Source organism: Manacus vitellinus, unplaced genomic scaffold, assembly GCF_001715985.3.
Source record: "Manacus vitellinus isolate BGI_N305 unplaced genomic scaffold, ASM171598v3 scaffold_16_pilon, whole genome shotgun sequence".
NCBI classification, from domain to species: Eukaryota; Metazoa; Chordata; class Aves; order Passeriformes; family Pipridae; genus Manacus; species Manacus vitellinus.
Window position 1 is genome coordinate 7,681,805 of NW_021939189.1, and position 287,084 is coordinate 7,968,888.

The 287,084-nt window shown below is 49.0% G+C and overlaps 5 protein-coding genes across 7 annotated transcripts; 2 read left to right on the forward strand and 3 right to left on the reverse strand.

Moving 5' to 3' along the window:
* Positions 1-3,410: 3,410 nt before the first annotated feature.
* LOC103767335 (NT-3 growth factor receptor) lies at positions 3,411-146,860 on the reverse strand. Its single transcript, XM_018069699.3, has 13 exons — positions 146,529-146,860; positions 113,435-113,509; positions 112,081-112,152; positions 93,656-93,724; positions 87,023-87,180; positions 84,595-84,737; positions 83,854-83,995; positions 81,417-81,713; positions 77,930-77,953; positions 77,049-77,119; positions 75,247-75,349; positions 31,590-31,778; positions 3,411-6,096 (listed from the first exon to the last, which is right to left on the reverse strand). The coding sequence occupies exons 1-13, from the start codon at positions 146,774-146,776 to the stop codon at positions 5,978-5,980; spliced, it is 1,710 nt and encodes a 569-aa protein (XP_017925188.1). The 5' UTR covers positions 146,777-146,860; the 3' UTR covers positions 3,411-5,977.
* Positions 146,861-214,552: 67,692 nt separating this feature from the next.
* MRPL46 (mitochondrial ribosomal protein L46) lies at positions 214,553-216,941 on the reverse strand. 2 transcript variants are annotated; one of them, XM_008934464.3, is made up of 4 exons: positions 216,789-216,941; positions 216,293-216,491; positions 215,669-215,842; positions 214,553-214,997 (listed from the first exon to the last, which is right to left on the reverse strand). In XM_008934464.3, the coding sequence occupies exons 1-4, from the start codon at positions 216,864-216,866 to the stop codon at positions 214,747-214,749; spliced, it is 702 nt and encodes a 233-aa protein (XP_008932712.2). In that variant the 5' UTR covers positions 216,867-216,941; the 3' UTR covers positions 214,553-214,746. The 2 variants fall into 2 exon arrangements, with proteins under 2 accessions (XP_008932712.2, XP_017925022.1); XM_018069533.2 differs by lacking the exon at positions 214,553-214,997 and adding an exon at positions 215,367-215,573 and having other exon boundaries at positions 216,789-216,928.
* A 46-nt stretch (positions 216,942-216,987) lies between these two features.
* MRPS11 (mitochondrial ribosomal protein S11) lies at positions 216,988-220,740 on the forward strand. Its single transcript, XM_025894855.2, has 5 exons — positions 216,988-217,361; positions 217,598-217,687; positions 218,448-218,577; positions 219,878-219,943; positions 220,370-220,740. The coding sequence occupies exons 1-5, from the start codon at positions 216,988-216,990 to the stop codon at positions 220,475-220,477; spliced, it is 768 nt and encodes a 255-aa protein (XP_025750640.2). The 3' UTR covers positions 220,478-220,740.
* Positions 220,741-229,854: 9,114 nt separating this feature from the next.
* DET1 (DET1 partner of COP1 E3 ubiquitin ligase) lies at positions 229,855-243,288 on the reverse strand. Of its 2 annotated transcripts, none has more exons than XM_008934466.4 (4): positions 241,516-243,288; positions 238,276-238,466; positions 236,454-236,645; positions 229,855-232,733 (listed from the first exon to the last, which is right to left on the reverse strand). In XM_008934466.4, the coding sequence occupies exons 1-4, from the start codon at positions 242,596-242,598 to the stop codon at positions 232,544-232,546; spliced, it is 1,656 nt and encodes a 551-aa protein (XP_008932714.2). In that variant the 5' UTR covers positions 242,599-243,288; the 3' UTR covers positions 229,855-232,543. The 2 variants fall into 2 exon arrangements, with proteins under 2 accessions (XP_008932714.2, XP_025750613.1); XM_025894828.2 differs by lacking the exon at positions 229,855-232,733 and adding an exon at positions 235,897-236,150.
* Positions 243,289-263,859: 20,571 nt separating this feature from the next.
* On the forward strand, positions 263,860-266,142 carry LOC103767355 (apoptosis-enhancing nuclease). Its single transcript, XM_008934483.2, has 3 exons — positions 263,860-264,561; positions 264,851-265,051; positions 265,429-266,142. The coding sequence occupies exons 1-3, from the start codon at positions 263,887-263,889 to the stop codon at positions 265,630-265,632; spliced, it is 1,080 nt and encodes a 359-aa protein (XP_008932731.2). The 5' UTR covers positions 263,860-263,886; the 3' UTR covers positions 265,633-266,142.
* The last annotated feature ends 20,942 nt before the right edge of the window (positions 266,143-287,084 follow it).

The window sequence follows — 287,084 nt, forward strand, 5'->3', positions numbered from 1 at the left end:
ATGGAGATCCACACACAGGTCAGACGCTGCCTGCTCCCAGAATTCAGGCTGGAGCCATGAAAGCTACTTGCTCTGAAAACAAGCTCTTAACTACTCCAAAGGCCCAGGCAAAGACAGTTTTTCTTGCCTGCAGACTGATCTCTTGGGATGGTACCGGTCCCAAGATACAAAAGAGAAACATGGGGTTAAGGACAACCCCAAATACCACATGACTGAATGAAGAGCATCTCTGCATATTACATTTCTGGCTGCCTGTCTGAAACATTCACTCATCCAACCTGAGAGCAAAACCAGCATCCATCACACAACATGAATATTTGAAGCAAAACCTTTGAGAAAAAAAGGCCAAATATTATGAAATCATAAGAAAATCCTTACAAAAAGCCAACTTCTCTGCAGGAATCAAACATGGGTCACAAATGACTCACTAACAGCAGAGCAAGTCATTTAACCAGCGCTTGGAACAAATCCCTCCACTTTGTATAGAACAACCAAAATTTATTCCTGCTGATTAGTCAGCAGTTACACTCACGAGTTCAAAATTAATATAAAAATTCAAATGTAGTTGTCTTGTACTTGCACTCTGCTTTACTGCTGGAGAGACCATCATCTTTATGAAGGAATCCTCCTGCAATTATTAACCAGTGTGGGAGTGTGGGTTGGGATTTATTCTAGCTCTGTGGCATCAGACTACATGCTGGCACCACCAAGGAGCCTGTCTGTCACAAGGAATGTAGGGGGGATGACATTGGAAAAACCACAAAAGAGACAGGCAAAGCAAAATTCACCACAAGAGCAGAAGATACATCATCTCTTCACCAGGTAAAGCACATTTTCCAGCTGTGTGCGTGCTGGTCTCCTGTCATACTCTCTTCCCTTCAAAGCAGCTGTATGCACTTCCCCACAGCTTGTAAAACTTTTCTTCCAATTGCTCAGGCTCTGCAGGCACTGGTAAGTACATGGTTAATAAGGACTCCTTGGCTCATTGCACAAACTGCACCAAAAGTGCTTCCAAATGTTAAGAAAAATGAAGTCACTCAGCATTGATTTCTTTTATGGTCTCTTGCTGCTGCTCCTCCAAACCCATGGTTTTTAGCTTTACTCCTGTGTCTAGGCCTCTTTATCCTCTGCTAATGCCAGAGCTTAACCCTGAGGATCTGCAGCTTGTTCTGGGTACAAGTCAGAGCACAGCAGTGATGCAGTGCTGCAGTTTGCTGAATCAGCAGAAGCAGCTCCCTCTGACTGCCCACAGCTCCCAGGAATTCTGCCTCCCTCGACAGCAGGACACAGATACAGGGAAACAGCAAAGACCTCCTAGTCAACAAAACCACCACCTTCAAAAGAAGCTTCAGCCTCTTTGGAAAGAAGGGGTGACTCCTTAAAAGCACATCTAAATAAAGAAAAGAGCAGCAAAGAGCATCAGGACTCGTTTGGTGCAATGTGGATAAGCAGCTGTGGAGACTCAATATACCCTGATCATGACCTGCAGCATCACGCACATCAGACACTGCCCTGCAGCAAGTCTGAGCCCAAGGTCCCACCAGGCCATGCACTGATTCCATCCTGCAGAAAGCTACAGTGCCAGAAACATACAGTGCCCATCATGCTGACTCCAAGTGTGAACTAAAAGAAACATGATTCCATCTTTTTAGAGTCAAAATGCAGAGAAATTTTTTTTTTCTTTGCTTACTCACGCATAGGCTCTACACTCTACAAGAACTAAGAAGGCAGGGTTGTGGTGTTCAGGAGGAGCTGATATGGACCACTGCCTGCACCCTACCAAACCAGTACCCTGAGCTTCCTCAGTAGCAAGCTCTGAAATCAGCTCAAGAGTCATTTGAAGCCAGCCTTGGGAGGGAGAGCAGGACAGCAGCATCAACTGATGGTCCACTGTCACAAAGAAGATGGAGCCTTCACATGGGTAATTCAGGCAATAAGGGATGACCAAGAAACAAGAACAAGGAGAAACAAGTGCCAAATCCCTCTGCAATGCACATCAGAGCCTGTGGGCATAGTTAAACCAGCTCCTTTGGAACTGGCAGAGTTAAAAACATTTTAGGAATACTTATGTAAGGAGTCAGTTGCCCTGAAACACAAAGCCAAGTGAAACAAAGCTGACCACCATACCAGTAGCCTAGGTAATTAGCTAATCAACCATTGTTTGAAATGTTTCTGGTCTGTGAAATCTGATAACAGATCCTGGAGTAGTGGGGAGGAAGAGGCAGAGCTTCCAACACTCATGTTTGTTTCCCACACCTCAGAAAGGAGAAGGAAACAGGGATGAAATCCATTGCAGCTCAGCTACTCATCCTTTGTGTAAGGTTATGTCAGGGGACAACCATTTGCCTCAGGCATTAAAGACATTCCTGGAAAGGTTAAGGTCTCAGTCATCACCTAATCCTGAAAACCACAGCATCCAATCACTTCTAGAGACATAGTCATTAGAAGGGAATGGCATGCAGAAATTCACTCATAGCATCATTTTGAGACATTCGCTTGAAAGTCATGCCAGAAAGTTATAGGAACAGAAGAATGCTGGAAAACATGTTTTTGATTTACTCATCAAAACTCTTACCAGGTTTTCTAAGAGGATTCCAGCACCATCCACCAATATCTGCTCAAACACACCCCCAGCCTCATGGCCACAGTCACCTGCAGGTTGGCACAGAGGCTTTTAGTTACATAAATGACATCTCCCGTTAACAATTCCGAGACACAACCACTAAGACACATCCTCAAGCCAAGCCCTGCATGCTGCAGAGTGGTTTCTTTCTCCTCCTGGAGCATCCAACAATCTGGAGATGAACTCCTGATGAGGAACCTGAGTGTAGCACTCACCTGTACCCCACTGACTCTACATCAAACACATCCCTGCTAGTTAACAGGAGGCTAATTGTTCCTGAGGATGGGAAAACAACACCCAACAGGTGATCAATTTGCACAGGCAAGCAAGGAGACCTGAAGCAACAACATGTCCTGAAACAAAAGCACTGCAGCCAGAACAATCTTTTAATGTCAAGCTCCCTGAGAGATAAGGCTTCTAATAAAACTTTTTCCACTAACTATAGAAACTCTTGGCAAACTCTGACACAAACTCCCTGCAGTAGCAGCTCGTCCCTGAGAATATGACCATTTTGAGCTACAAAACCCAGCAGGTTGTCAACTGAGATCATCAGCAGCTAAGCTCTCAGGCAAGAAAACATCTTTGTGCCCGATGAGAGTGACAGAAACAAGAGCTACACCTGAGCAATGTTCCCATCACAAAAGTAAATCCCACCCTCCACACCCACCAAAAAAGAAAACAAACCAAAATCCCACACATGGACCATTGTCACGAAGAAGTAGACTATAGGACATGTCATTCTGAATGTTTATTTATTTTGTCTTCAAAGAAGAGCCTGGTGCAGCTGTTTCGTTAGAAAATAAAGTGTTTATTAAGAAACTAGACATTGAACACCCCTATAGTCTCTGTGAAAAGGGACCGTCCCATTTCCCATTAGCACAGGATGATAGTTATGGCAAGATAAGAATGCTCAAAGATGGAGGAATCTCATTGACAGAAAATGAGGTAATGATTTACAATAATTAAAAATAAAATAAAATTTAAAAAAACCCCATCCTTAGACTTGCTACTTAAAGCCACCAATCGCAAACAGCCACGACTGGCTTTCATTTTCAGCAGTGAGGAACCAGAGACTTTAATTGGTGTTAAACAAATTGAGACATCTATCACAGTGGGGAGAACTGCTTTTAATTATGCTGTACGGTCCGGAGGATTTCTTCTAAGCAGAGATGGACCTGAGCTGCAAAATTCAACCCTTCCTCTGCTAAGGTGTTTGGGTATAGGCTTCTGGTCCAGGCCCACAGATGTATCTCTACAACTGATACACACGGTTGAAAGCAGAGTCCCCTGAACAGTGCTAGGGAGAGGAGACAGTTCAGACGGACAAGACATCCCCGGGTCAGGTGGGCGACTTCCAGGAGATGGGGAAATTCAGTTCAGACAAGCACCCAGTGATTCACACTCTTGGTGAAGCTCCTCCTCACTCTGTGAATCTGCAGAATTGAGGTGTCAACAACACACGGCTGTAGGTCCTCTCTGGCAGTGCACCTCTTGCATTTCCAGCTCCGATGCGGGCAGGAAACGTCGTTGGGAGATTTGGTCATGGTTTCTGAAGCCATCCAACCTGAGCCAGGTCTCCTTGTACTAACGCAGATGCCCCCCTAAGGCATGTCCGTTAACTTAAAGCAATCTGCCACCATCTCTCCAGTACTCTTCTATTGCACTTTACCTTTTTATGCAAATAAACCAGGAGAAGAAGCGAGAGAATGGAATATTCCCAGGGACATCCCTATGGAACAGCTGATACTAAAACCTCCTGGCAATCTCCAGGTTAGTTCATGAAGGTCACCTGTAAAGGCAAGATGAAGCAGAACATACCATTCTGAGGCTTCTGCCCAGTTCTAGTGGAGAGGGACCATGACTTTTTCCAGTGGCAGTGACCCTTGAGGGCTGGTGATTTAGAGACACCCCTGATGTGATAAGGTCATCTCAGGCCACCAAGAAGGCAAGCAAAGCTGAGTGGCTGGTGAGCAAGCTCCTGGTCCAATATTCCTCTCAAAAGGATCTGGCCACACCTGAAGCTTTTGGAAGGTTTTTTGTCCTCTAGAAAAAAATCTGCTTTGCTTATAGGTTATGACTGATATGTGTGAGAAAATCTGTGTTTCCTGTACATGTGACATCCAGAGAGTCCAAGGAAAGCCCTGCAAGTTGCCACAAGGGCAGCTGGCTTCTCTTGAGGACAGGATAAAAGGGTTTACTTTTCCATCTGAGAGGTTTTGGATGAAGTAAGACAAAAGTGGGATGGGAGAAGGGGAGAGAATACGAATATTGGCCAGAACCAGATTGATACCCCTGTTTTTGCCAGAGAAGAAGCAGCAGAATACTTTTTTTTCCTCTCCTTCAGTCAGCCAGCCTTGAGCTGATGGTTCTGTGTATGTGACTGGGTTGCAATCAATCTCTAGTGGGGTAGGAATACAGGGGAGAGCTAAAGGGGGCTGGAAAAGGCCCAGCAACTGGGACCTGCGTGCGTCTGATATGCTTTTCCACTTTCTTTACTGCTCTAGTCCTGGCAAGGACACAGACCCTCCTGCGCTATGGATTCTCCATCCATGCGGGAAGTCCAAGCAACTCCTCAGATAAAGCTCATCATTTAAGCAGCAGGGAGAGACCAGAGTACGACAACGATATAGTCAGATCCAACGAGCCGCTCTAACACAGACAGACAGACAGACAGACAAAAAAAGCCTCCTAGAATATGTGCACTCCAAAGATAACCACACTCTCTTCCTGTCAGAGAAGTAAGATTATTTTTTTTTCTTTCCATCCTCATTCCTTCCAACATTATTTTCTGTGCAAGAACTGGGAGCGGGGCTGCCTTTGTTCTTACCAAAAGTCTTCATTCTGCTTTAGTTTCTTCCAGGCCTCGGCTCACTCTGGGAGACCTCCCATGGCGGTGCCACGTAAGAGGTGATGGCAGCATTCACTGGGTGTTGCGAAGACACAAGCTTACAAGGAAAACTCCAAGCAGGGAGGACATGACTAAAGGTGTCAGTTTGGTTGGCTTGGTTGGTTTTTGTTTTGTGTTTTATTTTAAAGCAAAAGTACAATTATTTACTGTGTTATTAGGATGACTCCTTTCAATTGGGTTTTAATTCTCTTTATTTGCTCTCATTGCTGCTGTTGTGCCTTGCAGGAATATTTAACGAACACAGCGACCATTGGAGGAAAAGAACAACCCTGTTATCTGGTGACAGAAAACCACAGTTTCAGTTGGCTTTAACGTGTGTACAGGCAGGGCTGTAGAGTCCTATTAGGAGGAGACCTCAATCCATACAGACCACGCTTACTGCTTCCCACCATTTTGAGGGCACAGCCTATAAACTTGACATCAGAACAGGGACTTTTAAGGAGTTTTTAAAAGCCATGACGTCCTTTGCTGAAATAAACACTGACATCCTCAACATAAATGCCTTGGTTAAGAGGTTTGGAATGTCCAGGGAGGCTTATTGGATTCAACATAATTTCTCTGAAACCTAAAGGGGGAAAAAAAACAGAAAAAAGAAAAAAGCAAAATAAAGTAAACGAAAAAACAAAAAAGAGCAAAACTAGAAAAAAAGAGAGAGATATCGACACACATGTAATTATATAAAAAAGAACCAAATGAATAACTAGCAAACAGCTGCTGTTAAATTAAAGCCAAAATGTCTTCTCCAGGCAGGGCTACCTTGCTCTATCTCTCCATAAAGAACAGGCAATCATTTCATGTGGAGCGTGCAGGCACAAGTGCTCTGAGGACAAGGGCATGCAAGAGGTCTGGACTGAGAACTGGGAACAGCTCTTTTCTAGGTGTTCCTTCTAAGATCAAATTCCTATCTAGTCCATCTTTCCCCTAGGCAGACACTGAGGAAAATGGATATTCCTTCCTATGTCTACTTTTGTCTCATGATTTATCTAATCTGGCTTAACATGCCTGAAGCCAAAGAGTACCATTGCAAGGTTGGGGAGTCCTGACTCTCCTAACCCCTTGGACCTCTCTTAATCCCAGCTGTCCCATCTACACTGAATCCTGCATGCTGGAGGCATCTTCTCCTTACACAACCCCCCCTCTCTAAAAGTTATTTGAAGGTTTAGAATTTGCCAGAAATACTGGCCAGATGAGAAAGAAAAATAACAGGAGCAGAGAACTTAGGCAAGCTCCTTCCTTCAGTCCATCAAATTTACTGGGCAAATACAATACTTTCAAGAATTGTATGAAATACCTCTTCAGAGTGTTCCTGCCTTGGGATGCCCCAGCCAGGGAAACTCACTGCTACTATATGATCCTTATACAGATATGACTGGATATTAACTACTGATCCTCCCACGCTATGGATTCTTCATCCATGTGGGAAGTCCAGACATGACAAAATGAATATTATTGTCTGAAGCCAAATAAATGCAAATATTCAAGGATTTGTCAGAGAATTCTCTGAATTGCAGGAAGCAAACCTGTTATGGAGCACTGGGTGTGAGCTCCAGGAGGGAATCCTGCTAAGACACCCAGTCCCTCAGCTCTCTCCTCAAGGTCTGACTGAAGGAGGGCACATTCTGGTTCACTGTTCCTGCTATTTACCTTACATTTCCCTTCTTCCTGACTCAACCTCCCTGTTTTCTATCATCTTTGTGCTAAGTCCATCAAGTTCTTGCAGAAGAGACTCATGAGTTTGACTTCAGGTGTCACCATTTCTTACATTACTTTCTCAGACACCCATTTGTAGTAGTATTTCTAGAACTGAGGCCATCCCAAGGGACTGGAAAGAGACATGGCAGGAATAGGTATAGGGCACTGAAGGTAGCTGCTAAGATTGCAATGAAATGGCTCTTTGCTCAGATCAAGTATTTGGACATAAGAGGCTTCTATGCCACGTTTCCAAAACCCCCAATACAGATGCACAGAGTTGCCACGACCAAGAAATGCATGGCAGGATCCTGGGGATTGCTCTAATCTATTCCAAATTCTCATGGGTCCAACGGATTTTTCCAAGAAAATTCCTGTGATTTTTTGGCTACATAATTGCTCTAAGGTTTGGAAAATGCTCACGCTCCTCATATGGTCACAGGATCCTCAAAAAATCTGCTAAGTTTGCCCAAGTCTGCCATCACTAGAATAGCATGGAGCAGCTTGGATGCCATTAAGAACTGATTTCAGTAGGAAAGATGCTTTCCAATAGGCTAAGAAATTTTCCCACACCAAATCTACACCAGCCAGAGGATTTTGTTTTCCTATTTCTTCTTTCTATTCTTTCTTTTATATGTATTTATATTTCTTCCCTGCACTATCTTACTCCATCTGCTCATCAAACACATGCCTCCTTTGATGGACTTGAGGATGTAGACAAAAGCTGTTTGTTTGCTTTGGAACTGTTTAAAATTGTTTGGGGGGAAGCTATCTGTTATTCTCAGTGGCCCTTAAGGATTGATCCATGTGGGAGAATAAGCCAGGCTCGGCTTCGGTTCGTGTGTCATAAATAATATTCATAGGCAAATTCCAAGCATTGAAATATCATTAGTAGTGAGAAAGAGCCTAGCTCAACTCTCACGGTTTAAAGTGCTGAAGCTTGGAAATGTGTATGTAAACTAAGTCCATTTCTTATCAGATGCACTGGGACACAAATAAATACAGCATCCCTGAACATCACTAGTTATCGTGTTTTGTTTTTCGTAATATAAATATATTTTACAGCCACCAAAGGATAGCTGGGAAAGTCTATCCTCAACAATACCAAGTATCTCCAAGGAGAACTCCAGTCTGCTTTATTTTCTTTTCATTTCTTAGCTCTGCTAAATTAAGGCAATTTAACTTCTGCCGGACCACATCCAACAGACCTAAAAACCCACTGGGGACACACAGCCCCAGCAAAGGGACATGTGAAAGATCAGCAAGACTTAAGGCTGGGGACACCAAGGGCTCTGCTCTTTGCCATCAGCTCTATGCTGTGAACTGCACCTGCAGGGACCTCCAGTGACAGCAGGGTCTTTGCAGAACAGGGCTGCAGGAGGGGTTATCCCACAACAGACATGCAGCCACTGCTGAGGGACGACTGGGAGTGTGGCAGGAGGACAGCCTGTGTTTCTGAAGTTTAGGGGCTGAACACACATACCACTGACTTGGAAATGTAATGCAGCATCGGTCGTTTTGGCATCCTCTCCTTCTGATTTATTTAAGTCCCCAAAGAATCTGAAAAAAAGCATGCTTCTCTCTTGACTGATTTTCTCTGTCTTTCTCACTGCTGTCTCCCATATTGTAATGCTACCTTCAACCCCATTCTCTTGTATGGAGCAGAAACCAACAAGGCTCTTGCTACACTTATGTCTTCACTGTCAGATGTGAGATGGATGATGCTCACTGAGATGTCAAGGGTTAAAATGGGTGAATCTCAACAGGTTCAGAGTTTGGATGCTGCTATGACAAATGTCATCCACCATCCAAGCTATTAGCTTCTGAAGAACTAGCTTGGAAATGTCTTTAAAAATGTGGGGGTTTGGTTCTACTTTTTTCCTTTTATTCCAAAGGAAAAAAAAAAAAAAGATAACTAGAAATGTTCAACTTCCTAGAAAGAGTTGGGGAAATAAACAGTCCCTTTTGTGGAGTTTCACATTTGTCAGTGCCAGCTGGAAAATGGGAGGAAAAATACTATTTTTGACATTGGTTGTAGATTTGGAGGGAAACTCCATTATGCAAGCCTGAAAATAGTAAGGAGGTAAAAAAATCCCCACCCTGTAGATTCAAATCAAAAGCATCTCCAAAGACCTACAAAATTGGGAAGGGTCTGACAGATTAAACTGTTTGCTTCTCCCTGTTCTACTGAGATCACTTTTTAAACTAAAACATAATATTGTCTCTACTAATAGCCATGGTATGGTAGTGGAATAAATGTATGGAGAGTGTTGGAGAATAGGGAAGGAGGAATGAGCTCAGACTTGCTGTGCAGCTCTAACAGCTTGAGATGGAGGGGGCAGATGGGGTATTTCTCTAAGCAGGCTGGATGGATGCAGCAATGAAAGGACAAGAAAACTGAAGGCAACCAAACCATGCATTCAGTTTTTGTCCTCAACCCTGGCCATCCACTTAGTCCTCCAGAGCTGTCTTGTGTTTCCCAACACCCTGGTTACTGAGTCTTGGCCATTCTGCCCCACGTCCATACCAATCCAGCCTACAGACAGTACCCTGCCAGGAGCACACACTTCCTCCTCTGACAGAGAGCAAGACTAATGAGACAAACCAGATAATTTCGCTGTGCCTTCACTGTTTGCCTTCTGGTAAAATTGCTACCATTCAATACAGTATGATTCTAGGACTTTGGAGACTCGAGGCTGCTCCACATCACCTGAGAAGAGCAGCAGAGAATGTGACACAGGGAGGCGAGGGAATGACGCAGAAAATGATGCACAGCCCCTCACTCCATCCCTATCTGCCACAGCAGGAGTCGTGCAGATCAGTTCTGAAACCCAGGCATAGAACCTGCTTCTGAAACAGCAATATAAATTGCTGTGGGAATGGATGAGAAAAGCAACAGGATGCTATGTAACGCCTGGCAAAAATGGGTTAAACAAAAATAGCAAATTAAAGGCAACAAGCTGGCCAAACATAACACGGCTATCCACACAGCTCGCGTTAGGCAACAGAGCTTTGAGCTCTCTTCCGTGTCACAACAGAATTTATGATATAAAGGAAAAGCAATAGGAGACTCCAACAACAGTGTACATTTTATCTTTCTCTATGCACAGATATGAAGTATGAATAGCATCAAAGAAGGCATGAAAACCACCAAGCCTGGCCTGCATCCAGAGCGAAGGAAACAGCCATCCGTCTAGTCAAAGTCAGCACTGATACATCTATATCTGAGGGGGGAGCAACACAATGATCCAGGTTTCCTGTCATGGATGAGTTCATCTGCAGGGCTAGGAAACAAAACCATCTTCTTTTTTTTTCTTCTCCTCCCACCACATAGCAGGGCAAGATGCAGCTCAGCCTGAGGCCTCACTTGCCACAACAAAGCAGGTCACAGAAGCTCAGCAGCAGCACACTGGGAGGTTCTCCCTGATGCTCTCAGCTGCGGAGAAGCACAGCATCTCTTCTCCTGTGCAAGGTAAAGTCAAAGAGCCTAGATCTCCTCTCGCTTACACCAGCCCAACACTGTTGACCGCAATGGAGAACAGCAAGTAAATTCAGTCCACAGATGAATTTCACACCAATACACAGAGCTCAAGCAGATCAAGTAGATAACACCTCTTTTTAGATTCACAGAAAGGCTTCAAGAGCTACAGAAATGCTTATAATCATTCATTTTCAGGGAGACAGAGTCCTTATTCCCCTCCACGGCAGCTCATCTTGTTTCATTTTTCATTTACCATGGTTTAACCTCAGGCATAAGAGTCTCCACTTTAATCAATAAGACTTGATGTCACTGGAAACCTCTTGGGAATGTGCTAGATGGAGCTCTAGCTACGGTCTGAGGCATCTTCATCTTCTCCACAACCGAAAATCACGAGCAGGGGATCGCAGCACCACATGTGTTTTGGAGGGCAGGAAAGGGAAGAGATGGACTGAAAGCAAGAGAAAGAGAGGAAGAAAATGGATCCAGAAGATCTCATTTCCACATAAATTTCTCTAGTGCTTAACCAGAGCAGAGGAAGGAGTAGGAGAATTCTGCAGGCACTCAACAGCCGAGCAATGTTCCTTCAGAAAAGGCAGCATTCACAGCTTTCCATGCAGTGAACTCTTGAAGACTCTGTAAGATTCATTAAACCTTTGGTCGGAGGAATTCCAGTATCCGTTGCGTTTCTACTGTTGCCGCCACTAATGTAGGCCATGTCCATATTAACCGGGATCACAAGTTTGTTTTCTCTGGAACTCTTTCATGGATGGAGTAGTTCCAAGATACTAAATGATGTAGCCTGATAGCCCAGGAGGCAGAGCTCCAAGATTCCCCACCGATCCCCCTTAGGAAAAGCCCCAAAGTAGGAAAGCACTTAACAGGGTAAAAAAATGAAAAATAAGAAGGAAAAAAAAATCTATTTAAGACCAAGGGAAAAAAAAGTACTATTTTCAGGTCTGAGATGGCCTGTCATTTGAGCCAAAGCTTGTCCAGAGGCACAGCCAGTGCTTTCTCTGGGCTGCACGGAGGTGCAGCTATTTAAAGCCACTCGGAGGCCCACTTCATGATGGAAAGCAGCCAGATCAGTTGGGCCTCATCGGTTTTGTTTTTGTTAGATTGAAGCCAGAGTATGTGAAATGACTTGTAAGAGGACCAGGGAAGGGGAAGAACCGGGCACCCAGCAGTTTCGCCCACGACACTCAGAGCTTAGTCTCTGTCTCATTTAAGTAGTACTGGGTCAGAGAGAAGGTCCCCGAGCAAAGAGAATGGCTCTTTTGTCCCTCACAACAGCAAAGACACGTGGCAAAACTCTTGGGGTTTGCAGTTCAGCCATGAGAACAAGCTGCAGGAAAGTGTTTGCAAAGTTTGGTTGTAGCTGACATCCTGGGCATTATCCAGCTGCTACCCTGCCTCTGTCCCTCTGTGTTCTTGCACTGACACATCCAGGAGCCTTCTCCTCTACCATTCTCACCACCCAGAGGGAAAAAAACATGTGTCCCTGTCTTCACGAATCCCCAGTTCTCACCACTCCGCACTCTTGCTGCCTCTGCACTACACAAAGCCCAAGGGAGCCGGCATGAAAGATCCCATCCAAACAAGTAATACATCATTTTCATCACTTTGGTTTTCAAATATATTCTTTTGTCAATTTTTAATTTATTTTTTTTTCAAGTCAGCCCTCGGAGTGCTGCCGATTTAAGCACTGTGCAGAGTGCTACAAGAGCTTCTCATTTCCACTTTGCCTGACAGGTATTCATGTCTCTCTGACACTGCCTCTGTTCCCCAGCTGCTTCAAATAGCAATAGTTACCCTAAGCATTTTACGGAGTTATTGAAACCACTGACTAATGTGCCCAGAAATGAATATCCACTGGGAAAGAATCTGGTTGGGCCCATGTTCCTTAATTGCTGATTAATTCCAATTATGGTACAGCTGATCCACCAGCACCACAGATCGCCACATCAAAGGGCCAACCAGCAAAGGAAGCCCCTGAGTTAGAACAGCAACAGCCCTGTTGCAAACTCCTTTTGAGCTGGAAAGTGCTTCATAAACATTAATTTGTTATGCCTTGCTCATTCCCTGGGGAGGAAGGAGCTGTTATATTCTTTATGCAGACGGCAAAACGGTGGCATAAAGCAGGACCGTGTTTTCTCCAAGGTCTCCAAAGGAACCAATGATAATTGTGAACACTGAACAGTGAACAGCCCCATATTCCAGATTCCCATCCTCTCCAGGAGCTCTGGGGTCCAGAAGGGACAGAAGTGATGATTGGTAAAGCCAGTGGGCTGGGATATGAGAGCAGACACCAAGAAGAAACACAGATGGCGGAAAGGAGTGCACACAACTGCTGCAGTTTGCAGCTGGGACCTTCCCAGCCCAGGCAGTGTCAGTGATGTTCTCCTGCTCTTCAAAGGATGGGAGGAGGCTGGTGAGGAGCTGATCAAGTCCCAGAATAAATCCTTGCTTGCTCAAGTTTCTTTACTCTGCCATCTGCTCCAGCAACACCTTATGTCATCTAGAAAGGCCAGAGCTGCCCTCCAGGAAGCCCAGGAGCAGTACAAGCCCGAGAGTCTGAAGTGTCAGGAAGAACATCCTGTGGGAAAACATGGTTTCATGGAGTTTACAAGCCGAGGATGGAAACTGAGGAGTGCAGGAGATCTCGGCAGGCAAGGAGGCACCGAGTACTACAGAGGAGCTTTAAATGGGAACAGGATGAGCTGAGGGCTAAAACACAGCGAGATCAGCAGGGAGCCTTGAGGAACAAGGTTTTGTTGATTTTTTAGGCTGTTTGGATGCTGCGTTGTCTGGAACTATTGTTCTTTGTCTGTGTCTCTCCAGTGCAGACTGTTTTGGAAATGGAAGCTGCCTCCACAGCTCTTTGGCTCTTGACAATTGCCCCACTAGATGGTTCTCAAAATAAGTTGCCTTCCAACAATTCACAAACTCTAAAACACACACCCCAGGGTACAGGGAAGGCTCTGCTCTCCCAGCTGAAGACAGAGAAACATGGGTTTATGCCGACATCATGAAGTTCCTATGGGACCATTTGGATAGTGCCAACCAAATGAGTGACAGGTATTTGTGGCGGCCTTCATTCTGCAGGAGAAGGGGCTTTGCTCTCACAAAACACACATGAAAACTGGTATGTTTCTTCACGAGAATGCACAAAATGCCTGGAAAGCTCCTTTCAGCTAGAAAAGCACAGATAAGGTGAGTGGGGAGCCCTCCAAGCTGCTGGAGGGGGGCTGCTGCTGTGCAAGGAGACCCTCACTCCACCCCACAGCAGAGGGTGAGCTTTGCAGAGCAGGGAAGGTCTGGAACAGCACAGCAGGGCAGCAGCTTAAGACCTAAGCCCAAAATGTGTGGCTGCTGTCAATTAGGGGTCTTCATTCAAATGAGGGAGGAAGGACCAGGGTTTTTTCCAGCAAGTGGTCTGGCTGTGAATTTTTGCTCTGGCAATTAGCTCTGAGCTTAACAAACTGCGTGTCTGCCAGACCCTTCTCTGACCCAGTTTCATTCTGGGTCTGAAAATAAGTCTCCCTCTCTCCCTTCTCCCTCTCACATCAAGTCACCTAAGTGCACAAGGCATTTAAAGCACTTCAGCCCAATCTTATTTCACACCACATCATTCTGTGCAAGCTTTTGTGTGTCTGCCCCAGTCGAGCCATTGGCCTGTGCTGATCAAATATCAGCAGAGATGAGGGACAGTGAAGGGGCTGAGCTCACAGGCCTCCGGGTGGGGAGGCACTGCAACATGGAAACTCCTGGGAACACGGCTATGCTATCCAAAACCCATTTTCCCTCTGCCGGAGGCTTTTATGCTTGAGAAAGAGGAAAACAGATTTACTTTAAAAATAAGGCAAATAAGTCCTTCTTCTTCTCCATCATCTATCATTGGAAGTCCTGTCTTCTGCCCCAGCTGTGACATTTTTCCCTCTATGTAAGCTGCTCCTCAAAGCAAGAACTACCTACACTAGGGCAAAATCATGCAAAAACATACACCTCTAATGGCCCTTTCATATTTGCAACATGCAACTGAATGTGGAAGATCACAGTCCACAGCCCTTAATTCACCCTCACTGCCAAAACCAGCCTGTGCACAGAGGAAACCCAGCTGGGTGATGCCAAAAGTGCCAGCAGGAAGCAGGGAGAATGTGCACACAACCTGCTGCCAGTGGGACACGTGGGATGGCCGGTGGGGAAGCGTGCGAGAGGAAAGCAGGGAGCGATGCTGCGGCAGGGAGCACGTGGCAGGGAGCAGAGGAGTGCGGGAGAGGGGCCAGGGAGTGCCAGCACACACGTGTGGGGCCGAGAGCAGAACGCTGCTGAACATTTACTCTCGCATTACGGATTTAATGGCTTTTAACGGGAGACTTTGTAAGCGATCAGGAATTGGAACAAAAGGAGCTGGGGGAATAATTATTCTAACCAGGGGAGCTAAAGAACATGGCAAAATCCGTGCTGAGCAATCATGCTAATTAAAGGCACCCAGAAGAATCAGGATAGAAACGCCAAATGGTTTTCACTCTGCTGCCCTAATCCACTAACTGCCTCGGCACTTTGACTCCCACCAGCTGTGGGAAGGACAGCTCTGGGTGAGTTGGTTTGTAGCAATAAATGACAGAAATAAACAAGTGACATGGGGAGGGTTAGTCCCCTCTGCAGTGGGCTGAAGCGATGCTTGGCCTGCCAAACTGAACACTGGCTGCTTTGCACCAGCAGCCTGGGAGAGGACCAAATGCTCCCACAGCCTCCAGCTGAGTGGTAAGGATCCCAACATGCTTCCCAGAAAGCAGAACAGCTGCTGGCAACTACCAGCATGAGGCTGAACACAACCCACAGCCACAAGCCTGGTCCTTTTGGACCAGTCAACCCTGCTGCGTGACTGCTTCTGCAGTGAGCTGTGTTACACAGCTCAGCACAGTGGTCTGTTCTGGGAGATGTTTCCAGGGCCACACCAGAGCTCTGGCAGCACTGAATATGCTGCTTCCTTGTTTTCACAGCTTCAGTCATCACTGGGTTGGGTCCACTCAGGCTGGTGAAGGGGCTTTCAAAAGTAAGGACATCTTCTGTGCAGTGGGCATCATCCTGATCTTCTAATGCTTAAAATGCCAGCTGGGGCTCTTGCCATGCTAGCATCAGAAAAGCAAGAACAAACATCGCAGCATGGGCAAATTTTCACCCAGAAATATGGACACTTGGCCTATGTTCATATTGTAAGGAAAGGAAACGAACACTGTTGCTCCAACAGACTAGAGGCTTTACAGACCCAAATAAAAACTCTATGCACTCAGCTAGTGTAAAACCCAATCAGACTCCTCAAGGACCTACTAAGCCTTGGCCTCTTGGGGATTTCAGGGGAAGCTCTCCCTCGGACATAGCTGGAGTCCAACAGGACATCACATGACAAGGCAGATGGGTGCAGAAACCCAATTAACAGAACAAGGCAGAAAGCGGTGAAATCACATGCTGAGTACGGAAAAGTCTCTCTGCCCTTCCCAACACCTCCAGGTGAAGGTTCTCCTCGGATAAGTGCTTGGGCGAGATACAAGTGCTCTTCTCCCTGGGTTTTGTGGCAGTCGCATGCATTGGCACAGAGTGAGAGCTGTACTGGAGAGGGGGGGCAGCAGAAAAGCCAATGCAAACAATTACCATCAGGTAACAGCTTTCTATTTAAAAAGCAATGGTTTTTTTGTTAATCAACAGGTCCATTAACATGAAGCAAATGCCTCTCTAATGGACACCCACAGGATCACAGGCCGAGCTATTTGTGTACGGCATCTTTTGATTGATTCACCATAAAGATCATCAAGTAAATGAGAGAGGATGTAATATTTCTGCAGGAAACATTTCACAGCGGATACACTGATTGCAACACTCAGCCAGCTGCCATGTGCCAGTCTCTTCTTAAAAGAGACTTCATATTTGATTCTCTGATTAAATATTTTGAAACTGAGAACAAATCAGGGCTCGATCTGCTCTCGTTTCATGAAGACCTGGTATTCTGCCAAGGAGGATCACATGAGTAACCCATGTCCAGTCTCCTGCCGCTTCTCCTGTCCTCATCCTATTCCATTGGTCCTTGCCTAGCCACACAGACCACTGCCACTCCACTGCCTGGCCTCTTCCCACTAAATCCTTGACCCAAGACAAGGGAGTCTGCTTGGTGGGATACCAGGTGACCCGTTGACTCATTCATTCAACTCCTACATGCAGCTAAAGCTGCAAAATCATGATCCATTTTGCCTGCCAGTGCCTCTCTGTCTCCTGCTCTGTCACCACAACAGACCTGCTGTAATCGAAAGCCCACTGAACATTCAATAGGACTGGAAAAGGCAGGACTGAAAATGAGGAATACCCTGAGAAAAAAGTCAGGACCTATGAGGAAAATTGCAATGAAACCATCAGGTGAATAATTTGCCCCAGCAGCAATCCCAGCCAGCAGATATAGCCTATGAGCCAGAGCTGAGAGCTCGTGAGCTCTGCAGTTTGAAAAAGTAGGTTCTTTTTTCACAGACCAAACCCTGGGCTGACACCTCCTTTATGAGCTGCTGAAAACCATCATTTTCTGAATGAGCTCTGCAAAAACACAGTGACACTTCCAGTTTATGAGCAAGCCCTGCCACCACTCACTGAACCACAGCCTTGGAGATGTCAAAGCCACCCTGAACGAGGCCAGCCGGGCCAGGAGACTGCTGGCACTGCTGCTGAAGCCACATGCTTATTTCATATGCAAATGAGCCACACAAATTGAGACCAAACCCGCCTTTTCCCCTCTAAGCTACTCATAAATTACAGAGGCGGAAGGCAGGTGAAGGGTCTTTGAGGCAGGTGAAACACGGTGGTAAAAAAGACTGTCTAATTGGAGGCAAGAGGAGAAAGCTGAACACTCACCCAGGTCCCACAGGGAGACACAGCTAACCCTCCCCTCCTGAGATAAGCTCCATCAAGAGAGCATCCAGCCTGTTGGATTAATGCCTCCTTGAGGCAAATTAGAGGTGCCAGCAGCTACAAATGAGGGCCTTTGCTGTAGCTTCCATCCTTTTTCCCCTGCAGTACTATCAGGAAAATAAATAAATAAAACAAGTCTGCAGGTCCCACTGAAGCTGAACTACATGTGCCATTACAGCCTCACAGCCAGGCAACAAGGTAAGAGTGCAGGTATAATCTTGGCTGTGGATGCTGGGCTCCTGCCTCCCCTTCTTTTCAAAGAAAATAAAATTGAGTTTGTATCGACTACTGAGAAAACAAAGCAACATTATACGGGACACGACCCTCTGCAATCAAATTAGGTCATTGCAACACCATAACCAGCATGGAATATGTAGCCCAATAGGTTATAGGATGAAGGAGAATGATTTCATGCAGCAAACATTAAAAGACAAAAGTAAAATTAATCATATGAGGACTTTCAGCATAGCCAGACTGAGAAACATGTTTGGAGTCGAAGGACAAGCAGCAGTCCTGTCTTAGGGCTTCCCTCCCAAACCCTTCTTGTGCCCCCAGTCAAACTGGCCTGACACTCCTCAGAACTGGTAACTAAAGACGTGGCAGAAGTTAGGAAATATCTTTGCCACTTACTGCACAGCTTCATCGCTTCCCCTCTCTGGAGCTCTGACAGTTTCCAGTAGAGTAAAGTCACTATTCACAGAGTTTGCAGCCTTGGCCCTCACTGTATCAGCAAAATGCCCAAGAGCAACATATCCAAGGTGCTGATTTCAGGAGTGCTCAGATCTGTTCAGATAGGGGACTTAATGTCCTACTTTTCTGTAAGTCACCACTTCTGAGTCTATATATACATTGAACACAGATCATCAGAAAATAAAAAATAAACGCGTGGTCCAGCTGCACAGACTTTTGCCATTATGGTTTGGCACTCAGTTGTCCTCCCATCTCCCTTCCTCAGCTCACACCTCTCAAACACCCTGTCCTCTTCCTCAGCATACCCCTACACAGATAACCCCCCACCCAGCTCTCTTATACTCCGAGCACTTGGTCACCCACAGGACCTCACTTCATCACCCAACTGCTGAGCGTTTCAACCCAAACATCCCTCTACGAGAAGGGAGGGAGGTCTCCAGCTGTCTAGATGCCCATGTTGGTAGGTATTTATGGTGATGTGGAGGCCGCCATACCCCTGGAAAGACACGGGTGGGTTAGCACAGGGTGTAGCATCAGTGCTGTTCATCACTGTACCGGGACTGTGAGGATGTAGATGTAGATGTGGAGCCTGGGCTCTGCATAACCTGGGAGGTGAGTACTACCATCCCAGGCAAGTCAAAACCCAGCTCAGCACAACTTCCCCAGTGCCTGTTTTACCCCATCAAGCAGGGGAATATGCACTCAATAAATTCATCCTGCTACATGTGGAAGGAGGACACAAACCTTCCTGAAACCTTGATTTACATAGCAGTCTGTGGCAGTGGTTTCCCAACTGCATAATGAGTACATTAACTTTGGCTAAGCTGATTCTCTAGAGATGAAGAGATGGAAAAAATAATCAAAACAAACTGTGATAAAGTTTTTGATTAAGCAGCTGATGATCAATAAAAGTTATCTGCAGGGCACAGAGTGTTAATGAGCTACCATTCCTGTAGCAAAGGAACACCTGAGCCCACGGTCCCTGCTCCACATAGCCCACAGAGGTCAGCAAGACCTGCTCCTCCTGGACTGACAAGGTGAGAGCATGGGCTACAGAGTCCACAGGTCTCACCTACCCTCATTCCAGTTAAAAGGGTGATAGTGGAAGAAGGAAAAGAAACAACCTTAAAGAGGAACGTGGCTAGAAAGAGAGAAATGAAAAAGTTTAACAGCCTGATTCAGGCTTGAGGTGTTATGTTTGAGGGAGAAAAAAGAAACTGAGAAGGCATTCATAACCTTCTCAGACAGCTCCATTAATTTAAAAAGGCATTAGAGCTCTGCAGCTGTAGCAGCAGCACTCAGCACCTCTATGGCAGGGAGTAAGACAGACCAGCCAGTTGGGCTGCCAGCTCTGCCACCAGTGATGCAAGGCACAAAGTGGCCCACACCGAATCCTGCCATTACTATCCCCTAACCCTTCCCCCACTATGAAGTCACTGCAAAGAAGGTGTTAAATCTCAATACTTCTTAATATCTTAAATTCATCCCCAAAGATTCTAAGGCATTAAAGAGTGGACTTTATAGAGAATTTCTCATAATAACGTAACCACCTGTTCAACAGCACACAGCAGCAAGGCTGCACAAGGGTTTCAGAGAGCAAGTGGAAAGGAGAGCTTCATATTAAAGCTACAGAGAAGAGACAAGGCAGAGACATAAAGTATCACTACCTCTGCCTGAATTTAGCAATTTCACTGTAACTAATCATTTTACTCTCCCAGAAATGTCTGGAGAACTGTTAGTGACCACAGGGAGCTGCTAGGATCTTTGTATTACATTTCCTCCCAAAGTTGCCTCCTCTGACAGCCCAGCCCAGCCTGCCTACAAAAGGGATTTGTTTTCCCAAAACTCACTTAGCCTTCCTGTCCTCAGAGGGTCTAGGGAAAGCTGAGAAAAATCAGCAGACAGGATACTCTTTCTGAAGTGTCCCACAGGGAACAGAAGGGATGAACAGCACATTAGGATTTCTCCCCCAATTTCTCAAATTCTCACGGAACTGGGGTTTGCAATCACCCTCTGCAGAGCCCATGTCAAGACAGATCATTAATACTACTTGATGCTGAAGATCTCTTGTATTAAAAAAGCACAGCAATTACTTAGCTCAAATCCCTATATTATTCATAAGATCCATATCTATCATGGATATAGTATTTACACTGCTATGGGGACATGTAATAAATAAGGCAATAAGCGTTTCCTTCCTCCAGGTCAAGATGAAAGTCTGCATCTTAGAGAGTGGGGCTTTCCTTGGGCAGCCAGGCTCATGTCCCAGCCTCCCTGCTTAATTCCTTCAGCCAGCAACTAAAGCCAAGGTAAAAAATAAATGCTCTTCCTCTGAGCCCAGCACTCAGGTTCTGACCAACTCTGGTGAGAGAGGCAATGCCTAGGTGAGATGAGATGAGCAAGGAGAGGCCTCAGCAGCAGCAGTCAAGAGAACAAAGCAGAAACATATTAGACTGCAGCTTGACCTCCATGTAGGTGGAAAGGGAGAGTTTGATCTAAACCTATCTGGAAAGAGCAGGAAAAGCTCAGAATGGCCATTTTCTGGGATCATAATATACAACTGACAGCTCCAAGGACCCTTTGTCCATCCAAACTCCCGACTCCAAAAGACTGGCTGTGAAAGAACTTCAGGTGGGGACTCATAAACACACAACATGGTCCAGTGGGCTGAACATGGACCAGGCTGCTAGCTGTCAGCAACCTGGTGTGACCTTGAGCAAACTGATGTCTTTCCAGCTGCCTCTCCTCATCCATAAAATGGAGATGAAGATGCTTGACAGCACCTTGATGGGTTTGAAGGAAAAATGCCTCTTTCCAGGAAACAGTGGAAATACAAGATGCTGAGTTACTTCTCCTCATTAAGAAGATGATAAAATATACCACATCCCTCAAATACTCAGCTGCCTGCTGTGCTCTCAGTAAGGTTCCCCTGACATTTGGGCTCTGCTGGGATCTGGCACAAGAGCAGAACAGTCCCACCCCACCCCATCTCTGGAATTTGCCCAGAATTTATTTTTAACACAGACTCAGTGTGAACATTTGTGGTGGGATTTGTATGAATTCGGGCTGATCTCTGACTCTGAGCTCGTCTCACCCTGACTGTGCCAAGAGAACAGACGGCACAATCTCCCCCACCCTTCCCAAGGAGTCTAACACGATACAGACCCAAAGTGTCCTGTCTCATTCCACATGCAGGAAGGAATCTTTGGGCAGCCATCTCAGATGGAGATACTGCTGCTCTCCAGGGGTAACTAACCTTGTCCTAGAGCATAACACATATTAAACAGGGCCCTAAGCTGAGCTTAAAATGACCTTTCAAAATCATGTAGCCCTTTGCCAAGCTCTTTATTTCTTTATGGTTCTGGACTGTGGGCAATGGGATAGAGCAGAACCTGTGGCCCATCTGAGAGAAGCCTTGAAGATTGGGCTGCAGCTTTCTGGTAAGTCAAGACCTCAGATACGGCTTGAAGCACAAGGTCCTTTGCTTTGGTATACACCTGATGGCCACCATCTCCCTTGCTCAATGCTCCTCATCAATTACAGTGCAGAGATGTAAAATGACTGATACTTTTAATACAAAGGGCCTGTCATTTATTTATTAGCTGGCGACAGGCCCTGCAGTCTAGGATGGATGCATTATAAATCAACTGCATTTCTAACCATTAAAAATTCATCCAATTCATAATGTAGGACGCCCATAATTTCGTTATTAGTGTTGAGTGTGAAGGATTTTTCTTTCTCTTCCCTTGGTTTTACTTTGCCTCTTTGCTTTCCCAAAGATCTTGCTCATCTGAGGATTAGCTAGGCTTAATCCTGCAAGAGCGAGGTGGAGGGGTGAGAAGGGCTGGGGGAAGGATGACAAGGACTAAAGTAATTTTGTTCCAGTGTTTTCTTCTAATTGCAATTTGCCATATATACTTAGGAGACTTAGCTGCCTTGTCTCCTGTCACACTTATGGGAGCCAGAGAAACTGCTTGTCCTGAATTTAAAAGATGCTTTTAGGGGAAAAAAAAAAAAAAGATCCCTTTTACCTCTGAAAGGGGAAAAAAAGGCGGTATGGTGGTGAGATAGGGAAGGATGATTAAAATCTATTAAAATGTATTAGTAAAAACAGGCGTCCATAAACTATAAACCAGTACATTTAAAACAGATCAAACATATATATATATATATATATATGAGATTTTTATATAAAAATAGATAGGTTTAGTAACCTTCAGACTTGGTGCTCCAATTCTTACAGGAAAAATAGGTTAGTAGGGCTGAAATAAAGGTGTGACATTTTTACAGACTCAGAGCTGTGACAGAAAACTTCAGGAACTGCTGCAACATCAGCACATGAACTTGGAACTACCATCAGGAAAAGCTGAGTCTATGTAAAGCTGTAAATCATCACTTAATTTGAGTACTGCATCCCGTATTGACCACGCTTGTCTGCAGATGGCAGGACAGCCTGATCCTTGATGTGGTACACACAGAAATGTTCATGCTTTCACTGAGCCTCGGTTTGTTCCCATCTCTTAAACAGATCTATTCAGGAAGGGACAGGGAGAGAGGATTTGAACAAATTCAAGCAAGGTTCAGCATTAGGTAACTTGCAGCATGTTTGGGAATGAGTGTGCAGGATTCTAAAAATGGATTATGCAATAAACCCTGTCTTAATGGGAGACAAGCCCAGGCATTGAGAGCAATCCTCACATGCTGTGAATTCAATGTACTTTTCACCTCAAGACACTTGCATACAAATCTTGCATCAGCTACACATGGAAATGGGATTGTTGAGTTCTCAAACGGGTATGTTCACTTCAGTAAATCACATCTTGTTCAACAAGGCCAGTCCTTTACACTTAACCACAGTGTAAGACAGCTACTTCAGGAGCACACTAGCAGAAGTGGTGCTTCCATTAGCAGCAGCATCTTCCTTCATCCCGCTGACCCCACTCCCTGTCTGCACCCACCAAGAGCAAGGTGACCAGAAGGATGCTGAGGCAGACTGGAAATATTCAGCAGCCAAGAATGACAACTTCTGCATTTTTGTTATATGAAGCAATCGTGCTCTGTTCCACCTGCCCCGTGCTGCTGGGAAGCACAAGCCATCCCTGCCTGCCCACCCCTGTCTCCCCAGAGCCAGCCACCACAGGAGGCTGGGAAACAAAACCCTCCTTTTACACAAGAAACTCTTCAGGCAGAATAATTTTTCACATGGGTCTTTCCCCAGATTTCAGGACTGAACAGGCTGTTTTGGGCTGTCTAGCCCAAAAGCAGCACTAAGGGCAGGGGTTTAATTATTTTTTTTTTTTTATCCTCTACTGACATACATCTGTAGCTTCTCTGCTACATTTTGGGCTGTACTCCTTGTCCCACAAGGCAGCGCTACTAATAATGTTCCTGCTGTGTGTGCAGTCGTGCAAAACTGCTCCAACTCCTAAACAATAGCAGTTATTTTTAATTAGGAATCACAATTTAACCAGACAGTGAACAAACAATGAGAGCCTGCAATCTTCGAACCAGAAAAACATCTCCTGTCTGATCACGACGTGGCCCCTTGCACTTCTGAGAGAGATTAAATCCAAAAAACAGCCTGGTTGGACTGAAAAAGTCACAGCACAATGCTCTTGCAAACTCTGGGAGCTCCTGGTGCCTTCAGGGGTACCACAGGCACATCCTCCTTGTCCCAGGAATGCAGAGGTACTCCCACCTCCAGACACTTTCCCAACAGCCAAGGATTATAAGCCACAATAAACTCATTCAAAAGCAAGACAAATGTTTAAATGAGGGCCAAAAGAAATCAATACCACAACTCTGCCCACACACACATACACACACCAGCTATTTTTACAGTGACCCACAGCAAAATTCAAACAATCAATGAGCCATAAGGAGAACACTCTTGAATCCCCTTCATTACCCTTGACACCAGGGCCACCTGAGTCTGCAATAGCCTCAGGTCATGCACTGTGTTGCTACCTCTTGTCTTGCAGGGATGAAACCACAGGCATGAGGAGCATTGGCTGGTGAACAGAGCCCTGCTCTCTCTGGCATGGACAACTCCTTCAGATTTAAGCACAATACAAGTGCATATGGATAGGGAAAGGAGCCAACACCTAGGCATACAGCTAGTAACACTGGAATGTAAATCTATTTTAGCCCTGTTTTGTCCCACTCCTCTCACCCTGCTACACTGAGACTGGACTCATGCCAGACCATGAAAAGCACACCTGTCCTTCCAAGCTCTGAATGCCCACTAGAAACTGAAGACACAACCATCTTTGCTGGCTTAGGGCAATCCCTGGTGGGGGAACTGCCTGGTCAGGAGCATCATGGCATCCCTGGCTTTGCTGAGGAAAGGCAGAGCTTGAGGGAGCTCAGCAGAAATCCACGTGTGCTTCGGCAGCAGCAGCACTTGTGAGGCAGAGGGGGTCGGTGTGTGGGTGTCACTGTGCAGGAAGCTGAGCCACGGGGAGAGAAGAGTTACTGACTCAGCAAGTGTTTTATACCATGCCCATCCCACGGTGTGTGGGTGAGTGGAAGAGGAACACTCGCCCATGAACACAGGGACAATGGTGAGGGTGTGGAGGTCAGGGAATGCTGCAAGAGGAGTGGGAGAGTGTGTGAGCCCCTATATGAGATTAGCAGGGCACTGGATGCAAGGCAGAATATCAGGGTGTACATACACATCTTCCATGAGATACTTCATGTCTTGGGCACTTCAGTCCAACCCAATTGCTGCAGGGACAAGGCTGCCAGGCAGCAAGAGAAGCCTGCTGTGCTAGAGCCACTCCAAATCCAGGAGGAAACCAGGTCAGGACCTCCTCTCATCTGGCTTGTTAAGTGCTTGACAGTTCACACATCAAGGGCTTCCTTTCTGAAATCACCCCAGGCGAGCCAACACTGCTTGCTGGCCCCACAGATATCAAGATTAAACAGTTCAGTGGAAATGCTTTTAGGCAGAGGAGCAGGCAGAGCTTTGTATGAGGAAATACTTCCCTGTCAACTCCTTGATGTCTGTATCCTGCAGTACTTCCATCACTAAGGCAGTCTCTCTACAGGCAGGTCACAACTAGCAGCCCAAAACCAAGTTCTGCTTGATTTAAGGGTTTCTCTTCCTTGTGGCTCCCCATCACCAGGAACATCTCTGCCCAGTGTATTGTCATCCAGCTCTGCTGCCAGCGTCACTTCCCTGTGCTGGGGCTGGAGCCTGCTCAGCCCCCTTTGATCCTGGGTGTTGTTACAAATATCTCCAGTAAACACACAATAAAGCAACAGAGTTTGGATATAAAATCCAAACAGCAGCAGAAGGTGCTCAGGTTGTGTTCAAACCGAGTTGGGTGACCGTCACATCTGGAGCAAGCAAGGCTGCACTGCTGGCCACAGCAACTCCTCCCAAAGCAGGCGGGGGTCAGGCAGAGCCATGCTGCTTTTCTGTCTCATGGTTAATCCAACAGACAGCATCTGCAGAGCTGGCTGAGAGGCACAGTATATGCAATGGATTTTGCCAGCCTTTCCAAGACATCCCAAAAAAGTCTCATTTCTGCAGCACCATCATGGCAGGAAGGTCTGAAGTGTAACTCAGTGAGCGTGAGGCTGCAACTCAAAGTGCAGGGGTAATAGGTAGGATGGGCACTCCACATCTGCAAATGAAGGTTAGACTTCTGGAAAACGTGGATATTTCTTCCACTTGCTGTTTCAGAACTGGATAAAATGACGCAGAGCAGAAAATAACCACAGGTAAGAAAAATCACCTGAGACGTGAGCAGGTTGGATCAAGTTCCAGTGTCCATGGTATGTCTCCTGTTAGTCACATGTTGCAGTCTGGGCAAGGGACAAGAAGGTGATGCTGGGCACAAGGGAAGTTCTGTTATGCTCCAGTGAGGGACAGAAGCAGTAATTTTGGTTGCTCACATGTTTCTTCAGATACCCACAACATCTGCTCTGTAAACAGCCAGCCAGAGCCTGCGGGGTTTCTTCGATGTACAAATCTTTTGCAGGAATTTCACATCAACACTTGGAGCTCAGAGCACTTTCTATGAGAATCAATAGCAAACCAGAAAGAAGGGAAATTTGGAGCAGAATGTCATTGCAGAAACCTCCAATGCCATCACCTGTTAGAAGCTGAGTAATGAGGTCAGTCAGGGCTCTTCCACAGAACCAAGACACAAACCCAGGCTTTGTTAGGACCAATATGGAGAAACAGAACAGAGTAGCAAAACACACATAAATGAGTATATAGCTACTCACAGGTCTTTGTCAAAACCCTTAAAAGTATCTCATGTGGGTTGAGTGAGAAGGACAAGACTGTAAGACAGTGGGAACTCCAGTGCAGAAGAGACTTGACCCAGAAGTGCCTACTTCAGAAGAGCAATGGGAGCTAGGTTCTGCTGGAGAAGAAGCTGGAGCTTTCATCTTAGAGGAGAGAAGAAGAAAAGAAAAGTTTGGAGAAACAGCAGAGCACTGTGGGAGAGGCTGAGACCTGCACAGCCCAGCCCCAGGCTGGCCATGGGGCAGCAGAGTGCTGTTGTCACTTCACACTGGGCTCCACATTTATATTGCATGAAAAGAATATTTGACAAATCCTCTTATCCCTGACAGAAAAAAAAATAAGTAAAGGGAGAAAAGGAAAATTTTCTCCTTTTCACTACCAACTGTTTCAGTTTTCTTTTTTAGGCAAATAAAACTAAAAGCACTTATGACTTTAGTTTCATGTTGTTGTTTTTGGCAAAAATTGGAACATGAACTGACCAAAAATAGAAATGCTGCATACTTTTTATCTTCCCATGCCCAGGGTGAACAGAACATACTAGGCAAACAAAAAAAATTAACAGTGGTAAGGGTAAATATCTTTTTCATTTCTGTTTTCAAGACCTATTAGAACCAGAGATAAAGAAATCTATTTGTTTAAGAAATATGATTTCTGAAATGACCACAATGTTCCTTTTAAGCTGCACTGAAATACAAGATAAAGGCAGGGTACTGAATGAAAGAGTGCTGATGGCGCCTTTATTGTGTGATTTGCCTTGTTTTTTTCTGAAGTACTTCTTTTTAGCCGATTACCATGTATTTACAGTTGGTGTAATTATATCTAATTACTTAATTAGCATGAATACGTGTAATTACTAACTTCGAATATGTAATTATGTCAGGGCAGCCTGTAATAAACGAGGTTGAAAAAAACCCTCATTAGGACTGTACGAAAGGACGGCTGCTCCACCCGTGTGGAGAATGCATCCCAGTCCCCAGACTGCGCCAGTCCTGGAAAACACAGCCAGCTCCGATCATGTCTGGCAAAATCCTCCCCCAAAATCAAATCTTTTGCCCCTAAAGTCTAGCTTCACAGTGCTTGTGGGAAATGAACATCCACTGCTGGGAAGCAAATGGGGACCTGTCCCCCCGGATTACTTTTTTCCATTGAGGTTTGGATTTCTTTTCTCTGATTTGTCTCATTCTCCAGAAGACCTGTTTTGTCAGATGAGAAATACAAGGGAACTGAACAACTCCAAAACTGTGCTGTGGCATTTGAGTAAAGCTCGAGAGATCAGATCCAAGAACTAATCTGCATCTGATGCATATTGCTTAGAATTAATGACTACTTAATTGCTATTATTAAAGTAAAACAATCTTCCAAAATGATTCTTCTGAAACATTACTAATATTTCACCACAGAAATCTCCAGCTATTCATAATTACAAAACTTGTGTTTTGGAAATTAAAACCCTGAAATTCAAGTGATGGAGAAAAGGTAAGAAACTGCTGTTACTGCCAATCCTGCCCAGAAGGACTAATAGCCACCTTCTGGATACCATTGAGGGCATGTTTTGCACTACCAAAACCTCTGACTGTAGGCTGATGTCATGTCCTACGCCCTCATCCTCATCATTTACTCTGACCACAGTGCTTGCCACAAGTCCCATTTTTCTGCTCTCATCTGTTTATTTCCAAATACAGAGAGGTGCAAACTCCTGTCAACCTGTCGCTCCTCCTGCTGATGTCTGCCAAAAAGAAATACACTTGGTTTCTCTTAAGTGTGCAAAAGAGCAGGAGAAAGAGGCAGTTTTAGCTTATTCTTCTGAATTTGACTTGTGGCTGGACTGTCCACATTGCCAAACTCTTTGCTTAACCCCCCCCAGGCAGGGTTGAGACAAGGACTGGATACAAACCCCAGTGCTGCCCAGCATGTCATGGAGTTACAGCATAAAGCTGGGGAAGCATCTTCTCAAAGACTCAATGCTTCATCATGAGAAAACAGGGTGGTGCTGGTTTCTTCCATGGCTCTTTGAGAATCTCTCATCCAGAAAGGGAAAGAGAATTTTAAGCCACTTTTCTCCCACCTGCTCCTCTAAAACAGGCAGTAGCAGAAAGGGGGTAAGACACAATTGCAAAAATCCCAGGAAGCCATAAATGAGAGCTGGCTCCTGTGTCCTTCATCTCATCGTCACGAGGACAGCACATTCCCAGTGAAGAACACATTTCTGTCTCCTTGAGGACACGTTAACAAGAAGATCCCATGGGACAGCAATGCACAGTGGGAGCAAGAGGGACTGCAGCTCCACAGGCAGGGAGCTGGTCTCCATATTTCAGCTGCAATTCCATTATGCAGAGCTAAGTGGCTGGGAATAAACATCCGTCATCCCTGTGTGATAAGTGATGCTTGCTAGTATAGAGGGTGACAGAAATCTATATCACATCAATGTACTATTAATACTGCATTAAGCATACAGAGTTTGCTCTCCTCATTGCAGCCTGGCAATGGGTATCAGCATGTCCTCCACCCAGACAACATCCAAGAGCACAGAGATATTCACGTGAGGAAGGAAGGAGAAAAGCTTCATGACGGAGAGGGAAAATGCTTGCTGAAGATCCAACTCAGTGCAAAGGAAAGATGCTGGGTGTCATGGAACATCTTTGCTCACAGCTGGCCAGCAGCTCTGTGGGGGGTGGGTGGCAGGAGCTCAGCTGGGCATTAAGGCACTCCCCAGCCCAGAGGAGTTCTCTCTACAACTGACAGCAAATGAAGAACTGTTTGTGTCCAAGCTCTGCACAGGAAGAGAGAAAAACCCTCCAGCATGAGAACCATGGGGAGAACAGGAGCAACAAATATTCTCCAGCTCAGGCTTAAGTTGAGTAGAGCACATCAGATCAAACAAACCCCTTACAGCAAAAGCTCCCCAAAGCATGGTTAATTTAAAAGGTGAATTATGAAACTTTCCAGCCTCAAGCAAAGCCACCAGTGAAGTCAGAAATTTTGTCCAAGACAAGTCTTGGGGACTAAAACACAAAGCACACACCAAATTCAACTCTACCTGAGGGCTGAAGGCCTGGATTTTGCCCCATGAATGACAAAGAAATCTAAAAAAATTAGGGTATTCAGCCTGCCAACATCCAGCTGTGGTTTGCCTCTTGTTATTACCCAAAGGGAGTGCCACTGTTGTGGGGTCTGGTTTCAGCCACACTGCCCTGTAGCCCTGGAAAACCTGAAGCATTCCCTCCTGTGGCACCTTCCACAGGAGAAGCACCTCCAGATGCCATGCCAAGCATCTTTGTGAACCAAATCCCACCGTGAGCAACTTCCTCTGCAACCTACACAGCTCTGACAAACCCCACGGGGCAAACACTCAGAGCAAAACTTAATCCTTTGAGGTTTAAGCTCTGCCACTGCACAGCCTCAACAGCACCCACGTCTTGAAATGGTCGGCACATAGATTAAAGAGATTTGAGACAGCACAGGAGGGAAAGGAAAAAAAAGTAAAGCGGGGGAGCCCCCCCTCCCAAGCCATCAGAGTTTGTAAATCATTTTGAGATGAGGTGCTATAAGAAATGTAAAATATATAATTAACAGCACAGAAAAAACACGCTACATTCAGCTTCTCTGCTCCTGTCTAATCACCGCCCTCATCCTCCCCTCCCTACAAACAGACCAAATTTAGCACATTAAAATGAAAATCAAGGGGAAAACCAGGCACATTCACTAAGTACATCCCATCACTCTGGCAAGCAAAGGGTGGTGATATGGGCTTGGGCACAAGCCGGCAGGACCCAGGAGGGTACAGGTACACAGCACAGACACCTCCCAGGGAACAGCAGCTGCAGCTCCCCTTCCCCTGAGAGAGGAGTGGAGAACAGGAGCAGTGTGCTCCTACTGAGCACTTAATGCCAAATGGGTTCCCACAGGTTGGGAAATCAGCCTTCTCCCTGTTTCCAAGAGCTGAGTTATGTCTCCTACACCCATGAGTCAGCAGAAGCCATGGGATGAACAGGGGTGGCCAGCGCAGCACTCCCTGATTCTGGTTAAGCCACAGTTAGCCCAAGTTGAGGCTTATTCACCATTTTTTTTTCCCAAGCCTTTTATTTTTCCAGTTCTACCCGGAACCAAGACACACTAAGAGGATGAGCAATAATAAGAGAAGAATGTTACCCAAACCCCTGCACTGCTTGGCTTGCATCTCAGAGCTGGCAAGAGGCCTGGGAGAGCTCAACTACCACCTGTGAGCCGCATGCTGGGGAGGGCTGCATCCCACCACTCACGTGGGAAGTGGTGCAGGACTCCCAGAAAAGCATCCTTTTACACAGCACTTTTCTTTTATACTCAGAATTTAGAAAGACAAACTGGAGAGGACCATTTGATCACCACCTGCTAGTCTAATGAGCTCAGTTCATGACCCAGACTTATACAGGAAAGCTTTACAGAAGCCCATGAAAACAAGACATCCAGCATCTAAAACCCCTGGAGATAAAGATATCTCCACACATCTGCCCCACCTATGTACACGAGTCCTGAGCTTCTCCCTGGCCCACTGGGGAGCCAAAGAGTCAGCCCTATGACTGGGAAACTGCTGGAGGAGGAAGGGGAGGCAGGTCCTTTCCCCAGCCAAGCACGAGTCATGTCCATCCCCATGCTCTCAGGTGGCTCTTGCTCACACCTGGGACCTCATGCTTGGAGCTGATGAGGAAGAGCCTGGCTTGGAATGGCACTTTCAGGCAAGGGGGGAAGGTGACGGGTGGGTGGCGGAGGGAGGGTGAAGGGAGGTGAAGGTGAGAGTGGAAAGTCTTCTCTGGAAGCATCTACATGTATGTTGTGATTTCTGAGACCTGAGATTCACTTTGGTTTCTGGACCATACCAAGACCCACTCTCCTCAAAAACCTCCTTCTCTTCTTCCTCATCCTCTTAACCTCTTCCTCCTCGTCCTCCTCCCCCCCATCCCCCCCAGCCCATCCCTTGATCCTCACGGGGGGCTCCGGATCGGGCACTCACACGTGTCTGGCTTGTGGCAGTTGTGACCTTGTCGGAAGTACTGGGGGTTCTCGATGACGGGAATGCGGGTCATGCCGATCACCACCGTGTCCGGGCCAGCATCCAGGGATGAGGGTGTCGTGATGCCATGGTTGATGTGGTGGAGAGGACTGGCTGAATCCTCCTCTCCGCTGATCACTGCCACGGGACCTGCAAACAGCACACACACCTGTCAGGTACAACAGGGGGAAAGGGCTGACGAGACCTGCTGACCGCGCGGGTAGGGATTGCTGCAGGTTGGCACCTGCTCCTGGACAGGATGCCTGTCTTAGCAGTCCTGGCAGTTGTCCCATCCCCAGGGCTAATTTCTCCAGGCAGCTCACAGGGCAGGGAAGATGCTACAAGTTTTCTTTCCTGGCTTTGGGATACCAGATTAACAATCTTAAAGGGTTAAGTAGCTACAGGTGACACCACATCAAAGGTGAGTCATCTACAAAGTCCTCCCCTAGGGCTGTCACAAGAGAAATCAGTCACTGTGATGTCTGTATATCCTGTCAGAATTATGACCAAGCTTAGACTAGAGAAACATCACCCCCAAAGAGTTATTTCACCCCAAAACCATATTCATGCCATTTCTGTTGCCCAACGTGTTGCCCATATTGTTTCCCCTCTTCCAGTTTCACCTGGGCACACAGAGCCCTTCAGTCAGGCTGATACCTACAGGGACCCACAATGCACTGGAGCAGATCCTGCTCAGCTCATGCTGCCTCCCACCACCATCACCACAACTGGCAACACCTCCCTCTTACCCTCCTGACCCCCAAAAGTTGACAACACCATCAAACAGGCAAGAAAATGAGGCTCCCAAGATGGGAGCAATGGAAGACTCATTCCTCCACAGCCTCTCTGGTCTGCATTAATTGCTCTCACTGGAGCAAGGGCACAGAGGCAGTTTCCCAAAGGAGGCCACAGGCACCCAAGGATAGCAGAGAAGAGAGCCCCCAGCAAGATATGGAGAAGGCAGTGCCACAACCTTTAGGCTGAGCTGCAACAAACCCAGAAGACTCCGCGCTCCTTGTCTCGTCTAACTCATCTGCCACCATCTCAAGTATGTCTTAACTCCCAATTCCCCATCTGTTGCTTGCTCATGGGACCTGTTATCAATCCCCACCAGGCTGAGAGGGACCTGGTGGATAGCTCAAGGTGGTCCCTCTGCACTGACCCCTGTGCAATGTCTTGGAGTTGCGGCTCTGTGAACAAGGAGCCCTCAGCACGGTCCATGTGCCTTCCCCCAGTCTTCCAGCACCCACTTTTGCATCCTTGTCTACCTCCATGGAGAAGGTCCCCAAAGCACCAGTGTGCCCAAGTGCACCCACATTGATCTCTGTCCTGCAGAGGTCCAGCAACCATGTTCCAGCTCCTTCAGACTCCTGCTCCAGCCATGATTTCTTACACTAAATGTCTGTGCCCAAGAGCAACAACTCTGATCTTGCCCTAACCAACAGCAGGCTGGTTCCCTTAGGTGAAAAGAAGTGATGAAGGAAAGAGCATCCATATCTGAGAGCCAAGACCTGCTTCCTTCACAGAGATATTTCATAACATTCAGCTGTATTTCAATTTTGGGCTTATGTTTTATTTTGTTTTTAGACCCTCTAATCCATGTTGCAGCCATTCTTGCTGCATTAGTGTTGGACAAAGTAGAGACCACAGTGAAGTCCTCCATGAGACCTCCTTAATATATGCACATGGGAAGAGAAACCACACTCAACTAGTGATGCTCTTTTTCTCCTGTGTGGATGCTACCAGGAGCTGCCAGAAGCTCAAGTACAAAGGAGCAGAGATGCTGCACTGAGGTATCAAACCTATGCAGAGAAGCCAGCCTGTGTTGCATAGAAAATGCTCATCTCCCATCAGTAATCTACTTCTAATTGCACAATTACTTTATTATGTAGCACTAGCAAAGAAGAGGAGAGTCTTCAAGCCATTTTACTCTCTGGAGCTACTGGGAGGATGGGGCTCCATGCAGTCATTCTGCCTGCATTAATCTAGTCTAAAGGCTGCTCATTTTTGGAGCTTCAAGTATTGTTTGTTCTTCCAAGTGGGATATAATGAAGTTATTGTGTAATTAGCAGAGTCCTGGCAGCTGTGACAGGTGTTTTAGTCACGAGGAGAAAAAGTCTCTCCCTTTATTGTGAATTCCTTTTGGCAGGTTCTGGCTTTTTTTAATGTTACTCCTTGGGCCCGTGTGACTTCCAGCTTTCGAGATGCAAAGGCAAAATTCAGCTCTTGTCGCAAGATGCCTGTGTTGGGACTATGCACACTGCATTTCTCCACACACAAAAAGGGATCAGGCAATTTTGGTTTGAATTACTTCTGTTCTTTTGCGATGACAATTCTTTGCAGGCAAACCAGGAGGAGTGGGTTTTGTGTGGTGTGCACATCTCTTCGTCCCTACCCTGCACCACTGGCCAGCCCAGCTGTGGTGGGATGTTGAGAGCTCTGCATTTAAGGTGCAGTTCAAAAAACAAGTCATAAAAATATCAGCTGGTATAGACTGGTGTAAAAAATTTTAGAAAAGAACATAAAGATCTCCCTTGTAGTGGAGCAATGTGAGAGGCTAACTTATAGCTTTTCCTAAGCAGCCAAGGTGTTGCTTCAAAAGAAAGGTACTTCATTAGGCAATGGGATGTGAAAGGCCCCTCTAGTGAGTGATAGCCAGGCTGGATGACACTTTGAGCAGACTGGTCTCATGGAAGGTGCTTCTGCCCATGGCAGGGGGCTTGGACTAGTTGATCTTTAAGGTCCCTTCCAACCCAAATTCTATGATTTTATGGGAACGAAATATTCATTGTCCTCTGCTCTGAGAGCAGAAATCACACCTTTGTGGCAAGGGGCAAAGAGGACATCTCCTGCAGCATCAAGATTTGTAACCAACCACGGGACATACACCAGGCTGACACAGACCCTGCTGAGGACATGGTCCTCAGGGCCTCACAAAGCCCTGATATCACTTTTCCCTTGCTGTTCTTGCTTGCACAGCACCTCCTAATTTTTAAGGAACACAGATCATGGCAGTGCCCCTCTAGCACAAGCAGGTTAGCAGGACATGGTTATGTCTAAAAGAGTAGGGCATAATCGAGGTTGGTACTTGTGAAACTAAGCACAGCAAACATCTATTAGTCATTGTTCCAATGGTCATTTCTTTGCCAATAAACAGATCCAGAGTCTGACCTCCTTTATGCTCCATGTTTTTTTTTTCTGTGGCTTGCTTTTCAGGAGGACTTTCTACATGTGTTATCCTTAGTTTCATGCCCCAAATCCATCCAAGATCTGTGTGGTAACCATGTCTCAGCTGATCCACAGGTTGCACTCCCATTTCCCAATGAACATTGGGTCCCATAAATGGACTTAGCCTCTCAGTCATCCAGCTCAAGTCAATGCTGACAAGCTTATCCATGCACAAGACCTACCAACCCTCAAAAGCCTCAGAGCTGAACTCTGATGCTTCACGACTTCACTCAACCCCTTCCCACTTCTGCAAAAGTAGGAAACCTCAAGAACTTCCAGTGGCAGTCCTGACACCACAGGGATAGCACACCTCAGAAAGGATATTCTACCCCTGCAATAATACAGGGACAATTTATTGCCTCCAGATGTATTTCCAGGTCTAGGAAAAAAAAAATCCCATTCTCCAGAGTCCTAAGGAACACACACGATGGACATGCTGCACTAGGTTTCCGGCTTTCCAAAACATTTCTGATGACAGTAGGTCCTGACCTGACATGGACTAGAACATGCTATTCAGCCAATTCATCCCAATATCCTCCACAGAACATAATTTGAAAAAAGACATGATTTTCAGTTGTGGACTTCTCCAAGTTTCTCCTATTAATTTTTTTTTTTTTTTCAGTAGAGGGGTGTGGGTAAGTAGAAATCTGGACAACATTAATTCCTACAGCACAGTCATGGCTCTCTATCACTTTCCTTCTCTCATTCCCATCTCTTCTGGCTGGTCACGGCTGAGATCCAGTTCCCTCTAAGCCCACAGCCACTCTGTTGCCACTCTTAGAGTCAGGTGAGTGCTGGACTCTCTGCACAAGCCCAAGACAAACTTAGAAAACATCATGGATATCAAGCAGTCACTGATCACTTTTATAGGTGGGACTATTGCTCTGACTCAAAATATACACTGCCATTAGCAACTCCTGGGAATAAAGCAGCTACCCAGACTTTAAATCTATCTTGGCAATAGTACATATTTTTTGCTGTTAAGTAGGCGAAGAGGTTGAGTTTTCTGATATATAATGCTGATTTATGGCTTTATTTGGAAGAATTCCCACTGGTTTCACCAGTACATTTTCCAGGTAAGGTTAAAGGGAAAAAATGAAGCAAAAGAAAAGGAGAGTACAGATTTTAAGATTTAGGTTTACTTTCCATTTGACAGGGAAATGGGCAGAGAGATATAGAAAAGAAGACAGTTTGGTACAGTAAAAATGCAGAATAATAGTCAAGGGTAACTTGGGGTAATTCCTAACGTACTATCCTGTGATCTTAAAACATTATATAAAATACTTAGGAGCTTTTCTGAACAGTGATGCAGTGGCTGTTTCTGTGAATAACTCAACCTGTGCTATGGACAAACATACCATCGATATTAACTATAAAAAGAGCCTATTTGTTAATACTTTAAGAAGTCTGTGTCCATTCTGAGCACTGAGCATGTTGCATCTATACTCTGAAAGGCTCTCCCATGGCTCTCCTTCCTTCCAAGCAGGAGTCTCGTCAGCCAGCAGCATCCACACTGTCTGCAAGGACAGAGTTGAGCTGTTCTCCTCACCGGCTCCATGCAGTTTTCCTGACAAGGAAGCACTGTCAGCAACAGTGATGAAGGCACTCCATCACTCCCTTTCTCTATGGGGAAAGGCTGAGGAGATATTAGAGCTGCCCAGGGCTACCCCTGAGTGAAGAAGCAGGCAGCCCCTGGTCCAGCCCAGCACTACAGCCTTTGCCAGCCAGTGGGAGAGTCAACCACAATGACCAGAGAATCAGGATCATATTAATCTGATACTATCCAAAGAGCAGCGAGGCAGCTTGAAAATTATACTTTTGGAAATGTCACAGGCAGCAGTGCTGTTCTGCCTTCCCTCCCACATCTTCTTTACAGCCAAGTCCTCTTTCCTGAGAAAGACAGCTCACTCAAACACCACTATTCCCAGTCTCATTTCCACCCTCTTTTCTCCCTCAGTCTCCCAGTCAGGCTATAGTCCATCCATCCCAGCAATGTCCCAACTCTTCTTCCCACTTTGCATCCATCCTGATAATATAATCTCTGTATATACTCCTACAGATTACCCCCAAAGCTCTGCTTTTCAGAAAATCTGTCATTCTCTATTCAGCATTGTTCCCTATGGCTAAACTGGAGTTTGGCTCGGTGTTTACCTTCACCTCCTTGTTTATCTGGAAGCTTTGTGAATAGGATACAGCTTTCAGTCCATGTCAGTGAATCTCCTAGTTCATTCACAGTGCTACACGGACGACTTGTTACTTATGAAAAATAAAGCAAATAATAAACAGCTTAGGGACCCCTGTTTGTGAGATCATATCATAATGGTAAATTATTTATCAAGGCTAAGAGCTATACTTTATAATAAAACATAGGCTCAGGAATATAGGGTACTTTATAAATAACCACAGACTAGAGAAGATAATGGTCACTTCATACACATCCATAACATAATAAATGCCCCAAGGCAAACAGGTAAAGAAACAACAAAAACTCCAGCTTGGCATCACAGTAGCCTCTCCAAAGCAACAAAAATTATTGAAGGCGGAGAAAACATGACCTCTAAGGGAAAACTGAAAGAATTATGCTTTGTGTTGAGAGGAGAAGACTGAAGGGACACGTGATAGCAGCCTTCAAATATGTAAAAGGTTGCAGCAAAGAGAAATATAATAGCTGTTCTCCACATCCACTGGGGATAAAACAAGAAATAATAGGTTTAAATTGCACTGAGGGAGATTAGAGTTTGAATGTTCTCCCTAATGCCTGGTGGTACAGCTGGTTGGGTTTATCTGGAACAGATAACCCAGTGATATTGTGGGGGCTCAACCACTGCCAGGCTGGGAAGGGAAAGGTTAAAGAAATTTCTTTCAAGGAGAGTTTAGCTACAGAGAATGATGCTGCTCAGAGCCCTCACAGGCTGCAGCACTTTTCACCTGTGACCAAAAAGCCCTCAGCGTCCTCCCTTTCTGATGCTTCCAAAGAAACTCCAAGCAGAGACCTCTCCAGCACTGCAGACCAGGTTTGGGCAGCATCAGAGGCACTGTGGGCACAGCACTGGACCAGGATGGGGCCATGGTCTCTCCAGTGTGGTTTCAGAAAGGACAGCTTCATCCACATCCCAGGCCATGTGCTCAGGACAGAAATCAAGTTTGCTGAGGCAGAGAATAGTGAGGTGAGTGCTCAAGGCTGCAGGGCAATCCCCTCTCACCACCCACGCCTCTGGGAGCTGTCATGCAGAACATCATTTTTTGATCAAAAATGATCATTGCAAGAGCTAATTGTGCCATCCCCATTCTCCTTTGTAATATAAAGGAGCCATATAATTAACCTACTTAATTAGGAACTGTATATGACCCATAACTAGCAAAAAAAATGCTCTCCTAGTAAAGTGGGTCACCATGCATTGTATAGCAAGCACTGGAGCAGACCTCATTAAGCTCCAATATATATTGTATATAAAATCCCTTTCTCCTCCGACTCCAAACCCCTGTTGGCACTTCCACATTTCCCCAATCATAATCTCAAATGCTGTTCTTCAAAGGGTCATATCACCAACTGGCAAGTAGATAATTCCAAGGCCAGATCTCTCAGCCCAGCTTAACAACTCAGAGCTATGCACACACATACACACAAACAGAAAAATAACCTCAAACTTCAGCTTATCAGGAAAACAAACAACTTTAGAATAAACTTAAAAAAATTTCCAGCCTTTTGTTCAGCTGAAATCAAACCACCCCCCAGGGTTGATCTCTGCACCAGGAAGGAGGGGAACTGAAACTCATAAAACAATGAGTGAAAGCACAACAAATACAATTAAAAATCCAGCCATGCTCAGAGCAAGATTGCATTTACTGTCTCATAAAGAGAGCCTCGTCCTTTCAGGCAAACAAAAGGAAATCAATTTCTTAATTTTTATTGGCAGATGTGGGCACGGGGCCAAGGCAGCGCTTGGTGCCTACGCGGGCCCTGTTTGGAGCCAGTCTGCCGTGGGCTCCAGCTTGTTCCCTGCCCTCCTACAATGGGAAGCAGCCACTTCTCATCCCCAGAGTCACCAATCCCAACCACAGGATGGTCCATCATGTGGCATCTCTTCCCCTGACCCGCAGCAGACCCCTCACTCGTACAGAACACTGGGCTTTATCCGGAGATGCCCCCTAATTCCAGCTCTCAGCGCCTGCTTTGTCGCCACCATCTCAACCATGTCCAAGCAGCATTTCCCACACCCATAAAGCTTAATTTCATCTCCATGTCCCAAATTCACCCTGAGTTATCCCCACATCATGCCAAGGGATCTGGAGGGCATTGCTGCAGAGGCTGACCTGTACAGTCCAGCCCTTGCTCACACCCCACTGTGGCTGCCTGCGGAGCCTCCGAAGGTGACAATCCCTTCTCTGACACAGCCCATTGGGCACAGTCTCCTCCATCAGCTTTTTGGGGAAACAGTGCAAATAAAAAGTCAAATCCTTGAGCTTTGCAGGCAGATGAAGACATCAAGAACACAAATCTGAGCTCTCAAAGGGGTGTATTCCAAATCCTCAGCTTCCAGCCCCTCCAACAACAAAGGCAAGAGAAAACAGCGAAGCAGCAATACATTTTCCCTTCTCCTCAATGAGATGATCATTTTGAGGCCCTGATAATTTCAAGATGAAGATCCCTGTGAACTCTGAGGTAAAAGGAAGTGAGGGACAGGCCCAGGATCTCTGCACCCACCACCACTTGGGTTGGACACATGGCTCTTCCCCCACTTCCACTCTTTATACATTGCAGATCCATTATCACATAAAGAAAAAAAGCTGTCAGATCTGTTGTCAGTGGGCAATCCCTAAACAGGCAATCCTCAAAGCACTTTCTTTCCTGATGCAACATTCTGCCAAAATACTGCCATTTACAAAAGCCCCTTTCCCTCTTCATATATTGACATTTCCTTCCTTCCCTGATTTTTTTCAGGTGATTGCAGTGGGGAGTAGGCAGCTCTTGTGGAGGGCCCTGTTAATCCTCCCTTCACCCTTTTCAGCCTCCAGTCACCCTGGCATTCCCGTTTGAAGCATCACTCCAACCCCATCTGGTGTAGAGGATGTCCAAACCTCCCTCACTCCTCCCATGTCCTTTGCTTTCCCACTCTTCCCCAAGCTTATTTATTGAGCTTAGACACCAATCCTCTAAGTACTCACACTTAGGGATGGAAACATTAAGATCAAATCATATAAAATATAAAGTCAATGCTTATGACGGCACAAATGCATAAATCCAGCAGAACAAGAAACAGAAAATGCTTACAGTAAAAATGGTGATACAATCTGATAATTAAAAAGGGTAGGATCTGACAAGCCAGAGCCATGTGTGACAGCAAAGCCAGTCAGCAGCCATAGGAAGGCAAGGCAAGGCAGGAATTTTTACATCTAGGCATAAAGCTTCCAGCCCAGTGTTGCCAAATGACTTCGACTCAGAAACTGTGTCTAACCAGCAAAGGGACTGCAAACAGGCCACAGTGTAACCAGGAGAATATTTTAGATCCTGCGATGCTGGAATCCAGGAATCTGCTGACTCCTAAGGGATCGAAAAGCCAATGCCTTCCCCCACGTAATAACATGTATACTGAGAAGTCAGTTCCTTTGCCAAGAAGAAACGGTCTGATCTCACTGCTGAGATCAGGTGAAAGAACTAGCAAATAGTGCAGGCAACAGGAGAGGAAGAAAAGTCTGTTCTATTCAAGGGCCGCTGCAGGAAGGGAGATAATATTTAGTCTGTCAATGCTGGTGCTGGCATTCAGACCATCCTCAGTCACCTTCCACAATTCTTCCCACCTAGTTTACCCCATCTGCTGATAACAAGCCAATTTTTTCCACTGCTGGGTATGCATGCTCCCTGTGGGGTGTGAGGAGGAGCCAGTAGAACCAAATATCCAACCTTGCAGAGAAACCTCCAGTGATTGCATCTTGGCATGGCAGAGCCAGCAGCAGCAGAGAAACACACACCTGGATAGGGCAGGAAGAGTGAGCAGGGGCACCTGAGAATGCAGCATCTGTGCATGGCCAATCTCCCTCTATGGCTCCACTGCAGCCCTCCTGCCCCAGCCCCAATGTCAAGGTCCAGCAAAGATTGGCAGGGCAGGATGGCTGGCTGTGGGGTACTGGAAGCGCTATGATACATGAAAATGACATTTCTGTTGCCTTATCTTCAATGCACAAGGCCATCATTTCCATCCCTCCTTATGGGATCAGCTCCATTTGAAGCCAAAACATCATTTTCTTCCCCCAGGTCTCCATCATTCCGCTACACCCAGCCCCCAGCTCCAGAGCTGGGTACCATCCTGCCTGCCCCAAATGATCTGCTTATTGCCAATCACCTTGTTTCCCCATTCTTCCTCTTGACTACGTATGCCTCTTGTTTTGTTCCAAACAAAGTCACCAAGCTGTCATATCAGGGGCACCTTGAACTCTGGAGCAGCGCAGGTTTTACAAGACAAGAGCCAGGCAATGACTGGGCAACGGCCTCAGCAGCGCCTATTAATCTCTTGGCTCACTCATCCCTATCACAGACACACCGTAAAAATGATATAAGCATTTCATTCAAACGGCGTTGCAGAGAGAGTGGGGAAGAGCACGGGGCCAATTGATTTCCAGTATGTCTGCTCTTTACCTCCAGGTATAAATACAACAGCAAAATCAATCGGAATAACATCATATCAGCTTTCTAATCTCTTCTGTTCACTTTATATACTGCAGTGTTTCCTACAGCTTGTCTACAGGAGGTTCCAGCACCTCTGCACCCCCCAGCCCAGGCGTTTGTAGTCACTTCCTCACTCTCAGCCCCTCCAGTGACAAGCTTCAGGATCTGCAGATCCAAACCTCAGCTCTGCCCCTGCTCCATGCAGGAGGTGCCAAAAGGTCTCCCAAAGCAACGCGCCTCAGCCGCACAAGAGCAGCACTAACATGCGATTGCTGAGCCTTGGGCAGTGTTAGCACTTGTTAAAAGGGAGATGCTCCCCTGCTCACACCCTTTCACCATGGATGGCAGCTTGCTCAGCATTGGTAGGCACCCAGGTATGCCCAGATCTGCTGCCAAGCACACCGAGGGGGACAGCCCCACCGACACAGGGACATGGGAAAGGCAGCAGCACCGTCCGCTTTCCCCATGCCCTCAGGACCCCATAGCTGGATTTAGCACAGGTGGCCCTGATGGCATTTTACCTCCTCATGAGCACCATCCAGAGGATGAGTGACACCAGAGACCCACGCCCGGAGCAGGGCCGACAGCTCAGCACTGAGCAGACACATTTCCTTTCTGCGTTTCCAATTTATCATCAGCCCAAGGCTTTTTGTTCTCTCTCCTGGCCTCCAGCCACTGCAGAGAGAGACTGTGACAAACTGATAAACACTCTCCCTGACCCTTTCCTTGGGTGAACATGCAAATGCAGCGTGAGAATGGGGAAAGGGCTGCGTGACAAGGCAGGCAGTATCAAGGGGTCATCTTCTGCAAACTCCAGCTCAGCACCGAGGCTGTGCTCCCCCATCTCAAAACAAGGCCTTGGTTGAATAGCTGCCAGATGGAGAGGAAAGCAGAACTAGTTTAATCATAGAACCACAGAATGGTTTGGATGAGAAGGGATCTTAAAGTCTATCTAGCTCTGACCTCCCACCATGGGCAGGGACACCTTCCACTAGACCAGGTTGCTAAGGGTCTATCCAACCTGTCCTTGAACACTTCCAGGTATGGGGATAAGCTACACCTCCATCTATTCTGCAATTCAGAATGCACGTGGCCTGGATCAAGGCTGTGGCAACTACATCACTTTCAACACTGTGGCCAGCACTGGGTGAAAGCTTTAGTAAGTGTTATCTAACCAGCTCAGTGTGGAGCTCCCCTAGTGCAAGAGGGCCACCAGTGATATTTGCTGAGGGGTCTGTTGGCAGCTCCACCACCAGCATGTCCAGCCTGGTGCTGGATCACTGACCTGAGCCAAGAGCATGATGCTGCAGGAGCCTGTGACTGTGCCAGAAAACACTTAAAACAGTGAGAACTACTGAAGGTCTGAAAGTCAACAGCTGGGACCACTATTGCCCTCCTGCCTGAGGCTTTTCCTGACCTTTGCAGAGACTGGTGCCCAATGCTGCCTAATAAACACCATCTATGGAGCAAAAGCCCTGCCAGCAGCAGCAGAATACGATTCCCACCAGCCAGGACAATCACAGGCTGAGGGCAAGAATTAGGCATGTTTCTCATTAGCTCCATGTCCACCAACCACCTCGATCCCCCTCCCTCCACTTCCCTTCCCATGCCTTGGCCGCTGCAAGATCAGTCTTGGGTCATCTTGATCTACTTGGAAAGCTTAGCCGCCATGAGAGCAAAACGCTTGTCCTCTGGCTCCAATCTCTTTCTGAAATTAGTGCCAATGGAAGTGTCACTATCAATTTCATAATGTTATTGGATAGATGTAAAACTGGGCCAAGTCCCATATTCCTGACAGGCCATCAAAGAGGTGGGGATTATGGGTAAGGAGACAGACAGCCCTGGCAGGAAAGGCAAAGGCTCCAGATCAATTAGCCTGACGAGGCTATCTTCCAGCCACATCACTTCGTGCTGACACCAGCTCCTTCTCCCTGGAGCCCGGGCCGCCCCTGCACTGAGGTGGTTTATTTTCTCCAATGGTAACCAGAGTCCCTCCAAGCCCAGGGAGCTGCACATCCCCTCTCCAAATATCCAATTTATGAGACTCTCAAGACAACGAAGGATTTTTGCAGTCATTACAGGACATTAATTTTCAGGCCTCCTTATTTTGGTTTAATATTCTGTCAAGTTAAAAAAGAAAATCAGATGTTAAAAAAAAAACAAATGCCTTACTCTTCATTGCTCAGAGGTTTCAAATGGAAGGAGTGCTCAAAATGTAAAGTACCTGGCACAACACATGTTTTGTCTTTGCTCTGTGTTTTTCTTCTTGGTTTTCTTTCAAGATCCTGCTTGGACCATGAAACTAAACTGGCCAGTACCATCTGGTTCTCATGCAGTAATTAACAGCACTTGTAATTTTTCAAACAAAAATAATGTTCGGTTGTTGTTTTTTTGGTCAACTTTTGACCTTTGTGTTTTTAAATGGGATTTTTATGAAAACATTGAGCCGCCATCAGGGCTGCAGATGCCAATGAGTTCACTTCCAGAAGACGCCTCACGTGCCCAGTCCCTGCCAGCAAGCAAGCAGCTGCACTTGCTCAGGGTGCAAATTTGTAGACCCAATCTTAAAATCAGACTCGTGATGTTTGCTTCCAGGTCAAAAGATAAATCCTTACATGGTCAAAAAATAATAAAAAATCCTTGCAGTCATAGTTTGTGTCTGTTCATGCATAAGGGTAATGAAAATTTAAAACTTCTGCTTCTCAAAAAGTAAATGCCCTTTTTTTTTCACCTCCACAACCCTCCTTGAGATGATCTCCAGCAGTGATATCAGTCTTTCAGATTTATTCTATCCCAAAATAAATAGTGTGTTGCTTACAGAATCAAAACTTATTTAACTTTTATAATGGTTTAAATCCTGAATCTACTCCCGTAATATTACGAGACTCTTCTGGAGTATGAAGTCCATGTCAGAAATATCCATGAACAAATAAACAAATCTTTTCTCCTTCATGCTGAGTAACTGGGAGAGGAAGAAGGGCTGGGGTTTGGGCAGCCTTCATACACTCCAGCCCATGATGCTCACATCAATAACAGTTTGTTGGGTATGTTAAGCTTTGCTGCAAGCCCTAGAATCAACAAGAAATGAGGTTTTGCAGGTTTTTACAAAACCTCTGTAGACTTACAGAGTAAAGGGAAACCCTTAACGTTCTCCAGTCAGAACTGATTGGAAAGGAACCGATGTTTTTTGGCTCTACTAATACTTACTGTTACATTGATACACTGGTGTTTTCCAGGTTGTTACACCTTTCTCCAAAATTTATAGTCCTTGGTCATAAAAGTAATGGTTTTGTTTAAAAGTCACAGAAGTGGCCCCTAGAGAAATGCTCTGAAATTAGAGCTTTTTGGTGGCTGACAGCTCATTTGTAAAGTGTTGCAGGTTTGGGGTTTCCACTGGCCTTGCTAGGACCCTCATCAGTATTGAGAGGGATCCTGTGAACAGGGAGATAAAACAAGTGGAGAATAAAAGGCTAGGAGACGTGGAGAAGGACAGAAAACATTTTCCTGCTCAGAGACTTGCTGCATTGCCGATTCACCAGCCCAAACAACCCCTTTAATAAATTAGAGAGCTATTCATTGAAATGGCTTCCTCTGTCCCCACACTGACAGTTAATCTGTAATTCAGATGAATCTGTCAGAAGGCAAGAGTCCAGCATATAAAATAATTAATTCCTCCAAGGCCTGGGGAAATTTCCCTTTCTAAAGAGCACAGCACACTCCCCTCCTCACTGGTGAGCCACAGGCGTGGACGTGGCTCCCATCCGAGGTCAGCGAGGAACATCACTCGCATCTCAATACGGATGCTCATAAATGCATCACCTGTTACCTCGTCACTGGCTGGAAGTCCTGGGGTGAGACTTGTTCCACAGACCTTGCAAGGAGCTTGCCTCATACCTTCCAGTGCCTCCCTGCTCTACAAGTCCTCCAGTGCCCAGCTAGAAACTCTTGGCCCCCCCATCAGCCTGACACTAATGCCTTTCAAGACCGGTTTTTCTGCACCAAGAGTCTAAATCATCAATTAAAATAAGCAGAAATGCATCATCTAATGATTCTGTTTGAGAAACAAACAGCTGGTGCCCAGCGTGAGTGTGGGGGTTGGGGCAGAGCACATCTCATCTCCCAGTTCCCTCAAGAGGAATCACTCCCAGATCTGTTTTTGACAACATCAGGAGATAACCGAGACACTGGCTTCTGGCTGGAAGACACCAATGAAACAGAGTAGCCTTGGAAAAAAAACAAAGGGTGGGAGTCAACCAGATGGACACATTGCAGTGGGTGGTTGGGGAATGGGGACAAGTCATATGAAGCTCCATGTGAGACCAGCAGCACCTGAACGTGATGCCAGCCCTGGAGGCAGGGGAACCAAAACAAGCATCTTCCTCTTGCCAGGACAGAGGTATGAAGAAGGGGGAAAACACACCAAAAAGGACTTTTGATTGGATGCAACAGCTTGGGCATCACAACAGTTGTCCTGGGCATGACTGGCACAAGTTATGGCCTGGCAATATTAAGGGACATTAAGGAATGATCTTCAGAGTCTCTTTTTGATTCTGCTGATTCTTGCAACCTCAGTCACCAGTTTTTAAAGCATGAGAGTATAAGAGGCATCACCAGCCAAATCCCTGTCTCCCTACACATATTTCACATTTTCTCCCAAGCTATTTCATCAAAATCCCAAAGGCAGGTGGGAGGAAAGCTGCCTCACATTAGCCTGTGAGCCACGAGGGCAGAGAAAGATGGGGCGTTCAGCATTTACCTCCATGACTAAGTGCTGTCTCCCTGCTCCACACCTCATGCCCCCAAAACACATCCCTTGCTTGGCAGCTTTGTAGCTCACAACAAGTGACACAACAACACATCCACACTGGGAAGCCAGACCTGAAGACTTGTGGAGGTCAAGTGACTTCTCCATCTGCACCATCAAGGGAGCAGGAAAGAGTAAATGGAATAAACAGCATCCTCACCCACAGCATGTCAATGGGGGGGGGGAATAAATATCTTACACAAGGTTGTTGGCTTTCTAGTTGGGAGCAACACAAGTTTGCCGAACATAAGGCCAAGTGCACCTTGCACAAAGCCCTCTTCAGGCTGCCAGAGCATCCTGCAGCAGATCCTGCCAAACCCACTCCCAAATTCACCTGCTTGGAGGCACCCATTAGACTGGTAACCCCTGCAGACACTGGCTCAAGTGTGCAGACAGCACAAGCATGCAGCTGGAAAGCAGCACAAGAGAGGGAAAGTTGTGGTGGTGGGGGCTCCTGGACCACAACCAAGCCCCTTCCTAGAAGCAGCTATCAAGTCTCTGCAGAAGTAGTGGAATGGAGCCACTTTTCATCCTACCTCTCAAGGAAATCATTGCTGCTGTTACGCAGACACAATTATGTCTCCAGAGCCTTTTAACTACAGCTCTTTAGGGATGAGTGGGTTGATAGAAATCTATTCACAGGGCTGACATCGCTTGGCTGGGTAAGGACACTGCCACTGAGTCAGTGGCTGGGGAAGGATCACAAAATAAGACTGGCAAAGGGGGAAGTTCTAGGCAACGCCAAGGCAGCATCTCCTGAGGGACCCCAATTTCTCTTTATTCTTCTAGAACTTTCTTTCAAAAGAACCCAAAATAATAATAAGATCTAGGAGCTACCTGCTTTCCTTTAGTTCATATGCTCCCCCTCTGGAGAGGACTACCACTCGGAGATCGATGGTTGCGTATGCATGTCAGAGGCAACAGGGCAACACAGAGTAGCATAAGGCTGTCTCCTCCCCAGCACCCCTACTCTCCAGGTAGCCCTAAACAATGCCAGGATCTGAGCACCTGGCAAATGAGAGCTGAGGAGCACAGCTTGGCCATCAGTCTCTTGGTCACCTTGCCAAGTCCGTGTCCGGAGCAGAGGGATGCAGGAAGCTCTTACTGTGGGACCCTTGAACTGCATTGTAGAGCCCTCTCTGAGCTTGGCAGAGTGTCTGGGGGCTGCTTTATCATATCCACCATCTGCTTGTTTGTTTTGCCATCCTCTGCTCCTCCTGGCTATGCTCACAGACTCCTACCTGCTCTCCTAAAGCTTTGCAGGGTCTCAGTAAACAAACCACAGGCAGGGAAGAGAATAGGGAAGGGGAAGGCAGGGGAGTGGCAAAGAGGGGAGAGAATCAAAATTTAATTAAAGACACCTTTGCTTCAGGGCCTCTGAAAATTACAGATTCATAAATCTCTTAGTAAATGCCCTGAGCAGTTGCTATGCCAGGCTGCCTACCAGTCTCACCAGGAGGGTTATAAAGCACGAGCACAGAGCTCACCGGCTCCCTCTCTCCACCCTGCAACATCAGGCAATCTTGAGCAGCTTGTCAAGCCCCTGACAAGTGTTTCTACAACCAGGAGCTATCAATCTGCAGCTCCATTAGTGGCAGTGCAGGGAGCTGCTCTTTTCATCTGCAGCTGTGCCACAATGAGAGTTTGGAGAAGGGTGGGATGTTGGGGGAGGAGTCATGAAAAAATGAGACCAAAAGACCCCCAGGATATATCATTGGAAACACCGAGTTCTTCAAAAGCGTATTTTCTAATGACAATGGCCAAAGGACCCACATAAACTAAGATATGGATCCAGACAGACTCCTGCAATGCCCATCTGAGGGCACTATAGAGAAAACCCATCTTCTGGTCATTCCCAAACGAATCAGCCCAGTCTTTGCTCCCATGGCTGAGAGGAATCTTCACCAGGGCATGGATGCATGCTGTCCAGCCCCCACAAGGACTACAAAGATAGCAAGTTTCTACCAAACAGTGGAAGAGCAAGCTGCTTCACCACTTTCCTCGCTCAACACACAGCAAGGAACAGACTGAACGTCCGGCACATGAGGGTGTTGCATGGCTCTGCTATATTTAACAAAGCTCTCAGTGCAGTCTCTGGTAGTGTGATGAAATAATATATCTTTGCCAGTAGCCTGTCAGAGGAAGGCTTGGAAAGCGGGAATCAGGAGTATTTTTCACCCTTTACTCTGAACTTTGAAGGTGGGAGTAGAGTCTGTCCTCAATAGTGTGGTCAAGTCTTGACCCTCCCTGCTAATAAGCAGGTGGCTGGTAAAACAGTAACAAAATCTTGCTGGTTTTCCTTTAAAATGGGCATCAGTGGGTGAGAATGGAAAGTTTCTTGCACAAGAAGAGACTGATACACAACAAATTCATTTGCCAAACCATACCACTGCCTAAATTGCAAGCAGTCAGAATCACTCAACACACCGCAGGCTACACTTTGTATCACCCATTGACCCATCTGATAACACCTATTTTCCAAGAGACTGAGTCAAGTGGGATAGATCAGTGTTGGTTATACTGGGAATCCAGAGCAGACAAAGGGTCATTTTGCTGGAAAGAAGACAGAATTGCTCAGAAGCAGCATCACCCACACCAACTTCTGCCATTTCTAAAGACAAGCTGAACACTCAAGTCTTTCTAGGAAACCACAAGAATCTCACATCTGTCCATTTAAGCAACTACTGTACTCCTGCTTCAGGTAGTGAGTGGAAAAAAAAAGAGTCGAAAGCTGAGGCAGGAATAGCTATAACATGAAAGCATTGGGAGCCAGCCAGGTCTCCAGACCTTCCCAGCCAAATTATCCAAAGCATAGTTTGAAAAACCCAGGACAAATACAGACTATTTGAATAAAATTCTTAACGTCCTACAAAGAAAGGTTGTCAACAGTCCACTCTGAGGCTTTGTTTTGCATTTCTACATAATTTGCTCAAGGATGAAACCCCACTAGGCAGTAGAGGCAGCGAAACAGATATCACTGCATCCAGCAAGTACCCGAGCACTGGAGGGGCACGAACAGCTGCCGAAGCTGTTTCATCCATACCTGTCTTACCCACAGCTCAGCTCCCCTCATCATGCTGGATCAGAAACCCACAGGAGCAAAACTGGAGGCAGGTCCAAGTTGGGCCATTTTCATAAATGGATTTTCCTGACTTTATTAAGCTCTTTCTTCCAAACCTGTTCTCCAAATTGGAGATGCAATGTTGGAAATCTGTAGAGTACAGACTGGCAATCAAACCTTCACAAGAAAAAGCAGCAGCTCACCATGCAAATGGCTGCCTGGCAGGAGGATCAGTGAAGAGGACAAATAGTTCAGAGCAAGATCAGGGCAATATAACTACTGTGTATTTCCTGTTCTGCAAAAGCATCCTGATATCATCCATGTCTATGGACTGGTTATGCACCCATATGTCTACATAATTATTTACAGTATCAAAGTATTTATCCATTTATTTTTCTAAGCAGTCTCTCACTTATTCTATTTATCTTTCTACAAAGCTGTAATATTTGTCTCTATTTTAAGACAATAGCGCTGCTTTCTTCCACAAAATTCCCCAAGTAGGGCAGTTCCCAGGGGACATGGCTCCTTCCTCCCACGTCCTCACTGCAGTTCAGGGAGGATTGTGTGGGGTTGGTGGGGTAGGATGGAGATGGGACACGTGCCCACAGGGCAGCAGTGGCTGTGGGAAGGTGGGCAGGCAGGAGGACTCATCCCTGCATGCGTGGGGATGTGTGTGACAGCAGGCAGGGTTCAAGCTTAGAAGTGTGGAATATGCTGCCACAGGGTATTTCTTTTTCGGAGTAAGCTGGGATGGCAGCTGACCCAGCTTTCTCCTTCTACCTGCCTAGTCGAATCTCTCTCTTTCCATGGCACTCTGTAAACACAGGAATGCACAAACCTGGCAATGCTCTGCTCTCGCCCATGCTCATATAACTTTGCTGGGGATGACCATGCCTGGCACCTCTCAAGGTTGAGCCCCTGTTTTTCCCTATAGGCAAGCTCACACCTCATATCAACACTTCTTACATCATCATTCCTTCAGTGGGTAGCAAGGGCAGATCCTTAAGGAGTCAGCAGCAGAGACCAACCCCCTCACCAGCATGAGAAATCAGCACCCTCAGACCCCACAGACAAGGAAGGTGGTGCTCAGCTCTGCATCCCTCCCACTCCTTTACTTGTAGCAGTACCTTCTGCTTTATCCTTCTCTTCTTTCCCCTTGAAGAGTGAAAAATGCAAATAAGAGCTTATAAATTATCAATTCTTGATTGATTTTGCTGAGAAAAGCACATAAAACAATCGCACAAGAGAGGAGAAGAATAATTTAGCATTTCAAGTGGGGAACGGTGATGTTGCTGAGATAGCTTTATGTAGGCAGAGCACTCTTAAGCCACCCAGCAGGATCTCCCTGCTCCAGCCTCTTCCTCCAACCCTCTGAAAACACACAAACAAAACCATAACCTTGTCTAGCTGATGCCTTAAGACACAGAAATCCATATTTCCATTAGCAGGACAGTGCCCTTCCAACACAATTACAATACACACAGATGCACAGCTCTTTGCACACAGACTTCCACAGAGAAGATCCCATGGTTTGATAGCCAAGGCTAACCCACAGCCTGTGAACTTATTGCCAGCAGAGTAAGACGACTTATGCATAAGAGACTACAGTTTCCACCCCAAAAGCTGCATGTTGAGCTATGCAGGGCTGTTAAGAGCAGGTCCCTTGAATCAATCTGTATCAACAACTTGCCACTGCAGATGATCCATGCAATTGTGGTCCTAGTTGTGGTTTATGCCTAGTCACATACTAGCAGATCTTGTGGAGCTCTTTTCCACCTGTGGACTCCTAAAAAAGGGTTCTGCTAAGTTTTGGTTGCTCTAGAGTTTCTCCAGCATCACATCAAAACTTTCTTTTCTGAGTCTGTGTGGGAAATCAGAGTTTTTGCCCAAAACTAGGTTATAGTAGCACCCCACTGTCTGCTAAAAGGTTGCACGTGTCATGCTTCAAATGTTTCATCAAAATTAAAAATCACACCACACAATGTTCCTCAGCCATAAATACAGTTTTTATCTTCTATTTATGGAATTAGTACAATATTGCAGCTAAAATGTTTTCCGGGACAGCTGATGAAACCACACAGGGATTACCTGCAAATCAGAGGCACGAGAGAGCCAAACAAACCAGCCCACATCCCTCAGAGAGCTGAGGGACTCATCTGGGGACTGAGACTCTCCAGTGCCAGCATCTCTATTGGTACAGACTTAAGCAAAAGTCAACCATGGCTGGAAGCCATGATTTAACAGACATGAAGAACAGGAGGCCAACACACCTATCAAAGGCTTTACTCTTTGTCATAATTCAAGGAGCCCTACAGGTGCTCAAGGTTCCTGTTGCACCTTCTGGTCATAAACCATCGCCTTTCCTGAGTCCCTCTTAAGTATCTCACTGACATCTGGAACACTGCAGACCACTGGCCCAAACCCAGTGCTAGAGCTGATGCTGAACGTGCAATACCCAAAGCACATGTCTTAAACCGTACTGCTACAGCAGCAATGGTGTTGGGATTTGATGCATTTAGGATGTTTTTCTATAGATTCACTTCTTCCCATCCCTTCTGTTCTGTAGCTTGTGGCCACACAAGCCCTCTGTGCTAAACAGACAAGTCCAGTAGCTGGATTCTGGACACAACAGAACATTATTTGGTTGGCAGTGAAGATGTTTATGTGCGTGTCTGTCTCAGCAGTAGATTTCAAATCATCTGGGATCTTTGCATGGGTTTGGTTCTGAAGAGAAGAGCATTTTCCACGCTGTCTAAACCTGGCTTACATCTCTTCTTGCCTTTTAAACAGAGTGATTTCATTTTTGATCACATGGGGGGAAAAAAAAGAATATATATATATATATGTTATTTAGAAATAAATAAAGAAGATGCTGAAAGATGTGATGGTTTGTGGGTGGAAAATTATATTCCCTCACAGCTGCAGTAATGATCTGATTAGGATCCAATCCCTCCTCATCCTTCATGTGCTAAGTCATCTTTACAGAGGTGAAGTGGCCCGAGGGCGAGGGATGGAGGGAGGGGGGTGCGTGGCAGGAGGCTCTGATACAATGCGGTACCCAAAGGATTGTGCATCTGGTCACCTTGCAAAATGAGAAATTTCCTTCGGCACTAAAGCACCTTGTCTGTTGATTTTTGGCAGCAACGTCTTTTAAAAGTACAGTTTCATCCCTCAACAATAATTTATGTGCATAACTGGATCCTCTGCATGAGCTAGAAATCCATCCATTCTTTTTGGTCTGCTATTTCCCCTCTCTCCCAGACTTAGCACCTTCTTTGCAAATCTGCCTTTCAGCTCTCTCTTGCTCCTCTTTCCAAGCTGCGTAGGAAACCAAAAAAGTGTGCCAGCGCTGCTCCATCAAGTCCTGCTCTGGCTGCTTCTGGTTAGATTTTCAGGATATAGTAAGAATATATTTTTTCCCTTTTTCCCTTTTTCAGAAGTTAATTTCCTCTGATCCAGACAACACCTTCAGACCAGACAAACTGTTGGGGAACTTCACAACCATTAGCTGCCTTCTTGCAGGCTTCATGCTTGCCATGATTTAGGACAGGCTGAAACCCTGCTAAGCTCCTCATGCAGTAATGAGGAGTGTGCCAAGTGTGGAACGAGCCATGGGACAAGGTCCAAAGGTGACCCCAGAGCTACTCTGTCATCCTCCAGGAATGACAGATGGAGAGAGCGTTGCTTTCCTGCCAGCCTGGGGGAACTGGCCCTGTCCTGGGAAGCTCTGACCATGACAGAGATGCTCCACCTCCAAAGGGCTCAGCAACTCTGGACTCAGTTCATGACTCATCACAAACCCATCTGACGGGATGATACCAAGGTGATGCCAAGGTTTCAAATGGATTTGGAGGAGGTTCTGCCTATTTTCAACAGCAGCACGTCCACAGGTACAACCTCAATCCTGTATTGACCTGGACCTGTACAGCTGCCCCACAAATATCCTCCCTCTTTCCAAGTCTGACAAACAGCAGGCATTTCAGGTGTGAGGAGAAAACAGTCCCCCCTTCTCATGCAACCGCCAACGCTTCTGATCAGAGACACGATTTTTTGATGCCAGGTTCCTACTGTTGCTGGTATGCATGCTCCCTTCACCACAACAAAAATAATTTCTGCCTTTTTTTTTTTTCCCCTACCCTCTTACTTTCATATTGACTTTTTTGTGGTTGAGGAAATATGGCCTTAAAGATGATGCAAGGACAAAGGAAGTAGAGCAAAGGAGATCAAAGATTCCAATTTACTCTCCCCCATTCTTTGTAGGAATTGGAGATTGGCCAGCAGTAAAACTTTAATAGTAGATATTAAGAGACAAATAAAGGGAATATTTTTCACAATTAACAATGTGACAAACATATAAAATCACACATGCAGGACCTTGCCTACTGATACACAAAAAGAGGTTTCTGCAGATCTCAGACATAAGAATAATCCCTGCCCAGGCCATGGTAGCACCTCCAGTACACAGAAAACAGGGAACTTTTTAGGGACTGTAGGTGGCCTTTGCTTTCACTACACATGGGTGACAGGGAAGCTTGAAAACTTGGTCAGCTGCAAGGCTAGGGGCCCAATTCTGGTTTTCTAATCCACCTTCACCTGCATTTGCTCGGACATGGGACTTCCCAGGCCAGAAACCTCAGCCATGCACAGCTCTGGTGCTGCCAACTCCCAAGGATGCAGGCTATAGCAATGACTCCCCCCCTTCCTCACCCCATCCCAACAGAGCAGGAATATCATCACAGAAGTTTGGAAACAACCAGAATGGACCATTAACCTGTTCCTGCAATTCAGGAGCTGGGACACTGGACAAAAAGGAACTCCACATTAGGTTGCAGACTTATGCAAGCTAAGGCAGCAGAGCACAGCTGTAATTTGTCATATGCCACCTAGAACATGGTTTGCGCAGCCAAGATGAATATTTTTTAGAGGCAGTGACATAAAGAAAAACAAGCTCAGGCCCAAGTGACTTCATGGCCAAAGATTACTGGCTGCAGCCTGCCTGCTCTGTGCACTGCACCATGATAATGTTGGAGGGCTGTGCTTAAAGTTGTGTATACAAGAACAGCAGATTCTCTGTGTGCAGCTCAATCTCCTTCACCAGAGTAATTTGGTTCCAACAGATCTAAAGACAGATTCAAATATCATGACTGTGGTGTTACACCAGGGAGCACAGGGCAGCACAAACAGCAAAGGCTGCAGGCTGGGAACAGCATCAGTTCCAAAAACCTCCAAGAGCTGCTTATGTTGACTGTCAACACAAAAATAAATCATACCCTGTCCCTCTATCCACACACCATCTTTCTCATTTTCTTCCACTTGTTAGTTCAAATTCAGCCAAATTCATTAGTTTAGGTCACGTTTATGGATGACACATGCTGTACAGCATCAAAACAAAAAGAAAGCTTGGCTCTTGGGTGCAAAATATTCTTCTGTGTCCATTGCAGCTGAGGTCACAAGAACAAATTCACTAGGACTTAGCTGTTGCATACTACAGTTTTGTTTCCAACCACAAAACATTCCTCAAAAACAATGTCCAAGAAAGTGCTGTTGCTCTTGAACTGTTACGTTTCCCAGGGGTAAACATTGGGTTATTGAGTGCAGGGAAGATTGGGAAAAGCTTTTGTTCCTGTCTGGGGATTCATTTGGCTACATTTCTTTCCTTATAATAAGTTATGTTTTTACTTCTATTTTATTAAAGCATCTAGAGGCCTTTGGGAATAGATGCCCCGAAAGAGGGGGAAAAAATTATAATGAAATTAAAAATCCCCAGCATGATCAGGATTGCTGCCTTCTGCATGTGGATTCTGTTCAGACTCAAGGCAAGGCTCAGCCTGATCACCCCTCTCCCTCTGAGTCCATTGCCTTCACCTGCATTGCTGGGCATCTGCAAATTGGTGTCCTCCTCACCCAGCACACCTCTCCTCTGAGCTGGTGGCCTCAGACCTGCCCCACACCACAGGTCTGAGCAGTGAGACAGCACAAGCCCTGATGCCCAGCACAGTATTTTGTGCCCTTGCATACACCAAAAGCTGCTTCATGAGTTCAGATGCTCCCTTTAAATAAGCAATGAGAAAAAAACCCTCCTCTCCTGCTGCTGAACACAGCCGAGCACAGCTCCCTCCTCCTGCCCCCTTTGCAAATTACCGGGATATTGTCACTAATTATCAGGCTCAACAAGTGAAATTGTGCAATTTGCTACAGACACGGTGGAGAAATGATGTGAAAACTGGGGCTCAGAGGAGAGGGGAGTGGGGAGAGCCTTTGGGGTGCAGTGCCAAGGGGCAGCCCAGGGGTGCTTAGTCCTGGCACAGGAAGGGGTCCTGCTGGCAGTGGTGCTGTGTTTGCACTTCAGTTTGTTTGCTTTTTTTTTTTTATTGTTTGATGTTTACTTCAAGCATCGCACTCTGAGGGCTTATAAAGAGGATTAAGTGGTGAGGAGGTCTCACAGAGTTAGGAGGAATTAATCAAGCAGTAATCAGAAAGGAAATTAATCTGAAGAGTTAATTAATCAGTCAAGGCAGGGAGACTGCAGCCAGTCGTCCCTATCACACTTTCCAGGTTGCTATTTCGTGCACTGGCACAGCAGCAGGGAGGGAAAAAGGCAGTCCAGGGTGAGGGGGATACCCCGCCACCCCTCCACAGTAAGAAGAAAGCAGAAGCCTAACTTGGCCAGAGGTTTCCATACCCTCATCCCACCATGCAAGGACATCAGTGAAACACCTCCACCCACGTGCCATGGGGTGAGCCATGCCATCTGCCCCCCTCAGCCCAACTCAAAAGTTTCCAAAGGCCGAGGTATCCATTTCAGAGACTCTTCCATGATTCAAAGAGGGAAAAGCCTCTTTCCTTTGGAAAAGGGATCTAGATATGCAACCCACAGGTTTTTGATTGCTTAATTGATTCTATACACCCCATGTTTTCCTTCCAGCATCCTAAATAGCCTTTTTAGCTCTTCATTGTTCAAGTCTTCTAAATATGCACCGCTGGGGATCACTTCCCTTCACTCTGGTCTAGCTATATTTTATGTATTTAGCTTTTCTTTCTCTTAATCTTTTCTTACAATACATTCCCTGCAGGACCTTAATCATTTTAGTTGCTCTTCTCTGAATTCTGTCCAAAAGGCATCAGGCAGAGTGTTTTACAAATTTGCTCTCACCCCTTCCAGGCTGCATTTTGACTAATGCCTCTTTCCCTCGGGATAAGACATACCCCACCACAGGCTGCCTGATCAAGGATGCTCAACCTTCATCACAGTCTGAAGCACTTGGGGGAGAAAAACTCCCCAAACTCACAGGGGCTGCAACACGACGCATCTTTGAACTTACAAAACCTAGGTCAGTTTGCAAAGACATCTGAAATCTCATTAACTTCACAATTATTACTGTTATTAGATTATTTTTATGCACAGACTAGACATTTTAATTGCCTGGATGTGGACAGCAGCTTCTATTGTCTGTTTTATAGACTGCAAGCAAAGATTCATCTGTGTGTGCTGCCTCAGACCTGCCTCCAGGAGGTACAGCCAGTTAAAAGCTGAGCCCAGGGTTATCCAACAGCCCCAACACAACTCCTTCAAAGCCTCTTCTGCAGAGGCTTATTGGGGCTGTTACGTTCTCAAACTCCAAGCCAGTTCAGCTCAGGCAAGTCACACTGTCCCACAAAACCAGATTCTTCCCCCAGCATCAGCAGCCCAGGTACATGCCATGGTGAATAAGGGAACAGAACACAGACCAACGTTCATCTCACTGAATTAGGCCATCTTTGTGGTTAAGGGGCAGGAAGACATCTCCATCTACAATGTCAGGGCAGGGTGACCTGCCTGGTGCAGGTGGTACCATTGCCCAAGGATTCAGGATGCAACAGAAGCACACATTAGAATAGACCAGCATCAAACATACTTTTAAATACACAACCTTCTTCCACACAAACTACATCAAAATAAAAGGTAAGAAGATGCATTTAACATGAAAGGACCTGTGGGACTGAGAGCTGGTCAGGGAGTTGTGGTGTGCAGAGATGAGGAGTGACTGGAGAGAACTCAACTGCAGTGAGAATGATGGGTTGGGTTTACCTGGCCACTCTCAAAGAAAGATCTCCATCAGCAGATGGCCCCAAAAAGTGGCTAGAGCAGCCTCAGCAGAAACTACATCCACTCCACAGCTTCATTAGCAACTTAAACCATTAAAGCATTCATTCTTGTCATCCCATTTCCTTCACACCAGTTTACTTCCAAGGAAGACTGGGAAGGGCTATGTCCTCTCCTCGAGCAGTTGCCTTTATTTTTACAGAAAGCTCCCACATTACCCAAGGCTGTCTCTCCCTCTAAACCATGAACTTGTCTCTTTTTGCTTTTGATACATAAATGCTATTTGCACATATCCTCTAGAATGAAAAGTGACATCATAAAATAAAGGTGAAAAGGCAAAAAATCACTGTTCTTGTCTAAAACAAAGCTAAGCACTGCAGAGTCCGGAGGGAATGGTGAGCTCCCTCTGATACAAACATATTTCTGGTTATCCTAACCTAGAGAAGCAGCTCCCCAAAGATAAGTTTGTACAGGGAAAATCCTGCTCTTCTCCCCCCCTGCCTATGCTGCCTGCCTGCAAACAGCTGGACCCATTTCATTATAACTTGCTTCTACTGGGGTTGCTGATTATAAAAAATTGATTTTAATAATTTATAGCCTGCCCAGTGCCACAGCACTCTAACCACCAACGGGTATCCAAACTGCTGGTTTTGAGCTGGAAATCTCTCCCTTCAGAGCCAGAGCCTCAGACATCTCAACAATCAATGTGCCTTGGTGTGGTACCCCAAGAGTTGAAATAAAAAGATGCTCCTGCTCTTCTCCACACTACTTATGGCACAAAGGGGGCACATTAGCAGACAGCAGCTTCTTCCTTTGATGTCTCCCTGCCCTCCTGGCTCCAACAGAGATTAAGGAGTGAAGATCTATTCCCTGGGGGGTTGCCACTGTGTACTGACTTTTAGGGGTGCAGTGCTTTTTATTTTGGCTTTTCAGGTGGCAGTTTAGAGGAAAGGGCATTAACCCCTTACTCAGCATCTAAACCCACCACAGAAGGTCCCACAGCATCTCCTGCAACACATCCCTGGGTCCCACAGAGCTGGTGATGTATAGGTAAAACACTCCAGAATAAACTGAAAGAATAAACACCATGCACATATACACAAATATGTAAGCTTGGATATAAATATGCACAGACAAATGCACGCCCTCTCAGATGATGTTATCAAATGTATTACTCCCCCAAATCCCTGCAGAGCAGTAGACTATCTCCAAGGTCATATTAGCGTGGAAGTAATGTAATTCCATTACCCAGGCTCCTTTCCACTCTCCTAGTTTTCTATGTTGATGTTTGCTCTCTTAATTTTAAACACCAATCGTATATCTTGTGGCCCAGCCTGGGAGCGCTTTGCTCAAGTGGTAGTAAACACATGGCTTAATTCACTCATTCTCCAGAAAAAAAAAAAAAAAGAAAAAAAAAAAAAAAAAAAAAAAAGAAAAAGAAAAAAGCAAGCTTTTCCTGCATGAAATACCCGTGTCCACCAGTGCGATGATCGACACAGGGTGTGCTGGAAGCTGCCGTAACTAACTCGGGCTCAGGGAACAACCAGAGCACGCAGGGTGGTAAGCAGAAAATCCGTACATGCTGCTCTTGTCAGGAGAAAAACATCCAAGTGGCTGTGGCTCGGCTGCCAACACTGTGCTGTGCGAGCCTCCCAGTGCAGGGATGCAGCTCTGTGCTTGTGCTAAAGGGTGTTGGCTGATTCCCCAGGTGAGGGACGTGGTCAGAAACTGAAAGCTGGACTGAGTGCCTAACACCAGGGGGAAGCAGGGCAGGAGGGTGAAGCAGCCAGCAAGGCAAGCTCAGAAGAGAGAGGGGATGGAGGAGAGTGCAGGCAGGAGCAATCACGGCCACTCTGCCCCATGGCCAGCAATACAGTCCAAACAAGCCCTATGACAGCTTTTCCAGGGAGTTTGTCCTTCACAGCAGAGGAATGTTAAGAGATTTGGGCCCTTGGGGTCATAGTACACAAAACTCCTTGGAAACCTGGATCCACTTCTCCAGTCCAAGCCCTAAATCCCCCCATGCCAGACACCATCCTCCTCTATGCTCCCAAAATCTTCCTGACCCATCTACAGATCTTCCTGAAGTTCAGACCATTGCTCTTTACCTATTCATTCTTCTGAAAACATCTCTAATCTCTCATTTTCTACCTTTTGCTGCCTGCAAAAGGCTGTGATAATGTAACCTCCTTCACACCTCATCTCTTCTAGCTGACACCATAAGAAGTTTAATAATAAATCTCCCACAAAGAGCAGAGGAAGCACTTCTCATAGGCAGACGCAGATCTGCCAGGAATATGCATCTCAAAAGACACTTAGACTTTTCCCAAAACCCATGTGTGCCACTTTGTGGCAAGCCCATGCTGATCAAAGGCCATGCAGGTGGTCAACACTCACACCTGCCCTTCATAGAAGATGCTCAGGACAGCATTTTGGGATGCTTTCACCCTCGGTATGTTCCACCTTTGGGTTTCCCAGTCTTTTACCAAGTCTGATGGATGGCCCTGAGGTTCACTCTACTACCAGTGGTGAGAGAGACACAGCTCCATACGCATCTACCCAATGAGGAACCTCCCCCTCCTGGATGGCAGTGGATGGAGTCTGCAGTGATTAGTCTCATTAAGCCTCCGTGAAAGCTACTCTAGCATCAAACTGATGAACTGTCTAAGACAGACTTGTTAGCAGAGGATAAATGAAAATCCAACCGTGGTATTTTACCAGTCTATAAGGTGTCATTTCTACCTGGATGGCCCTTAACCCCTTGAATGCTCTGGATGGCTCATATGTCTGCCAGTCAGAGTAGGGAGCCTGTCTCAGTCCCCAAGCCCATCTCAGTCCCCAAGCCCATCTCAGTCCTGGTCTTCTCATCTAGACCATGCAAACTTACCCACTCTGAGCTACTGTGAGCAAAGCCCATTTCCTCCAATGAAACATTTTATTAAGTACCATCCCTTGCTCCCATCATACATATCTCAGTGCTCGTTAGACATTAAACCCAGGATTGACGAAGGATGTTAGAGGAATTTCAGTAGGATTTGTCTATTAATTCCCTTTGCTACTTTTTAAACTCTTATGCTTAGAAAAATGCTGGCACACATGTTCTTCTCAACAGGTGGCCACTAATGAAATTATCCACCAGCTGCTTTCTCAGTAAAGCTCAGCTAATCTGGTAAGAGGAGCACATATCCCCAGAAAGGTACTACTGAGATGGTGGGGCTCAGAGCTGCTGTCACAGCTGATGGAGGTTGGAAGGCTGGAACAGGGGTGCATCCCTGGGTCCTCACTCCTCCATAAGCGCACACACAGCATCTCCCATCTCCCAGCCTGCATTTCCCATGTCTGAAGCAGAAGGAAAGGCACAGACACAGCAAAAGCCTGATCTGTGCATTTATGATACATCCCAGAAATAAGAATGAACAACCTCAAACAGATGAGGACTGATAGTTTCTTTATCCTCTAGGAGCCAATATTTACTAGAAACATTTCCCTCAGTCTACAACTTCTAGGAAATTACAGCTTGATATCCTGACAGTTTTATTTGGTACCACAATGTGTTTTACCCCCTGTGCTTCAACAGCTGCAGCACAAGCACAAAGCCTGCAGTGCACCTATTTGCTCAAAACACGTGCAGGAGTGTGCACACCTATTTCCAGGCTCTCGATGTCTAAGTCGAAATTCAAATCTTCAGACCTGTAATAATTCGGGAAGGTACTGAGGTAGTTTTGTTGAGTCTGCTCTGAGTGTGATGGAGACATGAGGTTAATAACTGCAGGCTTCCACGCAGTTCCCCCAGCTCTGCACTAGCACAGGTTTGTGTATTTTGCATTGGTTTTATCCCTTCTTAATCAAGACTGCCATATGTACCTTCTCAATAATTTAAACTGACAGAACTGTGCTGGATTCTGTATCAACCAAATGTCTTTATCAAGACAACATCTTTCAGTGGAAAGTTTCAAGGACTCCAGTGTGTACAGTGGAGCCATATCCGTGGGTAACGCATGTCCCATAGTTACTGTCGTACTAGACCAATAAAAGAAATCCAAATTCAGCCACCAACCTTCCATCTCCCACACCACTAACCAAAATGGGAAATGCTTGCTGCTCCCTCCTCTCTCCAGCCTCCTCCTGCCTTCCCCATTCACACCCCAAAAAAAGCCAGAAGCACTGCCTTCCCTCCTCCTCCACTGATCAAGACATGCCAGCACGCTTGGGAAATCATTAGCGCAAATTCCAGCCAAGATTATCTATCCTTACAGAGCCTGCCCTACGGGCAAGTCTGCCTCCAGCCACTCCCAGCCTCTGCAGCTCCATGTAGATAAACAGACACCACCAGCTACCAACAGCTTCACAAAGCATCTCCCCACCTTTATCCCTGCCCTGCAATGCCTGTGCTCCGTGGTAGAAGAGAGTGGAGTTCCATCCTTCCCCACCTGTTTGGTAAGGGTGACATGAAGCATTAGGCTGTCAAATACACACCTGGACTGCTGCATCATCTCTCCCTCATCCTTCCACGTCCTCATTTCTTCTCATCTCCCAACTGCAAACTTCACAACATCCTTGTATGTCATAATGCCCTGTAGATAGTGATGGTGCGAGGGCCATAAAATTTTCAGAAGATGCGCACGCCATAGAAGAGAGCTCGTAGGTCCCAAAGTACGTGGGGCTTTGTATGCACATGCCAGCTTAGCACAGACATCTGAAAATAAAATACTTGGAAATGGCTCCTGGGAAAAGCACTCAAGAGCTGAGTTCAAGACTGAAGGTTCTCTGCTAAGAATGGAGGATGTTATAAGACCTGTAAGTTATCTTGAACTTGCACAAAAGCCTGATGGCTTTGAAAACCACAGATGAGTAAAAACAAAAATGTAAAGGTAAAGCCTGATCCAGGAATAATGCATAGATTTTTACCAATTACTGGAAACCAGGATTCATCCTCAAGGCACAGTTTCAGGCACCATCCAGTTTCCCTGCCTGCATCCAGGAAGGCTTCCAAAGGTAGGTATCAAAGCAGAGCAACACAGCAACCAGGAATTTGAACTAACATACCTTTTGCAAAAAGAGAGCTTACACAGCTTCCTGCGAACTGTCTCATAGTGAGAAAATAAATGCCAGGTTTGTCTCATTCAAATAATAAAATAAAGTATTAAATTAAAAAAAGAGAGGCATCTGGCAGACATTCAAAGGCCCAGTAGCACACGTTAGCAAAAGACTCAACCAACAGTATTTAATAACACCTCTCCTCTTTTAGCAGAAAAGCAGAACCTCGTTCCTTTTTGGTAGATTAACACAAAGCCTGCCCATATGACTGGTCTCAAAACCACCATCTGAAACTCTGGCAAAGCTCTGGCAGGAGCAAACCCAAGTGAGATACTCTTTGCTGAAGCATCCCAGAACCCAACACAGATTTCAGCTCCTCTGTTGGGATGCACTTAAGAGATAGTGAGTTTTTTTTGGTGCAACCCGATCACAGTGAGTTCAGCAGAATTTAAATCAATGCCTTTCCCTATACATATCAAAAGCTAGGAAGGTTCCTTGCTTTACCCTTACAACTTCAGTTTTAATATGCCAGGACGGAATACATGTGCTTTGCTGATGAGGGGTTTTGGCACATGCTGACATCCCATTAACTCCGATATCATGTTAACAGACAGTAGCAGCCAAGAAACATTACTTGAAATCTTTAAACAGAAAGAATAAGCCCAAATCACTTCTAAATACACCAGCAGCATAATAAATTCAGATAGAAGAGAAACATAGTGAAGACAATATGTTTTGTTATTAGGAACTAACTAACAATATAAAAAAGGGGAAAAAAATCTAAAATCCAGTTGCCCTGAAGCAGCAGAGTGGAAAGGGATTTCTGCAGACATGCAGAAGTAAAAGGCTGTATCTAATTTCAATTTCTATCACAATCCTTTAGATCAAAGGAGATTGAGAGCAAACAGGAGATAGAAGAATTAAGACTCTTTAAATATAAATAAAGCATAAAACAAAACAAAAACCAGAAAGTAATAAAATTAAAGAATGGTTAAAACAGATGAGAAAATTCTTACTGGAAAATTCAGCAATATTTCCTCTCTTGGTCCCACACAGCAAGAGACAGACCAGAGTGGGAGACTCAGCAGAAGCACTCAGCAGCCCAAAAGGCATGAAGTCTCATTACCAGATGCTGATACCAATTTAATTCCAGGCTGAAAAACTTGTCAAGAAGGCAGAAGCTCTTTAAAACTGTAAAGACTCTTCCCTTTATATACAAATATACCCACACAGCTTGTATTTGCTTTCCTGGCTGGTGTGCAGAAGAAATTAATAAACCTAACTTTAAATTTATAGTGAAAAATCAAAGGAAATATTTAGAAAAAAATTATTTAAGAGACTAAATTATAGTGAAATCAAGAGGATGAAGCAGTTGGTCTATAAAAACAAATCATGCTGAACTACCTTCAATGCCTTATTTTCCCCTGATTGAATTACAAAATTAGTCAATGAAGACTGCAATATATTTGATGATATCTCAGAAAGGAAAATTTCTTGAAAAATTAATTCAAACTGGCTTGGATATGAGCACTGTCATACTAATAACAGTAAATTTGATTTACAGGGCTCTTCTCTCCTAGTGCCAGTCTGGGTGGCATAACTATGGCAAGGCTTTAAGCCAGTCCCTGTGGTGATATGTGTCTGTTTAGGGGGCCAGGTAGGACCATGATAATTTCTGAAGCTACCACTCATATGGAGGCTCAATAACTGGACAGAGCTGGTTCCTTCTCACCAACTTGGCTGCCTTCCCCTAAGTCAAGAGACATCAAAGGCACAAAGTCACACTGGGCAGTGCATCCCTTAGGAAGAAAACACGGGCAGAAGTAGGAAAACCAAGATGTAAACTTCAAAAATATTAAATAAAAACAAGTTTTGGTGATAAATCACCAATTTACTGGGAGGTAGAAACCTGGAAAACAGTTAACTTCCAGATGGGCAGGTGGTGATCCCAGACTTCAAATGGGTTATGAGCCTCTGAGGGAGCAGGACAGCAGGACCATACTCTCCACAAGGAAGAGGTGTCCCCATCCAGCACCAGGGGCAGCAAACCTGGGGTAGTCCTCCTTCTGGGAAAAGGGCCAGGAGCCTCCTACACACCAAGGAAGTTCAGCAAAGGGCAACAGCAAAAAAACGTGATGACGATGCTGAAGGACCGAGCTAGGATGAAAGAGGATTTGCATCCATGCCCTTGCTTAGCACTGTGGGAGGAAAGCCAACTGCAGTGGTCCTGGGGAAAAACAGCCAGAGGTGTGGGGTGTAAATCATATAATGAATTAAGTTAAATAAACAGAATGGGGAATTCTCTGGCTGTAGCCTGCTCTGCCCCTGGGTCCAGGCCAGAGCACCTTTGGTGACCAGCACAGGGACCCTACACATGTCCTCCTGACAGCTCTCAGCAGCTGGTTTCCCACCTTTGCACCTCACCAGTGGAAAGGGTGTCTGCCCTTTCCTGCTGCACCAGAGTTCCTCACCGGTTGCTCAGGCCTGCTGCAGCATTCCACTGCCCTGTTCTCAGGGATGGGATGGGAATTTACCCAAAACCCAACTGAAAAAAAGTTAGAGAAATTGATTAAGAAATCAATAAGAATAAATATTGATCCTAGACCATTGTTGCCTCAAAATTATGATTTTCTTTCACATCATTCCTACAAGCACTTTGGATAAAGCCACGCTTTGCTTTTTTGTACAGACCATGCACCTGCTGATTGAGGCAAACTCAGCTCCGCTTTTCTCTTCCCAAAGAAGGAGCCCACTGGAAGCACCACAGCCCCTCAGTCAGACCTAGGAGCATGCCTGGATGCCAGAAGAAGGTGCCAAGAGACTCCCAAGCAAGGGGTGAGCAGATCTGGCCAGCAGCTCCTGCATTGTTCCACGGCCTGGGAGGAGGAGAATCTGCAGCGCCAATTCACATCTTTGCGCTGCACAGTGAGAAATGTGTCTGAGCCCAAGGGCAGCAGTGCCTTTACCTGCCTCCCTGAGTGCCGGCTCCACTTAGTGTAATGATTATTAAGCCGTGTCAGCAGATATGAAACCAATGGACGCAGCTCCACAGGCAAGTGCTTCGAGAGCCGCCGAGACGCCCCTGCTTGCAGGTTTTCATTATCCATCTGGAAAATTGTGGATGTCAGAAGAGTTTTCAGAGCATTCAGATGAAATCGTCTTGTCAGCAACAAAAAGGCCAGCTCTCCCCTGCCCCAATCCCAGCAGCTGTCTCAGCACCACAGGCTCCCACATGAGCATTTCATTAGGACACCGATGCCATCAGTGCCGGGGACCCTCACTGGCACACTTCCCACCCTGGAGCTACTGCAGCACCAGCATCTCAGCCCATGCCATGTGAACCTTACAATAAAACAAAAAGACGGTGAAGGAAAACAATGGTTTTCCCCCCTCACACTAATTCACAGCCTCTTGTCTGACTCTTGACTGCATTAGGCTGGGAAGAGCCTGCAGTTTGCTGGGGAGGATGAAGCATGCACTGGGACAGAGAGAAGGTCGAGGTGCAGGTTAAACAGCATCAGCTCCTCTTATAGCTTGTTCAGGTGGAATGAGAAGAGAGCCAAATAGTTGTTAATCCAAAATCGAAGCAGACATATATCCCTTTTCTTTGCTGTAATTGTATGGTTTTTCATTTCTGCAGTTTTTGAAGCTGTGCATTTCTTTGGTTTGAGTGGCATCAAAGGCAGATGTGGCAAAGCCACCTGGCCAGAGATCATGTTTCTCAATGGGCATCTCATGGAAAATGGCTTTTTCCCTATTTTTGGTAGGGAAAACCCCTTGCTGGTCACAAAGTGAGGTCTTTCAGCAAGTTCAGAGGGCAGCCAGCAGAGCCACAAAACCTCCTCCACACCAGGGTGCATGAGATGCAGGGCTGCAGTGTAAGGGTCCTGATGTGAAACAGTCCCTTCCAGAAAAGGCTGGTAACTCCTGCAGATGCTGGGCCAAGGCAAAAACAGCGAAGAAAAGCTTTTCTGGAGCTACCAGGTTCCAGCAGATACAGGGAGCAAAGAGGCCATAAGACACAGATGATGTCCATGAACACGAGTTCCATGTTCTTCTCACACCACAAGCCTGAGCAGGGGGAGATCCCGCAAAAGATTCAGGGCCTGAATGTGAATCAGAGCACACTGATGGCTGATGACTGGGCTGGGGTGAGTTTTTGTGGGTGCGCTGGATGTCGTTCCCAGCATGGTGCCCCTCAATGCACCCTGATGGCAGCCATGTCTCACACACAGAGCCCACAGGGAGACCTGTGGAGAAAGGCAACCAGATCTCCTAAGTCCTTTTCCTGAACCACAAGCTGAGTTCAGGGTAACGGAGTATCCCCTCTATTCTCCCCCATTATCCAAGGCCACAGCACAAACTGAAGACCACTGTCCCAAATAGAAACAGCATTATAACCCTGCTCCTCAGACAAAAAAATATAAGAACCCAAATGTGATTTATTCCTCCTGTGCACAAAATACTACCCAGCTGCTTTTGTGTACAGGCATTATCTTCTAGTCCATTGATTTTTAATAGCATGGTTGTAGATTGAAATTAGATGCCTGAGCATCCCACTTTCATCAACAGATGCTAAATACTGGTGTTGCTGATGGAGACTTTTGGAACTGTCTTGGACACAGACAGGCTCGTTACTGCACCACAAGAAATAGAAGCTGGAGGTGGAACAAGCCCATTAGATCATCAGATGCTCCAGTGCTCTCTACAATTTGCTTCTTCAGTGATTTCACCAGTCGAAACTTGAACAGCCCAGGTGACAGCTCTCATCCATTCCCTTGGGAGGTTATTCTGCTGCTTCCAAATTTCTAGGCACTCCTTCAGGCACATTCAACCCAGGTTCAAAACCAAGCAACACCATTCTCTTTCTTCTCTCCATTTGCCTTCACAGCTCCCAAATGTTTCTGTTGCCAATCCTACCATTTACATTGCAGTCACCCGTCCCTTAACAAAGCACAAAGTTCTCCTGCTCCAGCACTGAAGGACAGAGTGACAGATCTCTGCATCCCTGGCTAAACACCACGTAAATGAATGACAATGCTACAGCAAGTCACGAGGAGGAAGAGGTGATAAACTCACCAGGGACATCCTCCCAGAGGACCATTTATCAGCATTAGCAGTAGAAAAATCTTTGTCAAAAAATAATTGGATAGCTGCAGTACAGAGAAACTACAATTAAAATATTAATTAAAGCCCTTTGCTTCTTCCCACACTGCCCTGCACCTTATTAAAGCCACATCAAAGGTGACATTTAGTTGTCTTGTTATTGGTTGCCTTCAGAGAAGCCCAAGAGAGTGCACAGGACACAAGACCTGAAGAGATGGTGGGTCTTCATCAGAGTAGTCATACTTTTTAAAAATAAATAGTTTATCCTGTTGCTGTATGTGGTTCCTGCTCTGGAGACCAACAGAACTGTTCTGGCTCTGTGCTGTCATTCCAGCATTTCTCACTAAAACAAAGTCATGTGAAGACAGACAGATACCATCAGAACAAGCAGCAAACAGAGGCTGGAGCCACAGAGGCAAGGAATGGGCAGGCAGGAGCATCACTGCTGTGTAGAGGAGCCCCCTGAGGATTAGCACCTTCTGCATGGACCTGGGGAGGCTGTTGAGGTGACTGAGCCTGGGCAGTCCCACAGTTGTGGCAAAGATGGATGCAAGAAGTTGTATGAGGAATTCAGGCAATTCAGTTGCTTCTGAATGGCAAGTGGTGAAGGACATCTTCCCAACCCTGCAGTCTGAGGGAAGCAGCCATGGCTCATTCTCACCCTCTCCCTCCTCCAGGTTGTGCCCAGCATGTAAAGAAGCCACCATGGTTCTACAGGCAGCAGTGTCCCCAGCAAAGCCATTTGTTAATGCTTTGCTGGTAGAAAAGTTGATGCTCTGAGCCCAGAACAAGGACAGCTTCAAAAAAAAAAAAAAAAAAAAAAAAAAAAAAAAAAAGAAAAAAAAGACAACCCTATTAAAAAATTAAATAAATGAATGTCAACCTCTTTCCAGCACCTCAGCTGGGAGTTCACATGACGCAGAGTCACAGGTAAGACGAGGGTCACTCTCACAGCTTTTGACACCACAACGTGAGAAGCAATTGTGAAAGTCAGTGATGAGACACCTGCTAAGGCTGAACTGCCCTGGGCAAACATCAACTGTGCTGTGCAGCCCCCTCGGGGCAAGGGGTGCACCTGGGGTCGAGCACCCACCTGGGGACTGGAGCAAACATAAGCGCCTGTGAGTGAAGGAGGTCACACATAGGGAGGGAATGCCTGCAGGAACATGGCATGAAGGAGGCTTGGGACTTCTAGGGTCACCTGAAAACTACTGATCTGCCTTTTTTTTTTTTTTTTAAACTGCTTTTAGTAGTTGCCTAAAATAGACACCTGGGTTTTGCAAAAGCCACTGGAATAAATAATGGCTGGTCAGTGCACTTTATATTTCCTTTATAAGTAACCTATTAATACTTCTGGGAGTGGGAAAATGTTTTATTTCTAGATCTTAATAAATCCTGACCTTGTGCTAACCAATTCTTTTTCAGGGTCATTTGATGCATCTCTTCAGCCAAGGATGGCTCCCTGCTCCTTCAGACAGCAACAAGCAACAGCATCTCCCCATCTTTTGAAGCCTTCACCTGAGCAATACCACCTGGGACCAAAGGACAAGGGATGTGATCATTTAACTGCTGGAATGGGAGCAGATCTGCCTTTGCAGAGAGGGGAAGCAGAGGCAGAAGCCTTGTCACAGCACTTCAGGGGACAGATGGGATCTCAAAGGTTTGCCAAGGAACCCAAGGCTTCATAGCAGCTTTCCCTTGCTGCCACCATACCAGTTACAGACTGCATGGTGTAGCAGAGGGCAAGGTACTTATCATAGAATCATTAAGGTTGGAAAAAAACCCTAAAATCATGGAGTCCAACCATTAATCTAACACTGCTGGGTCTACCTAAACCATGTCCCTAAGTGCCACATCTACATGTTTTTGAATGCTTACAGGGATGGTGATTCCACCACTTCCTTGGACAGCCAGTTCTAATGCATGACCACCATGTCAGGGAAGAAATTTTTCTTAATACCCAATCTAAACCATGTCCTCTTGTCCTATTTCTTGTTACCTGAGAGAAGGGACTGAGCCTCCCCTGTCTACAACCTACTTTCAGGTAGTTGTAGAAAGCAATATTTATCAGTGCTTTATCACCTTGAAGGCCTTAAATAAATAAATATAAAAATAGCACAGCTTGCACTTCAGCAGAGTATAAACAGGTATTTATAGAAGGAAGCCCCAGTGAAACCACATGCCCTTTCAATCCACTTCCAAGGCAAATAAACCCAAGTAATATCGAGGACTAGAAGTACATCAAGGGTATTTTCAAACAAACAGAAGGATACCAGCAAGGAGAAGCCCTGAGCTCCATCAGTCCCACGCAGCCACTCTGCTCGGGCGTTTCAGGGGGCTCAGCCCCTCAGCACTGCTGAGCCCTGTGCATCACACTCCCGGGCTCAAAGAACACAACAGCAATGAGTTCCCATTTCCAGGTCATTAATATGGTGAGCCATACATCCTGGAGTCCCCGTGGTTAGCCGTGGCTGCTAATGCACGGCTGCTTCTCTCCCGTAGCCGTGCCAGATTGATAGTACTTTGCTCTTTCTTCCTGCTCCTGGTACATGGCAAGTTCCCAGGAGGAAGGAATGAAAGAGCCCTGATCACAGATTTCTTCTGAGCAAATAACCCTTACTGTGCACGTTCTCCAACTTGCAGAGGGGTTTGTTCATGGCCATAAAACTGCAAACAAATAATTGGGGGGGGAAATAAAATCAGTGTATGATTATAGCCAAGTTTAGCCAAGGCAACATAGGACAGAATTAAGCCTCATCTAAAAGCAGGTCAGGGCTCTCATATATTATTTTTTGCCCCTTAAAGCTGGAGTGATAATTGCATGATGAAGGAGAAAAAACAAAACAAAACAAAAAAAAAACAACAACAAAAAAAACAAATCACAAAAGCAAAAAGACAGGCACCCAAGATATCTTTGCATGAGCTGGTCCTCTTGAATCAGAACTCTGGAATTGTTCTGCAATCGACTCAGCGGACAGTTGCCATCTGTTTATGGAAAAAAATGTTAATAACCCCCAATCAAAATCAAATGGGCAACTGCTTTAAGTACCTTTTAACTAACACTAAATTACAATGGAACAGCTCTGCAAGTACTTCTGAAATCCACAGGCACATCAGCAGTGCCAGCACTTTGATCAGGGCTATTAGAGCAAATATCAAATGAACTGATAGTGATGTGATTTCTCAAACATTACAGAAGGCGTGGGCAGTGTTTATTTACTGTTCGTTCATTTCTCCCCCACCTCCTTGCTGTTTGTGCCTATTCAGAAACAAAACATATATATAAATGTGTACAGATGTACACAGTACCCACCACAGCAGACCCCATGAAAGCCTTATCCCCTGTGTTTTGTTTTTCTGTCCAAGGCAGAAATTCCATATGAATTCTCTGATACCCAGAAAGGCTTAAGGCACTTTTTTTGGTGCAGCATCACCTGAGTTGTCATTCTATTTAGCTCCCTTATTTCCATGATGCCTGAAAAGGCATCTCCAATTCTCTTCCCTCCCCTCTGGCTGAAACACAGATCCAAAAGCTGCAGCACAAAGAGGGAAAATCCAGGCAGGCAGAGCTGTACACACATGCCTGCATGTGCGCAAAGAGGCAGCATAATCACATGCCTTATTTCTTTAGGAAATCAGATTAAAAATCAATTGACCCTTTGCCAGCTGTAACCAAGTCTGAACCATTAGCTGGTGCTGGCTCCACCCGAGGAAGAAAACCTCTTTTGGAGAATGCAAGTAGTTTTTAATCTCAGAGCCTGGAAAGCAGTTCATCTCAACAAAACGACAAGTGCTCTTGTCTCTGGATTTTCTCTAGCACCTTTCTCTGCATATCTCAGCTAACTCAATTTGTTTTTTATTGAAGTTGTGCAGCACCAGGAATACATCACACATATATGCACGAGCACACGTTCTTTATCCCGAGGCACTTGCAAATATAACAGAAAACAAGTAAAAGGAGAATATATTGAGCCCCTCAACCTCAGCATTTACACTGTCTCCATAGCTGTGCCATCCAAATGCTTTGTATGTCACAAAATTTTTCTGTGCCATTGTTGTTCTTTTATGAAATCTAATTTTTGTTAGTCCCGGGACTTGCATGTGACTTTTTTATTATATCACAAAATTTCATTTCCTGTCATCTGCTGGGATTAAACTTTGATTGGAAGACACAGTTTACAAGACTTGTAGTGACAAGCCTGACCCCAGAAGGTGAGTTGTAAATCCCTTCACGTTGGGTGGGCAGTCAGGGAACGTGGGACACCAAGACTAGAGTTGGAGCAAGCAGCAACTGAGAGCAGGATGTCAGGCTCCTTACTCCTGCAGTATAACCCACCAGAAAAAAAAAATATTCCCCTGAGACACACAGTAAACCAAAGGATTCTGACTCCCAATTTCTTGTTTGGCAATACCCTTTTCTTTTTCCTACAATAATAAAAGGCTTTAAAAAGCATCTCATCCCCCCTTCGGAATACATCACCCTTCAGCAAGCGGCTGCAGTCCATTTCTGCAACTTCAATGTGTCTCAGTTTTAACATTCACTTTTCCCAGTGGTTTTCCCTCCACTGCCTCTATGTTGCCCATGTAACACCACTTTTCACAAAAAGGAGCTTTGTTTGCCATTTCCCTGCCGCCTCCACCAGCCCAGCTCCAGCGATCCCCCAGCTCCCCCCAGCTGCCTCAGCCCACCCCCTGTTCCCTCCCAGCTACGGGAGCCAAAGCCGACAGGCGGCCAGAGAGGGGATCTGACCTCCGCCGTTCCGTGTTAATGAATGCCCTCCCCGGGGGGAGCAGGGGAAGGCGAGGGGGATGGCACAGAGCCAGCCTCCGCAGGCTCAGCTGAGGAGCACAGCGCGTCAGAGCCCCTTTCAAAGGAGCTTTTGTTGGTGCCACCGCTCCAGCCCGTCGCTGGCACACTTGGCACCACAGGCTTTCCCACCGCTTGGCCGCTGCCGGATCAGTAACTGGGTCGTAGGCAGAGCGGTGGCTCTGACAGGTCTCTGGTGCAACATTTTGAGGGCTGCTACCAGCCAGAAGAGGACAAATATGGACACACCGTCCTCTCATAGTCCTCCCCCAGTTGTTGTGCCTCAAGACACAACAACTTTCTTTACAGCAAAGGCAACTGGGATGTTGGACACTTAGCAGCCCATTAGTCTGGTTCTAAGGCTGGTGGGCAACCCAGCAGGCTAGCCCAGGGGGCCTTCCAAACTCAACGTGACATCCAACCTTGTCAGTCCAAGTTCACTTCTCTCTAGGAAATAAACCATCTGCTTAACACTAGGAGAAACAGAAGGAAAAAGATGTTCTCAGAAAGACTCATGAGGTGCTGTGGGTAACGTGTCCAACACGAGTACACAGTGTTCTGCATCCGTGACAAAAAACAACAGGAAAAACCTGCTCCTGCAGGCCTGCCAAGCTGGGATTTCAACAAGTGGCAACATATCAACTGGCGGTGAACAGCTCCTGAATCAGGCAATGATGCACTTTCCCAAAAAGACTCAGGGTTTGGATTTTTTTTTTCTTAGTAAATGATAACATACTGGTTGCCATAAAGGACCGCTCCTGCCCAAGAACTGACTGATAATGAGGGACTCTGAGGAAAGCCTGATGCAAAAAAGGGAGACACAGGCAAAGCCTGGCAATAGAGCAGCTGACAATGATGTTAGGGCTAAAGAAAATAGTGAAAGTAGAAGAGATGCTGGGGGAAAACAGGAGGCTCAGAGTAAGTAAGATCATGTGCTAGGGAGACTGTCCATAGGGCATGAGAATTCTCAACCTCCAACAGGGAGCAGAGTTTGGGTAGTGTGAGTAGGCTGTTCATGGTGGTGCCTATGACATTTGTAACTCATTAAAGAGTTATCTCCCTCTTTTTTAAAGATGCATTTAGCTTCTGTCAACGCCATCTCTCCAAGTAACGTCAATAAAACTTGTAGAAACTTTGTAAGGTTGTGGTTTCATATCAGAATTGGAAGAAACACCAAATAATGAGGAGAAAAGCAGGCTTTTCTGGTTAAACAATTTTGCCTCCCAAAAATCATACACACAAGGGCCCATCACAGCACCCCTCTGGTTTCTAGGAATGCAAAATATCCACTGACATGCTTATCCAAACACCTCTAAACACATACACACATCTGTTCACCAAGACTCATTACTCACATCAGGCTCACTTCACTCCTCTTTGATTCTTCCATTAGGGTCAGATGTTACTTTTCCTTTTTATATTTGTATCTCTAAGCTCCATCAGTGGCCCAAGCACTTCCAAAGTGTTCTGACAAATCCCTCCAGAAGGCACGTAACATCATCCCAGTTTTACAGATGGGGAAATTAAAGCAGAGACAGAGGTTAAGAGAGCTAATTGCCTATGGACACTGAGTCAGTAGAAGAGCTGGGAATTGATCCCAGGAACCATGTCTTCCACTCCTCTACTCCACCCACTAGTCAGTACACCCCACCAGATGGTTCTTATCATTGGACATATGGACTAAATATTGCTAAGTTGGTGTAGAGGATTCACTATTTAATTAAATGTCCTGTCTTCTATCTCGATAGGATGCATAGGAGAAACTCCAGCCAGAATCCCATCTGGAGCCACTCAGGAAATGTCTACGTAAAGCAAACAAAGCCCTGGGCAAGCACAAGGAACATTCCCAAACCTACCAACCTGCCCTGCAGCACAGACCACAGCAAGGGCAGGAAACAGGCTCTGACTCGGGAGCCTTGGGAGAAGATCATGTTTGTCAAAGCCTGGCTTCAAACAGTGTATGCATGAGCCACCAATTAGGTTGGGAATTACTTTGTCATGTGAAGGCTCTTCCTCCAGCCTTCACTGGGCACCACCAACGCTGCCCAACTGGAGATATCAGCAGAGTCACAGAAAGCAGATGGCACAGAATCATCTACTTCTGGCATTAACTCTGTCACATCACAGAGCTGGTGTCAGTAGGATGGAGAGACCAGTTCTGCCTGGCAAATATCAGATGCCTTCTCACTTTCAAGTCACTATCAAGGACACTTGAATAAGTTTTTAAAGTCATTATTCACGACACAGAGAAGGAAACCTTTCATCAGAGAGGCAGCAGAAAGAGACCTTCCACACCACTGCCTTCCCAGTACGGACATTGCAAACTGACAGCAGTGTCTCTGTCCCCACTCACAGACAGTCACAGAGTGGATGCACTTGCCTTTTCAACAGAACCCAGAACAATTTCATATCCTTCTGTCCCCCCTTCACACACTGTGCTCTGGAGCCAGCGCAGGGGAAGCCCATGCACCACCATGTCCACAAAACAGGTTTCACCCAAGAGTATGCTGCCCTGAGTACAACTTTCTCAACACATGGTTGGAGTGAGCAGGCTCAAAGCTCTTCTGGGCAGCCTGTAGATGCAGTTATGTGCTGATAAGGAACACACATGCACACTTCTGCCTGCAGAAGCACATACAGGTGAGAACCGCCAGCCTGCTTATCTCTGTCACTCTCTCAACAAACTGAAGAGGGCTACATTCTGTTTAGGAGGCTCTGCACCAGCATGGGCAATGTAGGAACGAAACCACAACACCTTTCCACGTGTGCTATAAGAGCCGGGCAATCCTGGAAGGTGCCTCCTGCTAGAGGAAAGTGACTGCACCTACCTTTCATCCCAAACTTGGACCGTCGGCCATACTTGTTGATCATAATAAAGAGGACGACCAAGAGGACACAAGCAAAAGCTGCCAGCCCAACCGCTATGGAAACCTGGAAGGAAAAAGCCTTAGAGTCAAGAGAGGAATTTAGGAGTCTAAACTGGAAATACAGCACCTCCTTGCCCACTTAACCTTTCTGTAGGCTCATACCATCCGCTGCAGCTCTGTAGATATCAGCTATGGAGGAAAATACAAGCTAAACCAGAGAGCTCTGGCACAGCTTGGAAGGATCACAGGCTGTTTTCAGGACTGGGATGTCTGGGATCTTCCCATCAGTGACACTGTTCGGCAGCAGTTTTCCCCAGACCCTCCATCCATATATCTGCAGGGAAGAAGGATCTCTGCTCCAATGCCTGCCCTCATCACATCCCAAGCCTCTGTTTCTGACATCAGCACTGTCTCATGACCTTACAACACCAAAGCTATACAAACCTCAGCTGGGAACACACAGGAGCAGCAGAAAATTCTTTAGAAAGAGCAATTCTGTCTCCATCCAAACATCCTTCAGGACAAAGAGTGAGGAAAAATAACATACCACAGAAAGAAAATAGAAAAAATTAAGTAGAACTGAGTTTTTTTCCCCCTAAAACATCTGGGTTTCCAAAAGCCTCTAATGGTTCCCTATTTATTGTAATTTTTAGTAGTAAATATTGATACTACAGCATTGTCCAAGTTGTTCCCTGGAACTGTGATTCCACTGTGGCAGTGTGCAAGCAGAGGAAAGAAAACCTCCTTGCCCTAAAGGGTTTACAATCCCAGGCTTATTTTAATATTTATGAATATTTATTCCTTCAAGTCTTTGCTCGAGATACTTTTATTGCATTGATATAAACAACAATTTCTCTGGCATTTGTCCAATTGTTCTGTACTGGGTCTTGTGATGCATTTAGACTTTGCTTCCTTTTACAAAACTGCATTCTGCTATAATAGAAAATACATCATTTAACCAAGAAAAAGTAATTTCATTTTGCAACCCTTTCCCCGTTCTCGGTACATTTGTTATGATATTTTTAAATTTTTATTTTAGCACACTCTATTTTCATCCCCAGCTTGTTTTCTGTGTTTTATATTTAATAATCAGTGCACATTATTACTCCAGCCTTACTGTTCAAAGCTTTCACTTCAGTTGGATGAGAACTTAAACCACTGTGGACTGAGTTTTGTTTGTTCTGGTGGGTTTCAGTATCTTAAAACTTTCACATAATTAGAACAATTGTGTAACATGCTAATTTTTCTTTTTCTACCTGGATTCTGCAGAAGAAAGACACTGTTGAGATCTGATAAGCCCTAGGCTTTCTTTCCTTTTTCATTTTAGGCATGCCCTGCACAGCAGGAGGGAGGGCAAACAGGCATTGACAGAACTGAACCAGGCTAAATCTGAGTCCGTCACCCTGCAAAACTTAACAGATCAATAACAGTCTGAAACACATGATTGCCTGTTTGTTTGTTCTCTGGGTGCTACTTTTTTAGAGTGAGAATTTCTGACCCTGCCAGCAGCGACTTCATAGGATGCCTTGTTTTCAAAGAGCTCCCAGGTCCCACACTGCAGACCCAAGAGGATGAGATGGTTCATGTCAGTATTTTACCTGTCTGACACACAAGCCACAGAATCCTTCTGATTGCTGCCTTGAGTCATAAAGGAAGAGATTTTCCTTGCAAACACTCAAAACAGCAGAGGAGTACAAATATTGAGTCATCAATTACAAGGAATGCATGCAAAACAGTTCTGCAGAGCAGAGACCAGGACTCACCCCAAAAGTGTCCTCTTCTGGTTTGTGGGTCACAGTGATTGGTGGGGTGGGACTCACTTCATAATCCCCAACTGAAACCAAAACACCAAAGACAGAAGATTCAGTGTGGCTCCCAGCGGGCTCCCAAGGCACCCAGCACATTCCAATGGCCCAACCTAACGAGATCCAGTTCACCCCTAAAAGAGGCTGCAGCTTTCTATTTCAGAAGGCACAAATCAACCATGAGAGAGTTCCTTGTGCACATCAGCAGAGAAAACACAGACCAGCACTATGCTGATGTCACTCCAGATTTACAAATGGGAAACATGTGGGAGCCTTGTGTTTCAGAGTGGGTACCCTCCACTCTTGAGCCATCTCCTAGCTTTCAAATATCTACTGGGCTAAGTAGGATTAAAACACAAGTGCCTTCAGCAGAACTTGATCAGAAGAAACAGTAACTTGGATGCTTTTTTGGAATTTTTTTGGGGGTTGGTTTTTTTGGGGAGATGTGGGAAGGATGTCTTGTGGAAACACTACAGAATTTGATTCCTGTTTCTAGTCCCAGTCCACTCTAGAAAGATGTCACTGGGGACTGGTCAGCATGCATCTAGTTAAGACCCCCTTTGCTACACCACCACCAACCACCATTTCCTTTACAGGACCTTCTTCAGGACATTACTAGATGGAAATTAACATCTCCTGGTCTCTAGAGATGACTCAGTTCATCAAAAGCTCCCCAGACACCTTGCTCATTCATGGGGAAGGCAGGGCTTTGTGCAACCTCCACCAAACTGCTTCTGGTTTCCTGATTTTTCCTCCAGGAATATGTAAATCACAGAGGAGCAGGAGAAAACCACAGAAACAAACCAGCCACAGTATGTAAAAGGTAAGGAGACACTTACTTGAGACAAAGTTGTCTGTACTCTCTGTGAAAAGGACAAAGAGAGAAGCAACACAGTCAGCAGCACAGCAAAAGGAGAGGGGTCTCATTCCCAACCCACCTCAGACACATTGCACCACCCCAAAGAGCCCAGGAAACCAACTTTTCATATTTTTTCCTCTTGGGCAACTGTAACTTGAAACTGCAGTGTATGTGCCAGCAGGACATGCTGGAGGTCAGGATGGAAAGTCCTGGGCTGAAAGAGGAGGGGAAGGATACTACTGTGAGGCCAACAAGAACAAGTGGCAGCACACTAACCACTCTTTTGAACGATTGTTAAACAACATTGCTTTCAGCAGGTGAGCAAAGCTCAACAGACACACAGGGCTGGGCAGGATGGAGGTGGAGGGGAGAGAAGCAGATTTTGCCTTACATGGCAGTGTTCACCCAAGGACAAAGTCCTACAAGGATCAACTCCCATGGAGGAGAGCCCAGCTTGGGGCAGGGGTTTAGAGGAGACCTCCTCTGACCTCCTTTTCATGAACTGTTCATAGCAGCTAACAGCATCTGAATGGGACAAGGAGGTTGTGGCTGTCCTAGAGATGCCTCTTGCCCGAGACAACCATGCCAGTCCCTGCTGTCAGCCTCTTGACTGCTCCAGTCTATTCAGGAAAGCTCCTTCAGCTCCAAAGGTGGCCGAGGCCCCAGACAATGAGGTCTAAAGCCCTCGGTGACACTCAGTTTACACAGTGTGAGAATAACGTCAGCTTTCAATTCACTCGCCCATGTAAGAAACTGAGCCCGATATTAACTGGAGTTTACACAGCTTTGCTGGCAGAGGGCTCCTGCAAGGATGCTGAAATGTTCATGCTGAAGCATTGGGTGAGTTTTGGAAGGGAAGCATAAAACAATCCCTGGGTGACAAACACAGCTTTCCAAACCAAGGGAAAAAACCTGAAAAAATATTTTTGTTTCAAGTTGAGCAGAAGTGTAACTTTCCTTGGCTTTTTCTAGCAAGAGGGGAAAAAAAAAAAAAAGGAAGAAATATTTTATTTGGAGACCTTTTTTTCCTATTAAGGCAGACAGAGTCTAGTCATAAAATTCTTGCTGCTTCTACATTTTCTTCTTTCCATTTTTTCTCTCTTGGACTAAGCAAATTCAACAGAAATCCACAAAAAGGGTTTATTTGGTCTTTTTTCCAGTAAACACTATTTTTCAAAGTATAAAAAAATAACCAAGAAACTTCAGGAAACTTCAGCCAGCTTGAGTTCTGTGGGAAGTTCCCAAAGTACTGAACACTCATCGCAGGTACACTGACCTTTGTGGATTAAATAGGGAGATGGTAGCCTATGGCAGAGATACCAATGACAACATGCAACAAGATTTTTACAGGATATGACACAAATCTGTTCTGGGAGCCACTGCCCTTTCTCCTACATGCCCGACATCAGAGAGAAGGGGGATATGACATGTAGCATATATCTCCCAGCTTCCACCCAGCTTCTAACAGTACCTTGCTCCTCTTGGCCTGGAAAACTTCAGTGTGGCATGGTACCAGCAAGAGGTTTTCAACTAGGGGGTTCTAAAATACATGGTCACAGATCATTTTCTATGCTGATAGGAAGTCTTCCAGGCACTATGCTTTCATTAATTAATTAAGGCTAATAACCTTATCCTGGGTACTGACAGCAAAGTCCTTGCACATTTGAATTGCTGTGGGCAACGAGGGCTTCAGTGAATCACACTGGAGAACCTTCAATGTGTGGCATTTTCTGAAGGAATCTACCTTCAAATGGGAAATTATAAATGTCAACTGCATTGAGTGTATATGTCAGCTGTGGTAGTGGACAAAGCAACAAGCTTCAAGGAAAGTAAATTACATCCTGCATTGTGCTGACAGGGGCTGCCAGGGTGAGGAATGGCTTGGGACTTTGGATCAGAAGAAATAAAAGAAATGGGTCAGCTCCTGCTGAGAGATGGTTCAGGGGCAGTAAGCACTCCACACCAACAGTACACACAAGGCATGGGTGAAGATCCACTCACAAGAGCAGTATTTTACATTCATTTCACATAATCCCATTCTCCCAGAGCCCCTAGCATGAGATGGTCTCCAAACATCACCGTGCTTTCCCACATCACAGCATAGCTCAGATCCATTTCCAAAATCAGCTCTCCAGAACAGCATATCTGCCTCTCTTTTCTGGATATCCAGCATCTACTTAAGAGCTGTTCCCATTTTACAGATGGGGAAATTGAGTCACAAAGGTGGGACCTGAGAGAGCTGAGACTGCAAACCTGTCTGCTTCTCCTCACCCACCTACATTTGATAAGCTGCTCTTCTGCCCTGACAGAAGGAAACATAAATAGGTCAGATATTCAAACAGGGCAGCATCCTTGAAGTCAGAATACAAATTTTCCGCTCCCATCCATATCAGCTCATTTGTTCAATTGTCAGATCTTCAAGGCAGAGATTTGGGTTTGCATTTATGATATTTGACCTGCGGGAAAACTCTGTGTACATATATGGTGTGATATAAATAATAAATGAGAGTACCGTTGGTATTTTTCTATATTTAGCAAACGCCCTATTTTGCTGGATTTTCTTGGGCTGCAGGGGCCAATTTAGAGCTGCCACTTTCTCATGGCATCATTCCTGAAGGCAGCACAGATCTTAACTCCATGATGGCCAGTGTGGCATTGCAACGTCAGAGAGCAGACCAAGACACTCCTATAAAAAGCAGACAGGTCACCACAAAAGTCTCTGCTGCACTCCCAAGAGCTGGATCTTTATGTCCTCAAATGCTTTTTATTTTTTTTTATTTTTTTTTTGCAGCTAAGCTCTGAGTCACCAGGAAGTACAACAGGGAATTCCAAGCAATCAGTTAAGAAATGCCAGCAAACTGATGCAAAGTGACTAATTGAGCCGTTGCATCTTTTGTAGACCTGTCATCCTGGAATTGCACATACCGCATTCAGAAAGAAAACAATCCTGACACTGCTACATCCAGCTTTAATCATTTCACAAATGCAAGTTAGAAGTAAAAAAATGGAAGAGCTGCATCACTTCAAAGGGCTTTACTTTCTATACCTTATAACTATCATGTAGCAGAATACTTTCTCTCAAAAAAATTGAGCAACCTCTTTGGGACACCCAAGAGGACATCCAAAATAACTGGCCAAACTTACATCCTATTCCCACTGAAATTCCTAAGGATCTTTAAGATAAATAAATAAATAAATACACTGCAGAATATATTACAAAAACAAATTTATCTAAACCAGTCAGTATCTCTCCCAGCATTAAAGAGTTGATATGACACCAAAATATACTTGAGAAGGAAAAATCACACTAGTCAGAAGAGGCTTCCAGAGTTCACCTCTTCCAACCTGATGCTCTAACAAAGGCCAGCTTGGGTTAAGGCCTTGTTTAGATGCAAGGATTACTGTCAGGGCCACAGTAAAACCTTCGGATTGCAAGGAACCCTAATGACATAAACTGAATATCCTACCTGGAAAGGGTTTTTCAAGGAAGTGTCCTTTGATAGTTTGGTTGGCTGAGCCCAGCTGGTTGGTGGCCACAATCGTGTAGTTGCCATTGTTGTAGTGAGTGGGGTTGTCGAAGAGCAGGCAACCCTCAGACACTTCCCCTTGCTGGTATAACTCCACGCGGATGATCTCTGTCTCCCGGAGCACCTGGCCGTTGTGCAGCCAGTGAAGGGTGGGAACTGGGTTCCCTTGCACTGCAAACGCAATGCAGTGGTCCAGGTGTCGCACCGGCTCCTCCAGAGTAAGGATGCGAGGGGGATCTAGCAGAGAGAAACATGGCAGGCTCACAGCACACCTCCACCCCACGTCATGTCTCTATGCACCACGGAAACTAAGGTTATTGACAATCTCCAAAATCCCTTGTTCCTTCTACTCTTCCCAATGGGTGTCTGCAAAGAAGGAGCCCTGTCACAAGAACCACTCCACACTCCCTGAAAGGAGGATCTGAGACAGAGCCATCTCTCCTGGTCTTCTGAACAGGGGTACAAATTAATGGCAAGGATGGTCCTTTCACCAGCCCAGGAACAACTAAGCTTAGAGCTATCCAGTCCACACACTTACTGCTGCTCTCCTCCTCCCAGGGGATCACAGGGAGGCCGCCTGTTCCCATTAAGGAGGACACCACAATGTAGTACTGTTACATTACACAAGTGCAAGGTCCCCATGGGAGCTCTCCAGTCACACCAAGCAATTTTGGATTGCACTACTGTGGAAGCAAACATCCCTCAGCGACCGCCTGTCCTTGGGGGTTTTGACTGCCTGAACATCCCAAAGGAGTTCTCACTCACCGAACAGCCTCCAAGGGTGTTTAATTAAAGGGAGTAGAGTGGGAGAGGGATAAGAAAAGCAGCGACTCCACCTGCAATTTATTGCATATGCATTGTCTTCCCCCTGGGACACCCCAAGAATTCAAATGTTGCTCTGCTATCGCTTCTGAAACCCCATTTACAACGCCTACATGTAAGGTCCCAAACCTCAAGGCTGGCAAGGTCTGAACTAGAAGAACAAGTTTTGTGCAAAGATAAAGGACACAAAGATATAAGTCTTCCCTAAAACTCTCCTTTTCCTAGTACCATCCAGCTGCAAAGACAATCCATGGGGCATCCACAATGAAGAAAAACAACACACCAGCTTAGACACATTTTTTGGAAAAAACTCTGAGTTTTTCAGGCAGTGAATGTTGTAGAAGAAAAGAAGGTGCAGAGCTGGTTGGAGATGAACAAAATTCTCCCACCAGCACCCATCTACCCTGAACCACACAGTCATGTCCCAGCCACCTTCTTTCACTCGCAAGCCTAGATCTGCATGTGGCTTGTTCACATCTTCCTGGCAAAGAGGATTCAAAACAGGCAGCCACCTACACGCACAAACTCAGATCTTTTCAGTGTGAAATTACAGCCTTGAGTGATGGGTCTGGGCAACAAGAGCAGGGGTAGCAGAAACTGTCAGCAGCTTAGAGGATTTCACAGGTGAAAATAGGCATGGGCATGGTGCTGTTTAAGGCATGGAGGAAAAGATGCGGGAACACCACGCAAAAAACCTGCGTCTGCTGACCAGTCACCTCTGAGCTGAGCTTTAATCACCTCCATTATTCAATCCATCAATAGCACTTACTGGGAGGAAGATCAAAGTAGTAAAGCATCATGCAGCATGCATGGGTTCACCAAGACTACTCGAAATCCCACATGGGTCTCCACTCTACCTGGTAAAGTTGGGGGTGGGGGACAGATTTTCAAACTACAGAGTAAGGGCAAATATTACAGACACAGCAAAATATAGTAAATCTCAGCTGCTTGAGACCACAAAGCTGTGTAAACTTCCTCTTAAGGTCAGGTTTGTGTTATGTTATATTAGAAAGCACAAAGAAAGTTGAGCTACTTGCAGATAAAAGTGAACAATTGAAATTTTACATGCACACATTTACATGGCATTTGCAGGCCAATTTTGAAGGAATGGACCTGGGAGAAGCACTAATATCCCTGAAATCAGTGGCAAGATTTAAACTGTCTTTAAAAAGGGTGTCACTGAACCTCTCACATAGCATCAGGGCAATCAACTCTGTATTTGTAAATAGATTTTTAGTCCCTTTATGGTTTTTTCTTATTCTACTGGATCTTCCAAGAGATGAGTGGAGAGATGCCCACCACCAGTGGGGTACTGGTGCTCCTCCCCTGCTCTAGTGCTCATTTCTGGTTTAATGGAAGCATCAGGGAAGCAAAATTACTGACACTTGAGAGAGAGGTGTGTGAGGATCCACCTTCTCCTCACTGTTCTCAGCTCCTCCTAATCCTCACTCACAAACCCAGTATGTCACAGGTAGCAAGTGGCCACACACTCAAATAGTTCTCAAGGCAGCCCCTCCAGCCTCTGTATGGACAAAGTCTCTCCAGTGGTACTTACAGTAGACGGTGAGCAGCACACTGGCATTGCTCATCCCCACCACGTTCTCGGCAATGCAGGTGAGCAGGAACCCGTTGTCCTCACTGGTGACGTTCACCAAGGTCAAATTTATGGCATGAACATTGGTCCAGTTGAGGTTGGTCTAAAAATCATAAAGGGAAATACAGACAGAAGTTGGTGTCTGGTGGATCCTTGCTTCCCTGCTACGACCCCCAGAAGAAGAGGATCACGCTTTCCATGCAAGATGTGAGGAGGTCTCAAAAACCCAAGGACAACTAGGATCTGTGTGAAGGGAGGTGTTCTGTCACCTGATTAAACACATCACATCCTATAAGAGGAACTACAGGAAGGGGAGAGCCATGGCACTGTAGCACTGATAAATGTGTTTTGCCTCTAGAAAATCTTGCTTAGCTGCCTAATTCAGCCACAGCTATTGCAGGCACCTCTGCAAACAGTTGGCTTCATTAGAGCAGACATGAGTTAATTCAATTAGGGATCACTGAAATACAAAGCTCTCTCCTCTTCCCTTTCCAGACATGGAAGGTTTTGCTCCCTTCTGTTAGCCCCCAGGTTCTCATGGGGGAAAGTAATGGTTGATACAACCATTTCACATTTTTCACAGCAGTCTCTACCATCTACCCGAATCCTCTGCCCCGCACACACAGACCCGGGGAAACCCTGGCAGCTGCTTTGCCCCTGCCACACAGGGCACAGGCAGCACTGAGGTCCTGTGGTCCCTACCTGGTGGGTGTTGATGGAGTGGAGTTCGGCCACCGTCCAGTCGACGTCCGGCAGCGGCGATCCCGAGCCGTTACAGGTGATGACGGCGTTCTCACCTTCCCGCACCGTCAGGTTCACGTGGCTCACGCTGATCTCAGGAAGGTCTAGAGGAGCCAAATACCAAAGTGCTCAGGTGTGGTGCAGCATTTACCATAGCCAGACACAGAACACTCCTGTGGACTCAGATCCCACCAAGCTGTTTCCCAAATCAGCCTCCAGCACCCTGGGATAAGTAGCAGGAGGTAACAGCATGGCCTTGTGCTACCGAGGGAAAGAGGGATGTTGGACACAGGGGGAAATGTAGATACTGGAAACGTACCAGCTGAGCAGACCCTCTGATCATCTTTGAATCCAAAAGTTAGTGCCCAGTTCTGGCCACCCTTCCTTTCACACAGTCCCCATCCCCATCTCGCTACTCCCACAGAAGCTGCTCACAGTGGCAGTAACCTGGGATTAGAAAACTGTACTGTGAGAAGATTCAAAGCATTCCCATATCCAGGATAAGGCACAGGGCACCCAGCACTCCAGGTGAGGAAAGTGTCCCTCTAATTTATAACAATCAAGAGAAGATGACCAAGGATGTGTCCTCACATTAACTGCAGCTCTCCTAGTAAAAGGTGCCCTTGCTCTTCCTTGGTGGTAGCAGAGGGATTCACTGATTTATGGCGGTTCTGATTTACACCACTTCCTTACTGCCACAGGCACCAAATATCCTTGCAACATGAAACAAGACAGCACAGGCTGCAAGAAGGGCAAATAGCCTTCTTGCATAGGGGAGGTTTTCTGGGATGTTTTCAGAGGCAAACTGGGGAGGCAGTGCAGAAGGAACTGACCAGTGGTCCCCTCCCATCATAGGGCAGGAGTAGCCATTACAAGAATGCCAAGCCATAGATGGGGACACATATTCTTTTGTTGCCATCAGGGAGTCACAAAAGGAGGGAAGGAACATTGTACTGATTGGGGGGATGCCAGAAGAAAGGAGGCAGTGGTCAAGGCCTGGCAAAGTTGCATATGTGGTAGGAATCAGTGGAGAGGGAGATGAGAGGGTATGGTCTTCTCAAGGTTGAGTTGGTATCAAACATGGCCACATCAAGCCACACCAGCCCTCAGCACCAAAGGACAAAGACAAATATTGTTACAATATCCCCTGAGTCCTAATGCTTGAACAGAAAGACTCTCCTCTGGAGGAAAGCAGACCAGTGTAGCGCTCTGCCCTTCCAGGAGATTGCATGGTCAGAGGAGGTGCTCATACTGGACACAAGCACATTTGTGTTCCCAAATCAGCCTCCTGCTAGAATCTCCTAGAGTCTAATAACACCACTGATGGAGCCACCTCTCCTCATGTCCCTGATCCCTAAGGATTTTTTTTTTTTTTAATCTCTAATCCCTGAAGCTTATTCTTCCCATGTGGGGCAGAAATAACAGCACTCTCAAATCTTTTTAGTTCATCCACATGAAGGCACACTTTGGCCAGTTTCCAGAGTTTAACAGGCCATCATGAACTTGAAAAAAACCAAAACAACAAAAAACCCCAAGTCATGCAAATCCAAACGTGCATGCTGTTTATCTACTACTGCTACAAGTAACAAAGCCAAATTCCTAGTATAGAGGATGATCATCAAAAAAAGAAATCCTCTGGTTTTCATCCTTTTTTCAGCCTGTGAGTTTGACAGTTGCTTGCGTACAGGCAGTTTAATTGCTCTGCAGAAGGTACATCTCTTTCTCCTTACTCTGCAAGGGATGCTTTCCAGTAATGGCAATAGCAGAGCAAAAACTGACACCAAACAGGTAGCTGATGCATGAACAAGGTGAAGGAAAAAGGGATAACTACTGAACATGCTTCATTTTGCTCCTGGGGCCGCTGGACTCTTTTAAACATCAGCAAGAAACAGAAAGAGATATAAAGTCACTCCTGCCTCTTCCTTACAGATATGGGATTTCAATTGAAAAATAAAACAAAGGAAAATGAATAGAGACATGCATTTCCTAAGAGTAATTATAAAAGATACAGTGGCAGTGTCTTTTAACAATATGCTGTTTCTAGGATTTGTTAGACAGAGGAAGATCAACATGAAACAGCCCTTTTCAAGACATCACAGACTCACTACAGACACTTTGTCAAGCAGCAGCATTGCAGTGAAGAAAATGCCCCAGATCACCCAATATCTTTCATACACACACTAATAGCAGTCTCACATTTACCCAGATACTCTATTTATAACCCACAAACTACCCCAATCAGCTTCAATCTTCTTGTTCTTGACCACATGGTGGGATTCTGCTATACCAGGCTCCCCAGGCAAATAACTTAACCAGCAGTGCTGGATAGCACAGGGATCCCTCCTGGCACCCTCTTAGCCTCCCTCACGTGCAGCCCCAGGATTCTTACCACACTGGGTGATGTTCATGTCCTGCAAACGGATGATGGCTGCATCCATGGTCATGCAGTAGAGGCCCTGGTGCTGCAGGCTTGCCTCGCCCTTCTCCTGCCAGAGCTGGATCCAGCGAATGTCACAGCTGCAGTTAAAAAGGTTCCTCTCTAGTTTCCTGTGGGCAGAGAGAGGTGAGAAAGGATGGTGGGATGGGAAAGAATGAGTAGAGCCATTGCCTGGCTCCAGGCTCCCATGGGAGGACAGGCACCATGCAGGTGTAAGAGCTAAGGTAGAATCGTCTCCATGTTATTTGCCTGGGGTCTTCTGGCACTTATTATTCCTGTCTTTTCCACAGTTACACATCCACGCATTCACAGTCTCCTTCATGTGGGCACACAAGGCTTTACATCTCCCAGGGCAGCACAGGGATACACACAATGTCTTTCACTGCAAGATCTGCTCAGCTGTGGCTCAGTCCCACAGTCATCCAGACACCCAGAAGAGTCACCCCTCAGCAAAGGAGCAGGCAGCTCTCCACTGCCCTAAAATATCAATCCACACCTTCAAATCCCACTTCAGCAGCAGTCTAAGCCCCTGCTGGGCAAAGCACACCTCCAGTTCCCACAAGCACTCAGAGAAGCTGGCAGCTCTTCTCCCAAGTTCCTTGTACAGACACAGGCTCCTGGTGACCCAGAACATGAGCTAATGTGCAAGGTAACATGCATTTTAATCAAATCAATCAGCACTGCACCGAGACCCTGCTGACCTGGCCAGGAGAAATGGAGAAAAGCACTGCCTTTAATGTACTTCATTTAAACCACACTTACACACAGTTTATATACCAGGAATGTTTATTATAATTGATTTTCCAACCTATTAACCATTTCATTTACATTTTTAAAGCTCTGCAGCTCTCTGTGGACATGCAAGGAAGGCAAGTCCCAGCCAGGAGAAGAGCCCACTGTTCAGCCATGGCAGACTGAGTTACCAAAGCAGATTGCAATGATAACTTGAACAAAATAGGAGACACAGCCTGAAGAAACAAAATATCTCACCACATAACTATAAAGCAAAGAAAGTAGGGATCAGCGGAGCCAGCAGTGCCAAAGATGAGCTCAGTCACCCCAAAGAAGGGTCATCTCCAAAGGTCAAACCATTGCTTCACGTGATATCTAGATCCCCCATCAGAGAGGCAGAGAGGAAAAAGCTTTTTTTCCTGCTCTGTTCCACGTGTTACTGCAAAATTCATGCTTGCTTTTACAAAATTAATTTCATCGAGTAACAGGATTTGGAAACAACCTTCCAAACATCTGCAGCTGCTGTTTTGTCAATACTGTGCTGCAAAAGGAGGAAGAAGTGAAGGGATCTTCTGGTAGTACCCAGGGTTGTTAAAACTGAACCCTAATCTTCTCATACATCAAGATGTCATCTGACTTTTTTTTTCCCCCAGAACAAACACTGAGTTGAACTTCACTCCAGTTTTTCATCAGTTAATTTCTTTCCCACCAAAAGCACATAAACCTCTGTGACACAGGTACAAGGTTCAGACAAGCAATTCAAAGGCCAAAGCACTACATTTAACAGACCAGAACAGATTAGCACAGTGATTTGGTGGGATTTGAGTGATGAGGCATTCCCTGTGTGCTATGACAGGTACTGCCAGTGGTTTGCACATGCTTCACAACCTCTTCTACACAGCCATGAATCCACTTTCCTTTCAGGATCACTGCTACCAGCAGGACAAGCATGTGGGTAAGAGCCATGGACTTGGTTAATGGCAGATCAGGTAACCAGGGACATACCCTGGGACCTGGCAGGGAGCTGGGGGAGCTCAGATGCAATGGGGGAGAAATTCTGCTCTGCTGCAAATATCCTCATGAAATGAGGTTGCCAGGAGAGCTGCTGTCCTAGCACTTAAGGGCAGCTCTGTAAGTAATAGACAGCAGCTTTCCCAGCCCATTGCTAATTCATGAACGGCCATAAATAATACAGGAGCTACAGGCTTCAGGGCAGAACTTCCCCACAACCTGCCCCAATGTTAGTGATGTAACTTGCTCTAATCGAGACCCCCACAGGGGCTTTTGCACAAATTAACTCCCATCACGGGCTGGATGCACCAAGTGCCACTGGCAGCTGGCACAGCACCGCAGGTAGAAGGGGCACAGATGTGTGCACCCGTTTTCCCTAGCATGCATTGCAAAAGCACTCCTGACATGTGGAAGGCACCCTCCCTCCTTGCTTGATGCCTGCCCTGCCATGCCAGCCAGCTCTCCAGAGAGGCATGTAGGGATTTCCATTCTCTCGCTGTTCTGCACCTGCTCAAAAACCTGGATCTCCAATTCTCTCCTCAGACCTCGTCCCTTGCAGGGATCATTAGGAGCTGTAGCTCCTTCCAGCTCTTCCTCCCACATTTTTGTAACACATCTCCACTACCTACGACCCTCTGTTTGTGGAGATAAAATTCACCTTCTCTTCTCTGCAAAGAGGAAAATACCTTGGGAACCACAAGGCAATAAAACCCACCACTGGGGCAAAAGACATCACCATGTGCTGCAGAAACATCTCCTATCCCATGGGTGCAGTGGCACTGCAGTGAGAATTATGGTAGGCTCCTTGTCATAGAATGTATACAGCACAACTTACTCCTGGAGCAGACAAATAAATCCAAAGGGCTTTTTTTTTTTTGCATGTAGCCTGCAATTATTGCCAAAGCCTTGCTTGGTTGCAGGTGCTCAGGAGTGGTGCACACTCCCACACCCTCTTCAAGCCTCCTTAAAACTGAAAATGCCTGTAAGAAATAGCAAGTGTCACAGCCACAAGCAAGCTGGGCTCTCTCTGCACAAGCAGAGCTGCTCTGTGACTCAAGGAGTTGGCCCAAAAAGAGATGAAATCTGCACATAAGCCTGAGCCATCCACCAGCCCCAGGCAAAGCAGAGGTTTCAGTAGGGTGTGCTCTGGACACAGCCCCTTCCCAAAACAGGCACATTGTGCTTGAGAAAGAGAAAAACTGTGACAATCATGCCCTGAACTGTCATTTGATGGGGCAATGACCCATCAAAGCTGAAACCCTAGAGCCATATAGGCACCAAGTCAACTCTTCAGCAACAGTGATCCTACAGGTGCCTGGTTGAGCCCACCTTTGCTCCCTACAGAAAGCTGTACCCACTGTCTCCCAAAACTGCCTGGACAGCCTACACCAGGGTGAACCAGTGTGGGAGAGAGATGCCATCAGCATTCCAGTATGTACTGAAACAGACAGAACTTCACACACACTGAGCAGTTTTTTCCAGACTAGGCAGCTAAATGAGACACATGCCTTGTCCCATGCCTCCCCACTCATCAGCTAAAGCAAAGCTGTCTGCAGCTAAAGCCTCTCAGAGGGCAGCAGAGATCCTTGCCACACTTCTCCTGTCTGTTTCAATTCACATAGAACTGCTGCCAAGGTTTTTTGCACTTGCAATTAAAACACTCTTCCTACCTTGGGACTGAGGCCACTTGCCTAAGCTTGAGAACCAAAGAGCACTCAGTAGAGAGAGAACAAAATCTAGTTTTGTTTTTCATTTCTATTTATTTCCCAGAACCAGGGTTTCTCTTGATGTTCCAACCAGAACTGTTTCTTCCTAACCCCTGCCAGAAAGGGATAGAATAGAAAGGGAAGGACTCAGACAGGGAGTGATGGCTGGTGTTTGACATCTGGATTAGCTAATGCAGAGAGCAGGCAAGTGCCCACTGTTTAGCTACAGCTCTATTAGTGGGACTGTTGGCAGGAAGAAGTTTCTAAGCGAGAGGCAGAGACAATGCTAAATTGGACTCACAACATTAACAGAGATGCTGCTGTGCCCCATCCCCACCAAAGCCTCTTCCTGTAGCATTGCAGAAATATACTGCAGGGCAAGTTGGCAGGGACTGTTGGTATTAGAAATGCTGATGGGCCAGGCAGAGTGGCAAGATGTTCAGGACTACAAGGTTTTATACAACCAAAGGCGTAATTGGATCCAGAGTCTTAGGTCTTTCCGGGAAGGAATTTCTTGAAATGTCAGCCCTAAGCTCTCTAAGGACATGACAAAGGAAGCCAAGGACAGGACAGAGGAAACCAGCTGTGACTTCTGGATAAGAAAGGCTCTAAGTCCAATGTTTATGAGCTGTTGCATGTGTCAGATGCTTCCCTGCACACACTCAACTTCAGACTTAGGAGAGTTCTGTGCTCATTAGCCTGAGCCCTGCTGGTCAAGGTCAGCCCGTGCTGTGGGAATTAGGGTTGGAGTTACTGGAAACCATTCCAAGCCTTGTTTCTGGCCAGAAAGAGTAAGAGATAATATTCTCTGGAAGGGTGCCTCATTTTTGCCATCCTTTCTTCAATGAGTCAGCAGGGGAAAATCTCAGCTATGTTGAACAAGAAACTTTTCTTTAAAGCCTTACCACATTCATGAGCTTGTGATACCTTGGATGCAGCCAAGCAGCAGTTTCAAGCCTCAGGTTCCCATCCACCTCTCTGGTCTTCCTATTAGTCTTCTGCGCTTTCCTTCTCATTGTTCACTCTGAGTGGCTTTATCAGGTCTCATGTTCCCTGGCAATCTCCATGTCACAGTCAGTTGTAGCTCCGCTCCTCCCAACACTCTCCTGGAGACAATTCTCCCATCAGTTCCCTCACCACATGCTCCACTGCTCCAAGCTGCCTTGTTGTAAGTCACAGTTTTAGCTTTGATGACTATCCTCCCTCTGGATCCACAATTGCCTGGTAGCACAGGGGCACTGACACTCAATATAAGGTGCCTCTGGTGAGCCACTGCAGATCTGCTTGTCCCACAACCCTCCACACTGCCCTAACCCTCTGGAGAAGACTCTTGCCAGCATCTCTGTGTCCCTGGAGTCTTCTAGGCTCTCCACTGCTGTGCACAAACACTGCTGCTCAGTCTGCCTTCCTCAGGCTTACTGTCTCTGTATTGGTCTCTGCTGCTCACCACCTTCTCCCTTTCCAGAGAGTTTTGGCTCAACTTCAAGTCCTTGGCTGAGGCTCCTGCCCCACACTATGCCAAGTGTCCCTATGGGACACTATGGACAACACCACATTGGTGTTGCTTTCCCACCCCATCACAACTTCCTACCAACCAGCCCTGTGATCTCCCACAGTTCTACAGGCATTATTGTTTCGTTCGCTGGGGCTTGTTATCTCCAAGAAAACAGCTCTGAGCACAGCTCCAACACGAGCCAAGTAATTCAGCTCCTTCCCGCTTGCCTTGCTGTGGAGTGCTGGCCCCAAGTGACCCTGCTGACAGCAACCAAAGCCACTCCAAGCACGCCAGCTCCCTGCCAGGATCATCATATCAGGACAACACAGGTGTATACTTCATCAGGCAAGTACCCTTTGCTGCCCCAAAAGCAGCTTCTCAATTCCCTTTTTGCTTGGTATTGGTTTTTTGAACCTGATGGGGGCTGGTAGACCTGGGATGTGCCTGAAGAAACAAAATATGAGCAAATGGAGCAAAGGCACATAAAAATGAGCTCCACTGGAAATATTCCCATTAATCTACAGGCTCACCATTACCCCAGGCCCTGACAGTGCCACTAGCTCAGGACTGCAGCCCCATTTGCTCCTCCACTCTTGGGTCTCTCCTGGGTAACAACCATCAATCTGAGTTTTGTCAGACAGCACAATGACAATAAGTAAAGGTCTAAGAATACAAATGACTCATGCTATTAAACTTGAAACCCGAGCCAGACTTGAAAAATATTTAGAGCTGTAATCAGTGAAGAGACAAATTCCAAATTCAGCATTTTAACTCTGCAAGCCAAATTTTCCCATCAGAAGGGTGTTTCGCTATTTTCTAATATCACTATTAGTATTTTTCATTTAACAATTTGACAGAAATAAAATACACTGCAGTAACACTGGTGATAACACACTTACTCCCACTTGAAAGACTGTCTTTATTCTTTCATAAGTCACTTCTAGCTTACAGCTCTATTGATCATTGGTGAGGATGAATGGAGCTTCCCAGGATCCTCTGGGACAAATCCTACATATATATTTTTTTATACCCACCAAACAACTATTTCTAAAATTCAACAAAACAGGTCATCAGGGCAACACTCCATTGATTTCGTGTCCACTTATTCTTCAAGCACGATGTTGAATGCTCTATCAATAATTCAGCAGGCTGAAGGCCACCAGTGCCCCAGGAGAGTCACTACCTCACCATCTCCCACATCAGAGCTGGGAGGTGCCTCTGTTGTTAGAGAGCAAGAGAATCATTCGCCTAAAAATCCAGGCATCTTACAAAGCATGTCTACCAACTAAAGAAAAACAGTTATTCCTACCCTGCAACAGATGAGGAGCAAGTATTTGAAGAGATTCACTCAAAATCTGACCTAGTAAGTATTTCTAATGTGATCCCAGAGTTAGTCAACCATTTACTACCCCAAGCATGACTTGTTCATCATCTCGACGTTAATTAGCCAGCTGCTGTGAAGTTAAAAGAGAAGCAGTTCTGCTCTGGTGCTCCTGTACCCAGGAAACCCTTCCAAGGATGGTGCTACCCACTGGAGTTTTAGGTAATCATTCACAGGCTTCAAAATAGCTCTATTTGGATATCATTCCTCCTCTCAGCCTCCCCTCTTCTCCCAGGAGGTACCCCCAGGGCAGGACTTACAGTTCAAAGAGCCGCAGGGTCTGGAAGAGTTGCCATGACAGAGTGGTGAGGCGGTTCCCGGAGAGGTCTCTGAAAATTAACAAGAAAATAAAAAAAAAAAAAGAGAAGTAGTCACAGTAAATAGTTCTTTCTGCACGTGGCCATACCACCTCCACAGATCTCATCGTCCTCCTCAACAGGGATGCCATCAAGCAATTCAGCATGCAAGTTTAGATTTAATAATGAGAGATTTTAATGAGGACAAACCCAAATGAAAGTTTCTCGTTTTACTTTTTTTTTTTTTTAAGGAGGAAAATGATTTATATCCTGCTGCAGTGTTAAGAAAAAAAAAAATCCAATGTCTGATTCTTGCCCATGAATCTGGAGCTCAACCAACCATAAGCAAAAAGAACAAGTCTAATTTCAGAACCTGAACAAAAAATGAAGTAGAAACCTCATGTTAAAAATAGTAACAGCCAGGTTCAAATGACAGCATGATGATTACCCAAGGTGTTATCAAATGATCTGCAGTAGCTGTAAGCTCCAGGTGTCCCAGTATGACTGTGTGTTTCTTGCACCCAGGGGTACCACTGCTACAGCAGCCAACAGCTCCCCATCCCTCTCTCCATCTGCCCAAGCTTGCAAAAACATAAATCTCATCTACCTGGGAGAGCTTTGCAACCCAGTAGACATCTCTTCAGCTGAAAGCCAGAGAGGATGAAAGAGTGAAAAGCAACTGAATTAATTAAAAAAAAAAAAAAAAAAAAAAAGAAAGAAATGTGGGGTAGAAAAGCAGAAAGAGGAAAGCACTGGGTTTCCAACAGCATAAGAAGATGGCAATAAAGCACATTCTGTAGTGAGCAGCCTTCCCAGGGACACTCAGCCAGCCTGAGAGCCCCTGACCGACTGACCAGTCCATGGGGGAAGCAGAGAGATGGGCGGTTGCAAGCTCTGGGAGAAAACCAATGTTCCAATCTCTGCTGGCCTCCAGAACACACAGGAGGTGCTGCCTCACATCCTTCACCAAATCCATCCCCACTCTGAGCTGCAGGCAGGGCAGTTCAGCGCAAGGCTGCAGACACCCTTCTGCCTCAGCCCTGCCTGCTGGGAAGAGCGAGGAAAGGCCAGAGGCACGAAACACCTGGAGGTTCATTCAACTCTGGGCTGGCCAGGTAGGAAGTATGAGGCAAGGTGGCACAGCAGTGACAGTGGACGGCCCAGCTCTGCCCGACCCAGCCCCCAGTCCCTGTTTAATTTGCAGAAACATGCTAAAACCAAGAGAGCAAACCCTTGAATGGTTCCTGCTGGCACAGGTCTGATGTACGAGGATTTGGGATGACAGATTTATTTGCTGCCTTACACCAGGTTGCAGCAAGGGAAAAGCAATTCTGTCCTGTCCCACCTGCACAAACAATGCTGTGAAGCCCAGAAGTCTGCAATTAGGAGTGGGGAAGCTGCTCACACAGCAAAGCATCGTCCCAAAGGCTCTCCACGAGCCTGGCAGAAGAATAATCCCAAACACCACGATGGTACAGTGCTGCCTCATTAAATTCTGTCTCTGCTTCACATCAGACTACCCTGCTGCGGAAACCATGGCAAACCACAGGTACCTTATTTCACATGACTATGATCCCACCATTCCTATGGCTGTAGACAAACTGCTTCCAGCCTCTGATAAAGGTGGCAAAAATGACAGGTGAAGCTAAGCAGAGAAGAATAAAAATATTACAAGACTCCATCTCTTATCCACCCCAGAGCACTGAGCACCTGGAAACTTCGTGAGGACAGATGAAAAGTAGGAGGGGAAGGAGCAGCTCACTGTTACTGAAAAGTGAGACAGTAAACTCCCTCCCCCAGCCTAGGGAGAAGAAGGAAGCGTAAAGGGGATGCATGAGAGACAGCAAGATGTGGGAGAGAGGCAGAGATGCAGAGGAGGGAGTGAATCTCACTGGAATGTCCTTTCTCAAAGGTCATGTTTTGCTACATTAGGCAGAAATGTCAAGAGAAAATTGGATTCTGAAAGAGAAGAGAAAAAACAACAGGCTTTCCACGCAAATAAGAGAATCAAAAATAGCATGATCGTGTTATTACAATTTAGGACACAGAGAGATGGAGAAAGGATACAACCTCACTAATGCAAGGAGCTTTGCCAGGCAGATGTGCTCCACTTCTCATCTCCTGCAGTCCTTGGAAACCAACTCTTACCACCTCTTCCCTCCCCCAGACAACAACCCACAACAACATTAGGCAAAGAGGAGACGGGTCTTCCCTTGCACACATCTGGCAGGAGACTCTGCTCTCAAATGGCAAAGTTGCTGTTCAATCTGACCTGACCATCAACTTACACAGGGCTGGTCAGGGCACACACACCCACAGCTGATTTCAGATCAGTCAGGACACACGTGGGGAGAAACATGTTTATCACTGGAAACAGACACCCTGGACATTCAAAATGTCAGAAAGGTCCTTCCTCAGCCTCAGAGACAGATCCCAGCACAGAAACAGAAAGGAGTTGCACACAAACACACATTAAAAATACATCATTTCAATCACAAAAACTCCAAAGGTCAGAGATGCCAGGATTGGGATTCCACAAAGGTACAGTACTGACTTTTGTTGCAAAAGATAGAGCTCCTCCAGAGAAACCTCATAGCACAGCACTGATTTCTCCCCAGAAGAGATCAATCCCACATGCTGGATGGGGCAGGTTTCACAGGGAAGGTAGCATGTGATTCTGTAATTAGAGATGGAATCACAGTACATTCACAGGAGGAGACTAAATTACAGCTCTACAGGTGAAACTCTGAGCTCCAGCACTTTGTAAATCCTGTTTGTGCTCAAACCTCAGCTGCACCAAGTTTCCCAGTGTCCTGTACAGCATAAACAGGGAGGATTGGGGAAAATCAAGGCACTTTCGGCCAGGGCTACTTCTCTCCCAGTTCCACTTGCCCATTCTGCCTTTTGGCAGCTGTTTCCAAGACTGAAAATCTGTGGCCACCTCCAAATCTCTGTTGTTTGCAGTGACAAGAACCCCCATCCTCCTGTGCCATGGCTGGGCAGTGCCAGTTCTCTCCTTCCTGACCCGGTTGCTTCCCCCTCCCAGCAGGCTGAATCACACTACTCATTGCTCTCCAGCCACTCCCAAATACTTCTCAGCCTCAATTTCCTTACCCATGTCCAAATTTCCTGTGATCTTCCGTACTTTTACATCCTTCCAGCCCAGCCCCAGTGTCCAACAAGAACTGTTGCTCCTCTGCCCTATCTACTCCCAAACATCCTTTATTAAACTTCTTCCTCCAGCTGGATCAAAACCCATTCTGCTGACATAAGATGTCCCAGAGCAAAATCAAGTCTTCCAAGCAAAATCTGCCCTTTGACAAACTTTCTTCCCCTCCACAAAAGGAGGATGCAGCTGCTCTGCAACAGGAGCATCACCACCATTTTCTAGTTTGAGCAAAACAGCTTGTTTTCCCCCCTCCTTTCCTCCACCTCAAGCATTTGAGAAAGTTCTTATGTGATACTAGAAAGAAATAACAATAAAATGTAGAATTCAGCCAGGAGCAGACACCCAACACAGAAAACTTCAGCCTGAGCAATTAAAATTTGGTAGAGTTATAGGAAAGTGGAAGCAGTCCTGCAGCAAAGTGTGCCAGACAAGCTTTGTAACAGCCTATGCACCAGTTTCACCTGTAATAAAATATGGCATATCACACATCAAGGAAACACAGGCAGAGGGAAGTAAAATGCCTTCCCTGCGTATTTCTCAATGATGAACAAGTCTCTTTCAGGACAGACCTGCCATCAGTGCTCTTGGAACATATTCAAACTGCTTCTTTGCCATGGGACATTTTCTCCATCACTCACAAGATGCTCTTTTCCACTGAGATAGTCTTTGGAAATAGCTGCCAGGGTCTTTTTTGCCTCCAGAGCAAGTTTTAAAGGTGTTGGGGAGGGAGAAGGTGTTGGATGGCCCTCAGACCAGGTCCAGGGCAGCAACCACCTATCCCACCCATGACTCAGACCCAACACCACTCCACAATCTTCCTGCTGCAGCAACCGTGCCCCTAAGGCTCCTGCTTTGCAGGTGGCTCATCATGCCCTATCCCCACCATCCTTCTCCAACAGCAACCCTCCCACACCTCAGACACAGGCTGCTATCACTGAGTGACAGCTAAATCCTAGTTCTTGCTCTCTCCCTCCATCCTTCTCCTACATTTCAGGAAGGGACATGCCATGTCCTGTACACTCTCCCACAGCTCCTGCAGGCACTTGCTGGTGACCAGCAGGGAAGGGGAGGTGACCTTTGCCATTTTGCCCCAGCACAAGTGACAGATGGGACCATGGAGGTACATCTCCTGAACGAGCTCTTGGGTTTAAAAGGGGATGTGTGGGTGTGGGACAAAGAGGAGTCTGGATCTGTGTGGCCCAGAACAAGGGCACTTCAGTGAAGAAGGGACAGCTTGGGGTTTTTTTTTCCCCCCTCAATTAGCCAGCAGCCAAAAGTGTTTCCACTATTAAAGCAATTTTTATTCAGCTAAATTAAGCCAGTTGCCTCATTAATGACACCAACAAGCAGGAACCCCTGTAATTAAACTGTAAGTTATTTTATGCAGTTCAGCTCAACGCAATGGCAGAAACACTGCTGCTGGGGAGGGACCCTGCATGCCTGTGCCTCCTCCACATAGTTTCATCCTCCACTCGCCCTTGTTTCCAACCTGACACGTTTATTTCTGCATGGGAGAAGTTTTTCACACGTTTTAATAACATGGTGCCACTCTGAAAATCCTGACTGCGGAGGATTAACTGCACAGAGCAGCTGGGGCTGAGGGAGCACGAGTGACTGCCTGGCAGAAATGAGGAGAGATGCACATCCTCAGCTGTGGTCCCCAGCGCTGGATATGCTGATGGCACTGCATGGAACTCCCTCGATATCTGGGCACAACAGGTGCTTCCCATCATCTCACAGCTCGCTGCAGCCTTAGCTGGGTGCTGATGGCCACAGGAGAGGAGAATGTCAGCAGCCTCACATGCTGTTGTAGGGGCAGCTCCACCCAGGCTTCATATCTGCAGCAAGTAAGCTGCTAAAGCTTTGGGTTTGAACCAGAGAAATGCTGGAAAGTTACTCTGGGGCTTGCTTATCCCTGCCAGATAACTCCAGTGACCTCTAAAAGCAATGTTACACTCCCCATCACCCGCCTCCCCTTCCCCGTTCCCCCTCCCTCTGCTTCCTGTTTAGTAAGCAGCTTTGCTCATTAAGGGAAAAAATGTACTGTCCTCCCTTAATGAATGTGCTAAAATTACCCCAACAAGTCCCAGAAGCTGTGGCAGGACAGGTCTCCTCACAAATCAGGCCCTGCAAATATTAGACTCAACTGAAATCTCTGATGGCTCTGCACCAAGCCCCAGCAGGACATGCTTGACACAGCCTGAAAAAGGACCAGGCAATGCCAAGCACATGCAAACCTTGCACACTCAGGAAGCAAAGTGAGCAGAACAGAGTTGTGGAACTGGTCAGCCTCAGATTTTATAGCTGCCAAGATTTCTCCTCGATCTCCTCCCTTGTCCAGGCTCATCACCAGAATGTGTATACTGGTGCTATGGAGGAGTGAGACAGTTTACAGCGGTCCTCGGCCATGGTCTGGCATTACCTACAGCCCAGCTCTGCTACTCAAGCAACCCCTCAGCAACCCCCATGTCTTTACTGACCTCAAACATGCAGAAGCAATAAAGACTGCAAGGTTCAATCTTCCTTTGCGAGTTTGGGCAGCATAACTAACTCCTTTATCCTGTCCTCAGGTTCTGTCCTGTGCCTTGTAAGGCACTTGTCACACAGCACACGCCATCACATTATCATCTCATTCTCCACAAATTGTTTCTTGTTCTAGGGCTACAATCAGAATCTGCAATAATTTCTCAAACTCAAGAGCACCCTGCACAAGAGAGGAGCAAGAAACCATCACGGGTGACACAGAGGAAGAGACCCTACCATTCCATATGCAGAGCACAGGTCCTAGAGGTGTGTTGCTGAAGGAGGAACCACCAACCCCTCTGCATTTCTCAGTTGCAGGACCCTGATTTGTAAATTCCCAACTGCCACTGAAACAGTGCTGAGGGAAGTGAAAGGGGCTGGTCTCCTTCATTGTTCTTTAAACAACAGCTTTACAAAACAAAAGCTGCAGAGCAAGTGGGAAGGCGTAAGGCACCACGCCTCTGTCACAGGGCTCCCATGGCCAGTGCCAGCAGCACATCTGCCCCACGCCTCTCCTCCCACTACCTTTGCCAACGCAGCAAGCCATGTCCTGCTGCTGCCTTCAACCCAACCCATCCTTTACTTTAAGGGCTATTTTAAGGCCATCTCCTACGCCATCTACACTTTCATACCCTCTAAGTCATCTCTTCTGAGGCATCTCCCAGCTGCACGCAGCTTTGTTTGGAGACAAATCACCCTTCAGAATTCATTGCTGCTCACAGTTTCGGTTCAGCACGTGGTACAGATGGGAAGGCGTCACCAGATGTGGGTAATATTGTCCCCTGTGCCTTGAGGCACATCAGATGCAGGGATCTGACCCTCTGGACTACACTCTTCTTGCCCTTGTTGTGTGCACTTTCCATTGCTCTTCTCCAAAGACATCTGGGCTCTCAGAGGACTTAAGGAAAGGTTAAAAGTAGGGTCAGCCCTGCAGTTGCTTTCTCTTTGCCTGCCAGCTTCCCTGCAGGGCAGAGTCCAGCAGCATCCATGGAATAGGCCAGTCTTCTGCTCAAGGAGAAGAAAAATCAACCTGCAATAAGTAAGAGCCCTTCCCCATGGCTGCCCTCCTGCAGCCAGAGGTCCTCAGGGCTGCACTGCCCTCACCCTCTCTCTTCTGTCCCAGACTACAGTAATTCCAGGCCAAAAATATGACTATGTGTTGGGCTTTCCTCCTGCTTCTGCATGCAGAAATAATAATGGAGATGTATGCTGACTGAGGACAAGGGCTGCCAGCTGACAGCTCCAGTGAGGGGTTGGGTTTACTCTGCCTGTTTGCTTCAAATTTCATTGTTCTTTGAGCTGGGAACAGGGAACAACTGGGGAATGACTCCTGCTCACAGGTTTCCAGTGAGCCCAGCACAAACCCAATCGCTCTGTGTGAGACAACTCAGTGCTGTGGGCAAGACACAGTTCGAGGGGATGGTGTGGGAAGCAGATCCATGCCCTCAGGACATTCCCCAGCATCTCCAAGTATGCCATAATTGGACTTGATGAACTCAGAGGTCTTTTCCAACCTTAAGGAATCTATGATTCCATGAACACCAGACTTTCAGGCTTCCCATCACCTCCCCTTGGATACACTGAAAGCAGCAAGGACAGGTGCACAGGAGGTACCACTCCAGATGGGAGGTCACTCCAAATGCCCAGGCAGACTCTGGGAGAAGGTCCACACAAGAGCCTCAATGCCAGCACATCAAGAACAGATGTGCTGGGAGACAGTCTGGTTATCACTCTCCCTCCAGAACAAGCACTGTGCTCTCAGCTGTCAGAAGGCTCTTGCATCAAATTTATATATAAAAAAAAATAAAAATTAAACATCCCCACCTACTTGGATGCCCAGAAATCAATGAGCCCTGAATAATCTCAAACACTGCTCTTGCAGGGGGTTAGTAAAGACAAAACTAACAGCTGGGCCTGAGCCCCAATTTGCCTGATTCAGGGAAGGGTGCCAGAGGATGAGGTGGACTGGGATGGTACCGAGAGCTCTGCAGAGCCTCTGAAGAAAAGAAGGGGTATAAATATGAATATATATATATATATATCTCCAGCAATAGCAAAACAACAGGGCATAAGGCAGGGTAAGCTCTCGGCAGACTCTGCTAAATGGTTTCCAATTAATTAACTGATTACATGATAGAACAGAAGGGGATTCAAGTGAGTGCTGTTGACCTTTAAGAATAATTAATATCATCAGGATCGTAAAACTCTTCCAAGAAAAATAATTAGGAAGATTCTAATATTGCCTCCAAAGCCACATTGAAATGGGAGAGGAAGGTTCTGGTTAGTTCAGAGGCACAGTTCCCAAGTATTTGCTAGCAAACCCATTTCTCCCTTATCCCTGCTTCCCCCTGCAGGTCTCCCACACACACATGCTTCTTCCCTACCCCAGTTAACTCTTCCTCTCCTCTCCAGATCCATTTTCCATATCAACTCTTCTACAACCCATCCCCCTTCTGCTCCATTTCAACCTTCTTTCCAAAAGATCCCTTGCTTCAAGCCTTTGTTGCAACTCTATCTCTCCAGACTGCTCCCTATCTCTCCCACATCCTCATCCCATCCCCTGCTCAGCTTTGACCAGCCCCGAACTCCACCCTCTGCCTTCCTGGACCTCAGGAAGGAGCCCTGGTCCTTCCATATGACATCAATCCACTTTTTATCTCCAGTCACCACTGGCAGCTTCATAGACTGACAGAAGGCAAGCATTACATGTAATCCCAAAAAATTCCTTCTCTGCTTTTCCTCAGCAGTCAAGTCCATCACAGAAGCTGGTCTGGGAAGCAGATGTAAGTAATGCACAGCAACAGGAGGAAGTGAAAGACGGGAAACTCATGAATCCCTTATCTCCCATTACACCTCACCAAGCACATGAATGCTCCCACCTCGCTATATTTTCCTCGCTTCTCCTTTCCTGGTTCACTTGGCCCAAAGGTCCTGTGTGGGAGAGGGCTGGAAAGCCACTGAGCCAAGCAGGAACTGCAGTGGTGAACTTCTCAGGGAAGGTCACTTGAACACACTGGGAGGGAGGGAGGTTGCATGAGCAGCCAACATTTCTCGTGAGGGAAGTATAAAAAAGAAAAAAAAAGAAATCCACAGCCCTGGAATGAAACCCACCTATGCAGTAAATAAATAAATTTCCTCTGCTGCTTATTATCATTAAAACTTCTGTGGCTTGACACTTCACTAAATTATAGATAAAAGGAAAAATGGTCTTCCTGGGTTCAGAAAAGCAGGCTGCTGCCAGAGAGCTGTGTTTACAGCAGCTAATGAAAAGAAAGCCTGCCATTAGCCTGCAGCACTCGCCCCACCTTGGCGGGGAGCAGAGCTACCTGCACCCACAGCACCGAGGGCTCGGGAGCAGCAGCTGAGCACCATGAGGGACCAGAGCACGCAGGGGCCTTGGGGCAGCACGGGGAGGTGCACACATGAGGAACCAAAGGGACCATGCCATCAGCCAGTGGAGATGGTAGCTGCCACCTCCCATGCTGTGCAGAGGCTGCTGGCCGCAGCGGGAGGTGAGGCTGACATGCTCCAGCTCTGCCTCATCAAAAAGCAAGAAAAACCCTCAGCCTGGGAGACAGACAGCACCAAGCAGGGAACTGCCTCGCACCAGGCTGCTGCTTCCCCCCAGGGGCCTGTGGGGTGGGCATGGGGAGCAAGCAGGCAGCAGATGCCTGAAGCACACCTGAGCATGGGCATAGGAGTATTTCTTACCAAAAGCCTGTTTGCAGCAGCTGAGCACACAGGGAGGAGTAACACTGAGCAGAGGGCTGCCTGCAGCAACACCTGAGCCGTGGCATGATGTGCCTCCTCACAGCTCCGGGCACGCTTGGCTGAGGGGGACAGGGAACTGGTGGTGACTTAATACAGCCAGAACTCAGCAAAGCCTGCCTGCTACACTCCACATTTATAACCACCCCAAAAGCAGAAACACGTTTTGCCTTTGACAGTTAGCTCTGTCAAAACAAAAAAGAACGTCTGGACACAGAAGTTACATTTTTCCCCGTTCTTCTCAATACATGATGCACTTAAAAAGAAGTGTGTTTTGCTGGGCCCTGTGAGGAATATCTTCAAATGAAAAAACTAATCACCGCAAAGAACTGAGTGCTTCAGAGTGCAGCAGGCATTCTTTCATTATTCCGAGACAGCAAATTACCCACAATTACCAACACGCACAACTGGATACAACAAACATTTAGCCAGAGCCCACGGATTGCGGTTGCAGTGAGATTGGATGGCAGATGTCCTAGAGAACTACTCATGTGAGAAACCCCCAGACAGCAGCCAGGCAGTGGTGCTGCAAAAACAACTCCATTCACACTGCAGAGCAAAGTCAGTGCCAGGAAACACCGCAGTTCAGAAAGTTAGCATTCATAGAATCACAGAGTGGTTGGGGTGGAAGGGACCTTAAAGATCATCTAGTTCCAAGCCCTCTGCCATGGGCAGGGACACCTTCCACTAGACCATGTTGCTCAGAGACCCATCCAGCCTGGCCTTGAACACTTTCAGGGATATTGCAGGTATTGCAGCTGTCAAACAGGCACCTGGGCAGGCTGGTTTCACAGCAGCACAAAGGCACCGCCAGCAGTGACCCAGACTGGGCAGCCCACAGGCAGGATCACACCTTGACCCTGCTCACAGCTGCAGCCAGGAGTGCACAGGCACTAATCCCTCACTGCCCTGAAAGCGTGGTTGAGACTGGAAGGTGAAGGAGCTTGATCCAAGAGAAAGGCAAAGAAGGCAAGGGCTGCGCGCAGCGGGGCAAACTGCTGGCTGGGCTGAGCAAGAGGTGGGGAAGCCGGGAGGCTTCGGTGCAGGCAGGGAGGCTGGGTCAGAGGCCAGGCTGCAGGCAGGGAGGACGAGGGACCGCCGGCCCTGTCCGTGGTGCTGAACGTGGCCCCACCCCGCGGGACACCCGTGGGCACCGGCAGAGCTCCCTGGGCAGCAGTGCCGGGAAGGGCCACCCATGACCTCAGGCACGCTGGAGGACAGCAGGCACGGAACATGCTCATGCACAGTCACCAGCACGACTAAAGACACTCACAGCTCCCCAGGGAGACACACCCCTGGGTCTCACTGGCAGCCCTGTAAACACCCCACAGCCTCTTGAATCTGACGTAATTCACAGCTCATCCCTTCCCAAATACAAATAAGGGGAGGGGGTTGGTGGGAAACTCCACCCCTCGACCAGTATTGTAATAAAATTTTATAATTCCAATAAAAATCCATGACTGCCTAACTTATGACATTTAAATTCCTGACTTGTCACACACCATCATGAATTAATGTCCCATCTTTCATGCCCTGTCATATCTTATTGCTCAAATAACATATGATTTTAATGTTTCTATTTTTCTGCCCTGGTGCTTATTGCCAGTATATCAAAAAGGGAAAACCAGCCCTGCAATAATATTGTTGGTAAACCAGTACCATGGTAAGAAAAATCCCGGGAGAGAATTTGTGTAGTCATTTAGCTTTCAGTCATCCTGCCATGATTGTTCACTCTCTCCTCCAGAAGCTTTCTATGTCCTCAGGTACCCCCTCAGGGAGGTTCCTCTCCCCTGTGCTGTACCTCTCACACTGGCATAGGCAGGTAAGAAATGCTTTGCTCCACATCTAACCAACTGAGCCACAGGGTCTGGGAAACAAGCAAGAGGGAGAGCTGGAGGCTGTTCTAGAGTACCTCTGTGCTGCAGTGACCTCAGAGACCTAGAAACAAGACACTCTCTTTGTCGTGCCCAAATCTCCAGAAATCAGCTCATTCTGTGCTAAAAAAAAAAAAAAAAAAAAAAAAAAAAAAAAAAAAAAAAAAAAAAAAAAAAAAAAAAAAAAAAAAAAAAAAAAAAAAAAAGAAAGAAAGAAACAACACAACCCAAAAAAACACCAGTACACAAAACCACACACACTCATGTAGGAACAACCTCATTTTAAACATTCCCAGCATCATCTGCAGACTTTTTTAAAGAGGGGATGGGAAAAAACCCAGGACCTTCGCAAAAAATCACAGCTGCTCATTTCACATGTCAGTCAAAAGACAATTGATCAAACTTCAGGAAGGGAAATAAGTCTCACAATGCAGCTGGAAAGAACATCTCAACATTTCAAAGGAAGGAGGGAGAGGTAAAGCCACAGTAAAGTCCTGAGCCCAGGTACCAGAGTGGTAGGCATTATGTAAGAATTCAAGTGGGTAAAACTTATTTGTGATAGAGTTGTTACAACTCATCCTACATTAAAATAGCATTACACAACTCAAGGTCAGGTTTCATTAGAAATCATACAAGGTGTTAGGCCTCAAATAAATCCAACAAAACCAGAAGAAACAAGTATTATTCCGAAATTGAAGCAGAACAAATCTTCCCACAAGGTGTGCAGTGCTAGAGCTGGAAACTTTCTTTCTCAGGTCCCACTAGTGTACATCAGTCACAAGCTCACCCCTCCCCTTTTATTATAGTGTAACAAACCCTCTCCACAGCCAAGTGAAGCAACCTGCAGTCAAAAATTAGTTACCTAGCCCTCTGAATGCAGGTCAAATTATTTCAACCCAGCCTGAAGGAAAGCCACAGTCCTGCAGGGAACTGGTCTCTCCTTTGGCCTTGTGCACAATGACTGGTAAAACCCAGGACCTACCTCTGCCACTGCAGAAAAAGGAATAGCTGCAGTTAACTGCTTATCAGTCACCTATGGCAATAAAACGGGGAATAAACATGCCATCAAACCACTGCTGCCAACTAGCACATCAGCAAGGACCTGCTCTACACTGGTATCCAGGGGGCAAAGCAGATGGGGAGAAGAACAGGAAAGTTTATGGAAGCAGAGGAGATGCTACAGTTGTTTATTCTAGTGACTGCACCATAAGCATGCCCAGCATTTTATAGAACTAGAGACATACAGGGGAAAATGCCTCCCTGAGTAAATCACAGCACAGAGGTTTGCTCCTGGAAGGGGCTGCAGCAGGAACACCCTTGCAGCACAAATAGGAATCAAAGGGTACCCAAGCTGCCTGCCTGGTTAGGTTTACTAAAGAAACATTCACCTAATACAACTTAAAGGTTGTTTAAAACTTTCTCATACTTCTCATTTTCCATATATTCATGGAGAAATTTGGTTCCTATTTAGCAAATGCAAAATAAAACACATTAAATAATCAAGGAAGTGGGTTGGGCAAATGCATTTTACTTTACCTTCCCAGTGAGCTAAGAGCTCACATATAGTCATATACTGTGCCCCAGCTGATACACACAGACTTGTTAGGCTGCATTGACCCAAGAGTATGGATAGAAAATCAAGAGCAATTAACACATGACAGTTTGGGTTAGGAGACTGCCAGGATGTGTATGACAGCAGTGCAGTGATGAAAGGACAAAGCAGGGAGAAACCACTAGGAAGGAGGAGAAAGGGTAATAGGACATCCAGAATCAAGCAGAGAGTTGCAGGCGGGCACAGGGCCTGGAGCTGGTTACTGGAGAGAGCAAAAGACAGTTAAAGAATGGCTCATCCAGAACAAGGTGACAGATCATTAACCACCGAGCAGGGGAAAGTGACCCTCTAACCTCAACTGAGAGGCAACAGTGTTGTGCACTAATTCAGCATTCTGATACTTTGTTTATTTCTCTATTTAGTGTAAGATCTCGATCAAGTTCCCAGACACACAGAGCAAAGAAAGGGAAACTCACTAGCCTTGCAAGAAGGTTGCCTGCAGCCCTTTGAAAGTGCAGGATCCTTAGCTGCTGGAGGGCTACAAGTCCTGTCCTGAAGCAGCACTGAAGAAGGCAGAGGGCATCTCACCACCTTCGTCCTGCCTCAGCCCCCTCAGTTTTCAGGGGATGCAGCCTAGTATCTTGCCTATCAAAGCCTAAACCCATAACACAATCTCTGGGAATTCCCATGTCAAAGCAAAAAGTTACATTCCATACCAAGGCACCAGTTCATATGATCACTACACAGCTGCCATGAACCCAACCAGGACACTGAAGCTAAATCCTCATCCTCAGAAAACAACAACTGACAGATGAGGTTCTGGAAGGCTCCAGATTAATCACAGCTCAGGTTTGCCTGTGAGAACAAGCCATCTCAGTCTTTCACCAGGCAAAGCAGGTCCCTGTGGCATTCCTGCCAGCACCTTCCAGTTATTCCTCAATCCTCATTTTGGGGAGAAAGGGACCGACATGGTCACACACATAAAAAAGCCTGTGGAGTTGGTGATCTGACCACACCATACTCAAAAACCAGTTACACTCAGCACAAAGCACTCCAGGGTCTCCATGTTTAAGACTCTTGGGTGAAGACTGGAAGAGAAAGCTTGATCCTCAGTCCCATCCTTACTCTGGCAGGCGATGCTGAGAGGGCAATCTTTGACAGAAGCTGTGCCTGGGCTGGTCCACAAACTAATTTAGAGCACATATAAACCTCCAGAAGACAGTTAAGGAAGAGCCTCTGAATGCAGATAGAAATGGCAATTATTAATTTTCTAAATAGAAATCTGACTACTTAAGCCTTATTTAAAAGCATGCCTGTCTCTGTAATTACACAGCCTTAATTTGTTTTCTTTACTACACAATAAATAAGGTGTGCACAATTACCCTCTGCAAATACAAGGCAGTGCCTCCTGACTGGCTGGTTGAGTACCCAGCCGCCCAGGAAAATATTTAGAGGGAAGCAGCCTCTTAAGTACCTGCTTACCAGTAAAGGGGGACTCGGGCACTGCAAATATCAACTTGTCTCGCTCAGCCTGCTGAGAGCTCACCCTCCTTACATGCACAGCTCTACTGTCCCATGACCAGTGAGGGCTGCACACTTTGGCCAGCAGCAAACAGGTCGTGACCCCCCCTGTGTACCAGTTCCTGGTCCACTGTGAAATAGTTCTCCTGTGGACTTCCCAGTTCCTAATGAGGAATTTGTTAAGGCTAAATTCTTACCTACAAGGCACTACAAAAACTTCTCTTTACTATGCCTCTGCCTATTTTCATGATACATGTAGGAAGTTGATCTCCTCAGGACTTGTAACCCTCTATCAAGTTCAAATAAATTAGCCAAAGACTTCCACTGTCATTAGAAGAAGGGACAGAGAGTTTGAGAGCATGCAAGACTTTCCTCAATAAGCTGTGCTAAACACAGCAGCATAGTAAATATGTATTCAGATGGTTTATGTCTCAAATTTAGGAACCACACCACACTAAAGTTTTCTTGTACAGCCTCAAGCCAAAAACTGAGGTTTTCTGTCAATACCAAGCATTTTCTATGTTCAGCTGCATTGCCTGCTAACACCAACATCCAGGAATCTGGCTACAAGTCTTCCACAGCCTAGACTTGCTGGTCCTCACATCCAGTGCATACAGTTGTCCAGGACTATTCCTGCAACAGCCAAAGGACTGTCAAAGATGCACAGAAATGGGACCAGAAACCCACCAACGCAACTTCTCCCAGTGAGATGATCTGAAGAAATGGCACAAAATAACATTGGAAGATATCCAGTTTACATCAGACCCACATCCAGCCAGCACTTCTTTTGGAAAGACTCAACTCTCTTGGTCCAAGCGCCAGCAGATAACATAGATCCATGTTGCAAAATCCACTGTTAAATTTTGGATTAATTGCCTTGTAGCAGTGATAGGCTTCACATCACCAACAATCAGACAAGACCATGGAGCCCTAATTGTCCCCATTCAAGCAGAAGGAAGAGGAATCCAAAGCCATTTCTAGATCCAAACTTCTGGCTCCAGGTCACCCACTGCTACTCCAGTGATCAGGTTAACCTCCAGCCCCTTACACTAACACAGCTAATTTCAAACCTTAAAGGACAGGCATGAACCTGCCCAGCTGCACTTTGGAACACTCTGAGGTCTACCACTTGAGCACCTGAATGGTGAAAATCCCCTTCATGGGTATCTCACCTTTCCACCCTGACTCTGTGATGGGGAAGGGGGAAAAAAACCAAGCCAAACTTCATCCAAACCCTCACAAACCTGAGCTCCTGCAATTAGAGCTGGGATAAGTGATCTGCTTGTGATTGCACAGCTGGGGTCTGAAGACAAGCGCGTGCACAGAGGAAGGGCCAGAAATAGATGTTACTGGGAGAAGGCAGAGCTATCTGGCCCATTTGAGAAGAGGAAACCTTGATGAAAGGCACTGGGAAAAAACTTAGTTCAGCAGGAAGTTTGGATTTAACCCAGGATGGGAAGGGAGGGGGGAGGGAAAAAAATCAGCTTTTGAGACCTCAGAATTTGTACATGAGCTTCATGTGAAAAAATGCTCAGACCCAGACTGTAGCACCCTGCAAAGGTCTGGCCGGGGGTTCCCACCTCCCTGTGCCAACCCTCACTGGCAGTGAAACCACCTTCTCATTTATTAGACACATTTGCCATCTTATTGACTCAGCTTCACCAGCAACCATCCAAACAGTCACCAAAGGTGAAGGAAAACCAGAGTGGCAGCGATAACTTGTAGCAGTAGCTAAGCAAGCCCTAAACACCATCCCATAGTTCCCAATCCTGCAGGCAGCCCTTCCACAAGGGGATGGGGACAGTATCACTCACTCCTCTCTGCTACTGTACCTGGTTGCAGCAGCCCAAGACTTAGAGCAGAGTGACATTTCCATTAATCCTTTTATCCCTGGTTCTTACGTGCAGCGGCTGCAGAGGATGTCAGGCCTTCCAGGGAGGCAGCACCTGCAGAGCAGCCAAGGAGGCACCTTGATGCACTGCCAGAGAGCTGAGGCCATGAGGGGAGCCTGGGTGGCACCAGGCACCTGCCAGGTTGTGTAAAGCCTCAGGAGCCACCCTGGGAAAGGCAACCTGGCTTCAAAGGAGCACTGGCACCGTGGCCTGAGAGCCTCTAGGGAGCAAGAGGGAGTCACCAACCCTGTAAGCACTAAGTTTCCATCCTTGAGTGCGCAGCATCCTCTGCAGGGAACATCCACCTTGCAAACACCCATGCTGCCAAGTCCCAGCAACAGCATCAAAACCCACTGGCAAAAGCTAACCAAATAATATACTTACTCGCCTCGAGCTTCAAAAGGCAAGGAAAGAAAGATGTGAAGGACATGATCAATCTTACACAGCCCAAGCAGTAAACAAACACATATTTCATCACCACGTACCAACCCTAACTCTTGACACAAGATGGATGTGGGGTTTTTCCCACTCCCAAAAGTAATTCCAAGAGACAAAAACAAACACTTTGGGAAAAAGCAGCAACAATTGCCTGTGTACACATTAATGACATATTCAGCCTCGAAGCAAGTGTACGGGGCCTTTTAAACTCCTACGACATCCAAACTAATTTCATCAGGAATCAAATGTTATTCATTTTATCTGCGAGATACATAAACAGCAACTACACAATTAACAAACAACATTCCAAAAAAAAAAAATAAAAATTTGAGAGTGGTTCAGAGAGAACACTTCCCAGGAACAAACAACTACAGAAAACACAAAAAACCTGCTTCAAATCAAAATTACAAAGGGCAGAAATCAGGAAAATCCCAGTGGTCAGCTTTAACGAGGGTTTATTATGAAAAATATGCAATTCTCTAAACTCAAAAAAGCTCAGTCCATGTTCACAATGCCCTCAACTATTCATGCCCTTTGGTTCCGCAGATCTCCTATTTAGCAAGTACTTTACTGTCACTTAGCAACTGTAAATGGTTTTCCAAAAAGGGAGCTTTTGGGGTTTTTCAGTTCACGTCATCTCTAAGCAGACATCAAAAGACAAATCTATCCTGCTCTGCAGGTCGCATTTATCTCCTTGCCCCAGGAACAAGTCTGTATCGATGGCCCAATGCATCTGCAGACTCAAATGGATGCACTTAAAAAGGGAAGAAGCCACTAGCACTAGTTACCAAAAAGCAGGGATACACACACTCTCCATCCAGCCCACCAGCTCATGCCCAAGGACGGAGCCGCTCAACAACCCCTTTTCACCTTTTGTATCTACACTGGATAGAGAGGGCTTTGATCTTGGACACAGTTACTTGGACAAGATATTTCAAGCCCATAGAGTACCTTGCGGAGTGGCCTAAAATTCAGGCTTTGATTTTTCACCTTGGGAAAAGTAAATACACATTTAGAAAATAAACCAGTGCCCTTGGCATCAAGGATGTGGAAATTCCCCGTGACACTGTACTTGCTGGCTAATGATGCCCCAGCAGCTGGACACTTGTGCAATGTCCCATGATAACAGGACTCCAGCCTCTCTAGCACAAAACGATCCTACCCCAGGCCCGCTGCAGATGCTGGTTTAAGAAGTCAATAATTAGGAGCAGAGCTGGCAGCCCCTGCACCCCAGGATTTGTATTGGAAAAGCAGCCTTTGGTTAAAAACTAACGAGCGGGGCAGGCTCTGGCTGTGCACCGGGGCTGGTGGCCGCCCCCAAACTCTGCAGAAAGGGAAACGTGCACCAGCCCCTTCAAGGCTGATAATGATGCAAGCACTCGTTAGAGCGGCGATCAAAGCCAGGGCAGTTATCAGAAACCCAAACCCATCAGCTGCCCAGCGGGACCTCACCCCATTCCTGCATCGAAGCCCATTCCACTTCCCTGCACATTCGCTTTTCCATTTCCTGCCCTTTCCCACCTCTCCCTCTCTTTTCAGCGTTCTGCTTCCCTCTCCTTGCTGTTCCCAAGAGGCACTTTGGGGATCCACTTTGTGAGTTGCCTTTCCATAGGGAACAGAGGGGAAAGGGGACAGGAGCCACTGGCACTCACATGTAGTGCAGGTGAGGGTTCTTGGCAAAGGCGCGTGGCTGGATGTTTCGTAGTCCTGAGTTCCTGATTGTCCTGCAGAGAGATGCAGAAGGGCAGCAATGGAGTGAAGGCAGACAACTGCTCTAAACCCCTACTCAGCACCTGAGAGCCCTTGATTCCCCCTCCCACCCCTGGAGGCACATCTGTCCCCAGGCAGCCTCTGTGAGCTACAAGCGAAGAGGAAATTCAGCCTTTAAGCTTCATCTGATATGGTAACAGTACAGTGCAGATCAGCTGTTGGGCAAGGCTCTGCTCCCACATCCACCAGGGCTTGCTGGGGTGGCACAGGCCATCTCCTGCTCCTCTCCCTCCATCTTCACAAGCAACACTGCCACAAGCAAACCTAACCCTCAACAAAGTCATCTCCCCTCTTCACACCCAAGAGAAAAGAAAACTCTTCTGCTTGCAGCTCTGAAAAGGAAGGGTATTTTACACTAGGAATTTTGGACATTGAAGGGGGAATTCTCTTCACATCCTGTTTTAGGAAAGCTCTCAATATCTGCTGCCACTGCTGTTTTCTTAGGTGAGATGAAAACAGCAGCCAGCCTGCTTACAATGGATCTGTGTGTGAAAAGTACAGCTTGCTGGAGTTTGGTTACTGAATGCTCAGCCATATACACCTCCTCCAGCCCACATGGGAGCTGTACTTAATGTAAAGCTCCCAATGAAACACATTATTAGAGTCTCTGATTATCCCCAAGCAACACTCTGCATCTCACACAAGCAGCACCCAGGGCACTCCCAGATCCAGGAGTATGTAGGAGGGGGAATAAAGAGATTGGGTGGTATCCTTGCTTGGCCAGGCTTCCCAAGCATCTGGCAAGTCTCTTCAATCTCATGGACCTCAATTTCCCCTCCATGACGCACACAGTTGACCTCTCCCTGTGCTCAGAGAGCTGTGCAGGGAGATGCAATTCCCTTATTGTGCAGCACCACCGTGATGGTAACTGTTCTAAATGAGGACCAACAGCCCAGCAATGAAGGATTGGTGGAGACAGCTGGAATTTCACATTGTGGGGCTGAAATGAGTCAGAACAACACATAAGCCCAGAACCAAAACAGCAGGGGAGGGGAGAGGTCAGGGCTGATGTGTGTTGACAGAGCTGTCAGGAGCTAGCAATCTTCCTTCTCACAGACCCAGCAAAGACCAAAAAGCACTTCATCTCCATTTTGTGGAGTCTCATAGCAAAACATAGTAGATCCAGCAGCTTAAACTGGCAGCATGGAGACTGCAGATGGAGGGAAGCCACGGCTCTGCTGGAAGGAAGGGGTTGCCCAGGTCCATTCCCCTCCCCGAGGCACAGGACATACTCACAGCCTCTGGAGTCCTGTGTACAGCTCCATGTCAACGGCGTTCAGTGTCTGCAAGTTCTTCCAGTTTTCTATGAGTCTGTGGAGAAGAAGGAAAGGCTCAGTTGTGGCACAACCAGATGGTTGCTCTGTCTAGGCAGGGGATAGCACACGGAGGGAGTGCCCTGCCACCCAGCCCCATTCTGTTTTCCCAGCATCTTGGAAAAGTCAAATAATGTGGGTTTATCCACAGTTTCAAGCACAGAATGTGCAACTGAGCCATTGAACATCCTTGCCCAAGTCATTGCCACTCACTGCACACATCATTGAACAAAGACACAATTGAAACGGATTACACAAAATAGTGAAACCAAACAAAACCTCTCAACGAAAACTTAGGGCCTAAATTTAAAAAGTCATATATTTATCCAGTCTAACTGGGGTGGATAAACAGGGCCCTAGTCTTTGCCGGCTGGAAGTGCTGCTGGCAGGAGAGCACCAAGCTCAGTTTGGAAACATTGCCTTTATTACAAATTCCTCAGTCGCCTGGGGCAGTCTGTCAGGTACGTTATAGAGAACAAAAACAGAAATAGATCTGTCACCACAGGATCATTTTCAGTAAATATTAGAGTCAGGGGAAGGTGGCAGATCAGCAGTCCCAGAGAACAGGGTCCCCTGTTGTCAGCAGCACAGGAGTGATGCTGGCAGCAGTGTGGCTGCTGCCATGGGCTTCTGCTAACAGGCTGCAATGGTAGGTGGTGTAAAAGAAGTTCAGTCCTCATCCTCCAGGTAGTCCTTGGGCAGTTCTGGCTTTCTTCAGATTAAACTCAGACACCCTTCCACCAGAAAGCACAAACATTTTCAAGGAGGTTTTCACTGAAAAGCAGGTGGAGGTGGTCTTCTCTGCAAGTCAACTGAAAGGGGGAAAAATATCTGGCAGGTTCCCCTTGGACAATATGTGAAAGAAGCCCAACTTTGAAGTCTCTGAACACATACACCCAAGCTCACATCTGTCTTGATGCAATAGTTGGCTTTGGACTTGACCCTGGGGAGGGGAAACATCTCCAAGTGATGCAGGGTTGGAGTGATGAGAAAACACTGAGAACTATTCTGTGATTCTATGATTCTAGGCAAGAAGGTTGCAGGACCCCACACCGTGGTCCAGAGGGTGAATAAGCAGAAGAGGGATCTTAGACCACTTCTAGAGCAGTTGCAAGGGTGATACATTCCTCCTCCAGCACTTTCTACACCTTGTGCTTGCACAAGAGCAGATGAATTCACGTGACAGAAGTACATGGACTTCCTTGAGCCACATTCCAAATAACATCCAGTTCAAAAAAGAAGAATACAAAGCCTGGACTAAATCTCAATGTATTCCTCTGCTCTCGCGATACAGATCCAAGAAAAGCAGAGACCCACAAGAGTCACCTCTGCTTTCCACATGTTCCATAATTGCCTGCATGCCCAGAGGGGTTAGTGCAAGGACACAGCATGAGCTCCCAACCGCTGCTGCACGACAGTGTAAGTCACGGTTCATCCTCAATGACCTGCTCATCGGCTTGGATCGCCTGTGTCCCAGACAGAATGAGAAACAGGACACTATTACAGCCATTTTATATTCCCTGCCAACATCTAAGGCCCCTGTGAACATTTGCAGAACAAAACACAGACTGGGAGGAGTCAGTCAGGAGCTCCAACAGCTCAGTGAAACCTTTTTGAGTCAGGGCAGGACTGCCAGTTCAGGTCCTGGGGCACAAGATTGCAGAACTGAGCCAGGCTACAAACACAGGATGAAAATATTTCCCATCTGCAACTCCTACATAACAAAGCAAAGGTCCTCCAAGAGAAAAAAAGGACAAGGGAAAAAGGAGGAATGGGATTATGTGGGTTTACCACCAGGGCATACTGAAGCTACACAGCATCCAAGCAATGACCTTCAGGGAGGGATGGAGCAGTCCCAAGCCAGGAGCGATGGAGCAACCACAGCTGGGAAGGAGGCGGCAGCCAGATTGGCTCTTGTTTTATTGATTGTGTTTGCTATAAAAAGTCAAGGTTATTTTTGACTTGACACTCAAAGCCATGTGGGCAGCATTCTAGAAGAGACAGAAAAAGATCCAAGCTTGTTCCCAGCAACATGCTTAGGCATGAATTTCTGATGACTCAGCTCTGGGGTATGGGGGTCTTGGGGGCCTCCCCATGGCCAAGCCCCCCTAGAAGTGACATTACAATGGATTTTAAATACAACTCCACAACCTGCATTCCAGCCTCCCATACAAAGCCCATGAGCTTCCTGAGCCAGATATGCTTTGGTACATTTAACAGACATACAATGCAATACCCATAAAGCGAGAGGTGAGAAGCAGCAGTGGAAATACACACACACACTTACATATAGGATAATCCCCCAGCCCAGCAGCTGCTTTACATAGAGTGCAATGCAGGGAAATAACATCTTCAAGAAGGTGCACAGGTCAGCAAGGACTTTGAGTCCTTTAAGCTACACAAACACTTCCTTTCTCAGGGATTTCCAGAAATGGCTTTTCCCCATTTTTCTATGATTTTTTCAACTTAACAGGAGCTGCACCCTTGCTCCTAGAAGTGACAAATTGGTCTTGGTTTACAGGTACCTCAAAGACACACCAGGAAAACCATTTTCTTGGGTTCCCTATTGCTTTGGAAAGAATAGTGTAATTTTGCACTGGCTGGGTTCACCTGAACCCACTTAAAAAAACAAAACAGAAATGCATCTTATTCTGAAAGCTCAAGGAGTCAAGCTGTGATTGCAAAATTGGCAGTGGCTGCACAGGAAAGCAAACCAACCAAGTAGAGAAACTCCACCCCTGAAACTTAAGTCCCTCTCATGTCCTTCAGTATCTCAGCTAGCTCCCTCTCTTTTCCTTCCAAGGTTTTGCTTGCCCTAGAGATCTTATATCATCCCACTCGCTGCTGCTGACTGAGACCTTCCCTCCTCCTCTGCCTCAGTTCATTAACCTGGCAGGAACGTGGGTGCTGGGTTCACACCAAACAGAGCTGTGACAGCTCCCAGCCCCACCCTGGTCTCTTCAATCAAGTACTGAGGTATGAATTACAGTCAGGAGATTACAGTTTTTTCCTCCCTGCAAACATCTCTTAGTACATATTCCTGTAGCATTCCTTGGTTATTACTAAGGCAAACTGTTCTTCTGCAAGACCCAATAGCTCCAAGAGCAATACCATACTTCACAAATCCTGAAGAGCTCACCACATGCATATCCACCTAGACTCATATCCAACTTCTAATCAAGACCATATGAGACACATTGCTAACACAGATGGGGTAGCTCACTTATTTTTTGGGTGGAGGATGGAGAGTAGGTCATGTTTGTTTAAATACTCATTTCCTTCTCATAATTCTTGTGTGTTTGGAGGGTCCTGCCAGTCCAGGTCTCCTTGCTTGCGCTGCAGAGCTGAATTATACCATGCCTTGTATGGACAATCAAATTCCACCTTGGGAGTAGGTAGGGCTTTGCTCTCCCAACTCAGACTGAAACGCTCCACTTACATCTCTTACCCAAATGTACTCACTAGCATTTTACATCCATTTTCTCTTATGTCAAAACTGTCTTTGCTTAAGCAGCTCTTTTTCTCTCTCGGCACGTCTTCCTCCCTCCTTTGCAAGCAGGAATCAGTCCCACCCAACTATCATTTATAAGCTACACGATGCCAACTCTTCTAAGGCAGCGCATCTGTACCAGTGAAGTGCAAGGCAAATTGTCTCAAGTGCCCTGAAGTGATACTAACTCAAGCCCCAGAAGTGATGCAGATATATTGCTCAGGCAAAGTCCTGGCAGTGAGGTTATTTTGCTTCTGCTTTCAGACCCAGACACTTACGCTTGGTGATCTATGTAAGAAGGACTACTGTGACAGACACATAGAAAATGGCTCTCTATTTTCTTCATCAGCCTATTTAAGTCCCTTTTCTTGAGTAAGGGTGACCAAAAACACAGCAGTCTCCAGGAGGTCTCACTTGTATAACAGCATGAGCAGCTCCCCAGTTACACTGGAAACACCATGACTTGCAGCCTGAGATCACACTGGCCTTTATCACAACCCCATCAGCCTGGAGGTTTGTTTTTACTCCTTTATTAAGCACTGCATCAAGCATTTCTATCCACCAGGTCACTTCCAATGGACATGATTTCCTAGCTGGCAGCAAAACCCCATTACACCCACATTTACATTCACCCCACCTGGCATTACAGACTGTCTCTTGGTTTTGTTACTGTAGCTCTTCCCACTGGTTGTCCTCAGCCCAACTTGTGTTCCCGCAGCTCCAGCAGCAAAGCCCATGAACATGCTGCTGCCTTTTGTGCCAGTTCCTCAACAAAACCATGAGCCAGCATCACCTCCAAGGAACCTCAGTATTTACCTCATCTTTCAACACCTCCCACCACCACTGCCCCACTTCACCTGCAACACCTGGGCTATACTGTGTCTTCTCCAGAGAAACAACCCACTTCTGAGGTAATGCAGCATCAAATTAACCTCTCATCACAGAGTCCTCTCTTTGCTGAGGAAATCAGCTACCTTTCCAGAGGAAGGCGTGGGGTTAGCCTGACAAAAGTTAACCTTAGGAGGCCAACCCTGCATCACATCTCAGCCTCCATGTACCCACAGCTTTGCCTTTACAACTTGTTGAAGGCCTTGTAGACCACTACAGTCAGACCAATGGTCAAACCTGGGCTTGTGTGCTGTGTCCCAGTTAACAGCAAACCTGTGAAGTGTGAAGCCCTGTTTGCCAGCTCAGCAGCTTGCAAGCTCCATGTCTCACACAGATCTCAGAGCATCATGTGAAGCCAGAAAGGCAGCAGGTGTCTTTGCCCCTGCACCACACAGACAGAAAATCAGTATTCTTGCTGACCATAAGATCACCAGGTCACAGGGTTTAGGTTTCAACTGGTGTCCAGAAGCACCAGGACCTTGCCCCCCTTGCTGCAAGGGTAGCCACCAAACCTGTGGGAACAGTGATTCCTTTCATTCCCAGAAGGATACCATGCAAGGTGGTGTCTGACAACACAGGCTAGTGTCATCTTCTTGAGACCACACATCAAGCCTGCACAGGTCCACATACTCCCCTTCCAGCCCAGGGTCAATGCAGCAAGGGAGACTGGGATTTAAACACAGGCTCATTTCATCCCACCTGCATGAGGCAGAGGTGAACAAACAGCCTCATGACAATTTACCAAGCGATTAGCTTGAGGCTACTTAATGTGTCTGGCCTTCCTTCACCCTCCTCACACAACAAGGATAATATTTATCTAATCTCTCTCAGCTTTTTGAGCACTGTGGTCAACAGCTGAAAAAGGCACCTGATAAGCACCAAGTATTACATAGCACGTGTACACATGTGGTACCCAAATCTGTATCTATCCCAGACTGGAGGAGAAAAACTTTTCATGAGGATGCCATCAGCTCTAATCAGTGCCTGAGTAGATGACACATGCCTGCTAGAGCCATGCTTTGCAAGTGCCACTCATGTTTGGATGCTGGGCAGTAAATACATTGCATGCCAGCAAGCAGGCAGCACCCCAACACACACACAGTTATATTTTTTGTGTATATATATATATATATTTACAGGGAAGGCAAGCAAAGCATTTGCCTTTTCTCTCCTGTAGGGCAACAGGAAAATTGATTTGTTGCCCAGGCATATTAAACCTCACAATCTAGACACAAGCATTAGCTTTCAATTACCTGATATGTTTAGCATTATAAACAAACCTCTTGGCACAACAGCTCCAGACCATGCAAATGTGAATTTGATTGCACTGGGAATAGAGAGAAGACATCTCTAAACCCTTGACCAGTAAGACCTGCCTCATCCAAGTAGAGGTGCAGCAGATGTTAATGGGAAGCACTGAAGGCTGGAAAATCTATGGCACTGGTACAGGCCCCACATCCCAGGGAAAAGCACAGACATGATGCGAATTTTTAGCTCCTTTTATCCATCCCTCACACCCCAAACAGGGATGAGGAAGCCATAAAAGAATCACGCACCTTTCACAGTTTTATAAACCACTTATCACATACATTTAATAAACAGATGCGCAAAGGACTTGATTCCCTCAATGTGGAAGTTATAAAAGTGAACTGGTAACAGAACCCTAAAATCAAATGCAGCTGAAAAAAGACAAGGACAATATTTTCCTCATCTAAAGCATGCTCTTCCCCTTCCCAAAAAGCATGGAAATGTCACCCAGCAGTGGATAACTTTGCATCATTAAGGATAATTTGAGGTCAGTGGGAAAAGGAGGGGTAGAGAAAGCAAATCCAGCTTTGTAGAAACAATTATGAGCATAACCCCACAGTGTAATTGTGATTCGTCAAGGTAAAAATCATAAAACACGCAACTGCGACACAGCTCCCTCTGAGCTGGCAGATCTGCTCCTCCTGCCAAGGTCATGTAGGGGTACTCGGGTGCTGCAGAGGATGCACTCAGTCCCCATCCCATGGGCCCAGCCACATCCAACCCAGCAATGCAAACCAGACCCTTCCAGAACGGGTGAGCAAAGGAAAAAGTTCCCAATTCCCATCTGGGGAAGGTGTGGGACTGGTACAGTTATACACAAGCCACTGCACAGTGGTGTCTCGGTAGTGTTCCTGGAAAAACGCTACCGGTACACACAAGCAACTCACAGGATACAAGGCATTCAGAAGAGAGGACTCCCCCACAGAATACCTTTTGGATGAGTCCAGATGAGCTCCATGCTCACCCCAACAGCATCTGCCTGGCCCCAGGCTGGCCAGGAGCAACCACCAGGTGCAGAAGAGCTGCTACAGCTGCACTATCTAACAAGATTGTCATACAGAGACACCCAGCTGTGGAAGATGCCCTGAGAAACAGCTTTAAGTTCAGCTGAACACATTAAGGTTTTTTTCCAGGTGCTGCACTTAAGCTATCCTGCCTGGCACCCATAAGGACATACAGGAGCTGGATGAAAATACCTGCTTTTAAAAAACAGACAGCAGCACCAGTGTGACCAGGACCTCATCCTTTGCTTTTGTCCCCAGGGGCAGAAGATCCTCTCAGGCACAGGGTGTGCTGTGCCCCATATTTGTGCACTCACCAGCTTTCCTTCTACAATCTCCTCAAGCCTCTGCATCCCCCACCAGCTCTGGAAGGTGACTTATGGAACAGAGAGCATCCCTCACAGGGACAATGTGTCAGTATTACTAGAGGACAGCAGGCTGCCTGGACACAGCATGGACAGATTGCTGCAGAACACAGGAGGCAGTATGTTCTTGTTATTGCACACTACATCCAAAGTTTTTCAGTGTAGGGAGTTATGCCCAGTCACACAATTTCAGAAAGGAAGAAATAGGTGGAAGTGGGATGGCAGGGCTGAAGAAGTGCCGTAGGTGCAGCTGCCACCACAGCCAATACCTGCCTTAATATTCCATCACTATTACTCAGGTAGTGCTGGGAGGAAGCAGCCCCGGGGTCCCAATCAAGAACTGAGTTGTCCAAAATCATTCTATTGCTGAAGAAACCTCATTTATCAGAGCCAAGCAACAGTGCAAAAACTTCAGGAGGAAAATCCCAAAGGGCTGCAACATTTCAGGGAACAGGACTGGGAGGACAATGCCCCTGAATCTCTCTGCATACAGGCTGGATTCCTCGTTAGTCCCAGCTCCCTGCCCACAACCTTGGCACTTCCCAGCTACCACAGGCTCTCTCCCTAACTCCTTATTTACTGTCTGTCACTATTTGACCCCTGTACAGTCCCAAACCTCACCCAAAGTGAGAAAGCAGATGGGATGGGCAGTCAAGTCCTGCATACATGGACATAAATACAAAAATAAAACCACTTTGGGGTAAAGCATCAGTAAAAGTGAGAGTTCACTCTCCACCTGCAGCATCAGGCAAAGTTCACTCCCCTTTTCCTCTGGGTGGCAGACTCAAAAATAATGATATTTGCCTGAAGGGCATTTCTTTCATTACTCACTGAGAGGAGAGCCTACAAAGCCAGTCCTCTGTGCCCAGTCAGGTTCCTTCCACCATCAGACATGGATCTGGGCTACGTGGAGCAGACTCCTGGCTCAGGACTGCTAACATCAACCTGTGCATGTCTAATCACAAAATACCATCTCCAAACTAGCCATGCAGCCGGCTAGGATGAAAGGACAATCCAAGTGCAGGAAGAAAAAAAAAAAAAACATTCCCCTGGGAGTTTACACCACACAAACCTCAGGGTGAGGCAGCACCCTTTGGTCTCCTGCCCCCACATAAAGCAAAAGAGTTCCCATTTTTAGGCAGCTCTCCAAACACCTGCCATGCTGAAGGAAAGGGTGCTTTATCCATAGGATTTCATATGCCATGAGAGCCAGCAGTGTGCAGCATTTTGTGGTCTTTAAAGATCAAACAGCATTTTATAGAGGAAGCAGTACCCTGGTCAAAATCAGCTTCAGTAATCGTATTCTGCCTCATTAAACCCTCCCTGCAACTTCAGACTGGAAGTCAGATTCCCTCAATTCCCATCTCCAAACAGGTCTGGGGCTTTTCAGAAACTAAACTATATAAATACATATATATTAATACAGGTAGACAAAGTTGCCAAGCTCTGCTCCAAAGGCAGCTGTGTTTCTCTCCTGGAGAGCACAGTGCCTACACACATTGGCAAGGCAAGGAGATGTACTAAAGGTGTGGGATCACTAGAGTTCAGTTTGGCAGGAACAGCTCATGGTACAGAGTGGTGCCAAAGAGCACGTGGCAGAAAGGAGCCCCCACAAAAAGGCCCAGGGTCTTAGAGATGGTCAAGATGATATTCTGATAGACCATATTAGCTCAGCTAGGACCCAAAAGGGAGCCCTGCCAGCCACATGCACGCATTGCACTTCAAGCTGTGCTTGAAGACAGGAAAATGGATGGAGGAGGAAAAGGAGAAAATAAAATCTCCCACGAACTGGCTGTTACTGTGATATATGGCACTGGGAATGAGGAGGCAGGAACAGAAGTCCAGCAAGAGCAGACACAAGAGCCAGGGATGGGGCTGCACAAGTGCCATGATGGGAAGGGGCTGCAGTCCTTAATCCAAACCTGCTGCCACCCACCCACACAAACCCACAAGCAAACTTCCCAAAACCACAGCCACCATGGTAGTCTCAATTCAGGAACTTTTTTTACATCCACATCAGTTTCATCTCAAATCCTGTTTCAATGCAGCTGCACATTTTTGGGTGGATTCTTTCCACTGCTCCCATGCCTGGGTCCTGGAAGCAGCACAGAAACCAGAGCTTGGAGCTGCAAACCATGGATGCCAAAAGGTCCCTCAGCTTCTGCACAGTTCTGGCAATCAAGCAGCCAAATCCAGTGCCCTGCCACAGTCCCCCATCCTACTTTAACCTCCTCCACTCCCCCACAGCTCCACCATCACCCCCATAGTGTGGCTCATCCCATTTCCAGCTTTCCCACACACCTCGAACACAGGGAAAGCCACTGCCCAAAAAAGGGGAGGGGAGAGAACATCTTTCTTGGACTTGGATCCTGCTCCCACGAAGTTTTTTTTTTTTTCCTCCCAAATGCCTCCCAAGGAGCCTGAACTTTGATCCTTTAGCATTTTGGCTCCTCGGATGTAATGAAGCTTGAACAAGCAGGCAGCAATGCCCAGCTGGGCTGGCCACAGGCCAGGCTCCCAGCTGCTGTGCTCAGGGCAGCCACGGGCAGAGCAGCTCCAACCTGCAAGGAGACTTGCCAGGGTCCCCATTACCTCCACAGCATGGCAGATCTGCCTGATCAACTTCCAGCTGCTCCCTATAGAGCCAAAGGGCCAGGTAAGTTCTCCAGAGTTTATTTTTGAGCCAACTGCCATGACCCGCCCTTGGCTTGTATCTGCAGTTTAATTAAATCACAGCCAGCTCTGCCCACCCTCCTCAGTAGCATTGGAGGGACTCCTCCATCACCCAGCAAAAGGACTCAGACCCCCTGTTCCCCAGGAAAAGCCATGAAAACCTCCTCCCTTCCCTCTACCAAGCTTTTCCTACAAGGGGCACACACATTGATTTGGCTCTTATTGAAGAGGTTAATAAACAGAAGCATCACTCAGGAGCAGGGGGATGTACTCATTAAGACATGGTGACTCAGAGCTCCAGGCTTCCTGGGATAACAGGTATTTTGTGGGAAGTCAGCTGGCTCTGAAAAGGAAAAGCTAACCAGCACTCCTATAAACATGACACAGGCAGGAGGAGGCGGTGGGGGGAAGAAAGGAGAGCAAGGAGGCACCAGACACTTTAAAAGCTCCTCTCCCAGTGCTCTACTTTGTTCATATAAATGTGAAAAAAAGCACCTTAGAAAAATGTTTTAGAAGACACTGACAGCCAGAGACACTGCTAAACAGGTTGTTGTGTTTGAGCTGATCCAGCTACACAAACAACAAATCCTGGGGCCGTATCTAGCTCATCTCATGGCTCGATCTGCCATTCCTCTGGATAAAGGCATAACTGAATTACAGAGAAGCCTTTGCTTGCCCAGCACCTCGACGCACAGCCAGGGCTTCTCAGCACAGCAAAACCAGCCCCCTGACCAGGACCCAGCCCTTCAATCCCCACAGGTACCTCCTTTACCAGGGCCAAAGGTGGGGTAAAACCCTTGAGCTCACACTATCCAAGCATGCTGCTGGCTGTTAATCAAATAACATTCATTTTACACCAGGAGCAAGGCAGGAGGACACAATGTGAATTACTGCAGCTTGGACAACGCTTGGCAAACATTAACCCGGCACTGATAACCCCACCCTGCACTAGCAGGGTCTCCTTGCACCATTTGAAGGTTTTGTTCATCAGTGGGGCTTGGAGGTTTACACAGAGGTTTAATGCCACAGTGGTGGGATGCAGTGACATCCAGTCCCAGACAGGCTGTGGCAGCCCCATGTGCCCCTCTCCATAGCCCAAGGCCACATCCCCTCATATGAGACATGAGCATGAACACGATGAGCCTGATAGTTTGGTGCTCCTGAAAATGAGCCTCCTATTGCTGAAGGATTCCCAGGAGGTTGGCATCAAACTGACAGGTATAAAATCTCACAGGAGCACTTGAGGAATCCAAAATTCCTGCTCAGTAGTAACTGAGGAGAGGCAGGGAGCAAGGAAGTCAGGATGCACCTCCTGCCTCTCTTAAGGCGTATTTAACTGGACACATGTTTTTTTGGTGATGCTTAGGACCACAGAGAAATTTCAAAGCCAAAACGCAGATCATCGAAGAAATTATCCAGGGAGATCTTGTTGTATTTTATTTTTGTTGTTGGGTTTTTTTTTGGTGGAGGGGGAGGAAAATCACTCAAACTTTGTGTCTGCTCCAGGAGAGCAAGGAGGGTCCCAGCACCAGCCCAACCTCAGAGCAAACTACATCAACCCAGAGGGTTATCAGTGAAGGAAAGCACATTCTGCACAAAGAATACGGACATTGTCTGCCCCTGGCCACAGGCAGCCCTCCAGGGAGGGGGCTGGCTCAGTCACAGCCTGCAGCAGCTGGGGCCCAAGAACTCACACCGTGTGCCAGGCTGGGGCTTACCAGGGACAGCAGCTGGCGGGGCACAGCCCTCCCACACCAGGCTCTCCTCCTCCTGCTGTGGATATCACAACAGGATGAAGAGCTGCCTTCATGCTTTCTCCTCCTGAGCAGCAGGAGGGCTGGGACACGGTGCCACCAACCCCACCAACATGACCCGCTCTGACCTCACTCAGCCTCCCTGCACCAGCCTTGCACCAAGCCTGTGGGATGCCCACCAGTCCCTCAGACACCCTCAAGCTTGCCAGGCAGCCAAAGACCTGACCAAAGCCCCCAAACGCAAGCCACCATCAAACCACAGATATCTCCAGCAGCACTATGTCAAGACACTCTCTGATCCCTCCTACTGCAATGCCAAGGCTTGGCTTCGGCCTCTGGGACAGGACACACAGTATTACCATGCCAGGCTTGTGCCCATCACCAGACTACCAAAGTTTTCTGCCCCCAGATCATCATTTACAGCCCTTCCAGATGTTTTGCTGTCTCTTAGCAAGGGCAGAAGGCAGAGCAGAGGCAGCAAGACGAGGACAGAGGGGAGGGCAGAGTCCAGAGCCAAACTAGCACTGGAACGCTCCAAGGCCAGAAGTTGCAGCTCCCTCCCCAGGGCTCTGAACCCTGTAGGAAAGCAGGGACAGATGTAAGACATCCCTGACTCCCAACTGAGCTGACATAGGCCCCAGCACCACTGAAATCACCTCGCTGACAACAAGCACAGCCATGCCACCAGCTTGGGAAATGACTCTGTGCATCAGCAGCTGCAGTGTCCTCCATGGCTCCACCAAGAGCACATGCCATTTCCATGCAGCCAGCCCTGCATGCTCCTGCCCCTTCTCCAGCCCCAAATCCCTGGCACAGCTGTCCCACAAGGGCATCCCTGTTCCCCCAAGCAGTACAATGTACGCACCAGCTCCCATTATCAGATTTTAGATAGCAAGACTATCAGGGCTGCCTGGTCACAAGTCCTACACAAATACACCAAGCTAGGGAACTTCTGGGTGAGAGGCAATATATGATCACCCAAAGTTCCCCCACACTGACCAACTTCTGCCTGTGATGGTTTTCAGCTGGATTGTTTTCAGCTTTTCACATCTTTCCCCAATCTCCCCTTTGAAAAAATCCTGTAGTTGCTATGGAAATAGTCTCATCAGTATGGGTGGAGCGTAGCAGCACCAGCCAAAACTCCCTGTGGATCCCAGTTGACACCAGTGCCTAGAAACTGGCAGCAATGGAGATTACCCCAAGCTGCAAGGGAATACACTGAGCTTAAAGCAGCGCTTGGCACTGATGGATGAGTGAGACCCATCTGGGACTCAAGGACAGGGACCTGCAATTCACCCAGGGATAAACAGGTAAAAATAATAATTGAGACATTTTAACACTGACTAAGGGATGAGAGGGCTATAAACAACAAAAAGCTGCAATTTGCCCCAGCAACACTCTCACCTCGAGCAGGAGGTGGCCACAGACAAGGGTACAAGAAGCAGAGCTGAGTTTTGTCACTGGCCCTGCCATAGGCTTGATGTACCTCTCCAGGGAGGCTTCTGCTCCCTGCTTTGTACTCCCAGCTCTGACATGAAGCTAATAAGCAAGCAGGGTGTGAACAGCAACCATCAAGTGCTGTGAAGAGGGCTGGACAGCAGAGCAGGAATCTTTCCCATGTGGCAGAGAGAGCAGCATGTTGTGCAATTTCTATGTGCTCCAATGGACCCACTTCAGCCCCTGAGTCACCCCCTTTCATCTGAGAGCTGTGGCTGCAGAACATTCAGATTTTACACTGCAAGCCAATTGCTTGCTGAAAACACTGGCAGGGTCTTTGCAGACGATGGATTATCCTTTCCCATTAGAGCTTGGAGCAAAGTCCTCAGGCACTGGAGACCAGCTGAGTGGGAAATGCATCTTCTGTGTGGGAGTGGACAGCAGGCCAGCAGCACTCAGCACACAGGGAGGTGCTGCTGGCAGATGTGCTGCAGCTGCTATCAACCCTGGATTTAGGGTGAGTGGTAGGGACCTCCACCTCCATCACCTCACCCAGCTGGGAGACAGGGAGGATGTGATGCCCCTGCCAGCAGTGTGGACAGCTCCTGCCTCTGGCCATGCTGAGTAGCTGTATTCCACCCACTGGCATCTGTCATCTTGTCACCAGCTGCAGCTCATGACAAGTGACAACAGGAGGCTCTCCAAGATGCAGGATGCAAACACAGGTCCCTGGCACTGCCAGGGCTGTCCCCAGCCATTCCCAACTGGAGGTCACAAATGGCAGTTCAATCCTGATGCAATCTGGTGCCACAGCAATGAGTTTCCAAGCTGTGTGGTGGACAGTCACATCATGAGACCCTCATCAGCAGTCACTGTGGACCACCACAGGTGAAACTCTTTTCACAGCATCGCTACATGCTTGGCAATGAGCAGGCTACAGATATTTTCCCAAGCATTTGTTTCCTGAAGTGAGGATTTTCCTACACTCAAAGCTGGTGCCACCATGCAGATCTCTCCAAGCTTTACCATCCTCCCCCACCAACCCTACACAAAGCCCCTCGGGCTGTCGCACAGCACATCCCACCCTCTGCTCCCAGTCCTGCCTGCAATGGGAGGAGCACACAGGCAGCACCAGCACAGCACCATGAGGCACAATGGCACATCCATTGGGCTGACACATTACTGGTGCCAGAGTGAATCTGAGCACAGCACAGAGCATTGCTGGACCCTGACAGTCCTTACAAGTGCATGACCCTATTCAAAGGGCTAAATAAGAATGTGCATCGTTCAGACTGTAAGGTGCACATCCACACATCTACTTTGGGAGCATCTTGCCAAGATCCCAAACGCTTTCCCAGAAGGATGCACTCAAGAGAGAAGGATGGGCTTGAGCTGTTACTGAGCCATCCAGAGTTGCTGCAAATAATAGAAGCCTGCACTCCAACAACTGTTCTTTCTCATCCAAATTTAAAAAGTTCAAGGCATAAAGCAGCAGCCAAAATGCCTCCCACCTCCACTATTCTGTCCCATGCCCACAGAACAGTCTCTCTTGCTCCCTGCTGGCAGAAATCTCATTGCACCAGCCCAAAACATTTTGCTCCACAGTTTTGAGGAGATGTTCTTGAAAGGAGTTGCATGCAAAGCTGTCTGCAAAGCAAAGGGACTCTACAAAAGCAACAGAGAGATCTGAGTCAGCCCCACTTGGTCCAGGGATAGCAAACCCAAGCTCAAGCCAGGGGAGCAGCCAGGCATCCATGACTCTGTGGCACGGCCACCTCCATCTCAATACTAAGCCAGCACATATCACCATCCCTCATGCAACACCTCCAAAGGCCTGGGTGACAGACTGTGCAGTCCCAGTTCCCACAGTTCCTTTATTCCCTGTGACCCAGAAGCAATCTCAGCAATGGAGCAGAAACCACAAAAAACTAAAACGCAGACCAAGTAAACAACTTATCTCTCATCACACAGCAAAACTTTCAGGATGTGTTAAGATGCAATTCCTCCAACATCCAATTACCCCAACTTGGAGGTCCCCATCAAAATCTCAGCAACACAGACACCTTGGGAGGCCTGGTCAGCCCTGAGGATGCTGCTACCAAGAAGATTCTGCTACTAGGGAGTAGAGTAGCATTTTGGGGTTGGCTCCTGGGGAGGGCACCCAGGTGGCTGCCTAGGTGCACCCAGCTGCACCCCACAGCACCCTGAAATGCCCAGAGAGCCACCAGCTGTGCCCATCGCCTACATAGCAGCACAGCGCCTCAGACAAAAACTCCCCACAGCCAACACAGTGAATAAGATTACAACAAATATAAACTAATGATACAGCTGTCAAGACAGATTAGACTGCACAGTGTAAAAAATTGCAGGGCTGTTTAGTCACAACAATATAAGATTAATTTATCAATACAGCTTATGTGGCACTGGAGAGATAGCAAATTGAATAAGTGAATCTTTTCTACACCTTGCTCAAGGAGGGAGTCTCAGACCCGATGGGTGTACAGGTCTGGATATTGGTGAGGATTCGCAGACTGGGATAAACCCAGAGGGCTGGTTTGATACAGCCCAGAGGCAGCTACATGTTCATCCAGGCTTAGGGGACGGGAACATGGCTCTGCACCCACATACATGCTCCTAAAGGTGCCTCCCCTTCTGCAGTACCATACTGGAGAGGGATGTTGCTAAATCAAGACATTCCAAAGCTGCTGCTGCTGCAGGCAGGAACTTCCCAGAGCCCTTTCCACAAGCTCCTCTAGGTCCAGCGTCACAGGACTTGAGCCATTCGTGCTGCCTCACCTTTAAGCTCTGTCCCAGTTACGCGTGTACGTGTGTGGGTGCACACTCAGCAGTCAGAGCAGCATCCACCGCACTAACGCATGCAAAAATATGCACAGCCACATCCACCCTTTGGGGGTTAAGCCCTGGCAGAACCAGGCAAGCTTGCAGCACTCAGAACATTTCTCAAGAGTTCCCCCCCAAAAAAATAAAAAAAATCAAGAATCCAACACACAAGCCCTCAGAAGATGATTCCCTATCCATCCTGCAGCTTCTGCCCAAAGACTGCAGCATCCCTGGCAGGCCCACATCTTTTCAGATCTCTCATATGTTGCCATCTGTGGGTTAAAATATGTGCAAGTAAATAAATAGGTGCAGCAATAATGAGCCAAGGTTTCGATCTGTGAAGGTGAGAGCACAGCAGCATCTGCCAATACGAAGGAAGCACCCGTTTCTATAAATATTGAAATCCGGTAATTATCATCATTAGAACTAGTTGTGATTTAGCCATAGCTCAATCTCAACAAGTAAGAATGGCATTTATTTGCCACAATTAGAACAGCTAAAAATACCTCCCAAACTTTGCCTGGTTCATCCCCATCCCACCCCCCTTCAGCAGGCTCAGCCCAGGGCAGGGAGAAACGTAAAAGGAGGGAATCACTTGAAGGACCATGCAAGGGTGAAGAAACCCTGTGCTCTCCCAGGGAGATCAGGACACCAACACAAAGCCACCTCATCTCCTAGGAGTCCTTCATAGCTCTGCTCCATGGCTTTCTCCCTAACTCTGATTCAACCCAGATAATTCCTGACCCACCATGCTCGCTCACGAAGGTAGCTGCTCCCTATGCAAAGCAACTTCTCCTCTAGCAAGCTACCTTTTCCATACTGAAAGTTTCTTTGCATTTGCATCAAAAGGCACAGATTTGTTTTAAAGGGCAAATGGAAAAGCCTGGCTCAGCCAAGCCATCCCACTGGCAGTGGGGGGTAACAGCCCTGGTAGCACCCAATTGACCCAGAACAGCCATCACTGACAGACACGTTTCCTCAACTTGTGGGAACACTGCAGTTATACCAAGAGCCTCCACACATTCAGCATCACTTCCAGGCTCCAAATGAGTGCTGAAGGACTCCTGGAGATCAGCATGCTGGACAGACACCTTCATGAACGAACTTGCTGGAAAACCTCATCCTTCCCTACTTCTACAGGCAACACTTCATATAAAATCCTGTGAGTGGCACCACGCTACAGTGTCCTACCCCTGCAAAGTGACCAAGGGACCACCACCTTTCCAGAAGCTTTTAAACATGAAGGGACTTGGACACCCTCCCTTGGGGACACATCTGCACTCCAGCTGTCACCAGCAGTTTCCCAGCCTTTTCCCTGATGATAAATAAATGCCTGCGAGGTGCAGATAAATATTGCAGGAGGCAGCACCTCAAGGCAGCTACCACCACCTCTTGGCTTCCCATCCAAACCCACAACCCAGGAAAAATCCCCATCTGCTGACCGAAATCACCCAGGGCCATCTCATGCTTGCTTCAAGACTCAAGTTTTTCCCTGAGGAAACGTGCCCAGTTCCCTCAGTCAGGGATGTTCTTTCTGACAGTCACGGTGAATATTCTCCCCTGCCTATTTGATAATATCTGGAAAGGGCCGTGAAATGGGCAGCTCAGCGAGTCCCTGCTGCGCGGGGGCGAAGGCGCTGAGGTGCTCGATGCCAGGTCCCAACAACAGCCCGAATATTCATCCCAGCCCCAACAGCCACCACCTGCTCCTCCTCGAAATGCCTCCAGCCCTGGAATTTCTCAGCCCCCAGCCTCCCTCCAAGGGTAATCCGACCCCTCTGATGTTTCCCTCCCCCCCCCCCCCCCCCCCCCCCCCCCCCCCCCCCCCCCCCCCCCCCCCCGGCCCTCTGTTGTTTGCTTTCTGAACTCTCTCCAGTTTGTCAATATTCCCATAATAGGGTGCCTCAAACTGAGGCCACATTCCTGATATTTTTTTTAATTTTTATTTTGGTGGGTTTATGTTGTTTTGGTTTTTTCTTTGTTTTTTTTTTTTCCTAGTAAGAATAGCCAGGTCATAGCTCTGCTCCCACAGCTCCCCCTCTCCACAAACACAGCCCATCGCTATTAGTTTAGGGCTCTAAGCCAGTTCTCAATCCATTTGGCAGCGTTGTATCCAAGGCAAACTGAACTAATTTTGAGAGTAAGATTTGGTGAGACACTATATCAAATGCTTTGCTAAATCCAAATATATTAGGATTTCCACGTTCCGCTCAGCCACTAATTTTGCGATTCCATCAAAAAGAAAAAGCAATCAGGTTTGTCTGGCAAGATTTATTCTTTCTAAATCCCTGCTGTTATTGCTCATGCTTTCCTTATCCTCTAGTGCTTCACTTTCTTAATACTGCAGGACTGGAAGCATTTGCTGGAAATTTATTTTTGCTATTTATATGGATTTTGAAAATCTGCCTCTGCTCTCCTCCGCTGCCCCCTGCCTTCCCACTGCTGTTAGCATCCCTGTGCTCTCACCGTACACATCTTCTCCTCCATCCTCCTCCCAAAGCCAGACCACAGCAGCATCATAAGCCCAGTGCTAATGCACAACTCAGACACAAGATACAGAAGAGATACTGATAAAAAAAAAAAAAAAGGGAGGGGTGTTTGGCAGCAGGAGAAAGGTCTAAAGGAAACACTCAGCTGGGTCAAGCTCAGGTCCACAGCAGAGCATCAACAACAGTTAATAATAATGCCTGAATCAGTCATCCCAGAGCATTACTATGTTTTTCTTGCAAATCTTCTGCCACCCCCACTCTGGGTAATCGGGCAGAGTTGAGCTGCAGGTGACACAGGTCAGTGCCTTTCCAGAGGACACACATGGCCCATGCTGGGTTATGGCCAGCACTACTATAAACCAAACCCTGAACCACTCGAGCTTGAGGCTTGCAGAGAAAGGTCAGGAAAGGCTGCACTCCCCTGCCCTAGGCTGGTACCCCAGTTTTCCACTCATACATTGAGGATTAGGGCACTCAAAAAGCCACGCCAGAAGGTACTCAGATCTCCTGCAGAATCTTCCTCCCCAGGGAGCCAAGTAGAACCCTCCAAACCCTGTGTGCCCACAGCAGCTTTTCAGACAGCACCATCCCAAAACACTCCCATGGGTGACCCCACTGTGGCTCAGACTGTGCATCCCCTGCTGTGTGCTTCACTGACCTCCGTGGGGTGGGAGCAGGGCAGAGCCACTGGTGCATTTCAGGATAACGATCATTGCTGCTCATTAGGAGGAAAAAGGCAGCTGTGTTGGAGTGTCATCAGTTTCTGCCCACTGAGACTAAGAAAGGCTCAGTAACTTGTACACCAAATAACACCCTGCCTGGGTGCCAGGTGAGTGTATGCCCTTGGAACACCCCATCCAGCCACAGCAAAGCAGCAGCACTGCCAGCCTGCATCAAGAACAAGCCACAAGCTCCAACCACAGCCTTTCCCATAAAGACAGTGGCACCTCCCCTTGCACACCCTGGCACAGCCTAGCATGCCCAGGTCGTGGCACTGAACTGATGCCCCCATGCTTGGCTTCCTACACCCCCATCAGGCCAGACCCCTTGCCTCCGCTCCTGCATGCAGTCCCAGCATCATCATAAGGGGAAAAAAACCATAGCAGGGTCATCTCAGTAACTCAGGACTTTGAAACAGGACACAAGCATCCAGCAGAAGCCCAGGTGATGGTTGTCCATTACACAAGGGACCTCTGCTGCCTGCAGCTCCTTCACTGTTCACTGAAGAGAGCTTACATAGGGGCATGGTGAAGCTAAGCTATGGCATGACCCCGAGCACTCAAGGGATAAAGGGAGATTTTCCCTTTACTCTGGTTATTTTTACATCTCAGAAACATGTCCTGGGGGAGCAGCCCTCTCCAGGAGCCCTCCTAAGGGCTGGGATACCAACACCCTCCAGTTTACAGCCAGCTGGCTGCAGCCCAGCTGAAGATGACAGCCCAGCCCTGCTTCCAGCACAAGGATGACCTTCCCCACAGACAGCTGGGCAGAATGTCCTCCACCAGCTCCCACTGGCGAGTGAGTCCTGGGGGAGCTGTCAGGAGGGATTAACCCATCTTGGGATGGATCCCCTCCATCACCCCATCCCTGCGCCCACCCTCCATTCCCCCAGCCTCACCAGACCTCAGAATTTACAGCACAGGCAGAGCAAGAGGGTCGCCAGAGGAAAACTAATGGGGATGGAGGATTTACAAGGAAGGGCTGGATTCAAGGAAGGCAGAGCAAAGCAGAGGGTGATTTACAGGGTCAGCAGCAATTTACACAGCAGGTAGCACAGAGGTCAGGATTTACAGGGGCAGGGTAGAAATGCATTTTATGGGTGTTTATTAGGAAGTGAGCATCTCCTTCTTCTGACTGCTGTGACCTGGGGAGGGATACAGGAGCTGATGGATCTGCAGGGAGCCTCCCCCTTGCTCTGGAGGTCACAGAGAGGCCATCATGGGGAACCATCCCTGCCCCAGCATGGTTGCATGCTGCAGCTGGTTTCTGCTTGGCCACAGCACTCTCAGGGTCATTCTAGTGTGTCCCTGTCCCACCGCTGCCCTGAGGTGGTGTTCTAAGGTCAGGCTGGGTGGTCACTGCCTCCAGGGAGGCTACAAACCACAAACTCTCAGACATCTCCTCCTGGAGCTGGAGGCCCTTCCTGCCTCCTGGCAAGCCCCACAGTCCCTCCCCACCAGGGTCTGGTCCAACCCATCTGCTGGTAGAGAGGCAGCATTTCTCCCACTCCCAAGACTCTTTGCCGCCACTGGGATGGGGCTGCCAGGCTGGTGATGGGCAGGCAGGGATCATGGAATGCTGTCCCTCCATCCCACAGCGGGGCAGGTGAGCCAGCCCCAGGGCCACCATCACAAACACACACACAAGTCACATCACCCACTCTCCAGTCCCATTTTCCAGACACTCCTGGCACCCAGCAGGAGCCAGGAACTGAGGTCACCCCCACACATGCAACCCTGAACACACTGGTTTGGGCAGGCAGGTCCTTTCTCTCTCCCACTCCTGAACTGCACCAGGGCTGAGGAGGACACACTCACGGTGCAAACACAGTGCGTGGCAGCATGTTTGGGTCTCCAGCTGTCACACACCTCCCTGCCCAGGCTCACACTAGCAACATCCCTGAGCTGGCAGGTGCCAGGCTGGGCACAGAGACACATGCCTGCTCACACTGCCGGGGGTCAGCCTGAACAGATGCATGTGAAGGATAATGAGTAAAGAAATATATAGGAAAAGTTGTCCCAGCACAGAAACTCCACCACGTTGTGACATCCTCCCTTTGGAACACACTGTGACTGGCCTCTGCCACCCCAGGAGGACACTTAATGTTTGAGAGCGAGCCAGGACACTCTGCCACCCCCAGCTCTTCCCTGCCACTGCTTCCTCTCAGTGGTACAAGCTGAAGGCCACCCATCCAGAACTGAGGTTTGCAGCACATCATGGCCTGGGGACCAAAACTTCAGCCATGCCAGTATGAGGGTGCCCCGAGGTGACATGTCAACCCACACCTTGCATGCTCCTACATTTCCTCCCCAAAACGGTACCAGGTCTGGCTTGCAAAACAAAAGCTGGAGAGGTTGGTCCAAGAAGAGCCAAAAAAAGAGGAAATTCACTCAGACATTTTACCTCAGTCTCCTTCTTCAGGCACTCCCCTATTTTACAACAGATATAGGAGGCCACATGCTAAACAAGTGCAATTCCTGCAGGGGACACCCAATTTCTTGCAGTACTGGGTTGCTCAGCACAGGGGTGCAATAGGACAGGTGCCACTAGCAGAGAGAGGGAAGGAGAGGAACAGCTCCAAGCACTGACCACAAACACCCATGAAAGCACTGAGCACTGCCTGGCCCTGGCATGTCATAAACAAGATGAAAATAAAGTCGTGAGCATCTTACACAAAATAAGAGAAAAAGTTTCTCCCTTTCAGCTGGAGAGATACAGCTTGGCAGCACAGACAGGTTACAAGTCACACTGAACAATAACCCAAGGTGTAGGAGCCCAGATAACATCCCATCACTGACAGGTGAGGACTCAGCCCCAGCACAGCCCAGCTGATCCCACAGCTCCTCAGCAGAGGCACAAGGGCAGCAGCAGGGCAGCATCCCAAGCAACCTGGTTCTCTTATCAACGTAAAACTTCCAGAGAGGCACAATAGCAGCACCCAACTCACATCTTCATCAGAACCACAAACAGCAGCAACACCATTGCCCCCCTCCCGCTCCCCCAAAGTTTGACTAAAGCTCAGGAGTATCTTTGCTTTTATAAATCTCTGCCTTTTAATGATGGCTTCAAGGCTCAGAGAAAAAAAGGCCCATTAAACTCACTGAATAAGTTAATGGGGCAGAGAGAATCCATTTCAAAGCCACCCCAGGCTATTTTCCTCTGGAGCTAAAGCCTGAATAAGCAAAAAGGAAAAATTAAAACTGTACAGTGCTTTGCCAATAAATAACCCCCAGTGTAATCCGCTACCAGGCAGGCCTCCATTTGCAGAGATAATAGGATGCAGATCAGCTGCAAACCACCTCCCCTTGCAGGGACCACCACCTTTTGACTGCAATTAGCTGTGCTGAGGCAGGAATCTCCATCTCCTGCCTGTCCACTTCCACCTGCCTGGGCAGGAGGGAATGGCACATCCTGCAGGGAAGTGCCAAAATCCAGCACTTGGCTCTGCAATTCCCCTACATCAATACTCAAAGCACACACTCCTGCTTCTCTGCCTCATTTTTACCCAGCCCTTCTGCCCCTTCATCCCTGTCTTCTCCCCCTCCTTCATCAGCAGAGCTATGGGTCCGTCCCTCTCCCATCAACCAGAGCCCACACAGAGCTGCTCCTCCCCAAACACTTAAAAAACAAGTGCATGTCCCAGAGAGGGGAAAAGAAATAGAAATCCCTGCTTGTAAATGTTGATCCCACTAGACGCAATTTGTTTACTATTTAATATTTAAAGATGCTAATTAAGTCTCTGAATAAATAAATCTATGCTATCCGTGCCTTTTGGAAGGCAAGGATCCTTCCCTCGGGGCCAGGGCAGCCCACAGCACGCTGGGTGGTGGGCATTCTGCCTGGGGCTCGGACAAGCCCAGGGCAAAGCCTGAGAATCCCACCACCATCCTTCCTAGAAGGGAGGGCTTATCTGCAACACAAAGCAACACCAGGCACGGCGCAGGCTGGGAGCACCAAGCACTTCAGCCATCAAGTCCTGAAGGGGAGCACAGGCAGGGCAAGGCACAGAAAAGATGATTTCCAGCCAGGGTTGCCCAAAGAGGTGCCTCTTGGCCCTGAAGTGGGATCTCAGCTACAACCAAGGAGCCAAGGGGTTGTGCTCCCAAGGGCCAGAGGATCAACCCACAAAATACTGTAGGGACACAACAACAGACACCAACACACATCAAACAGCCCAACACCATGCAGGCAGCCAGGGTTGCTCCAGCAACCAGCTACAGATACCCACATCCCTCCCCTCTGCCTGGAGCCAGGGCAAGCAACCCACACAGCTTCCTACCTGAGAGCACCCCCATTCCAGGTCCTCTTCTCAAAACCACCACTGCAGCATCTTGTAAGGAACAGTAACTGCTGTCTCCCTTATATACAAACCCCAACTCCCTCAACGCCCACACCTCAGCTCTCCCACCTGATACCTCTTCAGCCTCATTAGGCTCTGCCTCTCCCAAATCAGCTCCAGCTGTATCACGCACCTTACCATTAACCCCTGGTGTGCCAGCCCTGCAGAGCTCCCTGTTGTAGAGGCCCCTTCCCTGCCCAAGCAGCAACCCTGCACCACATGGGTGCCCTGCATGCAGTCCTCGGGCTCAGGCTTTGCTCTGATGCTCCCAAGAATACTCCTCAGTATCTGCTCCAACCTGAAATGGGGACCACAGTGCTTCCCAAGGGAGCTGCTCTAACCCTGATCTGGCTCTGTGCTACCCTGCCCTCTCCCCTGCAGAGCCTGGGACAGCCTGTGAGATGGTTGGCAGCAGGGATGTGTTCAGAGCCCCTCTGAGGCTCAAACTAGGAAATAGTCCCCAATAACATTCAGCTTCTCTGAACTGGCACAGAGAGTGCTGCAGGAGGAAGGGATGCTCTTGGCAGACTGAGAAGCTGGGAACATGCAGCCTCCTTGACCCTGTGTCCCACTGAACTTTGCTTGCTCCACAAGCTGCTCAGCAGCAGTCACCAAGTGATTTGGCAGCTTTCACCTTAGTTTTTCTGGGATATATTTTGGCTGGGAGAGCACAGACAGGGTAGGAGACAGACAAAGCCAGGACCCCCATCACTGCCCCAGGAATACCAGTCACATCCTGGTGGCAAGAGTTTTGGAGGACAAGAGAATTTTTTCCAGCCACACAAGTCACAGAGCTCCCCAGAGGCAATTCCATCTGTACGGGGATGGACGTGAGGGATGCCCAAGCTGGCCTTGTGTGCCTGGGTTAGAAGCAGACAGGAGGAGGGCAGGCAGCCCAGGGGAGCATTTGCACAGCTGGATCACAGACTGGAGAGCCAAGACTCCTTGTTCCCAGCCCAGGTCACTGAACAGCATTTCCATGGAGAGCATGGGATGGGGATGAGGCCAGAGCTGCTCCAGAAGCAAAAGGAAAGTCAGCAGCTGCAGGCACCCGAGCTCTTCCCCATGTGGTTTTGTGTCCCGGCAGGGTCAGGAGTGAGAGCCTGGCATCTCTGTGGCTCAGCTGAGCACTCATGTTCCTAATTTATCCTGGCAAAGCCCTGAGCATGCAGGGTCCTCAGCAGCACTCAGATCACCAGCATCTGTTTGAACATTTCTACATTAACATTTCTTAGTGGGAACCTCCTGGTGAGAGTTAGTTAAGGGACAGCCTTGCACAACCCAGGAAGATGGGGGCTTCACCACGTTCACATCTGCTCCTACCCACTTCTCGGTCCCCAGGGACAGTACAGGGAGCCAGCAAAAGCACCAGAGCCCTGTCCCCTCCCCAGCACGGAGCTGTAGGAGAGCTGCAGGGAAGAGGCTGTGTGGGGAATTGCACTTGGGCTCAGCATCTCCCTGAATCACTCCCTGGGATCCCAAGACTGCTTAGTTGTGACTGCAACAAGCACCATAGTCAAGAACAAGCACCCTGAGTCACACATCTGTGCTGTCACACCATCACACTCCCTTGGGAATCCTTCCTGACCTCTCTGCTCCACCACTGGGACATTTGTTTTTGATTAAAAAGACAAATTTCATTCTGTTTAGGCAGACAAAAGCTGGGAGAAGGGGAAAGTGGGGGTGATGTCACATGCTGGAGGGGGGTAGAGGAAGGGGATGGTCACTATCAGGCTTCATTATGTACTATACCAAAGCACTGGGTGGCAGCTGGAGGAAAGCTGGATGTAGACATGGTTATGGCTTCTCCTTCAGCTCCTAAACTGCTATAGCACATGAAAACAAGCTAAAAATACAGCACATATTTTCCTGGTGCTACTCTTCCAGGCGTGCAGGGGCAAGGTCTTACACAGAGGGGAACAGGACAGGACCCCCAGTCCCATGGGACCTGGAATCAGGGTGGGGATGCACAAGGACACAACAGATCAAGGCTGGTGGAGTAGCCCTGCTGGCTGGGCACTGACTTCAAAGGGAGCCTTCCAAAGGGAGTTCAGAGAGACTTCAGTCTCCCTTTCTTGAACTGAAGTCCAGTCCCAGAGCAGTATCACAGCTCTAAACCCACGTCCATAACCCACACCCCAACACACAATCACATCCAACTAAATGTCACCCCTGCCATGACACCGGGGGCCCATTTGCTGTTGCATTGTGGGACCACTGGGTGTCACAGCCCTTCCATCACGCTGGCAGCACTTGTCAATAGCCAGCAGGGAAATAACCAGTCCACCCTTGGCCCAGCTGCCAGGAAGGATGAGATACCTCCAGGAATTGCACATGGAGGATCCTGCAGGGCCAGCTTCCTGCCCCCACTCACCCTTGCTCTATCTCAGAGCAGGCTCTTCTCAGCCTTCCTCCCTTGGGGAAGGACATGTGGCCTCTTTAGCCCTCCAGTCTTCATCCGACCTGTACAGAGGGTTAATCAGAGGAGCAAAATGCATTGCACCTACTTTGGAAGCCTCCAGAGACAGCTCTCAGCCTGTGCCCTCTTGCCTCTACCTCCAGGATTTCTCCATGAACTTCTCTCATGTCTACTAAATATAACAGGGCCAATAGAGCAGCCTTGTTATCCCTCCCTCCATGCTTGACCTCTCCCTAAACCCTGGCTGGTGCTGGGCTGAAGGGTTTCCATCCCCACTCTGCGTCCTGCAGGCCAGCTGCACCACTGCTCTGTGCCTCAGTTTCCTCATCATTAAAATGATGAGAACTCTTAGGGTCTTCCTTGTAGAACGTGTACAGCCAGAAGCTGGTCACAGATGGCAGCTCACCACCCGCATCAGGCACCTCTTGCCCAGAAACACCTTCTCAGTGACCCGCTTTGGTTGGGTCAATACCTTCCAAAAAGCTGCAAATCACTTCAATTCACAGACAGGCTGGAGCTGCATCACTTGCAGCACTGGTGTAAGAGTTATGGGTACGTGGGTGTGCACTGACCACATCCTCTTGCAGCAGCACAGCGAAGAAAACCCTGACCCAGCAACCCACCCAGATCCCCAAGGGCCATCCGACACTGACAGGGATTGGGATGCCAAGTTAGGGAGCAGCCCAAGAGGGGTTCAGCAACATGGGCGCCCGGAGTAAAGGCCCTTCAGTGCGACATCAAGCAAGCGGCGACCTGACCGCCGAGCCCTCGCAGCCCCCGGCGCTCTCACACCCCGCGCCGCCCCGGTGCGGCTCCATCCCGGCCGTGCCCGCGAATCCCGCGAATCCCGCGAAACCCGCGCATCCCGCATCCCGGAGCCGGGCTGTCTGGCGCTGCCGCTTGCCCTCTAGCGGCACAGCCACCTTTAGACGGAAATAGCGGAGCGGCTGAGCCGGGATGCGCCGGGCAGAGGGAGCCGGGGCTGAGCCGGGCTCCGGAGCGGAGCAGGGTGGAGGCTCGGCCGGGCGTTACGGGGCATCCATGGAGATGCTCTTTTGCCAGCGCTCCCGCACGAACAGCCTCGGTCTCGAGCGTCTCCTTGCTGCGGGATAACGGGAACAGCCTGGTGCAGCCGTGGTCCTGGTGCTGTGTGCGTGGTCCTAGTGGACCTGGAGCATGGGGTGAGGTGAGCAGGCTGCTGGGTCCTCATCTCCATGAGCGGCACAAAGTGCTGCGATATCCAACCACTCCACAAACTGCAGCCTCTGAGCAAGAAACTCACCCCACAGCACCTCCTTGATGACAGTTTTTTGTTCATCCCTTGGTGCAGATGGAAGAGCAAGAGAATTCAGGGGAGACCAGAGCCCACAGGCTGCTGTCAAACACACCTGCTTAGAAAGCACCTACACAACCTATTGAACCCCTCACTGCAGAAAACACAAAACTATTGCTGTTACACAGTGCCTGGTAAACAACACAGTAAGTTACAAGCACTATTATCATTTACCTTTGGGAGCCTGGCAGGCTTAGGGGTTGGTTCACCCCCCACTTGACTGCAGTCTTCCCTAAGTGGGATGCACTGAATCCAGCCATAAACTCATGGGCAACACCAAGCAGGGGCACTCCATTGAGCAGGACAGGCTGGTGTGCCAGGGCAGCACCAGAAAGCATTGCACTATGTACCTGCAGAGCTCCCCAAGGGTGACCCCATGGGACATCTCATGGACGGTTTGGGGGGTGCACTGAAAGAGCCCGGCATTTCTGGGTCCATGGATGGTCACAGCCCTTTGGGAGACCTCAAACAGCCTCATGCCAAAGCACATGAAGGTATCACCTTCCCAGGGGTGAGCTGAGAGGGCAGAGCATACCCAGAGATCTTTTCCTAACAGAGCTCTACAGAAGCCACTAACCAGGGGCAACACATCTCCAAGCCTCTGAGGGCAGCATGCAAGTCCTTCTTCACTCTCTTCTTCTTCCTCCTACTACCAGGAGGAATAGGTAGTCCTGAAGCATCTTCATCTCACCTCTCCAATCCCAAGGAGACAAGCCAACAGGCAGAGCTGACTTAGACCTCCCCAAACACTGCAGGACATGAGAGTTGGGGAGATGTCACATGCACCCTGAAACCATCTGGGTCATCAGCTGCTCCTGTCCCAGCAGCAGTTCAGGGCCCACATTTGGTTCAGAAAAAGTCTGTGAAGTCCTGGCAGGCACCAAAATTGTCTCCTTCTTGGAGAAATACCTGACATCACCTGTGCCAGGAAAGTGCCTCTCTCCAGGACTGGTCAGCAGAGAGAAAAACCACAAGAGCAGGGCAAGGAACCAACAGCCAGCTCACAGAAAAGGGGGAGGATATGGAGGTTACAGTGCTCCTGACTTAAGTCATCTCTAGAGTATCAAGACTATACATGTCAGCCCACCTCTTTGTCCCAAACATCTCTGCACCCTCTTCTGTCCCCACAGCCTTGTGCTGGACCCACCTCTCCCATCTTAACATCCTTCAGGACAGCTGCTCTGCATGAACAAGAGCCCAAGAAATCCAAGCTGGATGGAATTAGAGACCTTTTGAATGGCCTCTGCAGCAGCCAAAGCCTCTGGGACCAGGAGATGGGAGGCTTTGGGAATGCAGAGCCCTTCATCTCTGGAGAGAAGTAGATTCATAGAGAGGGGAAAAGTTTGTGCCCGTTGTCTGAAGCAGAGCAGTCACTACCTTGAGCATCACAGGAGGCCTTTTCTCAACTGTTTGGGTCACCAAAGCAACTCCTGCTCCCTCTGGCCCTTCTAGGAAGACGCCTGCCCTTTCTCTCTCCCCTCCTTCCCAGATGCAGGCACACAGGAGCATTACCAGTGCCTCAGCTCTCCCTGCACCGGCACTGAAAGGGTGCTGCTGCTCTGAGCACCCCCTCTCTCTCTCCCCCTCTCCACATGCTCCCGGCTCCCGCGCAGCGAGTGGGGGCTGCGCTGCCGCTCCCCCCCACAGCACTCAGCTCTGACGTGGCTCTCCCACCCCCAGCCAGGCCCACGGCATGGAGTGGATGCTGCCGTGGGCTGGTGGGACAGCCCAAAAGGAAAGAATGAGGATGCTCTTCCTGTCCATGGAAAGGGACAAGATGCTTCCTCTTCGCCCTGCGAAACCCCAAAATCCTGCACCCCACAGTGCTCCAGAATAAGCCACCTCCCCTTGGGTTGCTCTGAATTCATATCACCTTGTTGAAAGCAGCTACGAACTGCACAGATACACCCTGAAAATCCACCCATGGAGGCTATTTTACCACAAGAGTCCCCATCCTCCCCTGGTGAGGCTGGGCGAGGAGCAAGGTTTTATATACCAGGGACATCTCCCTACCTTGAGGGAGCCCAGGGGTGACAAATGCAGGCCACCATCGCCTGCCTAGCAGCATCTCTCCAGTGCCATAGCAACAGCTGAGAAGTAGGGAGGCCCAGATGGCAAACTCCTCCGTCTGTCCTTCCCCACGCACGGTGCCGGCGCACGCAGGAACTGCCCACGCTGCCAGAAGGGTAACTCCCCGGCCCGGCCCACCCCTGGCATGCGGCACCCACCGTCACCCTGACACACGGCACAGCCGGGCCCGGCTTCCCCATGCCCCAGCCAGCCCCTCACAGTGCCATGGTGGGGGACCCAGAGTGACAAAGACCCCAGCTGCTCAGAGCACAGGGGCACAAGGGGCTCTGTGCTGCAGGATCCCCCAGGATCAAAGTTCTCCCTGTGCGTCCAGTATTTTTAGGGAGGTCTAGCAATGAATGGAGCCCCACATCGCAGGGGTGAGGATGGACTGGGGGGAGCTTGAGCATCTCCTTAAGTCACACCTGGCTGGGGACACAGTAAAGGCCACCCAGCTGCACCAGGAAAAGCAATGGCATGGATATACCCCCACCCCATGGAGTCCTCTCCCAAAATCAGGAGGACGAAATGCAGAGCGTGACTCCAAATTGGAGCCATCTCAGTCAGGTCCAAGGTGGCCTCCCAGCTGGACAGAACCACTGGCAGCTCTCACAGGGATCTGTGTGAAGAGTCGTGTCTCCAGGGATGCAATCCAAAATTGGGTAAACTTCTGGGCATGCTGGCAAAGGGCAGAGGGAAATCAGCCAATCCAACCTCCTATTCCATCTCAGGGCAGGAACCTCCCACCCTTTCCCTGCTTCACCATTAACCTGGCACTGCCTGGATTTGCATGGAAGTTGAGTGTCACCATCCCCTCCAGCCTATCCAGGGCAGGAGCCACCTAACCCTGACTGCTCCACTTTTACCAAAAGGAGGATGGGTGGGAAGCCAGAAGCACCAGCAATTGAAGCAAAGGCCATTCATTTGAGGGGTGCAGTGGGAGGCTCAGTTGTGGGGTACCACACTGTGGGCACCCAGGCCTGCCTTCCAGCCTCCGTGGGCAGCACTACAGGCTGGGTGTTTCCTGTCCCTCTTCTGTCGTCCTTGCCTTGGGGTTCTCATCAGCTGCTGAGGAGGGATAAAACCCAAAGCTCCTGATGGCTTAGCCCCCAGTGCTGGGTTTGGGTGGGCTGGAGTGGAGGGGTCTTGCCCTGGCTCAAGTGGGTAAGACGGACAAGCCCTCCAAGATGGCTCACAATGTTTTCTTTTTCCAGACCTCTGAACAGGCTCTGGCAGTCTTTCATCAGCAACACCCAAGCCCTAATTTCAAAGCTGAGCTGTCTTTTGGACATGAATAAGTCTCTGCTTGGTCCCAGGGTTGTTTCACCACCCCACACTCCATCTGCTTTTTCACCAGCAACAAGATGGAGCAGCAACCACCACCTTCCCCAGGGCCCATGGGGAGGACCCATCAGGGGCATCAAATCCCCCAGCCACAGGGACAGGGCTGAGCCTCCCCTGCTCACCCCCCAGCCAGTGGGAGAAGGTGTTTTTGCCCACTGGCTGTCCACAAACAAGGCAAGCTGCCTAAGGAGGCCAAGCCCCCGGTGAGCATGGCAAGCAGGAGGAAACACTGTTCAGTGCCCAGCTGAATCAGACTCGCATGCCGGGAGTGATTCAGCGATGACCAGGCTGGGCTTCGAGGCACCCCTCACCCCAGCACCCATGATGTCAGGGCTGTCAAGGAGAGGCCTGACATCAGCCTGGAAGGGTTCAGGACCTGATGCCTCCCAGACAAGAGGATGAAAGTGATTCAACCCTGGATCCCAGCAGTGACTCCTTTGCTGGGAAACATCCCCACCACACAAACCATCCCTCTGCTCCCATAAGCATCCCCTACAAACCACTGCTGCCTTCCCAGGAAGCACAGACCCTTGGGGAAAGTTTTCACTCGTGATCAGTCTCAGCCCCCCATGGTATTTTGGGGTTCACCCCAGTCCTGTGCCTCAGTCCCCCCAAAGCCTGAGGAGGAAGGTGTGGAGTCAGAAGCGATGCAGGAGGTGAGTGAATGTGCTTTGCTCAGTGTGTAGCAGAGATGCATACAAATTCCAGAAAAACTGGCACCTTCTTCTCCTTCCCCAACTTAAGAGAAGCATCTCTCCAAAAAAATACCCAATATTTGTCTCTGGAGTTGTCCATTTTGGGCATTTTTTTGCCCCTCTCCTTTTTATGGACTGCTTATCAGCATTTTTCAATTTCAAATCAGTAAAGACATTTTCTGGGCACAAAGGACTCGTGTAACACTACCTCTCCCAGCAGTTTAGATGTGTCTGTGCATCTGACAACGCACACTTACGCTGGTGGCTTCCAAACCCTTCCCAGCCTTTCCTGCTGCTCCCCAGCCCCCAAAGAGTTAAAACTAAACCACAACAAACAGCGAGCAGAGGGAAAAAACACGAGTTTCTCTGACTTCCCCAGCATCACCCTCATCCCTCGAGCATCGCAGAGAAAACACTCCACCACCACGACGCAGGATAAATATGGGGCAATTGGAAGGGGAGCATTGCATTAGTTTTCCCCACTTACTTTCCCCATTCCTGCTGGGTTTTCAGGGGGGTTGCTGGCAGGGGGAAGGCAGGGCTGGGTGTTCAGGGTCAGTGGTACCTGCTGAAAACCTGCCTGGGCATCGCATGAACCTGTAAGCAAGCAGGAAAAGCAGCTCCCGTCATCTTTACCCAGCAAAGGTGACGAGCAGAGCTGCAAAAGAGGCACTGCAATTACTCCATGGCTCTGCTGCAATTGCACTGTGACCAAATAAAACAGCCTCAGGAAGAGACCCAAAGCCCTCTCCCTCCATGCAACCGTGCCATCGAGGTGGGGAAAATAAATAAATAAATAACCCTCCATTACTCATTTCAAACCTTGCTGCATTTAACTGTCAGAATAAAGGATTCCACCTCTTCTCAACTCCCACTGGCAACTTGCTCTGGGGGCTACATTTCCCTAAATGCTCACATTTCAATTAGCATTAGAATAATGAAATGGCTCAGAGTTCATCTCACCCAAAAATGTACTGGAAAATAAAGAGCAGAGATTGGAAGCGATGAGGAATTTTTTTTTTTTTCACACACACAGAGCATGATGGATTCGGGAGAAGGAAATATATTCTTTTCTCGACTCCACGCTGATGAGATTAACATGGGCTTTGCTAACTGCCTCTCCAAACAAGGATAATGCAACTTCAAGTTGATTTTCCAGATAAACAAGCATGCAAACAAACGCAAAGTGCTCAACTAAAAATATCTCCCTGCTCCGATGCTTCTCCCCACCACCACCACCCTAGCCGAAAACGCACAAATCCTATCGCAGCACCACGACAAGTTGTAAAATTATAACAATGCGAGTTAAATAAGCTACTTAAGGGACATCTCACTGTCCTATTTTTTTTTTCCTCCCATTAAAAAGGCGAAACCGCAGATCCCCAGATACACTCAGGGAAGGGAGCATTTTCTGATGTGGGGATGTAAAAAATAATGACATTCTAACAAGATCCAAAGTCTCAAGAAGGGAAAAGCAGCTCAGAACTTGCTTTTCTTGCCCAATTTGGGTAAATATGTGACGATGTGTGGCTGTAGCGTCCCCCCTCCCCTTGCAGAAGCAAACAGTTAAAGGAAGCAGCAGCTTTAGCATCTTTGCCTGCTGCTCTCTCTCCTGCTAAGGAATCAGATCTCATTTACTTTATTCCTCTTAAGCCTTGGCCAAACTGTTGCTGGGCTTTTTATGTTTTTTTTGTGGGGATGGAATAAGGGAAAAGCCGGATCTGCGTCCTCTGCCCGGGGAGCCGGACTGAGCCCAGACAGCGCAGCGATGCCGGGGGCACCTGAGCCCCGCACGGGCGACCCAGCCCGCACCCTGCCGCGGGAGGGGGAGCCCGGGGGACCCCCACTTACATGGAAGTGATGTTCCTTGAGATGTCCGTGATATTGATGCTCGTGTTGCCATTGCTGCTGCCTGAATCCTGCCCTTCCAAGAGAGGGAAGAGGTTCCCATCATCCGGCTTGTTGCAATTGATGTCTGTCTTGCTGCAAAGACAATTAGCAGGGCAAGCCAGCACCGAAAGCAGATAGTCTCCCCAAATGCTCCAGAGCAAAAATACCCTCCAGAAAGTGCACTTGGTAGGGCAAAGAGAGACATCCATCTCCGATTGCTGCTTCTAAAAAAGAGGAGGAGGAGGAAAGGGGGGATGGAGGGAGGGGAAGGGGGGGAAAGGGGGAAGGAAACAAAGACAGAGGGAGGAAAAAAAAAAAAAAAACAACAACAACAAAACCTCAAGCGATCAGATGCAAAAATCCTCCAGCAGATGAAATCATGCTGGCAGCTGGCTGGGAGAGGCTGTAATTCCCGCTAGGGCAGCGGCCGCGGCCGCGGGCGGGGATGGATGCATGCCGGCCCGGCCGCCCGCCGCTCCCGCAGCCGCTCCGGAGGATCGCAACGGGAGGCTGGGGAGGGAGGGATGGGAGGGGAGGGAGGGAGAGAAGCAGCCGGGGAAATAAATAAATAACAAAAACGGTGCGAAAGTCACCAAGTCCCACCTACTGGGCAGAATTAAAATTGACACACCTGCAAAAAAAACAGACAGAGGGAGGGGAGGGGGCGATCTCCCCTTCCCATCGCTTCCCTCCCCCAGCCTGGCCAACCCTGCTGCGGCGGGCACAAAAAGCAGAGGAGGAGGAGGAAGAGGAGGAGGAAGGCTTGCAAAGAGAACTGGACTCCGCAATAAAAAGGATTCCCCACCCCCTTCCCTCTCTTCTAAAATCAATGTAGGAGGAAGGGGGGAGAGAGGGGAAAAACCCACCCCAGCACTGCTGGAGCTCAGCTCAGCCCCGGTAGCAGAAGAAAAGTTGAAGCTGGGGTTAAATTTGTGGTGGGGGAGAGCAGAGGGGCTCTGGCTCGGCTCCTGCTTTCTCAAGCTCTTTTGGAGGACGATGCTGCCTTTCCCTTGGTTGTTGGGTGGGTTTCCCCCCCACCCCAATCAGGACATAAGGGTGGAGAGGAAAGAGAGATTAAACTGAACTGGAAGAGAATAAAAGCCAGTGTGGATTACAGCAATTTAAATCTCTTTTTTTTTCCTCTTCAGCGAGAGGATCCTGGCGAGAGGCAGATCAGACGGCTGGGTGGGGAAAAAAGCGACTGGAGAGCACCCAGGAAGGACTTTCTAGAAAAGATGCACCCCCCACCCCCTAAAAAAATGCATCGGGGACCCAGCCGGCTGCCGGGAAGCGCAGGCAGGAGCACTCAGGGTCAGGGCTCCCGTCCTCTCTCCCCTGGCTTCCCCCTTCCCTCCTGCAGCAGATTCTGCAATCAGACATGCAAAAAAAAAAAAAAATCCTGAAAGAGGAAGACTGAAGTGTTGAAAAGGCTGAGCTCAGAGCGCCGAAATGGCATCAGGAGAGCAGTGAGTGCGAGCTGAACAGCAGAGCGAATTAAGATGCATGGTGCATTTTTGGCAAGCACAAACCCAAGCAGATCAGAGCTCTGCTTAATTTGCTCTGCTTTTCCACAGCGCTTTTCTGCATGCCTTTTTTTTTTTCTCCTCTCCCCAATAGTTTCATGTCTCTGCTCCTCTGCACAGAGACACAGTGATAAAGGGATGGTGCTGCAGGCAGGAGCACGGGTGAACGGAGGAATTACAGGTGTAGGACTCCAAATATTTCAAGGGTCTACTTCTGCCAGGTACAGAGCTTTGCAACGGGAGGAGAGAGAGTACGAGCTGAGCCAACAGCTCCAAGATCTGCTACACACCCCGAATCATCCTAGTCCAGAAGAGGCAACTGGACTGGGGGTGAGGGAGAAGGGGAGAGAAGGGAGACGGCAAGGAAGAGGGGATAAATAGCAGCTGCAGGGAGGATTTGCAACTGGGATTCAGGCACCTCTCAGTGGGGAGCAGCTGCCCACAGCCATGCACACGGGGAGCCCATCCCAGTGGGACACGAGCAGGGATCATACTTGGGCAAGTCCTCACCCATTGCTGCCCAGCCACATCAGAAGCCCTGAAGTGGATGGCAGTGATGTGCAAGGGGCTGCACATTCTGGAGCATCAGTCCTGCTCCCATGGAGTCTTCAGGGGTGCCGGGCAGCTTCACCAGGGTTCCTCTTGCCAGGCTCCCCAGGAGAAGCAGGAGCACTTGATTAAACATCAAAGTGGGAGGGCTGGTTTCTTCTGAGCCCCACCCGCTTCTGAATTACCGAAGTGAAACACTTGGAGCAAAAGAGATCACTGAAGTGCGTGGCACTGCGAGGAAGAGGAGCACGGGGGCGAGGGCTTGGTAGTTCCCCACTCCCATGAGAAGCAGCTCCCATCCTCAGCCACCTGTATGGAGTCACCAGGGGGGAAAACAGCTAGGCATATTTTCTACTCCCTGCCTCAGTTTCCCCACCCATGTGAGAGAGATGTAATTCTTGTGGCTCAGCAGCACAGGGGACAGGGATATCACATGACCTGCAAAACCAGTGCCCAGGATGAGACCAGGGCTTCCTTTATCCTGGAGCTGGTGCAAGGTCACAGACTCTTTTTGGTAATTTATATCAATCACCCAGTTACAGGTGAAACCATTGTGAGGCCATCAGCCTACCCTGGCATGTCACTGCAGGACCAGTCACAGGGGGGACACGTTCAGGGGCCACACAGCCACCTTGGGGACAGACTGCAGTCCCACAGCACAGCAAGGCTATCCTCTGGGCAGACCAGCTCCAGGACCTCGGGGAAGCCACTGTCACCTGGAAGGGCCAGAGTGGCACTGCTTGATCGGGGCTGCAGGAATGGATCACCTTGTCCCTCTGTCCCCCAGGGCATGGGGTCACCCCTTGGCCTGGTGCAGAGTACAACTGCTAACGAAGAACAAATCCAGTCAGAGAGGCTTTAGGGCCATCTGCAAACTGAGGCAATTACCAGCTTTGCACTCTGCTTGCAAAGACGAGGTTTAACCCACAGAAAGTTGGGGAGGTCTCCCGGGTCAGCTGTCCTTGGTGTAGGGGACAAGGAGCCCACGAGACCCCATGACACACCCACCCCACTCTGCCACCTGGTGCCAGGAAGGCCCCACTTCAGCAGCTGATGAGAAGGTTTTGTGCCAAGCCACGGCTTCCTCTGCCACTGATAGATAAAGCTGCTCTGCGGGAGGAGACGTGGCCGGGCACAGCGGGGGGGAATGGGAGGAGCGGGAGCATCCAGCTGGGTGCCCGGAGGGCTGGCGGAAGATAGGCAGGAGAGGAAAGAAACTGTGGGCTGTTCATCCTCCCTGGTGCAGGCTGCCAGGGGGATTGGAGAGTTCACTGGGAGAAGAGACTGCAATGACAGCAGAGAGCAGATGGGCCACCAGCCTTCACCCAGCACCAGAGCTGGGTGTCCCCTGTCCTGCTACCATTTGCACACCCAGACCCAAAAGAGGACAGGAGTAGTTGGGAGCTGCCTGTAGTGGGAAAGCACCATCCCTGCCTCCATCTCTGCCTCCATCCCTCACTCCTGTCCCCGTGGAAGAGGGAGACAGGAGCCCAGCATGAGTGATGGGGCTGTCGGAGCGCAGAGATGGTATCTCAAGCAGAGGCCTTGCCGTTATTGCTGTGAGGGATGCTGGCAAATTGCTCTTTTAAGAAGCATCTCCATGAAGGATGAAATCAGGGCTTCCTGTGAGAACTCTGTCCCATGGAGGCTCAGGGGCTGGGTTCCCTCTGGCCTTTGAGAGCCTCCAGAAATTCCATGCTCAGGCACAAGGAAACACCAGTTCCTCTACAGAAACCTCCTCATCTCCTCCACCTCACCTGGCCTCTGCATGGGGACAGGAGTTGCTACCAAAACACTCATCCCAAACAAAGGAGCAGGGTTAGGAAGTGCTAGAGGGGCTCCTGGCCACAGACAGAGGGGAAGGGAAAGCAGCTATTTGCTTTGTGGTTCTACTCTTCCCACCTACACGGCCGCCTTTAGCATCTCACTCTCAGGCTGGCCGTCCCTTGGGGACAGTCTTTCCCCTTGCCACCCTTCTTCCCAGGTAATGGTTCCCCAGAGCACTGCTTGCCTCCTGGGGCCAGCAAACACCACAGCCCCTCAGGGCACGACCAGAAGCAGATCCGTGGTCCAATATCTGCTCAGTCATCACAAGCTCCGACGTCCACTCCTGCCTCTGATCTCGGTATCGATCCGCAGGCCCGCGCTGAGGCATGCACTGCCCAGCTCCCTATTACCAGAACAGCACTCCAGCTCGCTGAAAATGATGAGCTGACATTTTTCTAGCCCCCCTCTTGTCCAGAAGGATCTGCAGATCTGCCGGTAGCAGGACCACTTTGCACACCTCTGACACGCAGCCAGCCCCGGGCGGGCAGAGCTGCTCTGACAGCGCACAGCAATGCAAGGCAGCAGCATGGGGTGTGAGCTCTCACAGGAGAGGTTTCATCCTCTGCCTTGGGAATTTGGTTGCAGGTTCATTCACCCCTTTGCAGACAGACCCTAAGATCTACACACTGCAGAGGGTCCAACTTGCAGGGTAAATTCCCAGGAGCTGCTGCCAGCTTTCAGGGAGGGGGAGTCAGGGCTGGTTTGGGGCACAGCATCCACCATCACTGATTTGGGCTGCAGGAGGAAAATATCAGCCCCTGTGGAGCCAAGAAGCATTCGCCTCTCACCTAAGCCATGCAGGCACACAAACATCAAAAGTGTTGCTCCCTGAAGCAGAGCCCCTTGTTCCCACCACTCTGGGAGGTGCTTGGAAGCATCTTTTGATATGGTCTGTATCACTTCACAAGTGCTTGGCAGGAGAAGACCCTGTGCAGCAGGGAAGGTCACATCCTGCACATGGGTCAGCACAGCCCCAGGAACATGCAGGGAGAGGAGCAGGAAGAGAGGCAGGGAGAGGTGTATGGGACAATGATATCTGGGCAGTGACAGCTGTGCAATGAAAGGTGAAGGTCTAAGCTGGGGGAGGTCACTGGAGATAAGCCTGTTGTAGGAGACTCCAGCCTCTAGTTGACCTTGCCTGTGCTCTGGGCATGTGGGGAACAAGGCCAAGATGAATCCATTCCAGCTTATTTCCTGTTCATAAACTACACAAGACTAATAACAAAGTGTAGGGAAAAGCATCTAAATTGGAACTGTTTGCTCAAATTATCAGGAACAAAAAGTTTGAGAGAAAACATATTCAAGTGAGGTCTAAAGAAACAGCCCTATCACAAATGCAAGCCCTGTGCTTGCATTCATTGCTGAGACCTGAACCAGTGTCCCACCTAGACAGCTCCTGAATTAATGTGTCTAGCCATGGAAAAAGTCTGGTCATGGCTGCAATGTCCAAGAGATGATCCAGGGAAGATGTCTGCAATGGTAAAAGAAAAAAAAAAAAGACTGAAACGAAGATCTTGGAGAGCCCAAGGAATAGGAAGGGGAATAAAGGGGAATAATGTGGAGCAGATTATAGCCTCTGCCAAGGAATCAAGGCAGCGCTTTGATCCGGCAGCGATGCTCTGCAGAGCCAGTCCACCTCTACTGTAGGACAGAGGAGCAGTTCTGAGAGCCAGGTGGGGAAGCTCTAACAGGGCCCAGGCTGCAAAGCCTGAGGGCAACTGCTGGGAGAGGAGCTGGGGAGGGAGCTGCAAAGGAGTCCCACGAGGCACTGGAGATGGCCATGCTGCAGGCAGATAACAGGAATTACAGTCCCCGCATTGTTCCTCTGATGTCCTGCCATCTGCACATCTCTTGGGGCATTTTACGTGCTCAGAGCCACTCACTTGTGGGCACAAGTCAGGAAATTCCTGATGTGAGTGGTTAGGACATGCAGTCAAAGACACAACCCTTGCCAGGACAAAGGAGCAGAAACCTCCATCCTGTTCCCCCACGATTTTCCCCAAATCAAGCCTGTGTGTTCAAAAATCCCACATTTCTAATTCAGTCTCTGAATGAGCAAGTGGAGTATGTGGGACTGCAGGGAGGTCACAGAGTGCCTGGAACATCCCACACTGCAGGACCTTGGTGTAAGAAAAATTGCTCTAGATTTTAAAAATAATCAAAATGAACAACAACAACAAAAAAAAGCCCACAAACCTTCAGCTTTTTTTCAAGCATGCTTTTAAGAACAAGAGGAAGAACTACATCCATGCCAAGTCCTGTTCCCTTGCATTGTGAAGCTCCATCTGAGTATCCCCATCCTCCAGCCAGGCACCTGCACCCATGGGAGCATTCTCACCACACCACTGTGTTCTTCACAGAAACTTGGGCTGATACTGAGATGGTGGGGAGAAAACTGCGCAAAAGGAACAGTGTCTGTGACACACACCTTATCAGAGAGGTAATAACACTCATTTCAGGCCCCTACCAAGCCTCCAAGTTGAATCACAACTCACTGGAGAATTGATTCCTCCTTGCCCTGAGCTCTTCCCTGCACACCTGCAGAGAAACACACTCTATAAACCCCATCCACCTTTGTGAGGAAGTCAAATTGCTTTAGAAAGTCTCCCCAGCCTGTTTATGCCTCCAAATCAGTCACTGACCTTCCTTCCTGGGGGCTCTGTTGACTTTGGGAAGAGGTGCCAGAGTAGTGTTAAGCAGGGAAGAAACTAACATAACCAAGCCTTCATAAAATCATTTACCAAAGTCTTTTTGTAGGGTGTTGCTTTCCCAAATAAATCTGGTGAAGTTGCTATTATCTACAGCAGGGTAGGGAAGGCAGCTTTTACCTGGGTGTTGGGGTTCTAGTGTAGAAAGGACATACAGTCCCATCTCAGCATGACTTGCACCCAATGTGCTTCCCAAGTGTCGAGGAACTTGCAGCCCCCACAACTGAGTGGGGAGATGGCTGCAGCCCTAAAGGAGTATCGTTTCAAAATTCTCTACTACCTCTCTCATCCCAAGGATCAGTTGAGGCAACAGATGCTTGAAATGGTTTTCTGGTCCATCTGAAGATTCAGAAAACCCTGAATTACTTAAAATGTCTCCTCATCCTGTGATGGATGCAAGCGAGACAGCTGGTCGCACTCCCATCTCACCATGTAGGGAGAAGAGACCATGTCAAACCCAGAGGAACCATGACCCACAAATCCTGGCTTAGCCAGAAGCCCTGGACTGGGCAAACAGGACCTCAAAATGCTCAGTCCCAGCTACCTCACCGCACTCTGGAGAAAAGTAAGCAAATGCAGATTCTCCCTCCTCAGCAGCTGGTGGCATCTCTGTTTTCCTACTTTGATGCCTCTCCAGCATCACCTGAAAGCTGGAGCTCTCGTAGCAGAGGGTGACAGGCTGGCAGCACCCCCAGTTGAAGGACCATGCCTCTGAGCCCTCCTCTCTGGGCATGGCCACACTTGTTTCTGAACTGGCTTTTGCAGAGTTGTTAACAATCCCACTAATTCAGCATCTAATCTCTCCTTTCCCAGAGATGACAGCAGCTGGGGCTCAATGGCATAACTGTGTTTTGATCCCTTGTGCCAGACTTCCTAGGCACACACTGGGAGTTGCTACCACCTCACAGGAGGGGACCTTGCTGTGGGAAACAGTTCCTATGAGCTCTGCTCACTTGGACAGAAAGATGAGGCTTGGGGAGGGGCTCTAGTTTTGGCTCTGCAGGAAAGCCCTTCATTGTTCAAACAGACTGGGCTAATGGGGTTAACCTGGGAGACCCTGGGGTGGCACACAGGTGTTGGTGGGGACAGAGGGACGTTGTCCTCAAGGTGGGGCACATGGTCCTCAGGTCATCCCTCTAACACTGCCCTCCGCCCCCGTGAGCTGCAAGGGGAACCGAGGGCAGGAGCCTGGTGTGTGAGCTGTGGCCAATGTCCTGCCAGAGTGTCTGCAATAAACAAATCAATAATTAAGGGAGGATGTACATTAGGCTTTGAACACGCTCCAGGTAGAGCTTATTTTAGCCTTCCAAGGCAAGTGTGGGGTGAACAAAGTGGGGGCAGGAGGCAGGGGGCTGGCTGTAACGAGGCTGCAGGAGGATGAGGTGTGGATTAGGGAGAAAGATGGAGAATCAGGAGGAGGAGGGTGAGATTTATCAGGCAGGTAGGTTGCAGGATTAGGGACATGCGTGGGCAGCAGCCAGCTGGGATAACCATTGGGGGCCAAGGAGCAGAGGGCTGCAGGCATTTGCAGTGGTTGGAGGTGATGAACAAGAGCATGACTGTGATGGGGATGTGCCGTGAGAGACCGTCACGGAGGAGCTGTGCAGTGAGAGCACATCACCAGCATCCCAGTCCCCCACCCCCTCCTGTGCCTGGTGGGTGAAATCCCAACACAAGGCCTTCTACTCCTCCAACAGCAGTGGTGCTCAGGGCCTGCCCCAGCTCCTGATGGGTTGGCTACTGACCACTGGCTAGGGGCTAGGTGCTGGATTGAAGAAGTGCTCATCTCAACCCCAGCCCTTACACACAGACTCAGGATCACTAAGGCAAGATTGTGCATCATGGCTCCATTCAGCTGTGGCATGATGATCCACAGACCTGCCCCATCAGATGAACAAAGGATGTAGACATCTGCACACAGAACAGCAGGGAGGTTTTCTTCTCCTTGAACAGGCAGTTTTGCTTCCTTACTCCTGCCTCGCTCCTTCTCCAGTGATGTCCCTTGCTAAAGATCACTGCCTTTCCAAAAGCAGCCTTACCAATCTCACATTCACCTCTCCAAAGCTCAACATACGAAGTAACTGAAATGATCTCTTGTGTTATTTTAGTTGGTGACAGGTACCAGTAGCTCAAGCTCCAAGGTCCCCATGCTCATCCAGGACACACTCCAGGGTAGGAAAGCAGAGAAGGACACCAGCAAGCCCTGAAGATGTCTGGGCAGCACTGCCATATTGTTCTCTACATTGGCAGCTGTTTCATCCCTGCTTTGACACTTCTAATACCAGTGGGGAAAAGCCAAAGCTCAAGATCTCGCAGTGCAGATAAATCTTTATTCTACTGAAGAGAGTCAGTGTCCACACCTTTTAGCCCACTGCTGAGCAATTCTCAGGACTGAGCAATTCCCCCATCACCCCACCAGTCTGAAAAGAGGCTCTCCCTATCCTCACAGAGAAAGATTTTCTGACATGATTTATGCCAACTGCATATCCGAGCTGGCTTGCCACAAGCCTCTGCATTTGGGCTAGTGCTAGAAACCACACAGGAGCATCAGCTAATGTGAAACACAACCCACTTTCTCACTGGGATGGGATCCCTAGAGCCCATCTTCCATTCCCCCCTCCCCTGGTTCAGCACCTACTCCCCTGCCAGGCAAGGCTGTGGTTTGTGATAGCCAAATGCATCAACACTGGATAGAGCAGCAGCATTAACCAGAGCCCTGACAGCCCTGCTCCTCCTGGGGAGCTAGGGAGGCTCTGGGAAAACTCTGCAGAGGGATAGAGACAGACCTCTGTAAGATGGAGCTGAGTTGGTCCAAAATCTCAAACACTGGAGAGTTCTCCCCCAGCAGTTTTCCACAATGAAGCACTTATCAGTGAAACACTTGTGATGCAGTTCAGCTGAGTAAAATAAATAAAAATGTCTAATGACTGATTAAATATTAAAGGATCTCTTTATTTTTGCAAATGCACAGAACAGAGCACACAGCTGAAACCTGGAGACGGCCCCTACAGCCGAAACTACCAAGGAGAGACAAAATGACACCAGGTTCTCCCTGCTGCTGTAATGAGGAGCATCTGGACAGAGACCTGCTTCCCACCAAGACAGAGGTGGGTCCAGCAGCCGTCTCTGTCAGCTGCTCACAAGCAAATTATCCAAATGGAACTTCTACAACCAAACAGATAAGCTGAGCCTTCAGACCAGGCTGTGCCAGTGTGACCTGTCTATGTGTTCAAACATTGCTATGCTGAGCAGGCAGATTCAGTAGCAGTTGTTTCATCATGCTACAAGACTACCCCCACTCCCTCACCTCCATCAGTGATATGCCAGAGCATCTAACAAAGTTAAGATAAATATTTCCACCAGCTGCCTGTTAATGCTGGCGAGAGGAGAGTTCCTGCTCTCACCAATCCTGCCACAAGCCCACACCATTTCACTGGACTCAGCAGCCCATCCCTGTTCATTCTCTTCCAACACTTCTCCCTGTGTCCTCCTGGAGGTTCCCCAGGTGCTCCTGGTGCTATTTGTCTCCCCAACTGCAACACAAAGTGTTTCTGTGGCTTTGGTGGGTGAGATCTGCCAGAGAGGACAGAGCAGGCTGTTCTGGGGGTCTGACAGCTCTGGGTGCTCCAGACCCAGATCCACCACTACAAACCCACAGGGAGAGCAGGTGAAACACACCACCATGTACCAACCAGAGCAGCAGGAACACAAGGGACTGTATGATCCAAAGTCCAAGTCCCACGGCTCAGACATGGGAGCCCCAGGCTGGGCAGCCAGCACACCTCCGTGCAGGGGATACACATGAAGAGCATGTGGTCACTTCACAGGCAGTTTGCATTGGCAAGAAAAGACATATTATGGAATATTTGCCTCTGCACATCTGGTTCTTTGTTCCATCCCCAAAATCCCACCAGAGAGGTCCAGTAGGAACCTAAACACAACTTTCTTCTGAGTTACTGCAACATTTGTTGGTGCTAATTTTATAGTTAAGGAGGAGTCCAAGAGGTGCAGCAGCATCCCATATGCATCAACCCCATCTGTTGAGGACCCCAAGAAAACAACTGTCCTGCTGCCATCCCTTCCCCTGCCATCTCTGGCTGGCCACAGCCACTGTCCAGGCAAGGAGAGGGATGTTGGTCAGTTAAAATCCTAGTTATTAGGAACTCAAAGGGAAAGGAATGAATGAGTGCCAAATGGCAAGGGATAAAATCAATATGGGGAGAGCTGTTATTTAAGCTTCTGAGCTCCGGGGTATTACAAACATTGGAGAGCAATGAAATAAAAATGATACATAAAGTGACAACATCATCATGTCTGTATAACTGACGCCCTTAGCAGCTGTTTGGTCTGAACAACAGAAGTAAATCCAAATCTGTGCCTGCTGCCCAGGGCTGCCTGGCATTCCTAGGGGGGCACTTTGTGATCACAGAGAGAGGAAATTACAGGGTATTTTTGCCAACCCAATCGTTTTTAACCTGCTTTGGTCACCGTGCCCTGAAAGGCCAGAGGATCACACAGTCGGCAATTCCCTCCATGGACTGCACACTGAAACTTCTAAAAGAGGTTGGGTCTTTGCTACAGGTGGAGGAGACCCCACGGGAAGTCCCAGCAGCTTCAGGGGTACAGGGTGGCAGTGGGGCTCCCCAGGCACAGCAGCCAGCCTGCTGCCATGGCCAGGACCTGCCCTTGCAGGACACAATTCCCTCAGTCAGCCTGAGTCAAACTGCACTGCACAGCGAATGCTGGGGAGACATCCTGCAAAACAGGAGTGAAAACACCAGGCTGGCATTTAAAGTGTCCTTTTCTTGCCTCCCAGGCTTCCTGACGCCCTCTTATCACCTTATAAAGCTTCTCCACACCAACACAAAGCAACATTTTTATTTCTCTCTATTGGTGGAAAATCGAGATAAGTTTTTTTCGAGCTTTCTCTGCCTCTCCAGCATGTCTCCTCCTGTTGACCAGACCCTGGAAGATTGTCAGCCCTCCCAACTCTGTGTTCAAGCTGCTCCTCACTGTCAGTGTCCCAGCACATCCTCCTCCCTGGGCCTGCACGTGTACCAGCGTTGCCATGGATGGTGTCACCGGTACTGCAGTGCCCTGGGTCCCAGCTGGGCTGCTGGATGATACAGAGGGGGAGAAAGCCATGAAACACAGCTCTGGATGCTTTGGGAAAGCAGAGGGACACCTTGGAGGATGCAGAGCTGAAAGAGTGGGTTGCGGGAGGATGCTGCAGTGCCGGGATTCGCACTGCCACCTTAGGGAAAGCCAAAGAAATGCTTAACCTGAGAGCGGGAAGCGACGGCACTCTCGCCTTGGCTTGAAGACGAGCTCCTGCGAGGCCAAGGCAGGGTTTAACCTCCCGGCAGCGCGGGGATGGGGGGGGAGCAGCGTGTTAACCCTGCTTAGGGCTGCGCTTCTGTAGCTGCCGCTGCATTAACCCGGCTCTGGGAAAGCGCCGGCCCCGCTCCAGCGCGGGCAGGCAGAGGCTTTTAGCACAGCCCGGCCATTACTGTGCCACACATTATGGGTTTGCTGGAGGGAGAGGAGCAGCCTCCGGCTCCCAGAGCACCATTTATCCTCCCGGAGGTGCTCGGGAATGCACTAACGGGATGTGCTGGTGTAGAGAGAGATGGTACCAGAGCCAAAGAAGGCACCAGAGCCGTGCCCGTCAGCACAGGGGCAGTGGGGACGACCCCAGAAGCAGGTTCGCACTGGGGTAGCCAAGCTGGATGGGGACAGGGAGGGGACAAAAGCTCTTTTGTCTTTGTTTGCCTTGAGATGCAGCTCCTAGGCCTGGGGAAAGCTGGTGTGGCCCCCAGCCCTTCTCTGCCCCAATTGCCTTTGGGCAAAATTGCCTGGGCTTGTTGCCTGGGCTTTCCCCACCTTCTCCCATCACTGCAGCCCATCCTGTAGTCTCCTCATGAGCTCACAGTTGCTCTGATCCATCCCACAGAGCTATGATTTTCTCCTATGCTTCTGCCTGCAATCACCTCCCAAACAGCAGAAGAAATGGGAAAGGAAAAGGGGATTTTTTTTGACTGTGAGCTTTGTGAAGGAGAGCTAAGATCAGTGCTGCTTTTAGAGAGGAGAAGGGACAGAAGGGACAAAGTGAAGGGGCAGGGATGCAGGGCAGGGGATACTGACAACATTACATTGGATGGGATGGGATAAAATGGCATAAAATGGGATGGATGGGATAGGTTCAGGTGCTGAAGGGCAGGGCAGAGAGCTGCACTCTGGAGAGATACAGCATCTGGAAAGTGCTGTATCAGGGCTGCAGTAGTGGCTTGGCAGGGCAAGGAGCTGCTGACAGCCACATCTGGAGAGCAAACGTTGGCCAGTGGAGGAGAAAGAGTCTAGAAAAACCTGAGAGCATTGCTTGTTCTCTACTGTCCCTGATGCTTGCAGGTTTTCCTGCTCTGGGGGAGAAATGGAAGGTCCCAGCTGCAGCCACAGACACTGCTTAACTCACAGGTTTCTCCCAGCCTCTCCAGAGTTCCTGGATTTTGATTCTTTCCACCTCCTCCCAAGTTCTCATACCCACCTCTCCCAGTGATGCTCAGCTCCCACACCCGACCCCAGTCAAAGATGCAGCACAGAGGATCTCTGTGGTGGGTGGTTACACTGCACTCTGCCTACTGGAACTGTTGGGAGTAGGGAAGAAGAAGAAGAAAGGAAAAAGAAATAGAAACAGAAAAACAACCTTCAGACTCTGCCTCCGTTTTTGAGAAACTGCAACTAAGTGGCAAAAAAAATGAGGTAACCAGGGATTTTCCCATTCTGTTCTACACAGGCTTAATTCTCAAAGTGGGGAGAGCAGGAGAGGCTGTGAGGGCAAGAACAAGACAGGTGCATCTCACCTTACAGACCTCCCAAAACCTTAACCCGGGAGCACTGGGAGATGAGAGCAACTTGTCCAACAGAAGTCTCCCTGTAAGCAGCAGGTTAAGGCAGGTTTCCTTGGATACAGGGAGCACTCCAGCTGTTTAGCAAATGGCCAAGAGAAAACTCCAGCCTTGCTTTACAAAACAGACAGGGATTGATGCCACCCCCTTCTGGCTGCCAGGGAGCTGGGAAGAGGATGCTCCAGGGCTGGCTGTGGATCTGGGTGCTGATTGCAGCTGGAGGGGACAGCAGCGTGGGGAGGGTGCTGATGCCTGCTGGGCTGGGATGTAGGAAACATGGGGTTGGGCTCTTGTCCTGTGTTGATTTTCGCACTGGTACTTTGCAAAGTGCCCATCTCTAGTGAGTGGATGAGGAAGGTCCAGCTTTAGTCCAGAGGATAATCCATCTGTGCTGATGAGCAAGGTCCCTTATGGATAATAAAGTGCCAAGGAGGGTGCACCTGAAGATCCTGAGGGATGTTCCCATATCTTCACTTGCATCCCCAGCAGTGTCCCATGAGCAGACATGCAGTATCTTGCAACCTGTTGAGCTGCCTGGCCAGGAGCTGTGACAGGCAGCTGTGGGCAAAGGAGACTCACCAACAGTGTCCCTGACCAGGGAGGTAGAAGGGGTTTTCCACATAACTAAGCAAGTAACAGGGGCTGGGAGAAGCCTTGTGAAGAGACATGATCTGTAGCTCTGTTCATCACTGAAAACATGGATTGCAAACAGCTCCCCCGGGAAACACAAGATGGAAGAAAGAAACCCCTGCATAAGATAAGGGAGCAGATCTGTCCTTCAGACTCACTCCACAAACCTGGTCTTCAAGTTCAGAAGATGTCAAGAAACACAAATCCAATGGGGAGTTGTTGAGACAGTGGTGGCAATCCTGGGAAAGGTCCTTCATGTCTCTGTGCGTCTGTGGCAACACAGCAGATCAAAGGGAAAAAGGAAAATGAAATTCCAGGAATGTCCTGTTTATCTGATATGGTACTTTCTTCTGTTTTAAGTTGATTGTTTTTTAGAGAGGGCTAAGATGAGGCAAGGGCAATTTTTCATGGGAGATGAGAATGCCACTAGGACAACCATCCTGGAAACCAGTGAAGTGAAATTTGGCTGGCCTTCAAAACAAAGCCAATGTGGCTGCTTTAATTGGAGGGAGAGGATGTACTGCTTGCATATCCCTGCTAGATGCTCAATTAACTCAGTCCAGCAATTTCTGGGATGGTGACAGAGAGCCCTGGTTGGGTTCCCCCAGCCATTTTTCAATTCTGCTGCGTCTTTCCCTTCGCTTCATCAAGTCATCGTTAGGCAAACGCTCGGAGATGACACCGGCAGCAACACCAGGGAAAGCAAAGCTTCCGCGTCAATGCACATGACTTGACAATGCAAATAGCTTGGGATACACAGTGCATAAGTATATATTATTAAGCAGCAATAAATGAACAAATTTCCCGTACTCGCCTGGTGGGAAGGGGAGGGAGGATTCAGGAAAGGCCCAGGGAACTGACAGCCTGAATTGCTCCCTTCTCAGCTTGTCTCTATCGAGTGGCTCGTTTGCTCTGGGTATTTGGAATCGATTCAATTAAGATTCTTTATGCATCCACGTATAATAAAATAGAGACAATTAAACCTAATAAAGCTCAGGTAGTTGTGCCCTGCCCTCCTTATGCTTTCTTGTTCCTCTTACAGCCTCCCAGAAGAGGCCAGGGCACGCCTGATGGATTCAAATGGGGCAGGGTCAGCCCTTCTCTGTACAGCCTCAAATGTCCAAAACCCCATAGAGGAGAAGGGACACACAACAAGCTCCCATTCCTGCATTGGCCCAGAGATCAGCCCGGGTGCAGAGGTGTCCTGGGATGGATGGCTTGGGACAGTCTCCCCAATTACAGTTGGGCACAAGATGAACTGATGTAGTTAGACGGAAAGTAAACACTTGGCTGTTTTGAGAAGTCACCTGGGAGCTCACCATGCCTCTGAGGACTGGGTGTCACAGAGAAATCCCACAGTCCCCTTTTGAAGACTGGTCCTGCTGTGAGTTGGCAGTAAGACGCTCCCAGTATTGTCACTAAAGTGAGAGAGGCAAGTGTATTCATCAGGCACAGCCACAGAGAGACCCCATAAAGGCCATGGGTGCATGGGTGCAAGTCCAAGCTTCTAGCAGCTGCAGTGGTGGATGAAGGAACAGACTCTTGGATGATCTTCTCAGGGTCCAGCCACCAAGTTGGAGCATCTCTCACCAACAAGGTCTCTTGCACACACAGCCAAGGGACCAAGGCCACATCATGCTGAAAGCAGGGCTTAGGAGCCGAGAAGTTATATGGAGAGCATTGCATTTCTCCCCCAGAACTGGATGAAGAGTGTGTGGTTATGAGCATGGCCATCAATGAACCACAAAGCCTTTTAGCATCCATTATTTGCAACTGCTGCTGAGCAAACAAATGTGACCACATCAGTCACGGGGGCCCACCCCCAGCTGAAAGCTGTTCACATCAGCCAGTGCCTCCCCCCAGGAAAGAATAGCTCACCCTGAGGGAGCGTAGTACAAACCCATCCCTCCTTCCCTTCTGTAGGCTTGTCAGGAAAAGACAAAATGGGGTATCTCACCTCTCCCTCCCTCTATCATACCACCCTTCAAGGAGGTCCCCATGGTCCGTGAATGATCACTGTGGGCCACATCTTTCTCCCCATGTCAGCTTAGTAAGTCTCCCTCACAGGCAAGTGTGGGGGACATGTGCACATTCCCACCAGATTCCTGTTTGTGGCCAGCAGCATGGAGCAACTGAGGATCTCAACATGGGCATCAGTGCTCAGAGGTCAGATTCATGTGAGAACCTTCTTTCAGCCCCACGTCCCCTGCCGTGACTAGAGGAGGTCCAAGGCTCAGTTGGGTTTCAGCCCAACACGGGTCAAAAAGGAGGCTCTCCTGGGCAGCCAGGGGATTTGGCTGGTAGCCTAAGGGGTGGTTTAACTTAGCAGATGCTGGGCTCCCTTGGCAGAGCAGAAGTGAAAAGCCCTGCAGATGCCTCTTCCCAACCGCAGATCTGCCCTGGCTTCTGAGTGAGGGCTCATGCTTTGCCAGCACACTGGAGCCCCTGCACCCCTCCACCTGCTTGCTTGTTTATCCTCAGGCTGCCAGCTTAACAGCATGGTTTGTTTATTTATTTTATTGGTGTTTCTTTCTTTTCTCCCCCATCTACCCCTCTCTCTTTTCCCTTTTGTCTTCTTTTTTTTTTTTTTTTATGAGTTCCACCGCACTTCTTGGTAAAGCACTTTAATCCATTTTAATGCCCCAGTTCTGCTCCTCAGTGACAGCCTGGTGGTTAGTCTAATGCGTCCCGCTCACCTCGGGGTTACTAATGAGGTCATGGCAAAGGCAATCTCCAAACTGAATAATTCACTAATCAGATGCTGCAGACTCCAGTGGTAAAATTTATTTCTGACACCTAAACAGCAAATGGCTTTGTGGACACACACACACGTGCACACGTGTCCACACGCATGGTGCTTCTCTTCTTCTTTCTTCAGAGCTATTTTTGGTGACCTGGTGCTGTGCCATTTATTTAATGATGGGTCTCACCACAAGGAAGACTGTCTCATTCCAAGCTAAAGGCGAGGAGGAACTGGTGTGATGGAAAGGTGCATTGGGCATCTCCATGGGATTTCTGACTGAGTGTGCCGGGACAAAGATTTGAGAACAAAGGCACTCTCGTGCCATGTACAGAGACTATCTGTTGCCAGTTTTCTCCTGGCCTTAGCTTTGAGGGAACTGCCTGTCCAACCACTGGGAGGGATTCACTGTTGATTCAGGCATAGGGAGATAAAGAGTCTTGGGACTAAGGACTAGTTAGTCTTTTATATCTTTATAGCTGGAAAATAGAAAAAACATCCATGGAATTGAAGCCTCCCACCTGTGGCGGGTTTGGTGCTGGCATTGCAAATCCCTATTCCCTCTAGGACCAGTCTCCCAGATCTCCTCTCACCTCTGCCACTTTGTATTATCCAAATAACACTGCCTGAGTTCCCTCTTATCCCTCTTTTGTATTGAAAGCAATCTCCGTCACTTCTTTGTGCCCCCCCAAGCATCTCCAGGAGAGGAAATAGTAATAATCCAATTAATTAGAATTGCTAAGAATAAAAGTCATAGGGAGTCATTAATAATAATTAACACTCCATATTCCTGGAGGAGGCAGCAGTCTGAAAAATTTTGCTTGTCCACTGCTAAGCCAGAAAAGAGGTGGCTGGTGCTGTTACATGCCTGGTGGGTCCCCAGCCTGGGGTGCATGTTGACAAAACCTCCCCCTATTCCTTGGACCTGAACCGACATTGCCTTGGCAGACAGCCAGAGCTTGAAAACCCTGGAAGGCTCCATTGGTACTACTCAGATCTGTCCACTAACACAGAGGGGCTGTGTTTCCCTTGGAATTGCCAGTCTTTCTCCTGATGGTTCTTCTGCAAGAGAGGGAAGGAAGGTCTGGAGCTGTTTGGGTGGCAAACGACTCTGTGGATGGGAAGTGCAAGGGCTGGAGGTGGCTCAGCCATCCTCAGGAGGATCTCACCTGGCACAGGAGTGTTGTGACACCTCTTCCAGATGGATTTGGGCTGTGCTGGGACAAAGAGAGGGCACCAAGCTCTTTCAGAGAAGAGCAGCTCCACATCAAAAGTATAAGCTGAGCTGCTCTGAAAAAGGGTGATGAGGACACAGTGATGAACCTGGACACATGGAGGGGCCCTTCCAGGAGTCTGGATGAAGAAGGAGTAACTGCTGGACCTGGCTGCAACATTGTGGAAAGCTTTGTCCCAGCCAAAATGTTTCTTGGAAACAAGCTGGTTTCCACAGCCAGGAAAGGTGAGAGGACACAAGGGAGAGGGTCTGCAGATGGAGTATCAGGGATATGGGATACTGAAGTGTCCAGGAGAGAAAATAATTTAGGCAGAGAGAGCATTTGAAGCTCTGCTCCCCAGCCCCGAGCCATGCCCTGCACACCGTCCAACCCTCATCTCTCAGCGCCTGAAGGTTTGGTTTTCTTCGGAAAAGAAACAAACAACAAAATCTGAGAGTGGTGCTGAAATTGGCTCTCTTGTCCTGTGGCCAGCTCTGGTAATTACTCAGCTAAGTGCTGGGCTGTGACAGGGCTGTACAAATGAGCTGTATGGCTTGGCACTCCACAGCTGCCCTGGGGATCCGGAGGATGATGTTAACCGCAAAGCCCATGAACATCAGCTGCAGAGGAAAGGTGGGTCAGTGGGCATCCCAGTCCCATAGCCTGGTGTTGAAATTCCGTGTGCAAGGTTTTTTGGATGACCCATCCCCCAGTGAGAGATGCTGCCTTGACAGGCTGAACAGTGGTGAGTGCCATGCTGGCTGCACAGGGGATTCAGGGGTCTAAAGGGAAGTGTGATTCTCCTTCCAATTTGCAGACTTAAGAGAAGGAAGAGCAGATCCTGACAGAGCCAGAGCAGCTGCAGCTGGTGGGGTTCCCACCCCAAACACTCACAGCCCCAGCCGGGAAAGAGCTGCTGGGTGGTCACAGAGCTCCCACCCCTCTGCCTCGCAGGAAGGGTCGAGCAGGAGCGAATGAGCTCATCCTCGCCAGAAGTCACCCTTTGATGTCCGGGCGTTCCCCTGGGGTGCAGATCACATATGGCCCAAACACGGAGCAAACCCTAAGATGCAACATGAGCAGGGAGGGAAATTCCCTTGCTGCTTCCTTTTGGTAACGCTCTCTTGCTGACCTCTTTGTGCAGTGGTGTCTCAGCAATGTCTCATTTTATGGCCAGGATGAGGAAGCAGTAAATCCAGGTTCCAGGCGAGTGGCTAACACAGCGTGGAGCCAAAGTGGCCTGGTGATGAAATGTCTCAGCACAAGCAGTGACCTGACAAGGTGCCATCTTTTCTGAAAAAGGGTCTGCAGCAAGGCAGAGTAAGTCCCAGTCTGGCTCTGGGCTGAAGGGAAACATGTGAGGGACAACAGCAAGAGCAAAATGACACAAGTACCACAAACACAACAAGGTGGTGAAAGGAAAACCTCAAGCCCTGGAGAATCTGAGAGGAACAACCCTCACCAACTGGAGCAGGATAGCAGGGGCCAAGAGAGCCTCCTCTGAGTGCCAGGCACTGCCAGGCTCCCCGCCCCACTGCTGAGCAAGATTATGTGATAAATGATTGCATTAGTCCGGACAGCTTCTCATTTTCCTCCAATCTGGCCTGTCTGCCCTCTTAGCACGGGGCTCCTGATAGCATTTCTCCCTTCACTGACTTCATTTTTCCTGTTAGGTTGTCAAGCTGTCACGGGGAAGAAAGGAGAGGCATGGACAAGGCTGTTACTGTCTGTGCTCTGAGAACGTTCTGTGCCTCTGCTGTCCCTGCCCTCCATGGCCCATCCTGGGCAGGTGCCTTCCCACCATCTGCTCATCTTCCTCGGAAACCCCCCTTGGCATTGCAGGTATCCACACTTCAGCTCAGAAGACAATGTCTCTCTCTATCCCTGACCATGCCAAGGATGCAGCATGGTTTTGTAGAAATTAAGGCTAGAAGAGGTTTTGCAGGCACTCTCTGATTGAAGACATTGTACACTGATCACAGTTTTGGGGGTAAAGGCTCATGGCTGCTGTGCTGGGGTGCACAGATGAAGCTTAAGAGCGTTTCCAAATGAAGCAGATGCTTCTGTCCTGGTTGATTGTTGGTGGAGGGAACCAAACTGACAGTGGGAACCAAGCCAAGCTTGCTCTGGTACAGCTCTCTTCTTTTCTGTACAGCCTGCCTGACGTTTCTGCTGTGAGGACAAAATGGGGAGGTTGGGGGAAAATTAGTTTTCATCAGACTCTGCTGTGTAATGTTCAGCATGGTGTCCAGGCAGCCATCCCACCTGGCACTGAGCAGCCCTGTGGAGGGGAGATGGTGGCTCCAACAAGGCTGTAGCTCCAGGGTCCTCTGATCCAGACCAGAGACACAGCTGGGGGGAAATAGCCCCATCACCTGTCATATCTCCAGTTCTTCCTAAGGCTTAGGGGGATGCCGGAGGAGGATGTGAGTGAGCGTGAGGCTTGACTTCATTTGGGGGAGAGACACACAGCCAGAGCTGAGCACTTGGGTCTCTCCTGGTCCCTTCTAAAAAGCTAGTGGTCCAGACAATACCCTGATCCCACACATGGAGGTTTTGAAAAAGCCAGGTTTTGAACTTGGTTTCCAAAGAGAACATTGTGCCTCTACAGCAGCACTGTCAGTCAATACATACTAAACACAGGTGTCCTCAAGCCCAAGTATCCCTCAAGTGGAGATCACAACAGCATGTGGAATAGTACTCTTCCCTCCTAATCCCAACTCTGTGAGAGATGTTCAATAGCTCCCCTGTGCTCTAGATCCCCATTTCTCCATTTGCCTAAATGTCACAATAATACTATTTGCACCTTCTGTATAGGCTCAACAGAGGAGACGTGCTGTGAAATCCCATAGCTGCAGCCCTCTCACCTGAGCAAGAACAGCACTGGGAGCAGTGGTGCTGGCACCTGCAGCATTTCTAGCATGTTTCTCTTCTTCAAAGGACTTTTCAGGAGCTAGGGAAGCCTAATTATTTCTAGCAAAGAGCACTCCTCATTTTCATTTATCAGTGAGGGGTGGGACTTTCACATCTCATTCTCTCCCCCCCCTCCCCTAGACAGCATGTTGATATGAGGGTTAACAGCCATTTGTAATCATATTAGAGAGGCGGTTTAATTCCAAGGAGGCTCGTTCCCTGGACTCGCTGCCCTCCACTGCATCACAATGAGGAGATCAAACAGCACCAGTTCCGACTTGGAGATCGATCCAGGACAAGGGGAGCACATCCATGGGCTGGGAGCGTGGTGGAGACCGTGGGCAGCATCCTGCTCCACCAGTGGAAATCTTTGCAAATGTCATTAAGGGAGGGCTGAATTAAGATATCGGGTACCGGGGAGCAAGGGATGACTGCAGGCAGGGCTGCACAGCCAACTGATGGGGCAGTTGGGTGACCTGGGATATTATCAATTTGCTGCTGCTCCATGGAAAGTGCTGAGCTCAGTAAGCACAGGGGATTTTGGCTTTTCAACACCAAAGGGAAAGCCACCTATCCCACATGGACTGGGATCAGCTGCTGGGGAGGGCTGAGGCAGGGTAACAGCTCCACATGCCCGTACTTCAGGATTATTTAGGGTTTAGGAAAGAGACAAGCAATCAGTAAAAAATGCTGGTTTTCTCTTCAAATACCTTTCCTGCACCCCCTCATTAGACAGCCTGTTTAGCTGTTTACCTGCTAGATGGGTCTTTTTATTGAACTTGTCAATATTTGCATTTGTGCCCTGTGAAGTGGGTGAAGCTTGAATAAAGTGGCAGAAATCTGGCGGATCTGCAAAATTTCCACACAGCTCATCTCTCTAGATTCGACAGATAAAATATAATTCAGGAGGAGAAAAATCTTGGCTGGAGCGAGGGGTCAGCTCAGAAGGAAGATACAGAGACATGGAAGATGTCTGGGAGATAAATTGCCAGACGTGGGCTTCCTGAGGAGCCAGCGCTTCAGCAAGGCTGCCAGGAGCTGGAGAGGCAGTTGTGGGGTGCCCTGCTTGTGCTACAAAGGGGTGGGACCCCCAAGATGGAGCTTATAAACCCTGATGCAATTACAAGAAGGTGCAACTGCAAAACCCCCCAGCTCTTCCAAAACAAATTTCTGTCCCTTAGCTGTCACCATCGCCTTGCCCCAGCCACACTGTTCCCTATGTTGCCCTTTTGGGGACTGCTTTTTGGGATTTGGCTGGGTTTGGTGGCAGCAGAAAACACCAGGCTGGTGGCTGGGGAGGTTGGGGCACCACAAAGGGGTCCCCAGTTGCCTGCTGAGGGTCCCTGCTCCAGCATCTGCTGGGAGGGGAGAGGACTCCTCTGCAGAGACAAGATCTCGTAGTTGCTGGTGTACAGTTATTTTCAGATAATTAATCTCTCAGAAGAAGGAGATATCAGTAGCTGCAGACACTGAAGAGGTATCAGACTGATGTTCACTGGCAGCAATTGCTGCTCCCCTGATGCTGCTACTCCCCACACCAGTCTCTTCTGTCTCTCTGGGGCCAGTGTAGCAGGGCCAGGGCTGGGCTTGGAGCAGGAAATGCTTCCCAGGCTTCTTTGCTACCTCCAGTCAAAGCCGCACTGCTTTTTCATGGGACATTCTCCCTTGTCTTGCTGCAGTTCTGGGGTATGTCCTGTCCAGTCTCTACAGACACATGGCCCTGGATGGGGCCTTGTGGGTTGCAAACACCAGTTCTGCTACTAATGAACTGCATCAGTCCCTGGTTCTTGTCAGCCTCCTCTCTTAATTCTTTCAGGCACAAAATCTCCAGTGCTTTCCTCAGTTTTGTCTCTTTCCCTGGTTGAAGAGAGCCAGGGACAAGGTGGGGGAGGGACCCCAGAATCAGGGTCTGTGGTCTGCAGGAGATATGCCAGGCTGGAGGACCCAGAAGGTTTAGTAAGAACACAACTAGTTCTCTACAGCAATAATTCCTTCTCCTGAGCTTTCCAGCTGAAGGGCTGTTGATTCCCCTTGTCCATCCATGTTGTCTCTATCCCTCTTTCAATGCTTTCTCCACTCTGGAAACCCACAGGACTCAGCACCACTGAGACCTGCAGTCCCCTGGGCATGTTTGAGCTCCTTGGTGGCTTGTGAGTCCACCCTAAAGGCTTTCAAACCCAAAAACCCCAATTTATTTCCCATCACATGCACCCAGACTCTCTCTGGGACCCCATGGAGTCTGAATTTAAGGAGAGAAAAGCCATCATTAATGAAAAATTGCTCCCATTCATTTTCATTTAGTGCTCTGTCCCAAAGGGAATGGCTGATCTGCATTTTGACAGGGACACAGGGCCCAGTGGACCATGTAAGTATCAATTTTCCAGAGTGGGCAGATCATGTGTAATTATAGACCATGCCAGGGTTTATGGCTGTGGAGAATCTCTCTGACTGACACTAAAATGCTTATGAAGTTGTTTTGAGCTTTTTCCAGGAGGAAGAGATCCAGAACGGGTCATTCAACCCTCCCAGCACCTCCTTCTGCCCCTCCTAATATCAGATCACCCCATGCTCAGAGCTAAGCCTTGGGGGAAGAGTAAATAAGCAGTAAAGGACTATAAATGCCAGAAAAAACAGCGCAGGACTTTGCCTCCCTTCTCCAAAACAGTATGAGAAGAGAAAAAGAGACTGAGCTGCGACTCCCAACAGCTCTAAGAGAAGCCCGTAGCTGTGAGGTTGCTTTGGGCTGAGCCATGACTATCAAGCCCTAAATATAAATAGATTATAAAACATCTCCAGGATCCTGGATCGGATGGAGACAGACCCTAGGATCTCTTCTGTTATTTTTGCTATAGTTTCATCCCAATACTTTGCCAGAAGCAACTCAAAGAACAACCAGACAAGTACAGGTTTGCTCCAAGAGATGCAGATCCTCACACTGGTTGCTACTGGAAGACTTGACCTCAGGTTCCTTGGTGTAAGCTGAGTCAACCTCCACTGAGCCTGGTGCAAGCTGCATGGAGAAGGTCAGAGCCATCCCCAGGAGCTCAAAGCCAATCCAGTGCTTTGGCACAGAACCTGGCTAAATGGTTGCACCTTTGGGTGAAGCTCCCTGCTCACACAAGTCCTCATCTTTCATAAAAAGAACTTTTCTGTGAATTATGGGGAATGAGCCACGTGAGACACCAGGCAGTCTCCTGAGAAATTTTCAGACTAAATCTAGGCTCTCCAGTGAGTCAGTAGCAAAATAGGTGAGAAAAAAAAATGCTTTTAGGAAAAAAAGTGAGATGATCTGAGAGAAGGAAAAAAGCCCTCAGAGCAGACATTTAACAGCATGGTCATAAAACAGTGGAATAAAAAAAGAACGTGAAATAACAGGATTGGTGCAATCTTTTCTAATTTCTGAATCACCACCTCTTCTGGGGCCTGTAAGCATGCACACAGGGAGTCCAGCCAAGCCCACCTCATCTGAGTGACCAGCCAGGTACATCCACAATGCTCTCTTCTTCTCCAGCCCTCCTCCAAACACCCCCCCAGAGCATCCCACTCATAAATGGTGGGACATCTCCAGGCCCAGGATGTCTCAATGAGGGAACACTGGTAAGTGGAGCAGCTGTGGTTTCAGATGGCCCACTTGTGTCATTCCCAAATAGCTACCTCCATGTAGACACTCTTTGTGGAAGAAGAGAGATTTCCCTTCCAGAATAATTACTGCGCTTGGAAGCACACTAATTAGCCTGGAACAAAGTGGCTCGAGTGTCCGCATGGGGAGCTATTGTGGAATAGCTTATTCTGTCAGAGCTATTCTGGGCAATTTCCTTTCACAAACAGGCCATGAGATTTAATTTTCCTTCCTTCTACAAACAGATGAAAGGTCTGTGCTTACCAACCCCAAATCATCCCAGCCTTCCTTGCCAGGGGCGAGTGATGGGTGCAAATTGTCCTGAAATGTCCTGTCTTTGTGACTCCTTAAATTTCTTTTTTTTTTTTTTTTCTTGAAGGAGGAGACATAAACCAGGAAGATTTACATCACCAGGACTCTGGACCCTTTCCAAAGGGTGAGGTCTAACCCAGCATAAATTAACTCGAACAATGGCAAGTCAGGACAATGTTCTGATCATCCCACGAACACTCAGAGGTCTTATGCAATACATGTTTACCAGGCAAAGACTGTAGAGGAACAAAAAAACCACCAAGAGGCTCTGTAAACAAAAATACCCTCTCTTAACTCAGATTGCAGTCCTACAGGAAACGCATTATGAGCTTCATTAGCCTGTGATTAAATTCACCTTTCCCCAGCACACAAGATGGCAATGAAAAAGAAAGGAAGATACTGGGGAAAAAGAGAAGAAAAGCCCATGGTGCTCATGGGGTTAGAAGGTGGAAGAACACTGGGGCTTGTTTTGTGGAGCCTTTAACACCCAGGGCCCAGGGTGAACATCAAGACAGACCCACCTCTAGCATGGATTTTCCTCATCTCCCTCCACACACAGCAAGTCTCACAAATATGGAGGGGGAGGGCAGACTGGAAGCATAAGAACAGCTTCACAGCAAAGCAAGAGAGACATGGGAAGGACCAAGATCACCTGCTGTGGGAGACGAAGCAGAGGGTGGCATCACCTGTAGGTCCAAAAAGGCTCAGAGAGAGCACTGGCAGCCTGGGATGGCTGGAGACACCTGGGACATGGTGTGTCAGGGCGTTGCAACGACAGCCAGGGAGCCAAGGGGAGAGCAGAGGACTAAACCATCTACTTTCCACTTGGTAAAAACACCACCACTTTGATTTCACTTCTTCTCAACATCTGTCCCACTTTGTGACAGCTCCCTTACTTAAAAATAAATCCTTGGGGAAAAAAAAAAAAGGGAAGAAGAAGAAAAAAAAAAACAACTCTGCAATTTGTTCCTCCAAGCTGGGCTGCCTTTCTGGCCCTGATTTTATCAGAGTGGAGACAGGCTGTCCTTGCAGAATGATTTTACCATCTTGAAAATGATTACAGAGCTGCACAATGCCTTCAGCTCACCATGTAACGATATTTTTATATGCTGTCTCATTAGATCGCCACCCGGGTTGAGGATGTTTTCAAACATTGTCTCTTCATGGTCGGCGTACCGCAGTACCAGGAATAGAGTGACGAATTGGAGGGAGTTCAGAGGGCAGTGGCAATAATCTGAAATCTGATTTACAAGGAAATGTTAAAAAAGCTAAATCCATTTTACTTGGCTAGAGTGAAGAACTAGGCATCCACCCACAAAGATGGGAAGGGCAAAAGGCAGGTGCTGGGGAAGGTGGTACCTGATGTGGTGGAGGAAAAAAATAATAAATTAAAAAGCATGAATACTTTCTCCAAAATCTTTTGTTTTCAGCAGATCCAGGACAGATTCATGGAAGGACTGCTGCTGGAGGGACAGCAACAGAAAACATTAGGAAAGAAATGACTTCTGGGGGAATAGTTCTCCTTAAGCAGAGATGGAGATTACAGGACTTACAGGTCTGTTTCTCCTTCAACCTCGCTGCTTCCCAAAGCACTGACCAGCAGTGACAATCAGCCATTAGTGACCCCAGTGGCCACCAAACCTGTGCTCGGAAGGTGACAGGCTCCAGAGCTCACTGTCACCCCTTGGAGTGACCCCTCACTCACCTGAGCCACTTCTTCCCCACCTCAGGCAGGTCACATCATGTGCCTGAATGAACTGATATTATCTCTGCAAATAATGCTCGTGGCATGTTGCACACTAGAATTTTTCCCCTTTATAAATACATGTGCTATAGCCTGGCTGCACTCGGTGAACCAGGGTGTCAGCAGCCTGTGATTAGAGGAGAACGAAACCCTGATTATGGGTTAATTAGTGAGGCTAATAAACTGCTTGTAGCTTCGTTTAGGAGAGAAACTGTATTTCATTGCAGACAAAACAGTGAAGAACATGGAGAGGAAGAGTGTTTTTCTTTGAGAGGCTGAAACTCGTCTCCTGGGAAGAAAGGAGAGACAGGAATGCCCTGCATGGATGCAAACGGATGCTGGTGACAGCAGCAGGTGGAGGGTCTGAGTTCATCCCTGCTCATACCCTACAACCAGAATGGAAGAGCAAACTGGGACTGCTGGAAGGGCTGGGGGAGCCACAGGGGGAGGAAAGCCAAAATTACTCTGATGAGAAACGTCACTTCCAGAAGTGGTCCACAGCCAAAGGTGGATTGGGACCTGACAGGGAGAGCATCACAAAGAGACAGGGCTGGGGGAAAACCCCAGAAGGAGCCAGGGTTAAGGGGCAGGAGCTGTGGTAGAGCCCTTCTGGTACTGGAGAAAGGAAAGCAGCTCACCCAGACATAGCCAGGGCAGCAGCGTGTGTGTGAAACCGGCAAGGGACAATCCTGCCCAGGGGGAAGGATTAAATTGTCTACAGTGCTTACACAAAGCAGTTGTTTCCATTGCTCATTTCTCTCTGAATCAGATGTTTAGAGTTTTATCTGAAGGTACTTTTATTTCTTTCCTTCTTTCTTTCTTTCTTTCTTTTTTTAAGTGGATGAGGTGGAAATCCCAGCACCAGCCTTTGCCTTCCTGGTGGCAGTTCTGTTCCCAGATCTCACCATGAGAACCAGGTGCCCAGGAAAAAACCAAGCTGGCTTCGCCATGCACTTTCCACAGACCTGGCACCCAACCAGCCTGGCACCACATCAACCAGAGCCCCATGGGTCTGGTTATCTGCAGCTCAGTATCTTGGTCCACAGCTCAGCTCTGGGCAACTCCCCCTTCCCCTTTCCCCCTGTCATGATGGGAGCATACGTGCAAGGCTCTGGCACAAAAATAACCCCCCTCCCATCACATTCCAGTGTATTAATAATGACATTTAATAACTTCTGCCTAATAGTCTCCATATTTGTGTGGGAATCTGTGACACATGGAGGACTGGACAAGCTTTCTCAGCACACACAGCGTGGTTGCCCCATATGTCGTGCAGCTTTCAAAGAAAGGAGGGGGGCAAACAAACGGCATTCTGGAAAAAAAATAATGCAAATTTTAATTAAATTGCATGTTGCTGATAGAATTAGTGCTGACAGCTCTGGAGATCAGGGTCTTCTCATTCTACAGTAGATATAACCAGATGCTCATGGCTGTGGCCAAATCCTGCCCTGGAGGGTCTGAGAGGACTTCACTACATGTTCATTACATCCTCATCCCTCAGCCACTGCAGGAACCAGGAGCAGGCCAGGGTTACCCAAGGATGTTCAGTGCTTTAGATCTGTGCCTCGGCCATGCCCAAGCCACATGTGTGGTCTGCTCCATGTACAGACAATAAATCTAATCACCAGCCAACGTACCTCCCTGAAGGGACAGACAAAATATACCCTGTGAGTTTATTGAGCCCATTAATGAGCTGGATGGCCACCGACAAATGTCCTCTGTTTAGGATCATGCAGAGGGGAAGGCAGTCCGGGGAGAGCTCCAGAGGGGTTCCCTTCCGCAAGGATGAAAGTCCTTAATGTCTCCCCAGGAGAGTTCTCATGGGCTGCTGGGAGGGAGTGTCTCTGCCAGATGCCCAAGTTGGATGAGGAAGGGTTCTCAGGTGAGGATCTCAGGTGAGGATCTCAGGTGGAGACAGGAGTGAGGAAGCTCCAATGTCCCTCCACACTGGAAGCATTGGTTTCACCTCCTTGAGCTCTTCCCCATGTGCAGGCTTGCTCCTCGCAGCTGCATTTCCAGCAGGGGTTATATTTCTGTCTCTGCTCACCAAGTAATTAAAACCACTCATTTAAAAAATAGCAAAAACAATCAAACCAGAAATCATTCAAACTTCATCAGTCAAGACTGCTCTGAAGTTACCAACAACTACAGCCACAGAAAGGCTTTGATTTACAGCCCGTCACCCTGGGTTTGGCATGAGGGAAAGTCATCTTCCTCACATAGAAGAGGATGCTATTACAATTTTTTTGCAGTCAAAAATCCCTCTTGGGGAGAACTGCATAAATCCCAGAGTACCCTCCCTTGTTGATAGGAAGGAGACACAACCCAAGATGACTCATGTGACTCCCAGGGTCTGGAGTAAGGCCACCCCTCCAAACCACACTGACATTGCCCACCCAACCCTAATGGTCCCTGGGACAATTTTGTTACCTAAACTCCACACGTGGGGTTTCAGCTACTGAAATCTCCTTCCTGTACCATAAGTAGGCAAGGCTTGAAATAATGGTGATGGAAATGGTGATGGTGGGGACAGAGGTTCAGACGTGATGATTCAAAGGTCCTCCTACAAAATCATTCTAATTGGGCATTTACCTAAGCTGCATTCCCTGCCACACGAAGTCGTTGCTTAAAGCAGAGCATACACCAAGGCAATTGCCTTTTTATTTTGCTGGTTATTATTCCTCACTGGAAAAGGGGTGGTGGGGGGAAGCTATCACTCTGGGTTTTTTATCAGGTTTCATCCACTCTGCCTGATGTTCAATAAAAGAAAACCTATCTCTAAAAGAGATGAGTAGACCTTTACAGAACAGTCATTGCCTGCAAAGTAACCTTTAAGTACCCAACTGTCTCTTAAGTTAATGCAGGCAGAGGATGGAGAGGAAGTTACAGTCACTCCTATATGTTTGAAAAATACAGCTATTTCTCTTAAAATTCAGCAGCCAGGCACACATGCTTTGATTGGTTTCATTGATGTTGTTGTTTTCAGTTTTCCTGAAATCACTACTATTCCCCTACCCAGCTCAGCCACCTCAGTCTCCATGCAGGCAGAAGAAGAGGAACAGAATCAGCCTGCGCTTGGGGACCAGCACCGTGTCCCCTTCTCACCCCTGAAGCTCAGAGTCATGAGAAGCTCAGCTGCTAAACCTTCCCTTTTAGCAGCTCCTTCAGGAGAGTGCAGAAGGAGCCTGCAAGTCCCAAGTGGGGGTCTGGGCAGAAATGGGGAGCTGCTAAAAGGTCTGGTGTTGCACCCCAAGCCCTTGGTGTGTCAGTGCTGAGCATCACGACGGCTCACACCGAGTCATTCGTGTGCCTGATGTGCCTCTGTGTGTGACTGTAGCAGCCAGGAGTGGCCTTGGGGTGACAAACCATCCCCTGGTGCAACACATGCTACCAGGCAGGCAGTCCCATTCCACCAGGAGGTTGGGATCTCTGTGTGCCTACACCTGCAGACTCATCACACACTTCTCCTAGGGCTTGCCATGGCCACAAGCTCTCTCACTACAACCACCCCAGCTAGGGAAGTTTACAGCCAGGCAGCCAATGTGGGCAGGGTTTGACTAAGTCTTTATGGTAGAGCCATGTTAGAGCCTTTGGAGGTCTTTGGCATGTAGCTCTAGTGAAAGGTGTCTCTGACCATGGCAGGGGAGTTGGAACTAGATGACCTTTAAGGTCCCTTCCAACACAAACTATTCTACGATTCTGTGATAACCCTTTTGCAATAGAGATTGTTCCTGCAGTGTTATGTTACCCACCTTCAGGGACTACCTCCAGACTCAGGAAGGACAGCATTCAGGCTACAGGGCTGCAGGATGGCCAAGAAAGGACACATGTGGGTCACCCACCGCCTCCCTCCAGGCACATCCATCCCCTGCAGCAGGAAGAAATCCCCACGGCTCAGCTGAGAGGGGTGGCAGAGCCTAACCAGTGGATACACACGTGCCAGAGGAAACCTGAGACCTCCCCACAGGCCTCGTGCCATGGCTGCATCCTGTGTTAGGAGGGTCAGGATTTAGGGTACCCCCGGCACCTACTGCATAAGTGACAAGCAGCTGTCAGCAGCTTACGGGGGTCTCCGGCTGCCTGCAAATTTCCGCATTAAAGCTGTAAGCCCTCATGCCTCACTCGGGACCAATAAAACGGGGTAGGGTAAAGGCTGTTGTGATAAATGGGGCATAAATCACACCTCCCCCTCCTTCTTCCCTTTCCTTGGGGGGAGGGGGTGCTGCCAGAGCCTTTACCAGCCCTGCTTCAACATGCTCAGATGGGTCCTCTTCTGCCTGTGCAGTCAATTAGAACTTCATCAGAAATCAATTTGCGAGGCCCATCTGAGATGTACCTATAGATCAGGCGATGCCAAGTGATTATTACACTAATGGAATATTCCATTGATTAATTGAATATATAAGTCCTGAAATGTAAGCCCCACTATCTTATCCGTGGTTTGTTATGGAACTGAGCAGCAGAGATGTTGCACCAGCGTGAGAAGCTAACCTTGAGTCTCTCTCTTTTGGAGTGAAAGGCAGAGGATCTGGTCCTGATCACACAGGAAATATTTTTACCTCAGCCACCCAGAGACACTCCTCTCCTTTGTGCCAGCAAAAATAATGTCCTACCTTTTTCAATACTGTGGGCTTGGACAATTTTCTGACTTGGATGTTGTGCAGAAACTGTGCACACTGGGTGATGAGTGAGAAGGTCCATGGGAAATAAACACATCTACAAAAAGCACCTGCAATAGCTAACAAAGTGGAGAAGGTGCTGTTGGGACCATTACCTGGACTCTTTCCCAGGGCTCTCCAGCTGCCCCCCATGGCCAGGCAGCACCAACCACTCCCACTTCTTCCTCCCATGCAGAGCTCCAAAAAGCTCAGCCTTTCTCTGCTTGTTGAGCAGTACCAGCTTGGATGGCCCAGCCCCATCCCAGAGTCAGCACTGCTCCCGTTCCCCAAGCTCAGGGAGGAAATCCTTGGTGATTTATTTCATTTTTTACACACAAGCAGATGTCAGGACTGCAGATCACAGCCAGCAGGTCAGGAGGGCCATCCAATGCTTTTCCAAGCAACTGTACCCACAGCCCAAGAGCTCCTCCGTGCCACGAAAGCCCCAGGTGTCCAGAGGGCAAAGGTGGCCAGATGCCTCCTGCAAAGGGCTTCCGGATCTGCCACACAGAGAGGGCCAGGCTACTTCTTCAGTGAAACACCTGGTTAAGTGCTTTGTTGGACGAAGGCCATAATGACCAAGAGAGAGAAACAAGATAGAGATGGGGGAGAAGGGAGAGGTAGGAGTGGCAAGTGGAAGAGGTGGGCTGCAGCTGGAGTAATCATCACTGAAGGGCCCAGCAGGGGGTTAAGGAATATTATTCCCAAATGGTATTGTGTGAATAACTCAGTGGAGAGCCATTAACTAGATGAGCAAGAGAGGTCTCCAGTCCTCTGCACAGAGCTCCTGCTCCCACACCAGAGGGTGAGGTCTCCTTCCCCAACTTGAAGAGCACTGGGTGCCCGTGGCCAAACCACGTTGGTTGGCTGCTGGAAGAAGGAGACATCCAAACCGGAAAAGTGACCTCCATGGCAGATGTCCAAAGGCGTGGAGACCCATTTGTTTCCCTCCCAGTGGGGTAACAAGCATCCCTTTGAAGGCTGCTTCCCAGGAGATGGCAGAGGCTACAACAGTAGTCACCATTTTTAGATAAATCATTGCAATGGTGAAACTGGATCCTTGTTCCCACCTGCTGCCTATCTGTGAGGCCTGAAACAATGGCTGTCATAAAACCAGAGATGGCAAGATGCACATAGGCTTCTCATTGTTCCCATCTTCCCTTCTCCCTATGCACAGCATCTGTTCTTCTTCCTGCCCCAGGATTCAGAAAGGACCCTGGGCCCAGCCAGACTGAAGGACTCACATGGAGAACAAGGACCATGCCTCACTTCTGGCTGGAGAACATCAGGTGTTCTCTCAGCACCTCAACTTCTTCACACTTTGCACTAGCCCTGGCCATCACTGGGGACTTCTGGTCTTCAACTCTTGCCCCCAAATTGTAGTGGAGTCCTTGTCCTGGTCTCTGGCAGTAGAAGCTGCTTAGCTGTTGACATGGGAAGCAGCATTTTTCCCCTCTTTGTTTACATTTTTCTGAACAGGAAGGTAAAAGTAAATGGAGAGGAAAAACAAGTATTGATGGAACAGCTAGAAGGAAGAAGAGAGCTTTTCGTCTCACTGAGAGATCTGACCTTTCAGTGGTAGCTTCAAGAAACCTCAAGCAACTGTGGTTTGCTGGCATTTGCTGCAGGTGAATCATAGGGAGCTTTCATCCCCTCTCTCAGGGGATAATGTCTAGACATCTATTAACTTGCAGGTTCTGGGTGCCTGAGACCTGAGGAGTCTAGAAACCCCCAGCTGGTGAGATCAGGCTCTGAAAAGAGATCAGAAGTCATGTTTTCTCAAGCAGCAGATCCCTATGGAACCCAGCATTCTTCCTGCTCAGCAGACCCTCTTGCCCTCACATGTGGGCCTGCAGTGGGATGTGGGTCTGCAGTGGCCTCATGCACAACTCGTGGTCTCCACACTTTAGTTGCAAAACACAACAGACTCGTAAAAGCAGCACGGAAAGATGGGCCAGAAATGAAACACATTCCACTGGGTTTGGGTTTGTGTTCGCAAAAGAGAAGAGGAAAGTTCACTGTGCTGGTGTAAAACTGTACAGCCCCTCCTCTCCCATAGAAATGAGGAGCAAAATGTCCAGGCTGCCTTCCCTATCAGAGAGGGCTGGTAGTCCCAGACATACTGCTCATGCCATGAGCTGAGGGGACACTGGAGATCAGGCAGCAAATGTGGCTGTGCTGTTGGTCAAGGAGTAATGAGATGCAGAGTAACAGAGAGCCCATCTTACCCATCTGGCCTTGAGCTCCTTTGGCCTCTCCTTGGCCAGAGGGATGCAGGAAGCCCATGGCAAAGGCATTACAGCAGCAATGTCCAGAGGCACACCGGGGGAGGCACGTAGTCCATCCAGACACATTCTCTACCTCCTGCTGAGCACGGAGCAGGAATCTGTTTGGCAAGCTCTTCGGGCAGAGGGCAGCAGGAGCACCCCAGGCTGGCTAGTGCAGGGTACCACAGCCGGTTCAAACAGCGGTCATTGCTGACATGGGGAGAACAGACAACATCCCTGGAGTGGGGTTTGCTGCCTGCCGGGCAGTGCAGAGGTCAGATGCTGCCCCCATGTCCCTCCAGCCCCCTGCCACGGGGCTGCTACAGCTGCTGAGTGCCCACAAATGTGTGTATCACCTTTCTTTCCCTCTGCAAACAGCACAACTATTATTGATTTTAGAAGAATCCACAGGCCTCCCTGCAGAGGTGTTTTGCTCTAAGGCAGAGGGCTTGGGATGGTTTTTCCATCCTGGTAGCCCTGAAAGCAGAGCAGCTCTCCCTTCTCTACCCTCCCCAGGCTGCTCAACCTCCTGAGGAATGATCCCCAAGCTGTAGGGAGCCAATTTCCAGATTTGCCGGATAGGATAAGGCAGGGGTAGAGGAGGCAGAGATGCAGTCCTGCCACTGCAGCCCCATAGCAGAGCCCCTCCTTCTGCCCAGGGAACCTCAGCTACAAACCCAGAAAACAGGAATTAAAAATGGAGGTATCAAACCATGGCGTGAACTGCAGGGAGATTTCAGACTGATAAATATTTCAGACTGACAACTATTCCTGTCCTTGAAAGTTCATTCATCAAACTCTCAGCAAGGCCTCCACATCCCAGGACCATAAATACTAAGACCTATTTTAACAGCTGCTTTCATCGTGGCCAATACCAGAGGACAAAAACCAGTTACAGATCAACCTATATCCTCACGTATTGCAGGGTAATTTACTGCACCTATAAAGGCTATATTCAAATATACTTCTGTTTTAATTACAGCCCCTGGCTGTGTGGGATCCACTTCTGAGCTGGTTTTACCTTATTTAGGTCCGACTCCACACAATGACAAGGATTCAGAAACAATGGCAGAGTTAGTATTGCAGTGATATAAGCAGCCTTGGTCTTACATGCAGGAGGAGTTTTACTGTCTGTCTGTGGAAGAAAAATTTGATCAAAAACCATGAAAACCTGCTCGCTGTCAGGAGAATAGAAATGTTGGCAACTTGGAGCTCTCCCCTTCTTGGCTCTGATGTAGTTTCTGAGTGATGCTGCAGCAGCATCTGTTTCCTGAAATGGGTATCACAAACTCCAGCAGGCAGGCACAGGTCCTGCTCTGGTTTCTCTACAAGTCCCAGGCCCCTGAAGGACTTGAGGGACTACTTTTTGTGGGGTATTTGATAGTTTTCTCCTCAAATTAGCCCTGAATTTTTGGGTTGCCCAGATGCTCCCCACAGGACGGTGCAGAACCAGGAGCCTCTTGCTAAATGCCACAGTAGGAGGGAAGCACAGAGCCCTTCACTGCGCCTCATCTGTGTTAGCAGTGGCCTACAAGGATAAAGGGGGAACCTTGCTCTGCTCCTTTCAGTCCCAAAAATAAATTTCATCCCCAGATCTTTACATCAGCCCCAGATTTTGACATCCCCATGCTGAGCAGCTGCTGGGCTTCTCCATTCCCACTTCCAAGCACCATCTTGGCTAGGAACCCTTTAAGCTGAGCCGTTGCCTACCAGGCGCTCTTAAGCCTATTTCATTCATGAATTAAGTCCCTGACAGCCCATATCTCTATGATCAATATGTTTGTTTATTAGCAGCAGCTGCTGTGTTTTAGCAAAACTGGAGGGCTCCAGCAGGAGTAGTGTGCTCTAACCGCAGAGCAGGGCTTGGGATAGAGAGGAGAAGGACCTCCTGCTGGCAAATGGGAGCTGGGCTGGATAAGATTTCACGCTAATGACCCTTTAATTGAAATCACTGCTCAGGACAGATTGCTCGGCTCGGGGATATCTGCACTGATGGCTCCTGGTTTGGCCACTCCTGAGATGAGCCCATTAACTCGGCAGCGGTGAACAAAAGCAAGCAAGAGGGACAGCGAGGGGTCATCCATCCCCAGCAGAGCTGATCTGCACGTCTAAGGAAGCCCAGGTCAGCAGCTGGTGTAAATGGAGATCTGCACAAAGGGAGGAGAGGGTGTGCAGCTTGTTGGACCTTGTGCTTCTGCTTCTCTGTGCTTTGCTGACCCAGGCTGGATATGGCCCCTGTTGTCTCCTTCTCTGGGCAAGGTTGTCACTGTGTGCTGGTCTGGTGTGCCCAGGAAGGGAAATTGGGACATCTGGGCATCATCTCCAGCTCATGGTGTGACCTCAGCCTTTGCTTGGCATCCACTCCATCTTCCTCTCTCAAGGCAGCAATATCTGTCTACCCCAACCCACGGTAGGCAGGAAGATGGACACATCAGAGCAGAACAGGAGCTGAAGAAAAGGGAAAATCCTGATCTCCTGTCTTCTTGCACAAGAGGCAAAGCAGTCTGAGGTCCCTTTTCACTTTGCCTTCCTCTGCCATAGCAGGGCAGCATCGCACAGGAGCACAGGCACAGGTAGGGCTGCTCCTGGCTGGGCTGGCAGCACAGTGCAGCAGCTCAGGACAAGGGTGAGCTGTCCCCATGTTCAGCCCATCTGTCAGAGCAGGACATGTGTGCGTGTGCTCTGTAAAAGTGGAGACCCTTCCCCCCCTGGGCAGGCTCCAGGGGAAGGGCAGAACATGGCTTCCTCCCCACAGAGCTCGGGGAGCTGCGATATAAAACTCAGGGTTGGCAAAAAGTCCTCGACAGCTGCAGAGGTGCTACAAGGTACAGTTCCTGCTCTGCATCCACCTCATTTCCAGTCAAGAGGGAATATCCCCATCCGTGGGGACTCTTCATATCACAAGGTTTATCATGGGACAGCGAGTGCTAATGAAACCCAGGCTTGTTAGATGTAGGCAGCTCTTTTGGGCCTGTTTTGTAAGTTGAAATGTTGATGTGTGTCTCTTGCAATGTGAAGAGATGTCTGAGTGCACAGAAAGGAGGGTTACGAACCTGCTTTGAATGCATTTATTATTCCCATTAATTACTATGCCTGCTAAAGAGGACCAGCTGTTCTAGGAGGCTGTGGTACCAATTTATCAGCAGAAGATTCCAACAGAAGTCGTAGAGAGTTTTCCTCTGAACTTGGGAGGATGGAAGATGGAGGATTTTTAATTAGAACTTGTTATTAATGGGAACGTAGCAAATTAAAAATAGTCTCCCTCCCCCCCTTCCTATTATACGAAGCTCTGATCTCAATTAGAAAGATCAGGGACTAACCATTGAATGGGAATTACTGAGATGAAAACTGATTGAAAGACAAAAAGCCAAAGACAGACACATCACAGGGAGGGAATGGAGACGGGGAGCGGCAGGACCAGGGAACAATGAGCAGAGTCTTGTGGAGGCTGCCTGCAGCTGCAGGGCGTCAGCAGCACAGCCCAGAGCTGATGGCTTTCTGCTTTCCCCTGCGGTGAGCACACGCTCCCAGGGCTGCTGCTAGCCAGAGCTGTCCCTTCTAGAGCCCTGGAAGCTCATCTCTGTTTGGGCTGGAGCTTGAGTCATGCTGCTGGGCATCATTGGTACCCCAGTTTTGCAGACTCAGCAGAGCGGGACCACAGGGTCTGTCCTATAGAGGCATCTCTATAGGAAGGACAAGTCCCTGGTTTCAGGCTTGGGGCCATTTTGGGTGTTTCTGGTGGGTGCAGGCTTCTGTATGCTTGGCATTGCACCTCCAAAAGTTTCCCATCTCACCTTCTTTCCTTACTCCTCATCCTACCTCACCTCACCATCACCATATGGTCTTGTCCTGCTGGTTCCCCAAATCCTGCAGTGTTGATGATGCCCTGAAGCTTCTGAGTTCCCAGCAACAAATGATTGAATTGGTCCACATGTTCCCTATCCCAGCAGATGTAGCCCTACCACACAGGCATTGAGTGCAGGATTGGTCCCTGCCACCTCTGGGTGGGCAAGAATAGGTGGGTTGGGATGAGGCTTTGTGCTCCACTTTGGCTTTGCCAATCTGAGTCATGCCAGGTTGGGGAACAGAAGATCAAGACTCAAACCTGGGGTGGTGCAAAGGGACCTCTGGGTCTGACCAAACCCATCTCCTGCATCCCACTGTTGGAAAAGCTTGCTTAATGACTTAATGAGAATCTCATCTACTCCTTTCTCTGGTCACCTGTGGATCAGCGCCCCTGTCTTCCTTCCAGCAGATAATCCATGCCATATTCTAGGGCAGACAGGGACCTTAGGCTGAAATTACAGCCTTGCTTACTAATTGCTGCATGTTCTCTCTCCGTAGGTATATCATTGCCAGCAATTAGCACAAAATCCTTTCCCACTCTTGTTAAGTTCCTGTGCTGCAGTTAAATACTCCCAGATCCCATTTAAATGATTTCAAATGCAATTCATTCTGGCTCGTTAAATAATTCCACAGCAGTGTTTGTCGTCTTCTCTCTCTGTTTTCCAACAGACACTTTCTCCCAGGAAGAATACAACGACTGAAGAACAGAGAAGGAGGGGGAAGGGGAAGTGATATGAAAGCTGAGAAATTTGGGGACCATCATCTGTGCCCATATTTTCACTTCTTTTTTTCCCTTCTTCTTAGGCTGAGATTTCTCTTGTCTGGAGATACCAGGAGATCTTATGGCCCAGGGAGAACAGGATTCTGCCTATGGCATTCTGCACCACATAACCAACCACAGGAAGCTGCCTTGTGTTTCCTGATGCATTTTCCTGAGTCCAGGACTGTGGATGGGCAGGGATGAGGGTCAGTGAGACAGAAAGCAACTGTCCAACTCAGCTTGCCTTGGGGAAAACCTGCCTTTTCCACATGTATTTCTCCCACTTCCAAGCCTTATTATCCCTTTTTCCCCCACCTTCTCCTCTTTTCCTTCCTTTCCTTCTTTTCCAGCCAACATGCTGCTGATCCAGTGCCCAGCATTGCCCACCTCTCCTAGAAGACATGACCTTTACTTGGACTCCCACTGTAGGTGCAGAGCTAGTGGAGGGGGGAGGTTGGTATGGGCTGAGCCCGATGCCTGCCTGTCATCACCATCTACACAGCACCCCACGGCATTTGTCTGTCACAGTCACAGGACATGGTCACACCCACAGATCCCTGCCCTCTCACCAGGGCTGCCCACGCCCCCAAACACAATCCTTGTGTTGTCCTTCCCACCACGGCTGCATTACATCATTTTTGGGTTTCATCTCCGGCTGGCGATGCCAAGTCTCACGCATACACTGCACACTTCCCAATACTGGATATTTTCCTTAAAGCCCGAGTTCATGGAGACAAGTGATTCAGCAAGACTCTCAGCTTTTGGCTTATACTGAAAAAAAAAAAAAAAAAAGAGAAAGAAAAAAAGGAAAAGTTCTAGTTCTTGCAGCTGGGGAAAAAATAAATAAAAGCTGTGAGTGTTATTTGAGTGCAACCTACCGGTTCCAGAGCCAGAAGGCAAGTGGAAAGAAAACAGTACTTAATATCTTTGTTTGAATTTGGAGACCAGACTGGTGAACTCTGAGTGTCTGGGGTCAGGAGTACGGCACCTGTTGTGCCTCTGCTCTGGGGAGCAGGTGAAGGAGCCAGGCTCATCTCCTCAGGCAGATCTTTCTGGCTTTGCAGACAGGGCTCTGCTTGCTATAAGGATGGGTACTGTGGCAGGGGAGAGTTCCCCATCTCCATCAGGAATATCTGAAATCTCACTGCAATTTCAGTAGCTTCTTATTCCTTCCTGTGTCATGAAATGCTGCTGCCTGCTAAACTTGATGGCTAACCCATTCCCACCCATATGAAGTGATCTCCATATGCTGCCTGATAAGTCAGTGGCTTTCAATCCATGGTCCTTGAGACCTGGGGGTCCAAGTGACTACTTGTATGGAGTTGTGAAAAGGTTGAAAAGAAAAGCAATTTCCTTTCTGCCATTCAACAGTCTGCATCTGTGTTGCTGTCAGAAAACTTGTAGTGGCCCTCAAGCTGATGAAGCTGAAAGCCATTGTGCTAAATACATTAAGGATCCTGTGGGATGAAAGGTGGAAGAACAGGAGAGAGTGCTGTCAACAGGACAGGAGCTGCCAGACTGCCTGTCAAGGAAGGAGGACAGGGATATGTGAAGGTGGAATCCCCAACTTTGTGTTTATTCCTTTGGGCTTTTGTTTGTTTATGCCAGAATGAGTTTCAAGTGAACTGTGGGGATGATCTCCTCAAGCCTTTCCAGGGTGGGAGTGGGCAACATGGAGTGCTCACAGCTAACGGTCCTCCTGAAAGGCTTGGATGGAAGCAAACAAAATATGTCACGGCACTGTTCATGCAGTAAAGTTTACTGCTGAAAATCAATTTGGCTGGCCACACGCCTTGGACTGGGATGCCATCTTATTCCCAGGCAGCCATGGCATTGCAAAGATGGTCCTGAAAAACACCCTCTAAAATAAATGGGGCAATGTAAGGGAAATCTCTGCTTGAAAAATGTGTGTCCCCATCTGTTAAACAATATTCAGGTGCTCCTGTATTTACGCTTCCTCCAGATTTATGCAGCGATGGCTTTAAAGGCAGATTGTCAATGAGAAGAACAGATGGAGTGAACAATCCTCCCATCCAAGCTCTGCACCAGAACTGAAGAAGTTTGTAATCTGGTTCTTGTTTACAGAGCCAAGGCTTCAAATTAAGCCCTCTCTGGTCTGACTGAGTAGCTCAGGAACCCACGGTGGAGCTGAGATACTCCTGATTTTGCTTACTGTTTTCTGCTGGTTTCCCATTGAGGGATATTTTGTCAAAGCAAAAATGGTGTCAGGGACTTTTTCTGCATGGGCACCCACTGGGGTCAAGAATGTGGGCCAAAGATTACAGGGCAACGGAGCCAAAATTTCCTTCTTCCCCATAGATATGAGAGAAAATGTTCCAAGTGTCTGAGCCAGCTTCCCAAGCTTCAAAATCAACTGGTTAGCAAGTCTCTTCACTACTCTGAACCTTTCATCAGCACTAAATTTCCTGTAAAATGAGAAAAGTTATTTCAGTGAAGCAAAATAATACTCAGTCACATCAGCATCTCAGCTCCCAATCTCTGTTTTCTGTATCTCCATCGATATTCAAAGGAAAACAATGTGATTGTTAATTACAAACTGTTTTGAATGCATAAAAGAAGCTGTTTCAGAGCCAGAGCCAGCCAGAGGCAGGAAAGCTGAGAATACAACAACGTACACTGAACTGCTTTAAAGGGCAGAAAGTCCCTTTGTAATTAAGGCTGATGCAATCACTGTAACAGACGCAAGGTGGAAACGTTACCTTGCGTAGCTTCCCACTCGCCTCCTCTCTGCCTGTTGGGTTTTGCTTTGGACTAGGTGGAAAATGCTGAAATATCAAGGGAGTGCTTTTCATTTCAGAGAAGTTTATGTATAAGTGATGTGATTCATTAGTCGTCTGTGGATGTATTGGTGTTCCAGGGTCCACAGCCCTTACTGAAGGCCAGTGCTGCCCTATGCTCATCTTCTGCTTCCTGGGTGCTCAGGAAGGAAGAGGCCAGCTGAAACTTGGCAACTCAACCCTGATGGGAAATATAACAGAGCTGGAGGTTGGTGCAACAGATAATCCTCAAAACACAGTTTCTTTCCCCCACTCTAGGTGATCTTTTTAATCTCATCATGACCTAGCCTGCCATGGGGAAAGCAATCACAACAACTTGATGACGCATAGGATGAAAATGAAATGCACAGCTGTAAACAGAGAAGGAGTCCAGATGTCCATGTGGAGGATGGCAGTTCACAGCAGAACATCTGTGGGGCAGGAGACAGGGGACAGTGGCTGGAGCATGTGTAGGAGAGCAGGGAGGAGAGAAAAAAAGGATGTGAAAGACAGACTGGATTAGACACCCAGACCCAAGGAGGCCTTCGGACAGAGCCATGTGGAGGGCTGTGGGAAGGTGCCAGGAGCCCAGGACAGCTTGCAGCACCAGTTCACCGTCTTCTGCTCATTAGCAGAGAGGGACTGCAGAGCTTAGTGTACTGCACTTGCCCAGTCAAGGACAGCTGTGCCTCTGCCACTTCTGACTCCCCTGGCCTCCTCTCTGTCAGCAGTGCTGCCAGAAATCTCCAGCACCCCATGGCCAGAGCTTCAGACCTGGTGCCTTGCACTTCCACCCACCCTGCAAATAGGGCAGCTGCCTACTCTGCAGTTCAAAGGCATCCTGCTTTCACCTGCCAACCAGGCGAAGGCTAATTCAGAGGGAAGAAAATAATGCAAGTAAGCACTTGTGGTCACTCTCTGTCTGATCTGCTGCCCATGTACTCCACAGGACCTGGAAGCTTAGGGTGAAGGGGCTGGAGGAAGGGCTCCTCTCCCAGCTGAGAACTCCCTCCATGCTTTTTGACCAAGGCTTCTGAAGTTGGGACCCCCCTTCAGGACAGCCAACCAGGCTGTCTTCTCATTGTCATCTCCTGGAAACTACTCAGAGGGGAATGTCCCTTTGCTCAACCCTGCTCTGCTCTCCTTGAGGGCACCCCAAAAGTTCTCAGACTCCCACAGCTGCCTTTCTTTGCCCTTGCCCTGCTTTCTCACCTACATCACTAAGCCAAACCCCCCGGTGTGCTTTCCTCTTCCCTTTCCGGTCCATCTTCTCCAGTTTTATCTAACTGCCCTCATGCTCATTCACTCCAAGCTCCTCCTCCCCAAAACGGAGCACTGGGAAATGTGTCAGTTCCGTGGCAGGGAACACTTCTGTGAGTCTGCGCCTCTCTCGACCTAATCCCAGACACACGTCAACGACTCCATGTGTGACCTGGCCCCTTCCCTCCCAGGTGGCTGCAATGTACCCAGAATGTTTTTTCTGCGCCGTAAGAGCCGTGTCAGCACCGGTGTCCCCCAACAGCCTGCTCACAGCCCCAGCCAGGAGGCTGCCTGTCCCCTCTAGCTCCGGGCACAAGGAGCAGGACGGGCAGCGGTGACACCGTGCTGAGCCGGTGGCTGTCTCTAGGACTGAGGTCTTGCTCCACATCGCGGCTCTGCTCCTCCTCCTCCTCTGCTCACAACCTTCCTCCTACGGGAACGGTGACTAATGCTGATGGCAGTGCTCCTCTCTGGAATGCATCATCCCGGCGCACGTGGGTGTGCGAGGGTGAGGGAGCGAGCGCACGGAGCGGGGGGAGCGCGCTTGCCAGAGTGTGAGACGGGCTGCGGGAGCCTGCGTGTGACAGTGGGAGGGAGGGACAGCCCAGAGACCATGAGAGCATCCAGGCTGCCCCTCTGGGCACAGAAAGAGCTGGGGATGCAAAGGGATTGTCCAGGTGACACCTTCTAGTGGGATGTTGCTCCCAGGGTTCTGAGTGAGTCGGTGCACAGACTTGAAGGAGCTGGAAGCACTGGGCACACTGGGAAGATGGGGAGTCCTGGGTTTCTCTTATGTGAGAAACAGAGCAGGAGGCCAGACAGAACAGCTGATGCACTTAGAGCAAGTCATGTCTCAGCCTCTTCTTCAGTTTCCCCCTGAGCAACACTTGATACTGCCACAGCCATTATTTTTAAGCAGTCTCCCAAACATTCTCTCACCAGCTTGGTGCAGCTCCAGGACTCGATACGAGACAGTTCATGATGCACTGATCCATCAGCAGTGACCATAAAGGTTGATGTGTGGGAATAAGGAGACAAGGGAGTGGCCCAGCATTGCCCAGTGTCCCTTTCATGGGCTGTTCCATCACCCATGGGGTGTTAGACCCTCAAGGAAAGGAGCTGCTCTGGGTCAGAAACTTAGGTGACCCTTCCCTCCCTCAGCAGTCCCACCAGTCTCCACTTAGCCCCGTTCCCCACACAAGGCATTGGTTGGTGATTCCTGGGGAACACAGAGTGCTGAGGGATGCAGGATGCTGAAGGAGGTAGCCCCAGGAAGCGAGATCCGTGCAAAGTCTCAATCCAGTAATGGAAAAGAGCATTCTTGCCTGCTGCTCAGGCCAACCTTGGGTGCCCACCTGCAATTTATCTGTGCTCGAGTGCACCCATGGAAGACTTGGATATTGCTCCTGAAGGCTGCAGGGCTCTAGCCAGGGATGTCCTTGCAGGATATGGGAGGACACAGCCAGTGTCCATGGTTGGGATGCTGCTGTGATCTCAGGCTCTGGCTGCAGGATCAGTCCCAGCATCCTGCCCACCAGGTATGTTAAAACCCCACCTCCGGGATCTGCTCTCCCCTCAGGCTGGTACAGTATAAAATTTATAGTATTTCTGGCATCCAGGAACTGGTACTGGGGGCTCATGACACATCTGCCCACTTTTGGTCAGCCTACCATGTGGCTGCCACCCACGCACAGCCAGGACAGCCCTCGTCCCCTCCTGCCACCCTCCCTCACCCCCTCCTCACCCCTCCGGCCGCGGGGAGGCTGTCCCATGGGAGGCCAGGCAGCGCTTTTAAACCCCACGGTTAACCATCGCCTCTGTTTTCCAGGCACGTGGGCGTGTGGTTGGTTTTTACAAGCCCACTCAAGAGCGGAGGGAGGGGTGAGCTGCCGGCTGCCCTGCCGGCGTCCCCGCGGGCTCCGGCGCCCCGCGCTGCCAACCGCAGCCCGGCCAGCCCGGCGTAATGGCCTGAAGAGTGATGGAGAGAGCCAGAGCAGCCTGCTAATGCGAGCAGAGCAGACAGCGAGCACTGCCCGTGCCCCTCGTTCTCCCCCCACTCCTCCTCCCTTCGCCAGAGCCAAGCCCAGAGGGGGAGTCTGGGGAGACTGGTTTTCTCTAGCCCTCAAGAAGAGACCCTGACAGGGCTGGATGGGGAGACAGGATCAGGCTGAGGCCAGGGGAAGCCTCTCCCACCCTGCATCCCACCAGTGGTTGCTCCAACACAGCTGCTCACTTCCCTGCCCTTGCCCTGACAGCTCCATCCGATCTGCGCTCAGGGACAAGGTGCCCTGGAGTAGCAAGGAGGGCAGCAGGATCAGGCCTCCTCAGCCAGTTTGGAAGCTGGGAGCCATTTAATTGACTGAGGATTTTAATTACCTGTGCACTGGATAGAGCCCACGGGGAAAAGAGTGATGGGCAGGCAGCTGGACCGGCAGGTACAGAACAGGGAAGGTCATTGCTGAAGGTTTTCGGAGCAATACTATGGAGCAAGTGCCACTGAAAATGCACCTAACAGGTGCCATTCTGCATGCTGTGTGTCCATGGGCAGGTATGAGCCACTAAATGGGCCCTCTTGCACCCTTCCTTCTGCAAAACTCACCCAGTAGACCCTACACAGGGCTGGAAACAGCACCTAAACAATTCTATGATTCAAGTCCATGTTACCAGGCAGGAGGAGGATTCGATGGTCACAGCCTTGGCCCTCCCATTTATTAGAAGAGCCTTGTCTTCATAGGGAATGGGTATGGATCCAGAGCACAGAGAGCAGAGACAAAGATTTCTCACCCAAGTCCTGCCCAGATCTCACCAGAAACATGCTATGGGACAACAATGACAAATTTAGAGATGCTGAAGGTGTTCAAACCTCTGCAAAGATTCAAGGCATAACAAGTGTCAAGGCTGCAGAGCAGCATCAGTGTTGATTTAGAGGATTTCTCAAGGCCCAAAGAATCCCCTCAAAAGCCCCCAGACCTCAAACCCCACCACTGATCCCCAGACCACCAATGGCAGGTGTCATTACGTAGCAGCAGCAGTCATTTGTCACATAAGCCTTGTCCATTAGCAGCAGGGTGGAGTCTCAAACAGTTTTTGTGGAAGATTCTGAGCAGTTTTTGGCACCTACCGTTTGGATCAGAAACACAGTCCTTACAGGCTGCTCCAATCATAAAAATGGGTGGGAGAAGCAATAAATATTCCTTAGTCTTTGGCATAAACGCACATAAAGGAGGAAGAAAAGCATCTCAGCCCAGGTGGCAAGGACAGAGCATCCACTGAATCCTCCAGTGCAGGTCCTCATGCTCCCAGGCTCACCACAACCTGTCTCCCTCATCCCCCACCACATCCACCCAATCACGGTGGGGACACACTTCCCAGGCAGCCCTCATCCGGAAGGACCTCAAGGCTTTTGGCAGCTGCTGCGTCACAGAGCATTTTTGTGGCTTCTACATGAACATCTCCATTCCAGGAGAGCCCATAAAGAGCCAGCAGTGGTTTCGGCATCGGGGCAGACGCGCGCTGGAAGGCGCTGCCTGCCAATTCAGCAGTGCAAACGCCTCGGAGGGGTCTGTTGCAAGCAGAAAGCTGGCCAAATCCTGCTTATCTGATGGGATCTACCACCATCCCTGCTCACAGCAGTACGACTTCAGGGTTTTTTGTCAGCTGATGATATGAGGCTGAAATGAAGATAAATGAGAGCGAAAAAAAAAAAAAGAGAGAAATCCTTCCTCAAAACACATCTGAAGTCAGGATAAAAAGCAACTCGGCGACAAGGGCTTCTTTTCTTCTTCTCCCCAAACTTTGGGAACTTGGATGTGGGTGTGAATATCACTTTAAGGATTTATAAAATGACACATGGCCTCACCTGTCAGCATGCCAAAATCTGAATGTCGGTTTTAATTACACCGAATATTTTACTTTCTTATGCAGAGGCATAATCAATTATCTTATTTAAAGGCATTACGATAATGTGTGTGTAAAATGGAGCCATTCCCTGTATTGCATTAGATTCTCTAATTATAGGAGAATGTTTGGAGCTAAAATGTCAGCCTGTCATCTGGCGGGTGTGTAATTCATGATCTGCATTTGCCGGCACGGATGGAGCTGACAAAAATTGCATTCATTCTCTTCCACTGCTTTGGCCTCAAATTTGCCTGGCCTGGAGGTGACAAATCTCACCCTGTCTCCCTTCTGGAGCACAGTGAATCCATCCCGCCCTGTGCTGGGTGGATGATGCCATGAAGAGCTGAGTTTGACAAAGTGGTTTTTATTGGTGGGTGTTTCTTAGTTAAACCTCAGTGAGCCCAGAGATCGAGCGTGGGGTTATATACCAAGCTCTTGGGCAGTGTGGAGCTGTTTGGATGCGATCATGAGCTCAGCAAATGCTTCCTCATGTCCCACATGGCAGGAGGAGATCGAGGCGTGAGCAGAGCTGGAGGCAGAAGACAGAACCCACCAGGGACTCTTCAAAACACCCTCATCTGAATTACGAATAATGAAAGCCCTCCAACTCTCAGTTATTAAAGCAGAGGGATTAGATAAAAATAGTGTGCTTGTTTCTTGGGATTTTAGTCCTTTCTTTAAGCATTACCCAAGTGAAAGCAGCCTGGATGGCTTCCATGTCTCTGTTTTGCAGGACAGTTCCTGATCACATCCGTTATTTCACTTCTAGGTGGGCAACCATGCAAAGGCAGGAGAGAAACTCCTCTGACCTGGGGCAGGAGCAAGGAGGAGCTTGGGGTTTTGGAAATTATGAAGCTTTCTCATTAAATGAGAAATACTGCAGTGAGATTGCTGTGAGAGCACTGAAACAGTGATTGTGATCCCCACAGGGCAAGGGGTAGCAAGAAGCATCACCTGGAGGTGACACCTCAGCAGCAACAGCATCCCCAAGGGGATGGTCCTGATGTAGGAAATGCAGCTGGTGGCCATGCCATTAGCCAAAGGGACAAATCACGTCAGGGAGTGCCATTGTTTTGTCCAGGCAATGCCTCTTCCTGGGCAGTACCTACCCAGTCACCCCAAAAACAGACACTGTAGGACCAGACACACCACACAGTGCGATGCCACAAGCTGTGGGCAGTGCCACCTTCTGGCCTGTCCCTGTGCCCCAGCTTTCAGGCCAGATCACCTTCTGGATTTTCTGCAGTGACCCGGATTCATGCAGCAGAGCAGGACCTGAGTCCCCCACAGTGCTTCCCGCATCACCCCTGCCTTCCCAACCCTCAGTTCCCAGCACTGCCTTCCCTGCATCCAGGTATCCTAACACAGGCATCATCCCAAAGCCGCCAAGGATCTGCACGATGCCATTAAGAGGCTTATTAAAAAGTGATGCTCCAATTTAACACCTATTAGCCAGCACGGTGCCCTTTAACAGCACAGGGGAACCTGCAAATGGAAGCCCCAGCTCCCAGCAGAACCCTAAGTGGCTGAGTTTAACTTTATGGCTCCAATTAGAGCAACACTAAAGCAGTACCCGTGCTGTGGATTTATTAACACTGAGCCCATCCCCAGACCGCTGCAGGCCGATGCCAACAGCAGGCACGAGTGGGTGCTTTGCCAGCCGTGACCACACCACCACGATGCTCCATCCCCCCAAGGGGAGGTTTGGGGGAACTTCTAGGGAAGGTATCGTGTCAGACAAAGTGGGATCAAGGGGAGCACAAGCTGAACCCACCCCCAGTGGTTGCTGTAGCTTGAGTTTCCTATTTTGGGGGATCTCACCAGCAGGTAGGATGCTAAGGCAAAGCAGGGGAATGTCTCTCTGGATCTCAGATCTTCCTTTGGTCTGGATGAGCAGGGCAAGAGTGGGAGGGAGAACAGCTGCCTTCATGCACGGTTTGGAGATGTTTAAAGAGCCTGTTTGTTCCAGGAGGTTTATAGGCCGCCTTTGCCTAATAAAGTAATTTTTTAGCGTCTTGCGTCACCCTAATTACTTGTCACAGTAACGAGAGGCAGCCCTCGTGTGGTGTGCTCCCTGGCCCAGCCAGGGGCAGGCACAGCCAGTGGGAGAGACAGTGGGATGCACAAGTCTGCAGAGAGGATGGAGACTTGGCGTCATTCGTTCCCACCCCTCATCTGCAGCATTAGAGGTCATTTTCCCCATGCACCTGCTGTTTCCCATTTCCTCATCACCACTCCCCGAAGCAAAAGCACAAACACCTCAATAGGGGCCCCTCCTGCCTGGGTTGTGTTGCCGGTGGGACCTTTTGCCAGCTGCAGGGGTGGGAGCAGCTTTTCAGCACTGCCCCGGTGCTGCTGCCCTGGGACCACAAACATCCCCTCCCTGGGACACACAGATGTCCCCAGAACTGAGCAACTAATGCCTGCTAAGGAGAGCTGGGGAAAGACAGAACAGCAGGACCAAGCAGGTCCTATTTTGGACCCTCCAGTAGCACATTCTCTCCTGTGTAAACCACCCATGGGGCTGCAGTCACCCCAAGGCAGCTCCTACACAGCCCAGGGAGCAGCCCCTGCCCACATCACTGCCTTAGCCAGCAGAGCAGGCAGCACAACTCCCACAGTGCTGTCTCTCCCACCCTTCTCAGGCTGCTGTGAAAGCCCAGGAAGGACCTGATCACTGCAATTTTCTCCCCATCCCCACCGCTGGCTCATCAGCCAACATGCCCCCGCCAGCACGGGCTGTCATTTCCTCACCATGAACAACATCTAACAGCTCTTTTTCCCTCTTCATTCAGACAAACAAACAAACCAACCATTCCAGGCCTTTGTAGCAAGAGGAAAATTAGTAGCAGGTGAAAGCAGATTTTAATGAGACCAAACTGTTCCTAACACAGCCTAGGAACAGCAGTTCCTTCCCCTCCCTTTTGCTGTTCTGTGGTTTGAGTGAGTAAAAAGAAAATTAGCATGGGGAATGCAGAAGGTTTTCCTGAGCAAAGTGCAGGTCTAAAGGAGAGATTGTTCCAGGCGTCTGTGTCCCTCCTTGCTCCCTGCATGGACTTCCCTGTCATCCATCCTCTGTCTGTCCTCTGCGGACTGAATCCAGCCATTATTCATGTGCAATGCTCCACAAAGTATGAACTTTTCAGGCTGAAAAACAAAAAACTCATTCCAGTTCAACATGAAATGTTTCATTTCATTCTCACATTACTTGTTTTTTTACATTAAAAAAAAAAAAAAATCAATGGCAAACATCAAACCCCCAACATTTGGGAACAAAAAGTCTCAAGTTTGGTTCCGGAGAGGCTCATGAACTGCCTGGATGTGGTCACATGCTGCCCAAGAAATGCCTCATCTTTGGGCCAAACCAGGGTGTTTGACTTGAATTCATTAGTTCCTTTTGTTCCTCCTGCCACTATTTTCTCAGCATTTGTTTACATGAAGAAAATCCCCCCCTTCCCATTCCCCAGCTCTCCTCACATATTAGAGGAACATTATGGGATATTTATAGCTCAGCTGAGCTTGCTAAATGCCTTCTTCTAGGAAAATAGTTCATCAAACTGTCTATTTTGACTATTTGTTTATTCTCTCTTGCCCATCTGTTCCTACTTCCGTTGCTGGAAGCCCAGCACCACCTGAGCGAGAACAGGCACGAGTGCACAGCTCAGTCTGGGGAGGTCACCTGGCTCGGGAAGGTTTTTTTAGCTGGCTGCACCCACTTATAGCACACTGGGCAATGCAGAAATGGACCCCCGTGGGCACATAGAGGAATGTGCCACTGCCACCCCAGCTGGGAAGGAACATCCCCCGGCACAGGGCGCTTTGCTGCATGGCTCCACTTTCACTGAAAGCCTGGCAAATTTGACAAACTTTGAAGAAAAATCCTTGTGCCCTCAGGCTGTGGAGCCAGCTGTAGTGTTTGTGAAGCAGGGAGGGGAATGCCTCTGAGAATCCTACAGCAACACAGAAGGAATAGCCCGATGTGGGAAGCTTCCACTTTTTTCCACAAGAGATTATTCAGATAATTTCAGAAAGGTGACAGGAGTGACAGCCTGCTCCCAGTCCCCTTGCTGTCCCCAGGGTAGTTCTGGAGCCACATCTGTACCAGCACATCTGGCAGGTGTCCCTCAGAGCAAAAACTGTGCTCCCCACCTGAGGTCAGAGCTCTGAAGCATCCCACCAATCCCCCTGCATCCCCACCTATGGCCACATGGCCAAAAGGTCTTCTACTCCCCTTCCTTCTAATATATAGGAGGGAAATATCTGAGATCACTGCAGTTTTATTGTCAGATTTGGCAGCCTTTTCATATTTGCTTGGATTGAGACATAAATTGAATTTGGTTTTCTCCCGCTGACTCAGTTATTTGTTATAGGAATAAGCATGTGGTAATGGATTAGACAGGGGAAAGAGATTTCTCTTTCAGGCGTGTGCACAAGGTGGGATTTGCCATGCACTGTCCCACATTTTCCTGGCGTGGCTTTGCATCATCAACAACTTTGCAAGCACTTTTCCCTCACTGTCTGGCCACAGCTGGATGTGGGACTCTTTTCACGGCAGGGCTCTGCTTCTTTACCCAAATTCTGCAATGTTTTAGTGTGGAAGAAATCTTACCAATGGTGAAGTCATTTTCTAAATCTGCTCCCCACCCATATCCTTCCCTCTCCCTTAGTCCCCCATCAGTCACTTTGCTGAAAACAGTGAAAAGCATTTCTGGGGCTCATCAGCAACCATCCTGACTGAGGAGCTTTCAAGCTCCCTTTGCCCTTCCATCTTTCATTTGTGCAGACCAGGAGCAGTACATGATGCTCTCTGCATCCAATCCACATCCTTCCCGCCTCCCTGCTCGCAGCAGGGCCACGCTGCACCACTACCAGCCCTGCAGGGACTGAGGCAGCATATGTGGAATTAGCCCCTGGATTTGCCCACCAGCTGTGGCATTTCTACACTTCCCATCCCAGCATTGCCCCTTCATCCAGAGTCTGGCACTCCTGGTTTTCCTCCAGTGTCCCCAGCCCACCTGGGGGCAAACAGAGCCCTCCAAACTCTCAGGCATGCTGCAAGCAGCAGAACCCAGCTCTGGCTCCCCAGCATCCCTCCTCCACAGCACCTGTGGGAAGTTTTCATGGAAAATCCATAAAATCCTCCTGTCCCTGGCACTTGACAGGGATGCAGGTCGCTGCAGCATCCCTGAAGCCACAGCACACTCTGCAGGCACTCACGCCACAGCACTGACCCCAAACCCTCCAGCACGTCCCTCCCCACAAGTGTCACAGCATCGAGCCCCAGCCACTCCACGTGTCCCTGGAGATGGTGGCACTGGGCTGCAGAGGAGTCTATGCCCACACCTAGCCCAGCAGGTGCTGGCAGGTGGGGCCATGTCCACAGACACGAGCAGGCAAAGGCATCAAACAGAGCGCATCGCACCATCCTCCCACCTGCCCCAAAATCTCTACCACCCCACCACATCCCCTCTTTACAAGTCATCAGGCACTCACTGCCTGCAGCCCCCCCCCCCAGTGGGCTTTGGCAGCTGAGGGCAGCTGCTGCAGAGCCTTGCCCCTTCTGATGCTCATCCCAGCTGCAGGGCTCCAGCACGGCACAGCCGTGGCTCCGCTAATTCTATCAGCATAAACATGGTTTATAGGGCTGCCATTTCCGTGTGTCAGCTTTTCTAAATCACCCTGTGCGATGCTCTCCATCCCTCACCAGAGCACCAGCCCCTCTCCCGAGGGCAGAGATACTGGGAGATCCCACTCAGCAGCAAACAGCACTAAAAGAAAGTTCATGTCAGGGATGGGGCAGGCTGGAGACACTCAGAACAGCCTCCATCCAGGACACCTCCACACCAGCCAGAGAGCAGGTCAGCCCTTCCACATTTCTGGGGCACATCCTGCAGGGGAGCATTTAAGTGAAAATAAAATCAAACAAGCAAGAAAACAAACTAATAAACAGTCAAAAAAGCCCTCAGAAAAGAAAATACAAGCTACACAGCTCTGTGAAAAGAAAAACAGAACAGCCACAGTCCAAAAACCCTGCCAACCCAGCTGCTACCCACTGCCCACCCCCCATAAAGCTTTTTTTTTTTTGCCCTTTTTTTTTCTTTTTTAAAGACCCTGCTCAGTTCCCCCAGAACATGCCCAGTACCTGCTCTCAGCCACTTAGAGCAAACACCCCATTTTTTGAGCTTGAGCCCACATCAAGCTGGATATGAAGCAGCTGTGGCTCCTGACCCCCTTGTCAGGCCCAACGAGCCCTCACATCAGTGGTTTCACCTGCAGAAACCACCTGGCCCCAGCTCCTGGGCATCTCCCTGTCCCAGTGCCAAACGTCCCAGTGCAGGGAAGGAGGCCAGAGCTTGCCAGAAAGCAGCAGCATTTCTGAGCAGAGCTCTTGCAAAATTCCCGTCCTTTCCCACGCGATCCGCAGCAGAAGCAGCCGCAGTTCCCACCTCGGCGGGAAGGAGCCATGAGGCAGACGGAGTCTGCCAGCACTGAAGCACTGTGGTGCAGGCTGCCAGGAGCCAGCCAGGATGCTCCTAAACAGCATCCAGCAAGCCTCAATAGTGTGGAGCCTGGTGTGGCAGCAAAGCCCTTTGCTGTGATTCCTGTCAGGAAGGCTGAGGACCAAGAGAGACACTGTGGAGTGTCCCAGGGCTGGACCGGTCCCATCAGTGGCTGCGGTGGGGTGACACTTGACCTCTGAGGAGGGCACCCAAAAAAAGGTGTGTGAGTGGTCCCTGGAGACAATGAGGATGGGGGGGCCTCTGGGGAGCTGGGCATTGGGGAAATCCAGCTCCAACGAATCCACAGAGGGAAGCGTGGGATGCCATCTCGCTGCTGAGGGTCTGAGCCTTCAGAGACACATGCGTGGGGGTTAAAACCTGCTGCTCAGTTTGCACTTGCTTTTGGAGGCAGTGGGGTCCCCAGGCTCCTGTGTCCTCCCTGCTAGAGTCACACACCATGCCAGGAGGGGAGCTCAGCACCCTCCTGGGGGTCTCCCTGCTGCCCCCCTCACAGCCTGCATTGCCCAGAGCCTGATGTCTTCAGGGTACCACTCCCAAAATCTGTCCCACATGTGGAAAACTAAACAGCTAAACCAGCAAAGGGACTTTGTTGCTGCAGCAGGGCCTGTCAGCTGGCCCTGTCCACCTCTCGTGTCCCAGCTAGGCTGAGCCTCTGCTCAGGTACATGTGTCTGTCACTGATATTTAAAAATAGAAATAATGACAACCTCTTCTCTCTTTCCTGCCTGGTTGGAGAAATAGCTTAATTAGTTAATAAGGGGTTTAATTTGTTGTGTAGCTGTGTGAAGAATTTGCAGAGGGTGAGCTAGGTCAATAAGTCCAAGAAATGAGCCTTAGAGGGGAGAGGAGGGGAGGGGAGGGTGCCCCAACTGTGACTGGTTATGTTCCATGGGGATACCCAGCTCTGCCTCTGGCCTCAGAAGGATTTCTAGATCAGGCCTGAGGAGCTTCTCTTGTGGTGAAATAGTTGTGTCTGGGGGGAAAAGTTGGGGCAAATCAATGGTTTTTGTTTTGCCTAACAATTTCTGCCCACATTAGCAGTGCAGTTGGACCTCAAGCAAGATGCTGTTTGCCCCAGACACAGGGGTCTCCCCTTCTCCGCACTGAGATGTGGGGCTCCCAGTATCCCCCAGTTCTGGGGAAGGGCAGGGAGGTGACCAGAGGATGGCTCTTTATTCCCATACACTCAAACCCAGCTGCAGTGAAGATGTCGACTCCTGGATATGGATTTCAAAGTCCTTATCTCCGAGGGCGCTGTGCTTGAACACTTGGGGACACTGCCCATATCTCCTGTGCCCCTGTCCCAGCTGTAGTGGCAGGATCTGGCCCCCCAACACGCAGTCCCTTTGGCCATCAATTTGGCCAGGGCATGTGCTGTCTCAGCAAGCTCCTGATCCTAAACAACCTGGCAATTGCTTATCCATAGCAACACTTAAAAAGGCAAAAAATGGATCTTTATATGGAGTCACTGCCATGCTCCGGAAAGGGCTTCAGCACTCCTCATTCCCAAGCCTGGGGTGGGGATTGAGGACCCTGTGATAGTAGCCAAGATGCTGTGGCAGTTACAGCTCTCAGAAATGTCCTTACATTTACTGGTTTTTAGTGCTGTTGGCTGGAACTTGTCGAGAATGAGCTCTTATACCTCCTCGACCCCACTGAGCACCAGCTGATATCCTAGAAGGGGAAAGGGTAGTCTGGGCTGCTAATGAAGCCAGAGACAGGGAAAGCTGCTGGAGTCCACCAAGAGCCACACTGGGAGATGCTGGAAGCGCCAAAGGCTTCTCCCCATCTATCCAAGGGAAAGCCACAGCAAACTTGTCTTTCTTCCCCTATGGCAGCTCTCCACTTCCCGTTTGGGTGTCATTATAGGTAATTCCCTGCTTGAGGTCTTATCAGAGGTGGGGGAGGGAGGCACCATTTCAAGGAAAGACAAAAGGGCTCTTTCTTCATCAGCATTAACCTCAGGCAGCTCTCAAGAAAAATTCTGGGCAATTAGTGGAGCATAAGAAGATTTATAATTGAAATCTAGTTTGTAGCACTACAGGCAGCTCCCTCGAAAGACATTTCTCAGAAACCAAAAAAAGAGGGGAAGAAAATAATAGAGGAAGACAGAGGGGGAGAAGGAACTAGTTAAAGAGTTTTAAAATCTCACTGAAAACTCCATTTAGTTTAACATTGCATGATAGCTTTCATAATTCAGAACAAAGTGCAAAGCTCTTTAATGAGGCCATTAATGACCCTTTAATTTACTCCACCAGGGCTGAATTCATAAAACATTTATGTTCCATTTACACAGGATTTTCCTGAAACTCTTCAGGGCAAGTCACCATCACAGAGCAGGTGGGATGAAACAGAGGATTCTTCTTTTCTGTTCCCACTCTTCTTCACCCCAGTGCTGTAGATCCTCATGGGACCCAGGACGAAAAAGAGCCATTTTTTACTCCTCTGCATGATAAACTGATGCAGAGTGCTCACTTGGATTTCTGCTCTAGGAACTGTGAAACCCTTTCTAAGATCAAGCTGGGGCATCAACAACCAGCCTTAAAAGACACGTTTTTAAAAATCATTACAGCCCAATTCGTTACACACTATGATATCAGATTTGCTCTTGGGGTAGCACTGTTGATCCCAGAACATCTGGGGAGATATGACTCCCCCAGCTTCCCAGGCTGCTTCCCACACTTAGAGTGGTGATGGAGGAAGGGATGGGGGGAGACTTAAAGAATGCAGGTATGTAGGTGAGTGCTGAGGCTGCTGATGCTGACTGCTCTGCTTGCTGATGAGGGTGGGCTGGGCTGGGAGCTGCTGCCAGGCTGAGCAGAGGTGCCTGCTGGGCTGCTGGTAGAGGTGGTCACTGAGATTGTCTCTTGGCATCTCAGTGTCTCCTGCCCCTGCAGCTGCGGGAAGCTCAGAAAGCTGTCAAGGGCACATAGGGCAGCACCTTGAAGTGAGAATGGGCTGGTTCAGCACTTCCTGAAGGCCACACCTGAGCTGCAAGTGATGCTTCAGTCTGGTTGTCCCTCAACTCAGACTAAGCTATTTGTCTCTCCATAATTTTTTCTTCTGTTACAGATTGCAAGCAGGGAGAGACACCTACGAATCTTTAATTGTTTGTATTGGCTGAAACATCTCTTTTTATTAAAAAAAACAAACAAGTCTTCCTAGTTTATTTCAAAGACCTCACTCTCATTTCTTCAGTAAATGTCAGTTTCTGAACATCTTCATATAAAGAGAGCCATTAATCATCCGAACAGGGTTCACAGCATCTTAATTTTGCTTTGACCAGCCTTCTCATATGCTTGCTCAGCTTCAGGACTTTTAAGCACTTCGATCTGCTTCTGGCTTTGACTTAAGGAGGGTTTGTTGCACCTGCAGACACAATATTCATGGCAAAATCAGGCATACCGAGGTGTCAGCCCACAAGAGTCAGTCCCCCAAAAGCCTCTGCAGAGAGAGATAAGGAAGATGCTCTCAGGCTCTTGGCAGAGTAAGAAACTTGGAGCCTGTTGGAGAGCGTGTCCAGAGTCAATATTTCCAATATCTATGAATGACAGCAACAGTCCATTCCTGACGGTCTGTGGAGCTGGGTGTCCCTGCAGCTTGTGTCTGGTAAGATGTGGGGACACGGGCTCAGAGGGAGCTGCGTTTTCCATATCACCTGCCCTCTCCCCCTCAAATTCAGGTTCGGTTGTCATTCTGTTTTCCTTCTTCACCCCTGATTTTGCTGACGCAGGTTAGAAACCCAATGGACCATCAAGGTACTGACACCGCTTGCGTCCGTGCGGTTCATGAGTCATCCTCCTCGTTTCACAGCTAACAGGGCTGCTGACGCTGATGCCCTCAGAAAGGACACATCAGCAGGAGCATCAGTACCTCTGAAACCATGTCAGCGCTCATCAGCAGCGGGCTGTGTGCACACTGGTTTGTTATTGTAGGGTCTCTTGTGTGCACCGGGTTCTACGCACCAGGTTTGTGGTTGTAGGGTCATTTTTCACTTCAGGGGAAGGAAGCAGAGAAAAAAGATTGCTTGACCTACTTGAATCATTCATGCAGAACTGCTCTGCAGCGTAGGGTCAAGTTTGTCAGAACACTTACATCACAAAAAGAAATTATGGCCAAAAGAAACTTTAAACATGGACAAGGAAAAAAAAATAACTAAACCCTCACAGGTATACACTCCAATTGAGAGAAAAAAAATGGACACAATTTTTCAAATATTCCAAGACCCTGACAGGACAAGAAGGGAATTGGTCCCAGTTCAAGTCCAAAGTGTCAGTAATGCAAGTGGTGTTGCAGGAGATCAGTGAATGGGAACCTACAGCAAAAAGAGGAGGCAAAATGGAAGTGGCTGCCCAAGGGACCAGTATACCCAGCAGCAACAGGTTACCCACTCTGAAGAGATGCTCTCCATCCCAGCACAGAGGTGAGATTTGCTTAGGTGGAAGCATTTTGTGAACCACAGTAGCAGGAAAAGTCAAATTTCTTTGCTGAAATCACCCTCAAAGGAAAATGGAGAAGCAGGAAGTATGAGAGCAGCAGTGCTAAGGGGAGCCATGGATGGAGCTCATGGGATCATTCCTGGGATGCTGTCTGGTGCAGTGACAGTTGACTGACAGAGAGCAGGGAAAGAAGCCAGGTCTGAGCAGCATGGGGACCTCTTACTGTCCCACAGAGCTGCCTGCAGACCCAGATGATCCAGGGGCTCTCAATCCCTTTGGCTCCATCAGCAGACTGCTCTGGGCAGCTCCAGGAACAAGCTGCCTTAGTTCAATTGTTATTTGATTTCCAGAAACATCAACACAGGGATCCCATTCAAACTGGACCCTGGATTGTTTACTAAGCACAGGCTGTCATTTAGTTAGAAACACATGAGCTTTTATTATATTTCCCTGGAAAAAAACAATAGTTTAAACTAAGGGGGAAAATATTTAGTAAAAATCCTAAGTTGCACTCACACAGAGGCTCTGACGTTTCATAACCACTCAGTTCCCTGCTCACCCATCCCAGTTTCCTGCTTAGCACATCTCTACTTACAAAGACCAGCTCTAGGGAAGCCTAGAGCCAAGGAGTTGGGTTTGCTAAAGTTATCTATCTTGACAGCCATGTGGGGTCAAGACTTGCAGGCTATGAAGTAGAGGCAGGGTCCTGAAGCTTCCAATCTTTGCATTGATTTCTTAACATCTCCAGGTAGCTCACACGCCTCCAGGGCTCCAAGAGCCAAGACCTGGCAGCTACTGCCCTTGAGAGCATGCAGTACTTGAAACCAACAGACACACCACCTTTACAAGGATCTTTTTATATTTTAGCTAAAACCAGAAGTGCAGAGTTTCAGCCACACTGAAAGACCCTTGCAATATATCTATGAATGATCCAAGCTCCTCTGAGCAGTCCAAGATCTCTCTCCACCACTATAACTGAGTGCACAGACACTTGAGGATCCTCATGCATCCACTTTCCTGCTACTGCTTTAAAACCTGCAGAAGAGGGCAGCTGAAGCACTAAAAGCCTCATTTTGGTCATTTTGACAGGCCCCAGGAGGTGGGCCAGTGCTCACAAGGTGTCTGTCCTACTGGTGGTGTTGATGCTGCCTGAAAATCAACAGGGTTTCGCAGCCAAACCACAAGGTACAAACAGGGAAGGATCAGCAGGCCTGTGGGAATGCCCTGTTTTCTTCAGTACGGCTGCTGGATCTTCTAATCAAGACTATCTGATACACTGATGTCATGCTAGTAATGGTATAACTCTATATCAGCCTAATGACACAATGGGTTTACAAAAGGAGCAGTATATGCAGCAATACACATTCATGCTTGCTAATCCTTCATAAGCCTGTAATCCTGATTTTCTTTTCCAAATAATAAGTGCAGATCTATTAAGACCCTATCACTAGCTGCATGCTAAATTCCCCTCTTCCTGCCTGGAATCTGCAGTGTGCCCTACACATGGTGGGGCAGGGGAATGACACGTCATGCCCACCAGCTCTCAGCCCCTATGGTGATTGGAGTGGTGCTTGCTTGAAAATCCCATTCTGAGGTTTCTCCCTCACCTCTACCAGGGGGAGTACAAGGAAGCAGCCACAGCTTCATTGTCACTTCACTTCCTTTCTGGAGGGTCTGAGGATTCCTTCTAGAGGGCATTTCTGCATCAAAATGAAATACATTTATTCACAGGCATGCAAGTAAGCAAGGGAATAACAAGCAGTGTTTGACAGCCTCCTCCATCCAGCCCTGGCAGAGTTTTTCATCCCCTTCTTGACAATTGTGTCCCACTGCTGCCACATCCCCACCTTCACCAGCATCCCCAGCCACGGACAGCTGCTTCCAGGGAGTCTTGGTATCAAACAACATTTCATAACCACTCCAGCCACTTCATGCAAACAACCTGGAAATAACCCTTCCAGGAGTGACAAAGTAATAGTCACTAATTACACAATTAATTTATTCTTTGGCACTAATAAAAAAAATTACTTTGTGTTTCAAAGGAGCAGGAAAAAAGAATCTAAGGACTTGTTTAATTAAAACTACAATGTATTGGAAAACCAAGTAGTTCTAATGACACAGACAATGGTGCCATTTTATAAATAGTAATTAATTACCTATAGAAATGACACTTTCTTTTCTTTAAAGCTATTCATTCTTTTTCTTGTTGTTTTTCTTTTTTTATTTGCATGCAACTATCTTCAGGGCACAAAAATCCTGGGAGCTACCAACCTGGTTCTGTGTGCTGTTCCTCAACTATGGGCAGAGGTGCTGTGTCCTCACCTCTCACATCCTGATCCCCACTGAGCACCAGTTGCAGAACTCCCTCCACAATCTCCCTCTGTCTGTAACAGCTGCTCTCCATCCTGAGCTCCCAGCAAAAGCGGGCAATGGGGCAAAATGTGACTCCAGCCATGAAGAGCCACTGGGACAGAGCTGACAGGCAGAACAGCTACAGCCTTCTGTGGAGGGAGTCAAGGCATGGACTGTTAGCCCAGTGCTATATATATATATTATGCTTATAAGTCCTGATGTTATATATATATTTTAAGTATTCATGTATTCACAGCTATAAAGGCCTTTTCTCTACTTGAGCTAAATTGTATAACCGTGACCTATTGTCCCAGAAGGGTTTTTATTCATGTTAAATGGGTACTGAGATTAGAGTGTTCCTTGGTAGTAGGTACAGAAGCATTCTGGAGGAGACAGGAGAAGATAGATTGTTGTATTGAGGCTCAGCACAGAAACCAAAAACAGGAGAACCAAGCAGCTCTGCAGCCCAGCTGGCTTCACATCTGAAAAATCGGCTGTGGGGTTGGAGTGGGGACAACAGAGCCCAGCACACACCCCTCACTCATTCACAAGTCCCCAATTCCAGTAGCTCCAACTTCCTATAGTGATGCCTCAGCACTCTCCAGTCCCACCTGTTCCCTGACCTGTGAGCCAAATTGGCCTTTGTGGTGCTGTCCATGGTGGTGCTTCACAAGTGCTGCACCTCTGACAGGCTCTTCCAGGAGCCTGCTCCTCCAGGACACCGTGCCTGCTTGTATTGCCCCTCATAAACAGTATGAATTGTCACTGGCTCCCTAGTACCCATGGGACCCTCCAGCCCCATCAATGAGCCCAGATGCACCTTGGTAGCTTCCAATTAATATACAAAGGGAAACACAAACTCCTTGGAAAAAGCTCTGCATCAGCATCCTACAAACTCCTGTGCCCTCATGCCTCCCTGCCCAGCCAGGAGATCACTGCAAGTCACATCACTGAGACTGGCAGATCCCCTGCTCTGATCTTAACCTTTATCCAAGGCCAGGGAATCCCTCTGGTTTCAAGACTCATGGTCACATAGCCACCAGAGGTGACATATCCCCAGTCTGCCTGTTCATTCCCAGTGCACACCAAGGACAGCCTCAGTTCCCTAGAGACCTGTTACCTCCACACTGTCTTGTGAAGAAATCAGGACAAGGCTGGCCTGGGTGCTGGTGCCAGGATGCACAGTGGTGGCCAGGAATGCTGGTAACCCCTCGCCAGCTCTGATACTCCAGTCACTCTAACACAGTCAGGGTGGAAGCAGCAGTGAGCTGGCTGCTGGCTGTTATGCTGGTGCCAGATGGTGGATGAGATTAAAAGAATTTGATTTTCAAATAATCCATAAACCTGGCTGAGCTAATGTCGTTTCATATGCATTATCTTGTAATCCCAGGGAAGAGAACGTTTCAGAGCAAAGAGCCTTATTCTCCCTTCCTGCAAGGACTCTAACAAGCTATAGATAATCCCCTTTTTGTTGGAAGGTGCTTACAGGGGACCTACAACACCCAGAGTGTGGCACAGGGGCTGCAGCTCTGTGCTCGTGCCTGCGAACAGGACAGCCAGGCATCCAGCACCACAGGCTGTCTTGCCCTGAGCTTTGCAGGGGTGGGACCAGCACATATCAGGGCCCAGGGACAGCTGAACTCAGACCTCTGACCAATAGAGGAAGCATTTTACCACTCCTGCCTCCTCGAAGTGCATAGGAGCCCATGCTGCACCACTAGGGTAGAAGAGGGGGATACATACATTCTTCTAGGTAAGTACTTTTGTGTGCACTTCTGGGGATAAACTCCCAAAGCCCAACCCAAGTAAATCAAAGGCATGCTGTGCCACCTTGGAAACAGGATCAGGCCCTCCCTGGTGACTGAATCCCACAGCCAGGGTCTGGTGACCACCTTTCTTCTCACAAGGTGAGGGACAGCATCCAGCTGAAACCTGGACACTGCTGGAAACACTTCCACTGCCCTCTCCAAAGCAACTGCTGCACAACCAGGGTTATAGGAAATTCATCCTCAGGGATTTCTTATTGCCTATGTCAAACACCCACAATCATTTTTTGCCCCTATCCTTACCCCCTGTGGATGCAACCCTTCTGCACTTCCATCCCTCCCTAACCCTCACACAGAGCCCTGGGCAGCCCTCACAACCTGCCTGCCATCCACCCTCCAGGCTCAGATGCTGCCTACCTGCTCCTTGTGTCTTTTCTCTGCACTAGAGATTCCTTGGAGTCTCTCGCTACTTGTCAAGCCTCAGTGGAGCAAAGACAACTGTCTGCCAATCACTGGGATCCTTCAACATGCAAGGTATAAGCCTGAGCACAGCAGTTAAAAATTGTTGATCCTTATTCCATGCTTCAGGTTCCCACGTTGAAGCATGTGAGAGCTAGAGGAGGAGGTGATTTTAAGGGGAAAGGGAAGTAAAACTCCACAGATAGGATTTCCCAGTCACTGCCTGCCATCTAGTGCCTAGCACCGAGCTGTTACATGGGCAGCAAGTGACATCCACCTCCATCCTCCGGGGAATTTAGGTCTTAAATTAGAGCCAGTGACATTCAAGCATCGAGCTACCAGCGCTGATAGCTGCCTACCGTGTTCCTCAGTCTGGGCGAGGGCCAGGGAGAGGAGTTCGGAGTCAAATAGCCCAAATCCTGGTGGGACCTGTCAGTGAAAACAGCAGGGGAGTGAGGGGAGGCGATGCTGTGTGTGCCTGCCTGGGTTGTGACACGATGCCTGGCTACAAGGAGCTCACTAAACACAACATGTCTCTCTTCGCTGCACGCCGCTACCTTCAAGGTCACATCACCGTCGTCAGCAGCTCCGACCAAAGCGGTGCAAACAGGCATTGTGTGAAGAATGCCACAGACAGGCTAAAAATAGAGACATGAATGGAAGCACGAGGTAAAGGGGTGAAGGGTGAGGCTTCTCAGCTGTGCAGGAGACTGAAAACTTACAGAGAATCAGGAAACAAACAAAAGCAATCAAGAAACACTGACTTGGTGACTTGGGATATTCTGGCACTTGGACACACCGCTGGAGTTTCCTGCCCGGTTCAATCCATGGGCAACCATTTCAACAGGAACACAGTCCCTACCAACCACTTGTAGCCTTTGGGTTAGCACCAACAGCTTTGGAGTGGTTTACAGGTCCTCAGGCAATCTGGGGGGCTAATGCTCTCCCTCCCCTTCCTTCAGTAGGGATATACCTGTGTTCACCTTAGGGGGTGCCTGGCAGCTTCTTGCCCCTCTGAAAGGGCTCTGATACCTACCTGCCCACAAAGGCAGGAGAGAGCAGGCAAGACACCTACAGCTCACCATACTCCTGCTTTCAGGTAGAGAAAATGAAGGGGTATGAAATCCAGAAGGATGTGGGACAGGTATGTCCACCTTGCTCACTGCCTCCAGCCCCTGCTAGCTCAGGAGCCTCTAGCACGCTGCTGGAAGGCACCGTCTGCTGCACCACATCCCTAAGCAGGGACGAGACTGGATGTTGAGCTTTGAGTGCTGGTAGAGCAGAAAAGTGGCTCCCCATGGGCACCACATCCGGCAGTCACCCAACCCACCCCCTGAAATGGGGAACTCACTGCCCCTACACACAGGGCACTGGTGGGATCAGACACCCCAAAAGCCCAGCCTCCCTCCTCTCCAAGGCTCTTGTCATTTGGCTGCCCACTCCCTATGGCATGCCACTGCTTCCCTTGAGCTCATCCCAACATTTGCAGCCCGTGCCATTTGGTAGTAGCACAGCTTGGGAATTCTTGCAGTTGCTGTTCTGCAGAGTGGGGCATTGGGTCTGACACAGTTGGGCTGCATGGGGCATTTGGAAAAGGCAGGCAGAGCAGGGCAGCAGCTTCCAAACACACAGAACCAGACTGACTGATTAGCACATGGCTCTCATTTCCTCCAATGCTTCCAGAAAAGCAATAGGCGACATTAACAAAAGGATTACTCAGAATTTAAAAGTAAATGGGATTTGTGACCCATTATATTAACTGGGGACTGGGGAAAGCCCTACAGAGAGAGAACACTGCCAGCAGGTCACCAAACCAATTATTAAGAGTTCACAGATCACGAAAGTAGAGATATACACACATCAAGATAAATTTCTATTTGCCTGCAGAAGTAGGATGCTGGCTGAGCCACCTTCCCAACCCAGTGTGGTTTTTCTACGTGCCCATTAAACCTGGATTATGTCTAGTTATTTCCCCCAATAATTCACTCGCCCCACAGGTTTAATGCTGTGGAATAACATTTGGGAGGGTAAAACCTGAAAGGAGAAATGTAATGGTCATAATTACTTTGAGAGATGACAGAGTGCAGAAAGCAGGCAGGCAGCACGTGGTGGGAGCGGGACAGCAGCACACACTCACCCCTGGCATCGCTCACCGTCCTCCCAGCAGCAGTGCTGGCCCGTGCCTTGTGTCCCAGTGTCCCCAGCTTCCCTCTGCCCAGATGCTTGAGAGGTAGAGCAGCCTCTCAGAAGATAATCTGCCTTCAACATCAGCTCTCACCTTAAACTCCATCAGAGATCAGCTTAAACTGCAAATTGCTAAGTGAAAACTCTCTTTCTAAACTTCTGCCTCAGCCAGTTATGACATTGGAAGTTCATGGTAGACAGGTAAAGGGCCAGGTCCTGCCAGCACACTGTCCTGCTTCTGGAGTGGCCTGTGATAGTGAGTCCTAAAGCCCTGTACACCCTGCATAAGGGTTTTGTTGCCTTGCTTCGGTTTTGAAGAAGCTTCATTTTTATGTTGCTGAACAACCCTTCATATTTCAACTGAAAAATGCCCCTGGGTCTCCAAGCATTGCCTATGAAGTCCCAACAAAGGATTCTATACCCCCCAAGATCTGTTAGGGAAAAGTAGCCTTGACAGAAAGCTGTAGTTGGAACTATCTGAAGGGCGTTCCTGCTGTCAGCATTTCATACTCACCTCACAAATTCCTGGATTTCCTTTTCGTGGGCTTGGTGTCAAGGATTGGGTATTATGAACAAAGTTTCTGGGGTAATTTTACCCTGAGTACAAGTTTCCCAGCAGCACCCCTTCTTTTATATCCATTCTTACCTTTGTAGAGATTCACTCAAGCATTGCCTTCTGCCTGCCCCACTCTGCATCCTTCCAACGTGCTGGTTATGCCAACCCACAGGGGTGATTTCAAAAGAAAAGGGAGGTAAAAGGTGTCCTGAAAACAAAAGGATGGGACAGAATCCACTCATGCCACTGCTGATCTCAACCAGATTTTCCACACAACTTTCTGCTGGGTCTCTGGGCTGCCATGAGCAGAGCAGCCCATGCTGCATCCCCTGCAGGCAGCAGAGCACAGCAGGAAAGGGTAGTGCTTGCAGAAATCCCAGGCACTACTAGAAAAATTCCCTCCAAAGACACAGATCCCTTCCAACACAAGCACAGGAGCTTGAACAGAACAAAGGCAAAGTGATGCTGCTGGAGATGCTTCATCCTCCAAGACAGGGAGCAAGCCCAAAGGCTACACCAGCTGGGACGGCATAACTCCCACCTTCCCTGAGCCAGCCCACCCCTTGCCCCAGCAGTGAGTGATACTACAGGTTCTCCCTGCACCCAGCAGCTCTCCCTGCTCGAACAAGCGTTTGGGAAAAACAGCAGCTCCCCTCCTACAGGTTTTCAGAGAAGAGTAAGCCACTTAGTCTGTGATTCCAACAGCCTCTCCTGGCTCCACACGTATTTATCTTCTCCATTTTGAAGCCTTTGGTTACTCGGGGCCAGCCAGGAGGAGCAACAAACAGCAGCTTCCCATTATGTGGGAAAGCATGCAGTTCTGAACAGTTCACAGAACACGTGAGCACTAACCCCCAAAACTCACATAGACAGGGAGGGATGTCAGCTAGGGAATGATTTTGTAGGAGAAGTAGAGGAAAACTATCTGTGAAGCTGAAAAGCAGTTTTATTAGCACTTGTTATCTCTCCTCCACTGGAAGGGAGTACTAGCATCAACTTGCCACAAAAAAACCCTTCATCTCCCTCTTCTAACGTGATGGCTTAAGCAATGGCTTAGATGCTTAAATGCTGGTGTTTTAGGTTGCAATTGATCCTTCCATTTGTTTCTGCTCATGGTAACTTTTAGCAACAGCTGCTGGACTCTATCACACCAGGGAAAGGGCATTTGAGATGCTTCCTTCCCCCTGGGAGTGGGGAAAGGATTTGGCTTTTGTGTATGACCCTCACGAATGGAAGCGTCCTGTGCCGAAAATGGCCTTGAGGAGCAGAAAGGCCCCCCAGTCTGACCACATCCCAGCTTCCTCCCCCTGTGTGCACAGTCAGGGGAAGGTAACACTCTGCTGCCAGCCTGGGAGCACTGATCTTACACTGGACTCCTTAGATGAGCCCCACATTGCTGCTCTCAGCGAGGAGTCACAGGTCCTTTCCAAAACTACTCTCTCCGGTGAACACTTCACAGGAGAGCTCTTCAATTGATCTGACTGTGCCTTGCACTGAAGCACCACAGCAAATTCAGTGCCTTTCACAAGCACTTGCTACACCTTCAGGTTCTGGCAGAGAGATCTCACGTGAGGAGGCTTTTGCCAAGGCGAAAAAAACCCTCCAGGCTCTGGGTGCAAACAAGCTCCATCCTCTCTCTACACCCAGGCAAAGACTCACAGAGGTCTCCATTGCTTTCTCAAGGGGAGTTTTTTTGTTTCATGCTAAACACAAGTGAAATCCTCCCCCAGCTCTTTGTGCCACCAAGCTCCCAAAAGAAAAGAACAGCCTACTGCTGTGACCTACTGCAGGACTCTGGGAGCAGAGAAAGTGAGACCTCAAACCCTCCTCTAGGAAACCATCATGATATCCTCCTACCTTCCCTCTCACTGAGGCCAGAGAAGAAAACAGGCCACACACAAGAAATGTGGGAAAGGGCCCAACTTGCAGGATCTGGGATTGTTTGCAGCAACTGGCTGAGGGTTTTTAAATAAAATCAACTGCAGGGAAAAATCAAAAAAAGCTTTCAGTACAGCTTTTTCTTTCTTTTGTGCTCATGCTTTTGAGGATAAGTAAGTACTGATTAAACAGCATTTTAGATGTTTTAAAAGTTTTATTCCAGCAAAAACCTCCTTTTGGCATGGGAAACGGGGTAGAGACCTTGGCAAAGGGAATGCCCCTAAGCCTGCATCCTATGGAGCCAGTGACAGCCTGAAACAAGAGTGGCAGAGAAAAGCCTAATCCTGTGCTGACTGCACCCACAGCCCCCCAGGTGGGGAACAACCTGAGGGGAAGGACTCACCCCTCCCCACTGCAGGAGCTTCCAGTCCTGGAGAAGGCAATAGTGCTGACCTCAGAGAGCAGCCAAAGTATCTACACTTTTTCAGGCACATATTTTGCTCCACCTGCATTTCCCCTTTGCCACTCAACTCTGCTGCAGACTCAGCCTCCTTGCCAGGCCTGCAAGGGTGCCTCCAGGAACAGTTTTGTTGGTAATTTATGGGAAACCTGCAGCTCCCAAACTGTCCAGTGTAAGAAAATGCAAGGTTGATGTGCTCCCTCCCTACCCTGATGGCTTGCAGAATGATTAAGGATAGCTTTAATTTGAGGCCTGCAGCTCAACAGCTCCCAAAGGATTGACAAAATACATAGAGCAATCTCCAGTTCCACCTCTGGAGGCCAAAGTCTCTCTGGATGATTAACAACAGCTATTTCCTCCCTCTCTCCCTGTCACTGGAGGAGGCTGATTCCCTGCAAGGTCCAGCCAGCACTCTGACTACCAAACAGCAACATTTACAACCAGAAAAAACTTCCAGGAACAGAACTGGCCCCAGAGGGGTGAGGTAGCACCACACAAACCCAGGACAGATCTTCTAATAAAGAAATCAGGATAACAGGGTCAGGTTTCCCGAAGCAGACCCAGCTGGGCTGGGTTAACCGTGCTGGCCTAATGCAGTGGGAATGGGAGCTGAGAACTCCCTACAAACATCTTTGAGGCTGCTCCCACAACACAGTAATGCTATAACAGCCTTCCCCTTCTAGGAGAACAGCCTCCCAGCCCAGACAGGGAGCTGCTGCTGCTGCTGTTACCCTCCTTCAGTGTCTGTTGAGGCTCAAGGGGAGGCAGTGTGGGTGGAAAATCAGCATTCGTCTGAAGAATGAGCTGCTGCCTATTTCTCACAGATCCATGTCCTCCACAGCCGCTGCGTATCGAGTCGAGGCCAGAGGCAGCTCCAGTGCAGATTAAATGTTAGTAAGCTGTGAATATCCCAGCTTTCATTCTCCCCAGAAACCCACCTTGCCCTGGCTGGTGTCCATGAGGGTTTGTTCTCATCTGGACACAGAAACAAGCCTCTAGTGCTGCTCTTACCAGACAGCAGGTACCAGAGACAAGCATTAGCCACTGCAAGGAGAAACCATTTGAGCTTGAGCCTGTGACAGGAGTCTGGGGAGGAAAGCAAGCCTCCCGGGTACCACAACCCCAGGGAATCACACTCTTGGGAGAGGGAAAGATCACAACATGCATTTCCAGAAGAGGTGGAGGAGGATTCAACAAGAGCAAAGAACTCCCTCAGGAAAGCTTCACTTCCGAGTATAAGTTTTAATATTTATTCAGTACAGAGCCAGTAAAAAGAACTGAGAAATAAGGCAAAGGCAAATTATCCTCCAGAGCCCAAGTTAACATCTCACACACAGACCATGCAAAGCAGCAGCCGTGCTCCTCCCTGGAGCCATGTCCCACATCTTCCCCATCTGCTGGAGCACAGCCCGTCGCTTACAAGTCCAGGAGGAATCGATCGACTTTTTTCAGGTATTCCGGCTTCAGGTAATCTCCCAGCTCGTTCTTTGTGACCCACAGGTAATCTGCCTTCAGCTCTGTCTGGGTAAAATCAGTGCTCTGCAGGAAGGCTTTGAAGAAGAAGACTTTGGCTCCCACGTTATCCTCAGTCCTGATGGCCCTGGGGAACTTATACTTGTAAATCCCATATGGTGCATTCCCCAGGATTTTGGCTTGAATGTGATCTCCTGCAACACCCCAGCAATGCAAGAGAAAAAAAAGAGACATAAGAACACACAGCAACAGTATCTGCTCTCCTGTATAACAAAAAGGGAACCATAAGCCACTCCTTGCCTCTGCTTCAGACTGACTGTTTCCTCTATGGCAGAAATACTGACAACTGTGAGCCTTTTCTCATGAAGAAACTGCTCATTTGGAGACCAGCAAGTCCTCTCAGAGTGGGAGAGGGAGGGAGAGGGTACCAAGCTTTGCCAACCCACAGTGAAAATTAAGGACACATGGGTTTGCCATCATCACCCATCTGCTGCAAAAGCTATTACACAGCACCGAGAGGGAAAGAGAAGCCATATACCTGGAGCAAACCCAGACATTTAGAGGGTATCTGGTGATGCTCCAGAATCAGATCACCTGGCACTGCTTGCTGCTGGTGGCATCCAGAGATCTCAACTCACAGCTCTCTGCCAGCCCTCCACATGCTGCAGTACAGAGCCGATTACCCTGCATCTTCCCAGAAAAGTCTGCCCCACTGAGCTCCATCCCTCTGCCATGAAATGCTTTTTCCCAGCAGGTGGCAAGCAATTTCACTACAGCAGATGACAAATATCTCTCAGACAGGGCACAGGAAGAAAACCACTGGGACAAAGAAGAGGGAGGGTCAAGCACAGGGCAGACTACATACCCAAAAACGTAGCCATGGCTCGCTCAGCTGTGCTTCGCAGAGTCTCTCCGGGCTGCCATTCTGCTTGAGGCAGGAGCCACAGCTCCTGGTTACCAATTTTCTGTTTCACCAGAAGCATCAGGTTACTGTCCAGCTTCCTGTTCAGCGATGTTCGAATGTTCTTTTTATCAGCATCTGCCAAAAACCAACATAAGCTGGAACAAGACAAAAATCTAGACAGGAGTGCTCTCAGTTGCTCAGGAAATCAACGAAGGATTCAGCTGGAAACCACTCCTGTTTCAATTCCAGAAGGAATTTATAGCAAACAGTCTGCACCCCTACTTTGACAAAAATCAGCAAGAGAACTAAACAGAGCTTAGGAACCAAGTGACCAAACATTTCTCTTGTCTGGAAACAACATCTATTTTCATCATTTTGCTCTGGTAAAGCTGAACACGCACATTTTTTTGGTGTGGGAATGCTGATCTCCCTGTCAGTTAATTGCTCATGTGCTAATGGTGCTACCACGGAGTAAAGACTCTCTTTAAAGCAAAAAAGACTCAAAAATGCCTTCCTTCTACTGAATAGCGCTCTGTTTGGCAAACAATCTGGGTGTTCTCTCCCACCAGAAACTTCAGCCTGTACCTGTTATCCGTGAAGCAGGTTTGAACCGCAGAAATTTCTGTTCCCACTTGTCCTCCAGGTCTTGAGCCATGATAACCGTCTTGCCAGTCACTTCATCATCATCATCATCATACAGGCTTTCCTTCCTCCTCTTGAGCCGCTCCTCCTCCTCCAGCTTACGGATTTCATGATCCGAGTAGTGGCTTTTCTCCAGCTCTATCTAGAAGGACAACATAAAGAATTCTTGAGCCACAGCGCTACGGGTGTTAGCAAGCTGAATTATTTCCACCTCAGCGAACACAAGATAATGGGAATTTCCCTGAGGTTGAGCAGGGCTTCCCTGTTTGCAGCAAGAGCACCTAACAGGGACACCACCAACACCCACATAATGTAGTGCAAATAGCATACAGTGCACTCGGGAAGCAACATCAGACTGTGTGTGCAAGGCCACCAGCCCCTGATGCTCCTCTCCCCTCATTCCCTAGGGCGCCATTTCCCCACCACCAGCCCCCTCTACCTGCCCCATAAGCGCCATCATCTCCTCCTCCTCCTTCTCCAGAGGCTGCGTGATCCGGGGAAGCCTCAGCAAGCACATCGCGCCGAAAAGCCTCCATGGGCGGCGAGGCAGCAACAGGGCAGCAGCGCTGCAAACACCACCGAGCCGGACCCGGCCGCCCCGCTGCCACGAGGGGCGCCGCCATCAACGCGCAACCCACATGCCCGCCATGTTCCCTCCCCGCTCCCGTCGTGCTCCGCGGCCGCCGCTCCGCGGGGCGCGCGGTCGCGGTCGCCGCCATCGAGCGCGGCCGGGGCAGCGGGTGCTCGGGCGGGCTGGGGGTGAGCGGAGCTGGTGGGACGGGCTATGGGGAGCGCGGGCACGCCGAGGAGGGTCTCTGGGGGTTTCCCGCTATCGCTACACGCGGTCCCCACACCTCCCCAGCGCAGGTGCTTCACCGGCCGTTCTCTCCCCCTTCAGGGCCCGCGCCATCGCCGCCCTGTGCCGCGGGCTCCGCACCGGCCCCCCGAGGCTGCAGGACATCGCGGGGGCGGCTGCCAAGGAGACGGAGAAGCAGAGCGCGACCGAGCAGAGGTGAGAGCCGAGGCCAGGCCGCGCCGGGAGGGCGCTGCCATCTGCCGCTCGCTGCGAGGTTTTATCGCCTCCAGTGGGTTTGCAGCCGAGGGAGGGGAGGGAGCGGCTTGACTCAATCAGAAACGCAGCTTGTGTCTTTCGGAGACTTGGTCCCTTCTTTCCTTATTTCCCAATGTGAGGTAAAACTTTGTAATGTTTAAAGAGCGAGGCCTGATAACTCTTGTTTTGCTCCTCAGCCCTTTAATCCTGCAGAGGAGCTCCATGAGATGGGATGGAAAGGTTTATGAAGAGATCCCAATAGCGCACATCAAAGCAACGTACAACAAGTAAGCAAATAAACTCCTCCATTCCTGCTCTCATGCACAGTAAAAGTTCAGGACATACCCGTGCTCTGGCCTGTCGTGATTTTGATCTAAAGGTGCAAAGGAAAAAAAGTGGTGTTTATGACAGAGAACATGATACTGATCTAAACCTTCAGTGCTGTTCAGGAGGCATAACTGTCCTTAGAATGTCTTTAAAGCTATAAGGTTGGTTTTATACATTTTGACTACATTCCGATATGAATAATCAGATGCTGACAGCTTTAACAGCAGGTTACTTCCAGCCTTCTGGTCTAGCACTGCCACTGTGCAGCTGTTGAAAGAATTGCCATATTCTCCATGAGAGACGATTGTATTTCATCAGTGATCCTTGCTGTGGTACTTTACTGTTGTTTCTAAAGGTTTTCAAAGTTCTAGAAATGTTTTGTGCATTTTTTTTAATAAGCAGAAGAGGTAAAATGCAATGAGAGGTGGGTCTGAAAGGGCTGAGTGGGATCTGAGGTGTACCTGGATAAAGGACACCTTATCCAGAAAGTTTCTGCCACCTCGCTCAGGGTCTGTAGGGTGACGGGAAGGTCACTGCTGGGAGGGCTCTGCAGCAGGTTTGAGTGAGTGGGATGCCTTGAAAGGGAATGCTGAGCTAGGGTGGCTTGGAGAAGGGAGGCAGAAGTCCTGCAGTGAGCTGTGACAGTAAGGTGAGCGAGAAGAAATGAGCATAAAGCCTTGTTCCACCTTGCTTACTCCCTTTGCCCCTCTCTCTCTGCAGCACCCACGTCCAGGTGGTCAGCTTTGACAGCCGGCCGCTCGCCCACACGTCCTGTGGCACAGAAGGCTTCCAGAATGCCAAGAAGGGAACGGCCATTGCGGCACAAACCGCAGCCATGGCAGCAGCTGTGGTGAGTCCACACCGATGATTCCCACCTCCCAGTACCTGGGCACATGCCTGGCTCGCAGGCAGCATTCCAGAGCTGTTCCATGCTGTCAGTGTCCCAAGCTTCATCTGCACACAGACAAAGTGTGTTTGAAGCAGCTGTTAGAAATGCCCTGAGGGTGAGTTGAGCTGTGCACAGCTCCTTTTTTCCTAAGTGAACATCTCTCAGTCATTTTGGGAATGTAGCCCCTGAATCAGCGGCAGTTCAATTTTTGCACCATGGGGGGACTGAGAAGCAGCTGTAGTTACTGGCTGGATGTTTCATATTTGGTCTCTGCCACAGGAGAACTGAGCTGCTGCCAGCAGTTCCACTCAGAGAAGGTGATGTCCTTGCAGATGTAGTTTCCAGCCACATGTGGTTTATTATAACTTTCTAACAACCACATGGGTGTCTGGGTAGAGGAGATGAGGCTGGCTATGTCACAGTCCTCAGTACAGCAGAATGAGGCCAGGTTAAACTGAAAATCCTCATCCTACATTAGGTGGAATTCACTCCAGCCTTTCATGTCAGAGGTGTTTGGTGCCATTGCTGGCCAACAGCTTATTGTGATTGACTAAGAGGAGTATAAGAACATCTTCACTATTAATCTGTGATCATTGGAGCCTCTTAATAGCTGTGTAGCTGTGCTTGGGCAGATTTATTCTATCACTGTTGAAGTTGTTAGTATGTTAATTGCACCAGAACACAGCAAGACAGAGAGCCAGAGGAGCTCCCTCCACGTGGTGGCAGCAGGGCTGTGCTGTACAGCACTTCTTCATTTCCAATTTGCAAGCCCCTAGAATTTTTGCACTGGAGGTGTGGACTCCTGCACAGCAAATCTAAAGCTTGCCTGCACTTCTCATTTACCCTCCAGAAGGAATCTACTTGTCACAGGGAAAAAGTCACCGCATTAAGGAAGGGAAAACAGCTTTCAGTTAGTCCTTGTTAGTCCCTTGCCACTTCAGTCACGTATCCATGGATATGTCCTTTTTTGCCTTGGCTTTAGATCACAGATAGTTTGATTTTAAAGCTTTCTCTGTCTGCAGAGCTGACAGTCTAGCACAGAAGTCCTCCTGAACTTGCCATGGCTATATCCAGGCCTCCTTTGCTCCTAGATTCTCTGCAACAATCCCCATATATGTCTTCTGTATCCATTACTGAGTAGTCTTTATTTTTACTTAAATACTATTATGATAATGGGTCAGAAGGGAACGACAGACTCCAGGGGATCCAGGCCAGCAGCAGTTCTCTCAAAGAGAACACTAACCAGTTGTTCTTTTCACAGAAAGCACGTGGGAAGGGTGTATTGCACGTGCGAGTCGTGGTGAAAGGACTGGGACCGGGACGCAAAGTAGGTGTCGGAGTTTCTTTGTCATATTTTATTTTCTCAGGCATCATGCATGTTTCCTAAATTCAGGCTAGTCTCAGTTAACATCACTGAATGAGATGTAAAGGATTCATCATTCAAGTTCCTTGAAACGAGTTATTAGAATATTTAGAGTTGTGGGACTTCAGAGGTAGCATAAAAGCTGTATTTGGGACTTCTTACAGTTCAAGGAGGAAAACTGATGGTAACACTGCAAAAAGAACTGAAGCAGATAGGTTTAAACTGGGTTTTCTGATACAAGTCACTTATTTTGAAAATAATTACAAAGTGAGAACCACTGGAACAAGTTGATTTGGATGGGGGACCAAACTGTTTTGCCCAGAGCTTTTTCCCTTCTGTGCTGTTCAGTGTGTTGGTAACAGTGTGTCATCTGCTGTCTTGTTGTTACAGGCTGCCATCAAGGGTTTGACAATGGGAGGTTTGGAGGTGATCTCCATCACCGACAACACCCCGGTTCCCCACAACGGCTGCCGCCCTCGGAAAGCCAGGAGAATGTGAGGGGGTACTGGAAGAGACACACAGCTTTCAACATCAGTCCATGCAACAGGGACTGGGTTGAATGTTGCTCCTGTGACAGACTCTGGAAAGCCTCCCTCCCTGGAAATACTTGCTGAGGGAAGCTTGAAGAGGAGATACCATCCTGGGCCTTAAAAGCCCAGGTGATAGAAGCTGGTGGTGAAAGCAGGCATACATGTGCTCCCTTAGTGGGAAGCCTCTTGTCTAAAAAGTTTGTTGATTAAAATGTTGGTTTTTGACAGCCATTCCTGCTGTGTTCCCAGGAGTATTTTGAATTATTATTGCCTCTTAACTGCTCTCTTCCTCTTACCACTGTATGTGGCTCTTGCCTAGCCCTCTGTGCCATTAGTGCCCTTGTTAGAAGGGGAGCCTGAGGTCTCAATTTCCTTGTAGTAAACAAATGCATGGAGTCACATCATCTTCCTTCCCTCTCTCAGTGCACATATTGGGAAACAAGGCATGGGGTAACTCTTTCTTTCCCCCTGGCTCGCATAGATCATTGTGCTGTGTGAGAGGCAGCTCTCCCTGTTCACAGAGCACTGGATCCATTACTGGCAAAGATCTGTTGCAGTGCTTTGTTTTGCCCAGGCTGTACTGGCCTGCCACTGCTTTTGGCAAAGCACCATTCTGTCTAAAGGGGCTGGGATCTTGCCAGGTTTGGTGCTTACAGGCTCTTTGGCCCTGCCTTGTGCACCACCAGCTGGATTTTTCGGGGTCCTGGCGAAAGCAAGCAGGGGTTAGTAGACCTGAGGAACAGTGAAATGCTGCCAAGGAGATTTAAAACACTTAAATCTTGAACTGTACCTCTGTGTAACCACAAGCAGCAGGAGCTTGTCATCGGTCTGTGATGTATTATTGCTGTCCCAGGTCCACCCAGAATTTCTGCCAAGGGAATACGTCTGGAGCATTAACCAGGGAAGGTAACAGCAGTAACTGATTACAGGATTGATTTCCTGGATGGCAGAGGCCCACTGCCTAGCAAAGGGCACCTCCTTCAAAAACCCTGCTGCCAGAGAAGCCCTGGGGCCATACAGCATGCACTGGGCAGGTATTTCACCTGTAAACAGGGTATATTTTGGAGCAGCCAGCAGTTCTATTGCAAACCCAGAATCTTCCTTTCTATTATTTCTCTTTCTGTCATTCCTCTGTAGTTTCTTAAATTGCATAATTAACCATTTTTCTTCTTTAGAGAAAGGGTGCCATGGCAACAAGGCAGTGAACCTCCTTCATGGGGCTGAATGGCATTCGGCAGGTTTTGAAAGAAATCACTCTGCTTAGAAGAGCCCGATGAGTTGCATTTGACAGAAGAGAAGAAAACAAGATTCAGATGAGTCCCCTACCTTAGTCCAGCTGTCTGAATTTGAATGGAGGGTAGGTGATCTTAAAGGGAAGTTCCTTGAGCTGTCAAAGATTTGACAGCAAGGAAGAGAAGCTCTTCCGTAGATGTTTTGACACACTAGAAGAGCTTCCCCCTTGCTCCAGAAATACAGCTGAGCTTCTAGTGACTTCATATTCCTGTTTATAAGGAGAAGATGGCAGGTCAGCTATAAACTGTGAAGATTAACTCTGTGAATGCAGGCAGCTGGCTGGGGAGGGCACGTGTGATGTGCTTACAGCAAGGCTGGGCTGGTGTCTGTGCCAAGCACAGCGACCAGCCCAGAGTGAAGAGGAGCACCAGGCTCTGCTGGCAGGTTTGTCAGCAATGTACTGTCTTAACACACTGAGAAAACTGAAATCTACCGTTCTCTACCACAGGCTGCTCCAGTTGCATCAAAGCAGGAGTGCCCACGTCACATAAAGATGATAGAACAAATTGAAAAATAAGATTGTGAAGAGACCTGCAGTCCTTCTGAAATTCAGGGAAGAGTATGTGGGTGACTCAACAGTCATAAAGCAATGAGAATAAATCTTGCCTTGCCCAGACTTAGAATCAAAGGTTGTGCCCTTTGTAAAGGCCACTCCTTAACACTCTTGGGTTTTGGGTATTTGTGAAGAGTTTAGGAAGTCTGTCCCTGCATCACCACTGCTTATACAGAGGGAAGCTTTATGTCCCTCTCTGCCCTGCCTACTTCTGGTAGCTACCCCTACTTCTTCCTCCAGCTGACATTCCTGTAGCACCCTCTGAGCTGGACAGAAGAGGCTGAGTCTCTTCTGCATGGTTCAATGGCTGGATCTGTACAGTACCCTGCAATATTTGTCCTCCAGAGCCCCAGCTCCCTGTACTCTCCCTGAGCTCCCTGGCACAATGCTTGAGTTGAGTTGTGCAGCTTCTTATTGAAGTCACATTTTTCATCCACCTCTCCTGCCCTGATGGAGCACCCCCAAAGCCATGCTTAATGCTCAGTCCGAGCTGTTTATCCTGCAGCACATCCCAGGGCTCTGGGGCAGTCAGTGAGGCACGAGAGCACAAAGCAAGGGCTTGGACACTCCTTCCTGCACACATTGTACAGTGAAAGAAGCCTTAAAACTCTCTATTGTGGTTCCTCTTGCAGGGAATTAATAGACACCAATAGTGCTTAATGATTTCCTTACCCTTCAGATGAAACTATTAATTAAGGGCCCGGTTTTAGTCAGCCACTGGTGTTTACCAGTTCTAATTGCTTTTCTTGGCGCCTGGGTGGAAAACAGCGTTTTCTACTGGCTCACATTCCTCCTGAGCAGTAATTACTTTACTTGTCAGTGGTGTGGCCACAGCATTAGCACCCTCATTAGGTTCATATCCTCTCCCTTTGGGCTTCCCTATTGCTTTTGGACATTCTTCTCTCCATTTCCTCCTAACCTCTGATTCCCTATGCTCAAAGATGACTTTTTCTGTGAAACAAGCTCCGAAACTGCTACTGGTTGCAAAGCTTCATCCTGAATTCAACCCTGGCCTTTTCTGGGGGCTTGTCTTCCATTTTAAAATAGCACATGGACCTCTCCCCATTGTATCCCTATAAATCCCTGTGTAAAATGCAGAATAGTCTCCTGACTTACAGATAAAATGCTGCCTGAGGTCTGTTTTACCCCTTACTGAGTGCACACCACCTTGGGGAGTTAGTTTAACTCAGTTACCCTTCCCTTGGACAGGGATGGCACCTGGTGGCTTGGAAAAATAGCCCCCAGGCTTCTCCTGAATAGTGTATTATTCTGCAAAGAGGAATTATTTCCCTGACCCCAGCAACAACGACTTTCTACCCAGAGCTGCAGTTTTATCTGCTGATTTGGTGATTTACTATTTCTTCTGTGAGCATCTCAGTGACAAGAGTCAGGCAGCCAATTTCGATCCCTTCGTGAGATTCAATTAAACCATTAAGTGATGTCAGTGTCCTTTAACAGCTGACTGTACACACAAGCAAATAGAAGGGGGAGAAGGGAACAGACCCTGCAGTGCTAATAAACTGTAGCAGCAGGGGTGGCTTAGAGCAGCCCAGCTGCAGCTGTTAGGGACATCTGTGCAGGTTTTGCTGGCTTTCCCTCTGGTGTGGGAATACCTGGCTCAGAAGTGCACAAAGCAGGTCGCTGAGTAGGTGTTTATAACCCTAAAGCACCCCCGGGGGGCCTTGGAGAAGTAACAGTTCAAATCAGGTGGTGTTTTTGCACTCAGATTTCAGCAGATAATCACGGTGCTGCTGTTGTGCCCGGCATCCGTGCCCAGCCCCTCTTTCCCTCCAACCTCAGCCTATGACCCCTCAGACCAAAAAGAGATCAAGGACCCTCAGATCGTTTTTATGCTTTCCCAATGCTCTCCTCTCCCCTCAAGAGGCATTAATGGGTACTCAACCACAGTAGGAACTGCTCAAAGGTTTTACTAATGAACAGCCTAAGAGCATCCAAATCTGAAAGCTGATGATGAAGCTGAGCTGCAGGGTCCTCTTGGGGAGATGCAGAGGGGAGCCAAGCCTCAATGCTACTCCCTTTTTTTGAAACCACTCACCCCTCCTCCACTGAGCTTTCCAAGCTTCCCCTGCAGTAGTGCCACTTGACAGTGGCACTCATTCCTCCAGAGTCCATAACTCTCTTCCTATGCCCACATCTACTGAGAGTGCACCTGGACCCAAACCCCTTGGCAGCTATGGAGCCCTAACAGCGACTGCTCGCGATAGCTGCTCCTGGCAGCAGCTTCAGCACTTGTTTTTCAAAAAAAAAGGAGGTAGAAGGGAGAAAGGGTTGGATACAAGGGGCTGAATGCTAAGCGAGAATGCAGGCAATGAAAAGGTGGGTTGGGAAAAGAAATGGAAGGAAAAATGCATGAAGAGAAAATACAGTATAAAAAAGCCCCAAAGACCAAAAAACCCCACCCATTTCTTTAGTCTAAAATCTCACAGATTGTGGTCCAAGAGTTAGCACAGGTCAGGAGAAGGATGCAAGGAAGGGCTCTCCAGAATCTGGCTAGATGCACTCCCCTTTGCTGTTCTCCCACATCAGAAGCACAGAGTGGCTTTGCTCAGGAGTGTTCCCTGCCACCACAACCAGCTCTTTGGGGCTTTCCATTCACCACTCTAAGGAGCTGTATTTAGAAACTTCCAAAGCCCCTCCCTGCAGCAACAACAGTCCTCAAAACCTTCCTTCCCTTGCAAGGGCTCTGAAATCCCTCCTCTGTGCCTTTCCACTTAATGATTCATTTTGCAAAGCCAAACTCTAACCCGGAGCAGCTGGGATTATGTCCACTGTCCCTCCCAGCCATATCATTAAAGACTCCAGCTTTTGGCCCTTTCTCTCTCCCCTTGCTCCTCTGCACAGGAACAGGCCAGGCTCCCCATCACATACAGAGCTCCAGGTAACAAATAAAACTTGGGGCTATGAGCAGGAGAATGACATGTATTCGTCCTGCAGCCCCTTCTGCAGGTCCCAAGGTGAGATGAAATAGGACTCCTGTCTCTTCATGCAGCAGCCTGCAGGCGAACAACTTGTTCTCCTATTTGTCAGCAGTGGCTCTCACACAGCCCCTTGGCAGGTACTTTCATTTTGTACCTGCCAAATCCATAGAAATACCAATTTTCTGAGCTGCCAGGGTCAAACTGACAAAGGAATGCAAACTACTTTAGACCTTCCAGCCCACTGGACTTCTCTGTAATGCCAACGGCTGGGAAGCAACCTGCTCCAGCACTGGGAGATGCTCTGAAACAATCTGTCCTTGGACATGGTTGCAAAATCAGCCCTGTTTACCAAAACCCCTCCGAGAGGAGCAGTGCTGCTGGCTGGGGAGATCCCCTTCCTGGTGATCCTGCAGCCAAGAGTGGTCGCACAGTCACCAAAGGGCCAGTGTAAAACTGGGACAAACTCTACTGGGCTTCAATCAGCTGCATGGCAGAGCTGCTCTCCCCAGCCCTTATCAGAGCCAGCGGGTCAGCACCAACATTGCCTTCAAATCTGAGCCTTCTCTGGGGAAGAAGCCGATGAGGGATTTAAAGGGTAGGAGGCAGGATGAGGAGAGATTAACTCAGACTTTGCTGCCCAAAGCCAGACAGGCTGCACTGCACAATCACGCTGTCGAGATGACATTTGTCTGTCCTATGTTACAGGAGACCCTGTTTGGCTGCCAATTGCTCCCTCTCCCTTACAAAGAGGGATTTTACAAGCATTAAGGACTCACCGGTCAGGGCTGAACCAGTGACCTACCTACACTGCTGCAGGTATCAGCACAGATAATCTGGACCTTACCCTGACCTCAGGACCAGCCCCAAAAAAATAGGGCAGCAGCAATGAAAACTATCCTTCACGGTCACAGATGCAAGAGCACACGCTAGCTCTGCAACAGGGGCGATGTTTTGGGAGGGGAGTCCCACACGCCGGGACAGTGCCAATGCCGCAGTATCCTGCAGGATGTGGGTTCAGCCCAGCAGCATGGGCCAGGGCTCCCCGCTGGTAGTCACAGGGGTGCTGGTGCCCCTCACCTCCATCAACTCACCATTTGAACCGTTTTCCCCCCCGTCGGTTGCTGGGCACAGCAAGGCCGTTTCCATGCGGATGGCTGTTTCTCCCCGTTGCCGTGGTGACGGCACTGGGCGCCAGCAGGTCGGAGGCGGGAGAGCGAGGATCGTATCTCCCCTGCGCTCACCAAGGGCAGTGGGTACATCTAATCCGGCATTGCTCCATTTTATGCCTTTGAGGAGCACCGAGAAGCTATCAAATGACCAGCACAGCGGCGGCGAGCAGGCACTCAGAGGGATGCAGTGCTGCCCACTGCTCTTAACAACACCCTAAAATCACATCGAACAGCGGCCAAGACTGCCCTGGCAGGGCTTTCCTGCCACCTGTCTGGCTCTCACCCCTCCAAGCCTCTCAAGCAGCTAGTCCCACCACAACCCTGAGCGCCAGCACCCCCAGGCTGTCCTCTGGCAGGGCTCAGGCACAGGGCTGGATGTCAGCACTGCCAGTGCATCCTCACCAGCCCTATCCAAGATAACCAGAAGCTGCTGCCCAGTTCAACAGGCACTAGAATGAAGACAGTGTGCTGAGCCACACAACTTTCTGTCATACCCCTCTGTCTGCCTGCCTGATGCTGTTGCAACACACCTGGATAGAGGAAGGACACTGGCAGAGGGAAGGATGAACATGTGCAAGAGCAGCTTTCAGAGGGGAATGTGCACTGCCAAAAACAGGGGCTCAGGGAGTCCTCTGGGCAAAGCCAGGGCTGCTCTGGCCCATGCTTAGTGTGTTGCAAAGCTGCTGGGGAGAAAGAAGAAGAAGGGCAGCCACGGAGAGTAGAGGTAAAGGGTTCCTGGCTTTAAAAAGCCTGAACTCAAACTAGTTCTGTCATCCACAGAAAATAAACTCCTCCAAAGGCTCCAGTTCATACCTTGACAAAGTAGAATGTAGAAAATGCTGGGGACTTTGTAGTGTTATCCATGACTTTCCGATGTTGCACTTTTTTGTTGCACTTTTTCTTCCCCAATGGCCAAATGTTGTGCTGCTCCTCTTCTAGAAAATCACCCCTGGCAGGCACCTCTTCCTGTGGTCCATCTACCTCTGGCCAGCCAAGGGCCCTGGACACCAAGCCATCTCCCTGCCACATTCCTCTAAAACTGCCCTCAAATTTGCAGGTGCACTTGGCATCCTCACCGAGGGCAGCAATCACCCCACTAGCAAACTGCAACAGCTAGAAGGTGCCCTAGGAAAAGGTGCAACTTTCGGGAGAAAATAAACAAGAGACACAGTAAAAAATTACCTCAGCACAAATGCAGCAAAGCCTTGTGCTTGTACAATGTCCTCTCCTCCTGATTAACCAAGAGAGGGCCCACATGTTACCCAGAAACTGCAGCACAGCCCCGAGCAGCCGGGACAAGGGGCACTGTGCCCCTTCCCAGTTCTCCTCACATGCAGGGCCACGGCAGTCGCTCATGAATTACCGATTTCCAGACTGCTGGTTTAAAACTAGTGCAGTATTTTTATGTCAAAACATCAGAAAAAAAAAAAAAAAAAAAAAAGTTCCATTCAGGGTTTTTTCCATATCTGTATTTTTCTGAGAACTCATTTCCTTACACAGTAAGTACAGCTCTTCCCAAAGAGAAACACAAGCAAATCAGACCTTGGCCAGCTCTAGCAGGGGCCAGGGTTGCCAGATGAGCAGCCAGCACCAGGCTGGGACTGCTACAGTGACTGACTGCATAACTCAGCCTACAGCCCCCACAGCTCTGGAGCAAGTTAAAAAAAAAATAAATTAAAAGCCATTTCACCATTCTCTCCTTCTGAGGAGTATTTGGCCAGAAAAGCTCTTTGCAGCCATGTAACGAGATAGGGAAGCACAGGGATTCAGCCACAACAATGACCTGCACTCTGGAACTTGGATAGCAAGGCAAAAGCAAACCCACAAAATCCTGTCCTGTTGCTTGTCCACAGGACCAGCAATTTGCTCTGCAGCATTCACCTATCTGATAAAGACTCACAGAAGGAAAAAAGCTGTCAGAGGGCCACGTGTTCCACTGCCATCCCTTTACCACCTCTCTGCCCACAGGCCTGAGAGACCCTGCAGGAAAAGCTGGCAGAAAAGCAACAAGACAGAGAACATAAACAAGAAAGACAAAAAGACTTCTTAAAGCATCAGAAATCTGATTCTTCTAGCGGGGTCAAAAGGATCAAGGGAAGAGCATAACAGATGCAGCACCTGAGCAAAAGGAACGTCCTGTCAGTACACACAGGGAGCTAAATCAGGGCCAGCCATGAGCACTGGAAGGTTAATTGAAAGGAGTCTATAGTAGGGGCACACCATTAATGGATCCATAGGTTTGACTCTAGTGGGATTTCTGTGGCTTGCTGTCTAATGCCACTTATATAAGAAATAATGTAAGTGTCCTGCTTTTACTGCTTTCCTTTTTTTTTTTTTTAAAGCACAAGAAGTAACAAAAGATGGGATTTTGCTGCCAGTCAAACATGGTTTCCAACTCAAGCATCTCCTTGTCACTTTAGTGCCTGTCTGAAAAGCCACAGGCTCAAGAGCTTTCTGGTGTGCTCAGGAAAGCATCCAAGAACTGCACATGGGAAAGTGGAGGAAAGGTTCAAAGGAAAATCACATCCATGCTTAGAGGGACTAACACAAACAGGGATGCTGCCAGGTTGTTACAGAGCAGCAGCGGATTACAAGGGAAACCCAGACTTTGGGAAGGTCCCGATCGTGTGTTCTCAGCCACAACGTTCTGCAGAGGCAGGGAGCAGCACATGGAAAATCCCAGTGCCTTTGCCCAACCCAAAAGCAGCGGACAGGCAACAGCTCCTCTGCCAAGCAAGGTGTGTTCAGCTTTGTCCTGGTTTTGGCTGGGGCACTTACACATGATGGAGCCCTGCTTTCCTGGAGATGGCTGAACACCCACCTGCCCAAGGGGAGTGGGATATAATTCCATGTTTTGCTCTGTTTGCACATGGCTTTTAACCACCCGTTAACCTGTCTTTATCTCAACCCACAAATTTTCTCTTTTACTGTTCCAATTCTCCCCCCAGCCCTGCTGGTGAGGGATTGAGCAAGTGGCTGTGTGGGGTTGAGTTTCCAGCCGGGGTTAAACCACAAGCTTTCATCTCTTGATCGTGGATCATCAGCAGAAAATGACCAAAAGGTTAGACAAATGCTATAAATAGAATAAAGGAAGAGTCTCTGAATACAAGTTGGAATAGTAATAATATACAAAGGGGAAGACACAACTGAAGGCCAAGAATTCCTCTCCCAGCATTAGTTCATGTAGACAAGAATTTGAAAAATCTGCAGGAACTACAGAAAAGCCTCAGGTGGGAACATTCTTGAGACACTTGTACTCCAAATTCCAGGAAGAGGCAGCAAACTCCCATATGATATGCCTGCATAGTCCAAGACACACCTCTGCCACCTCTTCTTCGGAAAGGAATTCCCATTTGCAGCATTCAGGTTTTTGGAAGACAAAGACAATAAATCAGTCTTCAAGCAAATTCTGTTTATTCCATTTTTGCCTTGTGTTGCTAACAAATCTTTACCCCAACCTAAGAAAAATATCAGGTAGAAAATATCTCCCCTTTCCTCCCACCCTCCCTACCACACACACACACACACTTTTTGTTTCTTAAACAAAAGAATCAAAATCTCAAGCATGAGAGACTTTTCTTTCCATACAATTCTGTAATAAAATTAACTCTGTTGTAGATATAAAATGCAGCAGCCAAGACCAGAGGATCTGCTACACTACTCCAAGGCAATTAGTACCCAGAATGATCAGTTTGTCTGCAAACATAATAAGAAAATACTTAGCACTTATCCAGCGCTTTTTATCCACGAATTTCAAAGTGTTTTACAAAAGCTGAAAATATGTTTTTGGCCTCATTTACGGAGAAGAAAACACCAGCTGGAACAGGAAGAGATTTGCCCCCAGCCACAGAACAATTTAATAGCAGAGCTAAGAACAGATCTCTGATCTCTGAGCCCGAAGTCCAACAATTTGTGCCACACACTCTGCTTCACACAGGGCAGCCTGAATTTAGCAAAAGCCCCGACTATAGAAATGCTGTAGTTTATATTTTTTGCCACTGAAAAAAAAGTCTAAATGGAGCTATTTTAGTAAGGACAGACCTCCTGAGGCTGTGACACCAAGAAGTAAACCCAGTCTCAGATGGAACTGCTGAAAGCTTCGGAAAAGAAAAAAAAAAGTCTCATACTGAAGTGTGAACAGCTGTGAGATGGTGCAGAAGGAGGTAAATCCATGATCTACAGTGTGCAAACGATTCTCCACTTGGAGCTTTAATTGAATGTTTGAAGAGGAGATCACAGGATAAAAATCTAAAACCTTGACAAATAGTGTTATTAGATGGAGAGGAACCTGCAGCTAAAGCACACACGGCCTGACACCTGTTAGCAGTGTTCTGACCCACCATCACTCCTGACAGACCTGAGACACCAACAGTGCAAACAACAGGTAAAGAGTGGTGAAATGGAATGTCTTCCCGAGAAATATGTTTAGCAAGCCCAGGAGAGCAGAGAAGTACCATGAGGCAGAGAGTAAAGGCTGATTCAAGGACCGCAGGGAACCCTCGATTTCGAGGTCCACCATTCATGCCATAAGCAGGTACCAACACCCACAGTTCTCCTGTTCATTACCAGCAAAATGAATGCATGAGTCCAACACTCCTCTTCACAAGCATGTGGCCACAACACATCATCCACAGCTCATTTTGGTCCAAACAAGACACCCACAGGGTCCTTTAAAGGGTTTCCTGTGTATTAGCACCAATTTTCTAATGCCTCCCCTGTACCTCCCATAGGAATGGGACAACAACAGGCTCCAGCTTCCAACAGAGCACCTCATGATGTTGAGATGGTTGTGCTGCCTAGCAGCACCCAGCCTGTGTGCAAAAACCCCCAAATGCTAGCCTACAACCAAAAACTCAATTTTTAAGAGAGAAGGGCAGGCCAGCATCCTCACCAGCCCATGGTGGCAGGTAATTACACCCAGGAGCTTAATTTATCAGCAGCATAAAAACTGCCGTGGTGCAGCCAGCCCCGACACAGGAGGCAGCTGTGCTCTGAAGCCTGGGAACAGCAACTCGGGTTCTCACAGAGAACAGTGTATCAAACAGGGAGAGGCAAGCAACCTAAGTCAACAAGCTCATCTCCTAACTGCAAACCTGCAGCAGTGAATATTAATTCAGGTCTCCTCCCTCCTTCCTGGGCAAACTCAAATGCTACTAATTTTCCATGCTCATACTCCAACACACCTGGGGGTGCCAGCAGCTGGGTCTCCTCTCTCCCCAGCAGCAGAACTGCAGTGGCCATGAGGATTCACCCCATGCTGCAGAAAAGTCCTTCTAACGTGACCAAGGAGCTACTGTTGCTCCCCTACACTCTTCCCAGCCACCCATCGTCCTTCTGCAGCCACCTCCTTGTGCATTAGAGACACAACCAGCTGCCCTGGCTTGCTGGTATTAACACACCATCTCGCATTTAGGAGCTTTTACAGATACTAAGGCACAAAGATTGAGTGACTTGCATAAGAGTCAGGAACACACCTCATGTCTCTCAGTTGTAGTGATTTCTCACACCTTTTTTCCTGACCTCTTGCATATCAAAATCACGAGTAGAATGCGTGGATTGACAACAGGATCTCGTTTCCCTAGCAATACTGAAGATACAAACAGGGGTAGCTGTATCCAAGCCTTCCCCAGGGCTCCCATCCATTCCCCCTAAGACAGGCTGTTTGTGCAACAAAGTAAGAGAGCACCAGTGCAGAAGGGAGCGCTCCACAGGTGCAATGCAAAGCCCTGTCTCTGCCACCCCAAGTCTTACAGCAGGATAGAAAATGGACATGCCTCTGGCAAACCAGGAAAGGAAACCTCAGCTACACTTTGTTCATCCACAGGGATAGGGAAGGACAGCAGCGCTTAATGCAGTGGGACTCCCACAGTACAATCAGGATCAGGAGAAACATCCACACCCTTAACTGGAGCAGATCGGCTTTCCTCAGCTGAGTGCCCCGTGAGATGCCACTGGCAGGAGCTGCCTGGTCAGGTTTCTCGACACGAGCAATGGTTTGGTTTCCCAGAAGGTGTGAGTGTCTGGCTTTGGAGCGTCTGCGGCAGAGGCCCGGACCCAAGGAGAGCAGCTGGTGAGGCCCACTACGTGCAGCTGTGCCTCATGTGGAAGTTCACCACGTACTCGGCGTTGGTGCGCTGCACCGAGATGGCAAAGGGCTCGAAGGGGTGGAAGGTGAAGGCGACCAGGCGCCGCACGGTGTGATTGATGGGCCGCCCCAGGAGTCCCGCCTGGATCTCAAACTTCAGGAGGCCAGAATCACGAGCGTAAAATCTGAAAGGAAGAGAAAGTCAATTATGGCTGTTCCTGACTATTGACTTTGCCATCTGGGCTCTTCACACACAGAGTGCCTTGTTCCATCTCTGGTACTCCCTCAGGGGCAGGAGGTCCTCAGCTGGGTGTCGGGCTCTTGGCTATGCAGAAAAGTCCCTCCTGGGGCAGTTGTTTTCTACTGTCTAGAAAAGCTTCACTTCATTTTAGTATTAGAAGTGAAAGAACTCTGCCTGTCATTTTGGTGGACAAAGCTGATTTCACAAGGGGGAGTAAGTTTGGTTCAGACCCCACCTGTGCTGGCTCTCCATCCTCTCTTAATGCAAGCTGCTCCCCTTGATCCCTAAGGCAGATTTATCGTATAGAACTGAGCTTACTTCTCTTAGCAATGGCCTTCACTGAGAGTGTAAGGCTACCCCTTTCCCCTCCTGGTGCTGCCAGGGAAGGCTTTACGCTGCTGTTCTTGTGCCTTGCTACCTCCCTGTTCAGCTGAAGAAACTTGATCCAATCCTGCTCAAGGGTGCCAAGTTGTACTGTACAGCTCAAGTAAGGCTTTGCAGTTCCTTTTAGATTTCCATCAAAAAAGCATTAATGAGATAGGCTGGGCAGGAAGAACCTGGTGGATTGGATTCCCCAATCAAAGCAAGGGCAGAGGTCAAAGTAAACCTAACATCCTTCTGCTGTCACACACCTGCCTATGGGTCAAGCTCATGTGTGTCTCCAGACAGGTGAGTTCTGGAACACAGCTCCAACACAGCAAATACTGCCAAGGGGTCAAGGCAAACAGTGCTGAAGAGAGGGGTGTCTGGGGAAGCTCTTTGCTTCTTGAACCTTCTCTGCACACAGTGTGTAACCGACATAAGCCCAGGTAATGCCACTGTCCTCTGCTGCTGTAGGAACATGGGATTCTCTGTGATGGTCCCACACTCCCCAAGATTTTGAAGGAGGTTTCTGGATGTGGTACCTTCACAAATTAGCTGGACTCTTAACTTAAATCTTCACCCTGAAGTTGTCTCAGTTCGGTAGACTATTTTCATTAGAGCTCTTCCAATTTTGAGCACAGAATTGCCATTTTGCCCCACAGCTGCTTCCTTTTCCACCAAAACTTAGTATATGTGGGTATTTTGCATTTTCCTCTGGTTTTAACTCAAAGAATGCTTTTAATCTTGGAGCACATCTGCCCCCCGCCAGCAACACAATGCGCTCAGCTCTCAGTCTGGAAGAATGGCTGATGACAGATACGCTGTTTCAGGAGCAGACATACTCCACATTTTAACAACACAGCCTATTGAGAACCTCATGTTCTTCCTGGAGGGCCACTCTCGTCTCCCTTCCTCTGAATCAAACTGCCAGCCAGCCCTGCCTGAAAATTGCACACAAGAACCCAGCAAGAGAATCACAATCTTGGTATTTGGCTTTTCAAAAAGCCCTTTCCCTCCTACACAAGGCTGGGTATGCAGAGGGTCATTCTTTAAATAAATCACAGTCCCCCATCTGTTCCTCTCTCTCCCAATTCACAACAATTTACTACTCAAGATGAAGCTCCCTGTAATCTAAAAGATGTGCTCAGTTTGGTATTTTTAAATGTATTTTTAAAAGTGCTCTGCAATCAGAGGCCATTTCCATGGGCTCTCACTCTGGGGATAAATTAGGCACTGCAATATAAAATTGTATGTCAACAGAAACAGCAAGACCAGCCTTTTCAAACTGTAGGAAAATGGAAGATTTATCTGCAGACCAATTCTTCTGTTAAATGGCTCCTTATTAGCCATCTAGATGGATTTTAGAGACCCCCTGCTATAGGTAGAGTGTGTTAGAGCCTCTTCCTCACAAGTGCCATCATTTCACCCACTGAATATCTCTTCAGGCCTCCTGAAAAGAGACTGGAAGGCAGTGGTGATGGGGAACCTAAAGTCCTTCCAGCCTGAGAGCAAACAACCACTGGTCTCTCAAGTAGGCAGAGTTGAGAGCCGAACCTTCCAGGATGCAGAAAGGCACTAAGGGTTAAAAGGACACAGTGCACAGAAGTGCTGAATGGATGTGGAAAAGGTTTGGAGGCCTTCCTAGCTCACACATTGTGCCAGGAAACTGCACACAGATTATAACACCCTTAACTGCTGAAGGGTTTTCCATTCCAGACAATTACAGGACTTACATTACAAATCCTGCGGTCCTTCATTTCCAAGCCCTCTACCCACAACAGGCAGCTGGCATTATTTTATTAATCCCTTTGTTTTGCATGTGAGAACCACAGCAGCACTATTTGAGCTATTGAATGGTTAAGGTTAGCGCCTCATCTTCTGCTTGCTTTCCAAAAACCAGGAGCCCCACTGCTCCGAGGCTCTATTCAAGTCCTAATTGACTCTGCACAGCTTTGAGCTTTAAAAGCTCTGGCTCAGAAATGCCGGTTTGCTCAGGGGAGGGAGGGAAGGTGGCACTTGGCTTTGTTTACTACAAAGACTCCACCGCAGCAAATGACTGCGGTTCTGCTCCCTTTTGTCCGCAGGAGCCGGGCGCAGGTTGGCGCTGGCAGACAACTGCCACCCTGCAAGTTTTCCCAACGTCAAGCATGACAAGGGGGAAAAGGGCAGGCTTTCTCTGCAGATAGCACGGAAGCTGGAGATCAAACCAAATCATACAGGCAGAAAAATCAATTAAATATACATAATTTGGGAATTGAGAGCGCAGGAATAATCAGAAGTTCCCTGCCACCTGAGTCAGGGCCAGGGGAGATATGAAAACACTTTTTGAGAATGAATTGATGAAAACAAAGTTGGGAAGCTGGCCAGAATGATCTCCCTAGGCTGCCTGAGCCCCCAACATGTGTGCAGTCACTAAACAAAGCACTCAGGCACTGAAGGCTCTCTTTGTTTTCAGAGCATAGGTTTGCTTCTGCAGTACTGAGAGTGGAAAGACTATTCTGTCTGGAGAACTCAGCCTCTTTGAGCCTTTCAGGCCAGAGATGTTGGATTTTTAACCACTATTGCTTGCAGCCATGGCTGCAGCCAACAAAAAGAAATAAACAGTCCTGGTGTTTCTGCAAGAAGCATTGCAAACCTCCTTATTCCCAAGCTCAGACTGCCAACATCAAAGACTCAGACAGGAGAGGCACTGAATGGCCCTCAGACCTGGCTAAAGCTCCTACTACAGACAGAAATTTCCTACAGTGCACAGAGAGAAGGGGTGTATGAGGAGAAGTGCAGCTCTCAGGGTGAGAACTGTAAACAAGGGAAGTCTGAAAACAGCTAAATCAATACCACAAGCATACTGAGTAACACCTAACCCAGCCACTATTTTATTCACAGGACAAACCAGATAATCCTCGCCAGCTAAACCCACGTGCTCAAAAAGGATCCTTCCAGCACAGGAAAGCAGGCATCCAGAACTGTATCCCTCTGCAGCCCAAACACAACAACAGCACTGCAAGAAGAAGAGGATGAACAAGACCATTCATATGGAAAAGGTCAGGCTTCACTACTCAAACCTTCCCCAGTGCAGCACAGTGAGAAACCTGAAGAAGCCTCCCATACACATGAGTTACTGCAAAGGAGAGAGGCCAAGCTTTGTGGGACTGCTGAAATAAACCCTCTGGTGAAAGGATTTCCTAAGCAAAAGGCCTTGATCTACTCCCTCTTCTTCACATGTGATGCCATGTGGCAGAGGCGATTTAAGATGACTCTCGCCCTGCTCCCCTCACATTCAGCCTCTTGGCCTGTCCCATACCTTATGGGGTGATCACCACAGGTCTTGGGCCGCTCCATGACTGACACCCACTTGTCATCGTAGCTGAACAGGGAGAGGTCGAGGTAGGGGCTGCCGCTGTAGGACTGGGCGCTGATCGGGAGCTGCCCCAGCAGCCGCCGCACGGCCTCCGTGTGCCCTCCGTACTTGGCGTTCACGATCGTGTCCTTGAACCTGCAGCAAACCGAGACACCTTTTGTTCACAAAGGCCACAGGGGAACAGCACAGCTTAAATAAACTAAGGAGGGAAACAATTAGCGAAAGAAAACAGCAGCAAAGAACCAAACCAGCTCACTTCCAAAGATGTATCACAGTGATTCAAGCATCAGCCAGTTCTGGTGACCTTTTTATCCTCCCTCCTCATTACTGTTTCTGCCCTCAAAGTCCAAACTGACAGAAGAAGAAGACTGTGCCTAGCCAGGTCTGGCCCCAGCTGCTCTGCAGTACAGGAAATGAACAGGATCAGAAACAGGGAGAGATGGATTAGCAGCTTATCAGTCAATCCAAGTTTTACCATGAAGCCGGGAAACAGTATAAGCAAAAGCCAGAGGGTTTCACAGTAACGGTTGAGCTATTAATGTTGACTTGAGAATCCCCCTCTCTCCAGCCACTGTGTTTTAAGGGAGAAACCTTAGATGAGGAAGAACCTTGACAAGAAGCACAAAGCTCTTCAGAAACTACAGTGAGCTGAAAGTTCTTCCTGAGGGAGACCTTAACACAGGCTGGATTTCTCCTTCCAAACAAAATTTTAAGTTTTCCATGTGCAAGAACAGTCAGATCAGCTGCAGGGATGTCAGACATCAAGGAGGGTAAAACACTTCCATTTAACCAGAAATGCTCAGCCAAAAGCCAGCTCACTCTAGATTATTCTCAATGATACTTTGCTGTGGAAGTTACAACGCTCCTGCTACATGTCCTTATAGCCAAGAGAATGAAAAGATTTGCCTCTACTTTAACACAAAGCAGGAGTTGTTCAAGAGTCTCTGGTGAGTCCTCTCATTCTCTCTTCCATTAAGCATTACGGATTTCCTGACAGGCAGCTCTAGAAAGTTCCAGACATAGTCAACTTCGTCACATTTCTGTGACATCAACCTAAAATCAACAGAAGCTTAATGCCCATAAGTGAATGCCAAGTACTTTGGATGATGTGAAACAAGTCACTGAAAGAACAAAACACCCTGAGTCACATAAAAATGTATTCCAAAAGAAATAACGCACTCTGCCTCATTAAAATCATGTTTGACTGTTAAAGCACATTCTAGAAAGACAGGTTATTTTGGTATTTTGCTCAGCTTTCACAATAGGTCTAAGCAGATGAGTTTCCTTTCTCCTAGCACTCTTTGATGAGAACCACAAGCTTGTCACTGATGTTGAGGAAAATGCTACAGAACAGAGTTTGATACACACTAAATTCAGAGAACATCACTTGGCAAAATACGTCCAACTAGATGACGTCAGCATCTTGACAAATCATATCTTCAGGGACCAAGGCTACTGGGCAGTAACACTTTAATAACCTCCAGAAGAGTTATTACTCAAGGAAAGATGGGAACATCTTTCCCCCAGAATTCCTCTTCCTTCTTCTAAGCACCAGATTCCCACTGCTTTGTGGCAAACCTGTAGCAAGGCAGATGCTGTGGAATATAAAACCAAATGCATGAGGCTGCAAGGTGAACCATGTATGAGCCTGCCCCTTACATGACCCTGCAAAGGGGACAAAGTTATTTGTTATTTGATACTGGCCTTCAGCGGACGGGGGTGAGCGTGTGTCTATACGGTATAAAGCATGCTCCAAATGGCTCACCGGCGCTGGATCTGCCTGGCAAAGTTGTTGCTGGAAGCTGAGCAGGGGAACTGGACAGCCTCACTGTGCAGGGTGGCATTCCTGAAGAGGTCACAGAAGTTCTCAAACAGCTCCAGCAGCTCGTCGGACGTGTTCTCGAACACGGCGATAACCTCCGTGGTCACCATGTTGTACACGACGAAGAACGAGGGCTGGGGAGAGAGGCAGAGGCAGTGGTTACCCAGGAGAGCATGGAGGGGAAGGTCTCCCTTCCCACATCACACCATAGACCCTATCCAAATTTCTCCACAGCACAGGAGAATCCCACATCCTTATGCTAATCCATATTCTCCTATTCAACATGTACCAAATTATCCACCTCTTAACTGCGATTAAGAAAACTTAATGGGCTTCCCATTTTTTAACTCCAGCTGATGCAACAGTTCTGTTTTCTCTTCCTCTCTGTCCCCTCCACCAAATCCAAGACACTTTCTCAAGTGCCAAATTTAATTTTCATTCCTGCTGACAAAATGATTTTAGATCCAGTGCTAGCTGGCCATAAATTATTTTTTCTTCTCCGTAGAGACATTATATCCTTCCCCTTCTTAATATTTGCATCACAGAGACATGAGCCTTTTTAGTGTACTATGTGCTATATCACTGCCCACAAAAAGTTGTCCCCTCCAGGTACCCTGCCAGCACAGAAATGAAAATCTGAAAGACATTAATGACTTCTTTTTAGTGCTGACATTCTTGTGCAAGAAGGCCCTTGTATTACACTGTGGATTTGGCAATGGCAATGTTTCCTGACACGAAGTTGGGAAAAAGGTGACATTGTGTCAGCACAGCTACATCAAAGGGAGATGACGTTCCCGTTCCATTGGGAAAGGGCAGATTTAATTCTTGGTCATTAAAAGTAGCTTTCATTAGACACACTGGCACCCCAAATAAGAACCTGCCCCCAGTTCAGAAGTAACAAATTCCCGTGGTGTATGCATGTGCCTGATTAATCTTCTGTCAAGAGGTAACTTCTAAATGCTTCACCTCCTGCTCCCAAAAACAATGCTCAGGGATGACGGCAGGCACTCTGCCCACCCCACCCACCCCCAAATATCACAAGGTTTGTTTGTTTTACAGCCCCAAAATAAACTGTGATAATACAATCCAGCCCCCACATGTCAAAATGAAGCGTGCTAGATGAGGTTACTCACTAGACTGCTGCCTAAGGAAAGGGAAGCCCTTCTGAAATAAAGGGTTGGAGCAGAGAGAAAATAAGAGGAGCCAGCAGAAGGAAACACTATTTAAATCACTGGAGACTGTAGGGAGTACCCTCCTACCTTAAATAAAAAAAGTTCCTTGTCCAGGTTAACATACAGACACATCCACAGGATGTCCCTGAGCAGAGAAACTACCCTCCCTGCTTTTTAGCAGCACCTGTAACACCAGCAAAACATCATCACAGCATGAGAGGCAGCAGCTGAGTGTCACAGAAATCACGCAGCAAAGCTGTCAAGTCTATCAACAGAAGCCTGGAATAGCAACAACAACCCCCAAGCTACATATGCACAGCACATCTCAAAGGATTCGGTGCAGACCCAGACAAAAAACACACAACCCACAAGTATAAACAGTGAGTCCTCAACCTTCTTGGCAGAGAAGCCAGAGAGTAGAGAGGAGCCTGAAATTGGATGAAACTTTATGTTCCTTGTCTGATAGACGAAAGAAAAATCAGAGCTGTAGGTATTTTGAGAGCCAAGTTTTCTTCAGGAAGCCCTAACACAACGCCTACGCTCAGGAAGGTCTGCGGAGTCTGCTCCACATCTGGTATTACCTCCTGAAGAACTGAGAAATGAGACGCTTTTCCTTCAGCATAAAAGCCAGCACCTGAGGCTAAACCAACCACAGCCTGCATCTTAAAGTAACCCCCGGGTGAAGAGAGTTGAGAGCTCCCTGCAGCAAACCAGGCACAAAAGCCCCAGTAACCACAGCGGAGCGCTGAGCTGAGCCTGCCACAAATATCTACATCAGGGTCAGGAGCTCATTCCAGACACCAGCAACGAGCAGAACGCTGCAGGCCACTTCCACAGAGCTTTAATGTCTCTGAGGCAGATGTTCAGTTTTACATCAATGAGCAAAGTGGACTAGATTAAGCCTTTCCTATTTCCTACCAAAGCAACTTCCCCAAACAAACACCAAAGAAGAGAAAAAATAAAACAAATGAGAGTCATCTTCCAGGAAGAATCAGACTCAGGCAACAAGCTAAGAGCTACTGTCTATTTCTTCTATGATCTAAGTCCTGGTGGAAGAGAAGGGTATGAGAGGAAAACAAACATCTGGGGAACAATCAGAACTACATGCTGTACTGGAGATTTATTACAAATTCTTGCTAAATACTTTCAACAGAATAAAAACCAAGCTTGTTAAAGGAATAAAAACTGGCTTAAAAAAAAAATCTCTGTTTCACAGAGCTCCAAATGTGGCCACCACTTAAACAGCAGTGAAAAGAGATGATCAACCTGCGGGGTGGTGAAACGTCTGGAGAGACACAGCACTGACTGAGCTACATTTGCTGTAATTCCACTTCTTTAGTACTAAACTGAAAGGAGAAGCAATTGGCACATTAGCCAGATCTAAGAGCTGCTACTCCAATTTGGAGAGATCATAAATACTGTCTCTCACTGAAGCTTGAAAGAGTAAGTATGCAGGCAGAACAGAAAAGGTAATTCTACTAGGGAAAAAATGAAGACTATTATATCTGAAAAATGTGCTTGAAGATACATGAGAAAAGGGAGAGACTACCTCTACACTTTAAGTGGACTTTATGAAATATCAGCTAAAAATAAATTCAGCTGGGTATCTGGAAGGGAAAGAGGGTTCTACAGCATCTATGAGTATGGGGAACAAAACCTTGGAGAAAGGGAACTCACTAAGCATGTCAGATCTTTTCTCTCTCATTTTTCAGCTGAGAAGGAAGAGATGAAATTATGCAAACAAAAGACACAAAAGTTATTTAATATTAGAGGCATCAAATGTTCTCGTAAGAACAAAGTCCTGGGGATCCTAAATAACATTCACAGGCTCAGCTAAGAAACAAGCATTGTACTGCTTGAGCACTTGCCCCAAAGCAATGAGCAGCCTGAGGACAGAGGCAGTACCTGAGCAACCTAGTCTAGTGGAAGGTTTCCCTGCCCATGGCAGGGGAGTTGGAATTAGATGATCTTTAGGGCCCCTCCCAACCCAAACCATTCTGTGATTCTATACCTGGGAAGGATCCGTCACCCGCAGCGTGACCACGTCCTCACTGGTGTATTTGATAAAGAGATGGTTCTCATCCAGGAGCTGCATCTTCCACATGCGGAGCTGCCTCAGCTGGTCAAAGTACTGGAAGAACCTTCTCTTTGCTATAGCGCTTCCATCCTGCTCAGCCCTCCTCCACAGGTACACCAGCAGCCTGTGCTTCAGGGAGTTTATGAAGGGCTCTTTGTAGGGGTTGGCCATCCCTGTCTGTGAGTCCCGCTGCACCTCGGGATACACCGCAGACAGGGTCAGGAGATCATCCTCGTAGCAGAAGCGGCCGATGGTCCGCACGTCGATGAACGTCCCCTCGGGTGTCACCTGGAAGACGTGGATGGTCTGCTGCTGCACGGAGAGGATGGCCAGGATGTTCTTGTAGAGGTACAGCCCCTGGTTGTGGGACAGGATGACCTTGTCGCACTTGAAGGTGCGTGTGTCGCACAGCCGGCCCGTGTGGAGGTCGATGATGTGCAGGGAGTAATCCTCGAGCGGGGAGCGCGGGTTGGGGGTCACGGACTCGCTGTTGCGATACACCTCGAAGAAGGGCGGGTGTGGCTCCTCGGGCAGGTAGGCGGCTGAGCCCACGATCACGTACCGGCAGTCGTCCGTGAACAGGCTGCACTCACGGTTCAGGTGCTCCCCGTTGGAGGCCACGTTGGTGATGTGCAGCAGCACAAAGAAGCGCTCAAAGAGCCGCCCGCGGATGTTGACGGACCGCTGGTCGTTGCCATTGGCAAGGATCTCCCCCTCGTAGCCCTGCAGCAGGTCCTCAGCCGCCTGGCAGCCCTGGTACTCGTAGATCTCCAGGGAGGTCTGGTCGGAGGAGAAGGCGATGAAGTAGCGGCCATCGGGGGAGAACTTGCGCAGGAAGCAGGGCGGCTTCTCCACGTTGACCACGGTGAAGTTGGGGAAGACATTCTGGTGGAAGACACGGACCTGGTGCCAGTGGGTGCCAGCCTTGCCGGAGCTGATCCGGCGGCGCTCCAGGCGGTGGATGACGTTCTGGTTCTGGATGCGCCGGGGCCGGATTGTGGGGGCCTCATGGTCCATGGTCAGGGCTCTACCTCATCCTCTCCCTCTGGGGAACAGCACTCGAGCTCTGGGACCACACAGGGTGGAATTCAGGGGACCTGCTCACATGGACCCACAGCACCCCAGGGGGGTGCCTAAAGGGGCAGGCTGGACTTTGGGAGTGGGGAGATAACACAGGAGAGCACTGGGAGCAGGGGGAGAAACTGGGAGAGAGATCTCAGCGGGAGGCACCAGGAAATCAAGGGGAGCCCAGAGGTGCCTCCAGTTTACTGAGGAGTGGTAGTACCTGGAGGTCTGTCTGCTGAAAAGAGACACACAGCGGGGCACCGGGAGGGAGTCAGGAAGAGGGGCAGGCACAGGTGGACACCAAGGGAATGGAGGGAGCCCAGGGAGCCAGGGATAATCCGCAGACCTGATAAATGGCAAGCACGAGAAACTGGGGGCGAGGGAGCACAGAAGGAGTCACCGCAATGTGCCCGTGCCCGCCTGCCGAGGGGGGAGCGGGGAGCCCCGGTCCTTCGGGGCCGTGCAGGGACTGAGCTCCAGGGGAAGCCCGGGGGCTGCCGCGGGTCCGCCCGCTGAACGGCGCGAGGCTCCCAGCAGTTCTCCTGCTAGGCTGGGGGTTGAGGGGACACGGGGGACCCGGCTGAGGGCCCGGGGGAGGCCGGGGCCGCGCTCACCGCCGGGGCCGCGCGGGTCCCCTCACGCCATGGCGCCGCCATCTTTCCGCCACCGCACAGCGGCAGAAGGGCGGTGCGGCACTTCGCTTCCGGCCGCGGGACAGCGAGGGGGGCGGCCGGGCCAGATCGGCTGCGCGCGGCTGAGAGCGCCCCCTGGCGGCGGGAGGAAGCGCTGCTCCGGGCACCCCCAGAACGCACAGCGACCATCCTGGAACCATCCTGGAACCATCCTGGAACCATCCTGCACCCCCAGAACCCACAGCACCCATCCTGAACCCACCCTGGAACCACCCTGGACCCATCCTGGACCATCCTGCACCCCTTGCACTCATCCTGCATCCCCTGCACCCACCCAGAACTCACCCAGCACCCACCCTGAACCCACCCAGCACCCATCCTGCATCTATCCTGGAACCACTCTGTATCCATCCTGCACCCATCCAGCACCCATCCTGCAGCCTCTGCACCCCTCCGGCACCCCCTGCCTCCGCCCTGTACCCATTCTAGACACCCAACACCCATTCGGAACCTGCTAGACCCATCCTGTACCCCCTACACCCACCCTACACCCATTCTACATCCACTCTGCTCCCACCCTGGACTCATCCTTCACCTCATGCACCCATACTGGACCCACCCTGTACTCACAGCACCCATCGTACAACTGACCAGCCCTTGCACCCTATCTCAGCACCCCCTGAACCCCTCTTGCACTCCAGCTGCCTCATCCCAGCACCCTCTGCATCCCCATCCAACCACCCCCAAACCCCCTGCACCATCCTGCACCCCCATCCCTGCACCCAAACACCCCTGGAGCCCCTCCATGCCTGGAGCACCTCCATCCCCAGGAGAGGTCTGGCATGGCCCCATTACTCCTTGCACCCCCTGTATCCCGAGTCCCCACACGGGGACACCGCAGGGGACATCACAACTGCCGCCAGCACACTGTGGTGCACCCCAACCCTTCAACCCCAGCACCAGCTGCAGAGATTGGGGTCACCCCCGGGCACCTCCCTGGCCTTTTCAAGGGGCTTGAAAGCCTTTTGCTCGCCTTGGCTTTTACCGGCACCCCTTCCCACCCCGCGCATTAGCGTCGAGGGCAGCTCCGAGGGGCACTTCTCCTTCAAAGGAAAGGAAGGAGGATTGTCAGGGGGGTCCTTGAGATCCATTTGCCAGCCTCTTGCAGAGGCTGAGCCGACACACCGGCTCTTGGAGCCACTCCACTGGCGGGCGTGGGAGCTGGGAGTGGGGGACACTGGGCTCCAACTGGGGTGCTGGAGAGGTGGGTGACAGTGACACCCAGTCAGCGTCACATCAGCATGGCTGGGGGATGCTCCTGCTGTGCGAAAGCTCTCGCCATTGAATTCCCAGGGATTCTTCGTCTGTTTTATGTGATGCTTTAGGGCCCAGACAGCAGTGGGGCAGAGTAAGACCCCACCACCCAAGGAGTTGGGACCTGGGTGTCTCCAACTGCCTTCCCACAGGGATAGGGGAAGGTGGGATACCTGGCACTCCCGAGCCTGGCACACCCTGGGTGACCCTCTGCATGACCCCACTGCCACCCCACCTGCCTGCCCCATTCCAATCTTCCACTGGTTCCATGCCCAGCAGCCATATCCTGTGTCCCTTCCTGCTCTCCCCGCCACCTCCCAGTGTCAGAAGGCGTGATGACAAGACTAAAATTGATGGCTCCGGTGTCCCTCTTTGTCTCTCTGGCTCCTGCCTAATTAATTGAGATCCACCTTAATAGGATCAAACTAAATACCAAAGAACATCCAACCACACAGCAGCTGGCATGAAAACAGGCGCCCGGCACACACACACACCGAGAGGCAGCTCACCGGACAAAAGGGTCGTTAATACAGCAGCAATTAGTGCTTCCAGAGCTAATAACTTCATCACAGTAACTGTCCCACAGCTTCAGCCCCCTCCCCGGTGCCTGGAGAGGTCAGAGGACCCTCACTGGAGTGGTTTCAGCCGTCAGCAGGAATTTGCATCACGTGCAATAGATCTCATTGCTGGCACAAGGCTGGGGGCAAACTTAGTCCTGGCTTATTTTGGCCTGGGGGATGGCAGGAGGTGGGGGGGGTCACCATGCCAGATTTCCCCCCCCTCCCAGCCCCAGGTGAATGTTGGGGGTTCAGGACTCCTGGGATATTTCCCACCTCCCACAGCATTTCGTGCCATCCCTTAGGGGCCCAGCACTGGGGGACACGTGGCTGTCCCCACCCTTGTCTGCTGGGGGACTGAAGGGAGGTGTGGTGTCCCTCTGCACATCCCCAGGCCAGAGGAACAGGGCAAGCCCCTGTCTAGAGCCCACAGTGCTGGTACAGGGTTACTGGGGGCTGGTATGGGTGTCACTAGGAACTCATGTGGAGGTTACTGCAGACTGGTGTGGAGGTTTCTGGGGATTGGTATAGAGGTTACTGGGAATGGGTATGGAGGTTACTGGGGGCTGGTCCAGGGGGCTGCTGGGCTCCTTCAGCTTCACAGAGCATCTGTGGGTCCATGGCTTTGGGTCTCACTGGGCTGGTTTTGGTGGAAATCCCTTTAGCAGCTCGTTGTGCCGAGGAGAGGGATCCTCCGTGCCTTCACCAGCCCCACCACTGCCCTGCCAGTGCTACATCCACCCCCAGCCTCTTTCTCCAGAGCCAGTAGGTGGGTTAAAAAAAAAGAAAAGAATAAATTGCAGCCCATTTCAGCTGGTTTGGATAATTTTTTCTTGTTCCTGAAGCAAGGACCCTTCTCTCTTTGGCTGTTTATCAAGAGCCTCCCAGCTCTGGATCCTGTGGCTGCTTTCCCAGGATTAGAGAGGGTATGTAAGGAGAACAGGGTTGAGGAAGTCGCAGGCGTGGGCTGCTCCCATCCTGACTGCCCCACCAGCCAGATACAACCCCCACCATGAAAACCCTGTGGGGAAAAGCTGGGCCACCTCCTCACAGGAGGAGGCTCATGGAGGAAGAAAACCCTCCAGGTCCTGAACATCACCATCCCACTCCGATGGCCACGGGGCTCACTGGTGTTCAACTTCTCCATTGTGCTGAGGGTGGGGAAAAAGAAAATGAACCTTTTTTTATAATATATTAAAAAAAAAAGAAGGTGAAGTTTGCACAAGAGCCTGGTGTGGGGAGAACGCTGCAGCCACGAGTGGTGCCTTGATGCCCCCAAGCCCCTCCATATGCAGGGATGAGTGGCTGTTCTGCACAAACCAGCTGCCTCCACAGGGTGGTTTTAGGTGGAAGCATCCTAATGATGGCAGCGACAAACTTCAGCTGGGGAAACTCTTGTTGGCGTGAGAGAAGAGCACGTGAAGCAGACAGAGACCTTGGGTGTATCTCATCTTTCTAAAAGAACAAGGATGTAATTCAATACTTACCACATTGAATGTTTACAATATTACAACATTTACAATGAATATTACAATATTGTAAATATTAAATATTTACAATATTCCCCAAATCTGGGGAATTACTTCAGTCATATTTTCAGAGTTTGGGGCTCCTGTTGCATGGGGATCCATGCACACATTTGCACATTTTCATAAAGGGGATGAACAGGTCCTGTCCACCATGGCTGGCACTCAGGGCTCCCCATCTGCAGCCCCCCTCCCCATGTTGAGCAGGTTTCACTGGGATTGGGCTCCATCAAAGCCAAGTTTGCAGGTTGTAGCACTTGTAGACTTTCACAGCTGTAAGGGAACCTTTCTTTGCTGCCACAGCGTCCCTTGCTCTGGTTTTAACTGGCATCAGAGACTCATTTTGGAATGGAACTGGATGAATTTTGGAGGCTCTTAATGGGAGTACCCCTATCCCATGGTCTGTGAGTCTGGGGTCGTTGGGTGTGGGACTGGGCCCCCTTTTCTTGCTCCTGGTGCTCTCTCTGCTTGAAGGCAAGATCTGCTTTAAACACCTTCCACAACTTTCCTGATCTTTGCAAAAGCCCATTGCAGGCGCTGAGCACAGGCAGGACCAGAGAGGCAGGAGCTGGGTGGTGCCTGGTCCGCCCAGGGTGCCCCTGGGATGGCTGGGGGTGCCACCGCTGGAGAACTGGGATCCCCTAAGCACAGGAGATGGCAAGGGACCAGCACCCTCATAGGCAGGGGGACAGCAGCACCCACCCCTGCTGCAGGGTGTCCGGACTAGGGGAGCATCCAGCTGCTCCTCACCCCACGGAGAGAGCTGGAGCTGCCCACCTGCTTAACCCACAGCCAGCTCCCTGTGTGCGGTGACAGCCCTGTCCCCTCCCACACACCCACCACAGGACACCGGTCCTGTCCCCACCGTGCCACCCGCGGGGTGACAGCCCTGTCCGCCACCATATACCTATCACAGGGTGACAGTCCTGCCCCCCACCCGTGCCACCATGGGGGTGACAGCTCTGTGTCCCCCGTGCCACCCATGGCGTGACAGCCCTGTCCCCTCGCCGTGTCCCCCGGGGGGGGCAGCCCGGCAGCCTCCTCCCGGCTGATGCGCAGTGACATTTGCAATCTGTTGCCATGGGCGCTCGGGGACTTTTGCTGTGGAGAGGAATCGCGTTTCTCCCCCCTCCTCCTCCTCCTCCTCTTCCCTCCCTCCCGATGACGTCATGGATGACCACGGTGGTGACAGGGCCACCTGTGGGCTGATGAGGGGTTTAAAGAGACAGTCTGCAGCTGCAACAGGAGCCCTGGCCATTGTCTCCGCACCTGAGAGCGGGGTAACCTGCAGCCCCCAGACCATCCATCCATCCATCCATCCATCCATCTATCCACCCACCGCATCTCATCCATCACATCCCATCTGTCCCACCTCATCCCCGCATCCTCTGCCTTCATCACTGCAGCTCTCCCGGGACCGGGGCATCCCAAGCAGGGTTCCGTATCCCTTCCCTGTAGAGGCTTCTCCAAGGTAAGGCTGCGCTCCGTGCCCTCCTGTCCCACTGGGGACCCCGGTGGGCTGCCAGCAGCGTTCGGTGCTGCAGCCTGGAGGGATCCCCTGGGAATCCAAAGCCTGGATGGTGTACCCCCACCTTGGACAGAAGACAGAGCAATCCCTGGGACAACAAAACCCCTGAGGTGGCATTTCCCTGCTTGCAAAAAGGGGCTGGGATGCTCCTGCCTGGGGTAGCACTGAGGTGTGGGGGGTCTACAGGGTCTTCATCCCTTGTCAGACGGCATTCCCAGACTACTACAGAGCATCTGCTTTCCGTCTGTGCCAACCCTCTGGAATGAGCCTTGAGCATCTTTTTGTCCCCACAGTGGTGCTCATGAAGGGGACCATCAGAGCTGGTACCATGTCATGCACCTGAAACCCACCATGGGCAAGCCCTGAAGGGCCATGGGTGATTCCAGGAGCCACAGGTGATGCCAGGAGTCATGGTGCAGGCTGTAGGAGCAGGGAAGGGCAGGAGGAGAGGAGCTGCACTCCTCATTTTAGGGGAAGGAAGGACCATCTCTGCCCTGTCCTCAGGGCTTTGTCCCACTGTCCTTCCAGCTCCGATGAGGTGAGCGGCAGGTAAGTGCCTCCGTTGGGTGTCACCTGGATGTGTGAGCAGGGAGCGAGGTAGAGAAAGGGTCTGTGAGAGGCTTGGAGAAGAGCAGATGTGTGTGCAGGGATGGGGGTGTGTGTTTACCCTGAGAGGAAGGTTATGTCCCTCCCCACTGGACATACCCCAGTGGTGACCATGCAAGTCGCCAAACTCCTCAGCAGTTCCCACCAAGCAGTCCTTGAGGGTCTTTCCAAGCCCACAGCTGCCTGCAGTTCCAGATCCACTGGAGCCTGCATGGACTCCCAACAGCTACAGAGCCACTGGTCCCACAGGGTTGGCTGTCATGGGAGCAAAGCAACTGGGGCAAACCCCAGGGTGAATAGCCTGAGCTGCCTCTGCAGCCTTCCCAGGGACAGCTGGCATGGGGACATGGGGCAGGATGGGTAGGGGACCACACTGCAGTGACTCCATGGTCCATACTTGAGGATCTGAGCAAACCTAGGGATGCAGCTGACCCTGGTACCCTGGGATCCTGCTGGAGTCAGGCTGTCTACGTCCCGGTCCTGCAGCGCTGGGATCTGAAGGAATAAGCAGTGGCATGTTTCCGCCATCCATCCCTCAAAAGATGCAGAGGGATTAGGCTGGGCCTGGTTTTTGAGTGGAAGAAGCAAAATGTGAATTGTCTGACAGGTGGCAGTTTCTGCCTGGGTGGCCTTGGTGTTTGCCCATTTGGTAGCAGCAGAAGCGCAGGGACACAGCCTGGACTTCTGGGCAATGGCCTGGGAGATTTGGAGGGAAAACCGGCAGCCCCCAGTGATGCTCTGTCACCTTTGCCCCCATTGCTGCCATGGGCACACTCCGTGAGTGCTGTCTGTAAATCTGGGAGCTCTGGCTATGCTCAGCACCCCAGCGTGGCACAGGGCAGCCCTGGGTGGACTCACCTTGCTTTGGAAGGCTTTGGGAAGGCTGAGGCTGCTGCTCCACGGGCAAAGCTCAGAGGGGGTGAAGGGTCTGTGGCAGAGGGCTGTTGAGGGGGTTGTCTCCCAGGTGCGCAGTTGGGCTCATCCCCTCCCTGCACGTTGCATGGGGCAGAGGCTGCTTGAGCAGCAGCCACGGAAAGCAGGAGCTAATTTAATAGTAGATAGGCATGAGTGAGGGTTGCCTGCTTTCCCAGTGGCTCTAAAAGGTGCAAATAGAGCTGAACAGACACGGGGTGTGGGGTCTGGCTCATGCAGATGAACACATGGAACAGGCAGGGGATGTACAACACGCGGGAGGAATTGTGGAGTAGTGGCTGTCTGAGCCCAATGGTCCAGGGATGCACTATGTATCTGGCCTTCTTTTCCTGCTTCAAAATCCTGCAAGAGCATGTAACCAGAAGAGAGCTCTTGCCTGTGTGTGAAGGCACCCAAATACACACACACACACATACACACACATGTCCCACCCCAATATGTCGTGGAACCAGGGAATGCCAGTACACGAGCTGGTTACGCTCCCAGCTCCCCCTGGCAGGCGCTTCCACCTCCCCCATTCCCTCAGGGGAAACTCTTCCAAGGCTCGTGATGGATAACACTGCCAGAGCACAGGCTTCTTTCTTGACCCTCCTTCTGGCATCATCCAAATTCCCTCTGCCAGCATTGTAGGCTTCAATTTGAGATGGTGCCTGAGCTTGAGGCTAAATGCCTGTTTGCCACTGTCTTAAACAGGGATGGGGTCTCCAACAGGGATTTCCCTGGGTGGGGAATGAGGTCGAGACCTTGCTCTGGTGATGAGAAATCCAATCCTTTGCCCACAGGAGGCAGAGTTAGGGTGAAGTGGCCAATTCCACCTTCAAGGCTCCTCCCTGGTCTGTATTTTCTCATCAGGGTCTGAGCCCACCCAAGGCTCGGGATGTTGCTGTGTGCTGGAGTGATGGTTCCCTCTGGTCAAACACCAGGAGGGGATGAAGGTGCCAGTTTTCATGCTGCCCTTGGCACGCTTCAGGCTGGACTGTGCCCAAGCCACAGGGAGGAAAGGTGAGGAACCAATGCCACCAGGCAGTAGCCAGCATCCCTCACCTCCCATCCTGGCTCAGCGTGTGCACGCAGCAGGCACTGGCTCCTCAGCAGTGACACGCAGGCTTTTCCAGCACAGCCTCTTAACCCAGCTAATTCCCTGGTTTGCTCCTGCCAGGCCCGCTGTGCCCCTGCCAGGGGATGGCCCGGATCCTGCTAATTGCACCAGCAAGCTGCCATGTGTCTCCATCACGGGGGTTGTTATTTTCTGGGGTTATTTTGGGGACTGCTGGCCCTTACCTGGCAGTGCGTGTCAGGGCAGTGATTGGCAGCACCCCTTGCCACTTCCCTTTCACCATCTCCCACTAAATTATCTCAATTATAGATTGACTCCCCATAGACTCTCACCAGGAATCAGGGAGATCCTTGGCACGGCACAGCCCTATGTTTCTCCCATTCCTTCTTCCCTGTCAGGAAGGCAACAAAGGCACAGGGCTGCCTGAACTCACCTAACCCACTCCCAGCCCAAAAGTCCACATCTCCAAGGCTGGTTTGGAGGTCCTAGAGTTGATTTGCAGGTGCCATAGCTCAGTCTCACAACAGTCCCCTGCTCTCCTCCCTTCCTCATCCAGGGGAGGCTCAGGGTGCCAGCAGCACCCTGAAGCATCCCTCACCTCCCACCTCCCCATTCCCTCCTCCTGTCCCCAGGCCATCTGGCCACACTCATCCATGTTAAACAAATGCTGGAGTCTATTATCAGGCCCTGCCTCCCCCTTCCCCCCCAGACAGATGGAGGCTGAGCACATGTGGAGCCCCAGCCCGCAGCATTCATGTGTGTGAATGAGAAAATTGAATTATTTATGGCCATGTGAATAAGGCTGGCGGCTGCGGAGGCCGAGCGGAAAGGACTCCATTACGTGGAGAGTACCTGTTGCTATGGAGCTGGGGCTTCTTCCCCATGGCCCCCCATGCACAGCTGCATCCTTGCCCACCCCCCAGCCTCCCCTGCTCCTCACAGAGCTGGGATGGATAGCAGAGCTGAGTGCTGGACTGGCCACAGTGTGCCCAGTGTGGGTGCTTTTCTCCCTGCGTTCTGCCTGGTGCTCCTGCAGACCGCCTTGGAAATCAGTCCAAATCTCCCCACGTTTTGAAGCAGTACCCCCAGTGCAATATGGGGATGGTGTGATGCTGGTGGCCAGTGGCTCCCTGATTCCCTGGCCACAGTGCTCTGCAGCCAGAAAGCAGTGGGAAGTGTTGGGGTGGGCAGCGGCAGCACCTCATGGCTGGGGCTGGGCAAAGCAAGTCTGATCCTGGCACAGCATGGGGTGAGGGCTGACTCAGCTTGGACTCCTTAACTCCCCTTAAACCTCTAGTCCCCCGAGGCAGCGGGAGCTGTGAATTGAGGCTCCCCCAACCCCCATATGCCCAAGCAGAAGAGGAGCTTTGCAAGAATGGGGACTCCTTCCAGAGCCACCTGCATTGCAGCCTCTCCTTCAGGGATGCTGAATCCTGCAGTGATGCTGAGAGAGGTGGTGGGGCATCCCTCCCTCCCACTGTCTCCCTAACTCCTCCTTGGTTATAAAGTAGGACTTTGTCCCCATTGGGGTGCAGCTGCTCCTACCTCGATGCCACCCTGAGGTCAGGCCAGGCTCCTGGGGACCATGAGGAGATGGGACCTGGCAGCCCCCAGCCCTGCACGACAGCAGCGCAGGGACTCCTGCTCCCTTCCCTGCAGAGCTAAGAATAGACTTCAGCTCCACTCCTGGTGCTGAGTGGGCTCTGCTGGGCTCAGAGGAATAAAAAGCAGGAAAATGCTTATTTTAGCTGCTGCAGTCGGCAGCTGTGACTCTGATGTACCTAAGGAGAGGCTTTACCCGTCCTCTGCTGGGAGCAGAGGCACCATTGCAGACCTCTCATTCAGGCTACGGATACCCCTGCCATGCTCACAGCCCAGAAATCTCAGCTGGCTCCCAATCCTTCTCTGCCACAACTGGCTGCTTCCCCCTCCCTTCATTTTCCCACGCTTCTGGAGTGAGCCTGGGGGATGCAGGTGCTCCCACCATTCCCATGCCTTGGGGGATGCTCCCCCCAGCTACCTGCACCAGCCGCTGCTGGAGGCCAGCAGAGCCTTGCTGAGGTGCTTAGGGCTTGTGTAGGGTCCTGGGGTTCATCCAGCTGTACCAGGCAGGGGGGGGGGGTGTCCCCAGCACCTGAGATAAAGGGGGACTGCAGAAATCCCTATGTCTGAGTGACATGCCACCCTGGGACGCTGCAGAGGTGAGCTGGCACATGCCAGCCCTGGCTGTGGGTGCAGGGCCAGGGGAAGCACCCACTCCAGGAGAGCACCTCTGGGTCCCTCTCCCCAACGTCACCCCCGAGGTAAAATCAAGAGAAAGCTAATTGTTACCATAGTTACGTGAAGTGGCCTTTCTTAGGGAGCCACGTCATCACTGCTGTCACAAGGTTAAGGCGGTGGGGAGTGGTGGTGGGGAAGGGGGGAGAGATGTGTTTTCTATGGAAAAACCATGGCAACAGCTATTTCTAAGGGAACAGCTGTGCACAGTGAGGCCATGGGGAAGGGGAAGGGGCTGGGGCGTCTCAATGCCAGCCATGCTCTGAAGGCAGAAGTGCCAGCTCCAGCAGCTCTCCATGGCAGCCTGCATCCCCAGAGTCCCCTTTCCACCTGTGCCAGGGGTCACTGGGTGTCTCCCATGGTGCCAGCATGTTGCTATGGGCTCCAGTATGCCCAGCAAAGCAACACTCAGCCACTCCAGTTTGCTTGCCCTGTTCAACCCCTCCTGGAATGGTCCCATCGGCAGGGCAGGAAGGGGTGCTGGACGTGTGGGATGGCTGAGACCACCCGCCATGGGGAGTAGGGATTCAATTGCTTATCCAGAGCAAACACATCCAGACAGAGCCCCAGCAGACAGCCCAAGGTTGATTAATGAATGACACAAAGCTTCAACAACTGTAATGCAAACACTGGTGGAGATGGTCAGGATGGACTCAACACCACCAGAGTCAGTACAGCCTCTGGTAAAATGGAAGGTACTCTTGGGGCTGAGGAACACTAGTGGAGGTGCAAGTGCAATGGCCATGGGGATGTCCTGCAGGTCTAGGCATGGCTGGCTAAGCCCTGGAGATGCAGAGGTCTGAGGAATCTGCACCCTGGATTAGCTTTGCAATGGCCAAGTGGACCCACCAAGGAGAAGATGCTGGTCTCAGCCACACCCTCCACCTTGGCTCCTGTTTCAACATGTAGCTGGAAATTATCTCTGTTTGCAAGATACTTAATTAAGACCATTTCCCTGAAGGAAACCAAGATGGAGAGCTTCACTTCTCAGTATTCCAGTGCTTTCTGGCATTCATTTCCACATCAATTAGGGCACAAATTAGTCATCTGGAGTGCAATTCAGTGGCTGTGCTCAAGGGAAGCTCTTCAGCACACGTGCCATCTTCTTCCAGGAAGGTGGGTGTCAGGCACAGGTGGGGTGGCCACAGCAGGGACAGGAAAGGGGCAGGCATGGTGCTGAGGTCTACAGCCTGCAGCTGGGCTGAGACCCTGAGACTGGACATGGACCAGAGTCAGCAAGAGGGTTTAGGGTGTATCCATGAGCTCTGTCTGCTTCTCCTTGGCCCCGAGACCTTGGGATGACTTGGTGAACCACTGTACTCTGAGATTAACCTCCTGATGGCACTGGCAAGGGAGGATGAGGAATGTGAGGATGAGATGCTCAGCTCTGTGCCCTGCTGTGACAAGATCCAACCTGTGGGTGCATCAGAGGGCTGCCACAGAAATGTGGTTTAAGGGTGGTTGACATCTTGATCTTGAGGTTGTTGGGTCTGGGTAGTCTCCTGATCAAGTCTTCATATGGACATGTGGAGGCACCTCTGCCATGGTCATAGCTGTGCATCCATCCATCTGCAGGTGAACCTGTCCTTGTTCACTTTAGCTGAGAGGTTTCTGTAGAAAATGCAGCTGAAATGCAGGATAAAAGTTCAGGAGGAGGAGAGTCCAAAGGGGAATAAACACAGCCCCTCTGAGCAGCAGCACAGCCACCCTGGCTGCTCTCCCAGCAGAGCTGCATGGGGTGCTGTTGTTGTAGGAATTCACTGAACACCAAGAGCTCCTGCTGGGAGAAGCGCCGCAGCCATCCGGCACGCGAGGGAGAATCTGGACGATCGATTGATGGGAGATCATCGTGGCAGAGCAGGCAGATGAAGAGCTGGCAGAGAGGTGGCTGGGACGAGGCATCTGAAAGCCACGGCTGGCTGTCCATGGGTCACCATGTGACCCAGGGAGCAGGGTCTTACTGCAGCACCAGGTGTAGTCCCTGCTTTACTTCCTCACCCTCTTCAGGGGGTGGAAGATGGCCCTAGACATCTTAGAAATGCTGCACAAAGCTCCGTGCTGACTGTCAGGGAGCCAGGATGGGAAGGTTTCAGCTAAAATGCCAATGTCTCAGTGATCTCCGTTATGAGGCTCAGTTCCCCTATTGCTTTTGACCCCTTTTTGCTGAGGTCTGTAAGGTGCTCCCACTTGGCTGGTGCCTCATTCTCCATCAGAACACTCATGTATGTCTCTGCCTCCATAGGACAACCTCAGGGTCATGTGCTTGGTGCTACTTTCCTTAAATATTTCACCTTTCTCATTTCCCATATGCACAGCCACCATGCAGGGGCCAGAAATCTCCCTCACCTTCTGGTCAGCCTGCCCATTGCCTGCTGCCTGCTCCATCTCTTTCCAAACAGCACCAGGATCCCTGTGAGGAGCCTCCTGCACCCAGGACATGTCCTCCGAGCCCCCATTAGTTAACAGTTGTCTTATGCACTGCAACATTTGATGCCTTATTCTTCCTAATCCCGCCTGATGTAGCTGTGGCTGTCCTCATTAGCCACATAATTGTCAAGCAAACACAAAACAGGCCCTGACACGGTCGAAGGAAATTGGTTTAAAAATATGAAGCCACATTCTCAGATGTTGTTGAAGGGGTCTCATTTGTTTATTTGCATTCACATGGCACCCTGTGGGATAATGAGAGAGAGACTCTGCTGGAAAAATACCTATTTTTCTTAAAGATCATCTTAGGAGAAGATGGGTTTGAAATGCCAGCTGGGGAGGTCCAGCCCAGCCCCTGTGCTGGTGGAGGACAGCTACCTCTCCACCTGGTCTCATCTCTTGCACTAAGGACTTTCCGAGAAGGTGGTCACTCATGCCCACACTGGTATGGTTGCCCAGGGAGAGACTTAGCCATCCACATCTCCTGGTAATTTCAAAGGGGCTCTATCCACTTCCGACAGCAGGCGACAGGGCTAAGTTAATGGAGGCAGCTGTAAGAAATCTAATTAACCTGCAGTGTGTTGTTTAATTTGTGCAAAGTTGTTGTGGTTACTCAACTATAAACTCTATCCCCAGCTCTAATGACAGTGACTTGCATGGCAGCAGTGGGAGCATTCTGGAGGTGGGCAGCCACCTCGTGCTCACCCTTGAAGATGTCCCCAATTATGTGAGGAGCGTTCCAGTGGTTGCCTCCATCTGGTTCTTCCATGGCATTTGAGACCCTTTTCTAGCTCCAGTCTTTGGAACAGGCACCTGTGCTGCCTCTCTGCCTGCTCTGGCATTCAACCCTGGTGTACAGCTTCCAAAAACCAACCTTCAGGACCCAGCAGTGTCAATCTGTTGATTGCACTAAAGTCCAGGAGATGGTTTAAGGCCGTCAAGTTCCCATCACAGCTCTTAGGCTATAATTATGTTCAAGGCTCTTTGCTTCAGTTATGTTTTTTTACTAATGCTTGGAGCCACCGTACTGATCTTTTCTTCAAGGCTGACCTCCATGTAGCTTCCCAGGGGAGAGCCAGGACTGTTATTTAAGCCAATTCACAAACCAGGTCCTGAAGGCCAGTTATCCATTATACGATTTTTTGAACAGCAGGAATCATCAGCAGGGCTGATGGTGGCTGAGCTATTTGTGTAGGTTCAGGGAGAAGCATGGGAAAAGGGACGGATGTCACGCGTTAGCTTCTCTTCTCCGGTTAACCTTCCCCAAAGATCTTTGACCAGATAATAGCCCCCCTGCAGAGGGGCTCTGGAGCCTGTGGTACCCACAGAAAGGTGATGATGAGCATCAGCACTTCTGTCATTTTGCACCAAAGCCCTGTGTTCCCCCCACGATCACTATAAGAGTGATCTCATACCCTGCAGGGACATCCTTCCCGTGGAGGGAAAAGTTTTAACCAGGTCCCAGAAGACTCCCATTGCCCATTGAGGTGAGGTTTGACAAGAAAGGAACTGAGAAGGAAGATGATCCACCTCTGAGGTCCATTAAAGCCAAGCAGGCTGGGGCCACAGGGTTTGTAGGAGCAGAGACCTCCAGCACCAAGGTCCCGCTCAGCACTGGTGCTCCAGGAATGTTGGGGATGTGGAATACAAGTGCATCCTTGGCAGCAGCATACAGTTACACCAAGCCCTGCAAGATCTTGCAAGAACCTCCTCCTGCAGCCCACGGCAGCTCTCACTTGCATTTTGAGGGGACTGCTGCGCCTCTGTCTGGTGGAAAGCCTGGAGACCTTGGCTCGCTCCTCCCTGGACACCTCCTTGGCTGTTCCTCCAAACCAGCGATGCAGGTAGCCCAGGCAGTGCCTGGGGGGGATGCCGGGGGGCTGCTCGCTGGCCAGGGTGGGATTCCCTGCAAACAGTACTCCCAGTAAGCCACCCTGCATCCACAAACAGGGTTCCCAGCACAGTCCCTTGTGCAGGGACACAGAAGCGCCCTCAGAGCAGGGGCAGCTCAGTCATCACCAGTTTGAGTGTGTCCCCTTGCAAAGCTCTTGGCATCCTGTCCCCAAGCCATTGAGCTCTACAGCCCTTCCCCTTCAACCCGGGGACAAAACCAGGTCCCTGGGCAGCCAAGGGTAGAAGTGACGGCTGCCGAGAGGGAGAGAAGCTCAATTTGGGTTTTCCTTTCTCTTTTTTCCTTTTTTTTTAAAAGAATTTAAAAGTGGCAGCGCTAGCAAAGGGTAATTATCCCTCTGTTCCAGCTGAAATACAATTAAGGCGGCTCTCAACGAGCCCCTGGGATATTGTGGTTTACTAATTAACAAGCGGATATGCTGTGGCCCCTGTCATGGCAATTACAGCATGAGACAGGCTTCAGGAGCTCTAATTACACATCAGCCCGCGACACACGCTGCAATACAAATTAATGAGGGCCCGAGCTGGCAATGAAGGGAGTTTGCCCAGCAAGAGGCTGAGATGGGCAGCAGGGATGGGGATGGATGCAGGGGATAGGGATGAGGGGACCTGATGTGGCTCCAAGCCTCGGGATACTGGTGCACTCTGCAAGGATCAGGAGCATGCAGGGAGGAAATCGGGGATAAAATACTCCACAGTTACCAAAAAAATAATGCATTGGAGAAAGGAGAGAGGCTTCTGCTTTGTGGAGCCGTGGCCTGATGGGATGAGTGGCATTTGGGATGACTGCAATGAATAGCAAGTATCGCATCTTCCGCTATTAATTCCCAGACCAATAAAGCTGCTGTTAAGAAAAGAAGTCAGATGGGAAATACCCAACAGGGTTTTGACTGCTGACAAATAACGAACAGATCTCCCAGAGCCAGGAGGAATTTTTCTGACAAATTGTTTATTGGGGAAAGTTATGCAGTTTCAGCTTGAGTTCCACTAATAGCTTTGGCCAGGTCTGGAAAATTAAAAAAAAAAAAAAAAAAAAAAAAAAGCCAATCAGGATTTTTGTAAATGCAGTTTTGACATCTTGCATTTTCAAAAGCTGTTTCCTTTCAAAACGTATTAAAATGATATAATTAGACCAAAATACAGGCCACACACCTAATGACATAATGTTTCTGACAAAATAGTTTCCGATGAAATGAAACTATTTATCAGCTTTGCTGATATTTATCAGATTTTTGCCGGTCCAAGCCCAGCAGTGACATGATAGTAGTGTGCCTGTTGAATTTACTGCTCCTGCTGTCTCCTCTCCAGCACCTGCCTCCTATGGACACCCAAGGAGAAACAGCGGGAGGTGACATGGTGGATGTTCTGGGCTTTGGCCACCGGCATCACCTGCAAATGCCACTGCTGGCACACTGGCTCTTGGACAGACAGGAGGATCTGGGGAGGCTGAAGCAAAGCCCCCAGGATTTGGAACTCCCTCCAGCCTCCTGCTGGGGTGGAATCAGCAGGGCTCGAGGGCAGCCCTTGCAGGGGAGGGAGTCTCAGGGGGGTGCACAGCAGGTCCCTCGTTTGTGACGAAAGGCTGAGATGAAGCAGGCAAGGGGGTTTCAGACTAATCCCTCTTATTCTGTTATGCTGAGGGAGGACACTTTGCACAGTCCCCACCAGCAGCACCCAGAGCACGAAACCCCAGGAGACCACTCTGTTGCAGAGCTTGGCATGGGGAGGACACACCCCCCTCACACATTGCTCCAAATATAGATCCCATTAACCATTGCAATTAACACGAGCCAGGCCCTCTCTCCTCTTTGTCGCCCCAGCCAAAGCTGTACATAAAAATAACTGTTTATTACACAGCAGGCAGAGCCCGGCTTATCACTGCAGACAGGAAATTGCCGTGCAGAAACCGCACGTTTCACTTTTAATAAGTTTGGCAGTAAAACATCTCGTCAAACGAGGCCACGACAGGGCAATAATGAAGATTCCATGTGGCCTGTAATTGCTCACTGCTCTCCTGGGGGTGAGCCAGAAAGCGTGGAGCGAGGTGGGAGACGTATGGCAGCATCATCTGCCCTCACCTCCTGCTCAGGGAGCATCCTTCCTTATCCCTGGCAGCATCCCCGGATCACTGGCACCCTCCAGGACATGGCTGAGGAGAAGGTCTGTCCCATGGAGTGCTGGAGGAGGTGTCGGAGAAATAGGGTGGCTCTTGGTGCTCCAAGGGAAAGGAAAAGGTTTTCTGCTTTCCAAGCAGGACTTTCCAGCACTGAGTAGTCTTCAAGGCTGAGTGGGTACTCTTGCACACCATCCATCCCCACCCTTATCCAAGAGGGATACAGTCTCCTGGAGGTTTTGCACAAGTGGTCTCGGGGGGGGAACTGAGGATGGGGAACTCAGCATGGCAATGGAGGGTCCCACAGGGCTCCCTCTGCTGAACCTCTGCTATGGAGCTATCCTGCCAAAGGCCAGGAAGTGACACCGTGCCTGTCTGTTCTGACACCCTCGTGCTGGTGGTCTCAGGCCACCAGCTGGTGACACTTCAGCCAGGTGGCACCGGCTGCCAGAGATGGTCCCTTGCATCGAAGGGTGGTGATGGTGTTTCCAGGTGCTCCCTTCATGATGAGTCTTTCTTTCCCTAAAGGAAACCAGGTCCAGCAAGGGATCGGTCAGTGCCCCAATCTATTTCTGTAGCTTCTCAGCCTCTGTTTGATCCTTTGGATGCTAGTGGACACAAACCAGCCTGACACAGGCCTATTCAGAGTGATGGGAGCAGCTCGGGGCACCCTGGCGGGGTACCCCAACCACAGATGGGTGATGGGGATGCACCATGCAGCCTGCAAAGCCCAGAATGATGAAGCAGTCCCTCATCACCTGTGGAGGCAAAGCTGGGTCCTTGCTGCCTTCTCTGAGTTAATCTCTGCCTGAGCTGCCCATTCCCACCAGCCATTCCCCCTTGGCAGGGAGGGAACAGAGAGGTCCAGGAGGACGTGGTGCAACCAACACTGTTAAGATGAGCTCTGGCATCGAGGTAATAGGAGACAAAATGATGCATGTCGAGGCTGGCACTAGGAAATGAGGCGGTTTAGAGTCACAGCAGGAACGTGCTGGTGCTGGCAGGGACCGCTGGCAGGCTCTCGGGTGGGCAGGAGGCTTTGTTCGCCTGCAGCACTGCTCTTGGGGAGTTTACCTGGAATTACTGATCCGCATTCATAAACATGATCACATTAATTGGCTGCCGAGGCTGCAGTCGCCGTCTCCTCTCAGCACTGGGACTTCATCTCCCTTCCCATCCCAAATGTCAGGATGTGTCTGTTCTTCCATCCACTCGGCACCATGGCCAAGGACAGAGAAGCAGTTGGAGAAAGGAAATAGGCAGAGGATGGGTGAGTCCATGAGCCTGGAGCCAGTGACAGACACCCACTGCCACCACCTCCATGCTGCAAAGCAGCGCCTTGAAAATAAACAGCAGACACCTTCTGGAGGGGACTGGGAGCTCTGCAGGAATCTCTGTAACCCTGGGCAGTGATGACTTGGGAACAGGCACCTGGGCTAGAGACCAGCTTTTATGGCAGGAGCAATGACTGGTGGGCAGGAGAGGGACCAGTTCCCAGCTGAGGACAGAGACACTCAGGCTTCTCAGCCTGAGACCAGGCTGGTGCTTGTCTCACTTGGAGCGGGGCCAATCACTTCTAGTAAATTATTCATCCGACAAATTTAGCCTGTTATTCTAGTCGTGCTCTACCCAGAGTTTTACAGATTTCATTATTATTTCAAATTGTGCAAACACCGCAGAAACCTCTCTGGGGCTCTGGAGCGCTCTGCCTTCATCTCAGCTCATCTGCCACACCTGGAACAGGATTTTTACCATCTAGTGCCAAACCCTCCTTCCCCAGCATGGCCACAGGACCTTGTGGAGGTGAGTGGCATCCCTGTTCAGCATTAGGCTTCTGCTGAGGGGAGAACTATCTACTGTGTGAGAACCATCTACTGATGACCTGGGGGTCAGTGGGATCACAGGAGACCATGGCACACCAATGGACCCATACAAACATATTCTGACTTTTTTTCACCTCCATCCTTGTATCTGGGGCAGGGGAGAAAAATGACAGCACTGTTCAGCACTGTTCCCTTGTATTCTGCACTATCTTGTTTCCTAAGCCTGGTCACCTTGGGAAAGCAGGAAAAGATTTTCCCTTCCTCCCGACATGCCATAATTTCTCCTGTGAGGTTTCTTTGTAGTCATGAGGGTACAGCTAAAACTTTGCACTGCCAAAGAGAATCATATGCCTCTTGCAACATATACAGCCTGGGAAAGGAAGGGAGATGGATGAGTTTTGTGGGGACAAGCTAAGAGCTATCAGACCCATGAGTGGAGCAGCAATGTGTCTGGGGAGAAGTTGTCAACCAGGAATGGTCGAGGCACTTTAACCTTTCATCTCAACACAGAGTGTGAAGGAGAAGAGCAGCCAGTGACACCACCTCCTTGTCTGCCCAGAGCTGGTGGAGAAATGCCACCAGCATTGCAAGCCCATTTCCCCCACATCAGGGCTCATCACTCATGTGATGATGATCAGCTCACACTCACTTATGGGGAGAAAAACTGGGCAAAGAGGCCCAGGAATACCAAATGAACTATCCCTAAGGGCTGCTAATGCACAGTTTCACCAAAACCACCAGAAAATAGCATAAATTTCTACATAGGGACCTGCCAGGGCTCCCTATGGAGCCCTGTATTATGGGACACTTGAATTACTCTTATTAAAGGGGGATTAACTAGCTGAACAGCAGGGTCGGAAGTAAGAGATGCAAAACACAGAGCAACAGATTTAAGGAAGAGGTTTACTGGCCAAAAGAAAAACATAAAAGAAATACAAAAAAATAAATCGGAGTGCTCTAAATCTTTTCTTTCTGACCAGGCTGAAGAAGCTCATGGGTGGTAAAAAAGGGGAACGACGGAGCGTGGAAACACTTGTCCTGCATCCCTGTGAGCCCCATTTGTGGCAGGGAGAGGGAATGCTCAGAGCGGGGCCCGGTGGGACAAGGATGGACGTGGTGCCTGGTTCCCTCTGGAAGACTAGTGATTTTGTTGTTGTATGGCTCATCCCACCACAACAAGTCACAGTCTGCCCTAGGGCGCACGGCCTCTGCAGTGACACCAAAGGCGTGGGGACAAGATGGTGACTGGGGCTGCCTGTGGCCCTTCTCCACTTCTGACCACCTCGGACGTTGCTTTTGTGAGCCTTGAGAGTGAAGCAACGAGAGGCGGGTCTGAAACCCCACCTTCAACCATGCCCTGCCCAGAGCTGCCCCCCGCAACCCTGGGGAGCACAGCCTGGAGGATGCAAACCCTGCAGGAGCTGCTGCGCCTCAGCCCACCCCACCCTCAGAAGGAGGGATGCCCACAGGGCCAGCACTGCACCGCAGGAAACACACAGGAAAACCACAGTTTCTGTGCCAGGCTGCACTCCAGGGCACGGAGCTGTATGCCCCAAAATAAAAACCACCCCTCCAAAACACGAGAGGCAAGCTGAATCGCTATAGTTGACCTACGAAAACAACAACCTCGTGGCAAAGCAATGAATTTACTTTTTGATTACTTTCGTTTCTCGTGCACATATCTTTATGTCGCAACTTTGATTCTGATAACACTCTGTTGACCAATTACGCACAAACACGCAAAATATGCATAAAATTTTATCCCACCCCCAAAACCCAACACCTCGAAGGTGCCCTCCCCACCAGGTGAGAGTCCTGAAGCCATGAGCGTCTGGTTCTGGGATATAAACCCCAGATACATCCTGACATTCCCAATTCCCCCCTCGCGCTATAACCGGGGCCCCAGAAGCCCCGCCCACCGCTCAGCCCTGCCGGGCCCCGCCCCCGGCATGCAAATCACCCGCCATTCAGCCAATAGGGGCACTGGGGGCGTGGCCACGGCGGGACTTGCCCGGGCATTGTGAGCGGCGGCTTCCGGCGGGACACTGGGAGCGCGCGGCCCGGTCAGGAGCGGGGCACAGGGGGAGACAGGGGGCCTTGGGGTGGGGGGAGCGGGGCAGGGGGCAGGTACGGGCCTGGGAATGGGTGATGGGGCGGCAGGGGCGCTGGGGCCCGGAGCGAGGCGAGAGAGAGCCCGGGTAATGGGCAGACAGGGCTCTGGGAGCACGGTTAATGGGGTGGGCAGGGGGGGTAGTTGGGTGGGCAGGGGGCTGCGGATCGGCGAGAGAGTTGGCAAGGCCATGGGGCCGGGAAAGAGGCGGTTTGGGACCGGGCAATGAACGGCAAAGGGGTGGGGACAGGGTGTGACAGTGTGTCCGTGTGCACCTCCCCCACTGCCCCCCCCCTTCCCTGTCCCATAACTCCTGTCTGTGCCTGCGGGATGAGGGGGGTTCCTACGGGGTATGCGCGTCGTTTTTGACTGGGGAGCACGGGGGCTGCGCGGCACTCATGCCCCCCTGTGCACACTCCAGCAGGAATGCCACCTGGCAAAGGGCAGATGACCCCGCTGCTGCCCGCCCCGACGGTCTCTGCGCCCACCCTGCAGGGCACCCATGGCCCCTCCGCGGGGGGCTGCCCTCAGGCCCCGAAGGGTCCCAGCTCGCCGCAGGGCCGCAGCAAGAAGAAGAGCCGTAAGCACCAGCGGTTCCTGGAGCGCCGGGCGCTGCTGGAGCAGAAGGGGCTGCTGAGCCCCCGCGAGCACAGGAGCACTCAGACCCCCGTGGCGGGGCCAGAGGCACACACCGCCCTCACCAAGGCAAATGGCACCATGACACAGCGCTCTGGCAAGGTCCCCAAGCCCAAACGGGTCATCTCTGCATCCCTGTCCCCATCTGCCTCTCCGGACAGTATAGCCAGGCACCACTCCGTACTGCTGTCCCAGGGGAACGACAGCTCCAAGAAGGTGAGAATGTCCTCACTGGTCCTGCGCCCGGGCAAGTACGTGGCCATTGACTGTGAGATGGTGGGCACCGGCCCTCAGGGCAGGCTGAGTGAGCTGGCACGGTGCTCTGTGGTGAACTACGAGGGGGATGTCATCTATGACAAGTACATTCAGCCTGAGCTCCCCATCGTGGACTTCCGGACACGCTGGAGTGGCATCACCAAGCAGCACATGAAGAGAGCGATTCCCTTCAAGGCTGCCCAGGCAGAGGTGAGGGGAAAAAGAGAAATTAAAAAAAAAAAAAAAACAAAACAGTATGTTATCTGCCAAACACAAATTGGGGTTTTTGGTGGCCCATGCTGAACTGCTCTGAGGCAGAGACACAACCACAGGATGGGAAGCCTCTGAAGCTGTGCAGTGGGTTGTTTTGGTGGCTGTTGCTCCCTTCTGGGAACCTAAAAACTGGAAGTCAAGGAGCTTAATTTAATAAAAAATGGTTTATTTTATGCTTAATTGGTGTTTCTTTTGCTGCCTGTCTAACCCTTTCTGACTGTTCCAGATCCTGAAGATCTTGAAAGACAAGATTGTGGTAGGACACGCCATCCACAATGACTTCCAAGCGCTGAAGTACTTCCACCCAAAAGACAGGACTCGAGACACCAGCCACATCCCTGTGCTGAAGCAGAGGGCAGGGCTGCCTGTCAGGGCCAACGTCTCACTCAAGAACTTAGCCTGGCACCTGCTCCATAAAAGGATCCAGGTAAGCACCAGGAACCTTGAATGGGAAGCAGTTCCTGGGTTAGCTACAAACCTGTGTGGGCAGCCTGGCCCTCCCACCTCCATGGGTGCTTTTTGTGAGATGGAGATGGCACTTGTTCACCCTGTGCCTCTGGCTATAAATAAGCTGGGAGAGCCCAGGGCCTCCCAAGCTGACCATTAAACATCTCAGTAAAACGTGGACAGGACCTGTGCCCTCCAGAAAGTGTTGAAGAGATACCTGTACCTCCTTGGTTGCATCAAACCTTTGCTGTCTCCAAAACCCACAGCATTTGTGTACTTCTGAGCAAGCAGACAACGTGACCTGTGGGATTTTTGCTGCGCCTTTTGTCTAACTGAGGCTTTTCCCCCTTTGCTCAGGTTGGCCATAAAGGACACTCGTCAGTGGAAGATGCTCAAACAGCCATGGAGCTGTACAGACTGGTGGAGGTGCAGTGGGAGAAGGAGCTGGCCCATAGCCTGCCCCCCCGGCCCCCCAGCCCCGTCACAGACCCCACTGCAGACAGCAGCCAGTACTTGGATGACCAGTACTGGCCCACAGACCTGATGGCAAGTGGCCTGTGATGGGGGACAGCGTCTCCTCCGTGTGTTTTGGGCCATCCTGGTGCCTTCAGCTCTGGAAGGTGGAAGTGACTGCTGACCTCCTTCCCCAGGGCTTGTACTCCATGGGTCTGCCCAGTACCCAGCCCTGCCCAGGGATGGAGACATGGTGACACCTGGACACCAGCAATCTCCCAGAAATGCTGTCTGCAGCCCCTAGTTTGTGCACAGAAATGAGGGCTGTGGCTGCACTGTGTTCATCTGTCACTTTGGGATGAGTAGGGTCCCTGGCGTCAGCCTGGAGGAGCCCCCATGGGCATGTGTGGTGGGGGCTACCAGCACATCCTCCGTGCCTTCCATGGGCTTGTCCCCTTCCCAGATGGAAGTGGCAGGTTTTCCTGTGGAAGGACTGAGGTGTTTTGCTGATGCCCAAAGGTGCAAACCATCCAGGGCCAGTAAACGATCAGCTTCCTCCTTTTTTTCATAGACTTGTAAAATATGCTGAGTTGGAAGGGATATGTCAGGATCATAGAGTCCAACTCCTGGCCCTGCACAGGACACCCCAAGAGTCCTGCCATGTGCCTGAGAGTGTTGTCCAAACACTTCTTGAACTCAGACAGGCTTGGTGCTATGACCACTTCCATGGGGAGCCTGTTCCAGTGCTCAACCATCTGGGTGAAAAACCTTTTCCTGATATCCAGCCTAAACCTCCCCTGACTCAGCTTCATGCCATTTCCTTGAGTCCTGTCACTGGTCACAAGAGAAGAGGTTGGTGCCTGCCCCTTCGCTTCCCCTCATGAGGATGTTGAAGATTGCAATGAGGTCTCCTCTCAGTCACCTCTAGGCTGAACAAACCAAGTGACCTCAGCCACTCCTCATAAGGATTCCCTTCCAGTCTCTTCACCATCCTCATGGCCCTCCTTTGGACGCTCTCTAGCACTTAAAGTCTTTTTTTAATGTTGTGGTGCCCAGAATTGCACACAATACTCAAGGTGAGGTCACAGCAGTGTAAAGCAGAGCAGGACAGTCCCCTTACTTAGTATTCCTTCAAGTCCTGTGCCTCGGTTGTTAAGATGTTGAAGAGAACTGGGCCAAGGATGAGCCCTGTGTAACCCCACTAGCGACAGGTTGCCAGTCTGATGTCACCCTGTTCACTCTTTGTGCCCAACCTGTGAACCAGTTGCTGACCCATCATGTGACATGGTTATCCAGCTGTGTGCTGGACGTTTTGTCCAGAAGGATACTGTGAGAGACTGTCCCAAAAACATTGCTGAATTCAAAAAAGATAACATCTACCGGCATGCATTGATCAATCAGGTGGGTTACCCTGTTGTAGAAGGAAATCAGGTTTGATGAGCAGGACTTTCCTCTCATGAAGCCGTGCTGGCTGTGATTGATGACTGTTTGTCCTCCAGGTGTTTTTCAATACCTCCCAGAATAATCTTTGTGATTTTACTGGGCATTGAAGAGAGACTGACAGGCCTGTAGCTTCCAGGGTCCACCTTCTTGCCGTTTTTGAAAACTGAGACAACATTCGCTGGCTTCCAGTCAGCTTGGACCTCTCCAGATTCCCAAGACCGCTCAAAAGTCATTGGGAGAGGCTTTGTGATGACATAAGTTAGCTCTTGAAGGATTCTTGGATGAATCCCACCACACCCCATAGATTTGTAGGGATCCAGCTGCACAATAAAGCCTGAGAAAAAAGTCTGGATCTGATCAATGTCCAGTGTGGACAAGAGCATAGAATGCACTTCATTTTAAATAAATTATTGACATAATTGTCCAGTTCTGAATTAAAAACTGTTCTTGCTAAACCCTTGTGTACATTCTGCATGATTTGATCTGGCAGTTCTACAGGAGCAAGAGGGTGGGGTGAGATTGGCCTGAGTACCGTGTCATGCTCCAGGGCTTAAAACCCACCTGCAACTGGAAAAGGTGCTTCAAATGGCCTGACAGTGGATGGAGTAAGTAGTTCCTTGGGGTACAGGCTTGTCCTCTTTGGAGGAGCAGGGGATGGGCTTAGCTGGAGCTGTGCAATCCAGCACTTCATCTGCTTGGAGAAAGCTCAGTGCAAGCAGGCATCCTGCTCTGTCACCGTCCAGCAGCGGGGCTGTCCCAGCTCAGGGAGCTCCCTGTGTTAAGGAGAGGCACTGTTGCAATTTGCTCACCTCACAGGTCAGTGTTCCTTCCCCCAGCGTCTGTGAGTGAAAGCTGTGCAGGCATGGGTGAGCTGTGGCATGGGCTGCTGTGATGGTGTGGGGACAGGGTGATGCTCACCTGCAGTGACTCTGTCTGTAGGTGACATATATGTGGCTGCAGAGATGTGTCCCAGCTGGGTGTGGGAGCACCAGAGAGGGTTTTGGGGCTGGACACGGAATTGTGTGCTTCCCCAGGGAACTGAACAACTATGGTTATAGAAAATTAATAGTTTTTTGCCATGTGCCTCAAGGTCAGCCCTCAACAGCCCTTTAGCACAGTCCCACTGCCTGGGCTGTGAGACAGGAGGTGGCAGAGGGAGCTGGAGGGCTGCCAGCACCCTGGGGACTTTGGGGAGCCTGGTGCAGCACACTGGGATACAGCAGCCAGCACTGGAATGGAGCTCACAACTCCCTCGGCCAGGCTAGACCATCCCAGGCTTTTCCCAGCAAGCTGTGGGAGGTAAGGAGAGCTCAGCCCCAGCCTTGGGAAGTGGCCAAGGCAGCCGGGTGACGCAGGCACACCTGACGCACACATCAGTGCCATTACCAGGCACATCTTGCACTTCCCTTCTTAACTCCTCCTTGCCTGGTAGAGGAAGCCAGGAACAGCTCAGAAATGCTTTGAAACGTGTCTGACACATCCAAAAAAATCTTGGTCCTCACAATGGCCCAAACACAACCATCCTTCAACAGATATAGTAACCAGGGCTCTGCTGTGAGCCCATGGTCTGGGCGCTCTCCACTAGACCTGGTAGGAAACACAGCCTCACAGTAGGACTTTGAATCCTGCTTGTTCCATTTTCTCCCAGGTGTGTTCCTGGTGCAGCAAGCTGTAAAACAGGGCCAGCACCACCCCCTGTGCCAGCCTTGGGGTGCAGCTCAGCTGAGCCCCAGCAGAATGCCATGCAATGTCAGCAGGACCTGGCAAGGTATGGCAGGGACTGAACCCCACGGGGCACAAAGAGGGGTGCAGGAGGAGCACAGCTGGGGCAGGCTTTTCTGTTTCGTCCTCTGTCATTTCCACCTCTCCCAGTGGGGCAGGAGGGAAGTGAGGGTGTAGGAAAGGTGAAAGCTCAGTGGGCCTGCACGCAATGGTCAGATGATGGGGGCATTCTAAAGGCAATGCAGCAGCACTGTCTTCTGCTCCTGGAAAAGCAGACCCAGAGGAAAGACACAGCAGAGGGATGCTTTGCTTATGGCCATATAACCTGGCCCATGTAACTGCATCCCCTCGGGGGGCACTCGAGTTCATGGGGCACCCCACAGCTCCAAACTTGTTTATCCACCTGAGTGGAGGAACTTGTTGCCTCCCCAGCCCCCTGCACAGCACAGCCCCGGGGTTGCACAGTAGCACAAAGCACTGAGAGCTTGTCCCCACTGACGCCTCACTTATTTAACCCTCCCTGCTTTGGGAGCAAATTTGGGGGCAGCAAAGCAGGCAAAGGCCAGCTGCTCTTTGGTGCTGACACATCCTGCAAGCTTTGCCACAATCTCCAGTACTCTGGGAGGGTGAGAAACAAATTTGGGGGTTAATCCCTATTTGCATCAGGTGTGAGGGGCTTGGAAAACCCCAACACTGTGCTGCAGCCCCCAGCCCTCCACAAAAACTGCTGCTGAGCAAACCCCACATGGATGATTAGGGGTGGTGGCAATCTGCTCCCTGCCAACGATGTTTGCTCTGAATAATCTAAATGGTGACATTGGGCCCATTTTCACCCTCTGAGAGCTAATCAGGATTTTCACAGGTGTTTGTGAATATTCACCAACATGCCAACTCGGAGTTGCCATGGCTGAACACGCTTGGGCTCATCACACACTCTGGCTCATCCCACAAGCGGCCCACTGGTGCTCATGTCGGGAGGCTGAGCATCTTTAGGCGGATGAAGGAGAGCGGGGCTGTCTCACAATTTATGCTTAATTTTGCGGTAATTGAAGAATCTGCAGAAAACTCAGCCATTATCTCAACAACTCTGAACAATGATTAACCCAAACCCACAAATCCAGCACTGGGCTTTTTTATCAGAGGGAAAACATTGTCAAATGAGTTTTTTTCCAGCCAGCTGCGAGTGCAGGTAACCGATAAGCCCGTCATTGGAGTGGGGCTGAGCCAATGGGAGCTGATGGCGACGGCTTTTGCTTCTGTCTAGCAACAGCTTCTCCTTGAGCAGCAGACACAATCCAATTCTTTCTGTTGCTTTCATTGAGCTTCCCTCCTACTACATGGGGGTTTTCTTAGGGGACACTCAGAAACTGAGTTTCATGTGGATTGCCCACGTTTTTCTGCATGTTTTGGTGTCTATTCCTGTCCTGCATGGTGAGAGCTTTGCAGCTGTAAAAGGCTCCATCCTGCTCATATCCTGGGCTCTGCTCACACCCTGTTTTGTCCATGCACCACAGCTCTGTCGGGTGGATGTTGGACACCCATAGGGTACTTGGAATAGCACCATAGCAGAACAGCAGCTGTACTGGGGGTCCCTGTATCAGGGATCTGTCTGATCAGAGGTCAGGCATCACCAATGCCTGACCATGGTCCAGCACCTCTCCCATCTGCTGGGGGCTGTTTGCATGGGGACTGCAGCTGGGAGCAGCATCCCCTGATCAAACACCTGGTAAGCTTTGCTTCTGGCTCTGCTTATCATGGTACATGTGGTTGAAATGTCACATATACTCCAAATCACAGCACCATAGAATATCCCGAGTTGGAGGGAACCCCACCAACACCTGGTTACACGGGATATCACTAAAAATCACAACATGAGTGTCTTGGGGTGGAGCAATACCTAATTACAGCCTGGAGCAAGCCCCCAGCCCCAGCCTGAGACTCTCTGTCCCCTGGCTGTGGGGACACAGAGGGACAATTCACCCTTTTTGCAGTCAGAAACACGAGGCTTCGCTCGGGCATTCACCAGAGACCAGAGCAGAGGGAGGACCCGGCCCCCTTGTATCCCAGCCCCATCACTACCCCCACCCACCATCACCCCTCTCTACCCTCTGAGCGTAAATTAGAAGGGAGAAAACTCTCAGACAACTATAAATTAAAATCCTAGGAGTTTTAATAAGCTACTTGGCCGGAAGAAGCAGATAGGTGTGATGTGGAAATGAATAGGCACATCTGGCAGCCGCTTAGCACCTGGGCTGCAGGAGGGGTGTGCGTGATGTGTGCGTGTGCAAACCCCAGCACAGCCTCCCGGATTGGCTGCAAAACTCCTTCCCGACCAACGCCGGGGAACGGGGTGGCCTAGCAACAGTCTTTTCCTAATGAAAAACAAGCCACTTAACTAACCATCGTGACTGTGTGCATATGAGAGGAAAAGGCACAGTTCCCAGCAGCTCCATCCTCCTTAGGGAGCTGGCCACAAAGGGGGCTGCAAAGGGTGAGCTGGACAGGTGGGGCAGCCTGACCCAAGTACCCTTGTACCTCTCAGTCCCTGCTCCATGGATGCTTTGGGTGCGTGGGTAGGGTTTGCTGTAGGCAAAACACAAAGAAGCTCCCAGGGATAAACCTGGGGGGAGCTGGGGGCTGGGTGTCAATAGGTCATGGGGGCCATGAACTCCTGAAGGGCCATCTTTAGATCAGGAGTGCTTCAGGACAGCCTTCTCCTGGCAAGGTGTTCAATTCCCAGTATGGCAACATGGGGAGAGGACCCAGCCCAGCACACCAGCACTGGAAGCAGCGGTAGTTTGGTGTGGTGTTTCCTTCATCCCCAGTTGCTGCATCGGCTCAGGGAGCTTTAAGCTCTGCTCCAAACCTGTGGTCTTTCAGCCTGCTTTCCCCCTGTCAGCTCACCTTGGGGGTGGTAGAGAGATGATAGAGCATCTGTGGTGTTCCTTTTAATTTTCCATTCAAAACGAGGCTTCATCTCAGCTGAAAGCACAGCCTGTGCTTCCAGCTCAGACCTGCCCCACAACAGACCTGCCTCCATCACTCCGCTCCTGCACACCTGGGGCCCCTCACAAAGAATTAGAAATAACCCTTTATTATTCATTTTTTTCACAAACAAGAAAACATAAGGCAGAGCAGCAAGTGTGGTATGCTCCAGGCCAATATCCCTGCCACAATGGGTGGAGTCAGGCAAAGGCTCTTCTCTGGGGGGACCTGATGGAGAAAATTAAAAATTAACTGGAGTAGAGGGAAAGCACAAAACGTGACTCCTCAATCCTGACTGGAAACCCCCCCATCCCGGTTTTCACTCCATTTCTGCCCATTTCAGGTTTGTGCCGTCCGGGCTGTTCACTAGATGGTGCCCTCGGGCTGCTGGTTCCTGAATTATCCCCTCGCAGGCTGGGATGGGATAAGGCCCGGCTCTGCCCCGAGTTGCCAGGATGTATTTTCGGCAGCTCACCAGCACAAAAGTGGTGTGAAGGCCACTTACATTGCTCAGTGTTTTGGCATCTTTGGTGTCTGGTAATGCACCGCAAGCAATGGTTGCTCTCCCATATCCCAGGTCTACTTGAAACCATTAGTATTTACAGCCCTAAAACAGGAGGAGAAGATAGACAAAAATTCCATGGCAAATGCATTTGAACAAAATAGCAGCTAACCATCCACACCTGTGACCAAAAAACGTACAGCTCAAGTTTTGCAGCACCATGATGGGGGAAAGAGGAGGAAGACAAGATAACACCCATTAGTGTTACTAGGAAGATAGCAATTAATTTAGGAATGTAAAACAAGGGGCATAAAGAAACATTAGCTGTCTCTGTTGGGGAGGAGCCCTACCATGGGCAGCAGGATGCAATGAGACAGGAATTCAGGGCATGCTGTGGTCCTGTGAATACAGGACCACCCATAGATCCAGGGCAGGAGCAGCCAGAGAGGCTGCAGGGCAACACTGGGATCAGTTTACCATCCTGAGACATCGCTGTTTGCATTCAGCCTTTGCCTGGCCAAGATGAAAGCTTTTTCCTTTTATTGGAAACCACTTCTGACTTTATAAGTTGGGGATCTCAGCCATGAGTGGCAACTTCCAGGGGCCAAGTCGTCCAAGGCCACTCTGTGGTGGCACTGTGGGACATGCAGGTATCCCCTTTAATCTTCTGGCCTCTTAAAACAGCAGAACAATGGAAAAGATCAAAGGCCAGAGCTACACAGACAGGCATTTGTTGTCATTTTAAGATGCCATTAATATGCAATTTAGGGTGAAAAGGTTTCTCCAAAACTGATTTCTTGTTGTCGCTTATCTCTGCCCTGCCCCAGGCAAACCCTGAGTACTCCTCATACACAGGGACTCATAATCCTCCAGGTCCTGCAGAGCCATCCAGACATCGGGGCTGAGCAACAAAGACAGGGAACTGTGCCAAATTTTTGTTGTTATTTTTATATTATCATTTTTAGGGTTTGGTTTTTGGTTTGGATTTTTTTTTTTTTTCTAATCCTAGGCTGATCAAGCTAGAAATAATGGGGGAGAAATTATGTTTACCTTCAGCATCAGCAGCCTAAATGTCCTGGAGGGAGACATCTTGTCAATGAGTCTTGAGGAGCTAACATCAGCAGGAGGCAGGAATGATCCTCTTGGCCTCTGGCATCATTGACTGCAATAACAAGAGGGGAAAATGGCACTCAGAGGCCTCCTTAGCATCTCTTGTTTTGGGGATGAATGTAGAGAATGAGCACATGAACACAACTGCCTACAGAGCCTCCTTTTGATCTTCTAGGTCTCCCTTATTGGAGGGAATCTTGACTAAACAAACTCATTAAATTGGGAATTTAATCCCAAGTACCTCCATGGGGACTGCTCCCCAACAATCAAATGATGCTCCCGCCTTGGACAGATTTAGGTTCATCCTACCTCTAGGAATGGCACCTTCCTTGCCACTGGATCCCACTCTCAGAAACCTGGACCTGAGACAGATCTGCCCCTTTAAGCCTGGAGACATGACAACCCACTGCCTCCAACCCTGCAAATAAACCCCCATATTTAGCACCTAAGTCCGTTGTCAGGTAAAGCTCCACATCCCTTCCATCTCCATGATTTGCCTTTGTGTAAGGTCAGGCTATCCCCTTGAGAGGGAAGTGTTTTGCAGCCCATGCTACATTGAACAAGGATATGTTTTCCACGTTTACTTGTAGCTCAGGAGAGAAAATTTGCAGCAGGAAACCAAGTCCTGGGTGGTGGGAAACACTTGGCAGAAATGGTCTCTGTGTCGTCTCAAACCTTTGCTGGCACCAGGCAAGCACTGAGCCCCCCAGGAGGGGACAGGAGCAGTAGGTGTGGGGAGACAGAAAGATGAAGCAGCTGAAGGGAGTTGAAGGGGAGGGATTTTTCCCCTTAGACTTGCCTCTAACCACCTCAGGCCACCACTGCCTCCCCCAAGGGACCCATTTTGCCTCCTAACAGCTCTGTACATGGGAACTGCTGCAGTGGGGGCCCACGGGGTTATGTGAGGCTCCACCAAGTGTTCTGGGCACATACCCACTCCCTTGCCAGGAGTGGGCACAAAGTTTGAAGGCAGGGGGACTGACTGCATCCCCCAGCCCCCTGAGAGCCTTACAACGCAGGATCAGGATCAATCCTGCCTGCCTTCATCCCTCAAGGCTGGAGAACACCAGTGCCAAAGCCAAGACACTGAGTGTGTGTGCACCAATTTGGCCTGTCCCTCCGTCCCCGGGAGCAGAGCTGACCCGCTCGGCGGGTCCCGATTAACGGGACATTTTTGAGCAAAAGCCTTATGAAACTGCCTTTCACGGGCAGCACAGAGGACAGTTGTTCCCAGGGCCAAACCTCCCTTCTCCCCTGCTCCTGCTGCGGGATTCTCGGCTGCTCGGAACCCGCAGAGCCCGTGGCGAAGGAGGAGAGGTGGGAAGGGGGATTTACGGCTCTGTGCGAGGCCAGCGGGAGGAGCTGTGCCGGGGCAGGGGCTTGGGGAGAGGGTGGCATCAAGGCAGGGCTGCAGCCGGCTGACGCCAGCCCCACTCTGCGGCCTGAGACCCTTCCAAGGCGCCAGCCGAGGTACAGATGTTCCCATTGTGCATCTTGGGAGCCTTCTCGGAAAACTCCAGCAGCTTCGTTCCTCAAGCTGCCTTTTTAGCTCCAGCTTTTGGGGTTTTTTCTCCTTTTTTTTTTCTTTTTTTTGAAGCGTATATATAAGTTTGGAAGAGAGCCTTCTAGCTGCTGCATTTCTTTGCCTCATGCCAACCCCTTCAGAGTTTTAAGAGCTCCTTCCCCCACTTTGTGTGTGTCCCCCTCACCTGAATGATCGTCACCATCCCGGGGGCTGGCACTATTCTGCTCTGGTGCAAAGGAACCACTGGCAACCACAGCCTGTTTTATGCTGCAGGAGCTGGTTAGTGGGGTGAAACAGATGGGTGGAAGAGTGGGCTGTGCACCTGGGATCCTACAAACCAGTTCTGCTCTGGTGCTCCCAGGCGTTTGGTGCTTGAAGTACGTGACCCCGTGACACACTGCTCCCTGACTCAGCTTTCCCACCACCAGAACAAGCAGCATTGCAGTGGGGAGAGGAGAGGTTTGCAAACCACTTTGAGATTCTAAGCTGCAGGGTTTTGTTTCCCCCCCTGCTTCCTATGGGCAGAAGCAGCTAAGGTGGGTCAAGAAGTGAGATGTGCAAGAGAGATGTTAGATGAGCCCTCAGATGCAGCAGGAGAGGCAGCTTTGAAAACTCAAGCTGAGAATGGAGCTGAAAAATGATGGAAGGATCTGGAGAAGAATCAGGCTCTTAGAACAGGATCAGGGCCAGGAATCAGAGCTACAAGGTGCTTGCCCCTGTCTCTAGCTCCGTATTTATGGTGTGCTTGGTTCCTCAAGGGAGAAGGACTGAGCAGTTCCTTGGGTTCACTCTAGGTGTGAGGATAGAGAGATAAAACTGCTTTGGGACCTGCTCTGGTCCTGCATCTCATCCTGCCCTTGCTTAGAAATCATTTGGGCCAAGCCACAGAGCACCATGATTTCCCCATGGCTGAAGTTCCCGATTAGCCTCCAGGTTCAAATGCAAAAGAAAAGCAAAGAGAAAGCCCTGCAGTGCTCTTAAACCCTCATCCTGGCCTGAATCCTCTCTCAACTACAGCATCCTTAATGTTAGTGGTGGACCCAGGTGTCATTTAGTTAAGAAGTGCACCTTAGAAGAGGAGAAATTACCCAATCTCTCCTTGCCAGCATTAGCAGCTTATGGATAAGAGGGTAATAAACAAGAATCAACTTCCAAAGAGAAACAGAAAAGCAACACCACTTAGAGCCAGAAAGAAACTGAAAGGGCACATTTGTAACAGGAAAGATATTTACAGGCTACTAGCAGCGAGGAAAGCCATGGCTTTTAAAGGGAGCAGGGGCAAAGGGCGTCTGTTTTTCAAAGCAATCAGGAAAGGGAATTCTGAAAAGCAAACACAGCTCCCTGAGACCTTAAAGAAAAGGCAGAAGATGGTGGAAGTCACCCTCAGAGCACAAGGACGTCCAGATCAGGGACCAAACCAGGAGGCACGCCAGTGGCAGGGTGACAGGCAGGGCTGGTGGCGGGAGGGAAGGCACGGCTCCCACGAGCCCTTTGCTGGCGACAGACTGCCTTGGGAAACTCCAGGCTGGGGTTTTAATCTGGTCCTGCAGATAGGCTCTCCATATCAGTTTCCTCCTCCAGGCACAGGGCCATTGGGGCTGGTGAGCCAGCATATCTGCCCACTCTGATGGTGGCAAGAGGAAGAGGGTGGCTGGGGGCTGGAATCACTGTGGTGCTGATTTCATGCTATTTTGCTTCGTATGTTCTCTAAAAATCATGGACCACAACTGTGGGTAGCTCCCAGCCAGGCCCCTGCAGCCAAGGCTCCATCCCCAACCCATAAGTACAACCCAGACTAGAATCTACTATCCTCCAATGTAGAAAATTGGGTCTTACAGAGACTCTTCCATAACCTGCAAGTTGCATTTAAATCACCCAACGCTTTACCTCTACCCCTTCCTCTCTGTCTTTGAGATCTCTGTGCCCACCAGGAGCTGTGGCCCATCCACACTTTGGATGGGCACCCCAGACAGAGCATGAGCACAGTGAGATGCTGAGGAGGGAGGTTTCAGAGGCTGCCTTGCTGAACAGGGAGCTTGAACACCTTTTTCACTCTGCTGAACACTTAAGCAAGGCAGAGAAAGCCCCACAAGACAGCTTTGAGGTGTCAGATCTGAGAAACTGAGAAGCATCTGTAGGATTAAGGAGCCAAGCAAAAGCTTTGAGAACACCTTCAGCCCCTTCCTATGACATCTACACCCCTTTTGAAGTCTTGGCTCATATCCTAAAAAAGCTAGCAGTTATAAAGAAAAACAGAGAGAGAGGGAGGCATCTTCCAGCAAAGAGTAGTGAACATGCACATCCTACTGCTGTTCATTAAAAGTAGCTAATAATCTCATTTTTTTCCCAGCTCAGATAAAGCACTGTGTATAAGTAGATAAGAGGCTTACATACCCAGGAGGCTCAATTAATGTTGTTAGTTCACACGGCCTCAGGTACAAGACATTGCTGACCCCAAGCTGCAGCTACTGTTTAAAGAATATCTTTATTTTAAGTTCTTATAATCCAAAGACTTTTATTTTTGTTTATTCCTATTACTCTCCTCATCTCCACAGCACTTCAGCACAATGTTCCCTGGCTCTACAGGTACTGCTGACTCTACATCAGCAGCCTAACAAAAATTCTCTTCCCTCCCCTGTCACCTAAATCCTCACACAAAAAGAAGAGGCACCTGATGAGACTATTCTTACAGAGCCCCACTGCCAGTACGGGCAGGCTCAAGTGTGCTGGGTAGAGGCTGCTCTGCCCACCTGTAGCCTCTGTCCTACAGAAAGCAGGAGCTGCCTCTAGTGTTATTTTAAGTGAACATGTGGGGCCCAAGGGTGTCTGGGAAAGGGATGGGTTGTTTTTCTTACCCTGCTGGTCAAATTTGCTCACACTGAGGTAGTTTGGGCTATTTACTCTTCTGTAGTCTTATCAGAGAAGAAGCATTTGGTGATTTTTATTTTTTTCCCCAGAAAAATTGTGAGATTTGAGCTGGGAATGCATTTTCTTAGTGATATGCTGAGGTACAACTCCCAAAGAGTTTCTCTATCTTTCAGAGGTGGCTCTTAGGCTGTACCCTGTGCAAAACCCCTGTGCTGGGGCATCAACACGTCCTGCAGCTACTTAGTGGTTTTTTTCATCACTCACTGGCTGCGGCAGCAGGATTTGGGCCTGTCTTTTTTCCAAAACAGCAAGGTGTCCTGCACTGCTGCACCCAGGAGGACAGCTGTAGCAAAGAAAAACAACCCAGAGATGCCCCTGAGCTGCTGGGGCATGGTCATGGGAGAGAGCTGTGCTACAGAAGCACTCGAGATAGTATGTGTGCAGTTCTAGCTGAGAGCTAGAGATGCCTGTAGGCCCATGTGGGACACAGCTGCCATGAGCAGGATAACCATAGATCAAGGGAATAGCAAGGGTCAGGAGAGCTGAGTAGGGCTGTGTTCATGGCTGAGGTTTGCTCAGCACCTCTTCCACCTGCTCTTATGTCTCTGCATTGATGGGTGCCAGAACATCCTAAATATTTACAGGATGAGGCAAGCAGTCTAAGTGGAGGATGCTGTGCAGACGTGGTCAGCAAGCCCAGCGGTGGTGAGCAGGGGGTTCCCCTGCCTCTGTGGGATAGGGGCACAGCTGAAGATGTCAGCAGCTGTAGCCCATCCCTCATCCCTACTGGCATTGCCCAGAGCACTGCCTGTGCCCTGGCAATGGAACACAAATGTCTGCCTGTTTCTTCCCTCTGCTTGGATTTGGGAGGTTCCCTGACCCAACCTTCCAAGCTTTGTTTCCCTTTGGGCATCATTGGTGACCACATGTGAAGGTGACTTTCAGACACTTTCAATTCACAGCCTCATGCTCTCCCCAGCAACCCAACCCACCTTGCAGCTGATCTCACCCACATGTGGGTGAACCTGGCACAAAAGTACACAGCTGCTGAAATAAACACTGTGTTTCCTCCCAAGGTGGGGTACATGCTGTCCCTATGCTCCTGGACACACCGTGCTCCAGGTTTCATCCTGCATCTATAAACTGGTGGCTGTTCTTCAAGCCAGCACACACCCTTCCCCTCCTGCCTTGCTCCTCTCCACCAGCACAGCCCTCCTCTGGAACTTCACCCAGTCTCCAAAAGGCAATATGGGTGAGCTCTGCTGGCTCTCATGGCAGGAAGGCTTCAACAGCATCTGCATTGAATGGACTAGAGAAGATTAAGTGCTCTCTCACTCCTGAAAAGCACATTTAATTCACTTTCACTCTCTCCTCCCTCTCCCCCAGACCTCCCTGGCATCCAGGACACAGGGACTTTTATTATACCACTGAAAATCTCGAATGGGACTGATCTTTTTTTTTTTTTTTGCCTGTTCCACCCTTTAGAGAAATGTCTCCTGTGATGGGTCACCAAGCTAATGTGTCTGCTGTCATGCACAGGCAGCTCTGGCCCCACAGCCTGGCAGGGGGCTCTCCCAGCCAGCATCTGCTTGGGGCTCAGAAGGCCACAAGAGCAAGATTTAAAGCTTGACAGCGGGGAGGCCTCCGAGAAAGGATGTGTTATCAGCCAGTGACAAAAAGTGTCTCTTGTCTTTCGGTCCCCTTCAGTGTTTTGGAGGAACCCGGCAGAAGCCCTGAGGTGCTGGCAGGGTGGCAACAGGATGGACAGGAGGCTGCAGATGGCTCTGGGATGGGACTAGCCTGCCTTACCCTTCCTCCTCTATTTCTCTCTGTGTTGGGCTATCAGTTTGTTTCCTTCCAGCCCTTTGCACTGAGCACCTGTGGCAGGGCACAGCTGCTTGACGACATATTTGAAATTCCAGAAATGTCTGAAATTAATTCCATTTCCTCAGCTTGTGCTGGGGTTGCTGAAGGCCACTTCACTCCGGGTTTGTCCTGCTGGAAATGAACTTCCCTTAGCATTGCACAGGGGCCAGCCATGAAGCTGGGCTGGGTTTATTCTTAGGGAGAAAAAGCAGGCTATGGCAATGTGAGGGATCATGGGTTATGCATGCACCTTCCTCTGGCTCAGCTCAGCAGCAAGGTTGCTGTCTCCATGGGGCCAAGCTCTCCTTGGTGTGAAAGCCCAAAGGGCAGCAGGAACGCAGGTGGGAATGCTTTTCTTTTTTTTGCCAGCAAGAAGCAGTCATAGCTCAGCATCCCTTGACTTGCCAGGTGTAGGTGTCTGAGTTTAAATGGGAAGAGACTGGATCCCCACTGGGGCAGACAACTGAAAAATGTACTGGCTGTTAGGTACTTATAGAAACCTCTCTGGACCTGCCTCATTAAAACAAACTGGGAATCCAAAGATTTCTCTTGGGAGATGCACAAGCAGGGAAAGGTGCACCTGCCTGTTTAGTGAGCTCCCCATCCCAGAGTGGCTTCTCTTTATTTGCTGCCCTTTAACAAGAGAGTTTTGAAGTAATCCTGCATCCTATGCCTGACTTTGAGGTTCAGTGCCCCTCCAGCCCTCTTGTGACAGACACGAATTCACTGATGTAAATGTGACAGCGATTCTGCACTGCTGCAGCCACAGCTGCTGCAGTGTAGGAGGGCACCTGCAGAGAGAAACACACTGCTGCCATTGCCTTCAGCCCTGTTTTTCATCCTTTGGGATACGCCAAGATTGTGTCCATGCAGAAGTCCATGGCAAAACTCCAGCTGTGCTTAAAGGTCTCTGGTTTCTTATTAGGAAAACTTGCTGAAGAAATAGTAATAAAAACAGTATTTCTGAAAGAAAACCAAATGCCAAGCAAGAATAGTATTTTCTCCTAAAGATGCGCCAATGATGAGAAAATCCCCAGTCAATAAACTGCAAGACAAATGCTAAGCTGCTAGAAATCAGGTGGGGCTGTCTCCAATTAGCCTGTTACCATGTGAAGGCAGCACATCTGGATTTTCTTTTGTTGCTCTGACATTTCTTTTCCAAAAGCCATAAATGTCCAACATTGCTTTTATTTTTCCTCCAAGACAGTCCCGCCTTTCCCAGCGCTCATTCCTCTGGCAGTTGTGCTTCCCTACTGTAAGTGGGTGAGGTGCCAGCCTGTGCCTCCAGGCTCTGAAGAGACAGTTGTTTGCCCCAGGGAAGGTCTGGCAGGTGAATTTGAGCTGTATAAGAAGAGCAATAGGCTTTCAAAATCTGAACCTGCCACAGCAATGTTAACAGATCACCCTAAAGCAAGTCTTGCAGCTCTGATGGTGAGGATATCTTCTGATCTCCACTGTGTGGGAAAAGGAAAGATGTGAATAAGGCAAAGTGAAGCAAGACTTTCTGTCTCAAGATGACATCAGGCTTTGAAGATCAAAGATTCTTCAATGAAGTCCCTGCCATGGGCTTACCCAAAGGCTCCTGTAACCCCTGGATCTGCCATAGAAGTTGCAAGGGGGCCACTTTCCACCAGTCACTCAACAAGCTCTTGGGGGATGAGTCAGGCTACGAATAAGGGCACAACAGCCTGGTGTACCCACAGTTTGGATAAGGCATGGTGGGCTGTATCTTTCCTTCACTCAATAGAAATGGGGAGAAACCTGTCAGCCAATGGGTTACTAAAGTCTTTTGCCTTATCCCTTGTTCATGGCTTGAGAAGAAAGCACTTCTGCAAAGTGTGTTTTTATTTGAAATGAGTTGTTGAACTCCTTCCCTCCCCAGGTGTCAGACTGCAGGACCTCTGTGGTGACAAATCTGCATTGCTTGCTCTGATGGAACACAGGTCAAATTTCTTTCTCAATCCCTCACTCCAAAAAGGCTCTCCAATATTTGCTTAAAAAAATCACTCTTTCCATGTCCATTCTGCCAGTAATTTCTCTTACTGGAATCTCTTGTAGTTCAAGTGCTGTCAAAAGAAGAAAAATTGCCCAAATAATCTTATTCCCTAGTGTTATCACACACTGGCTGCTCCATCCAGAATGTGTCCACAGTGGGGCAGTGATGGAGTCTCCATAATAATTATTATTATGGCACAACTAAAGCCTTAAAAGGGATAGTGGTTATGGGCAGGAAAACCTGCAGCTAGCAACCAGGTCCAGTTTATGCAAACACAACCTGACTCACAAAAACCATAGTCAGAGGAAGAGTTGAGAGCTCCTTCTGTCATCCCAGGGCTCTTCCTGGCTTTTGCTGGGCTGGATGAGCTCTGGGGTGAGCTGTAGCCCAGGCTGAACACGGTACCAAAGCATACTGTGTGTGCCCCAGCAATGCAAGCCCCTCTGTCCTTCCCCAGGCCAGCCTGAGCTTGTGTGCACACCACAGACTCCTCTCACCACTTAACCAGCTGCAGGACAACAAGGACGGCTGAAATCCCTCAGTGTCACCACTGTTAGGAGAGCAGGAAGAAAGTCCTGAAGGATTTCTCTTCAAGTAGCATAAATGTTTTCCAAGCCTCAGCACCCATGGAGAGGATGCTTCTGTTTCCAGATCTGTCCCATCATGTCAGGGCTGGGGAAAGCAACGATATCCATGACTTTCCCTGGGCACAGTCCCTTGAGGCCACACCTTATCCATTCACACTGACTGTAGCAACACCCCTTCTGGCTGTTCAGAAACAAGCTGTGTGTGACTGTACTCTATAAAGACATAAACTCCAGAAATTGCTGAAGAAGAGGACCCTGAGCTTTCTTTGCAGTGTATCACACTTCTCCTGAGTAGCACTCCCTCCTTGAGACACTGGACAACACATCCAGCAGTTGTTCTGTGATGGATCATTAGTGCAGGATATGTGCTGGTGTCCTGGCCAACCTGTTCTTCCTGCCCAAAGTCAAGTACAATCTTCTTCTGTCCCTGTTTTACTGTGGGGAGAAGCAGAGAAAATTTCAAAAGAGTTTGTTCAGTTCTCATAGCAGAGATGTGACTGCCTGGTGCCTGCAGCCTGTGTCTGCAGAAGGGATGATCCTGCTGAGCTCCCTTCCTACAGAGATCCCTGTTGCTTTTTTTATCATCCTTGCAGTCAGGCACATTGACCTGGAAGAACCTTGTTCCTACCTCTTTTACACATCTCTCTACCTTCCCTTTGGCTGGGGACAGAGCTCTTGTCCAGAGGATCAGGGAAGACTTCTGCACAATCATGTGCAGAAAGGTGGAGTTCTGGGAGTGGGATATTTAGATTAGTATTTGGTGGACAGATGTTTCACAGCCATTATGTGAGTAGGAGAGGAGTTGAGTTTTGATATCCTAAAGCACCTACCTCTGTTTTTTTCCTGCTGCTTTGCTGCCCATCTGTCCCAGGCCAGGCAGCCAGAAGAGGAGTGCTGACATTTGTGTGTGTGTGTGTGTGTGTGCAGTTGTCAGAAGCTGTTGGCTGGTAACAGAGGTGTTTTTGCTGGTGACCTCTGTGAATAGGGTTAAAAAGTGATGATGAAGGCAGCATTGCACCCAGGGCAGAGCCTTGCAGAGCCTTGTCTCCTGTGCCCCTGGGACAGGCGATTTTGGCAGAGTCTGTGGTGTTTCCCTGTGTGCTGTGTCATGCCACACATTCCCAGTTCATGAACTAGGGGACAGCTACCCCAACTCTAAAACATACCACTGCCATCTTTCTTCCCAGACATCCTGGCTCCCTCCTCCACAGGTTACCATGGGAGCCACAAAGCTCTGCCAAAGTTCACACCTTATAAGAACTTCTGAGTGGAAAATCCGAATCTGTGCAATTTCCACACTTGCAGTGGCAACCTCTCCATCCTTCCCCCACCCTTCCCAGTACTTTGTTATCCTATGGATCCACAGATCAGACAGTCCTCCCCCATTTCAGTGTCTATGCCCTGCAGCTCTGCTCTGTGCCTGCCCCAGCACTCAATGGAGCCATTGATTGCACACCCTGGTTTGCTTTGGCCTCCAGTTCAGCTCCTCAGAAATCCTAAAAAAGAGACACCAGCATTTCCCCAATGTATATCTAGGAATTAAGTATTTCAGGAGGGCTACACAGTCCCAGCCCTAGAGGTGCAGCAAGACCCACAGGATTTGACTTCATCTCCTCCCTGCTCCTCCTCAGGTCTCCCCAGGGATGAAGAGCAATCACTTTCTCAAAGCAGACATCACTTTCTCAATGCTGTGGGTACAGAGATCTCACAACTACTTATCTACAGCCCAGGCCCTCCACCACTTGTTGGCCAGCTCAGGGATTGGTCTATTTTAGGGCCTTTCTGCATGTATTCTGGGACATCCCTCTGTCCCCTCCTTCTTGCCCCTGAAGTGCCCTGGAGTAAAGGCATGTCCAGCTGGTTCACTGGCTGATGCTTTTGGCTTTATGCTAATGGAAAGTTTTCCTCTGCAAGGCAATTTTTTTTCCTTTGGCCAGTCACAACTAAAATCCAGTCCTCAATTTAGCAAGGACAGAGCAAAGGTCTCTGTATATGACTTGTGGGTTCTGACTGGCAGAACTTAACATCATATATGGTTGTTGACTTTTCAGGTTTACAGATGTACAAGTCACACATTTTGTAGACCAGCTGGTAGGAGGTATTTTCTTTAAGCTCTTTGAGAGCCCCAGTGAAGAACAGCGAGCATTTCTTATCCCCAGGCTACATACTTATTTTATCCTTAAATGTTCTTAGTAACTATTCACAGATTAACTCTCTATTTTTCTTGAGGAGTAAAGGTGAAGATAAATTATAGATAGCAAGGGCTACCAACAGAGACAGGAGAGCACGGCTGAGAGCCTTTTTTCATCACTACAGTGTGATGCAGGGAATTTAACAATCTGCATGTTGCAAGGTGAAAATTACACAGACCCACATTTCGATGAGTTAGGTAAAGATTCACATATACATATTAGACATACATAAAAGCACATACACACGGAGAAAATGAGCTTAACTAATGGTTGTGCCTGGTACTTACATTGCTTTCTTCATGAAAGGAGCTCAGCATGGTTTATCAAGCTGTATGAGAGCACTTTTCCCTCGCCATTGAAAAATGGAGGTAGTTGTTTTGGTGTTTCATAGCAACAACTTGAAAGGGAAAAAACAGTGTCCAAGCAGAGTTGCTGGCTAGACTGGGGAGGCAGGTTTATTGGAGGGTGCTAATGCAGAGTTAGTTCCCTTCTTCCATCAGGTGCCAGGGGAACAATTTGGTGACCACAGGCTACCAGAGACCCCATCTTCCTTGTCAGCCCAAAGGCAACCTGTTGTGGTGTGGCTGTTCTTTCCATCAGAGCTGGCTTATGCTGACAGCTTCTTACAGAATTTACAAAAGAGATTGACAACATATGTCCATCCTGGCAGATGTTCCTTGGACTGTCCTGTCTGCTGGCACGGTGGGCAGCCCAGTCCTTGGATGGGTGGGAAAAAGCCTGGCTTCCAGTGGGAGCAGCAGGTGAAGGTGACCTCCACACTCTCTAGAAGACCAAGAAAGTTCTTACCTTGTGGACAAACATCTCGCAAATCAGTTTCAACCAGGACATACTTGGGTTCTCTGGAAATGCCTTATGGATCCATCTGCAAGCTTGAAAGGTATTCATTCCCTCTATCTACAGCATGATGGAGTCCAGCCATCCCAGTCCTGCCCAGTACTGCACTGTACTTTGTTCTTAAACAATCAGCAACCCACCCCCCACCAAATTTTTATTCCAAATTGTGCCATTCCTGATGAAGCATGTTGGTTGAAGGAGTTTTGGTGCCTGGATTGTCAGTCTAAGCTGTTTTTGCCTTGGCACGCTGTCATGGGGGGACCAGCACTGGTTTTCCATGACTGCTCATGGCCCACAGCAAATGAGCAGATGAGAGGAAACATCTAGCAGAGCCATCTGAGAATCAAGCACCACCACACATGGACCAGGGTTCTCCTAACTTCAGGGGATACTGTTCCATCCCAGTGAGCAACTTCCCATCAGTCAGAGAATTGTGTGGTGACAACAGAATGAGAAGATACCATTGGTATTGGCTTCATCCTTACTGTTGCTCTCTTCTCAATTCTAGCAGCCGCTCCTTTTTTTCCCCTTGATTCCCTTTCTCCTTTCCTCCCTGTCTCTTCTCCCCATGCCTGCTCCAAGCCATCTCTTCTTAATTACCTGCATGTATTTTTTAAAATGAAAGGGCTATACAAACAGAACCCTGTGAGTGCCAGGCTAAATTCCTAAAACAAGCTTTCTCTTCCGGGAGGAGACCCAAACACATCCACTCATTGATTGGGCCGCTAGCTGATACTCAGCTTACCCCCCTCCTCCTGTATTTCAGATAGGTTTTCTTTCTTTATTAAACGTCTCTAAAAAAACCAACAGATTGCCTGTGAATGACCACACAGTAGAATCCTACAAAGCTCCCATTCATGGCCAAGAAACTTGTACAATCCCAGTGGTGCAACAGAAAGGCAGCTCTTTATAAACCTACCTGAGTTAAAAGGTCAATGGCCATAAACTCCCCCTCCCTGCTTTCCTGCAGGGTTTGGGTTTTTAATAGTAATCGGTGCTTTTTTGCTGTCACAAGGAATAGGTCTTTTGAAGGGTGGAGGGAAGGGTTATTTTTTTGCTTGAGGGCTGCAGGGAAAGAGCTGTATCATGCTGAGAGATATGCCCCAGGACCCCTCCACTGCTGTTCCCTTTATCCAGTGGAGCTTTTGGTTGGATAGATTATCCCTGGTTTGGTTTAGTTTGTATTGCCGGGCCTGGAAAGCAGGGAAGTGCTTTAGCTTGCACATGATCTGAAGCTGAAAAAAGCTCCTGTGGATGATGACCATGGATGTGGCCTCTGAGAGAAGACAGGCAATGGAGTAAAGTGGTCAAGAGTCCTAAAATCAGGCCAAATGTTTTGATCAAGGACAGGTGAATTTTTACAATGTCAAAAGTCTCAGCTCTTCCAGCAGCATCCTTTCCTTTAGCTTTGCTACAACTACATGAACATGAGCTCTGCCTTCTCTGAGTGGGTTCCTCAGCCAGAATATTATGAAGAGCCGGTGAACATCATTCATTTAAACCTGAGATGGATTCCCAAAGAAGAAAACAGATGAGTAGGCTGTTCTGTGCTAAGTCAGGACCTTTGAATCCCATTAGCAGAAAACTCTCAACAGTTTGTCCCAGAAGGAACAACATTTGCCACATTCTTGGGCTTCTAGGAATTGACCTGGATATTTCCTTATCTCTGATAGCTGTAAAATGTAACTGATTCTGAAAATGTTAAGTAATTTTTATAGAAACAAATCCCTTTCCTAAAAATCCCTGAGGAGACAGAGTCCTCCATTGCAATACATAACTCATGTGACTTGCAAGGGCTTGCAGCTGAAGTGTTTATGGATTGAGAACGTATTTCCTGTCTCAGAAACACATTTTTATTCAGGAATTACGTGAAAGGGCAACAGTTCTCCATGACAGTAGGGATGGATGA

Coding starts and splice junctions, on each gene's coding strand:
- LOC103767335 (XM_018069699.3), bottom strand. CDS start 146,776: ATGGATGTCTCTCTTTGCCCTACCAAGTGCACTTTCTGGAGGGTATTT. Junction 93,725..112,080: donor AACCCTCACCTGCACTACAT/GTGAGTGCCAGT, acceptor GTTAATTTTCAG/AGACCTCTCCGGGAACCGCC. Junction 6,097..31,589: donor CTGCCACAAGCCAGACACGT/GTGAGTGCCCGA, acceptor TTCCCCCTTTAG/GTTTCAGAGAAATTATGTTG.
- MRPL46 (XM_008934464.3), bottom strand. CDS start 216,866: ATGTGCTTGCTGAGGCTTCCCCGGATCACGCAGCCTCTGGAGAAGGAG. Junction 215,843..216,292: donor ACCTGCTTCACGGATAACAG/GTACAGGCTGAA, acceptor GGTTTTTGGCAG/ATGCTGATAAAAAGAACATT. Junction 214,998..215,668: donor AGCCATGGCTACGTTTTTGG/GTATGTAGTCTG, acceptor GGGGTGTTGCAG/GAGATCACATTCAAGCCAAA.
- MRPS11 (XM_025894855.2), top strand. CDS start 216,988: ATGCCCGCCATGTTCCCTCCCCGCTCCCGTCGTGCTCCGCGGCCGCCG. Junction 217,688..218,447: donor ATCAAAGCAACGTACAACAA/GTAAGCAAATAA, acceptor CTCTCTCTGCAG/CACCCACGTCCAGGTGGTCA. Junction 219,944..220,369: donor GACTGGGACCGGGACGCAAA/GTAGGTGTCGGA, acceptor TTGTTGTTACAG/GCTGCCATCAAGGGTTTGAC.
- DET1 (XM_008934466.4), bottom strand. CDS start 242,598: ATGGACCATGAGGCCCCCACAATCCGGCCCCGGCGCATCCAGAACCAG. Junction 238,467..241,515: donor GGGTGACGGATCCTTCCCAG/GTATAGAATCAC, acceptor CTCTCTCCCCAG/CCCTCGTTCTTCGTCGTGTA. Junction 232,734..236,453: donor TGTGGTGATCACCCCATAAG/GTATGGGACAGG, acceptor TCTTCCTTTCAG/ATTTTACGCTCGTGATTCTG.
- LOC103767355 (XM_008934483.2), top strand. CDS start 263,887: ATGCCACCTGGCAAAGGGCAGATGACCCCGCTGCTGCCCGCCCCGACG. Junction 264,562..264,850: donor TCAAGGCTGCCCAGGCAGAG/GTGAGGGGAAAA, acceptor TGACTGTTCCAG/ATCCTGAAGATCTTGAAAGA. Junction 265,052..265,428: donor TGCTCCATAAAAGGATCCAG/GTAAGCACCAGG, acceptor CCCTTTGCTCAG/GTTGGCCATAAAGGACACTC.